At 41.4% G+C, this 288,358-nt stretch overlaps 3 protein-coding genes and 1 pseudogene across 10 annotated transcripts; 3 read left to right on the top strand and 1 right to left on the bottom strand.

The window, feature by feature from the left end:
• Positions 1-32,761: 32,761 nt before the first annotated feature.
• Positions 32,762-38,102, top strand: SP5 (Sp5 transcription factor). 3 transcript variants are annotated; one of them, XM_073218708.1, is made up of 2 exons: positions 32,762-34,969; positions 36,416-38,102. In XM_073218708.1, exon 2 carries the CDS (start codon positions 36,593-36,595, stop codon positions 37,556-37,558), a length of 966 nt encoding a protein of 321 aa, XP_073074809.1. In that variant the 5' UTR covers positions 32,762-34,969; positions 36,416-36,592; the 3' UTR covers positions 37,559-38,102. The 3 variants fall into 3 exon arrangements, with proteins under 3 accessions (XP_073074809.1, XP_036878884.1, XP_036878885.1); XM_037022989.2 differs by lacking the exon at positions 32,762-34,969 and adding an exon at positions 34,978-35,707; XM_037022990.2 differs by lacking the exon at positions 32,762-34,969 and adding an exon at positions 34,978-36,169.
• Positions 38,103-88,811: 50,709 nt separating this feature from the next.
• Positions 88,812-176,544, top strand: ERICH2 (glutamate rich 2). Of its 4 annotated transcripts, XM_073218706.1 has the most exons (11): positions 88,812-89,124; positions 120,311-120,387; positions 123,022-123,052; positions 123,855-123,891; positions 136,877-137,025; positions 139,726-139,910; positions 156,666-156,723; positions 164,545-164,616; positions 165,267-165,353; positions 169,561-169,617; positions 171,479-176,544. In XM_073218706.1, the coding sequence occupies exons 4-11, from the start codon at positions 123,863-123,865 to the stop codon at positions 171,703-171,705; spliced, it is 864 nt and encodes a 287-aa protein (XP_073074807.1). In that variant the 5' UTR covers positions 88,812-89,124; positions 120,311-120,387; positions 123,022-123,052; positions 123,855-123,862; the 3' UTR covers positions 171,706-176,544. The 4 variants fall into 4 exon arrangements, with proteins under 4 accessions (XP_073074807.1, XP_073074806.1, XP_017521827.1 ...); XM_073218705.1 differs by lacking the exon at positions 120,311-120,387; XM_073218707.1 differs by lacking the exons at positions 88,812-89,124; positions 120,311-120,387; positions 123,022-123,052 and adding an exon at positions 123,082-123,614.
• On the bottom strand, positions 90,924-91,495 carry LOC108400772 (small ribosomal subunit protein uS10-like; annotated as a pseudogene).
• Positions 176,545-177,156: 612 nt separating the features above from the next.
• Positions 177,157-221,443, top strand: GAD1 (glutamate decarboxylase 1). Of its 3 annotated transcripts, XM_017666337.3 has the most exons (17): positions 177,157-177,912; positions 179,300-179,428; positions 182,663-182,725; positions 188,170-188,328; positions 189,662-189,904; positions 193,869-193,959; positions 200,586-200,698; positions 201,765-201,880; positions 201,959-202,038; positions 202,262-202,316; positions 203,555-203,671; positions 204,859-204,923; positions 207,822-207,900; positions 215,273-215,422; positions 217,480-217,587; positions 218,951-219,040; positions 219,857-221,443. In XM_017666337.3, exons 2-17 carry the CDS (start codon positions 179,347-179,349, stop codon positions 220,028-220,030), a joined length of 1,785 nt encoding a protein of 594 aa, XP_017521826.1. In that variant the 5' UTR covers positions 177,157-177,912; positions 179,300-179,346; the 3' UTR covers positions 220,031-221,443. The 3 variants fall into 3 exon arrangements, with proteins under 3 accessions (XP_017521826.1, XP_036878876.1, XP_073074805.1); XM_037022981.2 differs by lacking the exons at positions 177,157-177,912; positions 179,300-179,428 and adding an exon at positions 180,492-180,516; XM_073218704.1 differs by lacking the exons at positions 177,157-177,912; positions 179,300-179,428 and adding an exon at positions 182,213-182,317.
• Positions 221,444-288,358: the final 66,915 nt, after the last annotated feature.

Here is a 288,358-nt window from a genome sequence, read left to right as displayed (position 1 = left end):
CAAAAGTTATATATAGAAGATAAGTTGCTTGAGTCTCTGACTCACAAAATCTCCAAGGCCACCTAATGCTATTTTTAAAAAGTATGAATACAAGCATCTCCATTTTTACCTTAGAATCTGAGCTAGAGAAAATTTATTGCAGCATTGTTATCCAGGCCTCATTGCCTCATGGTTAATTAGCTAACAGTTGTAAAGCACTTTGAAGATGAAAAGCATCATATATATGCTAAGAATTATTAAGTAATATGAGAGGAAAATTATAAAATAGATACATTGTTAACATTAATTTGGATTTTATCTTTTCTTATTATCCGCTCCCTAGCATTTGACATTCAGGGCTTAACTATGTACAACGGCTGGGGGAGTTCCTGGGTTTATTACAGCTGTGAACTATGGTATTAAACTAGTTTCAAATTAATACTTGCCCAAAAATGTGTTTTTTAGGTGGAAACAAAGTAACTGTCTAGAGGGATACCCACTTACATTGGTTAAAGAGTTAACTAGTTAAACAATTCATCCCCTCCAACAGTTATAAGAAAAGGTGTGTTAATTGTGTTAATTCAGAAAAATTAACATTTCTGCTCCATTCCTAACAAGCAAAACATACCAATGAATAGAAAGATCAGCCAAACCCTTTTGGTGGGAGACATATGATTCTACTTTGCACCCATTCTCTAGTTGCAAATCCTGCTGCAGAATAGTTTAGGATGGTAAATTATGTAGTGTTGACTGTTCCTACATTTTGCTGTCATCAAAGTGAATTAAACTTTTCTTGAAGCTGTTCTTCTCCCCGGCATCTCACCTCCTCCTTCCCCAATCCGAAATGGACAGAAGGACAGACAGGGGCAAACCTGCCTTAGAAAGTCTTCGGCAGCCTGCCAGGGACTGATCTACAAGGGAGAAAAAGCTATAGTCAAATATAATGAAAGCCTTCAAAAAAACGGGAAATAAATAGAGCACATACATTCAAAGTATTTGCCAACTGTTTAATTGGGTAAAGGCAAGTCAAATTCTTCTCAACACAGTAATGTCCATATTGTAAAGCCCACTTCAGTACTAAAGTTAATCCCAAATCCTGTTACAGGAAACTCATCCTTATTAAAGTAACATTAAATGCTGCTTTTTTATTGATCCTACCCTTCAGCTTAATGATAGAAACTTACTGAGGTTTTAATAATAACCTCACAGGCTTTACCTCATTTTCTTTCCTTGGTACTAAAAGATGCAGTGGAAACTAACTTAGCATAAACATTTTGCAGACGTCTTTAAAGGCCAGGGGAGGTGGAAAAAAAGATTCAGTTGAGCTGGGTGTTAACAAAGATGGCTGAAAAACTAAAAGATAAAAGGGAGGCTCCAGTGTGAACATCAAAGAATTGTTAATGACAAGAAATACCATTAGGGTTAGCATCTCTTTTGTTTCAACCCTTTCACACCTGCAGTGTGTGGTGAGCTAAGCCTTTGTTCCAAACTCTGAATTACCTCCATTAGCATTTATAGCAAAAATGGTTGCAAAACAACAAAACATACTTTTGGTTCTGTTGTTTTGCTTGAAAAGCCAGAAATTGGTTAGATAACTGGATTTCCTTCTCGTTACTAGATGTAATTACAGAGACTATATAGAGTGTACGGTAAGAGGTTGCAAATAAGCTTGGTTGAAATGTGAAAACAGCTTTGTAACTAAAAAAGAGAGGTAACAGAAGCAACATGGAGAAGCCGTCCTAAGCAGCTAAGGCATCAGCGGTAGCAAAATCAGAGCGTGAAATTCAGATTAGCCCTCCCCAGGCTGTGAGAGGAAGGGGGTATTGCAAGACTTGGCATAGCTAAAGGTGTAACCTGTTTTATTTGGCCTCCGAAAAATTGTAACAGATGGTGGGGCCAGCTGTCTTTTTCAGCCATTTAATAAACTCTTCGGTGGTAACAGTTTGGAAAGTGGGGGTTTTTCGTTTTTGGCCAGAAGAGAAAATAAAGAAATCTGTCCCAAATTGTCTCTGCCAAGTAGAAAAGCCGGAAACATTATGAAAAGTTAAAGGGAAAAACATCTAATCAACTGTATTATCGTCACTGTGTCTTTTAAGGCTTGAGCAACAAAAACAAATTCCTCTCTGCCAAATGAGATGATCACTGGCAAAATGCATTTTGAAGGCGCCTTTATCTGGGATTTTTTTTTTTGGTCTTTCAAAAAGAGATGCCTAGTTACCATGTTTAATGCTCATTGACAAATTAACAGCACTCTAAGGCAACTATCCACAGCATTACAAAAAGAACCAAACTAAACATTTGTTAGAAGTTAGTAGTCATAGACGGTACTTTATCATAATGAAGGGGTGAATTCCCTCCAACTTACATGATTAGTCTAGGGTGACATAGCATCCTCCTAATCATGCTGTGTGAATTATAGAGCCCAGCTCCAGACCTCGGGGGATGGGGAAAATGTCCATGTCAAGTTATTTTCAGGACAGAACCTAAGAGATTTTGGTTTGGGTGCCTAAAATATTTTGTAAAATTGGCAAATTTTTTTCCCCCACCAGTTAAACCGCAACTCTCAATTATGGGAGAGGGTTTATTTACAAAGCTTCTCCCAAATCATCATAAACACAACTCTTCTTGCAAATTCCCATGATTCCTGGCTCAGCAACAGCCACTTTCATTTGACAAAGCTTTATTCTGTCCACAGGCCTGTTACAGATCCTAGAGTGTTTGTCTCAGATAAACTGCAACAATGAATTATAAGCTATTTTTCAATTAGGAGAAATCAGATATACCTTTTTAGATACCTAAAACATATGCAATTTTCATTGCATTTGGTAAATCCCTTTTGCTTAGCTTCCAGCTCACCTCCTTTTGGAACTGCTAGTGATGTGTGGCTTCTAAACAGTTAGTAAGGGTAGGTGATGGGGAAAGGAATAATGAATAATTGTACCTGGAATAAATTAGCTCAGTTATCAAGCTAGTCACCAAAATCAACAGAATGCGATTTCTAATTCCCCACCTGCCATGATTTGTGACATGCCTTAAATAAATCATAATTCTTCCTTTGGAGGCACTTTCTCTATTATATAACACCAGACCACTATCTATTCAACACATTTCTTAGTGAGCACTTACTGTGATCCAGGAGCTGGAGAGATACTGAGGTAAACAAGATGGGTTAAGGCCCCTGTGCTCTTAGCACTTGTGTAACCTCATAACTTCTTCACTATATAAAGAACGAGAAAAATGCTATAAGCATAAAGCCCTTCACCCCAGAACATTAGATTTGGTCTATCCAAGTAAAAAATATCTAACATATCTAAGTGTTCCAGATGAGTTTGCAAATGAACTGGGTGAGGAAGACCTCACCCTCCACTTTCAGTGGAGAGCCATTAAGAAGTGGAAGCAGTTGCAAGTTCTTCCTAGCAACCGCCATCAAGGCCTCTGGCTTTTCAGTGTATTATCTTTGTTTTCCAGTCCCTGGTTTCACATAGACATCATAAGCTCCTCGCTAAAGTATGGTCATTCAGAAATTATATGTGTTATCCTTATACATTACAGAGCACTTTTCTGAATTATTAGGACTAAACAGTTTCAAGTGGAGAAAAAATAAAGAAATGGAGCTTTATATTGTAGAAACAGCTTTCATACTGTTTCTGAAAACTAGCTTAATCTCGAGGGTAGAAGGTGGATCCTGTCAACTAATTCCAGTCTCTACCTCCAAAATAACAATACCTTTATTTTCTTATGAGCCACTTACAGGTACCAAGTCAATTTAAATTATGACAGCAATTCGTCAGATTTTTCCAGATGTAGAAATGTAGTTCACCATAAATACAAGAGCAGAAAGAAGAAATTCAGGGATTTTATCAGTGCAGGAAAGTGTATCTGTTTCTCTGTAGGGTATTATATTTTTCTTTAGGTAACATCAAATCAACAGGTGACGTGGAATTAGTAAATGGCACGGGATTTGGGACTAGGTGCCATTTTAAATACCTTTAACTGAACAGGATGCCTGTCAGTGAGGTAAGCATCCAGAAGGTGCTGGCTCTGCTACGGTCTTAGCCACCCAGCTGCCACAGCTGGCCATCTCACCGTCAGAGCCTTCAGGCAGATTCCCAGCAGTGGCCTTGGCCCAGGCAGTGACCAGCGAAGTAGCCCTTGAAAAAGGGGACACCAAAGTGGCAACACAAGGAATAATCTCAGTGTCACACAAGTAGCAGTTCTGATAATAGACTGAGTCCACATATTCATGCTGTTTCCTTAATGCTGTCCCATCAGTAAATGCTATATTTGGCATCTTTTTTTTTTTTAACTAAAACATCTCTTTGGAGATAATGAGTTATAACATTTTTAGCAAAAACAAAAGCAACATTTTATTCTAATGAAAATCTGGAAATGATAAATAATGAGGCCCATTAAAAGGTAATAAATAAATGAACACTGACCTATATTCCTTAAGATTGTCAGGAAATATCATTAATGTTGGAATTCCCCAAACATCCAAGAAACTGCACTTTTTTAAAAAAGTGCAAGAACCCTTTATGTTTATATTAGGTATTTTCTATTGCATAAATTCTTTTCTTAAATTAGGTAATCAATGACAGATTCTTAATATGTAGAGGAGTAATTTAACAAATTACTGTAGAAATTAAATTATTTCCAGTTAAATTGGTATAATTAACTGCCATAAATTTATACTTTAAAAAGGATGGGATACTTGACAAAACAGTTTTCAATTTCATTAATAGTATGCAAATGTATTTATTAAATACTTGGTGTCCCAGGCACTATACTATACATAGAATGGTAAATAAAATGATACCATTTATCTGGTACAAAGTGCTAAAAAAATACTAAAGGTATAAGAAGGGGCAAAAAAGGAGGTGAAAAAATAAAGAAGAGAAGATATTTACTGCTAGATATTAAAATATGCTATAAAATTACCAAAAAAAAAAACACAGAATTTTACTGGCACTGGAATAGACAAATAACGAAATGGAACTGACAAGAAAAATACAAAATAAATTCACACGTAAGTAAGAATTTCTTATGATAAAACTGAAATTTCAATTCAGTTGAGAAATGATTAATGGTGCTTGGAAAGTTAATTAATTCTTGGAAAAAATAAAGTTCAGTCTTTGTCAAGAACAGTGAGGGTCTCACACTTTTACTCACTTGTAAACTAACAAGTTAGTCTGCCATAATTTCATGGAACCATGACGGCAGAAGACACAAAACTCCAGAGGTCAAAGTGCAATAGCAGCAGCCTGAGGAGCAGCATTCGAACCAGTTCCCTAAGCCTTAACTTCCACAGGGTGATGCAAACAGGGCCAGAGGTACTTGCACATACAGTGGGCTGTGCTATGGAAAGGAACCCCAAACTTAAGGAACTTGGTTCTTTTGTAATGGGCAGTAAGCCTCCTGACCTCTGCCCAGAATCAAAGCGTGATCTTTAGAGCACTGGACAACCTATCAACCTGCTCTCTGCTCCTAAAGGGACACTGTCCTATTTTCCAAGGCCTATTTTCACTCTGCCAACATTCTTTGAAAAGATGGTTCAGAACAAAGGCATCAGTGCCTCTGTTCATGAGACTTGCAGCAACATGAAGGCACATGGAGAACTGTCTCCACACGATCATTAACTAGTGCTTTATTTTAAAAGAATTTTTGGCAGACTAAAAAAAGAGTTTAATGGAAAGAGAGAAAGAAAAAGTAACTATAAAAAGCTAGAAATACGAGGGCAGAGCCAAGATGGCGGCGTGAGTAGAGCAGCGGAAATCTCCTCCCAAAACCACATATATCTATGAAAATATAACAAAGACAACTCTTCCTAGAATAAAGATCAGAGGACACAGGACAACATCCAGACCACATCCACACCTGCGAAAACCCAGTGCCTCGCAAAGGGGGTAAGATACAAGCCCCGGCCCAGCGGGTCCCGAGCGCCCCTCCCCCCAACTCATGGCGGGAGGAGAGAGGTCTGAGCGGGAGGGAGAAGGAGTCCAGGACTGCTGAACACCCAGCCCCAGCCATCCACACCAGAGCGCAGACACAGTGCATGCACAGGGCCCTGGATACTAGGGAAACAGGGCAGCAGGACCGGTGAGCAGGTACCAGAGGCCAGTGCCAGAGGACAAAAGAAAAGCAAGCGGCCATCTTTTGTTGTTGTTGTTGTTGTTGTTGTTTTGTTGTGGTGAGTGATTTTTGGAAGTTAGAAAGGGACAGGGACCCCAATACTAGGGAAACAGGGCAGCAAGACCAGTGAGCGGGTATTGGAGACCAGAGCTGGAGAACAAAAGAAAAGCAAGCGGCCATCATTTGTTGTTGTTGTTGTTGTTGTTGTTGTTGTTTTGTTGTGGCGAGTACTTTTTGGAAGTCTTAAAGGGACAGGGATCCCAATACTAGAGAAACAGGGTAGCAAGGCCAGGGAGTGGGTATCGGAGGCCGGCACTGGAGAAAAAAAGACAAGCGAGTGGCCATCTTGTTGTTGCTGTTGTGTTGTTTTGTTTTGGTGAGCGCTTTTTGGAAGTCTTAAAGGGATAGGGACCCCAATATTAGGGAAACAGGGCAGCAAGACTGGTGAGCAGGTGCCCGAGGCTGGCGCCAGAGAATAAAGAAAAACGAGCGGCCATTTTTTTTTCTTTTTTGTGGTCATTGTTTTGTATTGGCGGGTGCTTTTTGGAAGTCTTAAAAGAGGCAGGGCGGGACACTTAGTCCAGAGGTAGGGAATCTAGGAATCTCTGGGCACTCTAACCCCTGGGATGCAGGGAGCACAGAGGCCCCTTATGGAGATAAATAGCCTCCCGGCCGCTCCCCCTCCAACGCAACTCCAACACTTTGGATCAGCAGCCCAAGCCAGGCCACGCCCACGGCTACAGTGGAGATAAACTCTATAGCAGCCAGGCAGGAAGCAGAAGCCCTGTCTGTGAACAGCTACCCAGCACAAGCCACTAGAGGTCGCTATTCTCCCAGGAGAGGAAGGCCAAAAACCAACAAAAAGGGAAGTTCTTCCAGCCGTCACACATCCCAGTTATGCAAACTATTCCTATCATCATGAAAAGACAAAATTACAGGCAAACCAAGATCACAGAGACACCAGAGAAGGAGATAGACCTAACCAGTCTTCCTGAAAAAGAATTCAAAATAAAACTCATAACCATGCTGACAGAGATGCAGAGAAATACACAAGAGAAATGGGATGAAGACCAGAGGGAGATCACAGATGCCAGAAAGGAGATTACAGAAATGAAACAAACTCTGGAAGGATTTATAAGCAGAATGGAGAAGATGCAAGAGGCCATTGATGGAATTGAAACCAGAGAACAGGAACACACAGAAGCTGACATAGAGAGAGATAAAAGGATCTCCAAAAATGAAACAATATTAAGAGAACTGTGTGACCAACCCAAAAGGAACAATGTCCATATTATAGGGGTACCAGAAGAAGAGAGAGGAAAAGGGACTGAAAGTATATTGGAAGAAATAATTGCTGAAAACTTCCCCAAACTGGGGGAGGAAATAATCGAACAGACAACAGAAATACACAGAACCCCCAACAAAAAGGATGCAAGGAGGACAACACCAAGACACATAATAATTAAAATGGCAAACATCAAGGACAAGGAAAGAGTTTTAAAGGCAGCTAGAGAGAAACAGGTCACCTATAAAGGAAAACCCATCACGCTAACATCAGACTTCTTGACAGAAACCCTACAGGCCAGAAGAGAATGGCATGATATATTTAATGCAATGAAACAGAAGGGCCTTGAACCAAGGATACTGTATCCAGCACGACTATCATTTAAATATGATGGCAGGAATGAACAATTCCCAGATGAGAAAAAGCTGAGGGAATTTGATTCCTACAAACCACCTCAACAGGGCATCTTACAGGGACTGCTCTAGATGGGAGCACTCCTAGAGAGAGCACAGAACAAAACACCCAACATATGAAGAATGGAGGAGGAGGAATAAGAAGGGAGAGAAGAAAAAAATCTCCAGACAGTGTATATAACAGCTCAATAAGTGAGTTAAGTTAGGCGGTAAGATACTACAGAGGCTAACCTTGAACCTTTGGTAACCACGAATCTAAAGCCTGCAATGGCAATAGTACATATCTCTTAATAGTCACTCTAAATATAAATGGACTTAATGCACCAATCAAAAGACACAGAGTAATGGAATGGGTAAAAAAGCAAGACCCATCTATATGCTGCTTACAAGAAACTCACCTCAAACCCAAAGACATTTACAGACTAAAAGTCAAGGGATGGGAAAACATATTTCAGGCAAACAACTGCGAGAAGAAAGCAGGGGTTGCAGTACTAATATCAGACAAAATAGACTTCAAAACAAAGAAAGTAACAAGAGATAAAGAAGGACACTACATAATGATAAAGGGCTCAGTCCAACAAGAGGATATAACCATTCTAAATATATATGCACCCAACACAGGAGCACCAGCATATGTGAAACAAATACTAACAGAACTAAAGAGGGAAATAGACTGCAATGCATTCATTTTAGGAGACATCAACACACCAATCACCCCAAAGGACAGATCCACTGGGCAGAAAATAAGTAAGGACACGGAAGCACTGAACAACACAGTAGAGCAGATGGACCTAATAGACATCTATAGAACTCTACATCCAAAAGCAACAGGATATACATTATTCTCAAGTGCACATGGAACATTCTCCAGAATAGACCACATACTAGACCACAAAAAGAGCCTCAGCAAAATCCAAAATATTGAAATTATACCAAACAATTTTTCAGACCACAAAGGTATAAAACTAGAAATAAATTCTACAAAGAAAACAGAAAGGCTCACAAACACATGGAGGCTTAACAACATGCTGCTAAATAATCAATGGATCAATGAACAAATCAAAACAGATATCAAGGAATATATAGAAACAAATGAAAACAACAACACAAAGCCCCAACTTCTGTGGGACGCAGCGAAAGCAGTCCAAAGGGGGAAAGTATATAGCGATCCAGGCACACTTGAAGAAGGAAGAACAATCCCAAATGAATAGTCTAACATCACAATTATCGAAACTGGAAAAAGAAGAACAAATGAGGCCTAAAGTCAGAAGAATGAGGGACATAATAAATATCAGAGAAGAAATAAACAAAATTGAAAAGAATAAAACAATAGCACAAATCAATGAAACCAGGAGCTGGTTCTTTGAGAAAATAAACAAAATAGATAAGCCTCTAGCCAAACTTATTAAGAGAAAAAGAGAATCAACACAAATCAACAGAATCAGAAATGAGAACGGAAAAATCATGACAGACTCAACAGAAATAGTAAGAATTATTAAAGACTACTATGAAAACCTATATGCCAACAAGCTGGAAAACCTAGAAGAAATGCACAACTTCCTAGAAAAATAAAACCTCCCAAGACTGACCAAGGAAGAAATACAAAAGTTAAACAAACCAATTAGGAACAAAGAAATTGAAATGGCAATCAAAAAACTACCCAAGAACAAAGCACCCGGGCCAGACGGATTTACCTCGGAATTTTATCAGACACACAGAGAAGACATAATACCCATTCTCCTTAAAGTTTTCCAGAAAATAGAAGAGGAGGGAATACTCCCAAACTCATTCTAGGAAGCCAAAATCACCCTAATACCAAAACCAGGCAAAGACCCCCACCAAAAAAGAAAACTACAGACCAATATCCCTGATGAATGTAGATGCAAAAATACTTAATAAAATATTAGCAAACAGAATTCAAAAGTATATCAAAAGGATCATACACCATGACCAAGTGGGATTCATCCCAGGGATGCAAGGATGGTACAGCATTCGAAAATCCATCAACATCATCCACCACATCAACAAAAAGAAAGACAAAACCACATGATCATCTCCATAGATGCTGAAAAAGCATTCAACAAAACTCAACATCCATTAATGATAAAAACTCTCAACAAAATGGACATAGAGGGCAAGTACCTCAACATATAAAGGCCATATATGATAAACCCACAGCTAACATCATACTGAACAGCGAGAGGCTGAAAGCTTTTCCTCTGAGATTGGGAACAAGACAGGGATGCCCACTCTCCCCACTGTTATTTAACATAGTACTGGAGGTCCTAGCCATGGCAATTAGACAAAACAAAGAAATACAAGGAGTCCAGATTGGTAAAGAAGTCAAAGTGTCACTATCTGCAGATGACATGTTATTGTACATAAAAAACCCTAAAGACTCCACTACACAACTCCTAGACCTGATATTGGAATTCAGCAAAGTTGCAGGATACAAAATTAACACACAGAAATCTGTAGCTTTCCTATACACTAACAACGAATCAATAGAAAGAGAAATCAGGAAAACAATTCCATTCACCATTGCATCAAAAAGAATAAAATACCTAGGAATAAACCTAACCAAAGAAGTGAAAGACCTATACTCTGAAAACTACAAGTCACTCTTAAGAGAAATTAAAGGGGACACTAACAAATGGAAACTCATCCCATGCTCCTGGCTAGGAAGAATCAATATCGTCAAAATGGCCATCCTGCCCAAAGCAATATACAGATTTGATGCAATCCCTTTCAAATTACCAGCAACATTCTTCAATGAACTGGAACAAATAATTCAAAAATTCATATGGAAACACCAAAGACTCCAAATAGCCAAAGCAATTCTGAGAAAGAAGAATAAAGTAGGGGGGCTCTCACTCCCCAACTTCAAGCTCTACTGTAAAGCCATAGTAATCAAGACAATTTGGTACTGTCACAAGAACAGAGCCACAGACCAGTGGAAAAGACTAGAGACTCCAGACATTAACCCAAACATATATGGTCAATTAATATTTGATAAAGGGGCCATGGACATACAATGGCGAAATGACAGTCTCTTCAACAGATGGTGATGGCAAAACTGGACAGCTACATATAGGAGAATGAAACTGGACCATTGTCTCCCATATACAAAAGTAAATTCAAAATGGATCAAAGACCTGAATGTAAGTCATGAAATCATTAAACTTGTGGAAAAAAACATAGGCAAAAACCTCTTAGACATAAACATGAGTGACCTTTTCTTTAACATATCTCCCCGGGCAAGGAAAACAACAGCAAAAATGAGCAAGTGGGACTACATTAAGCTGAAAAGCTTCTGTACAGCGAAAGACACCATCAATAGAACAAAAAGGAACCCTACAGTATGGGAGAATATATTTGAAAATGACAGATCCGATAAAGGCTTGATGTCCAGAATATATAAAGAGCTCACATGCCTCAACACACAAAAAACAGATAACCAAATTAAAAAATGGGCAGAGGAACTGAACAGACAGTTATCCAAGAAAGAAATACAGATGGCCAACAGATACATGAAAAGATGCTCCACATCACTAATTATCAGAGAAATGCAAATTAAAACTACAATGAGGTATTACCTCACACCAGTAAGGATGGCTGCCATCCAAAAGACAATCAACAACAAATGTTGGCGAGGTTATGGAGAAAGGGGAAACCTCCTACACTGCTGGTGGGAATGTAAATTAGTTCAACCATTGTGGAAAGCAGTTTGGAGGTTTATCAAAATGCTCAAAACAGACTTACCATTTGACCCAGGAATTCCAGTCCAGGAACGCAGCAATCAAGTTTGAGAAAGACAGATGCACCCCTACGTTTATCACAGCACTATGTACAATAGCCAGGAATTGGAAGCAACCTTAATGTCCATCGATAGATGAATGGATAAAGAAGATGTGGTACATATACAAAATGGAATACTACTCAGCCATAAGAAGTGGAAAAATCCAACCATTTACAGCAACATGGATGGACCTGGAAGGTATTATGCTCAGTGAAATAAGCCAAGTGGAGAAAGAGAAATACCAAATGATTTCACTCATCTGTGGAGTATAAGAACAAAGGAAAAACTGAAGGAACAAAAGAGCAGTGGAATCACAGAACCCAAGAATGGACTAACAGGTACCAAAGGGAAAGGGACTGGGGAGGATGGGAGGGTAGGGAAGGATAAGGGGGGGGGAAAAGAAGAGGGGTATTAAATTAGCATGCATGGGGGGTGGGAGAAAGGGGAGTGCTGTACAACACAGAGAAGACAAGTAGTGATTCTACAACATTTTGCTATGCTGATGGACAGTGACTGTAATGTGGTTTATAGGGGGGACCTGGTATAGGGGAGAGCCTAGTAAACATAATACATAATATTCTTCATGTAAGTGTAGATTAAAGATAACAAAAAAAAAAGAAAAAAAAAGAAAGAAAGAGAAGGGGGATTACTCCCTGATAGGATAAAACTAACTGTAAATCAACAATTAATGCATGCTTTAAATATCCTTAATTTTGATCACTTAAAGGGTGTCAGATGATCACCTATGGAGGTACACTTTTCTGATAATATTCCTTTCTATTAAAAAAAAAAAAAAGAAGCAGTTCCTGTGTGGTGACTTCCAATGAGTTCTACACAATGATATAAAGGGCATATCAAAGTGAGGGCAAGGGGTCTGTTTGTGTTTATACAGAGGATCAAAGCCTAATTTGGCTACCCAGGAAATGAACTAAGATACGATATGAAGAAGAACTTCCAACATCAGCACTCTCTGGAAGACTCATACCAGAAGATGATCATCAAAAAACCTCAACAAAGATTCAGGCGATGCTGCAGTTGTAGCTGCATTCATCCCACCAGTTCCTGGACTTGCCATTGGAATGAAGAAGGAGATATCTAAGCTGGCCTGTGCATACAGTAAAACAACAAATTTGGCTGGATCTATACTGTTGGAATTCAACCAAGAATTAGGAGAAGTGCAAGTTGTAGTGCTCCAAAATCTTACAACTACAGACTATCTACTGTTAAAAGAACATGTGGGATGTGAACAGTTCCCAGGAATGGGTTGTTTTAATTTGTCTGATTTCCCTCAGACTGTTCAGGTACAGTCGGACAATATCCATTATGTCATAGACAAATTTTCACAAATGCCTAGGGTGCCTAACTGGTTTTCTTGGCTTCACTGGAGATGGTTAGTAATTATAGATCTGCTTTGGTTATGTAACTTAACTGTATTCCTATTATGTTAATGTGTGTGCACAATTTATTAGTAGTTTAAAACCTATACATGCTTAAGTTACTCTACAAGTAGTTATGTCAAAGAAATAATCAATCTTCCCATGTTTTCTTCCATCTGCTACCTCTATAGCTTTTCTTCTTCCTTCCTAATTACAACCCTTAAATAGAATTCGTGCCTCATATCGAATTCACCAAGTATCATAATTCCTCCAAGTGGTAAGGATACCTCAAGACAAATGCTGGGCATAGAAGCCACAGGGCATAAATCTGCAAAGAAGTAAAAAGCTAACCTTTTCAAACAATATGGCTTCTCTCTCACTTACCAACTTTACATCTCCCTGTATGGCCCCAGAAGATGACTGGTTAGCCAGAGATGGGTAAGATTCCTCAAGGGAGGAACAACCTAAGACAGGCACAGTCGCAGGGGGGCCATCAGGTGAGAAATTGGGGATCAACAGAGGTGAGGCTTAGAACCTCACCCCCCACCCCGCCGTTTTGAGAGAAATCTTCTGCATCCGTGGATGTTTTATTGCCCTTGTCTAGCTTGGATTAACACTTAGTCTACAGGCACACACCTGATCATCTACATTTGCTCTCTTACAACACTAAACTATGTTTTCTACCTTTATCTTGCATCTACCTACCACTTAGGCATTTTATTTAAAATAATAATAATAATAATAATAATAATAATAATAATAATAATAAAGTGAGAAATGTGGTATTCACATATAAATCAAGTATAAAAATCAAACAAATATTTATATTTGACCTGATTGTTTATAGTTCATAATGAGTGATCAAAACTGAAAGTTTTTGTGATGACTGCCCTTGTACTGTTCACCATGTGAGAACTTATTCACTATGTAAGAATTTGTTCACCATGTAAGAACTTGTTCGTTATTCTTCAGAAGATTGGAGACTGACGAGAATTAGGCTGGGGGTGGATTAATGATTGTGCATTGAGCATTGACTCCCCTATACAGAATTTTGTGGTTGTTAACAACCATTTGATCAATAAATATGAGAGATGCCCTCTCAAAATAAAAAAAACTAGAAATACATATGAATGCTTCTATACTTTTCAGATAGGGAGACCTTTCTAAACATGATGTCAAAGGCAAGTTACAGGATAAAGAGTAGTGCATTTTTCTACATAAAAATTTTAAGCCTCTCAATGTCAATGACAGTATAAAATAAATCAAGCTGTATTGGGTAAATGGGGAATTCTTGCTTAATGGGTACAGATTCTCAGTTTGGGAAAATGCAAAGTTCTGGAAATGGATGGTGGTGATGGTTGCACAATAATGTGAATGTATATAATGCCACTGAACTATACACTTAAATGGTAAATTTTATGTTGTGCATAGTTTTCAATAAAAGTATTTTAAAATATAAGCTAGAAATAATGTCTGTTACATATATAATAAAGGCTAATATCTTTACTGTTTTTCAGTCAGCAAATGTGTTGACTGCTATGATGCACAATATGTTTGCATGATTCTTAATACACTAGAAATCAGGACATTGTAGTCTTGCCTTCGAAAACTATAATGAGCTCCCACAAACTATTAAGAAAAAGAAAAACATCCCAAAAAAGAAATGAAGAGAAGAGACATGCACAGGCAGTTCACAAAAGAAGTGTACAAATTGATACCTATGGAAAAATGGTCAAATTGGCCAGTAATAAAACAAAAATTACAAGCAAAATACCGTTTTCACTTTCAGAATGGTAATTTTAAAAAAAGTTAAATTGCCCAGTTAGTAAGGATGCTGGGAAATGTGTACTCTCAAACTCTGCTAGTAGGAGTAAAAATCAGCATAACTTCCTGGCCTGCAACCTGAGTATATGTGTCAAAAGCTGCAAAACAGTACTTACCCTTCTCCCAGCTATCCCCCTTAGAAAAATGTGTCCTGAGAGAATGGCCTGAGATATGTATAAAGTCTTGTTTCTTGCAGCATTGTGTATAATAACAAAAAATCTAGAAACAATTTAAATATTCACTGGTAGGACATTAATTAACTATAAAATAGTGTAGCCATACAATAGAATATATAGTCTTTAAAATGGGTCAGAAAGATGGAAAAAGAAACCTGCTAAAAAAAAATACAAAATGACGGTATTTTCCATTTTGAAACAGGTCTTTGTAGCCATGAAAAATATTAGAAAGATGCACACTTGTTGCTTGGCAATGGTTGTCTTTGTGCATTGAACATTTAATAGTTGTTATTAGGAAATAAATAGATTAAGGAAAGAAAGTAATCTTCACCAGAAATTTGTATTATTTATATTTGAAAAAACATAATTATAATTTAATTCATTTGCTAATGCATACTGCTTTTCTGTGTAATCTTAACACTGCCCACTTTTAAATAATTCTGTTTCCTGTTAAAAGGTCTTATAAACTTCTTTATTAAGATAATTTTTAAATTATGGCACATCATTATAATGGACTATTATGCAACTATTGGACATTAAAATGATGTTAATTATGGAGAAAGACTGGAAATCATTTATGGTAAAATATTAAGCAAGATTGGTACACTGTAGTTTCAATAATGTGCTAACACAGGTGGAAGCGCAGGAAGAAAGAGTGAAGACGAGTGATGGGCCAGCAGAGTGAGATGATGGAGAGTCAGGTTCATGTGCACTTTTATGCTCTCATTTGAATTTTCAACAAATACAAGAAAGAGAGGAGGAAATGGATTAATACTGTGAGAAAGAAGCTCGAAGACTTAGGACAAGCTCCTTTGGGGCCACCCCCTTGTGGGGTCACCACATACGAAGGGTTACAGCCTCAGCTTTGCAACCTTAACTAGGTTTACCAGTTTTCTGAGGGTCAGTCTGGTTCTGGAAGACTGACAAATACAGCCCAATCATCTTCAGAATGTTTTAAGTCAAGAGCCTTTCCTTGTGAAGTCACAAAAGTCTGTAAAACACAGAGGACCTGGCTCCCCAGCCCCTCCCACTTTTGTGCACCTCCACTGAACCGCTAGGTCTTTGGGTGAGTTGAAACCTCTGTCCACCTAATCTTGCAGAAAACAGATTTTTTTTTTTGAGAGGGCATCTCTCATATTTATTGATCAAATGGTTGTTAACAACAATAAAATTCTGTATAGGGGGGTCAATGCTCAATGCACAATCATTAATCCATCTCAAGCCTAGTTCTTGTCAGTCTCCAATCTTCTGAAGCATAACGAACACTTTCTTACATAGTGAATGAATTCTTACATAGTGAATAAGTTCTTACATGGTGAATGACAGAAAACAGATTTATAAAACAGGATATTAACGTATTGTCAGTAGGAAAGCCTTCTAAGTATACTCTAAGAAGATCAAGGTAAGATGACTGGGTAGGATGAGTCAATAAGTTAGAGGAATAATAAAGCATGTTTTTCAAAGTGCTGGTTGAGAACCTCCTGTGTTACAACCAAAGCAGGCCAAGCTTGGTGCTTGCAGGGCCCCACGCTCTGTTCCAAGCTTACTGATCAGAGTCTCCAGGGATGAAGCCCGGGAGTCTGCCGTGAGGCACCCTCTTCTGCAAGGGAGAGGGTACAGAGTTAGGGTGGCCCCCCCTACCCAGTGGTGCATTTTCCTAGAAGGCAGGACCACTTGTGTCAGGCTCGCTGAGCACTGTCTTCTCATGACTGGCAAGTTCTTCATCCTTCAGTATTGTTTCTAATATTCTTCAGTCACCATGATCCTCTGACCTTACAACATTGTCTCAGGGCAGGCAGAACAGCAATAATTAGAATACTGCTCATCCTACGTTAGCTACAAATTCAGATGAGAGTTGGGAGGAACGGTTGCATCAACCACATTGGCAAATAAATAATTCTTCATAGTTTGAGAGATCTTCAAAGACACAATAATTTCATACATGCTAATGTTATTTCTATTTCAGAGGGAGTTATCTTCTGTTATGTTGCTAATTTTGACTATACCCTCTTCTTGGGTTCTAAAAATTTCTATATATTAATAAGAATCAATACTCAAAAATTGAACTCCTAGTAGAAAACAAGAATAAGATATTTCAAAACTCCTTTCCTTCCTGGCATTCTCTTCTAAAGAAAAGGTAAGGTTCAGGTCACTATTTTTTTTATTTCATTTCTGACAGCAGAATTCAAAGCCTAAAACTTGGCATAAATTATATTATTATTTTGATAATAAAAAAAATACATCTAACTCTTTGAAACAGTTGTGACCAGATGGGAGTATAATGTGAATATGACAGCATCTATGAATGTTGTTGGATTGACTGCTCCAGAGACCAGAACTTGAAGTTTCTCTGCAAAGTAGAGTGTAGACAACAAGGTTTTAACTCTGCTGCCCAATCTCTGTCACAGAGCCTCAGCCCTGCCCTGCTGGGGGCCACCAGCTCCAGGTGGAAGAGCAATTTGGTCTCCCCTCGACTTAATCCTCACCTGTCTGCAGAGACCTCACCATGGTACAAATTGTAAGGATGGCTCTGGGTTTCAAATACCTGTCCACTAGGAACTGGACTGACACCCCCAACTCCTTTCATGTGGCCACAAAACAGACATCAGATGGTAGAAACTTCTGGTCCCTCCTGAGCAGATCAGTTACATGGTGCCAAACAGCTCCCTACCACAGCTTCACTATTTTCCAGATATTATCAGAGTGTGGAATTTGGAATACAAACTAAAATAGCAAACAAAATCTTTTTCAGGAAGCCTTGCCAACATCATAGGCCAACATGGCTTCAGTTTTGATTATCACAACAATCCTTTATTCTCCTTATATTTATGTATTTTTTAAATTCTAAAGAACATTAATTTCATGTACTGTTCTAAGCCCTTTAACATGTGAATGGTTTTAATCATCATACCCCTATAAGTTTGGTACCATTATCCCTGTGTTAGAGATGAGAAAATGAGGCACAGAAAGGTTAAGCAAAATGTCCAAAGTCACAGAGTAGTAAGTGGCAGAGTTTGGATTCACACTCTAGCAGTCTGGCTCCAGAAGCCATGCTTAATGTATAACACCACTTATTTTCCTCATTTTACAGATAAATAAACCCAGGTGTTGAGAGGTTACATGCTGTACTCCAAGTTATGCAGGTTGAACTGGCCTCCTCTAACTTTAAGTCTTGGCTTTTTCTGCTCTGATAGCCTTCATGATGCTTGGTGCCCTAATCTGCACCCTCCCAGCCTGTCAGGCTTACTCTGAGGGCTCACTGTATGACCAGTGCAGCCTTCAAACTCCCACCAGTGGACTCAGTGCCTAACTCTGCCTCTGCCCAGGCTTCCCTGGCCTCGACTGCCCTGAATAAGAAGATTAGGGCCTTCTTGGGGAATTGTGTGTGTGTGTGTGTGTGTGTGTGTGTGTGTGTGTGTGTGTAAGGGAGTGGAGTTAAGTCCTTCCCTGTCACACGATAGCAGGGCCCTTGGTTCATTTCTTCATTCTTTCATTCAACATTTATTTAATGAGGACCTACTGACAAGCACCAAGCTAGGCACTATGGTGAACAAATCACATGCCAAGGAGCCACCTAAGAGCCCACGGCGTATATATGATGGAGGCAGCCACATTAAGAGGCAATTCCAATATCCAGCAGAAAGTGTCATGAGAGAGATGTGCAAGCTAGGGTGTTGTGGAACTCAGCAGAGGGGCAGAAACCAGCGGAAGGCTCTCAGGAGGAAATGCCACCCACTGTCACCTCAGCACTTAGCACCTGCAGGTCTATAGCAGGATATTGTTACACAAATTCACAAAGGCTTGCCTGTAGGACCTGAAGGGAGGCATTGTAGTAGCCATGAGGAGTTTTAAGGTAGGAACTGTTGTGACCTAAGTTCAGTTCCCAGCACAATAAGTGCTAACATTTATTGAGCTATTAATATATTCTAAACTTGTGCATAAATGATATTTGAATTATATTTGGACTGCTATAACAGAATACCATAGACCAAGTGCCTTAAACAACAGAAATTTATTTCTCACACCTCTGGAGGCTGGACAAGTCCAAGATCAAGGTGATTCTGTTCCTGGTGAGAGCTCTCTTCCTGGTTTGTGGAGGGTCCCCACCTTGCATGCTCTCATGGCAGAGAGAGAGAAGGGGAGAGCAGCTTCTCTGGTCTCTTCTGATAGGTGCACTCACCCCACCACGCAGGCTCCACCTCACAACCTCATCTAAACCTAATCACCTTCTGAAGGCCCCCACCTCCAGATACAATCACGCTGGGAACTAGGGCTTCAATACATGAATTTGAGGAGTAACAAACATTCAGTCCATAGCAATATTCACTGCATGCTCACAATAGAACTACGAGGTTGGTGTTACTGTCCCATTTTACAGATGAGTATAAAGCAATAGAGCCAGGATTTGAGCTCAGGCAGTCTAACTCTTAACACCCCTACTCTTATTTACTCTTCTAGACTCCTTACCACACGTTGCAATATCACGCAAACTATTAATAAATGTTTGAGACATTTAGTAGCCACTTTTTCACTTTCCCCTGGCCCAAGAGTTCTTAGCCCTACTTCCTAATGGAATGACCTGAGGTTTTAGAAAATGTATCCCAGAGAAATGAAAACTCATGTCCTCTCAAATACCTATATATGAATGTTTATAGCAGCCTCTTGTAATAACCAAAATGGGAAACAATCAATATGGTATTTGAGAAGTGAATGAATAACAGTGGTGCATCCATACAGTGGAATACTACTCAGCTAAAAAGGGACAATTATTGATATATGCAACAACTTGAATGGTGCTCATGGATGTTATGCTGAAAAATGTCCATCTCAGAAGGTGTACTGTGTAATCTATATAATATTCTCTAAATGACCAAATTAGAGAGGTGAAGAACAGGTTAGTGGCTACCAGCAGCTGGAGATGGTGAGAAACAGGGACTGGGTATGACCATAAAGGATAGCAGGAAAGAAACTTGCAATGATGAAATAGTTCCATATCTTGATTGCTGTGGTGGTCACACAAATCTACATATGTGACACAATAACACAGAACTATTCACACACATTGTACCAACATAGACTTCCTGTTTGTTGTACTATAGTTATGCAAGATTTGCGGAAACTAGATAAAGGGTACTCTCTTGCCAATGGGTTTCAGCCCCAGGCAAGTTCGCTATGGATTCAATATGACCAAAGAAAATTGACAGCAGAATGCTCTTTGGGGTGAAAAGGTTATACCCAAATTTATTTCCAGGTGGCAGGTCAGTCACTAGAATCCCATTCACTCAGAGCGAGTCTGTATGCAGCAAGCCAGTCTCTGCCTCTGGGACCCTCTGTCCACACAGTCATCCTGCACAGCCATCCTCTGGGCCTTTCTGCCTGCACAGCTGTCCCACACAGTCATCCCACACAGCCAAACTCTGGGCCTCTTTGCACAGTCATCCCACACAGCCATCCTCTGGGCTTCTGTCCTCGGCGCTGCCACCACTCCAGCCTCTGCTCTCCTGCAGCCTTGCAGCCCTGCCACCATGTTGCACGCAGAGCACTGGGCAGAGCTCTTTATATAGAGTCAACAGCCATGTAGTGCCCACAGGTGTGCAATGAGCTAGTCAACCAGGGCCAGGTGAGAATCCTGGCCACAAGGAACTCTCATTTTATCCACAGGTACACAGGACATCTCTGTACTATTTTGCAACTTCCTGTGATTCTGGAATTATTTCAAAATTAAAATTCTTTTCAAATGCCAATGTGTGGGCCTCACAGACTCTGATTTAATTGTTCTGGGTGAAGCCTGGGTGTCAGTATTCAAAAAGCTCCTGCAGTGACTCTCATCTGCAGCCAGAGTTGAGCTCCTCTGACCCAGTGCTGGCACTCTTGAGATGAAATATTGTCTTCAAGAGCCCCTCATAGGGTATAAGAGGAAACTTATGAGATTTACTACCTCACCTGACAGAGGACATGTCCCTGAATGGCCAGGACACCAGACAGACCCTCATTAATTATGAGGGGTGGGAAGTATGTCCTCAAGCAGAAGGAATGATCAGCAAGCAGCATTAAATCCCCAATTTGCTCATGTCACTAGGCTCCTTGCTGATGTTACCTCTGCAAGTCTGAGTCCAGATGCCCACAGGCAGATCCCAGGTCCTGCATTAAGACTCCCTTCCCCTACTGGAGGCCCCAGTTACCAGGTACAGTTTCAAAGCCTTGTCTATTTAATCTTTTACTATGGCCTCATAGGAAGGGTTGCTGAGTCCCAGATGGCTAACACTGCTTTATCATGTGCTAAACTGTCTCTGGGACAGATCTAATACAGAAAGGTGCCAAGCATGTTATCACCACTTTGCAACCCAGTGGATGTTAAGATTTTCAAAGGGGTGATTAAATTGGTATTGATTAAGTGCAGGTCAAGAAATCAAGCACTTATGCTTGGCAGCTGGCAGCTCAGGTTTCTGCTGAAAGTCTCCAAAACCTCCAAAAGAGTTTCAAATCAAGAAAGGAAATAGATACTGGGTATCTGAAACTCCCCAGCTTCCCTGGGACCACTAGCAAGATGGGAGCCACGTGTGCCCCCACACTAATGCAGTGGCCACCCACAGAGCCTTCTGGGCAGCTGCAGGAGTGAACCCTGGAATGCATTTTCTGGTAGCTGCATCTGGGTAAGTGGCAGACTTCCTGGCTGCCACTTTTTATAGCCTCTTGGCTGTCTGTGCTTAGAGATGTTCTGGCATCTGGTGACCTGCCTTCGGGCTGATTTGAGGTCGAAGTCCTAATGAGCAGCTTTGCTCTCTTAAACACTATTGTCATCCAACTCACCTATTACTGTGAATAATTTGCTAATTTTGGCCATAAAAACAAGTTCTTAGTCTCCAGTAATGCGGTCTTTTTATGTCAATCAGGGGAGTTTTTTCCTGCGTCCTCTGTTTGATATGGAAATGAGCCTGATAGCTTTGTAGCCAGCCAGGAGTTAGAGCATGGGGGAAAAAGAAAATTGTGTCCACCACAAAGGTGGCTTCTGTGCTCTTCTGCAAGTCTTTGAAGAATTAGTTCTTAGAAAACAAGGACCTCAAAATAAAGGAACACCAAATTAGAGTTCCCAGAGGTGTGCACGAATACACCCTGGGTATCTATATAAAACATATATTATGTAAAATGTGTTGCCTGATACTGCTATTTACGAATCATCTGGGATTGTGAAAGGAATTAACTAGGTTGAAAAAAAGCAAAATCTTTATAAAGAATGTGAACTTCTGGGCCCACAGTCATACCGTTCTGGTCAAGGCAGATCTGCCTCCAAATACCCAGGCCTACAGCAACTCTGGGGCATGAGGCTGAGACCAGGCAGAAGGCACCACTGTCTCTGCTCCCAGCTTCTCCTTTCAGCTTTCTCCTGCACTAAAACCCCCTTTTCAGAAACCCTAGCAACCCACCTTTTCTGTTCACTCCCCATTCCAAACAAGATAGTTTCTGATAGAATCATTTGCACTTGTTGAAGGGTTGGTTGATTATACTTTAATGGGCCTAGTGTTACCTAGGTAGGCATTTCCAATTTAAGATGTAAAGCCTGTGCCCTATTTTCAGGTATTTACAGCATACATTGATAGGTGGGGTAGGAACAAAAGAGGAACTAAATTTCGCTGGTTGGAGGAGGTAGACCTGAAGTAACCTTGACTTAGCTGCTCTAGGACAGAGGTATTTGCAGTTGTTATTCACTAGCCTCTTCTAAAGCCTAGGTCTTTCACCAACATTGAGTTCTCATCTGACTCCTATCCTTCTCTCCTCTTCCTCTTTTCTCTCTCCCTGTGGAGAAAATGAAAGTTCCTATGGCCAGGATCCTCACCTGACCCTAAGCCACTTGATGATGTAATTGGCCTACTGATAGGCTACAGCTTCCGCACCCATAGGCAATGAGCTTTTATTGACTGAGTCACTGTATAAAGAGCTCGGCCTAGTGCCCTGGATGGAGGCAGTACTACTCAAGTGTACACTTGGAAATGATTAAGATGATAAACTATGTGTTTTTTTGTGACAATTGAAGCTTTAAAAAACTTCTGTCTTGCCAATGGGTTTCAGCCCCAAGCAAGTTCATCATGGGTTCAGTAAGACCGAGGAACGACAATGGAATGTTTTTGAGGGTGAAAGGATTTATTACCCAGCTTGTTCTCCTGGCAATAGGTTGAGCACTAGAATTATGTCTGCATCCAACAGTCTGCAGATTTGTAATCCTCCTTCATCTCTGCCTCTGCCCAGAGCACTGGGCAGAGCTCTTTACATGGTGACTCAGTTAATAATCACTTATTGCCTGTGGGTGTGGAAGCAGTAGCCTAGTGGCAGGTCAGTTACATCATCAAGTAGTTTAGGTTCCAGAGGAACTTCCATTTTCCCCACAGGCCCAAAGTTATTAAAAAGTCACTGGATCCAAAATCAGGTGGCAATGCCCTAATTTTCGGCATCTATTTCAGAAACAGGTAAATAAATTCCCTATTATTGCCATCAGAAAAAGTAAAGTTGTTGAATAACTGAAAAATAATTTCTGGTACAGAGTCCTGGTTTTAAATTTAAAATAGAATGTTTAAGTAAATATTAACCTCAAAAATTCCCCAAGTCTGATAGGAATTTCACTCTGTAGTTATGAATAAAGGGAAATAATAAACACTGTTAACGTGAGCATGTAATATCATATATGAACACTGTCAAAGTTTGTCTCTTCCGTAGGACTTCTAGAGGGCTATGTTCAAGAACTACAGTGGATCTACCACATACCTAATAATTGTGCTTTATTGTACTAGTAAAAATTTAGATGTTAGCTTCAATTCCACCACCTCCACACACTCACACACACATATGTGATGAAGTAGTCTTATCACATAATCACATGTATATGATTATAGAATTTTGTTTTACGTATTTGTCTTGCCAATGGGTTTCAGCCCTGGACAAGTTCACTATGGTTTCAGTGAGACCAAAACATGGCAATGGAACATTCTTGGGGTGAAAGCGTTTATACCCAGCTTTATTCTCATGGTAGCAGGTCAGTCTCTAGAATCCCGTCCGCTCAGAGCGAGTCTGTGTGCAGCAAGCCAGTCTCTGCCTCTGGATTTCTCTGCCACTGCAGCCGTCTGTCTTTGTCCCTGGCTCTGCCACCACTTCAGCCTCTGCTCCACTGCAGCCAAGCAGCTGTGTTGCCCAGAGCACTCCACAGAGCTCTTTATATAGATCCAATAACAATGTATTGCTCACACGTGTGTAGTAAGCAAGCCAACCAGGGCCAGGTGAGAATTCTGGCCATAGGAAACTTCACTTTCTCCACATATTTTATTTGTTTGAACTTAATAACTTGGAGATAGGTGATAACATTTTCTTAAACTGAATGGAATTTCATCAGCCTGGTAATTGGCTATTTCCATGTCCTCCTTTGACCAGAGAAAAGACAGTGAGAAGAAAATTCCTCATTGGCTCAGTGGTATGTAGAACTGGCATGTAAATAAAGACATCAAGAGGACTAGGCAAAAATTAGCATATTTTGAGACAAAAAATGCATACACACACACACATATACTCCAAAATAGTTAAATCCCTAGAATAGTTAGCTGCAGAAAAGAAATAGAAAAGACCACACTGCCTCTCCAAGACCTCCTCCTAAACCATTTGTTATTTGAGTAATAGGTCCCTAGGGAGATTATATGTTGGTAAAGATGTATGATTTGTGTTATTTGTTGAATATTTTACTGCAAAAAGATCCTAAGAGGTCATTTAACCCAAACCCCTTAGTACAGACAGATTAATTGTTTCTTCCTTGAAACTCAACAAATGGTTAGCCCTCCTACCATACACAGAGCAGCCCACTGGAAGAGTGGAAAGCCAAGATGCTCCCATAATTTTATGGTAGTGGATCACATGACTTTCAAAATATCATTCAGGTCAAAACTGTTAAAACTGCAGTTTAAGGTTCAGTGGAGAAAGAGAGGTTAACTGGACAAGGGAATGCCCAGAGAGCTCCTTCGAGTAGTGCTGTCCTGTAGGATATGGCTGCTGAGCACTGAAATGTGGCTAATAAGACTGAGGAACTGAATTTTCCCTTTAATCTGTTTAAATGGAATGGCTGCCTGTGGTTATTGGCTACTTATTGGACACCGCAGTCTTAGAGGATAAGAGATTTGAGCTGAGCTTTAATAAGGGATGGGTAGAAGTTTGTGTAAAAAATGAAAATTCTAAGCAAAAGACTGTGCTTGTGAAAGTTCATGGATGAGGGAAAGCTTCAGGCATGGCCAAGTGAAGAATCATTACCTGGTAAAATTGGAATTAAAGGTAGGTAGTGGGTTAAAGTGGAAGCTAAGGTAGGAAATTCAAAACTATGCTGCATCTTGAATGACGACAGCCTGAAAAATATACAGTTAATTCCATGTTCAAAGGGGAAATACTTAAGGTTTTTGAGCAAGATGAAAACATAACTTGCTCAGTGTTTTATGAATGTAATCATGAGATAATGTGCAATATGGACTTGAGGACTGTTTTGATTACCTCTTGCTGTATAGCAAACCCCTCTACTTTAATACCACTTACTGGAGTAAGTAAGCCATTTCACTATGTTCATAGATTTCCAGGTCTAGAATTTGGACAATGCACAGAACAGATGGCTCATCTCTGCTCCATGAGGTCTGGCACTTCAGCTAGGGTGACTCAAACAGCTGGGGGCTGGAATCACCTTCAGGCTTCTTCACTCCCATGTGGCTACTGGGCTGGGATGTCTCAAAGGCAGGTTTCATCTAGGGCTGTTGACTAGAGCACCTACAGGTAGCCTCCTATGTGGCATGCGCTTCTCACTGAATGACATAACCCCACCAATCTGCAAGCAGAGTTGCTGGACCAAAATTAGTGTTTGTAATGAAAGAGCACATCAGTTCTTAGGCAATTAATTCCCTAAAGGAGAAATAAGGGTCTAGAAATGGAGGCCGGGAATCAGAGTAAAGGTACTTCATGATCAGCAAATGTAGCAAGATTTGGATTGACTCAGTAGCTGTTCCAATCTCTTTCTGGGTCAGAATGGAAACTATATTCCCCAGACTCTTTTGCAGCTAGAGTTCCAGGTATATGATTTATATTGTACCAGTCAGACACAGCACACCAAATTTGGAAGGCAGAAGTAAACAACTGTGAGGCAGAAACTGTGCTTTTCTGCTGTCCCTACTAGTAAGCACAGTTGTGGTACATTTGTTTTTTCATGACAACCATAGCAGAGGTCCTAATGTCACAGCCCTACATACACAGTTGTCAAGAGGCAAGATGCGCAGTAGAGGTAGCATGATTTTGAACCTGGGCAGCTGCCATGGTGGCTTCCCAGTAGATGCAGCTTTCTGATTCCACAGCCCAGATCCCAGTAGGGTAGTGGTTCCCTTGTCAACCCAGGTCTGTGGTATGACTCTGGGAGTCATTCCTGAAAGCTCAGTGGAGACTGTGTCTTCCGCAATACAGTCAATCCATAAGATGCTTAATACCTTGCAATAAGCCCCTTTCTGCTTAAACTAGGTAGAATGGATTCTGTTCACTGTAGCTGAACCTAGACTGATGCAGTAAGCAAGATATCCTGAGGTAGGTCTCAGAGCCTCCTGCAGCAGCCACCTATGGGAACCTTCGAAAAATAAAAGGTGAGAATGATTTAGGGGAGCAGCCAAGAAGAGGTTAGAGAGGGGAAATAGAACAAATTGAAAGGGGGATCAATGCTGACACCCTGAAAGAAAGCATCTAAGTCTGCAGGGGAAGGTACAGGGTAAAAAGAACTGTTTCAGCTTGAAACAACCATGATCCTAGAAGGGCACTGTCTCTCAAATAAAAAGGCTGTTGTTTCTCAAGTCTTAAAGAGCTAGAGAAAGTAGAGGGACCTTTTAAATGCAACTGGGGATATGCAGAAACCTGATATTTGTGTTAGTCTGTCCTCAACTGGAGTCCTAAAGATTTTGAAATAATATTTACCTAGATCCTTAAAACTGGAGACTTAAAACTCCATGGTAAACAGTTGATACTGTGTGACTCTAGGTGGCTTGAAGGAGGGTATGGGGGTGGGGGTGGGGGGCAGAAATACTCTAGAAGTGAAAGAAAAGGTATTGGATCCAGACTATAATCCTTAAGAGGAAAACCCACATTTCTCCTTGGGTAAAACAGAGAGCAAACACTTCATGTGGGACTGACATTTTCACCACAAAACAAGTAACACCCTGTAATGGGGCTAATAAATTATCCCAGACGTTTTTTCAATAATATTGCTGCAGATCCACATACCCATTTAATTGTTTTTCATTAATAGATCTGCATCCTCTCATGGAGGCATTCTGCTGTGATGGTTAAAAAGTTGCTTTCTAGAATAACATTACCTGAATTCAATTCCAATAACAAGATGTAGGATCTTGGGAAAATTACTTAACTCCTCTGTGCTACAGTTTCCCATCTACAAAATAGGGTTAGCAAGAGATTCCATGAGATCTCACAGTGTCGTGATTGGAAGCAACATCATGGTCCTCCAGCCACTCAGTCACATAAGCAAACTGTGAGGAAGAGAATCTGGGTGTGCCCAGAAAAGGAACAAGCTACCCAAGAGACTACTGCCAGCAAACCAGGGAAGACCTGTGATGCAAACCCATGATCACACCAGCACTCCTTTCTTCAGCCCAAGTTAGCCAACCCCACTCACCTCCAGCCAGGGTGCTGGACTTGGAGGGTTGCAAATGGAGGGTCCAGAGTTTATTTGTATTTCATGACATGCACACAAAATCTGTATTAGGCTTGCATCCAAACTGATTTTCCTATATATTAATGCATGTTTTTATTTTATTGCTATATCCAGATCAAACTTCCAGAAATTCATATGTTTCACTTAAGAGAAAAATTGTTTCACTTAAGAGAAAGATTTATCACTTTCATGTCTTTTGAGCAAATAAATGCCACTACAAATGGTTGCTAGGACAAGGAGAATCTTTCCTTACAATATTCGTGTTCCCTATTACATTAGAGAAATGTGTGCATGACTCCATCCTTTCAATGTCTGTGTGATCTCAGGAAGCTTTTTCCCTTCTTTGGGGGTCACTTCCTTCCTCAGCCCTAATATCTTCCTCATGATCCTGTGACCCACTGTGTCCCCCTATGATCTCTTTTCCTCAGTACTGGATTCCAAACTCTTTAAGAACAGGGCACACCTTCTTTATCTCTCATGTCCTCCAACATACCTGTGTTCACCTGGACACGTGTCCTTTGCACTCAGCAAAGATTTGGTTCCTTGTGCCTAGAAAGAAGGATGGAAGACAGAGCTACACAGTAGTCCCTTACTCTTCTACAGACTCCTGTTATAACCTTCAATCCTTGGACTTTGCTGTCCCTTTACTTCTAATATCAAGTGCTTCAAGTCTCAAATCAAAATGCAAAGTCTTTCTGAAACATAAATATTAATGAATAAACTAAATAGGAAAAGTATGCTTAGCAAAGGAAGTTTAACACTGTCTTTTCCTAAGATATATCTTTGTAAGGGATATATCTTGTCTGTGCCTAAAGATCACTCATATCCATGGCAATGCTGTTGAAAGCAATTTTATATGTAATTTTAAAAGCATATTTGGGAACCTCCTCCCCCTATCCCACAGCAGGACACAGCACTGCCCCTATTCTTACAAAACAAAGAGAGGAGATGCCTTCTTGTCTGAGGAAATCCAAATGCCAGCAGACTGAACTAGAAGCTGGGATTTAGGCATGTGAGGCTTGAATGTGATCAAGTAAAACACATAGTACAAGGTTTGGTGCAAGTTGGTGTAAGCATCCTGAACTGCAACCAGTTTCTGGCTACACTTTTAATGTGGGCCCCAACCCCCTCACCTTGTACCTTCAAATAAATAAATAAATAAGAAGTTCCGCCCTTGAGTTTTGTTTGGCATCAGCCCAATCAGAAGTCCCTCCTGCACTTCTGCCTGGGAAGAAGCACCTCTCATTAGAGGAAGCCTTCACACCTCCGTGGGGAAGCCCCAGTTTCTAGGCTCCCTACCTGCAGCCGCCCCTGTCTTTCTAACATGTCTTTCTTACCACATCCTAAACCACAAACACACTTTTGCCTTGACCCTGCCATCTGTCCAGCTGCCCCTTAAACTCGTAATGCATCTCCTGTCCCCTCCTCAGGTCTGAAGGTGGATCCTCAAATCGTCCTCCTGAAGCAAATGCACTGTTTCTTATCACCTTTCCTCCAGCACTCAGTCCCAGCCTGCACCGGCCCGCTTTTGCCGCCTCCTCCTGCCGCTCTAACTCTTTTCCCTTTGGCTGTTCTGATGGCTGAGCTCACTGTTCAGCCTCTAATTGTGGTCTTCTCCACATTCTGCTGTAACTCTTCTCTACCTGCTTAATCTCCACTCAACACCAACGGTACACTTATTCGACCATCGCTACCCACCCTCAAAGTTCCCAAGTCCTCACCTTAGCCCCATCACTCTTGCACTGCCTACTCCCTACATTTTCAGCTTTTTGTAAGCTTTCCCCATGAATATCCAGCCAAAACTTAAATACAACAGCCGCAAACTAATTCAGTACTTTTACTTAACTCCAAACTGTCTCCCTTCCTTATCCTCCCACTTTCATCAGCAACTGAACCATTGTTGCTGCTTCACGGGCTAAAACCTTGGGGTCCTTTTGGTTGTTTTTAACAGCTTTATTGAGATATAATGTAAGATATAATTGTATGATGATACATATCATACAATTCACCTATTCAAAGTGTACAATTCAATGGAGTTATGCAACCACCACCACAAATCAATTCTAGAATATTTTACCCCTACCAAAGAAAGAAGCAGTCATTCCCTCATCTCCCCTGCTCCTTGCCCCTGGCAACCACCAGTTAATCTCCTGTGTCTTTAGATTGTCTTTATCAGACATTTCATATAAATGGAAACATATGTGATCTTTTGTGACTGGTTTCTTTCACTTAGCATGCTTTCAAAGTTCATCCATGTTACACCATATATCAGTATTTCATTCCTTTTTACAGCTGAATAATATTCACTGCATAAATATAACACATTTGGTCTATCCATTTATCAGTTCATTGACATTTGGTTGTTTCTACCTTTTCGCTATTGTCAATATGCTATAACATTCATGTACAAGTTTTGGTGTGGACACATCTTTTAAATTATCTTTGATATATACTTACAAATAGATTTATAACTCCATGTTTAACATTTTGAGAACTGCCAAATTGTTTTTCAAACTGGCTGTACCATTTTAACCATTTTACATTCCTACCAGCAGTGTATGAGAATTCAAGTTTCACCACATCCTTGCCAACACTTATCTTTTCCATCATAGCTGTCCTAATAGGTATAAACTGGTATCATTTGATTTTGATTTGTATTTCATCAATGGCTAATGATTTGGGGCACCTTTTCAAGCGCTTATTTGCCTTTTGTATATCTACATTAAAGAAATGTCTGTTTAAATACTTCATCTATTTTTTAACTGAGTTGTCTTTTTGTTGTTGAGGTGCAACAGTTGCTTATACATTATGGCTACAAGTCTCTTACTAGATGTGGGTTGCCTTTTCACTTTCTTGGAGGTATCCTTTGAAGCACAAAGTTTAAAATTTTGATTAAGTCCAATTGATCTACTTTTTTCTTTTGCCACTTGTGCTTTTGGTGTATCTAAGAAGGCTTTGCCTAACCCAAGCTCATGAAGACTTAGTCCTATGGTTTCTTCCACAAGTTTTACAGTTTAACTTTTACAAGTGGGTCTATGATCCTTTGAGTTAATTTTTACATATGGCATAAGGAAGATGTCCAACATCATTTTTTACATGTGAGTATCCAGTTGTCCCAACACTATTTGTCAAAAGAGGGGTCCTTTTTCATTTTTCCTTTCATTTGATCTTATCCCAACCTGTCATCAAATTTTGTCTTTTCCCTTTAAAATGTCTGTCACTCATTCACTACAACACCAGTTCGCAGTTGATGCCCTCACCATCTCACACTTAGACAATGGCAGCTGCACCTATCCTGCCAAGCCCCCAGCAAGCCAACCCTCCCAGGCAAAGATATTTAAGAATTGGAATTGAATTCATTTAATTCACCTGCTCTGAAACCTGTAATAAATTCCACCTACAAATGGCATCAGGGCCCAATTCCTCTCCCTGACTTCTCTTATCTGGCTTCACCTTACCTACACCAGCAAATCAAAGAGGCAAAATTTCATCTTCCCTGGTTATTCAGATCTTCACTGAAAGGCTATACTCTCTCCTTCCTCTGTCTCCCTTTCTGTGCATCTCTCTAAAATCCCCTGGGTTCTTCAAGTCTCGCCCAAAGCCCAGCTCCTTGATAAACCACCTTTAACTACTCCAGTCCTTTCCAATGCTCTCCTCTAGGAATCCCTACTGCATGTGTGTGCTCTGTAACACCTATGTAGATGACATTGATACATACAGTTTCACTCTACCAACCGACAGCAGTGAGCATTTATCAAATGGAGGAGTCAGATCAGATGATATAAAGGATCTTTCCTAGATCTTGAATTCCACCCCTTCATTCATTATATAATGATCTAATTTTGATGTTTAGGCTTAAAGTTAACTCAAGGTTTCCAGTTGAAGAATCAACGAGTGTTTATGAAAGATTCCCAGCATTATAATTTCTTGTGACTGAATGCATCCTCCTGGGACTCAGGGCCCCTTTAGCTCAAAAGAAATCCTTCCCCCTCTTCTCAGACCACTTTTAATAAAGCAACGTGTGGTACTGTGTTAAGTAACTGCTATGCTGGGCCTGTGGCAGAGAAGTGGTGTGATGTGGGCTGTTAAGGTAATCCTTTGCTGTGAAGAGCCAATGAATCAGTAATTTGTTGAAATGATCCAAATAGTCTATAGATTTTTTAAAAATTACTGGAGATGGGTGACTGGTTGGATTCATTCCAGAGACACGCGTTTCCGCTGCTGCAGGAAAATGCCAAAAGTGAGGTACCAGGCTCTGGCACCAAGGACCAACGCCAGAGTTCAGCAAACGGTTTTCTGGAGGAGATCCCGGATCGCGCAGAGCAGGTCCACCCATTGCGCAAATGTCTCTGCGGCTGCACCTATGCGCCTTCTCGCAGGCGCCTCCTGGCCAGTGTCTTCGCCCGCCCGTGAAGAAACTGCGAGGCAAGCTGCCCAGCCTCGAAACCCTGCTACTAGGTGAGCGGCTCCGCTGCGCTAGCCGCCGCAGGGAGGCTGATAGTCAACCTCGCCGCCCCTCCCCACCCCACCCGCCGCGGTTAAAGTTTGCTCCCTTTCGCAGCTCCTAGCTCCACCCCACACCTCCGCCCCCGGGCGACTAGACGACAGAGGAGTTCCTGTGTCCTCGATGCATAAACACACTCACCAACAAAAGAAAGCCCGTTAAATCTTCCCTCCTGTGAACTCGCGCCCCAGCGGTTTCTTTGAACTGACCCCCGCCCCCTCAGCCCCCCGCGCTGCCTGGGGCGCGCCCGGCCCTCCCGGACTCACTGCCTGCCTCCCGGCTGCGCACTTTTTGCTGAGCGCTTGGTCTTTGATGTTTCTTTATATTGTGGCAGAGCAAGCACACGCTCTTCCCGGGCGAGGGGCTTTGTATAACGGAACTGACATTTGGCCTTGATACCTGTATCTCGCGGTGATTGCAACAAATTTCTAAAATAAATATTGTACTTTGATCTTCCAACATTGCATTTTTTACATTACTTTATTAAGATTAAGTTTTTCAGGAGCCCCGAGTGCAAAGGGTGGGAAGCTAAACAGCAGAGCGCAAAAGTGTCCCTCCAAACTTCAACTCGCGCCTAGGAGGGCTGTAATCATGAAGGATTTTCACAAATGGAGGTGCGGCCCAGAGCAAGGATTTAGGACATCCAAGAGAGGCCCTACTGTGGGCCGCTATTCATTGTTCTAAAGACTTTGCATAATTACCTTCTAAGCCTACAAGCGCACTACATGGTCAGCACTGCTCTAACCCCCACTGCCACTGGGAGCCTGAGGCATAAAGAGGTTGAGCAACTCGCTTGCCGGGGTTACCAACCAGAAAGTGGCAACTAGAAAATCTGACTTCAGATTTTCAGAGTTCGAACTCTTAACGACCAACACACACTCTTTTCGCCCTCTTGGCCACTGATGGCGGTTTAATGGACTAATGGGAGCATTGTGGGGGAAGGGTTATCTCCTACAACTAAGGAGATGTCAATTGGCTTTTCTTTCCTTTTTGTTAACAAAGCGAACAAATTCAGCAAATGAGATTTCCTTCCATCCTACTTGGCCCAACCCGGCCCGCCTGCCGGAGTTCGAAGAGCTCAAAGGAGCCCGAGAAGAAACAGGCTAGGGAACTAAATTAGTTTCCACAGACGTGTGCCTTTGCGGGTGTGCGCGCCTCGGGACTCCCTGCCGTCGACTGGCATCCGGGAAAGGGCTCCTGCGGATTCTGGACTCCTCAGGGACTCGACGCCTTGACGGGGCGTAGACAAGGGGCAGGTCCGCTGGGCCTCAGAGCAAAACTCTTATGTCCTCTCCCTTTACCCACTCCCAGAGGATCCGAACCCCATCTTAAGCAGCTCGACAGCGGCAGGCGAGCCGCGCAGTCACTGCTCTGGTCACCTTCCCTGGGTGACACCCTGCTGGGGAGAGCGGAGCGAAAGTGTTCATAGCATTTTGTCCGCGTGCGGCCCATTGGTCTTCAACAAGATGTCTTTACTTTGCTGGCGGGCCCTCGGCATGCGGAGATGTGGGTCTGGCGGGATAGTGTCCCAGCCCCCAATGGGAATGCAGAGGTCTTCAGTATACAGCCCAGACTCCGAATCAGAAGCCTGCTGGAGTTGGGCTAACCGCTCGCCCCCAAGGCGAGTTGGACCACCCAGTCCGTCCTCTCACGTCAGTCCCAGTCTCCGTGCGATCCCCGGGAGGACCATGCGCAGAGGGCGCAGCGCGAGATGGCTCGGAGGATCCTGCACTGCGGGCGGCGTCGTAGGGAGGAGACTGAGTCCGCGTAGAGGCCGGACGCCGATCGCGGGGCGCCGAGCTCAGGCCGCCACTCCGTGGCGCGGTCACGTGAGCCAGGTCCCCCAGCAGGAGGCCGCTGCGGCCATTCCGGGCCTCTAATCTCCCCTCCAGTGCCAGCGGGACCCGGCGGCTCCCCTCCCGCCTCCTGCTTCCTCTCCCCGCAATCCCTGTGTCCGCACGGCCCCGACAAGACGCGCCTTGCGCTGTGGCCAGAGGCAGGTGGCTGGTTATCCCTCCTTGGCTGTGCATGGCAGGCCAGCGAATGTTTAGGGTGAGCATTTCCCTGGCCCGAGGCATACGGCCTGTGCCCGAACTTTCTTTTCTTTCCAAGGATGACAAGAACAACCGTTTTCATTGACTTTACGGTTGGAGGGCCTCCCTATTACTGCTTGTGGTTTGTCCAACAACAAAAGGCTTCCTCGGCCGCCCCTTACTTTTCGAGTAGTCTCCTGATAGGTCAGAGCGGCGTGGCGGGCTTGCGGGGAGAAGCTGCCCGCTCTCACGGCTGGGAACCCTCGGTGGAGCCTAGGAGCGGTCAGCCGCCTGCCGTGCCCTCCACAGCGTCCTCCAGGACTTCTGCCGGAGACAGAATACGTTTTTCCCTCGGGTGTATATTGTGAGCTGTTCTGGGCGTCCTGCCAAGCGTAGCTTTGGGGGTAAGCGCGGCTCGGGTGCATTTCCCGTCTCACTATTCGCAAAACTTGTGGCCCAAGAAAACTTCCAGGTCGCCAGCAGCAACGTCACTAGAGAGCCCCAGACGCTCGTCGGAGAGACAGCCCCGGAGCGTGCCCGCCACCCACCCTCGCCCTGGGCGGCGGCCCGGGTCGCCGCCCTGCCCGCGGCTCCACCGCGGAGAGGCTAGGCGCGGCAGGCGGCGGGAGCGGGGCGCGCGGCCTTCGGGCTCTGTGTGTCTCCCGCCCCGCCCCGGGAAGTCCCTTGGGCCCGCGGTGTGCGTAGGCCAGTGCCTGTGCTATCCCGGTACCGGGTAAGTGCCAGGGGAAGTGACAATTACCCTCATCTTCGTCGCAGAGTCTCGCGCCTGGAAGCTAAAGGCAGATTTCTCTGGAGATAACAAAGACACTTTGTCACTTTGGGAGCTGCCTCGGTGCAAATCTTTAATTGCAAGTGGGAGTGGGGGAAGACGGAGATCGAGTGTCTCAAGCAAGCTAAGCGCGGGTCTCCAGGCGGCAAGGCACCCTTTGATCAGGAAAATCCAATTATTTGTGTATATACATTTCCCACATAGTGATTACTTCATTAATTGTCCCGCCTTTATCTCCTCCCTTCCCATCCCCCCTAATAATCAGTTCTTTTATCCAGACCAACAAACACACCATAGGAGCTTTGTGGATTCAAAGGATTTGCTTTCGCTTCTGAAAGAGCCGCTATTCTTTGATGATTGGGTAGCGGCAAACTTCAAAGCCATAAATCTTCCCTCTGACTGGCTGGCGGCCCAGCAAAGTCCTTATCAAATTCTTGGAGGTGATCCTGAAGCGCTCAGACCGCGCGCGGAGCGAGCAAGCGGGGTGCGGCAAGGGACACAGGCGGGGAGGGCCTCGGCGCGCGGAGGGGGCGCCGGGGAGGGACGCCGGGTGGCTGTTCGCCCTCGTCTTCGGGTCTCCATGCCTCGGCAGCGCCCAGCTCCGCAGCCAAGGGCCAGAAAGCTGTAGCCATGGCCGCCGTGGCTGTCCTCCGGAACGACTCGTTGCAGGCCTTCCTTCAGGTCAGAGCTGGGCTCGGAGGGGGCGAGGGAAATGCGGCAACGGTCGTGTCCGGATCTCTCCTGGTACTCTGTGCGCCCTAAATCTCTAAGAGATCCTGGGTCGGTGGATGCTTCTGCAGTCAGACCTCGGGGTGCCCAAGCCAACTTCACACCTAACCTGGTGTCAAGAGTGTGGCCTTTGGGAGTTAGGACGCGCAGATTCGGGAGCTTTTCGGACTCCCGCGTCTGGCTTACAACAGGGCCTGCGCGCTCACTGCTGGGCCCTCCTGCTAATTTCAGCCTGGGACCAGCAGGGAAGAGCGCTAGACGACCGCGGAAATGGGAGCTTGAGAGATGGGAGGGAAGGCGGCTGGGCAGCCGGGTTGTGGGTGTTTCCAAACCTGTCCTGACCGCGGAGCCGGAGAAGGCCCGTCGAATCCCTGTCCTCTCCTACTTTGTGCTTGCTTCCTCTGAGGCTGGAAGGTATCCCTTTTCAAGTACTTTAACAGGAAGCGCTCGCGCGCTGTATGTTCAGGTAGCGCAGGCACCAAAAGTTTCCCGGGCTAGTGGGTGCGTGCGTGGGGTGCGGTGGCAGGGGAGGGACCCACGGACTGAGGGAGGAGCTGCGGTATTATAACTGGTGTGGGGGTGGCGGGCCGGCCGGGAGACTGCACTCGCAGCACTAACCTGGTGTCTCTTTTCCGCCCTCCCCCGCCGCCGCCCATGCAGGACCGCACCCCCAGCGCCTCCCCGGACCTGGGAAAACACTCGCCCCTGGCGCTGCTAGCCGCCACCTGTAGCCGCATCGGCCAGCAGGGAGCTGCGGCGCCCCCGGACTTCCTGCAGGTGCCCTACGACCCCGCGCTGGGCTCGCCCTCCAGGCTCTTTCACCCTTGGACCGCAGACATGCCCACTCATTCTCCCGGCGCGCTGCCGCCCCCGCACTCCAGCCTGGGGTTGACGCCGCAGAAAACACACCTGCAGCCGTCTTTTGGGGCGGCGCACGAGCTGCCGCTCACACCCCCTGCTGACTCCTCGTACCCCTACGAGTTCTCACCGGTCAAGATGCTGCCCTCGAGCATGGCGGCGTTGCCCGCCAGCTGCACACCTGCCTACGTACCCTACGCGGCACAGGCCACGCTACCGCCTGGCTACTCCCACTTGCTGCCCCCACCTCCGCCTCCACCGCCGCCCACGTGTCACCAGCTGTCCCCTAACCCGGCCCCGGACGACCTCCCGTGGTGGAGTATCCCGCAGGCGGGCACCGGTCCGGGAACCTCTGGGGTTCGGGGGGGCAGCCTCTCCGGCGCCTGTGCTGGTGGCTCCCACGCGCCCCGCTTCCCCGCCTCGGCGGCTGCCGCCGCCGCCGCCGCCGCCGCCCTGCAGCGGGGCCTGGTGTTGGGCCCGTCGGACTTCGCGCAGTACCAGAGCCAGATCGCTGCGCTGCTGCAGACCAAGGCCCCCCTGGCGGCCACGGCCAGGAGGTGCCGCCGCTGCAGGTGCCCCAACTGCCAGGCGGCGGGCGGCGCCCCGGAGGCAGAGCCAGGTAAGAAGAAGCAGCACGTATGTCACGTGCCAGGCTGCGGCAAGGTGTACGGCAAGACATCGCACCTGAAGGCGCACCTTCGCTGGCACACGGGCGAGCGGCCCTTTGTGTGCAACTGGCTCTTCTGCGGCAAAAGCTTCACGCGCTCAGATGAGCTGCAGCGGCACCTGCGGACTCACACCGGTGAGAAGCGCTTTGCCTGCCCAGAGTGTGGCAAGCGCTTCATGCGCAGCGACCACCTCGCCAAGCACGTCAAGACGCACCAGAATAAGAAGCTCAAAGTTGCTGAGGCCGGGGTCAAGCGGGAGGACCCGAGGGACCTGTGAGCCCACCAGGGTGACTAGGTCTCTCACGCTTTGAAGTCCCTAGCACCTCTTCTGGGAGGTTCTGGGGGCCTGTGAGTATCTGGTAGAGGACACCCGACAGGGACCGTTTGCCTTTCCTCTGCCCACCTACCAAAGCGACGCCAGGCTCCCAAGCTTCCCTGGCCAGGGACAGGTAGAGCTCTGTGTCACTCAAAGGCGGTTTGAAGCCCTGAACCATTCCCATCGTCTGGGAGAACTACATTTTGGGGGAACCACCCCGTGCTGGCATTGTATATAGGAAATGCGTTAAAACGAAGGAACCTCGGGGAATTTGAAATAGTGCTCGGGTTTTTGTTGTTTTTTGCTAGGACCGGGCCTGGCTTTGTACAGATTATTTAATAGCTTTGTTAAAGATTAATTATAAAAACTGTAACATTAATAAAATGTTACCTTTGTCTTTAGCTCCATGCAGAGCTACAGCATGAAATGTCTCTGTAAAGCAATCAGTTGCAGTGTGAAAATAAACTAAGTTAATTCCGGGGTCATCTCGGGAAGACCCGGCTGAGCCGGTCTCGTTTGATCTTTTCTTCTGGGGGAGCTTTACAAAGCGGTCAGGTTTCATTGGCAAGACCGTTCCTGTGTCAGAAGCTGCTTTAGTTTGGAAGGTCCTCTGGCAAGCGTGCTGGGTACATGGATGAAGTAGGGCGGGGTCAGTTTTGTGGTACAGAGGGCAGGTAGGGCAAGGTTTTCCAGCTACACTTTGAGTTTCTCAAGCGGCCTCAGGACTTGACCAGACACTTTCTAGCGTCTCTTAAAAGTTTGGTGCCTGTTGACAGTAAATTCTTTTTATCTGGCGATTTACCTGTGCTTTCTATTTGGTATTCTCCGGGGCAGAAGACTCCCTCGAGCTGTGCTTCCTCCCGGTTGCTGGTTGTGTCTGGAGGGATGCCAGAGACTCCAGGATCTGTTCACAGATGAGACTTGGGAGAGTTACAGAGAAACGGGGGGCCCTTGTTCAGGTTGGTCTTTGCCCAGGGAAGAAGCGTCGGTCCTGTATCTCAGCCCCCTCATGATGTACAGCACTGTGTTGCTTGTTTTCTTCTTAATCATTTTGCTTTGGAAATCCTAAATCTTGCTTCACAATAGCCACTTAGGGATTCGTGGCCAGACCTGGAAGGTTAGTTTCATTTTGTATCTTGGGATTTTACTTTCTTAATCATTGAAGTAGACTAGGATTTTCTCAGGGAGGAGCCAGGAATACTCACATATCTTCATTTCTTGCCTGTCTCTAAAATTTGAAGTTTTCAAGTGTTCTTTTTTTCAAGTGTCTCAACTCAGCTGGCTCCTAGATGTTCTAATATTTGAGTTTTTAAGCCTGAAACTTAAATCCTAATTTTCTGATTTAAAATTAGCAAAGAACAGAAAATGTTTTAAATTTTGTTAATATGTTAATATGGTATAATTTATGCCAAATTTCAGTGGAACTGAATAATCTTCTCATGGTAGTAGAAATGAATAAAAAATTGATAAGATTTCACAGTTTACAAACTGCTGTTACCTTCCTTTTCTTTGAAGCCATATTGAAGGGTAAGGTCTTAAAGCTGGGAGAGTTGTACTTGAGACTTACTGTATTAAGTAAAATGTAAACAACATAATTGAAATAAAAATTACTTTTATACTCCTAAGAAATAGCATTTTTACTTGTTACTTGGAACTAGGTAGTAAATGAATATTAGAATCATTGTGGAGATAAGCCTTATTAGAACCAGTTACTCTCATTAGAGGTTTTGGAACTATTTAATGACAAATTAGATTGTGAGCCTTTAGGGTTCTTTATCCAGGAAGGGACAGTTTGGGTTAGCTAAATTTGCAAGGGTGTGGCAGTCTTGTAAGCAATGTAATAAGAAAGTTGCTAGCTACACAGTGACATTAAGATATACCTAAATGTGTAATCTTAATCTAAAATCTAAATCAGATTCTTGAGAGTCATTTCTATGAAGAGATAGAGAAACTCTCACATCTGGACCATGCCCTGTGGTGGACTTAAGAGCAGAAAAGGTTTTTTGGTGGATCATAGGAAGAGAGGAAGCCTTATTATTGAGTGAAAAGACCTAGGGCTTTAGACTCAGAAAATTTGAGGTTATTCTCTCATGAGAAAAAGAATACCCTTGGTAGAGAAAGAAAAGTGGCAATTTGAAATTTCTACTAACTGTTATTGACAGCATGATCATTTAGTCCAAACGAATGAAGTGTTGAAGATAAAGTTTCCTTATAACTTGAACTTTATGGTTGTTAAGAGAAAACAGGTAAAATGTATGAAATGTAGTACCTAAACAGATGAGGTATTGAAGATAGTTTCCTTGTAAGTTCATGGTTGTTAACAGAAAAACTTGATAAAATATGTAGGATTTATCTAGAAATGCAGTAAATATACTTTTTAAAAGCAGAACAAAGTCATTTGATGACAAGATATGTTTTCATGTAATTGAACTGCAAATTTTAGAAGTATGGTAAAAGTACAGTCTCTAGACTAACTTGGTCCAACTGAAAGACTGTTGCTTATTGTACCACTGCAAATTTGTGTTCCAATTTCTTTAGAAAAAAACTGTTTATGCCATTATCCAAGCATAAGCCAGGAAGCCACAATGATGTGACATGTTATCCAAGAGTAGCAAAACATTTCATGTTTATACTGAAAAATAAGCTAATCGATCCTCAGAAATACAAGATTGACATGCAGAAATTAACTAGATGTTATAATTTGAACTGCTACTGCCTATTTTGTTCCATAAAATGTAACTGGTATACCATGTAGGACTTCAAGTTATTTTAAAATAAATTAATATGCAAGAAATAATATGCATAAATGATGTATAATTAAGCACATTTAGCAGAGAATTTAATGAAATTCAAACTAAAAGAAGTTCAGAAGTAAATTACTATCAAGTGCAAACTAAAATTTAATATTTATTTCGAGTATTGCCAGCATCAAAAAATTTAACATTCAATTGATAAATGAATCAAAAATAAATTGACCTAGAACTTAGAAACATGGAGAAATTGAGTTATCAATTAACTTGGAATTATGTATTTCTGAATTTGTTAACACTCCATAGATTTCTTAAGGGAAAACTGTGAAAACTTACCTTTAGCTGACCATTAATTTGTAACAGTTCCAGAAATCAATGAAAGGAAATTATGTTAAAGAAAATACAACTATTTTTCACCACTTTGTTAGTCTTTCCTAGTTTCAGTTAGAGTTTAGATCTTGTGTATAGTATTTTTAATTATTTTGCTTCAAGTCAATCAAAGCATACCAGTTTTAAAATTAATAGTGCAGAAACACACCTGAAACAGTATTTATAGAAAAGGCAGTTTTTCACCCCAATTTACACTTTGTATTTCTATTCTCATACTGTGGGTTAAGTAATCAGTTTAAAGCAGCATCTTTAGCACTTCCCTTTGGGGGTTCTGCTGTGGGAATTTCACGGGAAGTTACTATAGCTGTAGCTATAACTTCAAATTCATGAAAAACCTAACAAGCTGTTTTGTTCTCTAAAATTGCAAGCCACTTTTACTTGTATTAGTTCATCACATTAAATATTGACAAGCTGAGGGGTAAATTGACAACAGCTCCTTGGGAAATGGTCTGTGTTGTGGAACCAGATTCAACCCTCCAGCTTTGTTTTCTAGTAAATGTAATTGTGGTCTGCTAGCATCCTAAATTGAAAGCTACTCAGTCATGTTAATGTTCTATTGGTTTACATGACAGAGGGGAAACTTAAAAGAGTATGAGACCCAGGGCAGCTTTGAAATGAGGATATTGCCCACATAGCTTGATAAGGTAGGAAAAAATCTAGAGAGAATGATGTATGTTGATAATGAGACATCTATTTAAGTGAGTATACCAAAAGGGCATGTTTCATTATTGCATAGCCTGATTAATGTGGCATTCAACATATATAAAGAGTAAATTTTTCTCTGGTGGTGTTCAGAATCAACACATTTTTGCATAAAAATCTTTGTGTCAATTGCTCTTGCACTGATTGTTTTAAAGAGTCTGTAATGTTTCAAATTATTTTATGGACATTGTAAAGTAACTTACATATAATGTTCCTTACTCTAACAATTAAGTGATACTCTTCAACAAAGATGTAATCAAACAGCTATAGACCTTCACAACTTTTGTCAGTTTCACAGTTGTTTTACTATTAAGACTTATTCCCAACTGAAGATTTGCATGTGATGATTGATCTACTATACATTTTCATGCTGACATTTTCATGACTTTTCTTTCTAGACTTTATATACTTTTCCTTCCATGTCTTTAGTGATGATGCTGAAGCATAATTCCCAGTGGGGAATTTGACACTTAATTCATAATTCAGTCCATGCATGTGAACTGCAGTAGTTTCTGCACAACACGTAATAAACTATATATATTAACTAATAAATTCTTGTTGTCTATCTAATACCAAAATTCAATTCAGGGGAAGTAAATCAGGTTCCTAGTTTGATATATGGAAAATCTGCAGCTTTCACTTTTCAAAAAATTGCCTCAGCATTATGAATATTCAGTCTGCCCATTATAAAATGGAAGTTTGTTTTACAGCAAAACTATTCATCTAAATTTTACTACTTGTCAAAATTCTGACATCAAAAATATGTAAAAATTTTAAAAGTTTAAGACAGGATCTTGATGTCACTTGATTTTTTAATATAAAGGTAAACCATTCAGTCAGATGGGTGTTCTGATGATTTAATGTTTAGCATAATCTGAAACACGGATGGAAAACATCTGCCCCTCAGCTAATTTCATCCAGTTCACAAGGCAAATATCAAAGTTAAATCCTAGTTTAGGAAAATGTGCCCTAATTTGAAAAGTATTTGGTGGCAATTTCCTAAAAGACTACATAAAATACCATGAAAGCTTATTTCTTTTTTTTTCTCTTTGTGGGTTTTATTCTTACATTCTGTATACTGTTTTCTTTTCCCATTCTGTATGTCTGTTTATTTGCAGATATCATGTCATCTGTCTATCCATGTTCTATCTCTAGATGGAAATTCATTTTGTGTCATGTCTCTTTTTTCTAAATATTTATGCCCATTATTTGATTTTGCTCTCTATGATGCAGAACCTGACAAGATTCTAAACTGTAGTTATTTTAAATCTGTTGTATTTTTAATAGACTTTTATATTTGGTCTAAATTTTATATGTAAGTAAATTGAATTTATAGTTCTACTTGTAGGTTGAAGTCATGTTTTATTAACGTAGTCCCAGGCTCATGTTTACTGTGGCTTTGTGAACATGAGTGGGAAAAATATTTCCATCACACTTGAAAGTACAATTGTAAAATATGATAGAAGATTATGGTTTGAGGTAATCCTAGGTTTACCTCAATAGATTTCCTAGGTTACCTGGATAGATTTTAATTAGTAAAAAACCATACAAAAGAAGTAGATTATCAAATCTATAAACATAGCCTTTTATTTATTGAGCCAAAGTTTTAATGAAGGGAATGTCAACTAAAACCTATAAAAATGTATCTATTTCTATTCCTAACTGAGATTATTACAGATGATAGAGACTTCTTTTTCTCTCAAAGCCTTTATTTCCCTCTGATCCTTGATGAAGTCTTTCAACAGTACTATGGACCACTGTCCAGAAAGTCACTGTGGTAACAAAATTTTGTACTGAGCTTGGGTTTGGAGTAGAGAGTTGCTAAGTTGTTTTCTAAGAAGAAAGCACTTCCTACAACAGTCATGATTCAGGCTTGTCAATGGCAAGCCTGTGTGCCCTGAGCAGCTAGCAGCTGGAAGTGGCAGGGCTGTGGCTGCCTGCTGTGATGGGAAGATCTAGAAGTAGGGAAAGACAGATCATGGGAATAACATGACTACTGGGAATAACAGACATTTAAATATCCTGGTTAGACAGGCTATTACTATGGGGTTGAAATAGGGCCATTGGATAGATTAAAGCTGAAGGAAAAGATGTGACTTTTCTCAAGGTTGGAATGGAACGTGGGAAGGAAAGTGCTTCCCTCACACCAGGTTTTTTTTTTTTTTTTAAACCAAAAGTGAGTATGATGAGCTGCAGGGGAGATGTGGGCCTTGACAGGACATTTACATTTGGATGATCTTTATTATCTCTTATATTTCAAGCTGAAATGCTTCAAATCTAAAATCTGTAATTAAAAAAATGTAAATACATTTTATTAAGGCTACTAAAAATGCAATAGTGGTATGAATATGCCTGGCATTCAGGCATCTGATTTCAGAAGTCCAGTTTCTGAAAATATGGTCTGTCCTCAAATAGTTAAAGGTATTCAAGGGGGGGCAAAGGAAATTTGGGATCAGTCAAACTATGCAAGTAATATTAGAATTTAGTCACATGATCTTAACATTGGCTATAGAAGATAATCACTTCTGGGTTTGTCATTCTTTGTAAGGGCTGTACAATTATGCACACCCCCAAATTCCATTTCTATGTATGGAAATTTCACAGTAAAATGACAGGATCCAAAATTATAGGAAAGTTTTCACCAATTAAGTAGATAAAATTATTTAATTTACAAACTTTGGCCTAATTAAGTTTAAGCAAACTGTTTTTTCCCCACATCAGTCAAGGTGATATGTACAATTAAGAATATGTTAGCTACAGAGGGAATTTGCTTCCCACAAACCACCTCTACAGGGTATCTTACAGGGACTGCTCTAGATGGGAGCACTCCTAAAAAGAGCACAGAACAAAACACACAACATATGAAGAATGGAGGAGGAGAAATAAGAAGGGAGAGAAGAAAAGAATCTCCAGACAGTGTATATAACAGCTCAATAAGCGAGCTAAGTTAGGCAGTAAGATACTAAAGAGGCTAACCTTGAACCTTTGGTAACCACGAATCTAAAGCCTTTAATGGCAATAATTACATATCTCTCAATAGTCACTCTAAATGTAAATGGACTTAATGCACCAATCAAAAGACACAGAGTAATAGAATGAATAAAAAAGCAAGACCCATCTATATGCTGCTTACAAGAAACTCACCTCTTTACAGACTAAAAGTCAAGGGATGGAAAAACATATTTCAGGCAACAACAGTGAGAAGAAAGCAGGGGTTGCAGTACTAATATCAGACAAAATAGACTTCAAAATAAAGACAGTAACAAGAGATAAAGAAGGACACTACATAATGATAAAGGGCTCAGTCCAACAAGAGGATATAACCATTCTAAATATATATGCACCCAACACAGGAGCACCAGCATATGTGAAACAAATACTAACAGAACTAAAGAGGGAAATAGACTGCAGTGCACTCATTTTAGGAGACTTCAACACACCACTCACCCCAAAGGATAGATCCACCGGGCAGAAAATAAGTAAGGACACACAGGCACTGAACAACACACTACAACAGATGGACCTAATAGACATCTATAGAACTCTACATCCAAAAGCAACAGGATATACATTCTTCTCAAGTGCACATGGAACATTCTCCAGAATACATCACATACTAGCTCACAAAAACAGCCTCAGTAAATTCCAAAATATTCAAATTCTACCAAACAATTTTTCAGACCACAAAGGTATAAAACTAGAAATAATTTCTACAAAGAAAACAGAAAGGCTCACAAACACATGGAGGCTTAATAACATGCTGCTAAATAATCAATGGATCAATGAACAAATCAAAACAGATATCAAGGAATATATAGAAACAAATGACAACAACAACACAAAGCCCCAACTTCTGTGGGACGCAGCGAAAGCAGTCCTAAGGGGGAAAGTATATAGCGATCCAGGCAAACTTGAAGAAGGAAGAACAATCCCAAATGAATAGTCTAACATCACATTTATCGAAACTGGAAAAAGAAGAACAAATGAGGCCTAAAGTCAGCAGAAGGAGGGACATAATAAAGATTAGAGAAGAAATAAACAAAATTGAGAAGAATAAAACAATAGCAAAAATCAACGAAACCAAGAGCTGGTTCTTTGAGAAAATAAACAAAATAGATAAGCCTCTAGCCAAACTTATTAAGAGAAAAAGAGAATCAACACAAATCAACAGAATCAGAAATGAGAATGGAATAATCACGACAGACTCCACAGAAATACAAAGAATTATTAAAGACTACTATGAAAACCTACATGCCAACAAGCTGGAAAACCTAGAAGAAATGGACAACTTCCTAGAAAAATACAACCTCCCAAGACTGACCAAGGAAGAAAAACAAAAGTTAAACAAACCAATTACAAGTAAAGAAATTGAAACGGTAATCAAAAAACTACCCAAGAACAAAACCCCGGGGCCGGACGGATTTACCTTGGAATTTAATCAGACACACAGAGAAGACATAATACCCATTCTCTTTAAAGTGTTCCAAAAAATAGAAGAGGAGGGAATACTCGCAAACTCATTCTATGAAGCCCACATCACCCTAATACCAAAACCAGGCAAAGACCCCACCAAAAAAGAAAATTACAGACCAATATCCCTGATGAATGTAGATGCAAAAATACTCAATAAAATATTAGCAAACAGAATTCAAAAGTATATCAAAAGGATCATACACCATGACCAAGTGGGATTCATCCCAGGGATGCAAGGATGGTACAACATTCGAAAATCCAACAACATCATCCACCACATCAACAGAAAGAAAGACAAAAACCACATGATCATCTCCATAGATGCTGAAAAAGCATTTGACAAAATTCAACATCCATTCATGATAAAAACTCTCAGGAAAATGGGAATAGAGGGCAAGTACCTCAACATAATAAAGGCCATATATAATAAACCCACAGCCAACACTATATTGAACAGCGAGAAGCTGAAAGCATTTCCTCTGAGATCGGGAACTAGACAGAGATGCCCACTCTCCCCAGTGTTATTGAACATAGTACTGGAGGTCCTAGCCATGGCAATTAGACAAAACAAAGAAATACAAGGAATCCAGGTTGATAAAGAAGAAGTTAAACTGTCACTATTTGCAGATGATATGACATTGTACATAAAAAACCCTAAAGACTCCACTCCAAAACCACTAGAACTGATACCGGAATACAGCAAAGTTGCAGGATACAAAATTAACACACAGAAATCTGTAGCTTTCCTATACACTAACAATGAATCAATAGAAAGAGAAATCAGGAAAACAATTCCACTCACAATTGCATCAAAAAGAATAAAATACCTAGGAATAAACCTAACCAAAGAAGTGAAAGACCTATACCCTGAAAACTACAAGTCACTCTTAAGAGAAATTAAAGGGGACACTAACAAATGGAAACTCATCCCATTCTCATGCCTAGGAAGAATTAATATCATCAAAATGGCCATCCTGCCCAAAGCAATATATAGATTTGATGCAATCCCTTTCAAATCACCAGCAACATTCTTCAATGAACTGGAGCAAATAATTCAAAAATTCATATGGAAACACCAAAGACTCCAAATAGCCAAAACAATCCTGGAAAAGAAGAATAAAGTAGGGGGGATCTCACTCCCCAACTTCAAGCTCTACTACAAAGCCATAGTAATCAAGACAATTTGGTACTGGCACAAGAACAGAGCCACAGACCAGTGGAACAGACTAGAGACTCCAGACATTAACTGAAACATATGTGGTCAATTAATATTTGATAAAGGGGCCATGGACATACAATGGTGAAATGACAGTCTCTTCAACAGATGGGGCTGGCAAAACTGGACAGCTACATCTAGGAGAATGAAACTGGACCATTGTCAAACCCCATATACAAAAGTAAACTCAAAATGGATCAAAGACCTGAATGTAAGTCATGAAATCATTAAACTCTTGGAAAAAAACATAGGCAAAAACCTCTTAGACATAAACATGAGTGACCTCTTCTTGAACATATCTCCCCGGGCAAGGAAAACAACAGCAAAAATGAGCAAGTGGGACTATATTAAGCTGAAAAGCTTCTATACAGCAAAAGACACCATCAATAGAACAAAAAGGAACCCTACAGTATGGGAGAATATGTTTGAAAATGACAGATGCGATAAAGGCTTGACATCCAGAATATATAAAGAGCTCACATGCCTCAACAAACAAAAAACAAATAACCCAATTAAAAAATGGGCAGAGAAACTGAACAGACAGTTCTCTAAAAAAGAAATACAGATGACCAACAGACACATGAAAAGATGCTCCACATAGCTAATTATCAGAGAAATGCAAATTAAACCTGCAATGAGATATCACCTCACACCAGTAAGGATGGCTGCCATCCAAAAGACAAACGACAACAAATGTTGGCAAGGCTGTGGAGAAAGGGGAACCCTCCTACACTGCTGGTGGGAATGTAAATTAGTTCAACCACTGTGGAAAGCAGTATGGAGGTTCATCAAAATTCTCAAAACAGACCTACCATTTGACCCAGGAATTCCACTCCTAGGAATTTACCCTAAGAACACAGCAATCAAATTTGAGAAAGACAGATGCACCCCTATGTTTATCACAGCACTATTTACAATAACCAAGAATTGGAAGCAACCTAAATGTCCATCGGTAGATGAATGGATAAAGAAGTTGTTGTGGTACATATACACAATGGAATACTACTCAGCCATAAGAGGGAAAATCCTACCATTGGCAGCAACATGGATGGAGCTGGAGGGTATTATGCTCAGTGAAATAAGCCAAGTGGAGAAAGAGAAATACCAAATGATTTCAATCATACGTGGAGTATAAGAACAAAGGAAAAACTGAAGGAACAAAACAGCAGCGGAATTACAGAACCCAAAAATGGACTAACAGGTACCAAAGGGAAAGGGACTGGGGAGGAAGGGTGGGCAGGGAGAGATAAAGGGGGGAAGAAAAAGAGGGGTATTAAGATTAGCATGCATGGGGGGGTTCGGAGAACAGGGAAGGCTATACAACACAGAGAAGACAAGTAGTGATTCTACAACATTTTGCTATGCTGATGGACAGTGACTGTAATGTGGTTTATAGAGGGGACCTGGTATAGGGGAGAGCCTAGTAAACATAGTATTCTTCAAGTAAGTGTAGATTAAAGATTAAAAAAAAAGAAAGAAAGAAAGAAAGAAAAGGGGGATTACTCCTTGTTAGGATAAAACTAATGGTAAATCAGAGACTAACGCATGCTTTAAATATCCTTAATTTTGATCACCTAAAGGGTGTCAGATGATCGGCTATGGAGGTACACTTTTCTGATAATATTCATTTCTCTTAATAAAAAAAAAAAAGCAGTTCCTGTGTGGTGACCTCCAATGAGTTCTACACAATGGTATAAAGGGCATATCAAAGTGTGGGCAAAGGGTCTGTTTGTTTTTATACAGAAGATCAAAGCCTAATTTGGCTACCCAGGAAATGAACTAAGATACGATATGAAGAAGAACTTCCAACATCAGCACTCTCTGGAAGACTCATACCAGAAGATGATCATCAAAAAACCTCAACAAAGATCCAGACGATGCTGCAGTTGTAGCTGCATTCATCCCACCATTTCCTGGACTTGCCATTGGAATGAAGAAGGAGATATCTAAACTGGCCTGTGCATACAGTAAAACAACAAATTTGACTGGATCTATACTGTTAGAACTCAACCAAGAATTAGCAGAAGTGCAAGTTGTAGTGCTCCAAAATCTTACTCTACAGACTATCTACTGTTAAAAGAACATATGGGATGTGAACAGTTCCCAGGAATGGGTTGTTTTAATTTGTCTGATTTCCCTCAGACTGTTCAGGTACAGTCGGACAATATCTATTATATCATAGACAAATTTTCACAAATGCCTAGGGTGCCTAACTGGTTTTCTTGGCTTCACTGGAGATGGCTGGTAATTATAGATCTGCTTTGGTTATGTAACTGTATTCCTATTATGTTAATGTGTGTGCACAATTTATTAGTAGTTTAAAACCTATACATGCTTAAGTTACTCTACAAGTAGTTATGTCAAAGAAATAATCAATCTTCCCATGTTTTCTTCCATCTGCTACCTCTATAGCTTTTCTTCTTCCTTCCTAATTACAACCCTTAAATAGAATTCGTGCCTCATATCGAATTCACCAAGTATCATAATTCCTCCAAGTGGTAAGGATACCTCAAGACAAATGCTGGGCATAGAAGCCACAGGGCATAAATCTGCAAAGAAGTAAAAAGCTAACCTTTTCAAACAATATGGCTTCTCTCTCACTTACCAACTTTACATCTCCCTGTATGGCCCCGGAAGATGACTGGTTAGCCAGAGACGGGTAAGATTCCTCAAGGGAGGAACAACCTAAGACAGGCACAGTCGCAGGGGGGCCATCAGGTGAGAAATTGGGGATCAACAGTGGTGAAACTTAGAACCTCACCCCTCCTGTTTTGAGAGAAATCTTCTACATCCCTGGATGTTTTATTGCCCTTGTCTAGCTTGGATTAACACATAGTCTACAGGCACACACCTGATCATCTACAATTGCTCTCTCACAACACTAAACTATGTTTTCTACCTTTATCTTGCATCTACCTACCACCTCAGCATTTTATTTAAAATAAAAATAATAATAATAATAATAATAAAGGGAGAAATGTGGGATCCACCTATAAATCAAGTATAAAAATTAAACAAATATTCATATTTGACCTGATTGTTTATAGTTCATAATGCGTGATCAAAACCAAAAGTTTCTGTGATGACTGCCCTTGTACTGTTCACCATGTAAGAACTTATTCACTATGTAAGAATTCGTTCACCATGTAAGAACTTGTTCATTATGCTTCAGAAAATTGGAGACTGATGAGAATTAGGCTTGAGATGGATTAATGATTGTGCATTGAGCATTGACTCCCCTATACAGTATTTTATTGTTGTTAACAACCATTTGATCAATAAATATGAGAGATGCCCTCTCAAAAAAAAAAAAAAGAATATGTTAGCTACATAGTTAATTCAGTGTTTGCTATTCATAATTGTTAGGTGTAGAATACTAGGAACAAAACACATCGAAAACACTTATAATAACAATTCAATTTTCACCAGTTATTTGACGTCAACAAGACAAGGTGCATGGAGGATTCAAAGATGAACACCATTTTTCAAAGAGCTTGCAGTCATGGAGGTAAGACATACGCAAATTTAATACAAGGCCTCACTTGGGCTCAAAGCAGCCAACAAAACAATCAAAACACAAAGAAAAGAGAAACTACTTCAGACAAAACAATGATGAAATACTTTACGCCATAAAAGGGTGTTCTACTTTCAAAACCAGCAATCCACAAATTGCATCTGCAGCATTCAGAATCCAGTTAGGTTTTTATTGGAAGCTGAAAGTTCAAGAGAGTGTGATCCCCAGACCAGCAACATTAACATTAGATGGAAGCTTGTTAGAAATGCAGATTTGGGGGTCCAATCCAAGTTAGTAAATCATAAACTGGTAATGGGGCCCAGTAAAAAAATCTGTTCTACTAAGTCCTCCTGGTGATTCATATACACACCCTAGTTTAGGAAATTACATAAATCACACATAAGATTAGCCTATGGAAAATAAATAAATTTTAGCTTAAAACATTTCTCACAAGTTACTCGGGAAATGTAGAATGAATAGGCCATGTGGCTGAAATCCCTCACCCAACTGAGAAACTCAATTGAGAATCTTCTAACACTCCATGAGAAGACAGCAATATTCTTATTAAAGAGTGATTCTTATATGCATGTTATACTATTAAATAGACAATTGTTCTTTTATAGTATTTAAATACAAATAGATTTAGATTTTTGAATGATAAATCATGTATTTTATATGTTAGTGGAATTTTTTTCATAAAGTGGAACAGTGACTTTTTTTAACATCTTGCTTAAAAGGAATAATCAGCTAACTGAGCAGTTTGGATTTTTAGTGTCTTTGGATAATTAATAACTGATTGTCTTAGGGCACGTATAAATTCCCACATGAAGAGTGGAAAATGCATGTATATTTCAAGTTGTGTAAATGTAATTATGGTACTTCCAAAACATAAACCTAGTTTGCTTTGAACCTTTGTTTTGCCAAAATAGCTTTCTAAAAACTACCAACAGGGAAGTGCAGAGCCACCAGGCTTCTCTGTAGGGGCCCAAACTTAGGAGGTTGTAAATATTTATCTAAACCCAGAGTCTTTGCTTCCTCTCACAGTCCTCATTAGCCCAACCCTCTTCTCCATTAGTTTTCTTGCTGAAGGCTCATCTCAAGGCTGTTTCTCACATGATTTTGTAAAATTTCTTAGAAAAAGCTTATTTCTGACCTTTGGAATTATAGAAAGCTATGAGTTACCAGTATCAACTAAGCTTGTAACATAAATAAGAATAATCCATAATTTTTCCAGTCAATGGGCATCTCTCTCTGTCTCCAGGTCTAAACTTCCAATCATCACAGATTTCGGGAACTTTAGGAGAACCCTAGTGAATGATAAGAAGCTGGGTTGATTCTGACTATGGCATATTCCCAAGGAGTTCCCTAAACCACTGAATGATCAAGGGAGCTCTCTATAACCAGATAAATCTCCCCAACCAGAATTTAGATAACAGAATTTAACACATTGGAGGTGGAGAAGACCTTAAAAATCAACTGAGGGCATGCTTGATCAGTGAAGCAATCATTATCTGTGATGCATTGAAGAGTAAGCACACTCAGTAGGAACCCAGCAGCCTAGAAAAGGGAGGGATGTTTGGGGATCATGAGGAGAAGACTCAGAGAAGTGACATCAAGATAAACTTGGGTGCCCAGCTGGCAAATGACTGGCATGAAAATTCTGCTTTTTTTTTTTTTGCAGTGCTTGAAAATTACCTTGGATGCTTATTTAAATGCAAACTCCTGGGCTACATTCCTATGCCTGCTGATTCATTAGGTCTAGTGGGGAGACCCAGGAAGCTTCATCTAACCATCATCCCAGTGATTCTAAACAGGAAGTTAGAAGACCACCATTAGAGAAACACTTCTTTAGAAGAAAAAAAGCTGTTGGGTGGGGAAAGTTCTGAGCATTTTGACAATAGCAAGTGCTCAGGGAATAAATCCATACCTAATCTTCGTTTTTTAAGCCAACAGCTCACATGCTGAAGACTGAGATACAATACATTCACGGATCTTGAAAAGGAGAGGTGGCTTACAAGCTTTATCTTATGTACCCATGTTTGTGCCAAATGCTGTAGATGTCACGATCCTTTCCCTCTCAAATGTAAGAAGAAAGGTGCTAAGTGATCACTTGGGTTTGCTGAATTCTCAACTAAAATTGGTTAAATTTTGAATTGAAGTCAGAAAATTTGAATTAAATAGATATGTTCTAGATCTCTTATTCTGGATTCATATCTTTCTGTGAAAATTCAGAATCAAAGAGTTACTGAGTTTGATTTACCTCTCACCTCTGTAATCCCATTGGTCTCATGGCCTATGATGATTTGCAACTGGGTTGCCTTGTGTACAAGACTGGAGTATTTTTCTATTATAATATCTATGGGAGAATATCCAGTGAATAAATTAAATATTTTCAAGTGGTTTTGTTATTTTAATTAACAGCATAGATGGCTCTTAAAAGGAAAAGTAACAAACATTTCAGATCACCTTTAGAAATACAGGCACTTTTTGAAAGTTATTTCTTCTCCAACAAAAATTTAGGGAGTCCTGTGTGCCAGATACTGTTTGGGACATTGAGGATAGAGTAGTGAAAAAAAATTCTAGCCCCCATAGAGCTTGCATTCTAATGAAATCACAGTGATGTAATTCTTAGCCTCTTCCCTGATGTCTTACCTCTTTATTATTCCATTCATTTGCAGTTTCATTTATTCCACAAATATTTAGTAAGTGTTTACAAAACCAAAGACTGGGCATATCCCATGAAAAAGTCATAAGGTCATTACCCTCTTGGAACCTACAATTCAGAAAGGGATGCAGAAAGTCAGTGTGGGTAAAATTACAGTATTTCCAGAATCTCTCCCCTGGCTATAGTGCATCTGTATATCAATAGGCATATCAAGAGGTGGAGAGAATTAGTCCATGTACAAGGGTCAGCTAGAGTTTATCTGGACTGGGTAGAGTTCTCTTCTGCTGCAGCTGGGTCAAGAGAGAGATGGGGACGACTGCTTGTAAGAAATAAAAGCGTTTTTTTATCTCTCCCTTTGACTGATTTTGGTTTTTGAGGTTTTTTGCCCCAGGATTTTTCCCCCTGGAGTTACATCTGGTGGTAGTTCGCAGGTCCTTTGAACCTGAAATCTGTCTAAATGGGTGTGACCCTTGGGCGGGCTGCCTCTAGGGATGATGGGGAGGCCCCAGTGGCTGCACTGATAGAGAGTGCAGCTTTAGTTGGGAACCCCCTATAAGTGGGACTTCCAACTGGGGATCACCTAGTGGGGACTTGGGTAAAGCACTTCCTAGAAGGGTGGGGCCTTCCCTAGCACTGGGGAAGAGTGGAGACACCGGAAGCTGCAGAATTAGCCCTCCCGTCAGATAGAAGACTGCTTAGAGGCCCTGGATGGCCATGTAGCAGCTGGCACTGTAGGATCTCTTTTTGTGGAGATGGTGGAAAGTGATATTGAGGAGATGGAGAGAGTTAAGGAGAGAGAAAGACTTTGGCAGGAGAGAGACATACTTCAGCATTGCTTGGAGGACCTAGGGGATGACCTATGGGATGCCCTTAAGGAGGAGAGACAGCTGTTGAGAGGATAGGTGGCGCTCCTAGAAAATTCCTTAGCAGCAGCGAGGAGGGAGGCAGCAGGAGAGTCTGCGTTGCAGGACGTCATGGGGGAGGGGGAGGAAAGAGCGGTGCCTTCAGCTCCAGAGATAGTGGAGGAGGTGTGGGGGAGGATGAGGGGGTGGGGCCAAGGGCTGATCTGTTGCTGAAGCCACCGCCTGAGGCACCAGCCTCTCCTGTATTAAAGGCCCTCAACCAGTTGTAATTAAGAAAGTAAAAAAACAACTGCAGGCTCCTCAGGGGGAGGAGCGGCCCCCTCTCCAGGTTGTGGAGCACTCCATGCTCCGCCCCTATACCCAGGATGAGCCGGTGGACATGAGTGTCCGGTATCGGCAGAAGCCATCCAAACCTCTGCCTCAGTGGCTTTTGCGTCTCTGGGCTATGGGGGTGAAAAACATTGTTATGTCAGGTTCTGAAATGGGTAGACTGGCTTCCCTGACGACTCATCCTTCTCTCCGGCAATGGTTGCAAAGCGCCCATAATGCCTCAGGGAATCAGGCACTTCTGGATTGGCTGACAGCTGCCATCAGGGCAGTGTGGCCTAATCAGGGTGATTTACCATATTTATCCACTAGCGGGAAGACGTATGCAGAGGTCCAACAGGTGTTGCAGGAATTGGGCATGAAAAATATCATCTATAATATGGATCCCCAGAGCCCTGATGAGGAGTTGTTCACTGTAGGAATGAGAAATCTGATGCTCCATACAGCTCCCCATCTCTCTTTGTGTCCCTAGTGACTATTCTTGCCCCCCACATAGGGCAACCCATGAGTGAAGCTACTCATACTTCAGCAGATCTGGAGGAGGTGGAAATAATAAAAGCATGGAAGGAAATACAGGCTACAACTGAAAGGAGAGGTACAAAGGGCCGCATGAAGGTCTCAAGGCTCCAGATGTGGGTTGATTTGATAAAAGCAGGGGTAGTGAAAGAAAAACTTGATGGGCAGCCCTATAGGATCCTGTTAGAACTGTGGCACCAATTAGAGCCAGAGCAGCAGTTCCAGCCGCTGAGGTCCAGGGCACAGAAGCCAGAGGCAAAGCCCCATGTCCAGCCTGTGTCCCTGCAAGACTTCCTGGGGAACAATACTCAAGGTCTGCCTGGGCCCTCACCCTGACAGGATGATGATTGGGCATCATGGCTCAACTGAGGGGAGTGTCAAGGCCCCCACCTGGCGGGGGCCTGAGGCCACATGTAGAATTAGGAATTCATTGGTCCCCTGTGAATATACAATGTGTCTTGACACTGGTGAACACAGGAGCTGAATGTTCTCTGACTTATGGTAACCCTGAGCATTTTCCTGGGACCGCTGCTGTGATCGATGGCTATGAGGACAAGGTGATTAGAGTGAAGAAAGCCCAAATCCCATTGGAGATAGGGTGTGTACCCACAAAGGAGTATACCGTGTACATCTCTCCCATTCTTGAATATGTTTTGGGAGTGGATATCCTGCAGGGCCTGTGGTTACAGACCACTGCAGGTGAGTTGACTGAGGGTACATGTGGTAAAGGAAGTTCTGAGGGGACATGCTAAGCACCCACCTGTAGCTCTGCCTGTACCTAGGCAAATGACAAATATTAAGCAGTATAAATCTCTTGGGGAGCACAAGGAAATTGGAGAAACTCTACAGGAGTTGGAGAAGTTGGGCATCATAGAGCCCACTCATAGTCCTTTTAATTCCCCAGTGTGGCCAGTGAAAAAGCCAGATGGCACCTGTTGTATGGCTGGACTATAGGGAATTGAATAAAGTCACACCCCTTTTGCATGCTGCTGTGCCCTCAATAGCAGCCCTTATGGACACACTAAGTCATGAACTGGGGATATATTATGTTGTGGACCTTGCTAAGACTTTCTTCTCTATTGACATAGCACACAAAAGTCAGGAACAGTTTGCCTTCATATGGGAAGGCCAGCAGTGGACATTCACTGTCCTTCCACAGGGATATCTCCACAGTCCCACCATCTGTCATGGACTTGTAGCCCAGGACTTGGCCACATGGAAGAAACCACAAATGGTGCGGTTGTATCACTACATTGATGATATCATGCTCACTTCTGATTCTCTTGCAGATTTAGGAGGGGCAGTTCCTAGACTGCTGCAACAGCACCAAGGTTCAGGGACCTGGTTTGTCTGTAAAGTTCTTGGGGGTTGTCTGGTCAGGTAGAACTAAAGTTATTCCTGAAGCAGTCATAGACAAGGTCCAGGCTTTCCCACCCCTACCACTCTGTCAGTCTTACAAGAGTTTTTGGGTCTTTTGCGCTACTGGAGAGTGTTTATCCCACACAACACAAATTCTGAAGCCCTTATATTGGTTGATAGGAAAGGTCATCAGGTGGGACTGGGATGAAACATGTGCAGCTGCTTTTACTGCTGCTAAGTGAGCAGTCAAGGCTGTACAGGCCTTAAATATAATGGACTCATCAAGGCCCTGTGAGCTAGATGTTCATGTAATTGAGGATGGTTATGGATGCGGTCTTTGGCAGCTACTTGAACAAACGTACCAACCCATTGGATTCTGGTCACAGCTATAAAAAGGAGCAGAGGTCCGGTACACCTTCATAGAAAAGCAACTGGCTGCTGTGTGCCATGCCTTGCTGGCTACGGAACCCATCACTGGAAGAGCTCCAATGAAGATAATAACCACCTATCCCATTGTGGGGTGGGTGCGAGACTGGACCCAACGGCCACGGAGTGGCATGGCACAGATGCCTACACTGGCCAAATGGGGTGCATATTTACAACAACATAGCAAGCACCCTTTCTACTAGCCCCTTAAGTGGAGAACTCCAATGCTTATTGGGGCCAGTGACCTATACCAGTGGAAAGCAGGAAAAACTTGCTTTTGAGCCACTGGGAGCAGAGACTCCTTATCAGGAGGGAAAAACCCCTATACCTGCCTGAAGATGCTTGGTACACAGATGGCTCCATTCATGGACAGCCCCCAAAGTGGAGGGCTGTGGCTTTCCATCCTAAGACTGAGACAGAATGGATGGAGGATGGAGAGGGGAAGAGCAGCCAATGGCCTGAGTTGTGGGCAGCATGGTTTGTGATCACCCAGGAGCCCTCCCCTAGAGTTGTCTGCACTGACTGCTGGGCTGTCTATAGGGGCTTGATCTTGTAGCTACCAACATGGTACCATGCCAACTGGATATTTGGTCACTGGCCCCTTTGGGGGCAAGAGTTGTGCCAAGACCTATGGGCTCCTAATCAGACTAAGACAGTTACTGTATATCATGTGACTGGCCATTTGCCTTTGGCATCCCCAGGGAATGATGAAGCAGACACAGTGGCCCAGGTACATTGGCTAGAAGGAAAGCCTGCCTCTGATGTAGCCCAGTGATTACATTAGCGTTTGTTGCACGCGAGGCCAAAGACAATGTGGGCTGTAGCCCATTGGTGGGGCTTGCCTTTGACCTTTGTAGAAGTCAGCAGAGCCCAGAAGGAGTGCCTTGTGTGCTCTAAGAGAGACTTACACTGAGTCCCTCAGCAACACTGGACAATAGTAAAGGGGCCAATACCCCTTGTCAGGTGGCAGATAGACTATATTTGGCCTCTGCCCATATCAGAAGGATATCGGTATGCATGACTTGTGTGGACACGGCTACTGGCCTATTGGTTACTTTTCCTGCACATTGTGCAGATCAGCAAACCACCAAGAGGGGCCTAGAGCATCTCTTTGCAGCCTATGGTCAGTCGCAGGTGATGGAGAGCAATCAAGGCACCCACTTTACTGGACATGCATTATAAGACTGAGTGCAGCAATTAGGAATAAAGTGGAAGTTTCATGTACCATATAACCCTACTTAGGCAGGAATGATTGAGAAGTACAATGGTTTGTTGAAATCTGGCCTGAAATCAGACACCAACAGTCTACAGGGCTGATCAGTTCACTTATGGACAGAACTACAGCATTTGAATGAGAAGCCCACAAAATGAGTCTTGAGCCCTGTGGATATGCTCACACACATTGCTGCCTCTCCTATACAACTGTATGTGCAAACCAAAGAGGAGTTATGGGAGCCAGGATATGGCCAGCAGAGCAACATCCTGCTGACAGCCCCTACTGCACTAAACCCTGGAGACACTGTTGAGTGGACCTGGCCCTGGACATTTCAACACATGGACCTGGCTGGCCCTTCTGGAACCTTGGGGGAAAGGCCTGGAAGCTGGCCTCATGTGTATTCCTGGAGCAATAGCAGAGTGACCCCCAAAGATCATGGTAGTATACCCAAAATGTCCAGGAGATAAGAGCATCTTATGCAGAAATTTTGTTTTATCTTTATGACCAGTGCATGTATTTCCCATAGCCCTATATATTGACCCATCTGTAACTCCCACAGGGAGGAGGGTGAAAGTCTATTACACTAGGCCAGAATGAGATCCCATTCCTGTCACTGTCCTATCACAGGACCCCTCTCTTGCATGTATCTTACCTGATGGACAAGATTTGCCTATGGTGGTACCGTTAAGACATGTATCTTATCGCCCTTAAGGTTATTTTCTTCTACAGTCCCTATGGCCTGGACCCATCTCCTGGCTGCAGGTGCCATGTGATGATTGCTCTGAACTCCCTTCCTGTTCAGCTACTGACTGCCTGTGGAATGGGCAAGCTATGGACTAAATCTTCATACGACTTTGAACCTAGCTGAAATCTCCGGCTTGAGGATTATCAAGATTTTATTGCTCTTGCTATTGTATGTTATTAGCCTGATTACAATGCTCCAGTTTTCTCACACAGGGGCCACTGCAGAAGAGGGGGAATGTGTCAATTGTGAGGTGAGATTTCTGGAGGGATGGGCTGTGGGTATAATTGCAATATTTCCAGAATCTCTCACCTGGCTTTAGTGCATCTACATATCAATAGGTGTTTCTAAGGGGTGGAGAGAATTAGTCCATTTCCATATCAATAGGTAATTACAAGGGTGTGTGAGGGTTTATCTGCAAGGGTTTATCTGAACTGGAGAAGCTGGGTGGAGTTCTCTTCTGCTGCAGCTGGGTCAAGAGAGAGATTGGATAACTTCTTGTAAGAAGTAAAAGGGTTTCTTAACTTGATTTCTCCCTTTGACTGATTTCAGTTTCAAAGGTATTTTTCCCCAGAATCCCCCCACTCTGAGTTACAGTCATCAAGCAGTGTCTAGAGGCACCAGGAGAGCAGGGGCTATTCACAACTGTTTGCCAGAGTCTAATTAGTGCCTGGCATATAGTATAAACTCAATAAATCTTATTGTTGAATATAATGTGTGATAAGTATGGTCAGTATAGTAAGGATGCCATAGGTTTAACTGTATTAACCCTTCCCATGAGAATTTATTAAAAATGTTTTAGGGATAAAGACTAGGGTCCCTTTCTGTCTTTAGCTGTTTGGGGTTAGGGTCTTTTCCTAGGAAGCTGTTAACTGGCTCCCTTTATCCCTTCCAGTATCCTGTGTCTGCTGGCTTCTCTGAGGCAATCTCAACTTCCAATGTCATAACAATCATTCCCTTGCATTCCCCAAAGCTCATTACTCTAGTTTAAATACATCCCCCTACCACACTTTCCTGGCTATCACTCTCAAATATAAACTCACTAATTAAGATTATCTTAAATGACTATTCAAAGGCAAAAACCAGAAGGGCAAGGGGTGGAAGAGAGGTACAGCCTCTCAGATAGGGGAGTGGTGGTAGTGGTGTGGTTGTGTGTCATGTGGAGGATTGATGGATCTGGGGATATGGAAGTACAACATTTCAGAAGGGACAGGTTTAGTGCTCTTGAAAAGGCTAGATTCAGATATTTCATGACAGTCTTGACAAAGACTTCTATGTATTAGTTATTTTCTGTTGTATAACAAATACCACACCTTAAAGGCTTAAAACAATATACATTATCTCCCAGATCTGTGCACTAGGAGTCTAGGCAGAGCTTAGCTGCAGCCTCTGTTTTTCTCATAAGGCTGAAATCAAGGTGTTGGCCAGAATAGGGATCTCATCTGAAAGCTTGACTGGTGAAGTATCCACTTCCAAACCAAAACAGTTATTGGTAGGATTCAGTTCTCTGTGGGCTCAGTTTTTTGCTGGCTGTTGTCTGGAGACTACCCTCAGTTTCTTGATCCACAGGTCCCTGTAATATGCTTCATCAAGACATGCAAGCCAGGAAGCCTACAGAATCTTCTAGGAAGATAAAAAGTACATCTTCTTAATCTACTGTCATAAGTGACAGCCTATCGACATTTTTTCACTTGAAGAAAGCTACTTAAGAGAAAGGATTACACATGGACTTAAACACCAGGAGGTAGGAATCACTGGGTGCCATTTTTAGAGGCTGCCTATCATGTGCTATGACACAGTTTGTCAAAATAATAATAATTTTAATAATGGAACCACCTCTATAGACTATAAAGGCTTAGACAATTGTTTCTCAGCATCAGCCACGATGCTTTCTGACTGCTAAGATACTGCCAGTTGTCCCCCAGTATCCATCTTTCCTTTCTTTCTTTTAGTAATAGTAATCCCCAAGTTTTAGGGAGGCATATGACTGTGTCTCTAAAGACTACATATCCCAACCTCCCTGTAGTTAGGTACAGCCATTGAATAAGTTCCCACCAATGGGAGGCGAGCCTAAATGATGTTTGCTGCCTCCAGGTAACATCCTTAAAAGAAAGTTGCATGCCTTCCCCTTTTTATTTTCCTCCTTTATAAGGCTGGAATGCAGAAATGGTGGGCATCCAGATGAGTCACGTGGATGAGGGTAGCACCCTGGAATATGGCAGAACAACAAAACAGAAGGAATCAGGGTCCCAAGACCATCACTTGAAACAAAGTAGGCCAACTCTCCTGAACTGCCTATCAGCTGGACTTTTACATTAGAGAACTAAACCATCTAGTTTAAGCCATTGTTATTTGGTGTCTGTTACAGTAACTAAACCAATATCCTAACTGACAGATCACACAATGCTTCTAGAGACAGTTACTAGCAGTGCTCCTCCTGAGTCTTCCTGCAGCAGCTGTGAATTACATGTCTTGAAGAGATATCACGTAGTGTCACCTTTCCAGTGCCTCCTAGGCTGTGTCTGCTGGAGTCCTTAAAATGAGCACTCAGCCCTGAAAGTGTCCCCTCTTAGGATGCTGCAATGGAAAACTCCATCGCTGCTTTCCAGCTTTGCCCATGTTCAAGTACCCAGAGGACTTCATTCACAGTTATTCATTTATTTCATTATGGGGCTCGTCTCATGTGGCAATCACTGTTGTAGGCCCTTAGGATACAGCATGAATAAGACAGATGTGCTTTAATTTATACTTTTGGAAGGCTGATATTTTAGCAGGGCAATAAAGACATAATAAACAGAGAAACAAGATAATTTCAGGGAATTATAAAACAAAATACCAACCTGAAATTCATCCTCCTTTGCCCTACAAGACCACTCAACCGCATGGCTGGATAGCTCATGGCCTCGGTGGTAGCAAACCTCAAAGATGGCCCACAATAATCCTTGTTTCTTAAGTGCCTCAGACTGAAGAAGACATGTAATTTCCATCCACATTCCTTTGGTAAGAATTAGTCTCATGAACACACCTAGATTCATGGGGTATGGGAAATACAGAGAAACAATGGATATTTCTTGAATGCTAACAGTGTTCTGCCTACATACTCATAAATATACAAATAAATAAAAAACACATAGAGTAGAAAATAAAAGGGCTACTTCATCTTCACCGCTCACAAAGAAATGTTAACATTTTGGTTCATTCATCCAGTAAATAGATCTGTATTGATGTGTTTACAAATACAATGTAAAATTACTAGCACTGCTAGTAACAACTGTCTCTAGAAATACATCAACTGCCTCTAGTAAATACAGACTGCAGGACAAGCCCTGCCTTGTCCTAGATGTTGAATATGCTGGATAGGCTTTCTAACCTTATGTGGCTTCCAGTTCGGTTATTTGTGTGTCTCCTGGGTTTGTAAACTGCATCTGCCAAACCTAGGTACATGATTTCAGGTAAATTACTTAACTACAAAGACTCAATTTCCTTATTTGCAAAATGGATATAATAATAGTACCTAGTTATAGGGGATTAAATTCAATAATACATATTATATACCTTAGAACAAGAACTTAAAAATCTGCTACTGTTGCTATATGCATAACATAAATATTCATTTTTTTATAAATATCCTTATACTACTTACATGCAACTAATCTGTGGTCCACTTTAAACTCCTTCCTGTTTTCATTCTTCTGATAGTTTCCTTATTAACTCATATATGTGCTTATATCTCCATTTCTTGATTTATCAAGTTTGGACATTGTACTGGATGCATCATACGTGCTTGCTGAGGTTTTTCAGGCTCACCAGTCTCTCAGTTTGCCCTGCCCAGGCCATCCCAGTGGGAACAACCAAGTCTGAGCTTTGGTTCCACTGCAGGAGGCCATAAGAGAACATGCTGAGATCTGGCTTCCCCAGTGGCTACCATAGGGGCCAAGTGACTCAACCTGGATGTGTGGGGAGTTAACTTTTCAGGCAGCACATTTTGACAATGGAAGATAGAAAACAAAGGGAGATTGCAGATACACTTTCTCTTCTTTTCTTCCTCTGATGGATTGTTCCAGGAACTGTATTTCTATACTTCCTGTCCAAAGAAGTCCTTTATGACTGAGTGGTCACCTGCTGAGGAACCAGCTATGTTTATTCATGGTCCTTTATGAAGCAATGGCCAGTGCAGTGATTCATCACCTTATAATTGTTACCACTCCTTCCCTGCCTCCCCTTTTCCCTAACTCCTGCAGAGCTGGAATTATATCTCCTAATAAAGCATTAGTCCTGAAGCTATGCCTCAGGCTCTGTTTTCTAGGGAAATCAGCTAAGAAAAATATTGCCAATATTATCTATTGATTTACAGCTATGACTTAACATCATCACTTGTGTCTTTCTCCCATGTTCCTACACTTAAACTCATTGTTCTTAATTCTATTTGTTATGGCTGTAATTTTCAGTTTTGTGCTTATAACTTTAACTCTTTTTCCAACCACCAGAGATACTACCTCTCCTCTCTGATACTGAAGGGTCCCCACCAGTAAGATGGCAAACTTCCGGCTTCTCTTTGGGGTCCTCGGTTCCCACCGGCGCCACCTGAAGCCCAATCACCTCTCACCCCCCTCCCAATCCCAGCACCTAGCCAACAGCCAACAGCCCCATTGAAGTAACACCACAATCACCCTATGCCCCTTCCTATATAACCCAGCACCTTTCCCTAATAAAGTGGAATTCTCTGGTGAATTGCTGCTGTGTGTCGCTACTTTCCTTTCATTGGTGCCAAAACCCGGGAGACGGGACACCCCAACTGGGCCCCGTCTTCCCCCCAACACCAGCAGCAGCTTGCCCTCGTCCTCTTTTTCTGGCGCTGGCTCATCACACTCACCACTCCTCTATGGCCTTTAGGTAAGTTTTCCCCCAGGAGTGGGCCACTCTTCCCCGAGCTATTGCAGTGCCATTGACCGTGATCATCCGGCAAGGCCCTGACGCTCGGGGACGAGGAGGGAACTCTCCCCGCCTCAGGCCTTCATGGCTGCGGCGGACCCTCAGGCCCCTCCTCCAACAGCCATAAATCCCGGCCTCAAGCCTTTAGGGCTGCAGCGGACCCTCAGGCCCCTCCTCCGACAGTCATAAACGCACTCACCGTCCCTTCCATCAGTGCCGAAACTTTTTAAAAAAATTTCCCCTGGGTGGGCCACTCTTCTCCAAGCTATCGCAGTGCCATTGACTGTGATCATCCAGCAAGGCCCTGACGCTCGGGATGAGGAGGGAACTCTCCCCACCTCAGGCCTTCACGGCTATGGCGGACCCTCAGGCCCCTCCTCCGACAGACATAAATGAGGTGACTCTTTGCGGATGAGAACGCTCCCTTCCCCCCCCCCCACTTCTGTTCCATCCGCCGAAGTCTGTTCTGTCTGCCAAAAATTCCAAGCACTAGGTACCTCGTGACTCCGGCAAACTGCCTTCTTAGGGAAGTCTGGGTGACGACCCACACTTCCCAAGAAATTCTGACTTGTATACGAGTTTCCGCAGACCACCAAGGATTATCGGGGATGCCCTTTGTCTCCTTGTGGTCTGCTTCCAGTCTGAGGATCTCCGTTCGTCTTCCCCTGTTTGTCTCCTTCTCTGTCCTTTAGCCACGGGAGCCTCCTCATCCCTCCCTGAAAGTTCACCTCTTGAATGCCTGCTTAAGCATCTGGCTACCCTCTCCCTGACACCTGATATAAAACCAAAACATCTCCGTAAATATTGCTCCCAAGATTTGCCAACATACCCCCTAGACAATAACAACCAATGGCCCGCAGGGGGAACTCTTGATCCTAACATCACTCGCGATCTTTTTAACTACTGCCAGCGCCTGAAAAAATGGAAGGAGATTCCCTATATGGAAGCTTTTCGCCTCCTAACTCAAAATCCCAGCCTCTGCACCACCTGCTCCCTGCCCCAAGTTCTCCTAGCCTGCAAGGTGTCTCCCTCCCCTCCCCACACTCCCAGTCCTCTTCGATTACCTTTGACCCTGCGGACAAGCCTCTGCCATACAAGCTTCCCCCTTAGGCCCCTCCCCCTCCTACAACCCCTCCACCCTCCATCACCGCCGCCTCTTTCCCCCCCGGAAGCCTCTCCCTTCCCCTTCTTCTCCTACAACAGCCCCTCCCCCTTCCTCTACCGCTGCCGCTGCAGCCGCTACTGCCTCTTTCCCCGTGGAAGCCTCCCATCCTCTCCCTACCCCTTCTTCTCCTACAACAGCCCCTCCCCCTTCCTCTACCGCTGCTGCCGCCGCCGCCGCCACTGCCTCTTTCCCCGTGGAAGCCTCCCATCCTCTCCCTTCCCCTTCTTCTCCTACAACAGCCCCTCCCCCTTCCTCTACCACCACCGCAGCTGCCTCTTTCCCAGTGAAGCCTCCTGTCCTCTCCCTTCCCCTTCTTCTCCTACAACAGCCCCTCCCCCTTCCTCTACCACGGCCGCCACTGCCTCCAACCCCGCAGAAGCCTCCCATCCTCTCCCTTCCCCCTCCTCCCCTCCCTCCACCACCATCTCCTCCCCCACCTCACCCTCTCCTCCTCCCCCTCACCTCCCCCCTCCCACAGATCGAGCCTGAGCCTTTCAGCCCCCCTCTAACTAAGTTCCAGGAGCCTCGTCCGTCTTTGCCCCCTCAGACTCGGTCCCGAGGGCCTCCCAAAATTATCGTGGCTTTGCCCCCATCACCGGTTTCCCCCACACAGACTGAGCCAGAACCCTTCAGTCCCCCTCAGACCCGGTCCCGAGGGCCTCCCAAAATTATCGCCCCCCTCCGGGAAGTAGCAGAATCCGAAGGCATCGTGCGCGTTCACGTCCCTTTTCTCCTTAGGAGATTTAGCCCAACTAGAGAAATGCCTAGGTTCCTTTTCCACTGATCCCACGACACACATCAGGGAGTTTCAATAGACCCTCCAGTCTTACAGCCTCACACACCATGACATTTTCATGCTCCTGGCCAATACTCTCCTCCCTGAAGAGCGTAGATGAGTTTGGGACTTTGCCCAAAGGCATGCTACCAAAACCCACAGGACTGACCCCACCTATTCCCCTGGCCCCACTGCTGTCCCCGAACAAGACCCACACTGGGATTATAACACAACCGTGGGTCTCTGCTCTTGAGATATTTTTGCCTCCTGCTTAATAGCAGGTCTGAAAAAGGCAGCTCGTAAAGTAGTAAATTTTCAAAAGCTCCAAGACATAATTCAAAAGAGAGACGAAACCCCCTCCGAGTTCTTAGACAGACTCACTCAAGCCTTATTACAGTATACCAACCTGGACCCAGAAACACCTGAAGGAAGACATGTCCTTATGACATACTTCCTAGCTCAAAGCTACCCCGACATTAAAGCTAAACCCAAAAAGTTAGAACAGGGCCCCGCTACCCCACAGACTGAGATCCTAAGAGTGGCCTTTAAAGTCTTCCATAACCGGGAGGAGGAGAAAGAATGCCGTAAACAAAAGGCTGATCAGGCCAATTTCCAGATGTTGGCCCAGCTGATAAAACCACAACCTGGGCGCCCCTCTACAAACAAGCCCCCCCCAGGAGCTTAATTCAAGTGCGGAAAAGAGGGACATTGGTCAAGGGCATGCCCCTCCCCCAGATCTCCAACCACCCCATGCCCCAGATGCCACAAAAAGGGCCACTGGGGGTCTGATTGCCCAACCACCCAAAGGGGAGGCTGGATGAAAAACCCCCATCCTAAGCCCGCCGTAGTGGGGCTGGCAGAAGAAGATTGATGGGGCCCGGGGGCGTCTCACCCGACCATTTCCATCACCAAACAGGAGCCCAGGGTTACTTTAACAGTAGATGGTCATCCCATCTCCTTCCTCCTAGATACAGGAGCCACCTTCTCAGTCTTGAGAGAATACCGGGGCGCTAACATGCCAGCCATTACTCCTGTAGTCGGGGTAGGAGGTAAACAGATTTTCCCATTAAAAACCCCCCCTTTTATGTACAATCCTAGACAATCCCATACCTTTCTCCCACTCCTTCCTGTTTATGCCCCAGTGTCCCATCCCTTTACTAGGATGAGACATCCTTTCCCTCCTCCACGTTTCCATAACTATATCCACTCCCACAGCCCCCAGTACTCCCTTTCTGATGGCCCTCATAGCCGACAACCCCCCTCTACCCAATGAAAGCTCTGGTTCCGCCCTCATACACCCTGTAAATCCCAAAGTTTCAGACATTACAAGCCCCTCCGTGGCCCTATGTTCCCCTGCCTCTATCAAATTACGTGACCCCTCTCAGTATATCTGTCAGGCCCAATACCCCCTAACCACTTCAGCCCTCATAGGCCTCCAACCCATCATTCAAGATCTCTTGAACAAAAATTACCTCAGACCCACTCACTCCCCATTTAATACCCCCATATTAGCTGTTAAAAAAACCAACAGATCTTTCCGCCTTGTCCAAGACCTTCGCCTTACCAACATGGCCGTTGTCCCTATCCATCCCTTAGTTCCAAATCCATACACCCTTTTATCGCAGATCCCTGCCTCGGCATCCCACTTCTCAGTCCTAGATCTCAAGGACGCATTTTTTTCTATCCCTCTAGACCCCTCCTCCCAAGATTTTTTCACCTTCACCTGGACGGACCCATGCACCAGACATTCTGAACAACTTACTTGGACAGTTTTGCCACAAGGCTTCTGAGATAGTCCCCATATTTTTGGACAAGTCCTAGCTCAAGACCTCAAACAGTTTCATCATGATCACCCCGAGTCCACTTTATTACAATATGTAGATGATCTTCTACTCTGCAGTCCCTCATGGGAACAGTCTCAACTTGACACTGCATCTCTACTTAACCTTCTAGCTTCCAGAGGTTACCGGGTATCCCCCATCAAAGCTCAAATCTCTTCCCCTTCTGTCACTTACCTCGGATTCCTTCTGTCTCAACAAAGAAAGTCCATTACCTTAGACAGAAAACGACTCCTCTCTGACCTGCCCATTCCCAAAACCAAGACAGAAATCCTTTCCTTTCTAGGCCTGGCTGGGTATTTTAGAGCATGGATCCTTAACTTCTCCCTGTTGGCAAGACCCCTTTACAACCTCAGCAAGGGACCCCTGAAGAACCATTATCATCCTCACCCTGACACTCCTTTATTAAGCTCTGTCAAGCCCTTGTGGAAGCTGCAGCTCTCCATCTCCCTGATTTGTCGAAACCCTTCTCATTATACATTCATGAGAGGTGCACTCAAGCTCTAGGAGTCCTAGGCCAATATTATGGCCCATCCTTTGCCCCAGTAGCTTATCTCTCCAAGCAATTAGACCCCACAGTTTGGAGATGGGCCCCCTGCCTACGGGCATTAGCCGCTGGACAGCTCTTTCAGAAAGAAGCTCATAAACTAACATTCGGGGCACCCCTTATCATTCTGTCCCCACATCACCTAAAAGATCTCTTAACCTACAAAAGTTTACATACTCTCCCTCCCTCCAGACTTCTGACCTTACTATCCTCTTTCCTCCAAAATCCAAACATTTCTTTCCTCTCCTGCCAGCCCCTGAATCTGGCCACTCTTCTTCCTCTACCCTACTCTCCTCATACTCCCTCGCATGATTGCCTAGAAGCCCTTCACAACTTCCTTCCATGCCACTCCACGATCTCCGAAGAAGCCCTCTCACACTCCGACCTCATCTGGTTTACTGATGGGTCCTCCTTTAAACATAAGGGCACCCACTACGCAGGATATGCAGTAGTGTCCCTTGAAGATGTCATTGAGGCATGAGCCCTACCCCTTGGTACAACCAATCAACAGGCCAAACTCATTGCAGCCACCAGAGCTTGCACTCTGGCCCGGGACAAGTCTCTCACATTGTACACTGACTCCAAGTACGTATTCCACATTCTCTTGTCTCATGCAGCAGTATGGAAAGAACAAGGCCTCCTCACCAGAAAAGGAAATTCCATAACTAATTCAGCCTTAATTACTAAACTTCTAGAGGCTTCACAACTCCCACACCGACTAGGCATAGTCCACTGCAGATCACATCAAAAAGATGACTCCCCCATTGCAAGAGGTAACAACAAAGCCGACAGAGTAGCCCGGTCAGTTGCCCTATCAGAAGACACACCAGACAACAACCCATCTGCCCTTGCGGTTTTAGCCTTATCACAAGACACCCTCTGCTCCCAGGACAAAGAGTCTCTCTTCCGCCTCTTACATGATCTGTTCCATCCCAGCCCCCAATCCTTGATCCATTTTTTACAATCTTTTTTTCCTCTCTCTCCTGAAGACAAAACCCTACTTAACCAAATCACCTGCAAGTGCACCATCTGCCAATGCACTAACCCTAATACCCCCCCTCAAAGCCCGACCCTTCCCAGCTCATCAAGCAAGGGGTAATGTCCCCGCTGCAGATTGGCAAATAGAATTCACTAACATGCCCCCTGTACGGGGTACCAGATACCTACTCGTGTTAGTAGATACATTTTCAGGATGGGTCGAAGCTTTCCCCACCACTAACACACGAGCATCTGCAGTTGCCTCTATCCTCCTCACCCAGATCTTTCCTAGGTTTGGGATGCCCACTTCCCTCCAATCAGATAACGGCCCTGAGTTCGCTGCCCAAATTATCCAGAACCTCTCCAAGTCGCTCTCACTCCTCTGGCATTTACATTGTCCTTATCAACCACAAGCTTCGGGAAAAGTAGAAAGAGCCAATAGGACTCTAAAAGACATCCTGACCAAACTATCTCTAGAACTACACCTTGACTGGGTTCGCTTACTTCCCTTAGCTCTACTCTGCATTCGAGCCCTCCCAAAGAACCCTCCTTCTTGTCGCCCTTTGAGATCATGTACGGCCACCCGATTCTACCCCCCGGGGCTCCCTTCCCACAAAGGACCAATTCCTCCCAATATGGCCCTTCCACTACTCTCTCTACTCCGCACTGAACTGTAGAAATATCAGGATTGGCTCCTTCCTGATCCATCTGCCTCCCGAAATCCTCCTGTCTTACAGCCCGGCCAACTAGTGTTTTATAAGCCGCCAGAGGATCGGCCCTCTCTCACTCCAAAATGGGAAGGTCCACACCCAGTTATTCTCTGCACCCCCACGGCCACCAAGCTCTCACTGCCTGATAACTCTGTCACCCCTTGGATTCATATCCCAAGGTTGAAACCAAATACCCAGGACCCACCTTCTCTGGACACCCAAGACCCATCAGTCACAATCCAGAGTCCTTTGGATACAGCCCAAGACGCTGTCGACTCTACCATGCCTCATCCCTCTGATCCCTTGAAGCTCCGCATCTCCCGTTCACCCCCTTTGCTATTTGCCATCCATACCCGAATCATAACTTTTTCCTCCTTTACTGCTCTCTCGCTTTTTTTCCTCATTCCTATTGTCTTCCCCGCCACCCCACCCTCCTTTGTATGGCGATTCAGTCAGACACTTACACACAGCATCAAACAAAAGTTACTGCCCTCATTGCCACATCAGACTGCCCTCTGAAAGGCTCCTCTGAGCCTTTGTACCTCCACTTTCCTCCCTCCACCGAAGTGTTCACTTACAGCTACCTTTATTCTCCCTACCTCTGCTTCCTCTATGACCAAAGACAAGCCTATTGCAAGCGATAGCAAGACACCTACGGGGGATGTCCCTACTAGTCTTGCGCCATTCACTACATGGGTAACTTCCAGTACCACAGTATTACTCCTCCAACCGTTTCATGAAATATCCCAATGGCTCATTCTCCTTATCAATCCCAGATCCCTGGGACTCTTGATGGGCTGCCGGAGTCACAGCCTCAGTTTACTATGGGGGGGTCCTTGACCCCCCATGGTACCCTTCATATCTCTCGAGAGTATGTTCCCTCTCACTCCCAGATCTCTCAAGTTGCATCAGATATCAGACATTCCAAAAAAGTCATTATCCAAACTCTTGATGGCGCTTCTTCATCTTCTTATTCCTCCTACTCTTGGTTACAGCTCATTCAAGACACCACCATCTTTCTCAACCACACCCTCAACACCACCAATTGTTTCTTGTGCGCATCACTACAGTGCCGACTGCTGGCCGCTGTGCCCCTTAATATTTCCAACTACTCCTTCCATGCAGAAGGACAACCCCTCCGCCCCCTGGCAGACATACCCCTATGGGAACCAGAATATGCAGATAATCTCACCACCCACCACTGTGTAGGCCCAACTCCACCCCCCTCCAGCGCACTTCACTGCCTCTCTATCTACACCCCTACCTCCGGCTCTAAGACTTTTACGCAACCGCGACACTTCTTTTGGTGTAATGGCAGTCTTTTCAACTCAGTGCCTCTCAACTGCGATATACCCTGCATTCTCGTCACCGTAATCCCACAGCTTACACTTTACAGCATGGCAGTATTTCTTGAGCTCCAACCTCCCTTGCCCTCGTGCACAAAAAGGGCTGCTTTCCTTCCCATCATGGTCGGTATCTCTTTGATCACCTCAGCCATTGGGGCAGGGTTTTCGGGAGGAGCCTTGGGTCACTCTCTATGGGCAGTTAGAGATCTTGACGCCAAACTTGAGGGAGCCCTGACATCCACTGCCAATTCCCTAGCCTCTCTCCAAAGACAGGTCACTTCGCTAGCTAAAGTCACCCTTCAAAACCGGCGGGTCCTAGATCTGCTTACAGCCGAGAAGGGCGGCACCTGCGTCTTCCTCTGGGAAGAGTGCTGCTATTACATCAACGAATCTGGCATTGTAGAAACTGACATCACCAAACTCACTGACCTTGCCTCCAGTCTCCACTCTGCTTCCAATTCCAACCCATTCTCTTCAATACTAACAAACCCCCTCCTTACCTGGGTCTGGCCCATTGCAGGCCCCATAATAGTCATTCTTCTCGTCTGTCTCTTCTTACCCTGTATAATAAAGTTCATCAAATCCCAAGTCGGAAAAATCTCTAATCAAGCTTTCAACCAGCTTTTACTCAGGAACTACCAGCTTCTGGCCACAGAAGATCCCTCACCCTCATGTGACCTCCTCACCACACGCTGAGATGGACCCCTCTCTCCACTGGAAACTGTTCCTGGAAACAATGGCCGCAGACGCCTGGCTCCTGACACCCATATCCTCTTGGCACCATTGGAATCAACAGGTCCTCCACCTATGGTTACAGGGAACCTTCATTGATTTGCAACCTGAAGAAGTCCACATCTGCTCATCCTTACTGTGGGGAATCCTATCAACCCTTTCCTCCCAATCCTCAAGCCCTTACTCCCTTCTCTGCCCCTGTTCAGCAGGAAGCAGTCAGAGAGAAAGCAATGTCCACAACCCCATAGAGGAGAAAGCGGGGAATGAAGGGTCCCCACCAGTAAGATGGCAAACTTCCGGCTTCTCTTCGGGGTCCTCGGTTCCCGCGGGTGCCACCTGAAGCCCAATCACCTCTCGCCCCCCTCCCAATTCCAGCACCTATCCAACAGCCACCAGCCCCGTAGAAGTAACACCACAATCACCCTATGCCCCTTCCTATATAACCCAGCACCTTTCCCTAATAAAGCGGAATTCTCTGGTGAATTGCTGCTGTGTGTCACTCCTTTCCTTTCAGATACTGTGCAAGACAAAGATACTGGTGTCCCTCTCCTTCTTTCCACTTCTCCCAACTTCCACAGCCAAATCTGTGCATCATCGTTTCTCATCGTTAAGGCTGACAGCATTTACCATCTGTTCTCTAGTCATCATTATCTTCTGTTATATTTCTAAGTGCTGGTTCTAAATTTGAAAATAAATATACAATATATACACCATGATGACAATCCACTGAACCATAAATGTTTATTGAGAGTTAACTGTGTTTCAGGCACTGTTCTCTAGGCCCTAGGGATACAACAATGAACAAAACAGAAAAATCCTTGCCCTCGGTAGCTTTTCAGTGGAGAAACAAACTATAAGCAAGATAAGTACGTGAAACATATAGAATGATGGATAATGAAAAAAACTGCAAAGAAAATAAAGCAAGGAAGGAAAATAGGAAGAGTCAGGGTATGGGGCTGAAACGAGATTCGGTGGGCAGAGAAGGCTTTACTGAGAAGGTAGTCCTAAGGAAGTGAGGGAGTGAGACACAGGGACATCTATGCAAAGGTCTCTAAGACAGGAGCATGCTTATTTTGTTGGAACAACAGCAAGGAAACTCATGTGACTAGAGCAGATTGCTCAAGAGGGAGAATCAGAGGGAAATAGAGAAAGAGAATTAAAAGGGAGCATATCATATAGGGCCGTGGAGCCATAGTAAGGACTCTGGCTTTTACTATAGATGGGGAACCTTGAGGGGATTTTGAGCAGTGAAATGACAGGATCCAATGCACATTTTGAAAGGATCACGAATCCATAATGAACTTGCCCGGGCCTGAAACCCTCAGGCAAGACAGAGGGATGGGGCTTAAAGATACTGGCAAACATCCAAAATGGAACCAGCTTCCTAATACAGAAATAGTGTGCTACGTTAATTTTTAACTGAATATTTTGGCAATGTTTTCTAAAAGTTCAAACCATGAAAATGGAAACAACTACAATATCACAAGCATAGCCAGATAGCCCTGAAAAAAGGGAGGCCAAATGACTGTGTTGTTTTAACAACACATACGACTAGATTAGGGAGGTAAACAGCCAAAACAGAGTATACTGTACAATGTGCAGGGAGTAATTTTGGATTGAGCATGGCAGAGGAGGAGATGGTGAAAGCGCACAGGCAGACTGAATCCCACTGAATCTGGGATTAGACAGGCAAATACTTCTGAATTAATCAAAAGTGTGTTTGTCTCCCAAAGCCACCAATGTTCAGTTGAAAATAGTAACCACAGCATTAGTCTGGGCATGCCATACAAATGAATACTCTTTTTATCATTCCCTTTATGGCTCTATGGGACTGAGTAAGACACATTTACTGATTCACAGGTTGGAACTAAAATGTTGTGGGCAAAATTGTAACATTTCTAGAATATCTCGCCTGGTGTTAATACATTTGCATACCCTCAGGGATGAAGAGAAGTTCATCTCCATGTCAATGGGTAATTACCTGGGCAACTGAGGGCCTGTTTGAACCTCAGAAGTTAAGGGGAATGACTGGCTTGCTTGCTGGCTTCTTCCCGGGTAGGGAAGAGAGATGGCGCTGGACTGCAGTTTGTAAGCAATAAGCGGGTTTTAAACTTTATTTCTCCCTTAGACTGATTTCAGTTTTTAGAGGTATTTTGCCCCAGGATTTCCTCTCCCTGTACTTAAGAAACTTCTGTGGGGAAATTTGAGAACAGGTATGTTGGCCTCTGTATTAGGTTGCCGCAACAAAGTACCATACACCAGGTGGCTTAAAACAGAAGTGTATTCCTCTACAGTTCTGGGGATTAGAAGTCTAAAATCGAAGTCTCAGCAGGGCCATGCTCCCTCTGAAGTTCCAGGAAGACTCTGTTTCATTTCTCTCTCCTAGTTTCTGGCATCCTGGCAGTCCTTGGCTTGAAGCCTCATCACTCCAATTTGTACCTCCATGTTGCCATTGCCGTCTTTCCTATGTATCTGTGTCCAAATTTCCCTCTTCTTATAAGGACACCTGTCATAGGATTTAGGGTCAACCCTAATCCCATATGTCCTCATCTTAACTTGATTACATCGACAAAGACCTTCTAACTTCTAAAGTCACCTTCACAGGTTCCAGGTGGACATGAATTTTAGGGTACACTATTCAACCCAGTATAACCCCTCACAGTGTAAAGCTTACCGATGATCATGCTTTCTACAATACATTAAGTAATAAGTCAATTTATGACAACAAAAAAATGTTCAATTTGAAAAGTGGACTTTCAAATAATGTGATTTCTGTGAAGATTTTAATAAAACTGTAGAAAACATTAAAGATTTCTGATGTCTTGTTCAAATATAAACTAGACTTTGCTCATCTGCATATTCATCAGAGTGCAAATGTAAATCCTGGCAAATTCCATTCAGCCTATTAACTTCAATAATGTGGGCTTGATAATAGCAGTGCTGCAAGTCAAAATGAATTTATATTTGACTATATTCAGTTTTACCACTACACAAAAGAAAAGAAAGATGTCCTAAAGGCAGCACGCAGTTCAAAGAAATGTTACTGGAAGAAGAAACAGAAAGATTAAAAATAACCTACTATATCATAAAAAAGAGAAAATTTTTTATTAAATATATGTAATATCTGTTTAATTAGCACTACTGTACTTAATTACTTTTTAAATATCTATGTTTACATATCTTAAGAATATACAAAAAATAGCCTACAAAATTTAAATATACAATATAGAGTAAAAAAGATAAAATAAACTGCTATTTCAAAAGACAAGAAGAAACTAAAATATTGTTATATTTTTTCACTCATATTATTTGTTAAATTAGTCCTATTACTTCTAATTATCAGTGTTACCTGGCCATGCTACTGTTTATTTAAATAATAGCATTTATGTTTATGTGCATTTTTTAAAGGTATCATTGATATACAATCTTATGCTCAGGTTTCCCATGTGTAACATTGTGGTTACTACATTCCCCCTATTATCAAGTCCCTACCACATACTCCATACCCCATTATAGTCACTGTCCATCAACATAGTAAGATGCTATAGAGTCATTACTTGTCTTCTCTGTGCTATACATTCTTCCCTGTATCCCCCCTACATTATGTGTGCAAATCATAATGCCCCTTAATCCTCTTAACCCTCCCTTCCCACCCACCCTCCTCAGACCCTTTCCTTTTGGTAAATGTTAGTCCATTCTTGGGTTCTGTGAGTCTACTGCTGTTTTGTTCCTTCAGTTTTTTCTTTGTTCTTATACTCCACACATGAATGAAATCATTTGATACTGGTCTTTCTCTGCCTGGCTTATTTCACAGAGCATAAAATACCCTCTAGCTCTATCCTTGTTATCACAAATGATAGGATTTGTTTTCTTATTATGACTGAATAATAAAATTCCATTGTGTATATGTACCACATCTTCTTTATCCATTCATCAACTGATGGACACTTAAGTTGCTTCCATTTCTTGGCTATTGAAAATAGTGCTGCGATAAACATAGGGGTGCATCTGTCTTTTTGATCTGGGATCCTGTATTCTTAGGGTAAGTTCCTAGTAGTGGAATACCTGGGTCAAATGGTATTTCTATTTTTAGTTTTTTGAGGAACCTCCAATACTGCCTTATACAAAGGTTGAACTAGTTTACATTCCCACCAACAGTGTAGGAGGATTCCACTTTTTCTACATCCTCACCAGCATTTGTTGTTGTTGGTCTTTCAGATGTTGGCCATCCTAACGGGTGTGAGGTGAAATCTCATTGTGGTTTTAATTTCCATTTCTCTGACGATTAGTGATGTGGAGCATCTTTTCATGTGCCTGTTGACCATCTGAATTTCTTCTTCGGAGAAGTGTCTGTTCAGATCCTCTGCCCATTTTTTAATTGGGTTATTTTCTTTTTGTTTGTTGAGGCATGTGAGCTCTTTATATATTTTGGATGTCAACCCCTTATCAGATATGTCATTTATGAATATATTCTCCCATACTGTAGGATGCCTTTTTGTTGTACTGATGATGTCCATTGTGGTACAGAAGCTTTTTAGAATGATATAGTCCCACTTGTTCATTTTTGCTTTGGTTTCCCTTGCACAAGGACATATGTTCATGAAAAAGTTGCTCATGTTTTTATTCAAGAGAGTTTTGCCTATGTTTTCTTCTAAGAGTTTTATGGCTTCATAACTCAGATTCAGGTCTTTGAGCCATTTCGAGTTTTCTTTTGTGTATGGAGTTAGACAGTAATCCAGTTTCATTCTCTTACATGTAGCTGTCCAGTTTTGCCAACACCAGCTGTTAAAGAGGCTGTCATTTCCCCATTGTATGTCCATGGCTCCTTTATCATATATTAATTGGTCATATATGTGTGGATCTATTTTGTTCCATTTGTCTATGGGTCTGTTCTTGTGCCAGTACCAAATTGTTTTGATTACTGTGGCTTTGTAGTAGAGCTTGAAGTTGGGGAGAGTAATCCCCCCTGCTTTATTCTTCCTTCTCAGGATTGCTTTAGCTATTCGGCATCTTCTATGGTTCCATATGAATTTTAAAACTATTTGTTCCAGTTCGTTGAAGAATGATGTCGGTATTTTAATAGGGATTGCATTGAATTTGTAGATTGCTTTAGACAGGATGGCCATTTTGAAAATATTAATTCTTCCTATCCAAGAGCATGGGATGAATTTCCATTTATTAGTGTCCTCTTTAATTTCTCTCAAGAGTGTCTTGTAGTTTTCAGAGTATAGGCCTTTCACTTCCTTGGTGAAGTCTATTCCTAGGTATTTTATTCTTTTTGATGCAATTGTGAATGGAATTGTTTTCCTGATTTCTCTTTCTGCTAGTTCATTAATGTATAGGAATGCAACAGATTTCTGTGTATTAATTTTGTATCCTACAACTTTGCTGAATTCAGGTATTAGATCTAGTAGTTTTGAAGTGGATTCTTTAGGGATTTTTATGTACAATATCATGTCATCTGCAGTGACAGTTTAACTTCTTCCTTACCAATCTGTATGCCTTTTATTTCTTTGTGTTGTCTGGTTGCCATGGCTAGGACTTCCAGTAATATATTGAATAAAAGTGTGGACAGTGGGCATCCCTGTCTTGTTCCTAATATTATAGGAAAAGCTTTCAGCTTTTCATGTTAAATATGATGTTGGCTGTGGGTTTATCATATATGGCCTTTATATGTTGAGGTCCTTGCCTTCTATACCCATTTTGTTGAGAACTTTTGTCATGAATGGGTGTTGAATTTTGTCAAATGCTTTTTGAGCATCTATGTAGATGATCATGTGGTTTTTGTCCTTCTTTTTATTAATGTAGTGGAGGATGTTGATGGATTTCTAATGTTGTACCATCCTTGCATCCCTGGGATGAATCCCACTTGATTATGATGTATGATCCTCTTGATGTGTTTTTGAATTTGGTTTGCTAATATTTTGTTAAGTATTTTTGCATCTATGTTCATCAGGGATATTGATCTGTAATTTTCTTTTTTAGTGTTGTCTTTGCCTGGTTTTGGTATTAGAGTGATGCTGGCTTTATACAATGAGTTTGGAAGTATTCTCTTCTCTTCTATTTTTTGGAAAACTTTAAGGAAAATGGGTATTATGTCTCCTCTAAATGTCTCATAAAATTCAACGGTGAAGCCATCTGGTCTGGGTGTTTTGTTCTTGGGTAGTATTTTGATTACTGATTCAATTTCATTGCTGGAAATTGGTCTGTTCAGATTTTCTGTTTCTTCTTGGGTCAGCCTTGAAAGGTTGTATTTTTCTAGAAAGTTGTCCATTTTGTCTAGGTTATCCAGTTTGTTAGCATATAATTTTTCATAGTATTCTCTCATAATTCTTTGTATTTCTATAGTGTCCATAGTGATTTTTCCTTTCTCATTTCTGATTATTTATGTGTGTAGGCTCTCTTTTTTTTCATGATAAGTCTGGCTAGGGGTTTATCTATTTTGTTTATTTTCTCAAAGAACCAGCTCTTGGTTTCATTAATTCTTTCTATTGTTTTATTCTTCTCAATTTTATTTATTTTTTCTCTGATCTTTATTATGTCCCTCCTTCTACTGACTTTGGGACTCATTTGTTCTTCTTTTTCCAGTTTTAATAATTGTGACTTTAGACTGTTCATTTGGAATTGTTCTTCCTTCTTTAAATAGGCTTCAATTGCTATATACTTTCTTCTTTGAACTGCCTTTGCTGCATTCCAGAGAAGTTGGGGCATTGAGCTGTTGTTTTCATTTGTCTCCATATATTGCTTAATATCTGTTTTAATTTGGTTATTGATACATTGATTAAGAGCATGTTGTTAAGCGTCCATGTATTTGTGAGCCTTTTTGTGTTCTTTGTACAATTTATTTCTAGTTTCATGCCTTTGTGTTCTGAGAAGTTGGTTGGTACAATTTCAATCTTTTTTAATTTGCTGAGGGTGTTTTTTTGGCCTAGTATGTGATCTATTCTTGAAAATGTTCCGTACACTCTTGAGAAGAATGTGTATCTTTCTGCTTTTGAGTGGAGTGTTCTGTAGATGTCCATTAGGTCCATCAGTTCTGATGTGGTGTTCAGAGCCTCTGTCTCTTTACTTATTTTCTGTCTGGTTGAGCTGTCCTTTGGAGTGAGTGGGGTGTTGAAGTCTCCTCAAATGAATGCATTCCATTCTATTTTTCCCTCTAATTCTGTAGGTATTTGTTGTACATATTTGGGTGCTCCTATATTGGGTGCATAAATATTTATAATGGTTTTATTTTCTTGTTGAGCTGACCCCTTTATCATTATGTAATGTCCTTCTTTGTCTCTTGTTATTTTCTTTGTTTTGAAGTATATTTTGTCTGATAAAAGTATTGCAACTCCTGCTTTTTTGTCCCTATTGTTTGCATGAAATATCTTTTTCCATCCCTTCACTTTTGATCTGTGTATGTCTTTGGGTCTGAAATGAGTGCCCTGTAGGCAACATATAGATGGGTTTTGCTTTTTTATCCATTCTGTAACTGTATGTCTTTTGATTGCTGCATTCAGTACATTTACATTTAGGGTGATTATTGATAGATATGCACTCATTGCTATCGCAGGCTTTGGATTTGTGGTTACCAAAGGTTCAAGTGCAACTTCTTTACAATCTAGCAGTCTACCCTAACCCACTTATTATGCTATTATAAACACAATCTGAAGATGTTTTCACCCCCTGCCTTCTTTTTCTTCCTCCTTGTCTCTTTATATGTTAGGTGTCATATTCTGTACTCTTTGTGTATTCCTTGAATGACTTTGTGGGTAGCTGACTTAATTTTGCATTTCATTAGTATTTAATTGGTATATTTTCTTTGCTGTGGTTTCAATTTTCTCTGGTGACAGCTATTTAGCCTTAGGCATACTTCCATCTATAGCAGTCCCTTTAAAATACACTGTAGAGATGGTTTGTGGGAGGTAAAATCCCTCAACTTTTGCTTATCTGGGAATTGTTTAATCTCTCCTTCAAATTTAAATCATAATCTTGCTGCATAGAGTATTCTTGGTTCAAGGCCCTTCTGTTTCATTGCATTGAATATATCATGCCACTCCCTTCTGGCCTGTAAGGTTTCTGCTGAGAGGTCTGATGATAACTTGATGGGTTTTCCTTTGTAGGTGATCTTTTTTTTCTCTCTCTGTCTGCTTTTAATACTCTGTCCTTGTCCTTGATCTTTGCCATTTTAATTATTATATGTCTTGGTGTTATCTTCCTTGGTGTTATCTTCCTTGCATCCCTTGTGTTGGGAGATCTGTGGACTTCCATGGCCTGAGAGACTATTTCCTTCCCCTGACTGGGGAAGTTTTCAGCAATTATTTCTTCAAAGACACTTTCTATGCCTTTTTCTCTCTCCTCTTCTTCTGGTATCCCTATAATCCCTATAATGCAAATATTATTCTGTTTGTTCACAGTTCTCTCAATATTTTTTCATTGTTAGAGATCTTTTTTTCCTCTTTCTGCCTCAGCTTCTCTGTATTCCTGTTTTCTGATTTCTATTCCATTTACCATCTCTTGTACTTCATCTAATCTGCTTTTAAATCCCTCCATTGTTTGTTTCATTTCAGTTACTGTATTTTTTTATGGTGTCTATCTCGTTCCTGAATTCATCTCTTAGCTCTTGAATATTTTTCTGTAGCCCCTTTAGCATGCTTATGATTTTAATTTTGAATTCTTTTTCAGGAAGATTGGTGATTTCAGTCTCACTGAGCCCTCTTTCTAATGTTTGAGGGATTTGGGATTGAAGTCCTGCCTTTCATAGTCCTGGAGCAATAGGAGTGGTTGCAGGCATGCAGCATAGGTGTTGTTTGGGAGGACAAAGCCCTTTTGTGCTTCCCAGTTGCAGCACCTGTCTCTGCTGTCTGTGCTGGTTAACTGTGCATAGGGAGTAGCCTCTGGGTTAATCCCCTAAACTGCCATGGGTGGGGTGGCCCTCCTGCTGACCTAGGTGATGGCTGGGGTTGCAGGCTAGTGGAGCGGATGTTTGCTGAGAGGGCAAAGCCCTTTTGTGCTTCCCAGTCACCTTGCCTGTCTCTGCTGTCAGGGCCAGATAGCCTCACACAGGAAGAAGCCTCTGTGTTAAGCTGTGGAGTTGCTGTAGGAGGGGCTGCCCTCCAGCTGGTCTGCAGCAATGGCAGGGACAGTGGGTTTACATGCAGGTGCCAGTGGGAAGGAAGGAGCAGCAGGCTGCTTATCGTGGTGAGGGAACTTGGGGCTGCATTGTCAACCAGGGGGATGGAGCATCTGAAAGTTCCCAAGCTGCTGGGCTGAGTGTGCTGGGACAATTTTGTCCACCTCTTCCTTCTCCTGAACCCTTGCCCCTGTAGCAGCTCTCTAACTGTTGAAAAGTCTTTCAAAGAACCTGCTTTTCTTTTGTCCCAGGGCAGCCGGTTGTGGGAACCTATTTGCAGTCTTAGTCTCTGACTGGTTTTCAGCCCCTGTAATCTCCAGAGCATCATGCAATGTGGGTCTGCACTCCTGGAGTAAATTACTAGGGATGGGTATTTAGCAGTCCTGGGCTCCCACTCCCTCCCTGCTCTGATTCTCTTCCTTCTGCTGGTGAGCTGGGGTGGGGGAGTGCTCAGGAGGTCCCACTGGGTTACAGCTTTTTACTTTACTCTTTTCCATGAGGTGTTCACTTCTCCCAGATGTAGACTGGCTGGTGTAATCTTACTTCTGGTCACTCTTTTAGGAATAGTTGTATTTGCTATATTTTCAAAATATATGTGTATTTGGGAGGAGATTTCCACCACACTTCTCACACCACCATCTTTTTTCCTCCTCCTATGTGCATATATTGATCTCTAGCATTCTGCTTTTGGGGATAATTTGATAAAGATTTCAAATAAAAATTACAAATAGCCCCATTAATTTCATTAGACATCATAATCGGATTTTTCTATTTACTGAAATTGAAATGTATAGCTAGCTGGAAAAAAACTAATTTGAAGCTAGCAATTTCTTTTAATAGGAAATAGGCAAAATTTAACATTTTATAAGATGAGGATGAACTGTAATTGACATAAATATTTCATGACATGATTTAATAAAATAGGTACTAAGTACATTATTTAATAATGTACACCCAATCTGAAAGAAATCACATAAAAGTTTTATCTGTACCTTTTATCTAATGTAGCTCTTAAAACTTAGTCCTAGAAATCATTCCAGTTACACTGAAAAGAACCGGTGTTACTAAGTTATGGTGATTTGCTATTCAAAATTTTTTTTTCTAGTTAATGACTTGGCTCTAAGGATGAACACTGAGAATAAGCTAAAGAGTTTTGCTAATGTTTACATGTTAAATACATTTAAGAGGCCATTTTTAGTATTCAATAGTTTTCACCAATTCTCTTTTTTCTCTTGGACTCTCCCCAAGAATGTTCTGGACAATGATTTGGAGGTGGAGGAGGCTAGGCAGGTTTTTCAACAAAAACTGTCATCATGTCCATCATCACCATATCTATGACGTGTCACAACTGAGAACATCCCAACATGGGTCAAAACACCCTGTTTTTAATGCTGATGTCACTTTAACTGAAATATATTTAGCGAAGACAGGAAATTTGAGGTATTTATGCTGTCTCGGTCCATCACAAAAAGGAACTGCCCTTTGGCTTGGTTCAGGAGGTATTTACTCTATGGGGAACACCTCTGAGATTAAGATGGGTGAGAAGCATGCCTTCCTTTTTTAAAGTGAGCGGCGAGGCAGAAAAATGTTAAGAGAGTCCATACAGATTTTGAGGATCTGGTAGCTGATTCCCTTAAACTATTTTCTTTTTGGAAAGCAACCACTTTTGAAGACCACTGGGGTAGGAGATAGGGAGAGCAGATGGTCTAAGGACATCTGGCATGACATAGGGCAGCACTGAGGACTCTCTTGAGGTTAACCATAATGAATTTGAAATGAAACTAGTCATGCATTTTCCATTAGCCACAGCCTGCTGGGCTGATACAAGCATGAAGAAAGTAGAGAACTGGATTTCACCACAGTTGTGGATTTAGCCAAGAAAGGAAATGTAATCACAGTGTACTACTAGATTCTGCAGTGATATGTTTTTGTACAGATTTTAGCTCCTGATTCATCATACTCTCTAAGACCAGTCTGTCTGATGGTCACTCTCCACCCCCATTCTCTTTGTTGTAGATTTAGCTCTTATTAATTCTTATATTATCTTAATGAATGTACTGAGGAGAAGAGTTGATAAACATGAGTGCAGTTTGTCATCTTGAGCAAAAATTTCTAAACTTACATTTTAAAAGATCACTCTGCCTCTTGTAAAGTGGATTTGGTGGAGCTAAGAGTGGTTTAGGATCTTGGGAGAATGTTGTAATAATCCAAGTAAAGTAAATTTTAGGCCAAGTAATGATGGTAACTTGGCCTAAAATAGAAGTAGAAATGGAGAAAAGTACATGGTGCAGAGAGTTATTCCTGATGTAAAATTGACATGACTGGATTATGGAATGGAAATGGGGAATAAAAAAGAGGTCTTTGTCTATCTAGGCTTCTTGCTAATGGTTATATTCACTAAGATAGGGAACACTGAAGAAAACAACACTCCTGGTGGACAAACACTATTATAGTTTTTGAGCTACTGGGCTAGAAGCATCACTGATATTATATATCCAAGTGAAGAGGTCAAGGACGCACATGCTATATGAGCTTAGAGGTGGGGTCCTAACTCTGTTAGGGAGTTACTGATGGTGTATCAATGGTCAGTGAATCAACTGAGTGGATGAATCTGTTAGGAAATGAGTTAAAGAATAAGAAGGGAAGGGGGTTGAAGTTTATTATAAAAAATAGCCACATACTCCTCTCACCAGTTTTACAACTCTTTACAATGTTATTTGTCTCCCATTAAGAGGTGGACTTTACTATTCCACTTAAGTCTAGACCAGCTTCGTGACTTGTTTTGACCAATAGAATACAGAGAAAGTAAAGTAATCTGAGCCTAGATATCAAGAGGCTTCGCAGCTTCTGCTCTTGCCCTTGAGACCACCCCCATTTGCCAGAGCAGTTTCACCAGCACAACGCAGGCAGCCACCAAGGGCACAGAGCCTGGAATGAGAACGGGAATATGGGTGCCCACATGTAAAGAGAATCCCCACAGAGAGAAAGAAGAAAATGGCAATTTCAGGCACTCAATTATTTTGTCTTTTTGATTCATTTTGTTTCACTTTAAGGCATTTGTTTTTGTTTTAAGCATTTTGTTTTGACTTAAGCTCAATTATTAATTGAGGGGAAAGAGATAGTTTAAAAAAACAGAGGGATACATTCTAATGGGGTATTTTTCCCAACATTTGCTTTTCCAGCTTTCATGAAAAATCCTTCAACTTCTGTTTGGTTTTTACAATATCACCCTCATCCTTATATAGTTGGTTAAAATTCCCATATTTGTTTGCTTTTTCCATTACAGCTTTAGATTAGCTGATTCCTGATTATGTTGGGGAAGGACAAGGCATTTTTCTCACTTGGAGCTATCTTCAAATCACTAGGAAGTATCTAGTATTCCAAGAATCCTCAAATGAGCTAAGAGAAGAGGTGAAATTCCCAGGCCAAATAAATTTGAGAAAGGCTATACATTTAAAATCTCCCTCCCAGAGACTGACAAAGTATATTAGCATATTAAAGCCTTTGAGACATCCTACACTGGCCAAAAAAAAAACACAGTTCAACAAATTTACCCTGGGGAATGCTTTTTTAACTTTGCATGTTATTAATATACCAGAATTTCTCATCTACACCAGTTTAGGAAATCCTGTTGTAGCAAATCTATGATCTGTGGAATCCTGTTAGGTTTTACATTGAGAGGTTCTTTATATTGTCTCTAGATTTAGGGATTCACACTACCTTCAGGACTTGGAGCCCTCCCTTACACTATCTACAGAAGACTAGTGACACCACCATTCACCTGGGGACCCTTTTATAACACCATGGTGGGTGGGAGGGACTGACAAAAGATTGTACGAGGATAAACATGGTTGAGATTTCAGCAAGAGACAATGTGTTTAATCAAGGCTAACGAAATTACCTGCTCTGTGAAAGGATTAGTAATTTATTAGAAACCTTCCTAGAAGGATGTGATTGAGGACAGGATCCAAGTACCTCCTTATATATCGGGAGCAAGAATCAACTAAACAATAACTTTAAATTAAGACATACAATTGGAGATGGTAATATATTTTGAAGTTCTGCTGAAAAAAAGAATCATGATATAATGCCCACAGAAATGGGTGATCCACGTTATGAGCTGAAAAGGGAAAACTAGTGGTGCACAAATACGTCAGTGTGACAGTGTGCTATCTCCAGCATTACTCAGAGAAGAACAGAGAATAACGTGATTTAGGTTGGTCCCAGTGTGAAGCCTGATGGGGTCTAGCCTCAAGTGGCAGCCAACCTTCTGCTTCTCATCTTATTAAAGTGATGATTAAAGTACAACCAACCGGTTTTTTTTAAATCGCTATTTCACATATATTTTAGTATTTAAATTCATCCACATGTCAAGAATCCCTAGACAATCGTCATGTACGTGAGGCTTAAAATAACAATGTTTTGACTCCAGGCTCCCTCTACTGTCTTTGCAATAACAAACAAACATTTTATGGCCCTCTTCTAAAAAGATCCCAACATTTAAGAAGTCAAAGCAAAAATAATCTTGCACAATAATAAAGGATAACCATAGTATGATAATCGGGAAGTTCAATATTTGGAGAAAGTTGGAAAAATTATAAACTAATTAATGAAGTATTTACATAGAACCATATGAAGTTGTCATTATTTGACCATTTTTTAATCTACAAATGGCAGTTTAACATATGATTCAACCTTACATATGAACATTTTATTGTCAGAGAATAGTAGTGTGTGTGTGTATATGTGTTGGGGAGTGATTATTACTATTAATAAATAATCTCTCCTATGAAATTCCTAGATACATTGGTTAATTTACATAGTGTTTCTTGACCCAAATTAACTGCAGGGTATGTTAACTCCAGTGCCTTATAGGAATGTATGCCAACCTGGGTTTAGAAGAAAGAAATCTGCCTTCTGGAAAAAGAGTGAAGAAACAAAATGTTTCACACAGGAAGTAAATGAAAGTAAGGTAGAAAAGTCTTATGTTTACAAGGGGAAAGCTGGAAAGAAAATAGTTAACATTTTAAATGTGAAAGGAGGAAGTAGGGCAATTTGCATATATTTCAAAGAATCTCACGCTATTGAGAAAACCTGCAAATCCTGGCAAGAATTAGAGGTAAAAGCCAAAGTTAATAAATACACTTCAAATACCCTTGATGTTTCACAGGCACTAACAAGAAAGCATCTTTCGAGTAAGTTCACACCTTCTACAAGATAAATATTAATATCGTTGATAATTTCCCAAAAAGTTAATATTTTACAGTTCAGATTTTTATTTCAGCTTGCTTTTGAAGCTGAAAAAATGCTTTTTGAAGTTATGTTTTCATAGTCTAATTCAGTCTAAGACTGAAAGACGCTATCAAAGATTTATTTACAAACATGTTCATCAAAACTTTATTTTTGTAGTGACTATTCACCACTTAAGTAGTCTTATGCCTAATGTAGTGCCTGATATATACGAAGTATTCAATATATTATATTCTTGAAAGAATTACAGAAGAAAATTTGGAAATTTCCAAGTTGGGGACAGGTTGAACAATTATGGATAAATTGTGGCTTAAACATAATACAATATTATATGGCCATTAAAAATATTTTGAAGCCTTTTTTAAGACATTGGGGAAATGTAAAGACATTGGGGAGGATGTTAAGTGAAGAGGAAGGTAACAATGTATGAACTAATACTAATTATATACAGTAAATATATATGCCCACAAAATGTCTGGAAGGAAAAATAAAATTATTGACTGAGGTGGTTTCTATATTTTTCTTTGTACTTCTCTGTATGTTGCAAATTGTCTATTATGAGCATGTATTACTTTTATAATCAGAACAATACTACATGTTAAACACTTTCTATGATGCTTTGCTAAAATTTAGATCTGTAATAAAAATTTACCCACTAAAAACTGTGGAGTTTAATAGAAGATAACTGCTGTAGAGGGCTTCAGTATTTGTAAAAGGGGGTTTTGGCTTTTCCCTTCACTTTGTTAGAACAAACCCTCTCTACATAAATAGACACTGTTGGTAATTTATTCAGTGGCCTGGATGCACAAACCAGAGCTAAATTATGCTCTAGTTTTGAGTATTACACCAACAATAACTTCTGCACAAAAGTTATAGAGATAGGTGAATTATTTCTAAAATTACACAAACAAAGATGAAATGTAATTTTTTTTTTCATCAGAGAGAAATGAAATACCCATCATGGGTTCAAATAGGCACTGAACCAGGAACTTTACCTAAATTATCTTTATCCTTCCAGCTACTCTGGAAATAGGTACTTTTATTCATATACATAATATTACATAGAATTAACAATAATAGCTAAGAGTTTTTTTTATTCATCAGCTGTCATGTGCCAAGCACTGTGTGGAGGCTTATTTTCTCTCACTTAATGTGAAGAGCTACCAGGGCAAGTAGTGTTATTATCCCCACTTTGCACTTGAAGACACTGATATCCAGGGTAGAAGCCAGGTGTAACCACTCCTTCATGAAAAGAAAATAGTTTTATTTTCCAAGGTCATTAACCATGTTTGCCTCTTCTTTCAAGAACAATAAATAAACATAGAAAACATTGCATTCTACATATGGATTTGAGCTCTTCTGTTGAAAGGAAGAGGAGTAGGAAGAGGGACTTCAGTCAGTTAAACTTGGGATTTGCTTCTATTTCCTTGGAATAGGACAATGGGAATAGCCAGTCGGATGTTACTCACTTATCACTACTAAGCAAATTCATCAAAACTAATATTTTCAAAGGTATCGATCAAGAAATATAATAAATTTCCCTTTGCCTTGACTGAACAAAAAGTCTTCAAACATAAGACATCAGCTATATAACGATGTTCCAATACTAGAGGAGGTAGTGGTTTGCTATTAATCGAACTAGGGATGTATTTGTCAATGACTCACCCATTTCTTTAAAAAACTTGTATTCTGGCTTTTTTCCTTTGCCTTCTTCCTACCATCGGGACTCCAAGGGGATTTGGAATGAATGTGGGCAAATGATTAAGAGAACTTAGAAATAACTGACTCTCCCTATACTCTTGGTTCCTGAAATGGGCCAGCTGGTTCTAGTTTAAGAAGAAGGAGAATTACATTTCTTTAAGCATCCTAAAAGCTCTATTTCATTTCAGAACTTTATACTCTATGTCATTTGAAGCTCACAACCATCTACCAAGGTACACATTCCCAGAGAGCACCTAACCCCAGAATTTAAAAAGGGATTGTACTTCGTATCATGTGGCTACTTAATGAAATTCGAATAAACAAATTTGATTTCAACAACTGGCTTCCTTCAAAACACGTTTCCTAGAAACAAACGGGTCTTGGTGACTTACAAGTAATTCCTTGCTAGAGGCCAAGCTTGAGGGACACTTGGAATTTTCTGACAGAAATGCTCCCCTTTCCCCTACTGTGACCAAAGCAGCTATTCCAGCAGGAAAGCCGAGGCCGATCACACATCCCGGGACCGGGCCGCATCTAGCGGGCTGGGAGGTGCCTGCTTCTAGTCCCTCGAGTCTGCTCTCGGGGGAAGCTGGCGCCCAGAGAGCCACAGGAAACACACAGTCTTCTCGGGGCAGCCTAGGTTGGGGTCCAGGCCCTGCAGGACGTGTTTATATACGCAGGAACAACCCTCTCGCCCGGCTCCGTACTTCTTTTACTCCACAAGTTTAAAACACAAACTAGGCCACCGCGCCTTTTCCCCTCTCCCCGCTAAGAGTATGATCAGGTATGGACAACAACATTCCCATCTCCCTCCCTTCCGCCCTTCTCAAAGCAGACGGTGCGACGGCAGACATGCGTTTGAAGGTTTGTGCACCCAATTTCGGGCGCAGCAGAAACCCCTGGACTTGGGTGTGTCGCTATCCTCCCCCGCCCCGCCCCCTGGCCCCTGACCCCGCCCCTCGGCCCTTCCGCCTCTCCCCCCGCCGCAGTCCCGGCTCGGGTCGCGCGCGGTCTCGTCTCCTTGGCGACGCGGCGGCTGCGGCTACGGGATCCCCACCCGACGCCTACCGCGAGCTGAGCCTCGGGTGTCTGCCCGCGGGTGGTCAGCGTGAGACTGCCGCCGGCGGGCAGAGGCGACGAGGCGACTTCGAGTACCCGCGTGCAGCCGGACCCAGCCCTCACTCCGGACTCCCCCAGGCCCTGCTCCTGACCCTCAAACGTCTGCCCACCTCAGGTTCGGGCTCTGGGGCCCACGGCTACCGAGGCGGAGCGCGAGAAGGTAGGATCCGCACGGCGGGAGACGCGCCTCGCTCTTGCTCCCCTGGCTGCAGTCTGGCCTGGAGGCAGGGTACATACACAGCGTTTGCGTCCGTTTGCCTGTGAGTTGAGACCTGGGAGTTCCGCCTGGTCTCGATCTGCCGCGTGCCGGTTTGCACGCGCCAACAGCCCCCTCCCAGGCCCCCAAACAAAACAGTCATCTTCCAGCCCAGGGCTTCGGCAACTTCCCTCGGGCTCCCCTATCCTTTCTAAACTTTTTTTTTTACTTTTTCTTTTTACTTTTTTTTTTTTTTTTTGTAAACGTCTTAATGGCCTGTAGGAGCGAGCATTCACTGGCTGTAGTCAGGACGTCGTTACTCTCTAGACACAGCTTGCTTGGTCATAAAAAATTTCGATAGAATTTGGACATATCATTTAACCTCCCTGAGCCTTGTTTTCATCTGTAAAATGATGGGCTTGTGCAGTGGGTCGCTTCTAACATCAGTCTTAAGCCTTCTTTCTATGAGATGACAAAATTGATTCGAGATTTCCAAAACCAAGATATCGTGGTCTTCTGACTACTCAAATTACAGTGTGCCCTGTAGCGTTTAAATTAACACGCAGTGTAATTACAAAGCTAGCGTTTGGCTTCCCAGAGGGCATAGGTGAATTGGATGAATCTCCTCTTTTCCCCAAGAAACCCCTGGAAGGTGTTTTTTAAAAAAAAGTATGAAAAAGACACTAAAAATGTCTTCTGATTTGTTCGTTCTGCAAACCAAATACACTGATCCCCAAATCTAAGTAATTTTTTCTTTTTCTTTTTTTTTTTTGCTAATTCAAGTTTTGTTTTTTAATTTCATGAAAACAGGAGCACTGCTCTTTAAGACTTTACCAAAGCTGAATTCCAACACCTCTGTAGGGATTCCACTGCACTACTCTAGAATTCCAGAGTTTCCTACCCTCAACCCTCACCACCACCATTTGAATTAAGTCTTCAGTGTTTTCTTCCCATCTTTTGCACCACCCCGTGTCAATTCTGCATTTAGAACTGGTTTCCTTAGAGTTCACCTTCAACACTGTCTTTGGTATGGTATAAGTAACAATAATAATAATAGGAAGAGTTGTGGTCATTATAATTGTAGTAGGAGATAAGTGCTATTATTTATTATTAGCTATTTACAATAGCAATTTACAACCCTTACAATAACTCTTTATCCTCATTTTACAGTAGAGAAAAGTGGATTGTAGGCTGGTTAAGGAACTTGCACAGGATCACACAATTTGCTGGAATTTGAACATAGGCAATCTGACTCAAGAGTCTGGGCTCCTAGCACTGTACTATACTGTAAGGGAAATACATAAAATTCATGTGTAGTTACTTTTATTTTTTTAATTTTTAAAATTTCTTTATTAAAGTATCATTGATATACAGTGTTGCGATGGTTTCCCATAAGCAACACTGTGCTTTCAAGATTCACCCATATTATCAAGTCCTCAGGCTCTCTACTGCAGTCACTGTCTATAGTAAGATGCTATAGAGTCATGCTGGTCTTCTCAGTGCTGTACTAGTGAGACCCACCTATATTGTGGTTGCGAATTATAGTGTCCCTTAATCCCCTTTTCCCTCCCCTTGGTAAACACTAGTCCCTTCTCAGTGTCTGTGAGTCTGCTGCTGTCTTGTTCTGTCAGTTTTTCTTTGTTGTTACACTCCATAAATGAAAGTCATTTGTTATTTGTCTCTCTCCACCTGGCTTATTTCACAATGGTAAGATTTCTTTTCTCTTTATGGCTGAATAATATTTCATTGTGTGCTTATACCACTTCTTTTTTTTTTTAACTGATAACCAATTTATTAAAAAGGTTGATTTAAGCATTTGCAATGGTGACTTCAACCTCGACTCCTGGCTCAATACTGATGGAAGTAATCTGCTTTACAATCTCAGAAGGATTGTGCAAGTCAATGAGACGCTTGTGGATCCTCCCAGGCCCCCTCACAAGTCTTCGAACCTTCACCACAAGCTGTTTTTCTTGTAGTGATTCTCAGTCTTGGTAGGCATCCAAACCGGTCCTTTCGCTTTGAGGTTCTTTTCCTTTGCACCTCTTATCAAGTCAGTGCATACCTTCTCCAAAGACTTTACGTTGCGGCTAGTCAGAGTAATTCTAATTAAGTGAATCGCCACCTCCGGTTCCATGGGTGTCTTTCTAGTACCTTTAAAAGCCATGGCTGCGGCGCAGCTTCCTGACCGACTTGTTCCTCGGCAAGAGTGAACAGCAGTGAGTCAGGAGCAGGAGCGGGCGAAGCAGAGACCCACTACAGCGTCTACCGCGTCTTCTTCAAAGAGCTGTACCACTTCTTCTTTATCCATTCATCTACTGATGGACACTTAGGTTGCTTCCATATCTTGGCTATTGTAAATAGTGCAGCAGTAAACATACAGGTGCATATGTCTTTTCGACTCAGGGATCTTATTTTCTTTGGGTAAATTCCTAGGAGTGGAATTCCTGGGTCAAATGGTATTTCTATGTTTAGTTTTTTAAGGAACCTCTATATTTTGCTTTCCACAATGGTTGAGCTAGTTGACATTCCTACTAGCAGTGTAGGAGGGTTCCCCTTTCTCTGCTTCTCGCCAGCATTTGTTGTTGCCTGTTGTTTGGATGTTGGCCATCCTAACTGGTATGAGGTGATATCTCATTGTGGTTTTAATTTGCATTTCTCTGATGATTAGCAATGTGGAACATCTTTTCATGTACCTGTTAGCCATCCATGTTTCTTTTTTGGAGAAGTGTCTGTTCAGATCCTCTGCTCATTTTTTAATTGGGTTATTTGTTTTTTGGGTGTTGAGGCATGTGCATTCTTTTTATATTTTGGATGTTAACCCCTTATCAAATAAATCATTTACAAATATATTCTCCCATACTGTAGGATGCCTTTTTGTTCTACTGATGGTGTCCTTTGCTGTACAGGACCTTTTTAGTTTGATGTAGTCCCACTTGTTCATTTTCTATTTTCTACCCCTTGCCTAAGGATATGTTTTCAGGAAAAAGTTGCTCATGTTTATATTCAAGAGATTTTTCCGTGTTTTCTTCAAAGATTTTTATGATTTCATGACTTACTGTGGGGAAGCTGGGGTTCCTATGGCCAGGATCTTCATTGAACTTAAACCACTTGATGGTGTAACTGGCTTGTTGCTAAGCTACTGCTTCCACACCCATACGCAATGAGCTATTATTGCACTATATAGAGAGCTCAGCCCAGTGCTCTGGGCAGAGGCAGAGACGCTAGTGCTCAACCTACCACCAGGAGAACAAGCCAGATAATAAACTTGTTCACCCCGAAGAAACATTCTGCCATTTCACTGGTTACACTGAATCCATAGTGAACTGGCAGGGGGCTGAAACACATTGGCGAGACAATTCGTGAAGTCAGCAGGGTTCATTGTTGACCAAGGAAAAAGACTGCCCTTATGGGAGGGGTGCTTCAGCAGGCTGCCCCTGTGAATGGGGAGACAGTGAATTGTCCCCCAGTAGGTATGTGGTCTGAGGTGGCTTGTCTCCTAGAGGACTGGGCCCCACCCCAGGACTGGAGGCAAGTGAAGGTGATACCAGAGGCAGTAAGTATAGCCCTTGGTATCGTAAGTAGGTCTTTTGAGAGACAGAGTGCCTGTGAGGCAGAAGGACTGTGGGTTGGCTGCTTCTCACAGTATTAAAAGAGTCTACAGAAGAGAAGGACATGCTCCTGAAGAAGACCCAAGAAATGGCAGCATGAGAACGCAAGCTGCAAACTTCTGTGGATTCCCTGAAGAAGGAAATGGCATTAATGCAAGAGGAGGCAGCACGAGAATGCCAGCAGCAAGGTGCCGTTGAAGAAGTAAAAGATTCCTTATAGAATGAGACAGCAGTGCTGCCAGGTGCTCTGAAGGAGGAAAAGGCCATCCAGGAAAAAGATGAACTCCTGAGGGAAGCACAGGCGGAGGTGGCACGAGAACATCAGCTGTGAAGCATTGAGGTGAAGGTAAGAGAGCTGCTGAAAACTGAGCTAGCATTGTTGCGAGGCACAATAGAAAAGGTAAAGGTTATAGCAGAGTAGGCACTCGGGGAAGGGGAGAGAAAGGTGCCATCAGCCCCAGAAATGGAGGAGCTGAGGATGGATGAAGGGGTGGTGCTGAAGGCACTGACCCCTCCTGTTTTGAAAGCTTGCCCAGTGGTTGTAAAGAAAATAAAGACCCAGCAACTGAATATTCTCCAAGGAGAGGAGCAGCCCCCTCCACAGGTCGTGGAGCACTCTATGCTCAGCCCCTATACTCAGGCTGAGCTGGTGAACTTGGGCTCCTGGTTTAGGCAGAAGCCCTTGGAGTCAATATCAGCTTGGCTTCTGTGTCTGTGGGACTTTGGGGTGGATGGAGTTGTTCTGTCGGGATCAGAGATGGGAAAGCTGGCTTTCTTGATGGTTCAGCCCAACTTGAGGCAGTGATTACAAAGTGCACATCAGACCCCAGGGAGTCACTTCCTCTTTGATTGGCTTATGTCTGCACTTCATGCTGTGACCCAATCCGGGTGATCTACCATCCTCTCCTGTTAGATGGCAGACATATGCTGAGCTCCAACAGGTGCTACGGGAGCTAGGCATAAGAAATGCCGTCTATACTCCAGAGAATAATGGCCCAGATGAAGAGACTTTCACTACTGGGATGGGAAATATTGTGCTTCAGATGACTCCCACATCCCTCTCTGGGTCTCTAGTGGCCATTCTTTCCCCTCACTTAGGGCAGCCCATAAACAAGGTGATGCATACAGTAGCAGACTTAGGAAAGGCTGAAGCAATGAGAACATGGAAAGAAATAAGGTCTGCTACTCCCAAGAAGAATTTTAAAGGGCCCTTGTGAGGGTTATGAGGACCCAGATATTTGGGTGATTTAATATGGGCAGGAGCAGATGGAAAGAAATGAGATGGGAAGTCAGATAGTATCTTAGAAGAGCTACAGCAACAACTGAAACCAGAGTATCAGTTCCAGCCATTAAGATCAAAGAGGCAGAGGTCAGAGACAGAGCCACAAGTCTGGCCTGTGTGTTTGCAAGACTTCTTGCTGGAGAGTGAGCCAACCTCACTTGAGCCCACACAGGAAGATGATTGGGGAACACAGTTTGGCTGAGGAGAAGGTCGAGGTATCTACCCTGAGGAACTCGGGGGGACCAGAGGCCACATGTTCAAATAGCTATGCATTGGTCCCCAGTGGACATACTCTGGTGGCTCTGGTGGACACAGGGGCTGAATGTTCACTGATTCATGGTAACCCTGAGTGGTTCCCTGGGACCCCCACCATCATAGATGGATACTGGGGTAAGGCTCTCAGAGTCAAAAAAGCCCAAATCCCTTTGAGAATAGGGCATCTACCCCCAAAAGAGTATACCGTGTATGTATCTACTATACATATTTTGGGGAGTACATTTTGAGGATTGATATCCTGCAGGGTCTATGGTTGCAGACCACTGCAGGTGATTCAGACTGAGAGTACGTGTGGTGAAGGCAGTTCTGAGGGGACATGTTAGGCACCCACCCATAGCTTTGCCTGTGCCTCTGAGGGTGACTAATACCAAACAATGCAAAATGCCTGGAGGGCATAAAGAGATTGAAGAAACTCTCCAGGAACTGGAAAAGGGTTATTATAAAGCCCACCCATAGTCCTTTCAATTCCCCAGTGTGGCCAGTAAAAAAGCCAGATGGTTCCTGGTGTATGACTGTGGATTACAGAGAACTGAATAAAGTATACCCCCTTTGCATGCTGCTGTCCCCTCTATTGCAGGCTTGATGGATACCCTAAGCCATGAACTAGGAACATATCGTTATGTGGTAGATTTTGCTAATGCCTTCTTTTCTATTGACATTGAGCGGGAAAGTCAGGAACAGTTTGCCTTCATGTGGGAAGGATGGCGATGGCCTTTCACTGTCCTTCCACAGGGATACTCCACAGCCCCACCATCTGTCATGGACTTGTAGCCCAGGACTTGGGTACATGGGAGAAACCACCAACGGTGCAGCTGTACCATTATATTGATGATGTCATGCTCACATCCGATTCTCTTTCAGATCTAGAAGGTGCAGCACCTAGACTGCTGCAACATTTACAGGAGAAAGGATGGACTGTGAACAGCACCAAGGTTCAGGGACCTGGTTTGTCTGTCAAATTCTTGGGGGTCGTCTGGTTGGGTAAAACCAAAGTTATACCAGAAGCAGTTATAGATAAAGTCCAGACTTTTCCTACCCCTACAACTGTAGCATTGCTATGGGAGTTTCTGGGTCCTCTAGGCTACTGGAGAGTGTTTATCCCTCACTTGACACAAATTCTGAAGCCCTATACCATTTGGTATGAAAGGGTGTCAGGTGGGACTGGAATGAGACATGTGCATCTGCCTTTACTACAGCAAAATGGGCACTCAAGGCTGTGCAGGCCTTGAGTGTGATAGACCCATCAAGTCCCTGTGAGCCAGATGTTCATGTGACTGAAGACGGTTATGGCTGGGGTCTCTTGCAGCAGCTTGAATGAGCTCAACAACCTGTTGGATTCTGGTCACAACTCTGGAAAGGGACAGAGATACGATACACTTTGATAGTAAAACAACTGGCTGCCATGTATCACGCCTTGTTGGCCATAGAACCCATCACTGGAATGGCCCCAATAAAGGTAATAACCACCTATCACATCTTGTGGTGGGTACGCGAGTGGACCCAAAAGCCAAAGAGTGGTGTGGCACAAACACCCACTGTGGACAATTGGGGTACTTACCTCCAGCAGTGCAGTGCCCTCTCTAGTAGCTGCTTTAGTGAAGAACTCTAACACTTATTGGGGCCTGTGACATACTCTAGTGAAAAGTAGGAAGAACTTGCTTTTGAACCATTAGTAGCAGAGAGTCCCTGTTGGGAGGGAAGAGCCCCTATACCTGAAGATGCTTGGTACACAGATGGCTCCATCCCTGGGCAGCCCCCAAAGTGGAGGGCCATAGCTTTCCATCCTAAGACTAAGACAATATGGATGGAAGATGGTGAAGGGAAGAGCAGCTAATGGGCAGAGTTGTGGGCCACGTGTGACTTGTGATCAGCCAGGAGCCCTCCCCTATAGTTGCCTGCACTGACAGCTGGGCTGTCTATCGGGTCTTGACCCTGTGGCTACCAACCTGGTACCATGCCAAGTAGCTGGTTGCTCACTGAACCCTTCGGGGGCAAGAATTGTGGCAAGATTTATGGGCCTGTGGTCAGACTGAAATAATTACAGTATACTGTGTGACAGGTCATTTGCCACTAGCATCCCTAAGAAATGATGAGGCAGGTAAATTGGCCCTGATACTTTGGTTAGAAGGAAAGCCTGCCTCTGATGTAGCCCAGTGGTTACATCAGCATTTGTTGCATGTGGGGCAAAAGACAATGTGGGCTGTAGCCCATCAGTGGAGCTTGCCTTTGACCTTTGAAGAAGTTAGTAGAGCCTGGCAGGAGTGCATGATGTGCTCCAAAAGGGACTTAAACTGAGTTCCACAGCAACATGGGACAATAGCTAAGGGGCCTATATCCCTCATCAGGTGGCAGATAGACTATACTGGGCCTCTACCTGTGTCAGAGGATATTGGTATGCCATGATTTGTGTGAACACAGCTACTGGACATCTAGTTGCTTTTTCTACCCATTGTGCATACCAGTAGACGACCAAGAGGCTTGGAGCATCTCTTTGATGCCTATGGCCAACCACTGGTAATTGAGAGTGATCGGGGCACCCGTTTTACTGGACATACACTGCAAGAATGGGTGCAACACCTGGGAATCAAATGGAAGTTTCATGTGCCATACAATCCTACCACAGTAGGCATGATAGGCACAAGGCTTGTTAAAATCCAGACTAAAGTCAGATACCAATAGTCTGCAGGGTTGGTCAGTCCGTTTACGGACCGTACTTCAGCGTTTGAACGAGAGACCCCAAAAGGGAGCCCTGAGCCCCGTAGACATGTTAACACATCATGCTGCCTCCCCTATACAACTGCAAGTACAAACCAAGGAAGAATCACTGAAGCTCAGGTTCAGCCACCAGAATAACATCTTGCTGCCAGCACCAACTACACTGAACCCCAGAGACTCCATTGAGTGGACGTGGCCTTGGATCTTTTGACACATGGACCAACGATGGCTGGCTCTCCTGGCACCTTGGGGACAAGGCCTGGAAGCTAGCCTCCTCCATATTCCTGGAATAACAGCAGAGTGCCCCCCAAAGGTCACAGTAGTATATCCTGAATGGCCAGAAGGTAGGAGCATCTTACTGAGGAGTTTTGTTTTATCATTATTGCCAGTGCATGCACCTCTAGTAGCACTATATATAGACCCTTCAATAAACCCCATGGGGAAAGGGCTAAAAGTATGGTATACTAGACCTGGAAGGGACCCCCTTCCTGCTACAGTCCTATCACAGGACCACTCTCTTGCATGCATCCTACCTGATGGGTAAGATTTGCCTATGTTGGTGTCATTAAAATGTGTCTTATCACCCCTAAGGTGTTTGTGGATTAGGAACCTCCTCTGGCTTGAGGATTGTTATAATTTTTGTTACCTCTATCAAAATCTTGTTGTATCTTAATTTTTTTTATTATCTCTAAGTTGTTGTTATCCTCTGTTGATGTTGTGGAATCTGGTTACAGTGCTCCAGCTTTCTCGCACAGGGACCATTGTGGAAGATTGAGAGCATGTAAATTGTAAGACAACAATATTGGAGGGGTGGAGTGTGGGGAAGTTGGGGTTCCTGTGGCCAGGATCCTCACTGAACTTAAATCACTTGATGTTGTAACTGGCCTGTTGCTAAGCTACTGCTTCCACTCTGGTACGCAATGAACTATTATTGCACTATATAGAGAGCTTGGCCCAGTGCTCTGGGTGGAGGCAGAGACGCTAGTGCTCGACCTACTGCCAGGAGAACAAGCTGGGTAATAAACCCTTTCACCCCAAAGAAATGTTCTACTGTCATTTCTTCAGTCACACTGAATCCACAGCGAACTTGCTGGGGGCTGAAACCCATTGGTAAGACACATTCAGGTCTTGGATCCATTTCAAGTTTACTTTTGTGTATAGAGGTGGACAATAATCCAGTTTCATTCTCCTATATGTAGTTGTCCAGTTTTTCTAGCACCAGTTGTTGAAGAGGCTGCTTTTCCCCCTTGTATATTCATGGCTTCTTTATCAAATATTAATTGACCATATATGTGTGGCTTTATATCTGGGTTCTCTATTTTGTTCCACTAATCTAGTGGTCTATTCTTGTACCAGTACCAGATTGTTTTGATTACTGTGTATTTGTAGTAGAGCTTGATGATGGGGAGCATTATCTTCCCAGGTTAAATTTTCCTTCTCAGGATTGCTTTGGCTATTCAGTATCTTCTGTGGATCCATATAAATTTTAGAGCTATTCATTCTAGTTCATTTGAAGAATGCTGTCGGTATTTTGATAGGAATTGCATTGAATCTGTAAATTACTTTGGATGGGATATCCATTTTGACGATATTAATTCTTCCTATCCATGAGCACAGGATAGATTTCCATTTATTGGTGTCTTTAATTTCTCTCATGCATGTGATATTTTATTCCTTTTGATGCAATTGTAAATAGAGTTATTTTCCCAATTTCTCTTTCTCCTAATTCATTGTTAATATATAGGCGTGCAACAGATATCTGTGCATTAATTTTGTATCCTGCAACTTTGCTGAATTCAGTTATTACTTATAATAGCTTTTGGGTAGAGTCCCTAGGGTTTTCTATGTATATCATGTTGTCTGCAAACAGTTACAGTTTAACTTCTTCCTTACCAGTTTGGATGCTTTTATCTCTTTGTGTTCTCTGATTGCTGTCTTTAGGACCTCCAATATTATGTTGAATAACAGTGGGGAGAGTGGGTATCCCTGTGTTGTTTCCAATCTTAGAGGAAAAGCTTTCAGCTTTTGGCTGTTAAGTATGATGTTGGCTGTGGGTTTGTGATATATAGCCTTTATTATGTTGAGGTCCTTATCCTATACCCATTTTTTTGAGAGTTTTTATCATGTTTGGATGTTGAATTTTGTAAAATGCCTTTTCAACATGTATTAATATGGTCATGTGATTTTTGTCCCTTTTGTTGATAAAGTGCATGATATTGATTGATTTTCAAATATTGTACCATCCTTGCATCCCTGGAAAAATCCTACTTGGTCATGATGGATGATCTTTTTATTGTATTTTTGGATTTGATTTGCTAATATTTTGTTGAGGATTTTTGCATCAATGTTCATCAGGGACATTGGTCTAGAATTTTCTTTTTTTGTGGTGTCTTTGTCTGGTTTTAGTATTAGAGTGATGCTGGCCTCATAGAATGACTTTGGACATATTCTCTTCTCTTCTACATTTTGGAATACTTTAATAAGAATGGGTATTAGCTCTTTAAATGTTTGATAAAATTCAGCTGTGAAGCCATTGGGATAGGGATTTTGTTCTTAGGTAATTTTTTGATTACCAGTTTGATTTCAAGGCTGGTAATTGGTCTGTTCAGCTTTTCTGTTTCTTCCTGGGTCAGTCTTGGAAGGCTTTAATTTTTTAGAAAGTTGTCCATTTCTTCTTGGTTGTCCAGTTTATTGGCATATTATTTTACATTGTAGTCTCTAATAATTCTTTGTGTTTCCATGATGTCTGTTGTGATTTTTCCTTTTTCATTTGATTCTGTTTATGTGTGTACACTCTCTTTTCTTCTTGATGAGTCTGGCTAGGGATTTGTCTATTTTCTAATTTTCTCAAAGAACCAGCTCCTGGTTTCATTGATTCTTCGTATTGTTTTATTCTTCTCACTATTATTTATTTCTGTTTTGATCTTCATTGTGTCCCTCCTTCTACTGACTTTGGGTCCCATTTGTTGTTCTTTTCTAGATTCATTAATTGTGAATTTAGAATGTTTATTTGAGATTTTTCTCGTTTCCTCAAATAAGCCTGTATTGCTACATACTTTCCTCTTAGAAGTGCCTTTGCTGTATCCCACAGGTTTTGGGGTATTGAGTTGTTGTTTTCATATGTCTCCATATGTTGCGCTATGTCTGTTTTTATTTGGTTATTGATCCATTGATTATTTAGGAGCATGTTGTTAAGCCACCATGTGTTTGTAGGCTTTTTTATTTTCTTTGCATAATCTTTTTGTAGTTTCATACCATTGTGGTCTCAGAAGCTTGTTGCTATAATTTCAGTCTTTTTGAATTTATTGAGTCCCTTTTTATGGCCTTATATATAATATATTCTGAAAAACATTCCATGTACACTCGAGAAGAATGTGTATCTTGCTGCTTTTGGGTGGAGTGTTCTGTAGATGTCTGTTAGGTCCATGTGTTCTAATGTATTGTTCAGTGCCTGTGTCTCCTTACATATTTTCTGTCTCCTTGATCTGTCCTTTGATGTGAGTGGTGTGTTAAAGTCTCCTAAAATGAAAGTGTTGCATTTTATTTTCCCCTTTAAATCTGTTAGTGTTTGTTTTACATATTTAGGTGCTCCTATGTCGGGTGCATAGATATTTGTAATGGTTATATCCTCTTGTTGGACTGACCCCTTTATCATTATGTAATGTCTCTTATTAGTTTCTTTCATTTGAAGTCTATTTTGTCTCATAGACGTACTGCTGCTCCTGCTTTTTCTTCCTATTATTTGCTTGAAATATATTTTTCCATCCCTTGGCTTTTAGACAGTGTATATCTTTGGGTTTGAAATGAGTCTCTTGTAAGCAGCATGTAGATAGTTTAATTTTTTTTTAATTTTTATTTTTTTGAGAGGGCATCTCTCATATTTATTGATCAAATGGTTGTTAACAACAATAAAATTCTGTATAGGGGAGTCAATGCTCAATGCACAATCATTAATCCATCTCAAGCCTAATTTTCATCAGTCTCCAATCTTCTGAAGTATAATGAACAAGTTCTTACATGGTGAACAAATTCTTACATAGTGAATAAGTTCTTACATGGTGAACAGTACAAGGGCAGTCATCACAGAAACTTTTGGTTTTGATCACGCATTATGAACTATAAACAATCAGGTAAAATATGAATATACGTTTAATTTTTATACTTGATTTATAGGTGGATCCCACATTTCTCCCTTTATTATTATTATTATTATTATTATTATTATTTTAAATAAAATGCTGAGGTGGTAGGTAGATGCAAGATAAAGGTAGAAAACATAGTTTAGTGTTGTGAGAGAGCAATTGTAGATGATCAGGTGTGTGCCTGTAGACTATGCGTTAATCCAAGCTAGACAAGGGCAATAAAACATCCAGGGATGTAGAAGATTTCTCTCCAAACAGGAGGGGTGAGGTTCTAAGCTTCACCACTGTTGATCCCCAATTTCTCACCTGATGGCCCCCCTGCGACTGTGCCTGTCTTAGGTTGTTCCTCCCTTGAGGAATCTTACCCGTCTCTGGCTAACCAGTCATCTTCCGGGGCCATACAGGGAGATGTAAAGTTGGTAAGTGAGAGAGAAGCCATATTGTTTGAAAAGGTTAGCTTTTTACTTCTTTGCAGATTTATGCCCTGTGGCTTCTATGCCCAGCATTTGTCTTGAGGTATCCTTACCACTTGGAGGAATTATGATACTTGGTGAATTCGATATGAGGCACGAATTCTATTTAAGGGTTGTAATTAGGAAGGAAGAAGAAAAGCTATAGAGGTAGCAGATGGAAGAAAACATGGGAAGATTGATTATTTCTTTGACATAACTACTTGTAGAGTAACTTAAGCATGTATAGGTTTTAAACTACTAATAAATTGTGCACACACATTAACATAATAGGAATACAGTTACATAACCAAAGCAGATCTATAATTACCAGCCATCTCCAGTGAAGCCAAGAAAACCAGTTAGGCACCCTAGGCATTTGTGAAAATTTGTCTATGATATAATGGATATTGTCCAACTGTACCTGAACAGTCTGAGGGAAATCAGACAAATTAAAACAACCCATTCCTGGGAACTGTTCACATCCCATATGTTCTTTTAACAGTAGATAGTCTGTAGTTGTAAGATTTTGGAGCACTACAACTTGCACTTCTCCTAATTCTTGGTTGAGTTCTAACAGTCAAATTTGTTGTTTTACTGTATGCACAGGCCAGCTTAGATATCTCCTTCTTCATTCCAATGGCAAGTCCAGGAAATGGTGGGATGAATGCAGCTACAACTGCAGCATCATCTGGATCTTTGTTGAGGTTTTTTGATGATCATCTTCTGGTATGAGTCTTCCAGAGAGTGCTGATGTTGGAAGTTCTTCTTCATATCGTATCTTAGTTCATTTCCTGGGTAGCCAAATTAGGCTTTGATCTTCTGTATAAAAACAAACAGACCCTTTGCCCACACTTTGATATGCCCTTTATACCATTGTGTAGAACTCATTGGAGGTCACCACACAGGAACTGCTTTTTTTTTATTAAGAGAAATGAATATTATCAGAAAAGTGTACCTCCATAGCCGATCATCTGACACCCTTTAGGTGATCAAAATTAAGGATATTTAAAGCATGCGTTAGTCTCTGATTTACCATTAGTTTTATCCTATCAAGGAGTAATCCCCCTTTTCTTTCTTTCTTTCTTTCTTTTTTTTTTAATCTTTAATCTACACTTACATGAAGAATACTATGTTTACTAGGCTCTCCCCTATACCAAGTCCCCTCTATAAACCACATTACAGTCACTGTCCATCAGCATAGCAAAATGTTGTAGAATCACTACTTGTCTTCTCTGTGTTGTATAGCTTTCCCTGTTCTCCCAACCCCCCCTATGCATGCTAATCTTAATGTCCCTCTTCTTCTTCCCCCCCCCTTTATCCCTCCCTACCCACCCTTCCTCCCCAGTCCCTTTCCCTTTGGTACCTGTTAGTCCATTTTTGGGTTCTGTAATTCCACTGGTGTTTTGCTCCTTCAGTTTTTCCTTTGTTCTTATACTCCACATATGATTGAAATCATTTGGTATTTCTCTTTCTCTGCTTGGCTTATTTCACTGAGCATAATACCCTCCAGCTCCATCCATGTTGCTGCCAATGGTAGGATTTTCCCTTTTCTTATGGCTGAGTAGTATTCCATTGTGTATATGTACCACACCTTCTTTATCCATTCATCTACTGATGGACATTTAGGTTGCTTCCAATTCCTGGCTATTGTAAATAGTGCTGCAATAAACATAGGGGTACATCTGTCTTTCTCAAACTTGATTACTGTGTTCTTAGGGTAAATTCCTAGGAGTGGAATTCCTGGGTCAAATGGTAGGTCTGTTTTGAGCATTTTGATGCACCTCCATACTGCTTTCCACAATGGTTGAACTAATTTACATTCCCACCAGCAGTGTGGGAGGGTTCTGCTTTTTCCACAGCCCAGCCAACATTTGTTGTTGTTTGTCTTTTGGATGGCAGCCATCCTTACTGGTGTGAGGTGATATCTCATTGTAGTTTTAATTTGCATTTCTCTGGTAATTAGTGATGTGGAGCATCGTTTCATGTGTCTGTTGGCCATCTATATTTCTTTTTTGGATAACTGTTCAGTTCCTCTGCCCATTTTTTAATTGGATTATTTGTTTTTTGTTTGTTGAGGCATGTGAGCTCTTTATATATTTTGGACGTTAACCCTTTATCAGATCTGTCATTTACAAATATATTCTCCCATACTGTTGGGTTCCTTTTTGTTCTATTGATGGTGTCTTTCGCTGTACAGAAGCTTTTCAGCTTAATGTAGTCCCACTTGCTCATTTTTGCTGTTGTTTTCCTTGCCCGGGGAGATATGTTAAAGAAGAGGTCACTCATGTTTATGTCTAAGAGGTTTTTGCTTATGTTTTTTTCCACAAGGTTAATGGTTTCATGACTTACATTCAGGTCTTAGATCCATTTTGAATTTACCTTTGTATATGGGGTTAGACAATTGTCCAGTTTTATTCTCCTACATGTAGCTGTCCAGTTTTGCCAGCACCATCTGTTGAAGAGACTGTCATTTCGCCATTGTATGTCCATGGCTCCTTTATCAAATATTAATTGACCATATATGTTTGGGTTAATTTCTGGGGTCTCTAATCTGTTCCACTGGTCTGTGGCTCTGTTCTTGTGCCAGTACCAAATTGTCTTGATTCCTATGGCTTTGTAGTAGAGCTTGAAGTTGGGGAGTGAGATGCCCCCTACTTTATTCTTTTTCAGGATTGCTTTGGCTATTCGGGGTCTTTAGTGTTTCCATATGAATTTTTGAATTATTTGCTCCAGTTCATTGAAGAATGTTGCTGGTAATTAGAAAGGGATTGCATCAAATCTGTATATTACTTTGGATAGGATGGCCATTTTAACAAAATTAATTCTTCCTGGCCATGAGCATGGGATGAGTTTCCATTTGTTAGTGTCCCCTTTAATTTCTCTTAAGAGTGACTTGTAGTTTTCAGGGTATAGGTCTTTCACTTATTTGGTTAGGTTTATTCCTAGGTATTTTATTCTTTTTGATGCAATTGTGAATGAAATTGTTTTCCTGATTTCTCTTTCTATTGGTTCATTGTTAGTGTATAGGAAAGCTACAGATTTCTGTGTTTTAATTTTGTATCCTGCAACTTTGCTGTATTCCGATATCAGTTCTAGTGGTTTTGGAGTGGAGTCTTTAGGGTTTTTTATGTACAATATCATATCATCTGCAAATAGTGACAGTTTAACTTCTTCTTTACCAACCTGGATTACTTGTATTTCTTTGTTTTGTCTGATTGCCATGGCTAGGACCTCCAGTACTATGTTCAATAACACTGGGGAGAGTGGGCATCTCTGTCTAGTTCCCGATCTCAGAGGAAATGCTTTCAGCTTCTCGCTGTTCAGTATAATGTTGGCTGTGGGTTTATCATAAATGGCCTTTATTATGTTGAGGTACTTGCCCTCTATTCCCATTTTGTTGAGAGTTTTTATCATGAATGGATGTTGAATTTTATCAAATTCTTTTTCAGCATCTATGGAGATGATCATGTGGTTTTTGTCTTTCTTTTTGTTGATGTGGATGATGTTGTTGGATTTTCGAATGTTGTACCATCCTTGCATCCCTGGGATGAATCCCACTTGGTCATGGTGTATGATCCTTTTGATGTATTTTTGAATTTGGTTTGCTAATATTTTGTTGAGTATTTTTGCATCTATGTTCTTCAGGGATATTGGTCTGTAGTTTTCTTTTTTGGTGGGGTCTTTGCCTGGTTTTAGTATTAGGGTGATGTGGGCTTCACAGAATGAGTTTGGAAGTATTCCCTCCTCTTCTATTTTTTGGAGCACTTTAAGGAGAATGGGTATTATGTCTTCTCTGTGTGTCTGATAAAATTCCAAGGTAAATCCGTCCGGTCCTGAAGTTTTGTTCTTGGGTAGTTTTTTGATTACCGTTTCAATTTCTTTGCTCATAATTGGTTTGTTTACCTTTTGTGTTTCTTCCTTGTTCAGTCTTGGGAGGTTGTATTTTTCTAGGAAGTTGTCCATTTTTTCTAGGTTTTCCAGCTTGTTGGCATGTAGGTTTTCATAGTAGTCTTTAATAATTCTTTGTATTTTTGTGGAGTCTGTCATGATTTTTTCATTCTCATTTCTGATTCTGTTGATTTGTGTTGATTCTGTTTTTCTCTTAATAAGTTTGGTTAGTGGCTTATGTATTTTGTTTATTTTCTCAAAGAACCAGCTCTTGGTTTCGTTGATTTTTGCTATTGTTTTATTCTTCTCAATTTTGTTTATTTCTTCTCTGATCTTTATTATGTCCCTCCTTCTGCTGACTTTAGGCCTCATTTGTTCTTCTTTTTCCAGTTTCGATAATTGTGATGTTAGACTATTCATTTGGGATTGTTCTTCCTTCTTCAAGTGTGCCTGGATCGCTATACACTTTCCCCCTTAGGACTGCTTTCGCTGCGTCCCACAGAAGTTGGGGCTTTGTGTTGTTTTTGTCATTTGTTTCTATATATTCCTTGATCTCTATTTTGATTTGTTCATTGATCCATTGATTATTTAGCAGCATGTTGTTAAGCCTCCATGTGTTTGTGAGCCTTTCTGTTTTCTTTGTAGAATTTATTTCTAGTTTTATACCTTTGTGGTCTGAAAAATTGTTTGGTAGAATTTGAATATTTTGGAATTTACTGAGGCTGTTTTTGTGAGCTAGTATGTGGTGTATTCTGGAGAATGTTCCATGTGCACTTGAGAAGAATGTATATCCTGTTGCTTTTGGATGTAGAGTTCTGTAGATGTCTATTAGGTCCATCTGTTGTAGTGTGTTGTTCAGTGCCTGTGTGTCCTTACTTATTTTCTGTCTGGTGGATCTATCCTTTGGGGTGAGTGGTGTGTTGAAGTCTCCTAAAATGAGTGCATTGCAGTCTATTTCCCTCTTTAGTTCTGTTAGTATTTGTTTCACATATGCTGGTGCTCCTGTGTTGGGTGCATATATATTTAGAATGGTTATATCCTCTTGTTGGACTGAGCCCTTTATCATTATGTAGTGTCCTTCTTTATCTCTTGTTACTGTCTTTGTTTTGAAGTCTATTTTGTCTGATATTAGTACTGCAACCCCTGCTTTCTTCTCACTGTTGTTTGCCTGAAATATGTTTTTCCATCCCTTGACTTTTAGTCTGTAAATGTCTTTGAGTTTGAGGTAAGTTTCTTGTAAGCAGCATATAGATGTGTCTTGCTTTTTTTTATCCATTCTATTACTCTTTGTCTTTTGATTGGTGCATTAAGTCCATTTACATTTAGAGTGACTATTGAGAGATATGTACTTATTGCCATTGCAGGCTTTAGATTCGTGGTTACCAAACGTTCAAGGTTAGCCTCTTTAGTATCTTACTGCCTAACTTAGCTTGCTTATTGAGCTGTTATATACACTGTCTGGAGATTCTTTTCTTCTCTCCCTTCTTATTCCTCCTCCTCTATTCTTCATATGTTGTGTGTTTTGTTCTGTGCTCTTTTTAGAAGTGCTCCCATGTAGAGAAGTCCCATGTAAGATGCCCTGTAGAGGTGGTTTGTGGGAAGCAAATTACTTTAGCTTTTGCATGTCTTGGAATTGTTTATTCCCGACATCATATTTAAATGGTAGTCGTGCTGGATACAGTATCCTTGGTTCAAGGCCCTTCTGTTTCATTGCATTAAATATATCATGCCATTCTCTTCTGGCCTGTAGGGTTTCTGTCGAGAAGTCTGATGTTAGCGTGATGGGTTTTCCTTTATAGGTGACCTGTTTCTCTCTAGCTGCCTTTAAAACTCTTTCCTTGTCTTTGATCCTTGCCACTTTTATTATTATGTGTCTTGGTGTTGTCTTCTTTGGATCCTTTCTTTTGGGGGTTCTGTGTATTTCCGTGGTCTATTCGATTGTTTCCTCTCCCAGTTTGGGGAAGTTTTCAGCAATTATTTCTTCAAAGAGACTTTCTATCCCTTTTCCTCTCTCTTCTTCTTCTGGTACCCCTATAATACAGATATTGTTCCTTTTGGATTGGTCACATAGTTCTCTTAGTATTGTTTCGTTCCTGGAGATCCTTTTATCTCTCTCTATGTTGGCTTCTATACTTTCCTGTTCTCTGGTTTCTATTCCTTCAATGTCCTCTTGCATCTTATACATTCTGCTTATAAATCCTTACAGGGTTTGTTTCACTTCTGTGATCTCCTTCCTCACATCTGTGATCTCCTTCTGGACTTCATCCCATTGCTCTTGCATTTTTCCCTGCATCTCATCCCTTTGCTCTTGCATTTTTCTCTACATCTCCATCAGCATGTTCATGATTTTTATTTTGAATTCTTTTTCAGGAAGATTGGTTCGATCTGTCTCCTCAGGTGTTGTCTCTCTGATCTTTTTCTGCCTGTAGTTTTGCCTTTTCATGGTGATCGAGATAGTTTGCAGAGCTGGTATGAGTGACAGCTGGAAGAGCTTTCCTTCTTGTTGGTTTGTGGCCTTCCTCTCCTGGGATAATAGCGACCTCTAGCTTGTGCTGGGCAGCTGTGTGCAGACAGGGCTTCTGCTTCCTGCCTGGCTGCTATGGAGTTTATCTCCACTGTAGCTGTGGGTGTGGCCTGGCTCATGCTGCTGCTCCAAAACGGTGGTGCCCCTTTGGAGGGGGAGCGGCCTCGAGGCTATTTATCTCCATAAAGGGCCTCTGTGCTCCCTGCTGCCCAGGGGGTTATAGTGCCCAGAGATCCCCAGATTCCCTGCCTCTGGACCAACTGTCCTGCCCTGCCCCTTTAAGACTTCCAAAAAGCACTCACAGAAAAAAAAAAAGGCCACTCCCATTTCTTTGTGATCGGTGTCGGCCTCAGGCACCTGCTCACCGGTCCTGCCGCCCTGTTTCCCTAGTATCCAGGACCCCACGCATGCACCGTGTCTGCGCTCTGGTCTGGATGGCTGGGTCTGCGTGTTCAGCAGTCCTGGGCTCCTTCTCCCTCCCTGCTGACTCCTCTCCACCCGCCGGGTGCTGGGGGAAGGGGCGCTTGGGTCCTGCCGGGCCAGGGCTTGTATCTTACCCCCTTTGTGAGGCGCTGGGTTCTTGCAGGTGTGGATGTGGTCTGGATGTTGTCCTGTGTCCTCTGGTCTCTATTTTAGGAAGAGTTGTCTTTGTTATATTTTCATAGATAAATGTGGTTTTGGGAGGAGATTTCTGCTGCTCTACTCATGCTGCCATCTTCGCTTCGCCCCCTGGTTTCATTTTTTTATCCATTCAGTGACTCTTTGTCTTTTGACTGGTGTATTCAGTTCATTTACATTTAAGTTGATTATCATAGGTATGTACTTATTGCCATTGTAGGCTTTAGATTTTTGGTTACCAAAGGTTCAAGGATAGCTTCCTTATTAACTAACAGTCTATGTCAAATCACTTATTACTCTATTTCAAGCACAATCTAAAGGTTCTTTTTTTTCTCTCCCTCTTCATCTTCCTCCTCCACTCTATATATTAGGTATCATATTCTGCACTCTTTGTTGTTTCAGCCCTTGACTAACTTTGTGAGTAGTTGATTTAATTTCATATTTGCTTAGTAATTAATTGTTCTTCTACCTTTACTGTGGGTTTATATTCTCTGGTGAAAGCTCTTTAGCCTTAGGAGCATCCATCTAGAGGAGTCCCTTTAAGAGATCCTGTAGGATTGGTTTAGTCATAGTGAAACTACTAAATTTGTTTCACATAATAAAGATCCTAACCTCAACTTTTGCTTATCTGGAAATGCTTTTAATCCCTGCTTCAAATTTAAATGATAATCTTGCTGGTACAGTATTCTTAGTTGGAAGCCATTCTGTTTCATTACATTAAATATATCATGGCTCTCTCTTCTGTCCTGTAAGTTTTCTGCTGAGAAGTCTGCTGATAGCCTGATGGGGTTTCCTTTATAAGTGATCTTTTTTCTCTCTCTGACTGCTTTTGGTACTTCCTCCTTGTCCTTGATCTTTTCCATTTGAATTATTATGTGTCATGTGTCTCGGTGCTGTCTTCCTAGGGTTCCTTTTGTTGAGTGACTTTTCTTTCTGCTTTCATTAACTGAGAGTCCATTTCCTTCCCTAGATTGGGTAAGTTTTCAACAATAATTTCCTTAAAGAGAGTTTCTGTCCCTTTGTCTGTCTCTTCTTCCCGTACCCCTGTACTGCAAATGTTCCATTTGGATTGATCACACTGCTCTCTTATTATTCTTTCATTCCTAGAAATCCTTTTTCTCTCTGTTCCTCAGCTTCTTTGTTTTCCTGTTTTGTAATTTCTATTTCATTTACTGTCTCCTCTACATGATCTAATCTACTTTTAAATCCCTCCATTGTATATTTCATCTTAGGTACTGTATTCTTCAGCTCTGAGTGGCTTTTTTTCAGAATTTCTATCTCTTTGTTAAAGCCCCCCCCCCCGAGATCTTGAATACTTTTCTGTAAATCTGTGAGCATGTTTATGACTTTTGTTTTGAGATCTTTATCAAGAAGATTGGTGATTTCATTGTCACTATCCCTCTTTCTGGTGTTTTGTCTTGTATTTTCGTTTGGACCAAATTCCTCTGCCTCTTCATTTTTTTTAGTGTTTGTTATGGGATAATAGATTTGTGTAGGAGGTATTGTCTAGTGCCCAGAAGCTCAATTTCCTGTGCAGAAGCCCCAGCTGTTGGCATGGAATGGGTGCAGTACCTTTCTGCCTTGCTCATAGTGATCTGATTTTAGGTGGGCTGTGTTTTTCCATAAACTGATCATGGGAGTGGGGAGAATACTCTCTGGAGCTGCTGTGGGCAGAGCTGCCATCCTTCTGGCATCTTGCTCTGGCAGGGACTGCTGGCATACAGCACTGGTGCCTGACATCACCGGCACCTGCTAGGAGGAAAGAGCTCCTGTGGCTGGCTCTTTCACACAGCTCCAAACTGGGCTGAGCAGGCTTCAGGTTCTCCCCCTGCCTACCTGGTAACAAAGTCTTATTTACCTGGGCAGGTTGCACACTGCTAGGAGCCTCTGGGATGTGTTGCCATCAAGGGGAATGGGAGTGTCTGAAGCTCCTGAGGGTTCCCAACCTGAGGGCTGAAGGCAGGCTGGGGAGGTATTGTCCGCCTGACCTTTCTCCTAAACAGAGAGCACTGTGCAATTCTTACCCTTCTGGTGCCCCTCTCACTGCTGAGAAATCTTTCAAACTGCCTGCTTTGCTTTCTTTCTCAAGGGGCTGGTAAAGTGTGCCTGTTCTCCACAGGCAGCTGGGTTCTCAGCCTCTCTGACTATTCTGCCCATCTCTGTTGTCAAGACCCACCAGTCACAGTCACCAGGGTACCATGCAATGTGGACTCATGTTCCCAGAGCAGATCTCTAGGGCCAAGTGTTCAGCAGTCCTGGTCTTCTACTTTCTCCCCATTCCATTCCTCTTCCTCCTGCCTGTGGGCCAGGGTGGGGTGAAGCCTTGTGTCCTGCTGGATTGCAGCTCTGCCCCTTTGCCCTTTTATGTAGGCTCTTCCCTTCTTCCCCAGATGTAGGTAGTCAGTTCTGCAGTCTTCAGGTTGATTTCAGGCCTAGTTGTATTTGGTGTATTTTTGTGTTCTATGTGATTTTGGGAGGAGGTTTTTGCCTTGCCTTTCCTACACTGCCATCTTTTTCCCAGAATGTAGGTACTTTTAGATACGAATGTAATTGATAGATTATCATTGAAACCATTTTTATACACATTTGAGGCTGTGCAATGAAGATTGCCCTCATGTTCAATTGTTTCCCTACCAGTACTCCTCGAGGCAGTAGAATGGTGCTTAATTAGCTGTCTCATCACCAACACAGTACAAGCCTGTTGCTGTCTATTCATTCTTTGCCTGTTCGGATACACTATAACTTACAAAAACAAATAGAACAAAAGAAAATAATTTCACAAATGGAATAGAGGAAAAAATGTCTTCCAATATTACAGGAGAAGTCTAAAATGAAAATTTTGTGAAATCTGAATTTTTAATGTTGATAATTCATTTTATAAAAGTTTTTTGAAAGTTGTAGAATCTATATAAAACCTGTTTGTCCCTATTGGCTGCTGGTTAGTGAACACTTACCTAGAGGAGTGGGGCGTGAGATGTTTTACATTCTTTTTTCAGTGTAAGTCTTTATAATATGGTATCCATATCTCAGATTGAACTAATCACATTTCTACTCTATTTTACTTATTTTCTTCCCTGATCTTTATTATGTCCCTCCTACTGACTTTGGGTTTCATTTGTTCTTTTTCTAGTTTCTTTAACTGTGATTTTAGACTCTTTATTTGGGTTTATTTGAGTTCTTGTTTTGTGAAATAAGCCTGTATGGCTATGTACTTTCCTCTTAGAATTGCCTTTGCTGCATCCCACAGATTTTGGGCTCTTGTCTTTTTGTTTTCTTCGTGTAATTTATTTCTAGTTTCATTGTGTTCTGAGAAGCTGCTTGATAAAATTTCAATCTTTTTGAATTTATTGAGGCTCTTCTTGTGGCCTAGTATGTGGTCTATTCTGGAGAATGTTCCATGTACACTTGAGAAGAATGCGTATACTGCTGCTTTTGGATGGAATGTCCTGTAGATGTCTGTTAAGTCCATCTGGTCTGGTCTGGTTCAGTGCCTGTGTTTCCTTACTTATTTTATGTCTGATTGATGTGTCTATTGATATGAGTGCTGTGTTGAAGTCTCCTAAAATGAATGCATTGCAATCTATTTCCTCCTTTAATTCTGTTAGTATTTGTTTCAAATATGTAGGTGCTCCTATGTTGGGTGCATAGCTATTTATAATGGTTATATCCTCTTGTTGGACTGACCCCTTTATCATTATGTAATATCCTTCTTTGTCTCTTGTTACTTTCTTTGTTTTGAAATCTATTTTGTCTGATGTAAGTACTGCTACTCCTGCTTTTTTCTCCCTATTATTTGCATGAAATATCTTTTAACATCCCTTCACTTTTAGTCTGTATATGTCTTTGATTTTGAAATGAGTCTTTTGTAGGCAGCATATAGATGGGTCTTGTTTCCTCATCCATTCTGCTACTCTATGTCTTTTGACTGGTGCATTCAGTCTATTTACATTTAAGGACAAAAATGGCAGTAAATACATTGATAGATATGTACTTACTGCCATTTTTAATTGTTTTCTGCTGTTTTTTTTGTCTCCTCTCTGTTCCTTTCTTCTTTTATTCTTCTCTTTTTATTGATGGTTTTCTTGTTATTGATGGTATTATAATTGGATTTCTCTCTTTTAAATTTATTTATTTTTTTATGTGTTTGTTTATTGCAGACTTTAGTTTTGTGGTTACCAAAGGTTCAAGGATAGCTTCTTTACTATATAATAGTCTATCTTAAATTGCTGAATACGCTATTTCAAACACAATCTAAAGGTACTTTTTTCTGCTTCTTCCTTCTCCACACTTTTCTTATTAGATGTCATAATCTGCCTTTTTGTGTTATCCCTTGATGAATTTTGTGTATAGTTCATTTTCTCCTTTTGTTTTGTTTTAATTTTATACTTGCTTGGTAATTAGTTGTTCTACTACCTTTACTGTGGGTGTATATTCACTGGTGAAAGCTTTTTAGACTTAGGGCCATTTCCATCTACAGCAATCACTTGAATGTATCATGTAAAACTGGCCTAGTGGTGGTAAATTCCTTCAACTTTTGTTTATCTGGAAATTGTTTAATCCCTGCTTCAAATTTAAATGATAATCTTGCCAGGTAGAGGATTCTTGGTTGGAGCTCCTTCTGTTTCATTGCATTAAATATATCATGCCATTCCCTTCTAGCCTGTAGAGTTTCTGTTAAGAAGTCTACTGATAGCCTGGTGGGATTTCCTTTATAAGTATTCCTTTTTCTCTCTCTGGCAGCTTTCAACACATACTCCTTATCCTTGATCTTTGCCATTTTATTTATTATATGCCTTGGTGTTGTCTTCCTGGGGTTCCTTTTGTTAGGGGATCTCTGTGCTTCCATTACCTGAGTGTCTATTTCCTTCTCCAGAATGTGTAAGTTTTCAATGATTATTTCCTTAAAGAAAGTTAGTATCCCTTTGTCTCTCTCTTCTCTTTCTGGTACCCCTATCATGTGAATTTGTTTTTTTTTTGGATCGGTCACATAGCTCTCTTAATCATTTTTTCATTCTTAGAGATCCCTTCTTCTCTCTGTTCCTCAGCTTCTTTGTTTCCCTGTTCTCTAATTTCTATTTACCATCTCCTGTACATGGTCTAATCTACTTTTAAATCCCTCCTTTTATGCTTCATTTCAGATACTGTGTTCTTCAGCTCTGAGTGGCTCTTTTTCAGGTTTTTTGTCTCTTTGTTGAAGTCCTCCCTGAGATTTTGAATACTTTAAATCCAGTAATGTGTTTGTGACTTTCATTTTGAAATCTTTATTGAGAAGACTGGTAATCTCTGTTTCATTTATCCCTCTTTCTGGGGTTCTTTCTTGCAGTTTTGTTTGGATCACATTCCTCTACCTCCTCATTTTGCCAGGGATTCTGTGTTTTTTCCCTTGTAGATGGCTCTGCTATGCTTTCTGGTTTAAAGAGTAATAGCTTTATGAAAAAGGTTTGCTGCGCTGCCCAGAAGCTCAAGATTCTTTACTCTCCAGTGCCTGGCTCTATTTTGTGTTGGCCCCGGCTGTTGGCATGCTGTGGGCAGTGCCACCTTTCTGTCTGGCTTCTGTAGTGGTCTGAGTCTGGGTGGGAAGTTTTCTTGAGCTGCTGCCTTTGTGACCAGCTCAGGAATCTCTGTTGAGCTTGCTGTGGGTGGAGCCACCCTCTGCCTAGCCTACAGAATGGCGGCGCTGCAGGGTAAATGGGATGGGGAAACCAATGTGCCTCAGCCGGGCACACAGCACTGGCTTTGGACACACGCAGTGAAGAAGACGCTCTTGGAGCTGGCTCCTCCAGGCACCTCTCTGGTTGGGCTGAAATGGAGCCAAGCAAGCTGAGAGAGTCTCCATCTTTCAGGCAGCAAAGTCTGGTGCTGCTGCTGGGCCAAGTGGGTTTGTTCCCAGCAGCATGTGCATGGAGGTACCTCATGGCTGCATTGAGAGCAACGGGGATGGAGTGTCTGGGGCTCCTGAGAGTTCTCTATCTGTTGGGCCAAGGGCAGGCTGGGGAGGTATCCTCCACATGCCCTTCCTTTGGAGGAGAGAGTTCTGTCCAACTCTCATCCACGCTGGTACCCTTCCCACTGCTGGCAAGTCTTTCAAACTGTTGTCTTTGCTTTGGGTCTCAGGACTGGTGGAGCATGCCTTCCCCCCACAAGCAGCTGGAGTCTCAGCCTTCCAGAGTGTTCTGCCTGCCCCTGGGGTCCAGCCCTGCTAATCACCGGAAACCAATGTGATGTGGGCTTGTGCTCCTGGAGCTGATCTCCAGAGGCAGGTGTGCAGTGCTCCTGGGCTTCTATCCCCTCCCCGCTCCATTCCTCTTTCTCTTGTCTGTAGGCTGGTGTTGGGGGAGGGTTTGGGGCCAGCTCGATCTCAGCTTTGCTGCCTCACCATTTTCTGTGTGGTCCTTCTTCCTCAGGGTCTGTTCTGCAGTCTTCAGATCATTTTCAGGTCTAGTTAAATTTGCTGTATTTTCCACTTTTATATGTTTTTGGGAGTTTCCATCTTGCCTTCCTATTCTTCCATCTTTTATCCACTCAGATATCTGAGTGCTTTTGCCTAAGGTCACATAACTGGCCACTGATCATATTTCGAAAGTTAAGTTCGCCACATACAGCTAGTCCAATATTGGACAGTGAAGGTCTAGTTTAATACATTTTTCCCCTTTGCTTTCTTGTTTCCTTCTTTTCTGTTCCATTCATTCAACAAATATTTTGTCAAGCACCAATTTACGTGACACGGAGTGCACTAGAGTTTTTTTTTAAGGTGACTTGAGCATATCTGTTCTTTGTAGTCAAGGAAAACTAGTTGAACTGTTTGGGTCATTGACCAGGGTTTTTACTTGTTGAGAGAGTCAATTTTCCCTTAAAGGCTAGACCTGTATCACACAAAACTCAAGAATTGCTGGGAACCATGTTTTGCCACATGTGTAGGAGATCTGTCTGCAGTGGGTGAGAAGAATGAGGCCCACATGCAGGAAGAAGCTGACATGAACAAGGGAAAGCCCCCACCTGCCCCACCCCTTCTTGAACACAGCTATATACACTGTGTCCTGGCATCCACACAGTTTGGGCATTTAACTGTTGGATTTCAGAACCAGCGTTTCTCTCTTTTTGCATAAGCCACTTTAAGCATGGTTTCTATAATAGCTACCAAGAGTCCAGATTAATATAGTTAAGATGCCAAGAACTAAGCCCTTTCTTTTAAAAATTAGCCCATGATGGCCCACACCCTGCTGTGCCCTGATCCCCAAAGTACATTTTTCTTCACCTAATACACAGAGTAGTTTCAAACATATATAATCACATAATTAAGCCTTTACAAATCACTGTGCATTTTATATATACTTAACCAGATATATTTATTCATCTGATTAATACTACCCATCTTTCTATATAGGTCTTTCAGTACTTTTTTCTTAATACAAATAAATCTATATCTGCTTTTCCTTAACTCTTTTCTCAGAATTCTCTCTCCCAATTATACGGACTTTCCTTTTTAATTGTAAGAGCATTCAAAGCCAATTACACTAGTTTACATCATTTAGTGCTTTTATTAGTTCAGTCAAGATCTGAGTACCTATAAAGTGGTGTGGGACCTACATTCATGAGTAAACACACGTTTGCACTCTCCTTAAACATCTGTTCTGGTTGTCCAGTCATTCTACCACTCTGTAGTTATCTGTCTACATATTGCTTATGGCATTTCCTTGATTGATTCTTTTCTTCCACCTGATTCTTGAATTTTGGTGTTTCCCAGGATTCTATCCTTGGCCTTGCCTTACTCTACATGGACCATGCCATCCATTCTCACTTTTCACAGCTATTCCATACATCATCTTTTCTCTTGAGTTCTCTTTTGTCAATAGAACAGAACAACACTTGATTTCAGATAACCTATAGGCATCTCCAACTTAGAATTTTCAAAAACAAACTCATTATCTCCCAGAATGTGTTCCTGCTCTGGAACCCTCATCCTAGTCATCCAATCTAGAACCACCAAATTCTTTCCTTTTCCCTCACCTCTATGTCCAGTAACTCTGTTTCACCTTTTTGTTCCAAGTGTACCTTCCCACTTTGTACATTGTCATTTTCCCCATGGACTAGGGTCTGGCAATATTTTTTGGCAAAGGGCCAGACAATTAAGTATTTTAGGTTTGGTAGGCCATATAGTCTTTGTCAAAACTATTCAATTCTGCCATTGTAGCTTGAAAGCTACCATTGATGATATACAAATGAGTATTTCTATGTTCCAATAAAATTTCATTTATAAGAGTAGACAACGAGTCATATTTGACCTGTGGTATGTAGTTTGCCAACCCCTGCTCTGGACTATTGTGGTAGCCTCTTAACTGATCTCCCAGCTCCCATTCTCTCAGGCTTACCCTCCACAGAATTTCGTTTCTAAGGTAAATCTGCTCATATGATTGTTCTCCAAATCCCTGGTGATGTTTGCATTGCCTGCTGGTTAAGGTCCAGATCCTTAGTACCTGGCAATTAATGACTTACAATTTACTCCCACATACATAGTGCATTTCATCTGTTACCATGCTCTAACACAGCACTGGCTGACTACTTGGTCTTCACTTGGTTAAATAAATGTGAAAAGCCAAGACAATCTTGCTTCCCATAGCAGGTAGAATTAATCACATCTCACTCTGTGCTCCCATGGGCTATGTTAATTCTAGTATTGTAGCTCTTATTACATGATATCAGGTGTGTTAGTGTGGGGTAAAGCAAAGAATTTCCAGAATCTCCCACCTGGCCTTACCCCATTTACATTTGCCTGTGGCCTCTGGGGCAAGGGATGGAGAGAGACCCCTCTCTCCTCCCGTCTCTTGTGTAATTGGTCTGGTGCCTGTAAGTCACCAGGGACCTGCCCACGGAGTTCCTCCTGGAAGGGATGGGTGGGGACATGAGTGTGTGCTCTGGCAGCAGAGACAAAGAGCACCAAATAGGTTTTTGCTAGCGGGGACCAGGGAGAAAGGAAGAGAGCATGCCCTGGACAGGCCTCCTTGTGAGCAATAAAAGGGTTTCTCCCAACCTGCCTTTCCTTAGGCTGATTTCTGTTCCAGTGGCTCATTTGCCGCAGGCTGGGAGCACTCCTCCCCCCTGGAGCTACAGTTAGCTTCTTTTGGTTTCAAGGAATAGGAGCCATATCAATCAACGTCTCTTTGGTTTCAAATGTCAAAAACAACTCTAGCTTGTTTTGACAAAAAGATAAATTAATTGGCCCATGTTAAACACAGGTTGAACTGGCAATGGGAACTCAAATAACATCAAGGATGGGCCTCTGTCTGCCTTCCTCCCCTTCTCCCACTCTCCTCCAGCGCCCACCTCTCCTTCAGTCTCTTCATCCCTCATCTTGATTCTTCTGTATATTCTGCTTTACTCTCAGACCACTTTTTTTCCTGAAGCCCAGCGCCATGGCTGCTGGGAGCTCTGTATTCATATTTTCCTGCCTCTATGACAGTTCACTTGGAAGAGTCTCAGAGAAGGGTTGTGATGAGTTTCGCTTGGATCACAGACTCAACCTTTGGTCCAGTCACTGTGTTAACTTAGGGATCACTGGATTGCCCAGCCTTGGGACAGCTCTGCTCTTGTGTTCAGGTGGGCTGAATCTGTTAACCACACAGGAGGAAGGAGCTATAGGCAGGCTTACTCTATATTTGGGGGAATATAGCAAATCCAGAAAGCAGGCCTCAGAACTGGATTCTAGAACTGGAAGACTTCAGGGGCAGCTCTGTTGACTGGACCCCCTCTTCCTCTGTCTTTCCAGTTCTGCCTCTACTGCCTGTTGATGCTCCTTGGATATCTCCAGTCTGTGACCTCAGAAGAATGGATTTGATTGATCCTGTTTGGGCAGTATGGAAAATTATACTGGAGCCCCTGAAAAGGGAGCATTTAGTACAGTACTTTGAAGCTTGGTCTGCCCATATATATAGGAAGTTAGTACTTGTTTCCCCTATAAAATCCTGAGCTTCTCTTGTGTCCCCATAGTTTATCACAGACATATCTGATACATAGTGGGTGCTTATCAAATGTTTGTTTTAAATATACATCGAATATTCCATGAAAATTGGGAGCTATCATAACCGTGTTATTCTTACTACCACCGGGACTTTTAAACGACACTGGGAGAGTCTACCTGCAATGGTGTGTTTAACTACTTTTGGATTCATGGATCCAGTTCCAATGTGTGTGTGTGTTGGGGGTGGGGGGGTTCCCCCACACACACACACAACAAAGCAATTCTTGAACACCAGTGATGCCGGGGTTCTTGTTCGCGGAGTCGAAGAATGAACTTCACACACAACCAAGGTAGGAGAGCCAGGGAGAGGCTTTTATTGAGAGATACAGTGAAAGGACAGAGCTCCTGGCTCATGCCAGGAGGGGACAAGAGAGTCCAGGATGGTGCATTGTCTAGGGGATTTATAGATGATTGAGGATTTTTGGGAACTGAGGGCTTAGGGTATGGACTTGTACCACCTGCTCTGCCCTCAAGGTGGGCTGGGTTGTTGTCTGTTTGCAAGGGCTGTTTACAGTGAAGTCAAAGGTTATGCTGGATACCCTTGTAGAACACTCAAACGTTCCAGGCCAAGTTGCTCCTGGCCTTTTGACCCTTAACTGATCTCACTGAAGATGTCTATATTCCTAGTCTGGTATCTTCACCCTAGAGAATTAGTGTTACCTTGACTTTGCAGAATGCTTAACACAGAGTTCCATAGGGACTTCTTTACGTTGTTACATTACTTTGACTGTAAATATCCTGCCCTGCTTTTTCTGGTGGCCCTCACCCTACAGTCCCTGTCTCACCAGCAAGGTGTCACAGAACTTAATTCTGATGCCATCTGCCTGGAGACAACACTAGATTCCCCAGGTTAAGTTCTCTGTTCTACAAGACTGCCCTGTACCCCCTACTCCAGATGCTAGTCTCAAGCCTCGGACTTTATTACCTGTGCTTCTGACCTACCAGCTATAGATTGGAGGTTCCAGCAACCTCCCACTTAGGTTCAATTAAGTTGCTAGAGCTCAGGAAAGCACTTATGTTTACTAGTTTAGTAAAGGATACAAGTTAACCACCAGATGAAGAGATACACAGGGCAAGATCCCAAATAAAGGGGCTTCTGTCCTCTTAGTGCTTGGGGCCTGGCTCTGGGGCATGTGGAGGTGTTCTGGTTCTCCAAGGGTAGAAGTTCTCCCCAACAGAGACACAGGATGCAAGAGAGCGATAAGCTCTTCTTAGGGGTTTATGTGAGGGCTTCATTGCATAGTCATAATTGACTAAATTATTGTCCACTGGCTAACTCAACCTCCAGCCCCTGCCCTTGGGTGGGATCTAAAAGTCTCAATAACATGACAAAACAACCATTTCACCTTAGATCTGCAGTGTTTTCAGGAACTGCAGATGAAGACCAAATATACCTGGAAAATATATATTTGGTCATATGAATGACCAAATACGTATTTCTTACGACTCATTATATTGCACTACCAATGTTCTAAGAGCCAAAGGGTGCACTTGGTAGAGACTCAAAGGACTGATTAAATGAATGTTATGATAAACCATGTTAAGGTTAACTGTAATCAAGAGTAATGAATATACAAAGTGTGCACCTGTATACCATTCTTTCTGAATGCCATGACCTACGTTTGAACAGGTACCACTGAGTAGAGAATTGAAGTACCACAAGACCAACATTGAGCTCACATGCCTATAAGAAATGGATAAACACAGGTACAAATGGTGTTGCAAATTTTAATTGTATTTCTTTTTAAAAAAAATATAAGACTTTTTTTTTCAAAGTTCAAGAGGTACAAATGGACATAAATAAAACACTCCCTCCCACCCTAATCCTGCAGCCATCCTGTTTTCCTCCCCAGATTCAACTAATATTACCAGATTTTTTCTGAAAGCATTTAATTTCAGAGGGATTTTTTTTTTGCATATTGATAGTTATTTGAATACTATACAATGACTGTGCTTCATTTTCTCCACTTATCAGTCACTGCTTTGACTTCACCTGTGTTGTCAATTACTCTGCTTTTACCCTGGAGTCAGTGATCTTTCTAAGCAAGGATCATTACTCTGGGGCTTATGTGTTTTTAAATTAATGAATTGATTAAAAGTACTCAGAGCTAGTCTGCTTATTTCAATCACAGTTAAGCCTCTTTTTGTTGCCTCAGCAATCTTAACCAGCTCATTAAGACATCTTCCCAGTTTTCCTTTAGATAAAACATCAGGTTTCTACTGTGTCACTCCAGTGTGCCAGGTGCTGTGCTGAACACTTTAGCATATCATCCTATTTAATCCTTACAGTGACCCTGTGAAGTTGGCACCATTGTGATCCCAGTTTTACAGATGAAGGAATTGAGGCCTAAAGAAGTTAGATAACTTATCCAAGCTTATGTATGGGAAGTGGCAGAACTGGGATGTGAATCCAGTCTCACTCAAGAACCTCAGCCATTGAGTAATTACTCTGTACTGCCCCCCAAAGAATTCAATTTTATGAAAGGAGATTAAAGGGACATTTCCTAGATGGTGATAAAGCCAGACCTAACAGAGTTTGGGTTTCCATCCAGAGGTAGGATCTGCCTATCCTAGGTTTTTCTTTTACCAGGTGATCATGCAAGAATTACATGCATGTTTCATCCAGGTAAAGGGCAGAATGTAGAAGCCCATATAGAGCTAGAAATCCATAAATCCAGAGCTCAAAAGAAGAGAAGGGCTCTAAATATAAATGGAATGTCAACCCAGACTGTACACAGGATTGTGGAAATCGGTGGAGTGAAAGTATCTCTTGTGAGAGGTCATCTTAGGTTTCTTTTGTTAAGGCCTTGTTGGGTTCATTGTTGTATCGTTTCAGCCTCTGACCTCCATTGTCCTAAAAAATCAGGACTAAAATCTTTCATCTCTCCTAGAGTTTGGTCTGCTACAATGGTTTTTCCCAAAAAATGCCTTGCTTTTCTGATGGACTTAAGCTCTCTGTGAGTGTCTCAAAGGGATAACCAAATTAATAATATATATAGTGTCTGGTACAGCATGGAGAATGTAATCAACGATTCTGTTACATCTTTCTATGTTTATTGATAGTAACCACTCAGGATGGGATGAGGATTTAATAATATGGGTAATTGTTGAACCACTGTGTTTTGCCTGAGGCAAAATTTATATACTACTGTTTTATTCTGGAGTACAAAACCAGTGTAAGGGTTTGATTTTAAAAGAGAAAAACTTAATACAAAATAATGAATCTTCTCTTTTATTGTTCACAGTTTGGCCCTGAATTTTGTATCCCAGAAATCCCTAGGTGTGTAATACTAATGATCTTTTGAAGTCTGGCTTGAGATGTAGGGACAGTGTTTGCAGAAGAGATGGCAAGTGAATTGTTACTTATGAAAAATTTAAGTGTGGCCTCTCTCATACCTAAAAAAAAAAAACAAAACTTAGAGTTGATTTTTCTTTTTACAATTAGAATGAAATTTATCCAGATATGTATAGGGCTAAGTTATAGGAAAATCATTCTATGTAGGGTAACTTAAGAAAGGTGAACATTCATAGAGAAAACAATGTAACTTCATACCATTATATCGAACAATATTAATAAACACATAAGGGGACTTATAAGATAAGGACTTTACTTTAAAATGTATCTGGGTAAAACCAAAGATTAATTCCTAAATGTATTTGTTGAAATATTTTATTAAGAATATAACATTTTGAAATATGGAAAAATGTCTTGTTCTTGCAAGGGTTTTTCATAGCACAGTAAACGTGTTTTTCATAACATGGATGAGCTAGAATGTGGCAGATAGTTTGGTGTACATACTGTTTATATTGCTTTATTTTGTTAAAGTGAATATTTTATTGTGAATTTAAAGTGAATATGAATATTATATGATTATTACAAAATATGTTACAATTTTTTTGTTGTAATAAGCATGAGCCAAGCTGAATTTATGATTTCCAGAGTCAGCTCAGTAGGAAAGGGGAGCCTATAACCCACTGTTGGTTGAATTTGGATCTAGAGCTGAAGTCCAAGGTATTATGTAGAACCAAAAAAGTAACAGAATTAGAGGCTTATTTAACACATCACTTTTCTAACATGAATATTGTTCCTGTAGCTCTTTTTACATAAAATCCAAGGTGAAATCAGGACAAAGGGAAGGGTTCACTTCTCTAGACTTTTCTATTTTTTCATAATCAAGAGTGAGGTTTTTCAGTGAGGATGGAAACAGTGCTACTAAATACATAAACAAAATACATACTTAATATCCTACTGAAAGACTGAGTTCTGCATTCTTTTTATTTATATTGTAAATTTATACAAGTGTTTAGAGACTTCTGAAGTAAATATTTTGTTTCTTGCAGGAATTATCTAGACAAGACAGATGCTGTAAAAGTAAGAGTATATAAACTACTTTTTAGGGTACTTTAGTTCTCTCAGTTTTATATAGGTCATGAATACTTGGCTTTAGTATAAAATTACAGTTGATCCTTAAACAATGCAGGGGTTAGGGATACCGGCTGCCTGTGAAGTCAGGAATCTTTGTACAACTTTAGACTCCCCAAAAATTTAGCTACTAATAGCCTACTGTTGACTGGAAGCCCTGCCAATAACATAAAGTCAATTAACACACATTTGTATGTTATATGTATATATATTTCAAAAAGTGAACTAAAGAAAAAAGGTTTTTTCAAGTTGTCACAGATCTCCAAAAAATTTTCCAATATATTAAAAAAAAAATCTGTGTATAAGTGAACCTGTACAGTTCAAACTCATGCTATTCAAGGATCACCATTTTAGGCTAGATAATAGAAATGTTTATGTAAACTTATGCTATGAATAAATTATTTCAATAACTCAAACTAAAATAATAATGATAATGCTAGTTTTTATATCTGCCTCTATTTTAGGCACCAACTATAGACAGAATGCAGCTTGATAGTTTTTGATCCAAAGGGTAAATTATTTATTACTTAAAAAGATTATTTTGACTACCATTTTATTCTAAATATTAAGAAGATATATCATCTACTGGAATGGCTAAAAGACTTAGCAATTAAATCCTTTGTTATATTGGATGTTATTCAAAAAATGCCTAAATATTTGCCAAGCAGGAATTTTTTTAGGAACATTACTCTTGATAAAATATTGAGGTTTTTTCTCTCTCTCTCCCTCTCTCTCTCTCTCTCTCTTTCAGAAAAAGGGATGATTGAACCAAATGAAGCAATGTCAGAGTAAGAAGATTCCCGGGTTGTGCAGCTGATCTCACAGGCCTTTTAAGCAATTAGAACTAGATAATGCAACCATTTGTCATCCAATTAAATTTGAAACGCCAGTAATGCATGGATTAGCACTTTAGCTTTGCTTCAGTCAAAGCAATTATTACTTAGATAAAAGGATTTTTAAGATGAAAAATGAATTTTGGTGAAAATGTGTATGTCTAGATAATACTTACCTTTTTTAATGCTTAAACCTAAGTATTCTGTATTTTGCTTACATAATTTTAATTGCTCATTCCTTTTCCACTTTGATACTTGCTCATTCCCTTCAGAATATCCTTTTAAATGAATATTTACTTTAAAATTAAACAGATTCCTTATCTATATGAGATGAAACATTACTAATAAATAAGGAAAATAATCACCCCAACTAATTGAAGAGATTGTTAAATAAATCACGCTTCAGTTTCAATTTAGTAGCTAAATATTAAGTACCTGCTTTGTTTCAAGTCACTGATTCTGATATTTCATCAAAGTCCTTCCTGATTTGATCACCTCCACTGACAGAAATATTCTATTTGTTCCATGAAAAATTACACTTTGAAAGTTGATTTTAAAAACACATAGAGATCAAATATTAACAGATGATTGGCCCCATTCAGGTATGATTCTATTCAAATTGATATTATTTTGACTGGGAAAAATTCTACCTTATGCAACATTTAAAATTTCATACTATGAAAGCTAAAAATTAAAGTTAGAGCCCACCTTGACTTTTGCTGTAAATTATATATTAAATAGATAGTCTGTATTAAAGAGAAAGTAATATATAATATATCAATGACAGAGAATCTATGTTTATTTCAGATTGTTTTAGACAACCAGAAAAAATAAACATTCTATTAAGCATATCAGTCTATATGTAAAACATTTAAATATAAAAATCTAAGAAAATTATAGTAGTCTCTGAGGGAAATATATAACTTTAAATGATAATGATGGATGTTAGTATGTCATTAATGAAAATAAATTACTATTGTATCTATGACCACTGATCTTCAGAGACTATAATAAGCAGCATTGAAACTGGAGCACGGGGTGGTCTCTTGAGGTAGTCAAATCCCAGGGATCAATCCAATGCAGCATTGGCCAAAATGAAATGCATAGTGATTACTTGGTCACTCCATCTCATTAGTCATTGCATCTGTTTATCAAATTATTTTTTGCAAGGCAAAAGCATCAGGTTCCCTTCAGTTCATATGGAGAGAAGAATTTCGGTTTGGTTTGGTTTGGTGGTGGTTTGACGTGGGGGAGAAAGAGTGATGGTTAGTGTAGCCAGTAAGCTTCCCAGGTGTGTGACATTGTGACATCAGGTACCTTACCCAAAACTGACGGTAATCGGGGCCAGTCCTGGAAAAAAATATCAAGTAGGAAAACAGAAATCATGGGGGACCTCTGCTTGGGGGGGGAATATTATGACTAACCTACAAAGTTGATGGACTTTTTTTAGTTTATTTTCCATTCCATTCCCCATCCCCTACTGGCTCCATAGTCTGACTGGCAAATGGAATTTGCTATAAGGTCCTATCCAAATTAGGTTAGAGAAAATGAGAACTTTTTTTTCCCTACCAGTTCTTTGCCTTAATCCTCTCATTGATTCTTCATTCTAGTCTGAGCCACACTGAGTGTGTATGTGTACTTTATAAACCAGGAGTTTCAAACCTCTCTGCACACAAAGCCCACATTTTTCATTTCCTTTTTTCCCCATGGATCCCATGTTTGAAAGATTTTGTCCACCCAATAAATTGCACCTAATTAACAGTTTTAAGCAATAAAAGTAAAATCTATCTTTAATGGTGGTCATTGTTTATATAGATCTTGTGCTTTCAGTCTCTTGGTTTTTTGGTCATGCTGTTAAGCATACTTAAAGATGTGAGGGGGAAATGGCTGAAGCAAATCCACAGCACTCAGTTGTAGCTGAAAAATTATAGGTTATTCCATATTCATGTTTTATCTTAGCTAAAATGAATGACACTTTTTATTTCCGTTTTTATATTGTAAGTAAATACTTCTTTGGACACAGACTAAGATTGGCAAGCAAACTTTATACCTCACCAACACAAGTCTCTTTAAATGTAGCTAAGACATTCTCAGAATAAGTTTTAGTTATACTTTTAAAATAAAATTTAAAATAAAAACTTCCTGAAAAAATATTAATTTCAATAGAAATTTTGGGGCATTTCATAAATATGCTGAATGCTCTTAACCTAGGTTTTAGTACTGTTCCTTAGTGTGTTATCCACCCTCTAGTGTAAATATGTTCTGGTGGGACATCTAACTTGACTAACTTTCCAACCTTGGTAGACACTAAAATAAATACCTTCCAATTCCAAGGGATATTATACAAAGTAAAAATTTGAAACTTTCCTCAGTTGTAGCTATTTAAATTAAACAGACCTTTTAGAGTATACAGGTAATCTCTTTTTTTTATATGGTTAGGAACATTATTACCATAAAGAACACTTTCTCAAATGGAGGCCAATAGATTATAGTTGAAGAGGTTGGAATTTTGGCCTTTGATTTTTTTTTCTTTTTATTCATTTTATTATCATTAATCTATAATTACATGAAGAACATTATGATTACTAGATTCCCCCCTTCACCAAGTCCCCCACACACACCCCATTACAGTCACTGTTCATCAGCATAGTAAAATGCGGTAGACTCACTACTTGTCTTCTCTGTGTTGCACATCCCTCCCTATGCACCCCCCACCATTATACATGCTAATTGTAAGGCCCCCTTTCTTTTTCCCTGCCCTTATCCCTCCCTTCCCACCCATCCTCCACAGTCCCTTTCCCTTTGGTAACCATTAGTCCATTCTTGGGTTCTGTGATTCTGCTGCTGTTTTGTTCCTTCAGTTTTTCTTTGTTCTTATACTCCACATATGAGTGAAATCATTTGGTACTTGTCTTTCTCCACCTGGCTTATTTCACTGAGCATAACACCCTCTAGCTCCATCCATGTTGTTGGAAATGGTAGGATTTGTTTTCTTCTTATGGCTGAATAATATTCCATTGTGTATATACACCACATCTTCTTTATCCATTCATCTACTGATGAACATTTAGGTTGCTTCCATTTCTTGGCTATTTCCAACTGGATAGGGGTGCACCTGTCTTTTTCAAACTAGAGTACTGCATTCTTAGGGTAAATTCCTAGAAGTGGAATTCCTGGGTCAAATGGTATTTCTATTTTGAGCTTTTTGATGAACCTCCATACTGCTTTCCACAATGGTTGAACTAATTTGCATTCCCACCAGCAGTGTAGGAGGGTTCCCCTTTCTCCGCAACCTCGCCAATATTTGTTGTTGTTTGTCTTTTGGATGGTGGCAATCCTTACTAGTGTGAGGTGATATCTCATTGTGGTTTTAATTTGCATTTCTCTGATGATAAGCAATGTGGAACATCTTTTCATGTGTCTGTTGGCCATCTGAATTTCTTCTTTGGAAAACTGTCTATTCAGCTCCTCTGCCCATTTTTTAATTGGATTATTTGCTTTTTGTTTGTTGAGGTGTGTGACCTCTTTATATATTTTGGATGTCAACCCTTTATCGGATCTGTCACTTATGAATATATTCTCCCATACTGTAGGATACCATTTTGTTCTATTGATGGTGTCCTTTGCTGTACAGAAGCTTTTCAGCTTGATATAGTCCCACTTGTTCATTTTTGCTTTTGTTTCTCTTGCCCAGGGAGATATGTTCATGAAGAAGTCGCTCATGTTTGGCCTTTGATTTTTTAAAACTGTGTATGAGAAAGACTACAGAAAGTGAGCAAAAGAGTAATTCATATTTTGATGTTAAAATGATTTGGCCAAATCTCATATCTATTTTTATGGGATGTTTACTGCTTCCGAATAGTAATATCCCATTTATCTTCAAGCCACTGAGTATGTATGATTCCTCCATGTTGTATCATTAAGATTATTAAAGGTATTTCCAATTATTTAAATATTCAGAACTGTACTAGCTAAATTCTACTTCTTAGGGATATAACTTGTTAGTATATAAGTACTTTGTTTCATAGATTCTAAAGCACACACATTTCCCTCATATTTTAACATCTCTTAAAGTTGATGCATCTTAAACTTCAAGCTCTACTCCAAAGCCACAGTAATCAAGACAATTTGGTACCGGCACAAGAACAGACCCATAGACCAATAGAACACACAAGAGAGTCCAGATATAAACCCAAGCATATATGGTCAATTAATATACGATAAAGGAGCCATGGACATACAATGGGGGAAATGACAGCCTCTTCAACAACTGGTATTGGCAAAACTGGACAGCTACATGCAAGAGAATGAAACTGGATTATTTTGTAACCCCATAAACAAAAGCAAACTCAAAATGGATCAAAACCTGAATGTAAGTCATAAAAACATAAAGCTCTTAGAAGACAACAGGCAAAAATCTCTTCACTATAAACATGAGCAATTTTTTCCTGAACACATCTCCTTGGGCAAGGGAAACAAAAGCAAAAATGAACAAATGGGACTACATCATGCTAAAAAGCTTCTGTACAGCAAAGAACACCATCAGCAGAACAAAAAGGCACCCTACAGTATGGGAGAATATACTTGTAAATGATACATCTGACAAGGAGTTAACATCCAAAATATATAAAGAACTCACACACCTCAACACCCAAAAGGCAAATAACCTTATTAAAAAATGGGCAGAGGATATGAGCAGACAATTCTCCAAAGAAGAAATTCAGATGGCCAGCAGGCACATGCAACGATGTTCCACATCACTAATCATTAGGGAAATGCAAATTGAAACCACAATGAGATATCACCTCACACCAGTTAGGATGGTTGATGTAGAAAAGACTAGGAACAATAAATGCTAGCAAGAATGTGGAGAAAGGGGAACCCTCCTACACTGCTGGTGGGAATGTAAACTAGTTCAACCATTGTGGAAAGCAATATGGAGGTTCCTCAAAAAACTAAAATTAGAAATACCATTTGACCCAGAAATCCACTCCTAGGAATTTACCCAAAGAAAACAAGTTCTCAGATTCAAAAAGACATATGTACCCCTATGTTTATTGTAGCACTATTTACAATAGTCAAGATATGGAAGCAACCTAAGTGTCTATCAGTAGATGAATGGATAAAGAAGATGTGGTACATATACACAATGGAATATTATTCAGCCATAAGAAAGAAACAAATCCTACCTTTTGCAACAACATGGGTGGAGCTAGGGGATATTATGCTCAGTGAAGTAAGTCAGGCAGAGAAAGAAAAATACCAAATGATTTCCTTCATTTGTGGAGTGTAACAAAGAAGCAAAACTGAAGGAACAAAATAGTAGTAGACTCACAGACTCCAAGAAGGGACTAGCAGTTACCAAAGGGGAGGGTTGAGAGAGGGTGGGTGGGGAGGGTGGGAGAAGGGGGTTGAAGGGTATTATGATTGGCACACATGGTGTGTGTGTGTGAGTCATGGGGAAGACAGTGTAGCACAGAGAAGACAAGTAGTGACTCTGAGGCATCTTACTATACTGATGGACAGTGACTGCAGTGGGGTATGGGGGGGTCTCTATAATAAAGGTGAATGTAGTAACCACATTGTTTTTCTTGTGAAACCTTCATAAGAGTGTATATCAATGATACCTTAATAAAAAAAAGTTGATGCATTTTATACTTAAACTTGGCAATGCTTTTTCTTTTCTAAGCAGTATTTTTAATAAATAGGTGGTATCTTAAATTCAATGAAATACTGTAAGTCATGGGGGGAAAAGGGCAGGAAAACTCTTTTATCTAGACTAGATGTTAGTGCATATAAAATCTGGTAACCTCTTATGGCATAATAAGAACCTCACCATGCTAGAAATTGAATACTTAAATGACTTCTAAACTTTTCGTATATAGAGTTTCTTCTTGGATGCTTTCTTTCACAATTAGAAAACCAGGAGGGCAGAGAGAGAATGAATGTAAATCATCTTTGTTGTGCATTGTCCATTATCAGAGAGGGATTTTGCTTTAGCAGCATATACTGGGGAAATGATCAGTCCATACCTTCCCACCCATAGTATTAAGAATATAACAAACTGTTCAGCCTATTTTCTTAATCACTTTACAAGACTACTAACTCAACTACTAACATTCTGGATTCACATTTCAATGGGGAAAACACAAAACCACCATAACTTTGGGGAAAAAATAATACTTTACTTTTTTTATATCTTACCATGCAAACTAGAAGTTAAATTTCATTTTTAGGGCAGAACCAAGATGGCGGCGTGAGTAGGACAGTGGGAATCTCCTCCCAAAAACATATATATTTTTGAAAATACAACAAATACAATTAATCCTAAAAGAGAGACCAGAAGACACAGGACAACAGCCAGACTACATCCACACCTGCGAGAACCCATTGCCTGGTGAAAGGGGTAAGATACAAGCCCCGGCCTGGCGGGACCCAAGGCCCCTCACCCCAGCTCTCGGCAGGAGGAGAGGAGTGGGAGCGGGGAGGGAGAGGGAGCCCAGGACTGCTAATCACCCAGCCCCAGCCATCCGCACCAGAGAACAGACACAGTGCATGTGTGGGGTGCTGGAAACTAGGGAAACAGGGCAGCAAGATCTTTGAGCGGGTCCTGAAGCTGGCACCCCTGTGACAAAGAAAAGCGAGTGCTTTTTGAAACTCTTAAAGGGACAGGGACACCACAGCTGGACAGAAGCATCCTGGGTCACAGTTCAGCAGCTGGAAATTCCAGGGAACTCCGGGCACACTAACCCCCTGGGCAACAGCTCTAAGACCTCTCATGGAGGTAAACAGCCAAACAGCCCCCCGTACATTACCCCTCCAGGGCCCCACCATAGCAGAGCAACAGCCTGAGGCTGGCCACACCCACAGCAAGGGAGCTTCCTCCATAGTGGCCAGGCAAGATACAGAGACCCAGTCTACACGCAATTGCCCAACACAAGCCACTAGGAGTCACAGTTGTCCCAGTAAAGAGGCCAGGAGCAAGTGGAAAGCCTTACTCTCCCAGCTGACAGAAAGCCAATAGCTCACCACTGCACCTGTCAACATGAAAAAGCAAAAAAATTTGATCCAGACAAGACTAACCAAGACAGCTTCGACATCTGCTACATCTTCCCCTGAAAAGGAACCCGGGGAGATAGATTTAACCAGTATTCCTGAAAAAGAATTCAAAACAAAAGTCATAACCATGCTGATGGACTTGCAGAGAAAATATGCAAGAACTAAGGAGGGAGAATACAGAAATAAAAAAAGCTCTGGAAGGACTTCAAAACAGAAGGGACGAGATGCAAGAGACCATTAATGGACTAGAAAACAGAACAGGAACACAGAGAAGCTGATGCAGAGAGAGACAAAAGGATCTCCAGGAATGAAAGAATTTTAAGAGAACTGAGTGACCAATCGAAACAGAACAATATCCTCATTATAGGGGTACCAGAAGAAGAAGAGAGAGAAAAAGGGATAGAAAGTGTCTTTGAAGAAATAATTCCTGAAAACTTCCCCAAACTAGGGGAGGAAATGGCCTCTCAGACCACAGAGGTACACAGAACTCCCATTACAAGGGATCCAAGGAGGGCAACACCAAGACACATAATAATTAAAATGGCAAAGATCAAGGACAAGGAAAGAGTTTTAAAGGCAGCCAGAGAGAAAAAAATGTCACCTGCAAAGGAAAACCCATCAGGCTATCATCAGACTTCTCAACAGAAACCCTACAGGCCAGAAGAGAATGGCATGTTATATTTAATGCAATGAAACAAGGGCCTCGAACCAAGAATACTGTATCCAGCATGATTATTATTTAAATATGAAGGAGGGATTAAACAATTCCCAGACAAGCAAAACTTGAGGGAATTTGCCTCCCACAAACTACCTCTGCAGGGCATCTTACAGGGACTGCTTTAGATGGGAGCACTCCTAAAAAGAGCACAGAACAAAATGCCCAACACATGAAGAAGGGAAGAGAAGGAATAAGAAGGGAGGAAGAGGAATAAGAAGGGAAAGAAATAAAGAATAATTAGACTGTGTTTATAATAGCTCAATAAGTGAGTTAAGTTAGACAGTAAGATAGTAAAGAAGCTAACCTTGAACCTTTGGTAAACACAAACTTAAAGCCTGCAATGGCAAAAAGTACATACCTTTCAATAATCACTGTAAATGTAAATGGACTGAATGCACCAATCAAAAGACACAGAGTAATAGAATGGATAAAAAAGTAAGACCCATCCATATGCTGCTTACAAGAGACTCACCTCAAACCCAAAGACATGCACAGACTTAAAGTCAAGGGATGGAAAAAGATATTTCATGCAAAGAGCAGAGAGAAAAAAGCAGGTGTTGCAATACCAGTATCAGACAAAATAGACCTCAAAATAAAGAAAGTAACAAAAGATAAAGAAGAACATTACATAATGATAAAGGGCTCAGTCCAACAAGAGGATATAACCATTATAAATATATATATGCATCCAATACAGGAGCACCAACATATATGAAACAAATACTAACAGAATTAAAGGAGGAAATAGAATGCAATGCATTCATTCTAGGAGACTTCAACACACCACTCACTCCAGTGGACAGATCTACCAGACAGAAAATAAGTAAGGACACAGAGGCACTGAACATCACACTAGAACAGATGGACCTAATAGACATCTACAGAACTCTACATACAAAAGCAACAGGATACACATTCTTCTTAAGTGCACATGGAACATTCTCCAGAATAGACCACATACTAGGCCACAAAAAGCGCCTCAGTAAATTCCAAAAGATTGAAATCCTACCAACCAACTTTTCAGACCACAAAGGCATAAAACTAGAAATAATGGACAAAGAAAGCAAAAAGACTCACAAACACATGGAGGCTTAACAACACGCTCCTAAATAATCAATGGATCAATGACCAAATCAAAATGGAGATCCAGCAATATATGGAAACAAACGACAACAACAACACAAAGCCCCAACTCCTATGGGATACAGCAAAAGCAGTCCTAAGAGGAAAGTATACAGCAATCCAGGCATATTTAAAGAAGGAAAAACAATCCAAATGAATGGTCTAATGTCACAATTATCGAAATTGGAAAAAGAAGAACAACTGAGGCCTAAGGTCTGCAGAAGGAGGGCATAATAAAGATCAGAGAAGAAATAAATAAAATTGAGAAGAATAAAACAATAGCAAAAATCAACAAAACCAAGAGCTGGTTCTTTGAGAAAATAAACAAAATAGATAAGACTCTAGCCAGACTTATTAAGAGGAAAAGAGAGTCAACACAAATCAACAGAATCAGAAACGAGAAAGGAAAAATCACGACGGACGCCACAGAAATACAAAGAATTATTAGAGTACTATGAAAACCTATATGCTAACAAGCTGGGAAACCTAGGAGAAATGGACAACTTCCTAGAAAAATACAACCTTCCAAGAATGACCCAGAAATAAACAGAAAATCTAAACAGACCAATTACCAGCAAGGAAATTGAAGCGGTAATCAAAAAAACTACCAAAGAACAAAACCACCGGGCCAGATGGATTTACCTCGGAATTTTATCAGACATACAGGGAAGACATAATACCCATTCTCCTTAAGGTTTTCCAAAAACTAGAAGAGGAGGGAATACTCCCAAACTCATTCTATGAAGCCCACATCACCCTAATACCAAAACCAGGCAAAGACCCCACCAAAAAAGAAAACTACAGACCAATATCCTTGATGAACATAGATGCAAAAATACTCAACAAAATATTAGCAAACCGAATTCAAAAATACATCAAAAGGATCATACACCATGACCAAGTGGGATTCATCCCAGGGATGCAAGGATGGGATGGTACAACATTCGAAAATCCATCAACATCATCCACCACATCAACAAAAAGAAAGACAAAAACCACATGATCATCTCCATAGATGCTGAAAAAACATTTGATAAAGTTCAACATCCATTCATGATAAAAACTCTCAGCAAAATGGGAATAGAGGGCAAGTACCTCAACATAATAAAGGCCATATATGATAAACCCACAGCCAACATTATACTGAACAGCGAGAAGCTGAAAGCATTTCCTCTGAGATTGGGAACTAGACAGAGATGCCCACTCTCCTCACTGTTATTGAACATAGTACTGGAGGTCCTAGCCATGGCAATCAGACAAAACAAAGAAATACAAGGAATCCAGGTTGGTAAAGAAGAAGTTAAACTGTCACTATTTGCAGATGATATGATATTGTACATAAAAAACCCTAAAGACTCCACTCCAAAACCACTAGAACTGATATCAGAATACAGCAAAGTTGCAGGATACAAAATTAAAACACAGAAATCTGTAGCTTTCCTATACACTAACAATGAACCAATAGAAAGAGAAATCAGGAAAACAATTCCATTCACAATTGCATCAAAAAGAATAAAATACCTAGGAATAAACCTAACCAAATAAGTGAAAGACCTATACCCTGAAAACTATAAGACACTCTTAAGAGAAATTAAAGAGGTCACTAACAAATGGAAACTCATCCCATGCTCTTGGCTAGGAAGAATTAATATTGTCAAAATGGCTATCCAGCCCAAAGCAATATACAGATTCGATGCAATCCCTATCAAATTACCAACAGCTTTCTTCAATGAACTGGAACAAATAGTTCAAAAATTCATATGGAAACACCAAAGATCCCGAAGAGCTAAAGCAATCCTGAAAAGGAAGAATAAAGTGGGGGAGATCTCACTCCCCAACTTCAAGCTCTACTCCAAAGCCACAATAATCAAGACAGTTTGGTACTGGCACAAGAACAGAGCCACCGACCAATGGAACAGAATAGAGACTCCAAACATTAACCCAAACATATATGGTCAACCAATATTCGATAAAGGGGCCATGGACATACAATGGGGAAACGACAGTCTCTTCAACAGATGGTGCTAGCAAAACTGGACAGCTACAAGTAAGAAAATGAAACTGGATCACTGTCTAACCCCATACACAAAAGTAAATTCGAAATGGATCAAAGACCTGAATGTAAGTCATGAAACCATAAAACTCTTAGAAAAAAAACATAGGCAAAAATCTCTTAGACATAAACATGAGTGACCTCTTCTTGAACATATCTCTCCGGGCAAGGGAAACAAAAGCAAAAATGAACAAATGGGACTATATCAAGTTATAAAGCTTCTGTACAGCAAAGGACACCATCAATAGAACAAAAAGGTATCCTACAGTTTGGGAGAATATATTCATAAGTGACAGATCCAATAAAGGGTTGACATCCAAAATATATAAAGAGCTCACACACCTCAACAAACAAAAAGCAAATAATCCAATTAAAAAATGGGCAGAGGAGCTGAATAGACAATTCTCTAAAGAAGAAATTCAGATGGCCAACAGACACATGAAAAGATGCTCCATATCACTTGTTATCAGAGAAATGTAAATTAAAACCACAATGAGTTCATCTCACACCAGTAAGGATGGCTACCATCCAAAAGACAAACAACAACAAATGTTGGCGAGGTTGTGGAGAAAGGGAAACCCTCCTCCACTGCTGGTGGGAATGTAAATTAGTTCAACCATTGTGGAAAGCAGTATGGAGGTTCCTCAAGAAGCTCAAAATAGAAATACCATTTGACCCAGGAATTCCACTTCTAGGAATTTACCTTAAGAATGCAGCACTCCAGTTTGAAAAAGACACATGCTCCCCTATGTTTATCACTGCACTATTTAAGATATGGAAGCATCCTAAATGTCCCTTAGTAGATGAATGGATAAAGAAGATGTGGTACATATACACAATGGAATGTTATTCAGCCATAAGAAAAAAACAAATCACCATTCGCAACAACATGGATGGAGCAGGAGGGTATTATGCTCAGTGAAGTAAGCCAGGTGGAGAAAGACAAGTACCAAATGATTTCACTCATATGTGGAGTATAAGAACAAAAGAAAACTGAAGGAACAAAACAGCAGCAGAAGCACAGAACCCAAGAATGGACTAATAGTTACCAAAGGGAAAGGGACCGGGGAGGATGGGTGGGAAGGGAGGGTTAAGGGTGGGAAGAAAAGAAGGGGGCATTACGATTAGCATGTATAGTGTTGGGGTGGCATGGGGAGGGCTGTGCAACAGAGAAGACAAGTAGTGATTTTACATCATCTTACTATGTTGATGGACAGTGACTGTGAACGGGGATGTGCGCGGGTCTTGGTGAAAGGGGGAGCTTAGTAAACATAATGTCCTTCATTTAATTGTAGATTAATGATACCAAAATAAAAACAAAATTTCATTTCAACTTGGTAGTGGAGACATATTAAAAGCATCTTAAGACCCTGAAAAGCAAACTTGTGGTTGCTTTTCCACTAGCATGGGTGTCTGGCTTTGTAAAAGAGTGCACCACCCAAGAATCCTTTGTCACTGTGTTCTTTATTGACATGAGGTTTCAGACGTAAAGGCTAAAAAAGAAAATTAACCCGTTTTTATTTCAACTACTTAATGAAAAAGGCTACTCTATATTATGACCAAGGATTAATATTAGTGTTGGATCTCATCCATAAGTGTAGCATTTAGCAATGGTAAGAATTATTTACAAACTTAAAAAAACTCAAGGCTAGTATTCTTTAGTTTTATTCCATCTATCACAATGACATACTAAGAACATTTATATAACTGATGGCTTAAATGCTCTATGTTGTACTCTGAAAAGATGAAAAGATTCTAAGAGCCATTACACAATGACAAATGCCAGGTAGAAATAGAATTTTAATAATCAGTAAAAACTATTTCTAATGATTTCCCACAAAGAAAATACTGCATTTTTGCTCTTTAGTTTATTGTTGGTATATTATATTGTGTATTTATATTAAGTATATGTTTGTATGAAGGCATACAAAGCCTTACAGAATTGTGGTTTAGGAAAGTATTTTTTCACTGTCTACTTTAACATTTAGGAAAGAAGTCCCTTCAAGAAACCTTGAAAATAATGTGTCTTTAAAGAATACTGAAAATAGTGTATCTTCAAAGAGTGTTGAAAATAAAGATACAGAAACAAATCTACAGTCTAAGCTATGGTCATCTTCTTTCTTAAAAGAGAACTCAGGTAATAACATTTGTATTATTTGTACTGTAGCTTCTAATTCATCCCTCCTTTTCCATGACCTTTGGATATTGACAACTCTGTAGGTCTGGGACAGGTCATAAGGATCCTTAATTTTTCAAATTCAAGTACCAGATGATTCTAATATGTCAAGTATGGGATACATGACATAAAATAATATTGATGCGGTATTGAATATTAGAATGAATTAAAATACTGAAAGCATTAAGTCCCATTCATTGAACAGTGGTTTATTGAGCACCAGGCATAGAAGCTATGGTTACAGTAGTTAGCAAGAAGGCAAGGGCCTTGTCCTTAATGAAGCTTACATTATAGTGGGAGATAGAGAGCCAACTGTTAAACAATAAAACAAATAGGTTGTGATGATGCTATAATATAAATGGCACCTGGGAAAGGACTACCTTAAATCTAAAAATGAGGAAACCTCTCATGTTGCTCAGTAAGTATGTGTAATTTAGACAGTCCCTGTGACATCACTTAAAATCCCTAATTACCTATTATGACCTCCCTCACACCCCATGACTTCAGTGTGAGGAGTCAGCACAGGCTAGGTACACACTGCAAGAGCAGACTGGTCTGTGAGCTGACAGAGACTACAAACAGGACAGAAGCAGGTCGACACCCCAAATGGTGCAGCCATCCTAATCCTGGAAGGATTCGGTATCCCTTCTCAGTGTAACATGTTTTGTTTAGGGTCAAAAGTTTTACCAATTTTTTTTTCAATCTGTGTTTTCTCAACACTGTCCTCTCTCCAGTTCTCCTGGATTTCCTCATTTTCTTCCTAACACAGTGTTTCTGCATTATTTGGAGTAACTGATGGCCATACTCCCTTCAAAGAAGGCATCTCACAAGACATCCATGAAGACAAAGGAGTTGCCAAGCTCGTTCAATAGTGTTTCCATAGTGTTTCCCAAAGAGATAATTTTAGGAAACATAGTAAACTTCTTTTTGAAAAAATTGATATAAGTATACTTCAATGTGTGTTAGGAAAAGGTAAGCCATAATTAAAAATATGGATTCCCAGATCTATCACTATTTAGCAGTGTGAAGTTGGGCAGGTCATTTAACTTCTCTGTCCCTCAGTTTCATCTATGAATAGGATGAAAATAGTACATACGTTGGGGTGTTGAAAGGATTAAATGAGTTAATATACTCTTCTGTATATTAATGGCATATATACAGAAGAGTAATGGCATATAATGTAATTATATTACCTTTATTATATCATTTTCATAGATAATATTTATGATGTGATAAAATATATAAGTTAAAGTAGATTTAAAAATTAAATAGTATAGGAGAAACTCATATATGGCAAATGAAGATAGTATAAGAATTATGCTTTTGGGAATGTTGCAGTGAATTGCACCACTGGAGTTTGCCTCTTAAATTTATTTCTCTAATCCATACTCTCCTTTCCATCCCTGTTTTACCAGTGCCCTATCATTAATCATCTCTTACTGGGTCAGACCTCTACCCTCTCTCCTTGCTCTTTTTTTTTTTTTTTTTGGTCTACTGTTAAATGCACTTTCCATCCTGTTATCCAAGTGTTCCTTCAGAAATGCAGAATTGATCATACATGTTTGCCTACTTAAAATCTTCATCAGTAGTTCCTTCATTCCTAGGACAAAGTCCTAACTTCAAGGCTTCTGGCCCACAAGATTCTCCATTATCCAGCCAGCCCCTGCCTATTTTTCTAGCCACATCTGTCATACTTGACCTCTAAGCAATACCAAAGTGCTTAGAGCTCCACACACATTCTTGTTTTTGCATTGGCTCATACTGTCCCCTCTTCTTCGGGAAATTGATCCACTTAGACTGGACGATTTCTGACCATTCCCCAGACCACCTGGGGCTATCCTTTTTCTCCTATTCACCTATGTACACATCTTTTTCACTGTATTGCCTTACTGTTTTATAATTTTCTCTGACTTGGGAAACCACTAGGCTCCCCGGTTAGAGTATGAGTGAGTACCCTGAGGTCAAGGACTGTTCATTTTTGGATTCCGGGGACTTTGTGCCGGGCACTAAGTGAGTAGTCAATAGTGCTTTTTCTTTTTCAGTCATCTGGGTTTGGTCATAGGTACTGTGGCTTGACATCAAGAAAAATCAATAATGTTATATAACCTCTACTTATATCTAGAATACTTCATATGCATTTCTTCCTAATTTGTCAGGGGACATGGGGTGTGAGAAAGAGAAAGAACTTCATCCTCAAGTATCTGAGGAGTGACATAACCTGCCTAAGAAGAATTATTTACTTTTCAGCCTCTCCAGTCTTAATTGTACTCTCCAAGCTCTTTATTTTGAATTTACGTTCCTGTGCAAACAATTTAGGAAATGCACTTCTGGAAACAGAATAACATTAACTTATTTTTTCTTGAAATTATTACATTATTTATAAACAAAACAATTTTCCATTTATTAAAATTTCAAGCACCAAACAGCACTGATATCAGCTCACTGTTATTGGTTTAGGTCTTCTCACGCTTGACAGTTTTATTGCCTTTTTTGGAAATAGAAGTCAGGTAATTTTATTGCAGTGCTATTTAGAAATGAAAGAAAAATTCACTTCAGAACAGGAAGCCATATAGTAAACATGTACACATGTTATAATTTAGGAGTAACCATTTAAAATTTTGAACTTTTCAGTATTAATTAATTATGTATATTCTGCTTTAGGTGAAGTGGGCAAAGATGCAATCATTGTAGAGAAGGGGGAAAATAACGAATATTGCCTTCAGGATATTGATAAGTTATCCAACACAACAACTGATGATGGTGAAGAGGATAGCAGTGATGAGGACAGTGATGACAACAGCGACCCTCATAAGGAGACTCCTGCTCCATTAGAGTTAATGGCAGAGGTAAGTTTTACTTGTGCATTATAATTTAAGAAACTTTAAAATATTAAAGTAACTAAATAGTATATAGCCTTGAATTTTAAAAAAAGATATAAACCCTACAGTATGGGAGGATATGTTCATAAATGACAGATCTGATAAAGGGTTGACATCCAAAATATACAAAGAGCTCATGTACCTCAACAAACAAAAAGCAAATAATCCAATTAAAAAATGGGCAGAGGAGCTGAACAGACAGTTCTCCAAAGAAGAAATTCAGATGGCCAACAGACACATGAAAAGATGCTCCACATTGCTAATTATTAGTGAAATGCAAATTAAAATCACAATGAGATATCACCTCACACCAGTAAGGATCACCACCATCCAAAAGACAAACAACAACAAATGTTGGTGAGGTTGCGGAGAAAGGGGAACCCTCTTGCACTGCTGGTGGGAATGCAAATTAGTTCAACCATTGTGGAAAGCAGTATGGAGGTTCCTCAAAAAGCTCAAAATAGAAATATCATTTGACCCAGGAATTCCACTTCTAGGAATTTACCCTAAGAATACAGCAGTCCAGTTTGAAAAAGACAGATGCACCCCTATGTTTATCACAGCACTATTTATGATAGCCAAGAAATGGAAGCAACCTAAGTGTCCATCAATAGATGAATGGATAAAGGAGATGTGGTACATATACACAATAGAATATTATTCAGCCATAAGAAGAAAACAAATCCTACCATTTGCAAGAACATGGATGGAGCTAGAGGGTATTATGCTCAGTGAAATAAGCCAGGCGGAGAAAGACAAGTATCAGATGATTTCACTCATACGTGGAATATAAGACAAAGAAAAACTGAAGGAACAAAACAGCAGCAGAATCACAACTCAAGAATGGACTAACGGTTACCAAAGGGAAAGGGACTGTGGAGGATGGGTGGGAAGGGAGGGATAAGGACAGGGAAAAAGAAAGGGGGCCTTACAATTAGCATGTATAATGTGGGGAGGGCATAGAGAGGGATGTGCAACACAGAGAAGACAAGTAGTGATTCTACAGCATCTTACTATGCTGATGTGACTGTAATGGGGTTTGTCGGGGGGGGGTACTTGGTGAAGGGGGAGCCTAGTAACCATAATGTTCTTCATGTAATTGTAGATTAATGATAATAAAATGAAAAAGAAAAGATATAAAAAGATCCTCACCCTTATACAGAGGCTTACCTAGATAACTCATGTCTTTTACTACTTTTACCAGGTTAGAGGTGAAAGAAAATTCTGGAAGTGACAACAGTATTGTGGAAAAGCAAGAATAAGAGAAATTTTGGTACAAAGATTGTTTTAAGGAGTGCTTTCTACATATCAGGCACCATTCTAGTTACTGGGGATATTTAGAAATTTAAAAAAAAGTCCTTACCCTTAAGAACAGGTACATATTGTTTATTTAGTACAATTTGTAATAAAATTAATACATGCTGGTAGATGGATTTATAAAGTTCTCTGGACACAGAGAATTAAGTGACTGAGAAACGCAGGAAAAAACAGGATTAAGGAAGGATGTTTAGAGGAAGAGACATGAGTGGGATCTTAAAAACTTACTGGGAGAGGGAAGTGTAGAAATTTAGTAAAAAGTGGAGAAGGCATTTCTGGCATAGAAAACAGCATGTGCAAAAGCATTGAAACCTGAAATGTCACATGCAAAAATTGTACATAAAGATTTACTGGTAATTCTATGGAGAACAAACCAATTTTACCTCACTTCTTGCAGTATTGCAGTCTACCTTTAATTAATATTATACAACTTCAAGTATATATATATATTTCTAAATTTTTTATTAAGGTATGATGTATATACACTCTTATGAAGGTTTCACATGAAAAAACAATGTGGTTACTACATTTACCTATATTATAAAGTCCCCACCCATACCACAGTGCAGTCACTGTCCATCAGTGCAGCAAGATTCCACAGATCCACTATGTTCCTCTTCTGTGCTACACTGTTCTCCTTGTGTTCCCCCCGACACCATGTGTACTAAACATAATACTCCTCACTCCCCTTCTCCATCCCACAGCCCTCCCCTTTTGTAACAACTAGTTCATTCATGGAGTCTCTGAGTCTGCCACCATTTTGTTCCTTCAGTTTTGCTTCATTGTTATACTCCACAAATGAGGGAAATCAGTTGGCATTTGTCTTTCTCTGCCTGGCTTATTTCACTGAGCATAATATCTTCCAGCACCATGTTGTTGCAAATGGTAGGATTTGTTTCTTTCTTATGGCTGAATAGTTATTCCACTGTGTATATGTACCACTTCTTCTTTATCCATTCATCTACTGATGGACACTTAGGTTGCTTCTATATCTTGGCTATTGTAAAAAGTGCTGTGATAAACATAGGGGTGCATATGTCTTTTTGAATCTGAGATCATGTATTCTTTGGGTAAACTCCTAGGAGTGGAATTCCTGGGTCAAATGGTATTTCTATTTTTATTTTTTGAGGAACCTCCATATTGCTTTCCACAATGGTTGAACTAGCGTACATTCCCACAAGCAGTGTAGGAGGGTTCCCCTTTCTCCACATCCTTGCCAACATTTGTTGTTCTTAGTCTTTTCGAAGCTGGCCATCCTTACTGGTGTGAGGTGATATCTCATTGTGCTTTTAATTTGCATTTCCCTGATGATTAGTGATGTGGAGCATCTTTTCATGTGTCTGCCATCTGAATTTTTTCTTTGGAGAACTGTCTCTTCATATCCTCTGCCCATCTGTTAATCTGGTTATTTGCTTTTTGGGCATTGAGGCGTGTAAGTTCTTTATATATTTTGGATGTTAACCCCTTGTCGGATATGTCATTTACAAATATATTCTCCCATACTGTAGGATGCCTTTACAACTTCAAATATATTTTAAGAACTTCATAACAGTATACTTTAATTTCCCACTTCTCATTCTTTCTATTATTATTGTCATACATTTTACTTTTAAATACAAGCTCTACCATATGGATTTTTTTCCTAATACAGACTGTCCCCAGCTTATGATGGTTCAGCTTAAGATTTTTCAACTATACAATGGTGCAAAAGTGATAATGCATTCAACAGAAACAGTACTTTGAGTTTTGAAATTTGATTTTCAGGCTAACAATAGGCAGCACAATTCAGTGGCAGCAATTAACAGTTCCCAAGTCAGCCATGTGGTCATGAGAGCAAACAACTGATAAAACCATCTGTCCCCATATAGCCACTCTATTTTTCACTTTCAGTACTGTCTTCAATATATTACATGAGATATCCAATACTTAATTATAAGATAGGCTTTGTGTTAGAGATTTTGCCCAACTGTAAGATCATGTAAGTGTTTTGAGCATGTTTAAGGTAGGCTAGGGTAAGCTATGATATTTGGTAGGTTAGGTGTATTAAATACATTTTTCACTCACAGTATTTCCTCAGCTTAAAATGGATTTATCAGGATATAACTCCATCAGAAGTTGAGGAGGATTTATGCTTTGAGAGGTTTCATTGTCAATAGTTTGTATAGTTTAAGCAGGATGTCTGCTGTTATTTCCTTCAATCATCCATATATAATACGGCTTTTGATCTTTTAATACATTTCCCCTCTATTATTATTTTTGGCAATTTGATTATGATGTTCCTTGATGTGATTTTCTTCATATTCTTTTCATTGAGATTCTTGGGTCTATAAATTTATAGTTTATACCAGGTTTGGAAAATGTTCAGTTATCAATTCTTCCAATATTTTTTCTGACTTCTGCCCTTCCTTTCTTCATCTGGGTTACAATTACATGTATGTAGGACCACCCAATATTACCCCAGAGGTCACTAATGTTCCTTTTTTCATTTTTTTCTCTACATATTTCAATTTAGAAATTTATATTGCTATGTCTTCAAGTTCATCATCTTTTCTTTGCAATTATAATCTGCTGTTAATCCCATCCTTCCTCTTCCTCCTCTCCCGTCTTTCTCTCTCTCCCCATCTCTCCATATGTATTTCAATTTTATTTAAATTTTTTTATCTATCATTTCTCTTCACATCATATTCATGTTTTCCTCTACTTTTGAGCATAGGACATATATTTATGATAGCTATTTTAACATGCTTGTCTGCTATGCTATAATCTTTGTCAGTTCTAGGTCATTTTCTATTGATTCATTTTATCCTGCTTATGGGTCACATTTTCCTACATCTTTGCATGCGGTAATTTTCTGTCGAATCCTAGGCATGGTACATTTTATGTTCTTGGATACAAACTTTTGTTGTTTTCCTTTAAATATTGTTGGACTGATCTGTAACATAGTTGAGTTACTTGAAAGCAGGTTTTCTTTTTGAGTCTTGCTTTTAAGCTTTGTTGGGACACTACTAAAGCAGTACTCTTATGAGGACTCTTCCCAATACTCTGTATTTTAAGAGGACCTTTCACTCTGGTTGGAGAGAAGAAGAACTCTTTCTTCTCAGCCCTGTGTGAGATCTGGTGATTGTTCCACCTGCTCATTCTACTAATACTCTTTCCAGCCTCAGATAGTTTCTTTGTACTCATATGCAGATCAGTGCCAGCCAGAGATTCAGAGACCCCTCTGCAGATTGCTGGAACTCTCTTTTTTTTTATTGAAGTATAGTTTATATATAATTTATTAGCTTCAAGCATACAGCACACTAGTTCATCAATTACCAACATTATTAAATCCTCATCCAAACTAGGGCAGTTCCTGTCTGTCACCATAGGAAGATGCTACAGCATCATTGGCTATATTCTCCCACTGTACTACCATCCCCATGACCAACTTACACTACGATTGAGAATTTTTGTGCCCCTTTATCCCCCTCTCTTTCCCCACCAACCCATCCAATCCCTCCCATGGAAACCCCCAGTCACTTCTTAGTGTCTATGAGTCTACTGCTGTTTTGTTCATTTTGCTTTGTCTTGTGAAATTCTCTATGAAGCTCACTTCTCTCTTGAAACTAAATGCTATATTGGCCTCTCTGAGCTCCAAACAATATTTCAGGTGTGAGAGATCACTGGTATCTGTTTAGATATTCCCTGCCTATGCTGGCACCTGGGAACAGCCCACAAGCACTAAGGTGGAACACTCATTGGACCCATCTTGTTTCCCTTTTCTCAGATATCACTTTCCTGTGACATCTGTTGTCCAGTGTCTGAAAACTGTTATTTCATGTATTTTATCCAGTTTTCAGATTGTTTAAGCAAGTAGAGTAAATCTGATCTCTGTTAACTCCAACATGGCTAGAACCTCAATTAGATTTTTAGCACAAAGAAAATGCTAATGTGCTTGCCTTCTAAGATAGTTTAAAGCAAATGCTAACCATGGGATCATAAAAGGAAGTCAGACATATATACTATGTTTTCCTCCTAGAATAAAGCATATACAGGGAATTTTGAAACTTCCTTAATGTTATAAGGTGCTTTTACCAAGGGAGAAGAAACTTGATGCCAGGTGTTGGAAAGATTTTGACTGGACATCTAAATTTATTAATAAATTATGGAGCATTCAGAAACCCTATTTGCCATAACCAACCTCTCTTGAATTGCTCACTCTATTCCTCTTCTCTTTCTTTCTTTCTTTCTTTTTTATTACCTTCTTAGAGATGATGGGCCTCTGGGCCTTTTCTCCTGCTCTTTTTTTTTTTGTAATGTTAATATAAAAACAAAGAAGCTAGATGAAAAAAAAATCACCTATGACCTTGTTAAATGCAAAAATTCAATGTAATTATAGATGCATTGCTGTATAATTATGCTGATTAAAAGAAGCTAGATGAAAAGAAAAAAAAATTACAGCCTCCCAGTTAGGACACGAGAAAGAGCCCCTTCCCTAAAGGCTTGGGCCTTCCATCTACCTTGACTCTGGCCTACTCCTCTCTTGGAGTGTATTCAAATAAAACTTCCATTCTGTTTCAAAAAAAAAAACACACACAAGTAACATTGTGGTTACTGGATTCCCCCCATTATCAAGTCCCCATCACATACCCCATTACAGTCACTGTCCATCAGCATAGTAAGATGCTATAGAGGCACTACCTGCCTTCTCTGTGCTATACTGCCTTCCCCATGACCCCTCTTACGTTATGTGTGCTAATCATAATGCCCCTTATTCCCCTTATCCCTCCCTTCCCACCCACCCTCCCCAGTCCCTTTCCCTTTGGTAACTGTTAGTCCATTCTTCAGTTCTGTGAGTCTGCTGCTGTTTTGTTCCTTCAGTTTTTGCTTAGTTCTTATGCTCCACAGATAAGTGACATCATTTGGTACTTGTCTTTCTCTGCTGCCTGGCTTATTTCACTGAGCATGATACCCTCTACCGCCATCCATATTGTTGCAAATGATAGGATTTGTTTTCTTCTTACGGCTGAATAATATTCCATTGTGTATATGTACCACATCTTCTTTATCCATTCATCTACTGATGGACACTTAGGTTGCTTCCATTTCTTGGGTATGGTAAATAGTGATGTGATAAATATAAGGGTGCATATGTCTTTTTGAAACATATCCTACATTTTTAGGGTAAATTCCTAAGAGTGGAATTCCTGAGTCAAATGGTATTTTTATTTTGAGTTTTTTGAGGAAGCTCCATACTGCTTTCCACAATGGTTGAACTAATTTACATTCTCACCAGAAGTGTAGGAGGGTTCCCCTTTCTCTGCATCCTCACCAGCATTTGATGTTCCTAGTCTTTTCTATGTTAGCCATCCTAACCAGTATGAGGTGATATCTCATTGTGATTTTAATTTGCATTTCACTAATAATTAGCAATGTGGAGCATCATTGCATGTGTCTGTTGGCCATCTGAATTTCTTCTTTGAAGAAGTGTCTGTTCATATCCCCTGCCCATTTTTTAATTGTATTATTTGCTTTTTGTTTGTTGAGGTGCATGAGGTCTTTATATATTTTAGATGTCAACCCTTTATCAGATCTGTCATTTATGAATATATTCTCCCATACTGTAGGATGCCTTTTTGTTCTGCTGATGGTGTCCCTTGCCATACAGAAGCTTTTTAGCACAATGTAGTCCCATTTGTTCATTTTTGCTTTTGTTTCCCTTGCCCAAGGAGGTGCATTCAGGAAAAAGTTGGTCGTGTTTATATTCAGGAGATTTTTGCCTATGTTTTCTTCTAAGAGTTTTATGGTTTCATGACTTACATTCAAGTCTTTGATCAATTTTGAGTTTACTTTTGTGTATGGGGTTAGACAATAATCCAGTTTCATTTTCATGCATGTGGCTGTCCAGTTTTGCCAAAACCAGCTGTTGAAGAGGCTGTCATTTCCTCATTGTATATCAATGGCTACTTTGTCATATATTAGTTGATCATATATGCTTGGGTTTATATCTGGGCTCTCTATTCTGTTCCATTGGTCTAATGGTCTGTTCTTATGTCAGTACCAAATTGTCTTGATTACTGTGGCTTTGTAGTAGAACTTGAAGTCAGAGAGTATAATCCCTCCCATTTTATTCTTCCTTCTCAGGATTGCTTTGGTTATTCAGGTCTCTTGAGGTTCTATATGAATTTTAGAATGATATGCTGTAGTTTGTTAAAGAATGCTGTTGGTATTTTGATAAGGATTGCATTAAATCTGTAGATTGCTTTAGGCAGGATGGCCATTTTGACTTCCTTGGTTAGGTTTATTCCTAGGTATTTTATTCTTTTTGATGCAATTATGAATGGAATTGTTTTCCTGATTTCTCTTTCTGCTAGTTCATCATTAGTGTATAGGAATGCAACAGATTAGTGTGTATGAATTTTGTATCCTGAAACTTTGCTGAATTCAGATATTAGATCTAGTAGTTCGGGAGTGGATTCTTTAGGGTTTTTTGTATACAATATCATGTCATCTGCAAACACGGACAGTTTAACTACTTCCTTGCCAGTCTGGATGCCTTATATTTTATTTCTTTGTGTTGTGTGATTGCTGTGGCTAGGACCTCCAGAACTATTTTGAATAAAATTGGGAAGAGTGGGCATCCTTGTCTTGTTCCTGATCTTAAAGGAAAAACTTTCAGCTTTTGGCTGTTAAGTATGATGTTGGGTGAGGGTTTGTCATCTATGGCCTTTATTATGTTGAGGTAATTGCCCTCTATACCCATTTTGTTGAAGAGTTGCTTATCATGAATGGTTGTTGAATTTTGTCAAATGCTTTTCAGTATCTATGGAGAAGATCATGTGATTTTTGTCCTTTTTGTTGATCTGGTGGATGATGTTGATGGATTTTCGAATGTTGTACCATCCTTGCATCCCTGGAATAAATCCTATTTCATCATAATGGGTGATCTTTTTTTTTTTTTGATGTATTTTTTAATTCGGTTAGCTAATATTTTGTCAAGTATTTTTGCATCTATGTTCATCAAGGATGTTGGTCTGTAATTTTCTTTTTTTGTGGTGTCTCTGCCCAGTTTTGGTATTAGAGTGATGCTAGCCTTGTAGAATGAGTTTGGGAGTATTCCCTCCTCTTTTACTTTTTAGAAAACTTTAAAGGAGAATGGGTATTAGGTCCTCACTAAATGCTTGATAAAATTCCACATTGACATCATCTGGTCCAGGTATTTTGTTCTTAGGTAGTTTTTTGATTACCAATTCAATTTCCTTGCTGGTAATTGGTCTGTTCATATTTTCTGGGTTAGCCTTGGAAGTTTGTATTTTTCTAGAAAGTTGTCCATTTCTTCTAGGTTATCCAGTTTGTTAGCATATAATTTTTCATAGTTTTCTTTCATAATTCTTTGTATTTCTGTGGTGTCAGTAGTGATTTTTCCTTTCTCATTTCTGATTTTGATTATGTGTGTAGGCTCTCTTTTTTTCTTGGTAAGTCTGGCTAGGGGTTTATCTATTTTATTTTCTCAAAGAACCAGCTCCTGTTTTCACTGATTCTTTCTATTGTTTTATTCTTCTCAATTTTATTTATTTCTGCTCTAATCTTTATTATTTCCCTCTATCTCCTGACTTTGGATCTCATTTGTTCCTCTTTTTCTAGTTTCATTAATTGTGATTTTAGACTGTTCATATGGTATTGTTCTTCTTTCCTGAGGTAGGCCTGTATTGAGATATACTTCCCTCTTAGCATGGCCCTCGCTGTGTCCCACAAATTTTGCGGTGTTGAATTATTGTCAGTTGTCTCCATATATTGCTTTATCTCTATTTTTATTTGGTCATTGATCCATTGATTATTTAGGAGCATGTTTTTAAGCCTCCAGGTGTTTGTGGGCATTTTTGTTTTCTTTGTGTAATTTATTTCTAGTTTCATATCTTTGTGATCTGAGAAGGTGGTAGGTACAGTTTCAATCTGTTTTAATTTACTGAGCTCTTTTTGTGGCCTAGTATATGATCTGTTCTTGAAAATGTTCCATGTGCACTTGGGAAGAATGTGTATTCTGCTGCTTTTGGGTGTAGAGTTCTGTAGATGTCTGTTAGGTCCATCTGTTCTAATGTGTTGTTCAGTTCCTCTGTCTCCTTACTTATTTTCTGTCTGGTTGATCTGTCCTTTGTAGTGAGTGGTATGTTGAAGTCTCCTAAAATGAATGCATTGCATTCTGTTTCCCCCTTTAATTCTGTTAGTATTTGTTTCACATATGTATGTGATCCTGTGTTGGGTGCACAGATATTTATAATAGTTATATTCTCTTGTTGGACTGACCCTTTTATCATTATGTAATGTCCTTCTTTGTCTCTTGTTACTTTCTTTGTTTTGACGTCTATTTTGTCTGATACAAGTACTTCAACTCCTGCTTTTTTCTCACTATTAGTTACATGAAATATCTTTTTCCATCCCTTTGCTTTCAGTCTGTGTATGTCTTTGGGTTTGAAGTGAGTCTCTTGTAGGCAGCATATAGATTAGTCTTGTTTTTTTATCCATTCAGTGACTCTATGTCTTTTGATTGGTCCATTCAGACCATTTACATTTAGGATGATTATCAATAGATATGTACTTATTGCCATTGCCGGCTTTAGATTCGTGGTTACCAAAGTTTCAAGGGTAATTCCCTGACTAACATTCTAATTTAACTCACTTCATATGCTATTACAAACACAGCCTAAAAGTTCTTTTTATTCCCCTTCTTTTTCTTCTTCCTCCATTCTTTGTATGTTATTAATCATATTCTTTACTCTTTGTCTATCCCTTGGGTGACATCTGTTTAGCCTTAGGAATTCATCCATCTGTAGGATTCCCTCCAAAATGCACTGTAGAGGTGGTTTGTAGGAGGTAAATTCTCTCAGCTTTTGCTTATCTGAAAATTGTTTAATCCCTTCTTCAAATTTAAATGATAACATTCCCGGGTAGAGTATTATTGGTTTGAGGCCATTCTGCTTCATTGCTTTAAATATATGATAGCACTCCCTTCTGGCTTGTAAGGTTTCTGCTGAGAAGTGTGATGATATCCTGATTGGTTTTCCTTTGTATGTGATCTTTTTTCTCTCTCTAGCTGCTTTTAAAAGTTTGTCTTTATCTTTGATCTTTGCATTTTAATTATTATATGTATTGATATTGTCTTCCTTGGGTCCCTTGTGTTGGGAGATCTGTGCACCTCCATGGCTATCTCCTTCCCCACATTGGGGAACTTTTCAGCAATTATCTCCTCAATGACACTTTCTATCCCTTTTTCTCTCTCTTCTTCTGTGGTACCCCTGTAATGCAAATTTTCTTCTGTTTGGATTGGTCACACAGTTCTCTCAAAATTCTTTCATTCTTAGAGAGTCTTTTTTCTCTGTGTGCTTCAGCTTCTTTATATTCCTCTTCTCTAATTTCTATTCCATTTACTGTCTCTTCTACTACATCCAATCTGCTTTTAAATCCCTCCATTGTATGTTTCATTTCAGATATGGAATTTCTTAATGATTGAATCTCCGACTTAAATTTATTCCTGAGTTCTTGAATATCTTTCTGTACCTCCATAAGCATGTTTATGATTTTCATTTTGAACTCTCTTTCAGGCATATTTGTGAGTTCAGATTCATTTTACCCTTTTTCTGGTGTTTGTGAGATTTTGGTCTGAATCATGTTCTTTTGATGTTTCATATTTCTGTGTGGTGCCCACTAGTGCCCAGATGCTCCAGTCTCTAGAGCTGCTCAGCCTCTAGAGTGAGGTTAGAAGTCGTAGGGGAGCGGAACTGGTGTCTGTAGGTAGGAAAGATCTGTTTCCTAATTCCTGTTTGTGGTGCCTGTCTCCTTTGTCAGAGCCAGTGGGCCGAGCACACATGTGTAAGTCTCTGTGCTTTGTGTCTCTGTTGTAGGCAGGGCCTCTGGCTGGGTGGCCTGATGCTAGCGCAGTGCCTGCCAGTTTGTGAACCAGTGCCAGAAGGCTAGGAGGGAGGCGCACCAGGCTGCATATCAGTGTAGGGGGCCTCGGAGCTGGGCAGCCAGCCTGCGGATTGGAGTGCCTGAAGGTCCTCAAAGTTCCCAACCAGCTGTGAAGAACACGCCTAGATAACCTTGTCCAGCTCTCCCCTCCCCCGTGCAGCAAGCTCTGTGCCAACCCCACCCCTTCAGCAGCCCTCTCTCTGCTAGGAAGCCTCTCAGACTGCCTGCCTTTCCTCTGACACTGAGTGGTCAGATGTGGATCCCCTCCTCCACAAATGGCCAGAATCTCAGTCTCTCAAGCACTCCGCCTGTCCGAGCTCCTCATTGTCCAGACCATCACACAATATAGTTTTCTGCTCACAAAGCAGATCTCCAGGGCTAAGTGTTCAGCAGTCCCAGGCTTCCACCCACTCCCCGCTCCATTTCTCTCCCTCCTGCTGGTTAGCTGGGTTGGGAGAAGGGCTTGGGTCCTGCCAGATTTAGGCTTTTGTACATTACCCTGTTTCATGAGGTCTGCTCTATTCATGATGTCTGTATGCAGTCTGGTTCAGCCTTTTTTCCTGTTGCTGTTTTATGGTTAGTTGTATTAATTAACTATATTTTCATACTATTTGTGGTTTGGGGAGGAGTTCTCCATCTTACCTCTCACGCCGCCATCTTGAATCTCTCGTAGAGTCCTTCTTTGTCTCTTGTGACTTTCTTTGTTTTTAAGTCTATTTTGTCTGATACAAGTACTGCAACTCCTGCTTTTTTCTCCCTATTAGTTGCATGAAATATTGTTTTCCATCCTTTCACTTTTAGTCTGTGTATGTTTTTGGGTTTGAAGTGAGTCTCTTGTAGGCAGCATATAGAAGGCTTTCATTTTTTTATCCATTCAGTAACTATATGTCTTTTGATTGGTGCATGAGACCATTTAAATTTAAGGTGATTATGGATAGGTCTGTACTTACTGCCATTGCACGCTTTAGATTTGTGGTTACCAAAGGTTCAAGGGCAATTCCCTTATTGTCTAACAGTCTAATTTAACTAACTTAGTATGCTATTATAAACACACCCTAAAGGTTCTTTTTTTCCTCCTCCTTTTTTTCTTCCTCCATTCATTATATATTAGGAATCATATTCCGTACTCTTTGTCTATCCTTTGATTGACTTCGGGGGTAGTTGATTTGATTCTGCATCTACTTAGTAATTCATTGTTCTACTTTCTTTCCTGTGGTTTCATTTCTTCTGGTGACAGCTATTTTAGCCTTAGGAATACTTCCATCTATAGCACTCCCGCCAAAATGCACTATCAAGGTGGTTGGTGGGAGGTAAATTCTCTCAGCTTTTGCTTATCTGAAAATTGTTTAATCTCTCCTTCAAATTTAAGTGATAATCTTACAGAGTAGAATATTTTTGGTTCAAGGCCCTTCTGCTTCATTGCATTAAATATATCATGCCACTCCCTTCTGGCCTGTAAGTTTCTGTTGAAAAGTCTGATGATATTCTGATTGGTTTTCCTTTGTATGTGATCATTTCTCTCTCTCTTGCTGCTTTTAAAAGTCTGTCCTTATCCTTGGTCTTTGCCATTTTAATTATTGTATGTCTTGGTGTTCTTGTCCTTGGGTCCCTTGTGTTGGGAGATCTGTGCACCTCCATGGCCCAAGAGACTATCTCTGTCCAGATTTGAGAAATTTTTGGCAATTACCTTCTCAAAGACACATTGTATCCCTTTTCCTTTCTCTTCTTCTTCTGGTACCCCTATAATGCGAATATTGTTCCATTTGGATTGGGCACACAGTTTTGTCAATATTATTTCATTCTTAGAGATCCTTTTTTCTCTCTGTGCCCCACCTGCTTTGTATTCCTCTTTTCTAATTTCTATTGCATTTAACAACTTTTCTACTATATCTAATCTGCTTTTAAATCCCTCCATTTTATGTTTCATTTCAGATATGGAATTTATTAATGATTGAATGTCCATCCTAAATACATCCCTGAGTTCTTGAATATTTTTCTGTACCTCTATGAGCATGTTTATGATTTTTATTTTGAACTCTGTTTCAGGAAGATTGGTGAGTTCAGCTTCATTTGGCCCTTTTTCTGGTGTTTCTGAGATTTTGGTTTGATCCAGGTCCCTTTGACATTTCATATTCATATGTGGTGCCCTCTAGTGCCCAGAAGCTCTTCTCTCTGGAGCTGCTCAGCCCCTGGAGTGATGTTGGGGGTTGCAGGGGAGTGGTGCTGGTGCCTTGGGGGAGGAAAGAGCTGTTTTCTGCTTCCAGGCTCCAATGCCTATCTCCAGTGTTTGAACCGGTGGGCCGAGCACAGAGGTTTAAGCCTCTGAGCTTTGCGTCTGTAGCTGCCATAGGTGGGGCCTCCCTCTGGCTGACCTGACACCAGGGCAGGGACTGCTGCTTTGTGAGCCAGGGCCAGCTGGCCAGGAGGAAGATACAGCAGGCTGCGTACCACAGTGGGGCTCCTCAGATCTGAGTAGCTAGTCAAGCGGATGGAGTGCCTGAAGTTCCTGAAAGTTCCAAACCTACTGGGCAGAGCACACCAGACAACCTTGTCCATCTATCCCTTCTCCCACACAGTAAGCTCCATGCAAATCCCACCCCTTCTGCAGCCTTCTAGCTGCTAGGAAGCCTCTCAGACTGCCCGCCTTTCCTTTGTCTCAGAGCAGCCAGATATGGATCCCGGTCTTCCACAAATGGCTGGAATCTCAGTCTCTCCAAGTGTTCCACCTGTCTTAGCTCTCCAACCCTACTAATCTCCAGAGCACCATGCAATGTAGGTTTGTGCTCCCAAAGCAGATCTCCAGGGCTGGATGTTTAGCAGTCCTAGGCTTCCACCACCACCACCACCCCACCACCACTGCATTTCTCTTCCTCCAGCCAATGATCTGGGGTGGGGAAAGGGCTCAGCTTTGGTACCTGTTTCTTGAAGTCTGCTCTGTTCTCCAGGTGTAAGCAGTCTGGTGCAGACTTCTTTCCTGTTGCTCTTTCAGGATTAGTTGTATTAACTTTATTTTCATATTATTTGTGGTTTTGGGAGGAATTCTCTGTCTCACCTCTCACACTGCCATCTTGAATCTCTCTACTCTTTCTTTTTAAATAATTAATTATAAAAGTAGTCCATGAATTCATTTTCATATAAATATTCAGACTGTATGAGATTTGCTCATTTTCATATCTTGTGCTGTACCTGTGTGTAAGATCTTTTGTTTTCAGAATGCATCCCTTTTTAATTTTCCCTTTTTATTTTGAAAATTTTCAAGCCTTTAGAAAAGTTGAAAGATTATAACAATGAACACATGTATACACTTTACCTAAATTCACCACTTGTAACATTGTGCTATATTTGCTTTATCTCTCTCTTTTCATAGTTAGGCATAGATAAATCCTAGATATATATTTTTGACAGAAACATTTGAAATTAAGTTACAGACATCCTCAAACTTCACCCCCAAATACTCTATGTAGCATGAGTTTTCTAAGAAAAGGTTCATTGTTCAGCGTGACATCATACCCTTATCACATATAAAAAAATAGCAATTCTGTTATGAAATATTATATTCAAATTGAGATTTCCAACTTTAAAATGGTTTTTATAGCTAGATTTCTTTCCCAGTCAGGATTCCATCAAAACTCATGTTTTGAAGTTAGATGTTAAGCATGTCTTTATTTTGAATGTTACAAATAGTTTGACCAATATTTTAAAACTTGTCTTCAGCTTCATTTTGAAGTCTTAATACTCATGAAAATTTTAGCCAAATACCCATTGCATGAATTTAATTTTACTGTCTTTTGAACTGCTAAAAGAAATGTATTTTTAATTAACAACAACAACAAAAAGTAGGTTAACGCAAAGAACCTTTGAAACTGATCCCATCTTTTACTCCTTTTCATTTTCTGAGGCTAGTATTATTAATATAATGCTTCATTAAATCAGACTGGGTAATAGTTGATACTAAATTCTTGTTAATTTTGTATGTATGATAACAAAAATGTGATAGAGTTTTTAATTAAAAATGAAATGAGACGATATCTGTAAATTGCTTTAAAATAATCTAGACACAGGGAGGAAAAGACTGATATTGATAAAACCAGATTGTCAAAATGTTAATTTTTTGAAGGTGAAAATTAGGGACATGTATTTTACTATTTTCTCTATTTCTATATATACTCAAATTTTCCACAAAAATTTTTAGTATAAAAGCAATAACTGCATATTATACTGGTCATATTTTCTAGCTGTGATCAATCAACTGCTTCTTAAAATGGCATCTGTGTATTTATTTGTCAAATATCTGGAAATGCATGAGAAATGCCTCTTTTATATTACTTACTCCATTTCTTGCAGGGTAAATGTAGTGTACCTGCATGTGGTTCAGAATATATCACACACACAAAAACAATCATACAAATTCAGGATTTTTTTGAAATGGAAATCTAAATAACAAAGAATAAGAGATTAGTAAATTGTAGCCTTGGTAAATAAAAACATACATAAGAATATTTAATTCTATAGGGAGAAAAAATTACTATGATATGTAGTTTTTTTTAAAGATATCATTGATGTACACTCTTATGAAGGATTCACATGAAAAATGTTGTGGTTACTACATTCACCCATATTATCAAGTCTCCCCTATACCCCATTGAAATCACTGTCCATCAGTATAGTAAGATGCCACAGTCGCTACTTGTCTTCTCTATGCTACACTGTATTCCCCGTGACCCCCCTACACCATGTATGATATATAGTTTTTTAAATTGCTGAATAATACCAATTTTTATAAATATGTGCAAATATATTTACAAATATTTATGGAAAATATATTTTAAAATATATATGGAAATATATTGTCAAAGGAAAGAATACTAAACATACATGAAGATGTTAAAAATAAGCATCTCTAGTTGGTAGAACTATAGATTTTTTAAAATTAGGGACAGAATGTGTTTATATTTAACTTCTAAATTTCCAACATTCTTATTGTTGCATTACTTTGCAACAATAAGAATACTAAAAACAGAACTGGACAGTATAAGCAATACTGGAAAATACTGATTATATATAATTGTATGTCAACATCTTTACTAAATGTACACTAAAATTTTTTACTATTATCATGTCATTATGGATTAAGTTCACAAATAAAAGCTGTATCTAAACCAAAGTGATATTAAAGTGTTTGTCTTCACCATCTCTGTTGCGTATGCTCAAATTGCTTACTAGTACATATATAGTAATGGAAGCAGCAGAGTAGAGCTATCATGCTTACTCTATGTTGCCTTGCCATGAGAAGTCCTTAAATATTCTTAATTGACTACTAATTTACAAACTCACTCCTGGAAAAACGTGTAATGTTAAAAGTAAAATAGTCATTAATGGAATATTTTCTAGGGAGTTTACAATTGACATTTAAATTCTCTCTGAAACTACTTATATGAAGAATTTCTTAATGTTTTCTAGTTCCTGAGAGCAGAAATGGGCCAAGATTACCATTTGGCAAAAAAATTATGTGAGATGAGTAAGTACAAAATACTTTTCCATTTCCATAATATGTAAGATGGTTTGATTATTTCAAGGCTAGTAAATTCCCTGATAGTATCTCAGTGATTCCTTGATAATAAATTGGCTTTGGTATAAGGAGTAATGTAGACCTCTAGAGTAGCTTTGAGTGGGATAAACTAACTAATTAGAGACTAATTACCAACACTGGAAAATAAGTAAAATTCCTTACCTTTATGATTATGGATTAAAGACCTTATTATGCCTTTGGTCTCCACATGTCAACTAGTGCAACATACCTTGCTTTACAGGCAATTAGTCCATGAATATTTGAGTGCTACATGTGCCTGGTGCTCTTCTAGGCACTGGAAATAGAGCAGTCAACAAGATGGTGACAGTCCCACATTAATATCTCGTGTCAGACGGATGATAAGCTCATATGTAATTAGTGGATACGTGTGATGGAGAAAACAGAGAAGAACGAATAGAAAGCACTGGGAGGAGGTAAAGCATTTTTAAATAGCATCATTCAGGAAGGTCTCACTGAAAGACTTGAGCAAAGACATGAGGAAGTTGAGGAAATTAGTCATGTGGACATCTGCAGGGAGTGTGTTGCAGGCAGGACTAAGAGCAAATGTGCTGAGATGCAAGTGTGTCTGATGAGGAACTGCAAGAAGGATAGTGTAAGTGCAGCAGAATAAGCAAGGGAAAGGGTGACAGGAGACGAGATCAGAGAGGTTATGGGATGGACATTGTGTGATTGCATAGTGCCTTTTCACAAGTTAAGGACCTTGGGCTTTTTTCTGATGTGCAAAACCACTAGACACTTGAGTGCAGGAATGACATATCTACTTTACTTTTTTTTTTTTTTTTAGGTATTATTGATAACACTCTTATGAAGGTTTCACATGAAAAAACGTGATTACTACATTCACCCCTGTTATCATGTCCCACCCATACCCCATTGCAGTCACTGCCCATCAGTGTAGTGAGTTGCCGCAGAGTCACTATTTGCCTTCTCTGTGCTATTCTGTCTTCCCCCTGAACCCCCCCACCATGTACGCCGATCATAATACCCCTCAATCCCCTTCTCCCTCCCCACCCGCCCTTCCCCACCACTCCCCTTTGGTAACTGCTAGTCCCTTCTTGGAGTCTGTGAGTCTGTTGCTGTTTTGTTCCTTCAGTTTTGCTTCATTGTTATACTCCACAAATGAGGGAAATCATTTGGTACTTGTCTTACTCCGCCTGACTTACTTCACTGAGTGTAATATCCTCCAGCTCCATCCATGTTGTTGCAAATTGTAGGATTTGTTTTCTTCTTATGGCTGAGTAGTATTCCATTCTGTATATGTACCACCTCTTCTTTATCCATTCATCTACTGATAGACACTTAGGTTGCTTCCATATCTTAGCTATTGTAAATAGTGCTGCAATAAACATAGGGGAGCATATGTCTTTTTGAATCTGAGAATTTATATTCTTTGGGTAGAGTTCCCAGGTCAAATGGTATTTCTATTTTTAGTTTTTTGAGGAACCTTCATATTGCTTTCCACAATGGTTGAATTAACTTACATTCTCACCATCAGTGTAAGAGGGTTCCCCTTTCTCCACATCCTTGCCAGCATTTGTTGTTCTTAGTCTTTTTGATACTGGCCATCTTAACTGGTGTGAAGTGATATCTCATTGTGGTTTTTATTTGCATTTCTCTGATGATTAGTGATGTGGAGCATCTTTTCATGTGCCTGTTGGCCATCTGAATTTCTTCTTTGGAGAAGTGTCTGTTCATATCCTCTGCCCATTTTTTAATTGGGTTATTTGTTTTTTGGGTGTTGAGGCATGTGAGTTCTTTATATATTTTGGATGTTAGCCCCTTGTCAGATATGTCATTTACAAATATAGTCTCCTGTACTGTAGGATGCCTTTTTGTTCTGTTGATGGTGTCATTTGCTGTACAGCTTTTAAGTTTGATGTAGTCCCTTGTGTTCATTTTTGCTTTTCTTTCCCTTGCTCGAGGAGATGCATTCAGAAAAATGTTGCTCATGTTTATATTCAGGAGATTTTTGCCCATGTTATCTTCTAAGAGTTTTATGGTTTCATGACTTACATGCAGGTCTTTGATCCATTTCGAGTTTACTTTTGCATATGGGGTTAGACAATAATCCAGTTTTATTCTCTTACATGTAGCTGTGCAGTTCTGATCTACTTTATTTTAATTTCTGTCTTTGTTTTTTAGTGGTTTGACTTCATGTTCAAAATAGTTATGGTTTTCTTTGTATTTACAAAGGAAGGCTTTGTTTTCTTATACAAAGGAAGGTTTGCTGAGTTTCTTAAATCTGGGGGTTGATGTTTTCTTCAATTTTGAAAATTTCTTAGCTATTACCTTTTCAATGATCACTTCTGCCCTATTCTCTCTCTCTACATTGGTCTCCAATTACTCATAAAGTAGACTTTTTCTCATGATGTTCCACATGTATCTTGCACTCAGCTCTATTTTTTTCCATTTATTTCTTTGCTTCAGTTTGGATATTTTTCTACTGACCTGTTTTTGAATTAACTAATCCTATCTTCTGTTATGTCCAATCCTGCTTTTAACTGTCCAGTGTTCTTAATTTCAAAGATGGTATTTTCTAATTTTAGAAAATCCATTTAATGATTTGAAAGCTTCCAGCTGTTGAAATCCACAATCTTTTCAACTATTTTGCCTATCTTTTTCTCTAATATATTAGTCAGTTATTTTAAAAGAGAAAATGGCAACTCTGCAATTAAACTTGATTGATAATGGGCCTCAAAATATTATAACTAGTATTAGAGTTGAGTTTTATGGTAAAAGTTCTTGAAGTGGAAAGGGCCTGTTCTCACTTGCCGCACACAGTCCCCACTATGGATACAGTACTTAGGAAATCATTGGCAGATTTTTTAAATGGGTTTCTTGAATGTTTTAACACTATTTTATGTCCAAAATAATTTGCCTTGTTTATCCCTTTGATGTTTAGAGTCATCGAATAAAATATTTTGATAAAATAAAATGAACTATTTTCAGTGGCCCAACAAACAGAATTTTCAGTCAGAAAGAATTCTTCAAGAAAATTATGTCCAATCCTCTATTTTTATAAATAATGAAACTGAAGCAGATAGAGGTTCAGCAGCAGCTTCTGCATTGCTCGGGGAGCCAGTGGCACAGCTAGAGCTGAGACCCAAACCTCATCCTCCTATACCACCTTTCTTCTCCGTGGTGGCTAGTGATTCTGTAGCCTCTAGCTTCCCATTCTCTGAGTTTCTTGTGGAGCCTAATTGTGGGAAACTTACATATTTCTGTATCCATGAGTCATTTTAGAAAGCCTCTGGCTGAAGATTACAAAATATATGCTCTGATATCATTATATCAGTCAGTTTAGTGGCTAGTCCTGAAGTATACTACGTAAACAGCAGGTGTTCAGTAAAGTGCTTATTGGCCTGACTTGAACCAGTGAATACATATTAAGTGCCAGGTCAATGGGGATAGAAAAGTTCAAACTGATCTATCTTAATGGCGTTATATCCTTTTAAAAACTAACTTTCTTTATTCCTCTCTCCCTCCCTCCCTTCTTTGCCTTCTTCTTTCCAAAAAGTACATACTTTGCACCAACTCTGTGCCAGACCTTATACTGGGGGCTGGACAGGAAGCAGGAATCACAGCACATACTCTAAATATTTGGGTTGACATTAGACATGAATTGGTTTAGTTTTCACCCCTACTGGCTCATCCAGTAACACTGTTCACTCTTTTCTGCCTGTGTCAAATAGAGGTGCCCCTAAAACTAAGGATTAGAGTACAGGAAGAGGAGCTGTGGTGGGTGGGCCCTTAGGCAGGCACAGGATCCAGGGACCCAAATGGCAAAGAATGTTGCTCCCAAGAGAAAGAAGGGGCTGACTGGAAATGTGGACAAAGAGGCGCAGACATGGGAGTGGAAGGCAGGGGACATGCAAGGCAGGGTTGGCTCCTAAGGCAGAATCTGAGGCACATTCCCAGCAAATGATGTGAAATTAGGGAGGCCTCAGTTTAGCAATACCAAGCAAGTTTGAGCAAGAACAGAGTTGGAGACAGACTGTCTCAGGGAGAAGAAAATTTTAGTTATTTGATGCTAATAGGAACATTTGGCTGAGGGCTGCCTAAAGTGCCTCTCTATTCAGAGCAACAGACAAAATGAACTTTTGTCAATTAGCATGGACCTCAATATATTTTATATGTAAATGCTTACAGTACAGACATTCTTTTGTCTCTTTTTTTATTCTAGCTTTTCTACAGAACATCTGCCCTTTCTCTCTACAAATATTTATGTATTTATACATTTATGTATATAAACATCATTTGCATGTGTATTTAATGTATTTATATGTTTATATATGTATGTGTTGAGCACCTACTATGGGAGCATTCTTGAATACATTGTTTAATTATTAAAACAATTCTATGAGGCAGATATTACTAACCCCACTTTACAGATGAGAAAACTAAGGCTTAGCAAGGAGAACTAATCCACAAAAAATCACACAGCTACAGAGTTAGGATTAGATCCTGCATCTGGCTTGAAAGCCTCTGATATCCTCCTGCATTTCTATTTCCTCATTTGATTAATAAGCTTATGTTTCTGGTCAAGGAGGCAGACTTGGAAAATAGATACTTTTATGGGTCAGTCAGGCCTGAAAAGGTTCCTATACTCAATATATTTTTTTCCTTTATTTGCATCTGAGGCAATTTTTATAAAATAATGCATCCCTGTCCGTTCCAAAATGTTTTACAAATTCATTTTATTGAAACAAAGCCAAAGGTTACTGGTATGTTGTCTGCTACCAGTAACCATATGGCCATTTATATCTTTGGTTTCAGGACTTCCCACCTGGCATCCCAGGTGCCCATGGAGGCCTTTTCTGCTTGTCCTACCATTTAAAAAATGTGTAGTGCATTCCTCCAATAAATGCTGTTTGTTGGCAGAGGCTTGAATTGTATCTGTCTTCCACACACAGCTTTTATATGAGCCTCATACTTCCTCAGCCATTATGCTGCTGCCTCATGCAGAACTGAGATCTCCACTGCATGCCATTTCCTCCTCCACATTGGAGGCAGCCTAGAAACGTGATTTTTTAAGGGGGACTGAAAGTCAAAGAGTCCCAAGTATTTTTCTTAGATCATCTCATGACTGAGATTTTGTGCCAGTCAATCTTCCTGTTTCTTGTAAGAAGGAGACCTGTAAGCAGGGCACAGTCCTACTTCTCACAGCCAGTTGGAGAGTCTACACAAGAAACACTTATGCCTAGGAGACATCAAATATATATATGCCTGGAAGACATCATCAATTATAATAGTTGTAAATGCTTACGAATAATGGACTGAGGACCAACCTGGTTCTCATCATTTTGGTCTAGCACAAATACAGATTATCTTCAGAAATGATTGTTCCCATAAAGTTTTCTATTTCTTTTTGAGTAAAATAAATTACAGTTTCCTGATAGCCTAGAGTATAATTTTATCTAGGCATAAAAGGACTGCTTTCTCCTCTATATTCATTTGTATTGTATTCATTTGTTCCATTTCTTTAGTGTTTTGAGGGCCCCAGCTCCATGCCAGGTACTCTCCTAGGGATACAGCAGTGAACAAGATCAACATTCTGCCTACCCTAGAATAGTCTCCAGATTGAGGGACTTAGAACCCCAGGGGCAGCAGAACCCCCTGGTTCCCTGATCCAGCCCTTCAGCCAGAAGAAAGCATCCACTGAATATTTAGGAAGGTACCAAGCCTTTTCCTAAGTCTAGAATTGTTACAGGAAAACTAATAATAGTATTTATTCACCACTTACCATGTACCAAGGACTGGACTAAGAACTTTGTCTTCTTTATCCCATAGATTCATCAAAACAGCCCAGTGTGTCAATAGGATTATTAAAGAAAGGAAACTGAGATACAGAAATATTAATCAGTTTCCCTAAGATGACCTAGCTAGACAGTAGCAGAACCAGGATTCCCATTTGGCATCTTCCTTTGGGGCTCATTCTGGGCTCTGCTTATAGGCCCAGGTTGGGAAACAACCCCCAGGACACTAACTGCATGTACTGGAGTCTTTTATCTCTTTACAAACTCTACTAGCTTGCCAAGGAGTAAGAAGACCTTTTGATTCATCACCTAGAACGGATATTACTGGGCTAAGTTTCAAAGCAGGTACTATTCCCTCACTCTGAAAATTGACATTTGACAGCAATTTTTGTTAAACCATGGAAGTAGCTGATTCCATACTCCAATCCCATGGAGTAATCCTAATTCCAGTATGAAGTATTCTAAACTGTGTCCCAAGGACTGTTAATTCAAGATTTCTTAATCATTCTACCAAAAAGGATTCTATGGGAATAATACATTGGGGAAATCACATTTTCCTTTCATAAGATTTATAATAGTTATGAGCATTATAATGGTTCTGTAAAATCCTGCAATTGCTCCTACTCTAAACTTTACCTGATTGACTTCATTTAACCTAGTTTTCCAAATACTTATTAACATCTTAAGAAACTAGTATTTCAAGGGGCAAGTTGGAGAAACCCTGCTCTATAAAGAGACTAGCCTCAGAGAAAGATTTAGACTGCTAATGATAAGCATATTTTCATCCAAGTCTAAATGAATAATAAGTTACTTTTATTAGAAATCTTAAAAGATGTATAAATAACTATAGGATGCTTAAAAGCAGCTTTGGAACAGCAGGTACACAGTCATGCTGACCCAGATTGATGGTAAATTTATGTTAGTGGATTAGGAAATAAAGACAGTGTTTGGTGTGTTAGGATGAAAACCATATGGGGTGAGGACCTACGAGCCACTGGGGCCTACTTGAACCATCCATGGTGATTGTTTTCTCTTCCTCTTAGCCAGGTGAATAGCACATTTGATGTTTCAGTGCCCCCTGGGGGCCATCAAGGTATTGCTCAGGAGTCATATTAAATGGCTGATACAGAATTAAGAATATACTCATGGCAGGTAGGAAGAAGGTACAGAGAGATCTGTAGAATGAGATCTGAAAAAATAAAATAGTCTAAAAAACACTGAAACATAATGTATGTATCTTTCTGGCCTCAAGGACATTGGTAACATAACTACAAGCCTTAAAAAAAATCTGTTGTTTTAGTCCAAAGGAAAGATGACACATTGACATAAGGGAACAATAGAAAAGAATAAATAGTGCTAAAAACAATGGGTCTGAAGAGGAGGGAGAACACTGTTAAGTAGGCAATGGTGGGTCTGAACTAGGGTAAAAGTTTCAAAATGGAGAGAAGAAACATCAGTTTTCCCTATTTGAAAGATGAGTTTTTTAAAATAGCATCTCTACCATGGAAGAGGTTGTATTAAAAAACAAAAACAAAGAACTCTGTTCCTTCATGTTCAGACAGGCCTTTAGGAAAGGATGTGTCATGTAGACATTGGGTGGGTGACACGAGATAAGAGGGATTAACAGATCTCTAGGCACACAGACTTCTCATCAGCAAAGCCTTCATATTTTGCGGAATTTGTACCTTGTTTGGGGAATAACAGTCAAGAAACACTTGGGCTACAGGATTTTGAGGGAAGCTTCACAGTGATGGGGATTGCATTCTCTGGGCAGGAGATAAAAAAATATAATGTAGATCATTTCTCTTACAAAGCACCTAAGATAAGTAGAGCAGTCTATTTGCACTTAGATATACCCACGGTATAATTTTTGGTGTTCATCACTTTGTGCATTTTCATTTACTCTGATTGACAGTTGCAGTTGCATTCTGAGGATCCTGTTAGCTGAAACACTTTGAATATTAGTAACACACATTCTGTTGTCCATTTTCAGTCCTAATCTATGAACCAGAAAATCCTGAGGCCAAGGAGTTTTTCTCACTTATTGAAGAAATGTTGCTGATGGGTAAATTTAAAAATTGAAATTCCTTCTTTCTTATAGAAACTATGAACAGTCACTATTTAAAAACCCATTATCTTAGGATATTGGCAAAGTATATCTTTAGGAAGTGGTTAAGAAAAGGTTAATGATTGTCGTGGAGGGTTTAATGAAACCAGCTTGTCCTCTGTGGGTGGTTGAGATGACTCCCTTTTCTTTATGGAGTGGAACTGCCCAAGCAAAGCAGGCTCCATGGGCGCCAGTCATCAACAGAGTCTGCAGAGGGAACAGAATATGCCAACTGCCCCATGTATTAAAGGGGTTATCCCACAACTCCAAGGAAAGCCAGTACCCTCTAAATAACCCTTCATCTTACTCTTTTTCTATTTAAGAATTACATTGACAATAGTAAAAACACATTTTTATAGACCTATGTTTTAAATATACTTTAAATTCATAAACATCTTTATGCCAGCTAGAATATACTCTTCCGTGTACTGCTACTTTGACCTCTATACAGTAACTTTGACCTCTATACAGTAAGCAAAGTTCAGCTCAGTTATCATGTTCCAAAAATAAGTATTTCTTAGTTGGGGGAGAAGCAAAAGAATTATGGTTTTTCAAAAAGTGGAAATGTTAAGAAACATTTTAAGCAGTTCTCTTTCTTTCTGTGGCAGAGAAAGCTCAAAATCTTGAGGAAGATGATGAAGACAGTGATGAAGACAGTAGTGGTGAAAGTGAAGGAGAAAGCAGCGAGGATCTAAGTGAGGAAAGCGCTGATGAAAGTAGCTAATATGGTTTAATCATAATGTATTTTCATTACTGTATACCATGGAGGTGAAAAGAAGACAGCTGCATTTTAATCTAGTTGTTCTTTATTTGGAACAGAGTTCCTTTAATTTATCCATATTAGTTCAAGCTCTTTCCTCATATTTAGGTCTTAGCTCACTATGAGTTACTCAAAGAAGGAAATAGTAATTGAAAGCACTTACATACCACTGTGTGCCAGGTACTGTTCCACACACATTAATTTATTTAATCCAACAAATCCATGAGGTTTGGCTTAAAACAACACAAATTTATTACCTTACAGTAATCCAAAGTGGGTCTCACTCAGCCAAAATCGTATTTATGGGTTCTGGGAATTAGGACATAGCCATAGACATCTTTGGGGTGGGGGTAGGGAGTGGGACATTATTCTGCCTATGACAGGAAGTATTAGGTAAGTGTTGGTATTTTTGGAATTCATGGAATGGAGCTTGGAAGAGACAGTTTGGTTGCAGACATACACCTTAATTAGGAGTCATTAGTTTAGAGTCAGATAACACGTAACAGAAATATCTCTTTGATTAGAGATAGTAATCAAAGATAAGGCAATGCCACAGAGAAAGTATAGTCTGAATAGAAATAGAATTATCTTAAATGATAAACAACACTTAAGTGATAGTCCAAGAAAGAGAAATGTGGAAAGGAGACCAAAAAGACAGCCAGGAAAAAAATCAGGAAATTGAGCAGAGTGGAAGCCACTGGTTGCCTACTCACGATCCATCCCTCCTTGCTTCTTTGCTAAGAGAGCCCTGATTCTGTGCAGATATTTACTCACTACAGACATAGCCTTGGGGCTCAGGAAGGACACCCTCAGCCTATCAGTACATGGCATTTCTCAGGTGGCTGTTATTGTTCTGAAGGTGGATGTGTGACCTGCACTGGCCCAACCAGATGAAGGGCATTTTTTCATGACTGGGAGGAGAGGCTGTGCCGTTCCTCTGCTTAAGAACTGGGAAGCATGCTGCCCTACTCACTGCAGGCAGCCGTTTTATGGTGATGAGAGGAATAAATCTTAGGGTGAAGGTGATGCTGTGGTTGGCAGAGGAAAAGAAGCAAGGTGATGTTCAGCCACAGAACCGACTGCTGTGGGAGGCAGCCCTGTGTCTGAGCTTACTGTTCTGTGAGATAGACTTTCTTATTTTCTGAAACACTTTGGACTGAGGTTTCTTTTACCTGCTGCCAAAAGTGTCCTGACTGATACTAAGTACCACTACAGAGACTCAGGAGACGGTTTCAGAGTCTGGAAATATCAATAACAAAAGTTATTGAGGTGACAAATCAGGTAAGAACTAAAAAAGGTGACTGGATAGCCACAAAGAGGGGGTTGGTGACATTAGGGAGAGCACTATCTGTTGAATGGGGCAGTGGGAGTCCTATTTCAGTGAGTTTGAGTGCATAAGAGGTAAGGAGAAGGTGAACAAGGAATTTGACTATGAAGGAAAGGAGAAAGATGAGGTATTGTTGGAGGACATGAAGCAAAAGGAGTACTTTTTTTTATTAAGGTATCATTGAAATACAATCTTAAGAAGGTTTCACATAAGCAGTATTGTGGTTACTACATCACCCATATTACCAATTCCCTCCACACACCCCATTGTAGTCACTGTCCATCAGCATAGTAAGATGCTATAGAGTCGTTACTTGTCTTCTCTCTGCCTTCCCCATGACCCCACTACATTATGTGTGGTCATCATAATGCCCTTTAATTCCCTTCTCCCTCCCTCCCCACCCACCTTCCCAACCCCTTCCCTTTGGTGACCACTAGTCCCTTCTTGGAGTCTGTGAGTCTGCCTCTGTTTTGTTCCTTCAGTTTTGCTTTGTTGTTATACTCCACAAATGAGGGAAATCATTTGGTACTTGTCTTTCTCCACCTGGCTTATTTCACTGAGCATAATACCCTCCACCTCCATACATGTTGTTGCAAATGATAGGATTTGTTTTCTTCTTATGGCTGAAGAGTAGTCCATTGTGTATACGTACCACATCTTTATTTATTCATCTGATGGACACTTTGGTTGCTTCCTTATCTTGGCTATTGTAAATAGTGCTGTGATAAACATAGGGGTGCATATGTCTTTTCGAATCTGGGATCTTATTTTCTTTGGGTAGACTCCTAGTAGTGGAATTCCTGGGTCAAATGGTATTTCTATTTTGAGCTTCTTGAGGAACCTCCATACTGCTTTCCACAATGGTTAAACTAATTTACATGCCCACCAGCAGTGTAGGAGGGTTCCCCTTTCTCCACATCCTCGCTAGCATGTGTTGTTCCTTGGCTATTGAATGTTGGCCATCCTAACTGGTGTGAGGTGATATCTCATTGTGGTTTTAATTTGCATTTCCCTGATAATTAGCGATGTTGAACATTTTTTCATGTGTCTGTTGACCATCTGATTTTCTTCTTTGGAGAAGTGTCTGCTCAGATCCTCCATCCACCTTTTAATTGGGTTATTTGCTTTTTGGGTGTTGAGGCATGTGTGTTCTTTATATATTTTGGATGTTAATGCCTTGTTGTCAGATCTGTCATTTATGAATATATTCTCCCATACTGTATGTAGGATACTTTTTTGTTCTGCTGATGGTGATGGTGTCCTTTGCTGTACAGAAGCCTTTTAGTTTTATGTAGTCCCATTTGTTCATTTTTGCTTTTGTTTCCCTTGCCCAAGGAGATGTGTTCAGGAAAAAGTTGCTCATGTTTATATTCAAGAGATTTTTGCCTATGTTATGTTCTAAGAGTTTCATGGTTTCAAGACTTACATTCAGGTCTTTATTACATTTTGAGTTAACTTTTGTGTATGGGGTTAGACAGTAATCCAGTTTTATTCCCTTTCATGTAGCTGTCCAGTTTTGCCAATACCAGCTGTTAAAGAGGCTGTCATGTCCCAATTGTATGTCCTATGGCTCCTTTATCATATATTAATTGACCATATATGCTTGGGTTTATATCTGGGCTTTCTATTCTGTTGGGTACATAGATATTTATAATGTTTATATTCTCTTGTTGGACTGACCCCTTTATCATTATGTAATGTCCTCCTTTGTTTCTTGTTACTTTGTTTTGAAATTGATTTTCTCTGATACAAGTAGTGTAACTCCTGCTTTTCTCAGAAGGAGTATTTTTTATTTTAATATTGAAGGTGAACATGTTTAGTAGGAAAGATAATTGTATGTACTGATAGCCTGATAACTACTAACTACTGATAGTACTGTCAGGTACTGATGATGGTAACTATCATCACTATACTGTACATTTGATCTCCAGAACTTACACATCTTGCATAATTGAAACTTTTTACCCTTTGGTCAACATCCCTTTGCTGCTAGTTATTACAAGGCAAGGGCAGAACTCAGCCAATCTACACTAATAAAACATAAGCAGGAGTTGGATTTGGACAAGAAAGCATGTAGCCCTTATGGCTAGGAGGCCATCTTAGAACCATGAGGAGGCTTTTGGTGGAAACCAGTGCTAAAGACAGTGGAGCAGGGAGAACAAATATATAGTACTTGATGTTTTGACTGACTCAGTAGAGCAAATATGGTTTAGTGCCTACCCTATTTCTGAGTACCCATTTAAGACAATAAATTTTCTTACTACTTAATCCTACTTATCTCAGATTTTCTGTTACTTGCAGCCTAGAGTCCTACCCCTTGTAGTTGCTGCAGGATAGCAGGCATGACACCAATAACATGCTCTAAGATGGTAAACCAAACTAGACTCTTTAGGTCACCCTCAGGGCTCCAAGTAGTCACTCAAAGTCAAGGAAGGGGATCTGCTGGATCTTTATGCCAGTTACAATATGTATAAAGTAGAAATATGAGACTGTTTCAAATAGTTATCTCTAGGTTGTGCAACTGAGGAGGGGAGGTAGATAAGAAAAGCGTTACTTCTCGATTTACACCTTTTATTTATTCCCTTTTGTGTCATGGGCATGTATCACTTTTATATCTAAAAACTTTTCCATTGTGGTAAAATATTCAGAACATGCAATTTACCATTTTAACCATTGTTAAGTGCACATACAGTTCAGTGGCATTTAGTACTTTTGTATTGTGGTGAAATCATCACCACCATCTATCTCGAACGTTTTCATCTTCTCAGATTGTGCCTGTTTAGCATGACTGACTCTCCATTTCCCCTGCCCTCAGTCCCTGGCAACCATTGTTCTGCTTTCTGTCTTCATGAATTTACTCTAGGCACCACACGTAAGTGAGATCCTATAATATTTGGCCCTTTTGTGACTGTGTTATTTCACTTAGCATAATGTCTTCAAGGTTCATCTGTATTGTAGCATGTATTAATATGTTATTCCTTGTGTTTTGGCTAGGTAATATTCCTTTGTATGTATATATCACTTTTGTTTATCCATTCATCCATTAACAGACCACTTGGGTTGCTCCCACCTTTTGGCTATTATGAATAATGTTGCTATGAACATGGGTGTATAAATACCTATTCAGTACTAAAAAATTGAGCCTATATTTGGGGTGGGAAATCTGGGAAAAATTAATAGGGTTAATCATTATTGTGTTTTGATTATGAGGTTATTTCATTTTTCTTCATTATAAGTCCATATACTTTCTTTTAACAACCATGTTACTTGAAAGGAAAAATATATGTACTTTTTAAAAGAAAGAAGCTTTAAAAAGAAAATTAAGGTAAAACTGACCTGAGATACAGAAAAGTTAATGTAAGGAAGGGAAGAAAGAAAACAATATCCGTGGAGTGCCTATTGTGTGTGAGCCCTTAGTGCCCTTTTTGGTGTGCCAGAATCTCCTAATAAGGATACATACTATTAAGTAAATAAAAATGTCATTAAGTTCAGAAAAGAAATGCCACCTGAGACAGAAACTTGCTGACCTTCATAGAACAGTGGGCATATTTGCAAACTTGCTTACCCTTGGATAGCCTAACTGGATAGGTTAAATAGGGATAATTGCAATCCATCACCAGTAGCTCCCTCAAGTCCCTATTTTCTTAGAATTCATTGCATAACTGTACAAATGTGTTTTTTACTAAATTGATTAAGTTTCATGAGCTCCTCTCCCACTCCCTTCTGTTAATATTTTAGCTTGCCACCTCTGCTCCTGTGTAACTAGGCTTTTAGTGTCTCACGCCCTCATGTCCCTAAGTGTCTCTTCATCTCTAATAAAAATTACTCTAAACATCTTTCCATAAAAAGAATTAATCAAAAATGGCCATTGTATAAAAATGATAAATTTCACAGTTCCCTGTCTACCACTGGATGGAGTGTTAGAAGGAAAGTCTCTTTCCCATCATAACAGGTACCATTTCTGTCAGTTTCTTCCTGTTAGCATCAGAAGAATTTAACCAAAGGTGGGGCAGAATATTTAATCAGTAAATATCATCATCATCATCCTAAAGCCACCATCTCTTAGTTTTCAACCCAGTAATGAAAGAAAATAAGAAAAACATTAAAAACCATGAACTAAATGGAATTAAAGAATGCTTTAAGAAACTTGTCTCAAACTAAAACTTGCTAAATTCAGATCTCTCACACCTATTAAAAGCAGTGGTCTGAATACCGATGTAACCGGCTGCCCCTCCACTGGCTGATGGAGGCCTCCTGACGACTAACTTTGGGAACTTAATTCTTCCTTCTCTCCATTTTCTTAACTCATCTGAGTCCAGATGTAGCCAGGAAAGAAACTGATGCAAAATGACTACCCACATTCATTCTGCAGTTGCTAGGTGCCTTCCAGATCACTACCTGAAGATTTTAGGAATATATTAGCCTATTCAGCTGCACAAAATAAAACCCAGCAAAATAGACATTAGGTAGTTACAGTGTTCCAGGAATCAATCTGTGATGGGAATATATTGGCTTAAAAAATAAACCAAAAAGCCTTGCCCTCTTAAAACTCACATTTTAGTGGGAAGAAAGAAGCAATAAATAAAACATAAAATATGTCAAGAGTGGTAAAAAAAAAAAGTGTTATAGGGAAAAATGGGAGGGATAGGGAGTGCTGTGGTAGGGGAGAATGGCTATTTTTAATAGAAGGTTAAGGAAACATTCACTGAGAAAATAACATTTGAACATTTGAGGAAAGACCAGAACGAAAAGGAACAAATCCTACAAATACCTGGGGGAAGAGCTTTCCAAGCAGAAAAACAGTAGTTGCAAGTCCCTGAAGTGGCAGCATGCCGAGAATGTTCAAGAAACAGCAAGGAGGGGAGGGTCCTGCGGCAAGGTGAGGAGTTCACACAACTGTCTCCCTTCCACTCCTTCTCTGATGAGTTTGAATATTCCATCAGAAGAATTTCTCCCTTAGGAATCAAAATTTCTCTGTGGGTTAAAAAACTTCCAAGTTACTAAAGAGGAGGGCCTCAGGTCCGTATTGGGGTGACCAAGCTCTGCTGAGACAAATGGGCAACAAAACAAAATACCTATTAGGCTTAGCTTATACATCCAAGGAGAATATACTTAAATGGGTCAAATTCATTGCTGAACTAAGAGGAGGAAGAGAACATTTATTGAACACTGTAAACCAGGCACAACTGAGCTTACTATTATGGGTTTTATGGGTATCAAATAATCCCACACAGCTTATATTAGCCCCCATTTTACTGATGAGAAAAATTAGAATGACAGCAGTGAAAAGATAGCTAATAAGTAGAATCAACATTTGAACTCATTTGATTAACTAAGTTTTTGCTTTTCCTTCCGTAACAAGCTGCCATGAAGTCCTCAAGAAGTTCTTGAGTCCACAGCCATTTACTACATGATAAGATTCCCCAGTGAAAAGTTATGAAATGCTAATAATAAATTATTTCAGATGAATGAAGTTTTATCTGGTCTCACTTGATGCCCTACTATAACTGTCCAGAGAGATTAAGTGATTGTCCAAGGTCAAATGGTTATTGTGTGGCAGGGTTATGAGGCCTCACAGAGCAGTGAACTGTGTCCAGGAAGTCCTGAAACCTCTGTATTTGTTTCCTCATCTACAAAATAGAGGGTCTCATGTAATAATTAAATGAGGATTAATACAATAAACACACCATAATTTCCATGAGATAGATTTCTCCCCTCTATAACATGATAATTATTTCTGTTAGTCATGTTTCTAGAGTGAGAGAAACAGACACGGAGAGACAGTCTCTAACATGACCTGCCTCCCACCCCTAGCCCCACTACCACCACCATCAGGTCAAACTGGGCCCACAGTGAGCAATCCTGGGCAGCCTATGCCAGGACTTTTCTCTGAGTCCCATCTTGGCTCTCTTTGCCGTTATTGGTGTGAGAGGGTGTGTTCATTGGCAATTGCCACAAAAGTAATGTGTAACACACCACCCTAAAACATGGGTTTACAATTCAGCTCCATTCCAGTGGCCAAAGCAAATCACAGCCAAGCCCAACATCAAAAGGGGGAGGGGTGGGAGTAATCTAGGGGGAAATGAGTTTTACCAATTTAAGTTTCCCCATGTTCCAACACTCGTCCCTGGCTTGTCCCTCACTGTGAAGTTGAGACAATGTGCCTATAGCCCAGTGAGATGATATTTAATCTGTGTATTTAGAGACTGCTTGAGCTTTCAGGTTGTGCAGATCTAAAGGATCCCAGACTCACCCAAAGATAAAGAAAACAGGATCCAGCCTTGCAACTGAGGGTAAAGTAGAAAGAATGAGCTGCACATGACTGCTTTGAGAAAACCCATGGCACTGATTTGAAAATGATACAGGTGAGAATGTTGGGTGTGAATAAGTTCCACTGAATTCTTACACGTACATTCTTGACATGAAAGGGACTGAGCTAGAGTAGCAATGATGAATCCCTGCAATTAAGTTTCCAGTTTTCTCCTTGGAGTAACTGGCCAGGATTAGGCAAGGAATCTGATCTGAAACAGAAGTTTAAGTTATCAGATTCTTCACAAGTCCAAGTTTTCCAGAACTTCTCACAAACAGCATTTCCAGGCATGTAAGTCTGAAAACAGGGGCTACATACATGCTATTTTAAATAATTCAAGAGCTTTTACCCTAAAGAAATGGATAAAATATCACTATACCTAGCCTCCCATTCCTTATTCTGTTTCACTAAAGCATCTTGATGTGAGAAATCATCTCTCTTGAATCCTACTCTTTTGTGAAAGGACTAATTTTGCCTTAGTTTTTGTTGAGAGAAGAGCAGAAGACAGATAAATCTCAAAGGATTTCTGTCAGACTTGCAACCCAAATCTGCTACCTCTTTGGTCTCCAGTTTTGCAGTGAAATACCCTGCCTGGTAACAGCTTCCTTCCTCAGGCTGCCTTTGGGATGCAGTTCTGTGGAAAAGGAACGGATATTCTGTACCCCTCTCCCTTTCCCCAAAGGAACAGAGACCCTGGGTGTTTTAGGCCACTTGTGGCAGTATCTCTGAGCATTAAAAAAGGCCCTGCTTTGTGAAATACGTCAGCGTGTGAGTGAGCTGGAAATGGCCTGCAGTTTTCCTGAAGCACTGCCCCCTTGTGGGAGCCTGTTGTTTGTCCGCTCAGAAATTGTGATCTATCGCCACCTGGTGGTCCCCCTGTCTTCGTGTCTTCGCGTTTGGAATAGCAAGCATTGGACTAAAAAAATTTGCAAACACAAATACTCTGTCCTCCTTGATTAATTTCTTTAATATTAGACTATTTTCATCTTCTGAATATCAAGAAGAAAGGGGCCATTTGATGATTATCTCAGGAACTCGGCACCGTTCGTTAGGAGAAAAGGTAATTTCCGGAGCCCTCTCCACCAGCATTTCTGGCTGGAATTCTGCCTGCCTCACCACCCATTTAACCCCTTCTAGTCTACCACGAGTGAGTGTGAAGTGGTCTGTTAGGGTGTCGACCTAGCCTTGGTCCCCAAAGAAAGTCCAGAATGATTTGGGGAACTGTTTAAAGTACACAAAAGCACCGAATAAATCTTAGCTCTGACTTAAGAAAAGCCGAGTGTGAGGTTAACAACGTTTCCCACAGCCCTCGTCTCCGGAGACAGACGTTTAAACGGTGAGCACTGCCATTTTTTTTTCTTTTTCTTTTTTCTTTTGGTCATTAATTAGATACTTAAAATAGACCTTAAAGAGCCGTCTGAAATTAACCAACACCATGGCTCTAAATTACCTTTCCTAGAGTCTAAAAATGCTAAATGCGTCAAAGAAAAGGAAAAGACTGACGTTTCTTATTTACTCACCTTGACGTGGACCATATTTTATGCGTAAAAATCTCCCCCGTAGCCTGCTTGGGCGCCCCTTCCACGCCTTACTCTCCTCCCACCCACTACCTTTTTTTCCTTTGCTGAAAGGCTATGCTCCAAATCGGGTTGGAATATTGTTAAACCTTCCTGGGAAAGGGCACTGTGGTGGAGGGTCGTGTTCCCAAGTCCCAAGACATCGCTGACCTAAAGGAAGGTTGTCCTAGGCAGACAGGATTGAGTAGCCTGCTGCAGGCTTGCAAACTCCTGACCCCGGGAGAGACTGGAGGGGTCGCTCTCGCCCACTTTCTTCTGCCTCTGTGCGTTTTCTTCTCGTTTCTTCAAAGCGCTAAACCTGAGATCAAATGTAAACGTAACAGCTGGGCGGACACCCCTCCCTTCCGGGCCATGCCTTACCACTGGTTCGAGTCCCTAGAGAGGATAGCTCTTTCCACCCCCGTTATCCAGAGCATCTTCCTTGGAGAGCAATAAAATATAAAAAGAGTGAAAAACACAGAAATACAGATGCCAAATGTTCTGAGGAGCCAAAAAAAAACCAAAACCCATAACCACCTTCAATGCAAATTCTTTCCGGGCAAAGAGGAAGGAGTGAGATACTCCATCACCCCAGACCCTTGAACAAACACATCAGTTACTGCCGGGAAGGAGGTGGGCCGAAGGAGGTGGGCCGGGGGCGAGCGGCGCGGGTTGATGAAGCCCACACTAAAGGGAGGAAGGATTAAAGAACTGAACTGCAGGCGCTGTCCTTCGTCCTGAAAGAGCCAAGCCCTGCCTCCCACCAGGATGTGCGGGAACTCAGTGGCATTCCAGGCCTTCCCTAACGTAGCTAAGTCCATGTCTAGGTTGGAATGGGAGATAACTAAAAATTAAATCAAAGCCGAAATCTCCAAGCCAATATTACTCTACCCGCCTAGCTGGAACGTCAACTCCATAAATGCGGAGATAATATAAATGGCTGGGACGCTCCATGAGAACAGTGCCTGACACATAGTAGGTGATTAATAAATATTCGCTTAGTTAATTAATGACTAACACTTAAACATTTTTAAATTAAGGATGAATTTTAATTCCTCCCCTCGCTCTACGTAAAGGAGAAATGGAGGCGTGTCCTCGTAGCTGAATGGGCTCAGCTTCAATTTGCAATACGTAAGTCTTGTAGGATATTTGTTACTTAACAAGACTTTTTTTTTATCGCTAAAACGTTAAGAATGAGTTTTGGGCACAGGGGTCAGAAGAGAGAGTAGTTGGAAATTTCTCGGTCTGATGCCACAGGTGAAGATAAACGAATCTTCCTTTCCGGGTAATCTCGAATCTTAGGAGTAGGCTGAGGAGACAAGGTGTGCAGGGGTCTTCCTGGGACAGCGGACCCCGAGGGGCACCGGGCTTTGTTACCTCCTCCAGCCCATCTCCGTCCCTGCGCGTCTTGAATGATTTGACACTGACACCGGGCTCAATGACTGGTGCAACCAACCGTTTTAGGGACGAGGAGGATACGTGGGTGGAATTCTGAACCTCACCTCGCAATAAACCGCGCATTTCAAGTGTTGAAAAGCTACGCGGTGCAAGGTGTGAAGGGATGTTTCCTGTACTAGCACAGAGCTCTCGAGCCCGCAGCTGCAGTCAACGCAGGCACGCTGTTCAGGATGCTTCTGTGTCCTTAGAAAGTACCCGAGCTTTTGTTGTAAGGTGGAGGGAGGGCGACAGTATTTTCTTTAATACCAAGGTCAACGCAGGTACAAACCCCACGGCGAGATCCCTCTTACTGGTCAAGCTTTATCTTCTTACGCAGATTCTTCGATGTCCCTTACAGAATTCTAGGCGATTTGTTAAGATTTTTCTACATCCCCATTGCGTCGTGGAGAAAGGCGCTGGACAGTCAGAAAGGGACCAGCAAGCCGGCAGACATGTCCATAAACAACCCCTGCCTGCTGCACAGGAAAAAAATCACTGTGGAAACCCCTAAAGGAACCACTGGCTGCATGGTATCCTACACACACACACACACACACACACACACACACACACACACACACACACACACACGTTCACACACACACACACACACACACACACACACACACACACACGTTCTTGCCCTAAAGAATAGGTGGCTGAGGGATGGCTTGAAGGAACAGGAGGGTAACAAACGGAGCCGGACAGCCCCTCCAGGTGTTGGCTCCAGCGCTGGGGGAAAGACCTGGCGAGGCCAGGGCCTCTCGGTCTCTGGGCGCCTAGCGCCCTCTGGTGGAAATTTTTCTATGAACGCCTTTTTACGAGAAGGGACTTTTCAGACAACAGGAATTAAATATTCTTATACATTGCAAAGGAACAATCCTTAAAAAGTGCGAAATCGAAGGGAGTTGGCCAGGAGAGGCACGACCGTCCATTGCCCCTCCCCAGCCCCCCAGGGGCCACCTCTTGTGCACTAGAATCCCCAGTGTGGAGCAGCACTCCTGAGTGTTATCAACCTTCGGATGCAGTCAGTCAGGAGGACTTCTCTCCCCATCACCACGAGGACCAAAGCCAGGCCCTCTTCTCTGCCGGAGACAGCGGGTGTTGTGCTCCGGTGCAGTACTTCGGGGAAGCCAGGAGCTGGAGGAGGTCACCGAAGTGAAAAAGGGACGGAGGGGCTCCGGGGTCGCAGTGTTCTCCCTTTTTGGAGGTCTCCTTTCCCTTTACACCAATCCTGGCTCAGGGGAGCCAGCGAGGACACGACCCAGAACGCACTTTTGGTCAGGGAAGAGTCGCAGTCCTGGGGGAGTTGCGGGTAAAGAAATTGAGGCAAAGCTTTTGCTCTTCATCAAGATATGGGAGGAGGAGGGAAAGAAGGTAGGGAAGAAGAACCGCTCAGCAAGGCAGACTTTCTTCATGGGAATTATCTTTTCCCAGGTCTTACTCGACATTCTGCCTGTTTCAAAAAATAGACTGTGTTGAGTACCTTTTTCCTTTTCCGGGTGCAAAACCGTGATGTGGGTTTATAATCATCCTTTAAAGCTCCAGAGCAGATCGGGCACCTGCAAAGGAGCCCCGCGGTTCTGCCGACCTGCTGCCCCGCGAGCAGCAGCCTCGTGATTCCCCCGCCGAGCAGGTCCCGCCTCCCCACTCCGCCCCCGCCTCCCTCGAAGCCCAGCAGCCGCCTCTCCCTAGCGCTCTCTTCTCCCGGCGCTCGCGTGCGGGACGGTGCTGGCTGAAGCGAGGCGGCCGCTGGAGGCCGGGGAGATCACGCCTGCGGCACGGCCGGGCGGAGCCGAGCGGATAGCCAGCCGCTGCGCGGAGGAGCGGCAGGAGTGCCGGCTTGCTGTCGCCGAGTCCAGGGGTAAGCGCGCTGCTGCCTGGACTTCCTAGCGCTCAGCCTCCACTGTTTAACTGGTTCTTTTCATCCGCGGTTTCCCAACTCCCGCCCCCGGCAACGGCCACCTACCCTCCGGAGCAGAGTGCTCTCCGCCCGCCTCGGTTCTGGCTCCTGTAGGTGCGCCGCGCAGGGCCCCTGGCGCTAGCGCCCATCCTACCCCCACCAGCGAGACTCACGCCCCGGAGACGCACAAGACCGACGCTCCAGGTGAAGTTGAACGAGAACGAGTTTCCCCCGTTTTTCTGCCTGCTAGTGCCTTTCAGACCAAAGGGCTCCTGGGCAGTAGCCGAAAGCGCGACTCCGAGCGGTAACCTGTTACTTCCCCAGGAACCGCGGTCTACGCTCTGCCAGGGTTGCTGTACGAGTGCGCGCGCGGGGTGTAGGTGTGGGGTTTTCAGGGAGGGTGTGGAGGCAGTGGCTGGTGGGCATTACTCTTCCTGGTCTTAGAACTACCCAGACTGGCCCGCACAATGTCCCGGGGCCCTCGGACGCTAACGCGCCAGAGCTGAGAGGCGAGGAGGGTCGTTACGCACCGACCTTTGTGTGCCGCCTCTCGTGCGCTGGAGGCAAGTTCGTTTCCCCGGTGATGCCCCCGCTAGCTTGCCTCCCTCACCCTCTCCGGGTGTGCATGGCGAGAAATTCAGGGGCCCAGAGAGCTGGGTGGGAGGGAAACGTAAAAACCTGGGCTAAGCCTTGTCCTGGGCTTCGAGATGACTCAACGCAGGGGTGGGACAAAAAGGAGGGGAGCGAGGTTCCGACCGCTGCTTCCTGGCCGTCTGGGAGAATGGAAAGATATGGACCCCTTTTTTTCCTCTCACCCTGCTTCACCCAAGTTACGGTTCCCCAAAGCAGTTAGCCTCCTTTCCAGGGATTTAGCCAGACACAACAACGGGAACCAGACACCGAACCAGACGTGCCCGCCCTGCGCGCCCCACCACCACCCCTGCCTGCCCGCCTGCCGGCTGCTGAAAGCCCAGTGGGGCTTGTCCGGGTTGGGGGGGAGGGGACACGCACTGAGCCTCCCCTGCCCTCCTAGCCCAGTCCTACGTGCCCACCCGTCCTACACTGGCCTTGGGCTCTCCAAGATTCAGCGCTGCGCTCCAGGTCGCCCCGCTCCGCCGCAAGACTGGAAAGCCGCCGCGGGCGACGTTGCCGGCGCCCGGGCCCCAGCGCTCACGCAGACGTCTCCTCCTCCCAGCCGAGCGCCCAGACCCAGCGGGCTGGCTGCCCTTCCTTCCGCCTCCCTCACGCGCCCAGACCTAAAAGGGAGCGTCCGCGCACCCAGCTCAGTCACCTCCCGCGTGCCGGACCCCGGAAACCCTCTCCGCACAGCTCCCGTTTCTCTTTGCAGCCTATTTCTGCGCCCTACTGGCCGAGGACCCCGGTACGACCTAGCTGATGGCGTCTTCGACCCCTTCTTCGTCTGCAACCTCCTCGAACGCGGGAGCGGACCCCAGCACTACCAACCTGCGCCCCACAAGTAGGTCCTGCCCCAGTTTCCTATCAAATGGGCTGCGGGGAAAAGGAGGGCGCTGGGGCGTGAGAAGCTGCGCTGGCGGAGAGATGGGGGAGCACTGACATGATGGAAGCTGGAAACAAATGGGGCCCTGACCCGAGTTCCAGACAGAGGTCGTTCGACTGCCGCGGACGCTAGACGATTCCGGGGCGCTGGAAAATAGGGACCACAGGGTTCGAGCGGTGGCGATAGTTGGCTTCGCTGCGGGGGAGGGACGGGTGGGAAGAGTGCTGGTTGTGTTGTGTGTGGTTTCTTTTCTTGGTGGGACGACGGGTGTGAGAGCAGGGAGGGTGTGAAGAGCCGGGAGCCTCGGCAGGAAGAGAGCGTCTGTCTCCGGCTTTCAGAGACGGGATGTGACCCCCTCCTCCCTTCCCCCTTGCGTTGTGCTCGAAGTCTATAATCAGAGGAAATTTCGACGTTAATTGCAGCTTTTAGGAAACTTGGGGTCTCTAATTGCTCCAGATTTGCGTCGTGCTATTGATGACGGAGGGAGAAGCCAGAGGCGAGAAAAGGTGCACAGAACAGTATGAGACTGAGACTCGACATTTCAGACAATTAATTACATCTCAAAGACGGGAAAAAAAAAAGGGAGCAGGCAGAGTGGAGAGAGGTGGGGAATCAGAAGCGGACAAGAAGGTTTGCCAGGGCGGGAGGAGAGAGCACCCCTTTCTTTTCTCCCGGGCAGGAGATTTGTCAGCAAATGACGGGTCCTGGAGGAAGAGCAGAAGAGGCGAAACAGATGAAAAGAGAGGGAAATATGATTTCCCACTCCCATCCCAACGCGTTCTTCAACCCACTTCCATAATTCAGATTGATTCTCCTACCTTTCCGTAGAGGTGTGAGGAAGAGGGAATTATTTCTCTTTTCCAATTTGGATTGAAATGCCCCCCCTCCTCTCCAAATCTATCAGCTCCAGATAGTAACGGCCCCAGAATTTCTATATAAGAGGAGTTTAGGAATAAAGTGGTTTAGGAAGTGGGCATGCGCTTTCACAGCACAAGCTTGAGAAAACGTCAATTGTTCTCATCGACGAAAATGCGGAATGTTAGCAGGTGAGGCCCCTCTCCAACTCCTGGGCGCTGCTCCTGGCTTCCGGGAGGCCTTGTCTTTGGTTCTTAGGCTGCGTTCCAGTTCCCTTTGCAGCTTCCTCTCTCCGCAATTAACCACACAACAAAGAGGGACTCGGGACAGCCGCCAGCCCTGGTGGCACGTGAGCCAGGCACTGGCCGCATTGCTGGCCGGAACGGGCGGGGAGGAACACGAGGCCACGCGCCTTTGTCTTTTGCTCTGTCCCGGATGGATTTCTTTTCCCTTCTCTTTACGTTTCCGGCACCTTTTTTGCTGCCTGGCGGGGTGAGCGGCCACTCTTGAGTTCTGCCCTGTGCTGCAGATCCGCGCTCCCACTAGTCGGCGGCAGCGGTTGGTGGAGCGCATGTGCCCAGACTCAGGTCCCAGACCCAGTAGAGGCGCTGACCTGAGTTCGCACTTGTCCTCGCGCGTCAGGAAGCAGCTGAGGCAGGGCAGGGGTGGTGGGGGAGAGATAGTCGAGGACCCGTCTGGGAAGAGCGTGCAGCACCTGGCCTGAGAATGCCGCCGCCAGCTCCCTACAGCACATTTGCGGCGTGGGCATCCCAGGCTGCAGGCTCTCGCCCCCTCTTGCAGGCACACCCTCGCCTGTCCGGCTGGCTCTGCTTCTCTGTCCCTCGAAGATCCCCTGGGAAGTGGCCCTGCTCAACCCGCACAATCTTTCTCTGCCCCAGCGACCCCTCTTTGCCTACCCGCACTGCATCAAAGGGGCTCTCTCACTTGCTCTCCCCATCTCGCTTCCCCTTTCTTTCACTGTAATGCCCAACTCTGAAAGTCCGTGCAATGGGTCTGAACTCCAGCGCCCCAGCTGAGTGACCTTGGAAAACTCGCTTAACCTCTTTGATCCTCAGTGTTTTCATTTGTAAAATGAGTCTTGGATCAGCACTCCTCTTGCTTCTTCATAGGCCTGCGATGAGGATTAGCCGAGAGGGTGTTAAAAATGAAAGCACTTTATCAGGTAGAGATAGCTCGTTAATGCCGTCTATTATTATTAGGGTTTTGCTTTCACACCGATTCCCCGTCTGTCTGCCGCAGGAATGCATCTGTAACACGCTGTCTCACTGACGTCGAGCTATTTCTTCTCCCGCTGAGGCTCTGTTGTGCCTCGGGTTTAATGGATGTCACTCTCCTTATCGCAGCCAACACTCGCGCTGGGCTGAATTCAGGCACCTGCCAGGGTGGGTTGGGGGATGGGAGTGATCGGAGGCGCCTTGCTGTGAGGGATCTGGGAGGGCGATTGCGTTAGGCCCACCACACAGTCTCTCTGGTGGGCTCCCCCTGCTCCTTGCTGGAAACTGAACACCGAGAGTAGGATAGACCGTGAGGAGTTTGAGAACAGCCTGGTAAAGAAGGAAAATAACGGCAACGCCTGGGTACGCGATTCGGACCCAAAGGAAAGGTGCCCGATTCCCTTCCCCTTCGCCTTCTCCAGACCCGACACGTCCGAGAGAGGGCTTAATGAGGGGCAGGTTGGGATGAGGGGGCGGGAGATGAGGACCGGAGGCTATTGTTTCCCGACTCGCGGGTCCGACTGAAGAGCAGCCATGCGAGCCAGATCATCTAGTCAAATACTATTTTTCACCCAATTAATTCTTGAACTCTTCGGCGACCCCATTTCATGCCAGTTTATTTTAAGCTGCCACTCGGCTGGAGACCCGCCAAGAAATTATGAGACGTTTTGGTCCCAGATGCCTCTGTGTTCCCTTTCCGGGCTGCTGCGGCCGCCCTTCGAGTACGCGGGGCGGAGACCAAGGGACAGCCTGGAGGGTGGGTGCTGGGCAACTCGGGCAGCGGGGTCTGGCTTTACACTTGGGGTCACCCCTGCCCCACTCCTGCCCTTCCTCCGGGACTCCCCCGCCGGGGTCGTTTGGAAGCCCGGCTGATCGCTGAGCTCGTGGCCTCTCAGAGACACCGTCTGCACATGAAGATGGGAGCAGTAAGGGACTGTGACAGGGTCGGAGGGCGGGCGTCTGTCGGTGGGCCCACAGATCTGGCTCCTTGCTCCTTTCAGGAGAGCGCTTTTAAAGACCTGCCATCTCCCCAGAAAATCTTTGCCCTTAACCGGGTCCCCCACGGTCCGAGCCTCACTAACAGCACCTCTTTGCCTTCTAGCATATGACACCTGGTGCGGCGTGGCTCATGGATGCACCAGAAAACTGGGGCTCAAGATCTGCGGTAAGTCAGAGGGCCCGGCAGGGCGGCGAGGTGCGTGGACTCTTGAGTTTTGGGGAGGATGGGACGCACGCTAAGGAGATCTGGCTCTCGGATCTGGTTTTCTAGCGTACCTACAGTCCCGACGCCCTGCGCAGACTCTCCTCCACCGGTCTTGACCTTAGCCCTCTCCTGACCCGGCCAGAAGGGACCATTGCGCCTAGAGCCCTGGACAGCTAGAGACGGCGGGGCTCCTGTCTGGGCGCGCGACAGCAGCGCGCCCCCGGACGGCAGCCCTGCTCTTCTTGCCCCACTTGCGCGAACGGTTCCGACCCTTATGCTGACCTGCGTCTCCAGGATGGTGTAGAAAAGATGAATTGGTCGGGCCTTCCTGGGAAGCAGGCTTAAGGCGCCGTATTTGCCTAAGGTAGTGACTGGCAAGTCGTCCTTCTTCCCTACCCACCATCGCAAGTTGAGACTGGCCTCCCAGGCGTGAGAATTTGCCCCCACAACGGATTCGGATTTCGTTCTTTGGGCCCACCCTCCGAGGCCAAGAGGATTGCCTGCTGCTCCCCGTACACGGCTGGGGAGGCGGCGCAGGCCCGGGGGTTTGCCGAGCTCGTCCTTGAAGAAAAAAGGGGCAGGCTGGGGTCTGCAAAGGAGAAAGGAGGTGTTGGGCACGCTTTGCCAGAGAGAAAGGAAAACGGAGCTGGAGAGAAGAAAGAACTGCTCTCCTGACGCGCGAGGGTCTGAAATGAAAACACCCAAGGGATGTAATTTTTTTAAGGAAAAAGGGGATTTGTGCGAAGGGACACAGCTGAATGACTCCCGCTGAACAATGAGGACCTGCTTTTCTTGCTACATTTCACCGTCTAAAATCTCTAGCCTTATCGGGCCAGAAAATACGGACGTCCCCAGGCAGTGGGGGGAGAGGCGGGGAAGATGAACGAGGGGCTTATTGAGGAGCCATCCCTCGGCTGCTGCGCGGGGCAGATAGCGCCCGAGCGTGCGCGGGGCCCGCCCGCCCAACCCCCGAGCCGCGGGAGGCGCTCTCTGGACCTGACCCCCCAGCTTCCCCGCGCCCCGGGCCCGAGGAAGGCGGCAGTTCGGGGCCGGAGCAGAGCGAGGGGAGTGGCGGCTTCGGGAATCGCTATCCCTCCCCGCCGCCCCGCACGGCCCCCTCCCAGCGCTTCGGGGCTCTGGGACCCACGTCCCGGAAGCAGCGGTCACCGGGAGGAGGGGTTGCGCAGCTGCTTACCTAGCCATCTTCCAGGGCGGCCCCGGGCTTGGGCCCTCTCCCCGGCCCGCGAGGTCCGCGGGGCCAGGCGGGGGCAGCTGGCTGCAGCCACGCTTTGTTCTGCGAATAGCCCCCTCCCCCAGCCGCCATCCCTGCTTAATGGCCTGTTTCGCGCCAGGTCCCTTCGGCGGCCGCGGCGCTCGGCTCTGCAGCCATCATTGTCATGCGGCCGGGGAAGCAGAACTGAGCGAGCCCCGGGCGCCCGCCGCGGCCGAGGGGGAGGGGGAGGGCGGGGGGCCTGCTTCCGTCCTCACGTCCTCCGCCAGGTCTCCCGCCCAGGGGGTGCCCCCTGCTGCCCCGGCTGTAGGCCCTCGGAGTCCGCGGAAAGAGAAGGTCCTAGCCCCCTAACCCGCTTCGGGAGACACACCCGAAGTGTCCCTAGGAGGTAAAGGGGCTGGAAAGAGTTGAGCCTCGCTGAGTCCGGAGTAGGGGTCACCGAGTTTGCAGCAATTTCTCCTGAGAGCTTTGGGCATTTCCTGGCTGCCATCCTCAGTTTCTTCTCTGTTTCTACCTCACCCCTGTCTTTAGAACACAAATTTCAGGAAAACTGCAACCCAAGTGACAGTAGAGGGCTAGTAGTCTGTTGTGGGGAAATTGCCTTTTGCTAAAATGCATGCTTTTGGGGCCACCAATTAGGAGGCTTCACATTTGGTTTGATTTTGAAAGGAAACAAAACACCAGGAGGATTTATTTTTCATACTTTGGGCCAACTCTGGCTTTCTGTTTTAATCTAGTAGACGCAAAGTGCAATCTTCAGCTTTGACCTGAATCCAAAGTCCTCCTCCACCCACAGACATTCCCCCTCCCTTCCTCCCAGATTGTTATGGGTCTGGAGGTCACCCTCTTGACCCGACACTGTCCAGGTTGGTTTGACCTTTCAGCTTAAGACATCAGAGGGACTTCTTCCCACCTGCGAATACATAGCCTAGGGTGACCCCTATAAACATCTTAAGTGCCTTGCCAAGATTCAACCCCCAACCCCTTCTATACCCCTTCACTGGCATCCAGGGAATGAAACTCCAAGGTAGGCGTCTCACCAGTTGTACCCTTAGCTCTGGAGGCAGAATCTCCTGGGAGAATAATCAGGTAGAAGAAACCCAGGGTCTTGCCAGGATTTGGAGAGTGTGGGGTGACTGTAGACATAGGGGCATGACTTAAATAGAGTTAAATAGAGAGTCAAGGAGCCTTAAGTTCTGACTCTGAGTTCCACTAACTTCACAGTGTGTTCTTGGGCCTCCATCATTTATGTATGCAGAGATCCCAAACTGGCTGCCAGTTACAGCTTCTGAGGTGTTTAATTTAGCCCAAGCAATGTGTGTAATTTTGCATCGGGTGTCCACTGTTAAACATAGATTGCATATATTCTGTATTCCTGGATTCTCTTGAAATTAAAAAGAAAGGCCAGGGGAGATCTAGCAGGGTATCTTTAGCTCACAAAAAATCAGAAAAAGAGCCCCTTCGTCTAGGTAGATGCAATTCTATGCTATAGCTTGGTGAGTGAGAACAGGGTATTATTAGTCTTTAGTCTCCACTTACCCCTTTGGCCATGTGCCCTTATGCCATGCACAACTCCCAGACCCACTTGGAAACAGCTGGCTCCAGCCAAGTGTCTTCTAATTCCCCACTCTCTCCCTCCCCCACCATTCATGGGGCTCCTCAGGCCTTTGAGTTTGGAGTCAGGGGTGCGAACCAGCAGCAGCTCCCCACAGCCACAGGTGGAGTCACAACCAGCTTTCCCCCCATTCTCACCTTGAAGCTAGCGGAAGTGCAGCCTGGCCAAAGCCTACTGCAGCTTCGGCTTTCCTCCCCTTTCTTCGCCTCTTAAGAACATTGAGCTCTGTTACCAGTTACTCAGTCTTAAACTGGGTCCTCACAGCTGGGGTGTAGAACAAGAGGGATAGTCTGCTTCAGTTTCAGGGATCCTTGCTTCCAGGACCCATTGCTGGCCAGGAAAGTTGTCAAAGCAGTGATCTCAGTGTCATCTACCACCTGGTCATCCTCGGAGAAGCATACAGTTCTTCCAGGGCCTCTCAGGGCCCAGAGAGGCCTGGGTCACTTACTTTTCTTGAGGCTTCCAATGTTTTAGAAAACAAACACCTTCCAAGAATTGTTATTCCAGTAACAATAAACATTAAATGTTTATATTAGCAAAATAATGGTTTTTAACACAAACTATAATGCAATGTAAGTGCTATTCATAACAGAATTATAGAATTTATAGAAAATACTGATTCCTAGTGCACTTCAGGAAGTCCAGAAAGGGGATGCAGATTTAAAGTTGTGTTGTAATTTTAATCTCTCAACTTTTTTAGGACATGTCTGGGAATGCCTGTGTCAAACTTCATTCAGAGATAACATCCAAAGCCTAAACTGAAGTCCTAGGCCCTGCAGCTGCCCAGCAGAAAGACATTTCTGAGGGGTTTAAAGATAGAGAGACCTAAGGGTTTCCCAGGAAGTGAGTCAGAGCAGAGTAGAAGTCAGAGATCTAAAGAGCCAGAATTCAGCTGGGCAAGAACTCATCTTCATTAGGCCACAGGGATTTGGTTTCTTCAGGCTGTCAAGTTCTCACTGTTCTGGGAGCAGGAGCGCAGACTCAGAATTCCAGAGCCAGGTAGAGCCTGCATCCTGCATCCCTCTAGCAAATTAGTGCTAGCTCCTGGTTTTGGACTCTGAGGATTTAGAGGAGGAATTCAGGAAGTAGGAATAGAGGTCGGAGAAAGGATACAACCCCCATGTTTACATCCACGTATGGAGATCAATTTATAGTGTATTGCCCCCTTTCTGATGTTCTTTATGGCTTTAGTAATAAGTTTACAAGGTGCTAGGAACAATGAAAGGCCCAGTGCCTCTGTTTTCCTATTCTTTCCTCCAAAAACAGACCCTGCTGCTCTGTGTGGTACGATTCTAACCACCTCAGTCTTCTCCCGCACCCCTCCTTCTCCATCCCTCGCCACCCAGTTGCGGTCCTGGAGAAGTAAAGCTGAGTTCCCCAGATCAACTTGCTTTTCCTTGAACCTCACTTTCCGCCAAGCCTGCCTTGTGATTGTGTGTGTGTGTGTGTGTGTGTGTGTGTGTGTGTGTGTGTGTAACTCCCCAGGTATCTCAGTATCTACCGAAACAGCTTTGGAGTCACCAAGAAGCTTAGAACTTTCTTCCTCTTTTCAGTGTGTTGCATTTTGGGCAAAGATGGGAGGCTGCATTGAAGGAGATGCAGAGGGGAAGAGCTCCAGAGGGGACAGGTGGAGGTCCTGAGGCAAGGAGTGTTCTCCCAGTTGGCAGTCCCCAGCCTTTCTGGCCCAACCCGCTCCTCTGCTGCTGCTGGTGGTTGCCCTGCCCACCTCAGGCAGGACACATGTCCATTCCTTCTGCAGGGCAGAAGGAAGGTGCTGTGAATTCTGCCCTGGGCTCGGAATTCATCTCCATGGAGTCTTAGGTGGCTCCCTAGTTGCATTGTGCCAGTCACCACGTGGCAGACCACACGCTCCTGGAAGGCAGGGATCTTATTTCTTTTTCTCTGTTCCCCATCTGAAATGCTTAAAAGATCTTTTCCACAATAGCTTCTCAATAAGTATAGAATTAAATGTCAGCACACATAAGATTGTAGGTCTTGTCTCTTTCCCCAACACCTTTATTCAGAGAGGAGGTGGTACAGGAAAAGTTGTACTTCAGGTTTGACTCAGAAAAATTACACTACATTCAACTCTGTGAATGTTACCTGGTGCCCAAGGAAAGCATCTTGTCCGTCCACTGCTGGTCCTCTGCTGGTCCTCTGCTGGCCCTCCCCCTCCCGCCTCTGCCGGTCCTCTCCCTGTCGTCCCTCTGGCAGCATCCTCTCTGACTGTGTTCCTTCCCTTCAAACCCCATCGTGGGTCTGATTACTGGAGTGGAAGCTGTCCAATTGACTTAATTCTGAGTTCATTGTCGTGTTCAGAGAGGAGAAAGGGCTCTGCTTACTGTTGCGTGACTGGGTCTGTGGTACTAATGACACTTGGCGCTGCTCGTTCCCTGCCTGAAGGTGAGCCGTGCCAGAGCCTGTATTTGTAAAATGCAGATACTCAACTTCTTCACAGGAGAAGCGAGAACCCTGCTTGGGGAGTCGACCTGGCCCAGGAACTGACCCTCTGAGATTGGGAGTTCAGTGCCCTCCTCTGACGCAGCTTCTTGTGCACAGGCCTTTTGCAGAGAACCAACAGCCTGGAAGAGAAGAGCCGGCTTGTGGGCGCCTTCAAGGAGAGGCAGTCCTCCAAGAACCTGCTTTCCTGTGAAAACGGCGACAGGGATAGCCGCTTCCGGCGCACAGAGACGGACTTCTCCAACCTGTTTGCTCGAGGTAGTCCTTCCTCTGCCCCCCAGCCCCAGGTTTCTCCAGCAGGTTCCTTATTTGAGTTTCTTAACTTTTTTTCTGAAATTTTACCTCTTTTAACAAACATGTCATTATTCTCTCTGAACCATTATGAAACTGCTTTTCCAACCCTTGATATAATATACTCCCTCATTCCCTACTGTTCAGATCTCTGTCATTTTAGAAGCTGAATGAGGGTAGTCAATAATACAGTCAACTATAAAGACACTTGCAGGGACAAGTATGGCTTCATAGAATCTCAGCATCTGAAGGAATCCTACATATAAGAAAATCCAGTGATTTCCTTAATCGCATTTATTCTCAAGGCTGGCAATAGTAACCTGATCACCCGGTGGGAAGCTGTGTAGCTGGGCCTAAGGACCAAGTACAGTCCTGAAACTCGTTCTCCTTTTGGAGATCTTTCACTACTTACCCTCACACTACTGGTCTCAGAAAAAGAGACACTTTCTAGTGTCTCTCAAAGTGCTCAGAGGAAAACCCACAACCCGCTTTCATTAACACCACACAGAGGCCCCACCAGAACACTAAACAAGGCTTCAGTGAGCCTCTGGGGTAACCTAGGGAGTAGACACAGAGCACCAGGTACAACCGATCTGCTCGTGCACTGTGGCTGACAGCTTCAGCTGGGGCTCCCTGCAGTTGTCCTCCCTAGTTAACCCCCCCCCGCCCTGACTCTGCCTAGCAGACGCTAGAACCCAAAGTCACCTCCAGATTTCCCAAAGTCCAAAAGCAAAAGCATGAGGTGAGGAGAGGCAGGAGTTTCCTCTCTCACATTCCTGAGCCCCATCTTCTTGTTTCCTGTCTAACAACAGCACAAAGGACTGCCCTCTTCAGAGGGACTTCAGCCTCTGCCCACAGAGGCCTTACCCTCTGCCATCAATAGATCAAGCACATCATAATGCCAAACCAAAAGCCGGGTGTCGGAACCAGATGCACAGGGACACACCTGGTAAAGGGAGCGAGACCAAGGCCTGCTCCACCACATATCTGGCAGGTGCTCAGTCAGTCTGCAGATGGCTAGCAGCAGTGGCAGGCTGCTCATGGATTCTCAAAACACTGCATTCCATTTATGAGCAGCCTAACTATGTTTGTAAAAACCCCAGAAAGTCTATGCAAAACTTCTGTGTATATGCATATGTGCATTTTTCTGGGGAGATGGCACATCAGATTCTCAACATGAATGCATATCCTGAAATGAAATTAAGCCCATAAAGATATCATGGCTGATATTAGGGATTTCTGGGCTGAGGAAATCCAGATATGAGTCAGGTGATACTTACTGTTGGCTTTTCCCCCTCAGATCTGCTTCCTTCTAAGAATGGGGAGGAGCAAACCGTGCAGTTCCTACTGGAGGTAGTGGACATACTTCTCAACTATGTCCGCAAGACGTTTGATCGCTCCACCAAGGTTCTGGACTTCCACCACCCACACCAGCTGCTGGAAGGCATGGAGGGGTTCAATTTGGAGCTCTCTGACCATCCCGAGTCCCTGGAGCAGATCCTGGTTGACTGCAGAGATACCCTAAAGTATGGTGTTCGTACAGGTAAGGGTGAGAGCCTGGGGGACAAGCGGCAGACCTCTTCACCCTGTCACACCCTTGACAGTTACGAGCATGTCAAACTTGCTCTGGCTTGCCGATGCATGCATCCAGTCTCTGCCTCCTTCTTCACATGGCCTTCTCCCTGCATATGTGTCCGAGTCTGTCTCTTCTTATAAGGACACCCAATCTTTGGATTAAGGCCCCCCTAATCCAGTATGACCTCATCTTAACTTGCTTACATCTGCAAAGACCCCACATCCAAATTAAGTCACTCACAGAACTAGGGGTTAAGACTTGATCAGATCTTTTGAGGGACACAGTTCAACCCACACCACCTTCTATTAGCAAGGCAAGAAAGTCATGCAAGTACACACCCTTTGTATTCTACTCCAACCTGTGGGGCCTAGACACCCTGAATCACCAAATCTTGTCTCTGAGGATGCCCTGTTGCCTCTCTTTCATGTTACAAGAGCCCTCTCTAATCAGCAATCCTGGCCAAAGTGGTTACTTTACAGCTGCCTCAAGTTCAGGGACCTTTCTGTTTCTAAGCCTAGGATTGACTCAGTGGCTTCTTTTCCCTACTGTCTTTCCCCACTGCAGCACCTGGGGAGACAGATCTGCAGGAACCAGCAGCCCATGGCATACGGTCACCACAGGGGAGCCCCTGAGGCTGCAACTATAAGCCCCTTGTTCTTTTTTCTTCTTTCTCTCTCCCTCTCCTTCATTATCCCCCTCACTCTTCCTAGTCATTTGAAGATAGATTTAAGGCTGAGACCAGGGAGGTTGGTGGTGATAGAGCTGAGTAAGGCTATTTATTCATTGTCAAAAACAAAGTGTTTTAATGAAATAATGAGGCTGGCCAAAGAGGCATTTTTAAATAAGGAGCTCCAAACAGCTTTTGAGGTCTGCCAATAGCACTGAAATAAGTGTGGCTTCTTTGAATAACTGCAGGATGAACAGGATGGGCAGGATGGGCAGGACTTAATTACATTATAAAGTCTGTGTTTGATTTTTATAGGAAAAGCATGCTCATCGATTTAGCAAATCTCACCTTGATCTGATGGCTAACCCATTCCTCATGGAAATCAAGTAGTGTTATTTGGCTGGATAAAAAGTGTCAGAATTCTCCATGTATGTTTTAATTTGACTTGCTTTAGTCTAGTGTTTTTTATTTTCTCAGAGAGATGAGACCATATACTTTTATCATTAAAGCCCAGAATAGTCTTGTCCCCCAAAGAAAAATACATAGATTTGTCATAATAGCAATACACATTGCCCACAAAACTAATGCTTCACATGGTCAGAGGAGCGTGGGCCCTTATGAGTCCAGTGTATGAATCCACGGAGATATTTAGCCTGCAGCCATCCATCCCTGTTCTTCACAGCAGCTTCTAGGAGCAGGCATTTGTACTTAGAGAGTTCATGGTCTTCCAGGCAGGGTGTGACCTTCCGCTGCATGTCAGGGTGCTGACCATGCAAAGTGTACTGCTGCTACCATGTAAAAACACTGCCCCTGTTTACTAGTCTGTGATTTAGTAGACACTGGAATAATAAGGCAAACTCTTCAGGTAGCTATGAACAATGGGAAAAATACATTTAAAAAGATATTAATGCTCAGCCAAAATAATGAATAGTGAAAACATACTGATCTGGGTACAGTTTGTGAAGGAATGATAATGGCATTTGGAAATTTCTCTACTAATTAACAAAAGACTTCTGAAATAGGAACCAGTATATATAGTTTCTCCGTGAACCGAGAGAGACACTGGTCAGCTCTTAGTCAGAGTAGGTAAGCCAACTTCCTTAGTTTTTATTTTTCTAACTATTTATTATGGAAAATTTTAAACTTATACAAAAGTAGAACAGTGTAATGAACACTATACAGCTAACACCCAGCTTCAACTATTATCAACTCTTGCCACTTTTGTTCCATCTGTACCCCAACGCCTACCACCCTCTATAAGGAAGCATCCCTGACATAGTATTATTTCATCCAGACGTATTCTTTAAGAACTCTTTTTAAAATAACCACAATATCATTGCTACATCTGAAAAAATTTAGTTCCTTAGTATCAAATTCAGTCAGTGTTCAAATTTTCAATGGTCTCATGAATGTCATAAATGTTTTGTTTCATTACATTATTCATTTGAGTCAGGATCCAAATAAGTCCCCCACACTGCAATTGCTTGATATGTCCGTAGCAGATTTCCCCCTTGCTCACTCATTTTTTCCTTGAAGTTTACTTATTGAAAAACTTTACTTTGAAAAATAACTTTCTCCCCCTACCTGACTCTTTAGGCCATGTGCTGCTCAGTACTACATCTACCATCTCTTATTTTCACTGAATATAAAGACTTGAAATTGAGATTTAAAGTAGGTTATTTTGTAACTTGAGAGAAATTCTGATATAAGATTTTGAGGATATAGTGGTATAGCCATAAAAGTAAGGTTTTGGATGACTTTGTGTGCTTTATATTTTAATAGACCAAGAGATTCTGTTTTACTTTTACTTGATGGCATTTGTATCAGTCTGTCTGTGTTTGTCTATCTTTTGTCTCTGCTATGCTGTGTGGTTTGGTTTTGATATATTGTCAAATAATGTGATTGCATTTTTTTAATTCAGTCCTGACTTCAAATGAATATTTGTTGTTAAAAGTTTTCAAATGGGTATTGCATGTACTTTTGGTGGCTTTCAACAGAATTGGTTATGTTGCCGGAGATCTCAGAGCATCTCTTGGCACTGAGCAAAGCAGAGTGAAGTGGATGAGTGTATTTGGGGTAGTCTACATGAATGTCTGGAATCTGGCCCCGTGCTTAGGCTAAGCTTATTGTTTACACTTCTCCCTTTAATTGGAAGATCAGTACCTTTTTTGAGGGCTCTTGAGATGAAGGCATTGGTATATTCTGATATAAGAAGTCATAGTCCCTATGTTTTGCAGGAGTTCCCATCACATCTGGGGAAGAATAGACATTCTCAGAGAGCGGTCTTAGACCAGGAACATTCAAACACTAGCTCTCTGACAGTTATTTCTGAGGCAAAAGCAATTTCCACTGGAAACATGCAGTCAGCGAATCTTTTTTACACCAGTTCTCTGTCACACACCCCTACATAATCTATTGCACTGATGCCTTTGTGACAGCTGAGCCAAGCCTGCAGATGGGGAGTTGAGTTTTCCTGTGAATGCCAAGTTGGCCAGAAGTTGGCAACAATCCTGAATTTGCTGAGAACAAAGTCTGTTAAAGCATACTGTGTTGCAAAGGGCTTTAGAGTTATATAGTAATGACAATTATTTAACCAACAACTCAGTGAGTGAATGGAACTGTGTCTGACCCTGTTTCACAGAGAAGATGGCAGGTCATCTCAACAGTAAATTTAGTTGAATGGCCACTTGACTATATATGGGCAAACCCCCCAGTGCTTAATACCATATTTGACTGACAAGGAGACCCCAGAGGGTGATGGTAGGCCCTCAGCATCAGCATCAGACCTGGCACTTTCCCTAGGCCAGCTTTGGTCCACAGAGCTACAAGTCCTCTCTGAGGCCTCTCCATCAGTAAACCTTGATTTGGGGGTTAAAACTTTAGAATGTTAAATTAGAAGTTGAAACATGTACGAAGAAAAGACTAGCATATCCTGATTGGTAATTTAAAAAACAAATATGACAGAGGAGTTAGTTCATCTGGAAATCAACAAGTAAGATATTGGAAAGATTATTAGTTTTATGACATTGGATTTTTTAAAATTAAAAGCATTACACTTTAGAAATGTAGAAGTTTGGAGACTACATAAATGTTAATGGTTGGTATAGAGTGGGTTGACCAATATCCTTCTCCAATATCCTTGGGCAGCCCTATTAGACAGACCATTGAGATGGAAGCCCATTAATGTGCCTGGCCTTTTGCTTTGAAGATAGCTTGAAAAAATCTGAGTTTGCCTTGATGCTTACCTGTTACTTGTCTCTCTAGGTCATCCTCGATTTTTCAACCAGCTCTCCACTGGACTGGATATCATTGGTTTAGCTGGTGAATGGCTGACATCAACTGCCAACACCAATATGTAAGTTCCACATATTATTATCATATATCAACCAGTATACATTATATGGTTTGTTGCTTTAAAAGTCCAACTCCAGTGGTTCTGTAATAATTTTATTACTGTTGCCTTGGTTAATTTTTCTCTTAAGAACTTTAAGGTTTATCACAGTTCTGATTTAATAGTAGATACTTGATAAACTATTTTTGAATTGAGAAATGCAATTTAATAAGAGCACTGCCATGAGATTTAAAACTTTAGCTTTCAAAAGTTAGTGTGAAGTTTTGTGTTAATAGATTCCATATCTCTTAATGATGTGTCTAAAGAGGTCATATTTTGAGTATGATCTTGGTCTATTTAGCATGTTGGTACTTATCATTTAGGTCATATTTCTTTAATAGTTAAAGCTGCCATAAAGCCACAGACCAATTTGGTCAACATACTGCTTAACTAATAAATGCTAAAATGAAATTCAGATGGTAGGAATACATTATTTATTCCTCCCCAAATAACTGGTTGTTTTTCTGAATTTGACATTTTTTTCACACTTGTTTGAGTAGGCAAAGCTTTCATTTGCTTCTAAGTCCTTGTAAATGTATAAGCAACTGACTCTAAGGTCTTGGTGCAGTCACTACCTGGTAGTCTTCTTGTAAATGGCCCATAGTTTCCTATGCATACACGTGCCTTCTTTGGAGACAAGGACAGGTTATAAGTTGATGGAGGGTCATCATAGCTTACCAAGTACTGTCTTTTCTCTGGGCACTATGATAATGTTTTACCAGTTTCTGTACACCAAAGACAATGGCACCATATTCTATTCAAGTATCCAAAGGAAAATAACAAAGCAAGTTTCTTGCAGTAATTTTTAAGTAACTTCAAGAATTATATGGGTTTCAATCACTGTGAAAATATTTAGAAAATAACAATCCACTTTTTAAGGTCATGGTAGATTTGAAAAATGAATTTAGGTAAAAAGGTGGCATTGTTTAAAATGAGAAATTCCATTTGACATCAAGATAGAATATAAGTAATTAAAGTTCAAGGTATTCTATTTTTCTTAAACTACTACCAGCCACGTAACCTGAAAGGGAGCTTTAAAATTGTATATCAATTCATACAAGTTCCAAAGCTATTTAATGCTGTGACTTATAATAAGAACATTCAGAAAAGTTTCTGTTAATTAGGGATTCCTGCTTTGTTTGCTAATTTAAAGCAACAATGACAGATTTTTAAAGGTAAATGTGACAGGCAAAGCCTTTAGTGCTAAAAGGCATAAAAGATTAAATTGATTAAAAATGAAAATGTTTTTACGCTCCCTGCTTTCAAGTCCTGATTAACTTCACGGAGTGTCCGTGTTGGAGCACTAAGGCTGCAAAGGGCCAAAAGGAATTGGGGTCAAAGATAAAACTGTGTAGTCTCCTTAAAAAACTCGCCTTTGCAATCCTCACTGAGGTATGGTTTGCGAGATAAAAATATATCAGTAAGCATAAACATCATAATATACTAATTATAACTTTAAAAAGACACTAATGCTTAATTGGAGCATCTCACACTAAGGAACAATTTTAATTAGCAAGTGCAGCTTTTTTAAAAACTTAAATATTTGGAAAACAAAGAGAAAAACAGAGTAAAAGGTACAAGTCTATTAAAGCCCTATTCCCATATTAACATAGGCACTGAATTTACTCAGCCTTTTTAAGTGTGTATTTTGTAGGCCTCTCAGCTGTGATTTCCAAATAAAAACAGCCCGATCTTAAGGTAAATAGAAGAAACTCACTTCTTTGAACCATTTATGACAGGATATTCTCCTAAAGGCTTTTCTTCAACCAAAGAGATTTCACAAATTCTCCATTTTGGTATGGGTTAATAAAATCGAAGTCCCTTATTCTTCCCTGACTTCAGCTTAGCTGTGAAATACTAAAATATGTACTAGCCTTCTGAGTTCAAGGCCAATTCAACTAAATGGTACATAGTAATTGCTAAACTGAACAATGGATATTTATAAAATATGATTCAATTCCAACAGATCAATAGAGAAGGCTATTTAAAATAGTGAAATAGTTTCTGTCAGTTCTACAGACAGGGCATTGTCTGAAGAAGTAATAATTTCTCTTATCTAGACTGTGTTCTAAGCCAGTCTGCCTGAAAATCGTGCAATGTGGCTGCACTGTCAGATGCTCAGGCGGCAGCGTGCTCCCTCATGTCAGTAACTAGGAAGAGGGTTCAAAATAAATCTGGGAAAGAATGACAAAAAGATCTGTTTTTAGCAGAGTAGGATTTAATTAGTGATGTAGTCATTTTTTGACCTGCATTATCTTTTGAGTTTGGGTGGTGTTGTTAACAGAGACTAATAACTATATCCTCCAGTAGAGTATTTTTAAAAGAACTACCCAGTATCTTACTTCAAGTGACAAAGTATAAGGTATATGACTGCTAGAATAGAAAAGACATTTATGTTCATACTTTTATACCTACCTGTACATATAGCTTTGAGATCTCTTCTTCCAAACAAGGACTCAGTGAAGACCCAAAGAAAATTTAACAAATATTTAGTTGTCCATGACATGTTCAGCTCTTTTCTTCCAAAATAGGGCCACCAAGTACAGCTGTGCGGGTTGACAGTACCCAAGTGTAAGCAACAGTCTGCCCCAAACACCTGACACCACATACCTTGATGGTGTGATCTCTCCCTGCCCTGTGTTGTGAGGCTGTGATTTCAACTTTCTAAGGCTTTATTTTTATAGAAATTACACAGGAGAAATTTTCTGTGGGAGTTATCATTCATTTTATGCTACTAGGCAAGTCGTAAAGAGGAACGTGCTGTAAGCAGTTCTCGTTTGTCACAGGAAAGGAGCTGTGATGTATAGGATTTGGAGTTCTGAATCTGTAACGTAGTATGAGATCCTAAAACAGACCACTGAATTCCTTTGAACCTAAGTTTTTCAGGAAAATGGGGGATAATAATATCCATCCTACAGAGTGGTTCTGAAGGCTAAAAAAGGAACCAGTCTTGAGTGCCCAGTGTATACAAGGTGCAATGCACACACCCAGGAAAGGAAGCCACCCCACAGGCCCCTGTCACCATTCGAGACCCCTCCCTTCATCCCCTTGGCTCCTTTGTTTCCACCTCTCCTCATTTCTGGGCACCAGAGGGCCTCACCAAGCTCCTCTCCAGCTGTGTTACCTTTTAAGGTGAAAATGGGCCACCTGGTACATCTGTAAGAAGGCAGAATCTAAGAGGAATGCCGAGTTGGGGAGTCAACATGGAAAATTATTTCTTTCTCTCATTAAAGAAGTTCCCAGTTTGACAGTCCTTGGGAATTCAGATTCCTTGTGCCTTTGTAACCATATAGAATGTGGCCTTCATCCTCCAGGTCCCCTCATGGCACAGGCTAGCTGCTGGAACTCCAGCCATCATTTATGTGTTCCAGAACTCAGGAAGGAGAGGGGAAGGAGGGAGTGAGGGAGAGAGGGAGAAAGGAAGGAAGGACAGAGGGAAGAAAAGAAGGGAGGGAGGCTAAGTAGTTAAAAGGGGAACACACTCTTTCCTTTTAAGAAACCTCAGAAGCTCCACACACTTCCCACAGCATCTCTTTAGCCTGAACTTAGTCCCATGGTCACATGTAGGGAGGCTAGAAAATGTAGTCTTTGATCTGGGTGAAATGTCATCCCCCAAAAAACTGAATGAAGCAAGGGAAAATTGATATTGGTTAGCAACCAGAAGACTCTGCCACAAGAGAAATTCAGCTTGTTAATAAATTTGCCTTAGTTCAGAGTGAATCACATAGGAAGGTGAGTTGAACCACTAAAAAAGGGCTGACTCACTACCCTACTCAGAACATAAGGAAGCTCAGAACTCTGCTTTAGTGTGAGTCCAGGAATGTCGCCATCCTATTGTTTTAAGCACTTCCTTCCAGGCCCATATTCTTATGCTTTACCCCTGAGCTTTTTGCAGGGTTAGTTTCTTGTTCTCTGATTCTGAAATGTCATCCTGTGCTCTGACTTTCGCATCTAAGCAGCTTCTTCTGATCCATATTTGACCTCTTGACTTCCCCTCTTTTCATCTATCATTTAGGGGAGTCCAGGTTGTAAGAGAGCAATCTCCTACAGTTGTATACAAAATAATGTGCATATCCTCATTTTCTTCCTGGGGGGAGGGACCATAGCTTTCTTGGGATTCCCAAAGGCTTCTAGGACCCCAATTAATCTAAGAACCACTGCTTTAGGGTAAACTTCAAGGCCTTCTATAAGACTTGGGGTACAGGCAGACTCCTAGTTGTGCACATGGCCCAGGATGGGAAGACACGGTCAGAGAAGTGTCAGCAACAGGGAATGTCATGTTAGCCCACTTGTCAGGCCATGGACCGATCTACCAGCTTCTAGGAGAGGATGTCAGGACTTAAGTCATGAATCAGGATAAGCTTGGTGTTAGCTATGTGATAACTGGTCCTTCAGGCCTGGGAAGGGACTCAGACAGGATGCAGCTAAGCCCAAGACCCAGATGCTGGATTCATCCTAGTTAGCTTCCTCCTCAAGGTTGCGAATGGTGTCTCAGAATACTCTGTCCCATCAGTACATTAAGGTGCCACATGGCAGAGAATAGTCACTCAATAAGTATTTGTTCAACAAAACTGAAGGAAAAGTCTAGGAGTTAGGTGCCTGCCACAGATAAGGACCTGAAACAGAAGAGACCAGATGGTGTCATGGTCGGGCCCTCCAGACCCCTCCTCCCAAATCCCGAGGGTGATGGCCACATTCCTGGGCCTCGGGTAGGCCCACTGGTTCATGGGCCTAAACTGAATCAAATCATAAAGTGGACCAACCCATGGCATTCAGTCCTCTCTCTCCTCAGTTCCCCATGTAGTTTCTGCATGGCTATCAAGCTCTGACTTGACTCCAACTCAGCTTTGATCCAATCGTTGATAAGGTTCTGATGTTATGGAGTATGATTCCACTTTTCCTTGCCTTATCCCAGAGACCTTCTCTTTTGGTATTGTGAGATTCCAGCACACACCAGCACCAGTACCTCTGCACCATGTGAACATTTTTTGCCATTCCAACATTTCCAAAAATTAGTGACTTTATTGACAACACATTTGTTCAAGAATGGTTAGAAGCACATCGTGAGTTTGCCTCTTGGTACACTCAGCAGCACACAGGCTAAACCAGGAACCCTTTTCTTCTTCTTCCTTTATCAGGCCATCAGACATGAGGGAGTGTTGGTTGCCATGGTGATGGGGCTCAGAGCCGACCAAAGTGTGATTGTGGCCTCCAGAGGTGATGGTGACTGGACACATGATTTCCGAGGGTCTTCCTTCTAGATTTCAAGTCTCCTACCAAGGAAAATGAACATATTATTTTTGGAAACAAAATTCTTCTACCAATAGATATATTCTGAGGATCCTCCAGGATCTCTTTGTTCTCTTTTTCTACCACGTGATTAATTTGATTGCTTTTTTTCCTCCATAACTAAAATTTAGTATTTTCACCTGTGTCTTATGTACAGTTATCTTATCCTTGCTAATAACTTTTCTAAATCATTAAACCAGCAAGAATTCCCATTCGTCCTTAGCACTGGCATTCAGCCCAAACACCCTGATCAATGATAAAGTCTCTCCATACAGCTTTGGCAGAGTCAATCAAGGAATCTCTTTTCAGCAAACATGGTCTGAGCTGAGCCTACAGACTCTAATGCTTAAGAAGATCAGCAAAAAGAAGAAAGACAAAGAATCTGAGAATCAGTTAATACATTTTTTTGTTTTCTGGTTTAATTTTCTGTGGATGAGCTTCCTTTGATTTCTCTTCTCTGTCCGTGGTACCACAATCTTATACCAGTGCCTAGTCTGCAAGACTGTGCTTCTGTTTTGAACTGCTTTGAGAAGAACAGGCTTGATACTTTTAAATCAGCTTGTTAGAAGACAAAGGTAACCTACCAGGATATCTGATGCCCACAGTTAGCTGTGTATGCCAGTTGACCATCTCCTTGTTTTTTATAATTGGTAATTAGAAAATTATCACTTATAATTATTCCTGACAGATATTGACTTTGGAGAATTATAGAAACATACCTGTCCTGGGGATTATCAGTAGAAAAACCATGTAGATAATTATATTGAGTTCTTTAAAACCTGGGTCAATATTTCCGATTATCTTCACATTTAGCTTTCAGATGTTTACATTGTTTTTAAAAGATAGACTTTGACTCTGGGTTTTATAGATTCTACAGGTATGAAATTGCCAGTCGGTATTTTTAAATGTTGCAATCTAGTTTTATGTAGAACTTAGAACACATTTTTTAGTTAACATTTGCATAGTCCAATAATCTTAGACATAAAAGGGACCCAGGAAAATCATTTTCTTTCCTTCTGTTTCTCTGTGTGGCCCGCACTTAAGATACTCCATTCAGATAAGCATCTATTTTGTTTGTGAAGAATCAGAGCAAGCACCTCCACAGCCTCTCTTGATAACCCAGGCTGGTTTCTGATACTTTATGATCAGTAAGTTAATACATTTCCAGGAAATGAATTGTTTTAGTGGTTTCAAACATCTTTTTTTAAGAATCCAAGTACAGATACTAAGCCAACCATCTATGTTCCCCAAATAAATAGTTTGACTTCTTTTTTTGATTCTTTTTCTCACCACCTTTTCAGGTTTACATATGAAATTGCACCGGTGTTTGTCCTCATGGAGCAAATAACTCTTAAGAAGATGAGAGAGATAGTCGGATGGTCAAGTAAAGATGGTGATGGGATATTTTCCCCTGGTAGGTTTCTGTTCCCTTTCCCTGACTCTCCTCAAAGTTTCTAATATAGGTCCGAGGAATCCTTGAGAAAACTAAACATAAAGTGAGTTTGTGGAAGAACCATGGCCTTAAAATATATTTTTTTATACTCCTGCCTTCCTATCTTGGTTAGGGTAGAGGTTAGCAAGAATGATACATGTGTACTGATTCACAAAGGTTGTGCCTAAATCATGCTAAATAACTCAGTGTGTCGACAGCAGTTTGGTTCAGCTGGGGATCAATGAACTGAGATTATCAGTTGATCAATTTCAACCAAAATAGTACATCTATTTTGAATCTCTAGTCTGATGTAGATACAATAAAAATCTTTAAAACAAGGACAGATTTTCTTGGACATAGGAAGGAATTTGGGATGGTATGAGAGACAGGGTGCTTGTGTACAAAGGAAAGAGAATAAGAATTGTAAGTGTCTAGACAGTTCAAGCTTACCATGAATTTGCCTGTTTAATTGGTAGATGCAAAAATTTGTGTTGGCCAGACATACCAAGATAGTTACTGCAGTTCTCCTTGTGTCTTTAAGTAAACATGAGTTTGAATTTATTTTGATAAACTTCGAGTTCTCAATGACTCAATAACAGGTGGGCTGTTCATTGAGGAGTATTTCCAGGCAATGGCAGTGTTTCCTTTTGTAGGCTCCATTAGTCTCTTTTTTTTTCTGACTCAGAAAACAGATTCATCATTGCTCAGTAAATAGACTGAGCAGAAGGTGGAAGCAGGAAGGCTGTAACTCACTATCTCTTCGCAGCCACTGCGGCTGCACCTCTTATCTTTCTGTCAGGTAGGATGGGCACTGGAGTTTGTGAACCAACTCCAGCCTAACTGCCAAGATGGCTTTTGGTAATGAGTGCATTCCCAGGACCAAGGAGCCAGAGGGAAGCCCTGGCAGTAGGGAAGCCAGCAAAACCTATCAGGACATTGTCCTTCCCTTTCTGACTTCCCTTGTCTATTGAGATACCAGCTCAGCCCTTGTTGTCAGGAGCAATAATGACAGAGCTCCCACACCGCCAGTGTGTCTGTTTGCTGACAGGGGGAGCCATATCCAACATGTACAGCGTCATGGCCGCTCGCTACAAGCACTTCCCGGAAGTGAAGACAAAGGGCATGGCGGCGGTGCCCAGACTGGTCCTCTTCACCTCGGAGCACGTGAGTTGAGTGCTCTTGCTCGAGGATCATGGTGTTTTCAGTAGGACTAACTTCTGACGTAAGCCTCTGTTGTTGCAGAGCCACTATTCCATAAAGAAAGCTGGGGCTGCTCTTGGCTTTGGAACTGATAACGTGATTTTGATAAAGTGCAATGAAAGGTAGGCAGGAGAGAGTGAATATTAGTTTCCTGATGTATTAAATGTGTTCATCTGTTAAATTTGTTTTATTGTGCTTAAGGACTGACTCAGTACAGTGTGCCAAGCTGCTAATGGTCTGTTGAAAATATCCAATTAAATTACTTTTTGCTGCTGCTGAAGTTTTTTGTGTGTGAAATCTCTTTGATTCTTCATTTTAATTTCTCTCTTTTTATAATAATTACAGGGGGAAGATAATTCCAGCTGATTTAGAGGCAAGAATTCTTGAAGCCAAACAAAAGGTATGTACTTGATGGTGCATCTAAACCCTGGTGAATACAAATTTTTTAAATCCTTATACAATAAAAGCCCTTGATAATGTAAGAGATCATTTTATTGTGTTTCTAAAAATCCTATTCCCAGGTATTTGCTTATTTCCAAGTTGTGAAATGATTGATTTGGCTTTAAAACCATGTTAATATAATACCAATTATTAGAAAAAAATGAAAAATTCATTGAACCATTTGCCCTACATTCATTACAGCAAATAATTGGTTTAACATACTTTAATAAATCCACTATCCAAGCATCATGAAGAGACAACCTAATCGAGCTTTTCACTTGCTGCTTGTTAGGTGTAATCTCATTTTAACAAATACCATCTTAGCTTAGGATTCTGTTTAGCAAAGTGCTTCTAAGCCCTGGCAGATGGCCCATGATACTTGGTGAATCCCTTCTCAGTAAGTTCTATTAAACAAAAAAAATCTCCCAAACCAGATGTATCCACAAGGCATTTCCAGATAGCTGTTAGGATTTACCAACTCATTGGTGTTTTGGTTACATTCTTGTATCTCCTTCTCTAACTGTAGCTGTTTGCTGGTGTCTCAGTAGAGGGGATGGGTAGAAATGTCACTAGGACTAAGCAAGCATGGGTGGAGCTGAACTTAAAAAAACTCTAGAACTCACAAGTCTTGGCTTTGTTACTCCACTTCCTCATTTCATGTTCACATCAAAATTTTACCATGTCCACTACTCGTGAACATTTCAACTTTCACAGTGTTTTGACCTGTTGTAAACAGTGAAACAGTGCTTCAGTATAATTATTATATCAATATACTTAGAACAACACAGCTTCTAAAACTTACAACGTCCAGATGATATTCAGAGCTACCTGCCCATCACTCCAAATACTTATTACTCTTTCCTGCTTTATTGTTTGGCATAGAACTTATCACTATCAAACATACCATGTATTTTGTTTATTTAAGTTTGTTTGTTGTCTGTCACTCCCCACCAGAATGTAAATTCCATGAGGACAGAAATCATCATCTGTTGTGCCCATTGCTGTATTCTTAGCATCTACACCAGGATCTGGTATATAAACGTCACTTAAAAAATATATGTTGAATGAATAAATGAATGAACCAAACACCACCTTAATTGATCTCTGTTAGATATAAATGCTACTGCAATTTTTCTACTGTGTGTGGAAAGGAGAAAGGTTAAGAAGACTAATCGGCCTGTCCTTCTTACCCTATAGGGATATGTTCCTCTTTATGTGAATGCCACTGCTGGCACTACTGTTTATGGAGCTTTTGATCCGATACAGGAGATAGCAGATATATGTGAGAAATACAACCTTTGGCTGCATGTTGATGTAAGTGCTGTAACTCAGAAAGTGACCCTGTCTATTTGGGGGTGGAAGCAGCTCTGCTTTATGATTTGCTTCAAGCCTTCCCCACAGCCCCAGCCAGCCCTCTCACTGCATCATATTAGTTCCACTCCTCTCTGGCCCCCAGCCGGCCCTTCATAATTAGGACCTACCGCAGGCTGCACATCCTCTGGGCCTTGTCCAGTTGCATGTGGGCAGCCAGTTGCTGTCTTCTGTGGTCCAGGCTACGATAGGATCTCTGTTACCTTTCCAGGAGGCTTTAGTTTGGACAAATGGCTACTGAGTGAAATAGAACTGGTTTCAGAGGGAAAAAATATATGACACAATATATGGAAAGTGGCCATGAATCAGGACACTCAGTTGTCTGCTTTCAATCCAGCCATCTGTGACATTTTTCCAAAAAAAGAAATGTGTCTGGCACATATAGGAAAGATAAGGCAGTTTATGGAAGGTATGAACTAAAAGATTTCATCCCAATTTTCCTTAGGAACCAAAAGGTACATTTTGACATGTGTGAATGAGTATATTTTTTCTTTTTCTCTCTCCGTTTTCTTATGGCTGTAATGTCTCACAGCTGGATAACTGGGTGATCTGCCCTACTATTGAATAAATGACTAACAAAGTCTGTTCTTGTGTCATAGAATTTATCACTATCAAACACACTATGTATTTTGTTTGTTTAAGTTTGTTTAATCCTGAGCTAGTCAGTAAATATGCATCGGGGTGCCTGCAAAAATGTCCTACTGCTAAAGGATCTACGTGGGACCTCTAAGCCCTCCTGTTGCTCTCTGGTGTTTAGGAGCCCTTGGGAGACTTAGATTGCAGGCGCCAGTCCTTCGGGTTGCTTCCAGAGCCACCCGGGCTTATCCGTGACTGCGGCTTTCCACAGCACTGCGGGCCCTTGGCTGCTGGTAGCACAGCCTCAGGCCCGACTGCCCTGTGTCACTCACGCAGCTCCTCAGTTGTTAGCCTGGGGGAACTTTTGAAGTGACAAATGACAAATAATTAGAATGGCCAGGGATTGAACAGTCAGTGTGGGTTCCTTTTGTCAGAGAAGCTTTTGTTTTTCACTGTTTGTATTCTTGCTCATGTTTCACTAGAGGTGTGGGGTTGCTGGCTGGGGATTCTTGAGTTTTGCTGCCCCTCTCCCCTCTCCTTCTCTGTCCTGACAGGCTGCCTGGGGCGGTGGGCTACTCATGTCCAGGAAGCACCGCCACAAGCTCAGCGGCATAGAGAGGTAAGGGTGGCTCAGCCCGGTGATACCTCCAGCCCTCACTCCCAGCATCCCATTTCCATCTGACTAAGCTCACTTCAGTTCAGAAGGCATTTGTTGAGCACTTATGGTATGCTGGGCCCTAGGAAAGCCAAAAGTGTTTTATTTCACAGTCAGATGAGTCCTCAGTGAGTTCACAGTTTAGAGAGAGAGAAAGAGGTAAACAGCTGCAGTACAATGAGCTAAGCACAGCAGAAGGTGAGCTTACGCAGTGCCCAGGGAGGAGAGTGGGGGTTTGGAGGTGAAATAAGAGTTTGCTGAGGGCATGGGAAGGGGCACGATTCGTTTCACTCTTCTTTCCCATTATGCTTACTGCTGGGAAAGGGCTAGGAGTCTCAGCCTACCGTTCCAGTCCAGTGAGTGTTCTAAGCCAAGTGCGGTTTTGCCCTGACTCCTATATGTTGACTCAGAATGAACCCACATGAGATCATTTATTCACTCAGCAAATACCTCTGGAGCACCGATCATGACAAGGCAGACACAGATGTGCTGCTCAGTTACCTACCTTCAGCCCTGACATCTATGGTACTTTTCTACCTGGTACATGTAGGAAAAATAAGGCAGTGTATGGGAAGTGTTATCAACTAGGAGATCTACCCTCCTGAAGCTTACTGTCCACTGAGTTAAAGAGATATTTAATCTGTCTCATAGTAAAGAAAAAGAAAGCTGGTTTAGATGACAGTATGCTGTTTTAAGCCAATGTAGTCAGAGGCCTTTCTGAGAAGTGACATTTCAGCAGTTACTGGGATGAAGGGAAATAGGAAGCAAGGATACGTGGAAGAGTATTCCAGGTGGTGGGAAGGGCAAGTGCAAAGGCCTTGAGGTACGGCTGTTCTTGGCAAGTCGGAGGGCTGGCAAAGAGGCCCGTGTGGCTGGAGCAGTGAGATGTGAGCCCAGATGGAGGGTGGAGGGAATGGGGAGCAGGTTTCAGGGAGAGCGCCCACCAAAGGCTCCTTCACAGTGAGGTTTTGGCTTGAGTTTTTGTTGCCTCTTCTCTGCCTCCTCCCTTCTGGTTCAGTTTTGAAAGGCTGGTGTCAAGGTGACTAGGACTGACTCTGAAGCATACTTATATGACCCTATATGTTGGAGGATCATATGTTAAATGTAGATTTATACTTTAGATTTCTCAGGCAATTTTCATTTTCATCTTTGTGGCTGGAAAACATGAAACATTTTGCACTAGACTTTTCCCTCCCTAGCATTTTAAAGTACATATATCTTCTGAAGGAAACGAAATCCATACCATGTCTTACTATTTTCCATTTGTAGCAGCAAAGAACCACTTACTTTAGACCTTTAGGACATTAAAAAAAAAAACCCTTAAGACAGTTCATGAGATCTCATGGCAGCACAGCCTCAGGCCCGACTGACGCAGCTCCTCAGTTGTTAGCCTGGGGGAACTTTTGAAGTGACAAAAGTGAACTTTTGAGTAGCCCACCTCCCCAAGATTTTAATGACTTAGTGAATAATAACTATGAGAAATTTGATTGAATCCACCACCTTTTAAATATGGCTTGCCATTGATGATTTTTAATGAAATAACATTTAGTAAACTTTTCTTAGAACTTTTCACAGATCTTTCACAAAGCTTTTCTTTATAAGCACTGATGGGAAAAGTACTTCGGGCCTTTCTCTCTTGTCCTTGAAAGACAGTGCACATCGTGCACATCCTATCTATAGTCAAGATGCACAAAGTGTTTTTCCCTCTAAAGGACCTAAGCAAGAAGAAGAGGTTAAAAATTCACAGCAAGGATTTTTCTCTACGGAGATTGGAGGCAGTATAATTCTGAGCCAATTGCTATGTCTGGGGAAAACATCCTTCACAGGTTTAAAGTGCATAGCCCAGCTGCGGGCCAGGAAGGAATCTGTAAACCACTGAAGCAAGTTACCCACATTTTAGTCATCAGACATCATCCTTAGTTGTTAGCATAATGTCCCAACCAGTGCGCTCCTGAGCCGTTTCACCACATCTGACAGAGTGATGCAGCCCCAACTGGCAATACCACGTTCATTTAGCATTTACACGAAATCGCTCAGCAGTCAAAGTCTAGAATTATTCACTTGATCCTTGCTTTTAGATATCAGTCTTCATACTATCTCCCCAGTAGGTAGGTCAACATCACCAGCCCATCTTACAAATAAAAAGAAGGCAGAAAGAAGCCAGGGTTTGCTGCCTGCAGGGACGCAGGCTAGTGGAGGGGGTGGGAGCACTCGCTGTGCAATTAGACTCCCTGGACTTAAATCTTGGCTCCAGCACCTCCCTGCTGTGTGACTTTGGGTGATGTATTTGACCCTTTTATATCTCAGTTTCTCCACTTAAAATAGAGGTGATAACGGTCCCTACATCATAGGTTATTGTGAGAAATAAGTACCATAACACAGTTATTAGCATTTGTAGTTATTAACTCATTTTATCCTTTATTCAGTTTTGTGAGATATATACAATTCTTCCAACTTTACAGGTGGGTGAACTGAGGCACAAAGGAGTCGTCTGACTTGTCCAAACTGGCAGAGGCCAGAGCCATGTTCAGACTTGGATAGTCCGGTTCCAAAGCCCAAGTTCTCAACCATGGCATCATATTGATATAATGCCTATAAAGCTCTCTGAACAATAGGCCACATAAATGTTCTCCATAAATGCGAGCTATTATAAATAGCAGTTATTTAGACAAGGCAGTCTGCAACTTAGTACCCTGAGACTGCCAGCAAAATATTTGTTTATGTTGACTAGTCAATTTAGGAGATGACGTGTCAAAAATGTGTACCAACTAAAATTGCAATGGGCAGTGTTTTTCTCAAGAGGACAGTTGCCTCTTGCTGACTCCTGTGTGTTCTCCTCAGAGGATCGTGTGCTTCTTTCAGGGCCAACTCAGTCACCTGGAACCCTCACAAGATGATGGGTGTGCTGTTGCAGTGCTCTGCCATTCTCGTCAAGGAGAAGGTCAGTACCGCCTCCACAGAGATGAGCTGGGGGCCCACATATCCTGCAGAAGACACACGAGAAGAAAAGCATGGGGTCCTCTCACAGTGCTCCAGGAACTCCCAAGATCGACTGCCCCACTGCCCCACAACGACTGCCACTGCTGTTTTTTGCTGCTCTCCCACCAGCCCACAGCTGGCCCGGCACCTCCCCTTGACTGGCGCTCAGGGCGCCCTTCCTCCCTGTCAGAGCACGGGGCCCTGTCAGGGGCAGGCTGTGAGGGCGGTATTTCATTTTACATTCCATCATGTTTGTGCAGACAAAAGTGAGAGAAACTGGGTGAGCCCCCAACTCTTAACCTCAGTGAGGACACACAGTGGTCACTGGAGCATACTTCAGGTTCTTAGCATGAAGCGGTGCTCCCAAGAGCTGGAGTAAGTTCTGCGGAACAACTAGAGTTATCAGCTCAGGGGAACAAGGACTGTTGGCCAAAAAGCCTCTGTAAATGAGATAGTCTATTCCCTTCCTCAGGCATCCAGTAATGGCCCCTGCCTTTGAAAGCAGTGTAGTTCAAGGAACACTTTGGTACACCACGACATTTCAGTAAGCCTGGCTCCAGCCAGTAGGAGCCAGAACCTGCACAAGATCTCTACTTCTGAAGCAGAGTGCCTTTTAAGTTTTTTTAAAATCTTTTATTAAGGTATTATTGATAAACCCTCTTATGAAAATTTCACATGAAAAAACAATGTGGTTACTACATTTACCCATATTATCAAGTCCCCACCCATACCCCAGTGCAGTCACTGTCCATCAGATGCCACAGATCCACTATGTGCATTCTCTGTGCTACACTGTTCTCCCCATGATCCCCCACACCATGTGTACTAAACATAATACCCCTCAATCCCCTTCTCCCTCCCTCCCCACCCGCCCTCCCACACCCCTCCCCTCTGGTAACCACTAGTCCTTTCTTGGAGTCTCTGAGTCTGCTTCTGTTTTGTTCCTTCAGTTTTGCTTCGTGGTTATACTCAACAAATGAGAGAAATCATTTGGTACTTGTCTTTCTCTGCCTGGCTTAGTTCACTGAGCATAATGTCCTCCAGCTCCATCCATGTTGTTGCAAATGGGAGGATTTGTTTCTTTCTTATGGCTGAATAGTATTCCATTGTGTATATGTACCACTTCTTCTTTATCCATTCACCTACTGATGGACACTAGGTCGCTTCCATATCTTGGCTATTATAAAAAGTGCTGTGATAAAGATAGGGGCGCATATGTCTTTTTGAATCTGGAGGTTGTTGTACTCTTTGGGTAAATTCCAAGGAGTTGGATTCCCAGGTCAAATGGTATTTCTAGTCTTAGTTTTTTGAGGAACCTCCATATTACTTTCCACAATGGTTGAACTAGCTTACATTCCCACCAGCAGGGTTCCCCTTTCTCCGAATCCTTGCTAACATTTGTTGTTCTTAGTCTTTTCGATGCTGGCCATCCTTAGTGGTGATATGATATGGTGAGGTGATATCTCATTGTGCTTTTAATTTGCATTTCTCTGATGATTAGTGATGTGTAGCATCTTTTCATCTGTCTGTTGGCCATCTGAATTTTTTCTTTGGAGAACTGTCTCCTCATATCCTCTGCCCATTTTTTAATCAGATTATTTGCTTTTTGGGTGTCGAGACATGTAAGTTCTTTATATATTTTGAATGTTAACCCCTTGTCAGATATGTCATTTACAAATATATTCTCCCATACTGTAGGATGCCTTTTACTTCTGTTGATGGTGTCCTTTGCCATACAGAAACTTTTTAGTTTGATGTAGTCCATGAGTTCATTTTTGCTATTGTTTCCCTTGCTCGAGGAGATGCGTTCAAGAAGTTGCTCATGCTTATATTCAGGAGATGTTTGCCTATGTTGTCTTCTAAGAGTTTTATGGTTTCATGACTTACATTCATGTCTTTGATCCACTTTGAGTGTACTATTGTGTATGGGGTTAAACAATAATCTAGTTCCATTCTCTTGCATGTAGCTGTCCAGTTTTGCCAACGCCAGCTTTTGAAGAGGCTGTCATTTCCCCATTGTATGTCCATGGCTCCTTTATCATATATTAATTAACCACATATGGCTGGGTGTATGTCAGGGCTCTCTAGTCTGTTCCATTGGACTTTGAGTCTGTTCTTGTGCCAGTACCAAATTGTCTTGATTACTGTGGCTTTGTAGTAGAGCTTGAAGTTGGGGAGCATAATCCCCCAAGCTTTATTCTTCCCTTTCAGGATTGCTTTGGCTATTCGGGGTCTTTTGTGGTTCCATGTGAATTTTAGAATGATTTTCTCTAGTTTGTTGAAGAATACTGGTATTTTGATAGGAATTGCATTGTATCTGTAGATTGCTTTAGACAGGATGACCATTTTGACCATATTAATTCTTCCTATCCATGAGCACACGATGTGTTTCCATTTATTGGTGTCTTCTTTAATTTCTGTCATGAGTGTCTTGTAGTTTTCAGAGTATAGGTCTTTCACTTCCTTGGTTAGGTTTATTCCTAGGTATTTTATTCTTTTTGATGCAACTGTGAATGGAATTGTTTTCCTAATTTCTCTCTCTGCTAGTTATTGTTAGTGTATAGGAATGCCACAGATTTCTGTGTATTAATTTTGTATCCTGCAACATTGCTGAATTCAGATATTAGATCTAGTAGTTTTGGAGTAGATTCTTTAGCATTTTTTATGTACAATATCATGTCATCTGCAAACAGGGACAGTTTAACTTCTTCCTTGCCAATCTGGATGCCTTTTATTTCTTTGTTTTGTCTGATTGCCATGGCTAGGACCTCCAGTACTCTGTTGAATAAAAGTGGGGAGAGTGGGCATCCGTGTCTTGTTCCCAATCTTAAAGGAAAAGCTTTCAGCTTCTCGCTGTGGGTTTGTCATGTATGGCCTTTATTATGTTGAGGTACTTGACCTCTATACCCATTTTGTTGAGAGTTTTTATCATGAATGGATGTTGAATTTTGTCAAATGCTTTTTCAGCATCTATGGAGATAATCATGTGGTTTTTGTCCTTCTTTTTGTTGATGTGGTGGATGATGTTAATGGATTTTCGAATGTTGTACCATCCTTACATCCCTTGAGTAAATCCTAATTGATCATGATGGATGATCTTTTTGATGTATTTTTGAATTTGGTTTGCTAATATTTTGTTGAGTATTTTTGCATCTATGTTCATGAGGGATATTGGTCTGCAGTTTTCTTTTCTTGTGGTGTCTTTGCCTGGTTTGGTGTTAGAGTGATGCTGGCCTCATAGAATGAGTTTGGAAGTATTCCCTCTTCTTTTACTCTTTGGAAAACTGTAAGGAGGATGGGTATTAGGTCTTCACTAAATGTTTGGTATAATTCAGTGGTGAAGCCATCTGGTCTAGGCATTTTGTTCTTAGGTAGGTTTTTGATTACCAGTTCAATTTCATTGCTGGTAATTGATCTGTTCAGATTTTCTGTTTCTTTCTAGATCAGCCTTGGAAGGTTGTATTTTTCTAGGAAGTTGTCCATTTCTTCTAGGTTTTCCATCTCGTTAGCATATAGGTTTTCTTAGTAGTCTTTAATAATTTTTTGTATTTCTGTGGAGTCTGTCGTGATTTTTTCCTTCTCATTTCTGATTCTGTTAATGTGTGTAGACTCTCTTTTTTTCTTGATAAGTCTGGCTAGGGGTTTATCGATTTTGTTTATTTTCTCAAAGAACCAGCTCTTGCTTTCGTTGATTCTTTCTATTGTTTTATTCTTCTCGATTTTATTTATTTATGCTCTAATCTTTATTATGTCCCTCCTTCTACTGACTTTTGGCCTACTTTGTTCTTCTTTTTGTAGTTTCGTTAATTGTGAGTTTAGACTGCTTATATGGGATTGTTCTTCTTTCCTGAGGTAGGCCTGTATTGCAATATACTTTCCTCTCAGCATGGCCTTGGCTGCATCCCACAGATTTTGTGGCATTGAATTATTGTTGTCATTTGTCTCCATATATGCTTGATCTCTGTTTTTATTTGGTCATTGATCCACTGGTTATTTAGGAGCATGTTATGAAGCCTCCATGTGTTTGTGGGATTTTTCATTTTCTTTGCATTCTAGTTTCATACCTTTGTAGTCTGAGAAACTGACTGGTACAATTTCAATCTTTTTAAATTTACCACAGCTCTTTTTGTGGCCTAGAATATGGTCTGTTCTTGAAAATCTTTCACGTGCACTTGAGAAGAATGTGTATTCTGTTGCTTTTGGATGTAGAGTTCTATAGATGTCTGTTAGGTCCATCCGTTCTAATGTATTGCTCAGCGCCTCTGTCTCCTTACTTATTTTCTGTGTGGTTAATCTGTCCTTCAGAGTGAGTGGAGTGTTGAAGTCTCCTAGAATGAATGCATTGCAATTTATTTCCCTTTTTAATTCTGTTAGTATTTGTTTCACATATGTAGGTACTCCTGTTTTGGGTGCATAGATATTTATAATGGTTATATCTTCTTGTTGGATCGACCTTTTTATCATTATGTAATGTCCTTCTTGGTCTCTTGTGACTTTCTTTGTTTTGAAGTCTATTTTGTCTGATACAAGTACTGCAACTCCTGCTTTTTTTCTCCCTATTAGTTGCATGAAATATCTTTTTCCATTCCTTCACTTTTACTCTGTGTATGTCTTTGGGTTTAAAGTGAGTCTCTTGTAGGCAGTGTATACATGGGTCTTGTTTTTTTATCCATTCAGTGACACTATGTCTTTTGATTGGTGCATTCAGTCCATTTACATTTAGGGTGATTATTGAAAGGTATGTACTTATTGCCATTGCAGGCTATAGATTCGTGGTTACCAAAGGTTCAAGGTTAACGTCCTTACTATCTAAGAGTCTAACTGAACTCACTTAATATACTGTTACAAACAGAATCTAAAGGTTCTTTTCTTTTTCTCCTCCTTTTTCTTTCCTCTTCCATTCTTTATATATTAGGTATCACATTCTGTACTCTTTGTCTATCCCTTGATTGACTTTGGGGATAGTTAATTTAATTTTGCATTTGCTTCGTAATTAGCCATTATACTTTCTTTACTGTGGTTTTATTACCTCTGGTGGCAGCTATTAAACTTTTGGAACACTTCCATCTATAGCAGTCCCTCCAAAATACACTGTAGAGATGGTTTATGGGAGGTAAATTCTCTCAGCTTTTTCTTATCTGGAAATTGTTTAATCCCTCTTTCAAATTTAAAAGATAATATTGCCAGATAAAGTAATCTTGGTTCAAGGCCCTTCTGCTTCATTGCATTAAATACATCATGCCACTCCCTTCTGGCCTGTAAGGTTTCTGCTGAGAAGTCTGATGTTAGCCTGATGGGCTTTCCTTTGTATGTGATCTTATTTCTCTCTCTGGCTGCTTTTAGCAGTCTGTCCTTATCCTTGATCTTTGCCATTTTAATTACTATATGTCTTGGTGTAATTACTATATGTCTTGGGTCCCTTGTGTTGGGAGATCTGTGGATCTCCATGGCCTGACAGACTATCTGCTTCCCCAGATTGCGAAAGTTTTCAGCAATTACATCCTCAAAGACACTCTCTATCCCTTTTTCTCTCTCTTCTTCTTCTGGTACCCCTATAATGCGAATATTGTTCTTTTTGGATGGGTCCCACTGTTCTCTCAACATTCCTTCATTCTTAGAGATCCTTTTTTCTCTCTGTGCCTCAGCTTCTTTGTATTCCTCTTCTCTAGTTTCTATCTCATTTATCGTCTCCTCCACTGTATCCAATATGCTTTTAATACCCTCCATTGTGCTCTTCAATAATTGGATCTCCTATCAGAATTCATTCCTGAGTTCTTGAATATCTTTCCATACATCATGAGCATGTTAATGATTTTTATTTTGAACTCCCTCTCAGGAAGATTCATGAGGTCAATGTCATCTTTCTCAGGAGTTGTATTAATAATTTTACTCTGAACCAGTCTCTTTTTTCTATTTCATATTTGTATATGTCACCCTCTAGTGTCCAGAAGCTCTACTCTCTGGAGCTTATCAGCCCCTGAAGCAATGTCAGGGCTCACAGGGGAGTGGTATTGGTGCCTGGGGGGAGGAAAGAGCCATTTCCTGCTTCCCAGCTGCTATGCCTGTCTCCACTGCCTGAACACATGGGCCGAGCATAGAGCCTCTGTGCTTTGCGTTTGTAGTTACTGTAGGCATATCTTCCCTCTGCCTGGCCTAATGCCAGGGTAGGTTTGCAAGTCAGGTGGGGCTGGCCAGGAGAAAGGCCTAGTAGGCTGCCTATCACAGAGAGGGTCCTTGGAGGTGTGTAGCCAGCCAAGGAGCTGGAGCACCTGAAGATAGTGAAAGCTCCCAACCTGCTGGGCAGAGTGCACCCAGACAATTTTGTCTACCTGTCCTTTCTCTTGAGCAGTAAGCTCTGTTCAGTCCTTGCCCCTTTAGGAGCCCTCTTGCTAAGGGCTTCCTTGTCAGGAAGCCTCTCAGACTTCCCACCTTTCTTTTGTCCCAGAGCAGCCGGATATGGATCCCTGCAGCTGGAATCTCAGTCTCTCCAGGAATTCTGTCTGTCTTAGCTTTCCAATCCCCTAATCATGAGAGTATCATGAAAGCACCATGAAATATAGGTTTGTGTTCCCAGAGCAGATCTCTGGAGCTAGGTATTCAGCAGTCCCAGGCCTCTACTCCCTCCCTGCTCTGTTTCTCTTCCACCCATGAGCTGTGGTGGGGGAAGGGCTTGGATCCCTTGGGGCCACTGCTTTGGTAAGTTACCCTGTTCTGTGAGGTCTGCTCTTTTCTCTAGGTGTATGCAGTTTGGGGCAGCCCTCTTTCCTATTGCTTTTTCAAGATTAGTTGTATTAATTATATTTTCGTCTTATATGCTATTTTAGGAGGAAGCTTCTGTCCCACCTCTCACACCGCCATCTTTAATCCCTCTCCTACTGAGTTCCTGTTAACTTGATAGCAGTTCCTGGAAAAGACTGAAAGACTTTTGAGGGGTGCTTTTGGGGAAGAAAATTCTTTATAGCCCGAGACTATCACACCCTTTTCAGGAAGTCTACGTTCTTAGCCCCTGCCCACAGAATGCCTGAGCACTCCCCAGTCTTGGAAACAACCCCAAACACCCCCATGCATTTCCACATGCCCCTCAGAGGGACAGTGATGCTCTTGTTGTAAGCATCTGAGACAAAAGACCATTTTCTAATCAGAATGACAAAGGGAGAGGGGCAAATGTTTCTCCAGGGGTGGTTTTAGAGAAGGACATTTGGAACGTTCATAAAGGTGTTAGGAGAAAAGTTGCCTGTGACTCCAAGTCCCTCCTTCCCACAAACCTGTTTCAAAGTCACCCATGTCTCTCACCCATGCATACAAATGCACACCTGCCTTGATTTCTGTGATAGGGTATACTGCAAGGGTGCAACCAGATGTGTGCAGGATACCTCTTCCAGCCGGACAAGCAGTATGACGTCTCCTACGACACTGGGGACAAGGCAATTCAGTGTGGCCGCCACGTGGACATTTTCAAGTTCTGGCTGATGTGGAAGGCAAAGGTATGAAGGAAGGAACCTAGGACATAGAGCAGAAATGTAATTGCACAGGCTGACTGGCAACAGAGAGGGAAAGATTTATCACAGATAATTCAGGATTTGTGTAATCAATATCAAGACAGTTGAGTTAACAGAATTTTCCTGGTCTGCAAATGAAATCACTTTATCCCTTATTTCAAATTCTCCTTCCTTCCATTTAGTCTCCTCAGTTTGAATTAGCATGAAGGTATCTTACAACTTTCTCTTAAAACAACCAAAAAGTATGCTAAGATAAGGACTTCTACAGCAATCCTTTAGGGATGCTGAAATTATTTAGTGCAGATGTAGAGAAAAATGATGAAATTACTGCATTATTCTGTGCAGAACCCTGAATTCCTTTATGAGGCCTCAAATCATGAGATATATGTGACAGTTTTAAGTTCCATTTAAATGATGGCTTTCCCATTATGTGTACTTAACACACTATTCTCAAAAATGTAACTTTATTCTGAGAAATCCTGTATCTGAAGAATGCTATGTCTGCATTCATCTATCTTTTGGGTTGCATTTCTATGTCTAAACTAGAAAAAAATGAAACTATTGGAACTTCCCCCCAAGATTTGGATGAGGGAGAGGATTACCACTTGACTATTTGTTTTAAGAGTATTTTTATTTTTATTCAATCAAGTAAAGGTGGTTTTGATTTCACAGTTTGATATTACAACTGTTTTATTTACCTACTGTAAATTAATTTTAATAATTTTCATGTTTAAGATTGTGTCTACTAATACCAAAAAAGCAAGGTTTTCCAGCAAAACATCTAGTCAAATGTTTCTTCTGTAGGAATAATTTGATGGATTATTCTTTTTCCTCATTAAGTCATTTTATCTTAATGTACAAATAGTCTGAATTTGGTTTCTGCCACAAAATAATCATAGGTATTTTAAGCATGTAAATAGCCATAAATTTCCATATGACAAAGAGCTCTATCATTTAGAAATATACTGACCACGTGGCTTGTCTCAGTAATGTGTGTCTTTGTTTTGCATAACCATAACCTCTTGAACTGTCTGCCAGGAGCTTGGCTCCTGGTGAATTAGTTGCTGAGGTGGGATCCTGGTGCAGGCGTTTCCGAAGTGGAAAGTACGCTCAGCAGGGTGTACACTCAGCAGTGACCATACACAAGCAGTGCCCTGCTTGGAGAGGCTCATGCTCTGCCGGTGTTGGGCTTCGCCCAGGTGTGTTAGCAGTCCATAGGCCAGCCTTGTGCACCTGCTCTCCTTGTTAACACCAGCCCCCTCAACAACCCATACTGCTGCTACTAATCAGCCATGCTGGCTTTTGAAACTCACGCTCAACCAGTTGGTCAATAACTGGAGCCAACAATCTCAGGGCATGTACTGAGACAAATAGCTTCCCCAACTGCCTGCCTTCCTGTCACCAAAAAGGGACACTACTGTGTTATGTGGAAGGTAGCCTGCCTGGAAGTATGGGGATATGCTTGATTAGGACCTATTGCCAGGGAAGGTAGGTTCTAAAGTAGTATTTTTCACTGTAGTAAAGAACCCATTATTTTGTTTTTTAAATTTCTCATAGACCAATACAATAAAGACAAATTGTTAGAAAAATGAAGTAAACCTTAAAAAGTACAAATACCAGTTTTTGAATCAGTAGACATCAAATTACTGTGTCAAATTGCTATTAAGATTTCTTACTACTTAACCTCAATTTCTATACTCATCTTATCATGAACTAGTTACAGTCTGTGGACTGGCCTCAGCCCATAGATGACACTGCTAGTAGCACTACCCTAAAGCAAACCAGAAATAGGCTGCAGGTCCAGCTGTGAATAACTAGCAGGAAGCTAAAAGCCCTATTAAGAATAACTGCCCAGAGACTCAAGTGTCTTCAAAAGACAGTAGGCATTTTGTTGCATACAGAGCTGTGAAGAAGCCGTAGACATTTAATTAGATGACTCTTCATAATCATCTCCAAGAATACTCTGAAGTGTTTTTCCAATAGACAAGGACAACATAGCCTTCTCAAATGCCCATCACATTATGTTTTCTTTCCTTAAACAGGGCACAGTGGGATTTGAAAATCAGATCAACAAATGCTTGGAACTGGCTGAATACCTCCATGCCAAGATTAAAAACAGAGATGAATTTGAGATGGTTTTTGATGGTGAGGTAAGCTGTCACCATGGACTAGATGCACATCATTTCCAGAAAATCTATTGCAGGGAGTTCCTGAAGGCTTATTTCCGCACACTGCCAGGAGCTGCTTCTGAGTTCCCATTTGTATACACTTTTCATTTAATTCCCTCTGTGTCCGTGAACTTTTCTTCTGGTAGCACTGGGATGACTTTTCTCCTTCTCTTCTAAAATGGTGTAGCTCTTGGTCGGCCCTTTGCAGTCAAGAGGTCTTTCTTTGGCAGGTCTGAATCCTTTATCATTCTTAGATTGTGTTGAACTCCATGATAGAGTACTTCTCAGTTTCAAGAAGCTTACAGGATGGATAAATCCTCATCTCTCAAGACTGGTTCTAAAATGGGGTTCTACTTTACCTACATTCATTATGAGGAGTTAGGAGGATAAAATTGTCTCTGCCCTGTGTTCATGTCTACATAGCACACTATAAAGGACTTGTTATTCCAGTATTGACTGAGTGCTCGCTTTGTGCCTGGAGCTGGATTATGTAAGCAGCAACCAAAGCAGATACTGTCTCTGCCCCAAAAGGATTTTTAAAAATTTGGAATAGGAGCCACCATTGAAAAAAAGAAAATTCATTCATAACCCAGTATAATATGACACCTACATTCAACTTAACTCCATTTATCAAGCAACCTAAACTATGAGGAACACACTGGAGAGTCACTAAAAAGAGGAAGAAAGGGCCCAGAGCAGTCCAAACCAACAATACAGCACTCATGCCTCTGGGACCTCACTCTGATCATTTACACTATTTTAAACATTCTGTCAGCAGATTAAAGACTAAGGTAATGTCTTAGGTCGGTTAGAGGCAGGCACAGTTGTGGCAAACAACAACTAGGAGGGAAACGGCAAACTGCATATCAAGACTACAGAACTCTCAACGGGTAGGAGTCCTCAGGGCAGCAGCACTAAGCAGCTCTACGCATCTCAGTGAGCCCTGTCTTATGGTTTATGACCAGTGTTCATTATGATGATCCTGAGTCATCATGAGAAGATTCAGTATCAATATAATAAACTCATAAATTATTTAGTATCAATAAAATAAACTGTTTTGAGGATCTTCTATTGTGAGACACTACAAAATGGCAAGATAGATAATACTCTCTTTTTTTATTACCCAAATGTATTTTTTTTAACATTTCATGGTTAAAGGTGGTGACTTTAGTCTTGTGGAAAACTGGTTATGGGAAACAGCTCTCTTGCCAGATATTATTGCACAGATCAGGCATTGTTCTCCCTAGTACATGTGGATTTGGGAATAGCTCTCTCTCAAGTTCTCATAAATTTCTGGGTTGTTTTTTTTTTTTGTATGTTTGCTTGTTTGTGAAAATCTCTGCAGCCTGAACATACAAACGTCTGTTTCTGGTATATTCCACAAAGCCTCAGGGGCATTCCAGATAGCCCTGAGCGACGGGAAAAACTACACAGGGTATGGAATCTCTCCTTGTTTCATTTAACTCTCTACAATTTCTTCTGTTGGTCAGAATGTCCTCACTTTAATGTGCCTTTCTAATGGGGGAGAAATAAATAAAGACTGGGTGGTGGGAGCTATCTTGTTACATTCTTCTTGGGTCTGGGTTGTTCCTTTGCTGCAGTTCAGATACAATGAGAAGCTCTAAAGAATGTTTCCCTGTCTCAGGCTGCTGTTCCTTATTAAAGGGGCTGTATGCATGGTAATTAAATAATACACATATTCCAAGGAGCTTCCATATTAAATTGTGTCTGTTAAAATATCTTTTACTAAGTTCAACTTTACTCTAATGCTGATTCATGCTAGTTGTTGATTCCTATATCTTGTGTATATATTATTTATAGTCATTGGTATCACATTTAATTTCTAGAATATTTCATACATCTAACCATTCAACAAATATTTGTTGAGCACAGTCTATCTGCCAGGCAGTATCCTGGGCTCTGGATTTTACAGAAGCTTTAATTTGTGTTGTTGCCCATAGAGTTGTTTTTGCTTTTGATTTTATTGTCATTATTTTATGACTGACTTTCAAAGTTCAGTCACACAGTACTTTTCAAGGGAAATTTTGATTGGGTAGACTTAAATAGTCATTAGATATTAGCCACTGAAGAAACTTGGATATAAACTATTTCTTTGTTTTTATGTCACTGTAAACACAAATAGTAAAAAGCAAATTGCTCTTTTTTCCAACTAAGAAATGGGTTGCATTGTGAAAAAAGAGAGTGGTGTTAATATCCATCTTGAGTTTTGCTTTATGTTTTTCATCACAAGGTGGCCCCCAAAATCAAAGCCCTGATGATGGAGTCAGGCACGACCATGGTTGGCTACCAGCCTCAGGGGGACAAGGCCAACTTCTTCCGGATGGTCATCTCGAACCCAGCTGCCGCACAGTCTGACATTGACTTCCTCATTGAGGAGATAGAAAGGCTGGGCCAGGATCTGTAATCGCCCTCCGCAGAACATGAGTTTATGGGAATTCCTTTTCCCCTCTGGCACCCTAGAACGAACCCCTGTAAGTTGCTGAAACACATGGGCCTTTTCATTGAGGAAAAGTATAGTATCCTGAAGAATATTGTTTAAACCCTACCTAAGCTTGTTATAGTTAGTAGGAAATAATGTTCTTTTTGAAAAGTTGCACATTAAAAACACAGTATATGTGTGCAGTTATATATACCTCTCTATATATGTATGTGTAGTGCGTGTGGCTTCATGATAGATCACAGCATGTCTCCTGCTCCCGGATAATTAACTTCACCTCCAGCAGTTACTGAGGGTCCAGATGTGCTGCAAACCAGCTTGCCCAGCAAACCCTCAGGAAAGATGTTTTTCAAAATGTTGTGCTGTAGGGACCAAGGGCGGGGTTTGACCTCATTGTCGGGGCTTCTCTCCCTCCTGAGGTGATGGGTGGGTGAGAGACAGCATGAGATGACAAGAGTGACACCCTCCCCATTAGTGTACTGTTAGGGGAAAATGGTAGCAGAGTCATTGTTACAGGTGTGCTATTGCTGTATTTTTGGAGGTTAATTTGTGTAGATTGTGTATATTTCTGTTGTCTGACATGTGTCATGATCTCAATGACTGTTTAATTGTAGGTAAATGAAATATTTGCCTATTTATATTCAGAGATTTACCATGTTAAAGAGGTGTCTTGTATTTTCTTCCCATTTGTAATGTATCTTATTTATATATTAAAGCAGTTTATGGTATTTTCATGCATTTGTGAGCCAAAGAGAAATGATAAATATTAGTGAGACTTGTATTTATATTAGAGTGCCCTTAAAATAATGACTTAAGCATAAGAGAATTTTGTACATAGACCCTTACATATGGAAATCCCATTACCTAAATAGCATCTGCTCTTCTGTTACCCTCTCTGTCTGGCTGTATGTGTAGGGTTCTCAATGCTTTTCTAGCAACTGTTGGATAGTAACCAGATTTCTTGTAATTTTGTAGTAGTTCATGACCAATCTCTGTGACTTGCTTAGCTCAAACCTAAGGCAACATTTCTGAAGACCTTCATCTCAGATAAATTGACCAGGCTCACAACTGTTTTTGAAGAAAGGAAATTCACACTGTGCATTTTAGAGTATGCAAGAATATAAATAAATAAAAATATTCTCCATGGAGAATTTGAACAAAACTTTCTTCTGGTTTGTGTTTCACACAGAGATTTCCAATCATAGTTACTTGGATCACCATAGCCCATTCTTTTCACTAGGTGACTTTAGGTGATTCTCAGTACTCTTATTGAACTAGGACCCAACCCACTGTCATAGGTTCCTGGCCCCCTAATCTGTAAAATCATTATGACTGTAATTAAATAAAATTTGCAATTCAAGCCTGGAGAAAGGAAAGCTATCCTTGTTTCACATTTTTCTGTTTGCATCTTGGAGTTCTGTTCATGCAGTCAGTCAACAACTGTTTTCTTCCTCTGTAGCAACTGTTCCAGGCACTGGAATGACAGTGGTGTGCACAACAGACAAGTTTTCCATCTAGTGGGGTCCTATATCAGTTGGTGTCTGTGGTATCTGAATACCTTGAAGATCACAGAATCACTCCTTTCTGCATTTATGTTGTACAGTGGGTTTGATTCACTTTCTCAGGAAATATGCTCTGTTACTGGATCATGAGAGCCCATTTGCTATGATATTCTATTAACTGTAAGAATACTATCTTAACCACTTGGAATACAAGGAGTTCCCTATTCAGTACCTGTAGGGATTAGATAAGAGGCATTTGTAATTAGCATACTGTTTGTGTATCTGTGGTTGTGAACAAACTGGGCTCCGTAGAGAGATGATCATAAAGTACTTTATTCTTTCTCCCACCATCCCTTCAAATCCCCTTTGTGGGGTGATTCTTTCCACACCCCTATTTGCATTCAGGCCAATCCCATAGCTTTTCTGGCCTCTGGGTTGTAATAAGGGTCTCATTTTAGCAGCTAAATGTCTAGCCTAGCGTAGTAAGCAAGACTTCAGATTTTTATACAATACAGTTTCCCCTCTCCCTAGATCAGGCTGCAGTCCTCCAGCGGCAGCGGCTGGTGGGGACTGGGTCCGCTTCCTTTTTATTCTTGCAACTCATCTCTACTCCCCAAGCTCTGATTCCCCACCAGGGTCAGGACTCAGGGGAGAGGGGGCTAAAGTAAAAAAGCCACAATTTTAGGTAGCTGTAAAATTGTCATCTGGCATCAGGGCCCCTGGTCCATGAGATTTTTTTCCTCTAGGGATGCTGTTTGGGGAGGAAATGGGGATTTTTTTTTATTAACATAAAATTAAGATACAGTGAAATTCACTCTTTCAAGTACACTGTGTATGCTGTTCTGTGAGTTCTGACAAATCCATTCAGTCATGTAACCTCCACCACAATCAAGATCTAGAGTAGTTCTATCATGCCAATAAATGCCCCCCATCCCACAAGTCCTGGCAACCTGATTTGTTTTCTTTCCCTAGAGTCTTGCTTTTCCCATCACATAAATGCAGTCTTGCTGTGTGGCCCTTTCAGTCTGACTTCTTTCATGTGACACAATGCATTTGAGATTCATCCAAGATTCATCCACGTTTTTGTATCAGTTGTTCCTTGAGTTACTGTGCAGTATTCCACGTGTATGGAGGTACCAGCTTGTTTCTGCAATTACTTCATAGAAGGAAATCTGGCTTGTTTGCAGTTTGAGGCAATTAAAACCATAGTATGCAGATTTTTCTGTGAACATAGGTTTTCATATAACTTGGGTAAATAAATACCTAGGTGTGGGATTGCCAGATCATATGGTAAGAGTATGTTTAGCTTCATAAGAAATTGCTAAACCGTTTTTAAAGTGGCTGTACCATTTTGGATTTTCCCCAACAGTGTACAGATTTTCCAGTAGTTCTATATTCTTGATACTTGATATTGTCAATTTTTAAAAAATTTTAACCATTCTTTTTTTGACTACAGTTTTATTGATGTATATATATATAGCTCAATATAATTCACTCATTTAAAGCATACAGTTCTACAATTCCCTGGCTTGTGGTATATTCACAGAGCTGTCCATCATTACTGCAGTTTTGTAACATTTTCATCACCCTAAAAAGAGACCTAACACCCATTAGCAGTCACTCCTCATTCCCACACATACACCCCCTCCAGCCCCTGGAAACCACTAATCTACTTTCTGTCTTTAGGTCTGTCTTTTCTAGACACTTAATATAAGTGGAATCACACAACATGTGGTCTTTTATGACTGGCTTTCCCTTAGCATGTTTTCAAGGTTCACCCATGCTATAGCATTTATCAGTACTTCATTCCTTTTATTGATGAATATTACTACTTTGTTTGGATATACTAATTTCATTTATCCATCTGTCAGTTAATAGACGTTATGATTGTTTCTACTTTTTGCCTATTGTAAACAATACTGCTGTGAACATATGTGTACAAGTTTTTATACAGATGCACATTTTCATTCTAATGTTAGTATCTTGCTGTGGTTTTGATTTGCTGTTTCATGAAGCACCTCTGAAGGATCCCATTGGGGTCTTTCCACCTCATTGCCCATGAGGCAGTCAAGGTCTCTCCTCCTGAAATCACTTAGGACTCAGAACCTCAGCCTCGGCCCTGAGCAATCTGTCCTGTCCAAACCTTATATTGGGATCCCTGACTCCAGGCAGTACTCTTGGGTGGAGTCCCTTTTATTTCAAATAAATTATATGTGGATTATATAAAGAGGCTTTGTTAAAAAACATACATGTATAGGGTAAAGAATGACAATAATATAATACTGGAGTACCCACTCTCAGGCAAAGAAATAGAACACTATCAGTACCACAGAGGTCTCCAACCCATCCTGAACTTTTCCTAATGATCACTGTACTGAATTTTGTGTTGATCAACAACTCTTGTTTTTCTGTATAGTTTTATCACAAATATATGAATCTTAACTGTTTACTTTCACCTGGTTTTGCTTTTATAGAAATAGAATAACGAAGAATACATATACATCCATGGCATGTCTTCATATTCAATATCATGATTTTGCAGGCCCAGAGCTAACCCATAGGCAAATTTATGCAGTTAAAAAAATTTTAAAGGTACCCCTTCCTTCAAAGACAGGCATCCCTGTGCCAGTGTGTACAGCTTGGCATGTGGAGCATGTGGTAGATTTTAGTGCCTGTGGAACTCACTGCCACGACCTGCAAGAATAGCCTTGCTATGTGATAGCCTCATGTTTTTGAGATTTGCCTTTGATCATGGTTCCAGCCAGAATTCATTCACTTTTATGGCTGAAATGCTTTCTTGTTGTCTGAATTTACTTTGGTTGATTCAGCTATCCTATTGGGGTGTGTATGTAAGTTTTTTCCAGTTTTTTGCCTTTAGGGCCAATGTTGTTATGAGAATTCTTGTGCTTGTTTCCTGGTACACACATGCAAAAAATTTTCAAAGGTTTATACCTAGAAGGAAAATTGCTGGGTCCTAGAGTAGTTGTTCACATTTTTGAGTAGAGCAGAGAGGTCCTACTAAGTTCACTTCAGCCAGTAGTATACATGTTCCCTAACTTCACCATCTCTTAGCCTAAAATTTTTGCCACTTTGGTGAGTATGAAATAATATATCATTTCAATTTTAACTTTTCTTTCCCTGATTAAAAATGAGGCATCTTTTCATAATTTTATGAACTGTTTGTGTTCTCTCTTCTATGAAATGCCTAAATCATGCCCTTTGTCCAATTTTCAATTGAGTTGTTGGTCTTTTTCTTATGATACTTAGAAATTCTTTATATCTTCTAAGTGCTAATTATTTTTTATTATATGTTTGACAAATATCTTCTAATTAGGGGCTTGCCTTTTCATTTGAGTAATGCTCTTTTTTGAAAATATAAATTAATGTAGTAGAATTTATCAGTATTTGTCTTACGATTTCTGCTTTTATTTAATGTCTTTCTTACAAAATTCTTTCCAATCCCAAAGTCTTAGAGATATTCTCATATGTTTCTTGGCTTCTAGGTTTCCTGGTTTTACTCCTTTCCTATTAAGTCTATTTAATTCATCTTGAATTGATTTTTTGTTTTGGCTCCTCTTTGAGAGTGAAAAGGCAGTTATTAGCCCTTTACTCTGCCACGTAAATCAGAGAATCAGTTCATCAAGCTCCTGATGCTACAGGGAATGTTCTCACACTCCCCATTCAGTTTTGTTTCCTCTAGGTTTTTTTGTAGCTGCTCTTCATTGGATTAAAGAAGTTTCTTTTTATCCCTAGTTTGCTAAGAGTTTCTATAATAAATGAACCTTTAATTAATGTAATATTATTCATAAACTGTTTAAGTTTTCCATGTCTTCCTGAGTCAGCTTTGCAAGTTATATTTTTTCAGGAATTTATACACATTTTCAAGTTTTCAGATTTATTTGACACAAAGTTTTTCATAATTGTCCTCTTATTTTTAAAAAATCTGTTGCATCTGTAGTTACATTCTCCATTTTTTTCCTTACTAGTGAAAATTTTTGTCTTCTTTCTTTTTTTATTGATTAATCTCAGCAGAAGTGTACCAGTTTTGTTAAGCTATTCAGAAGATGTTTGCTTTGGTCAATTCTCTGAATTGCATGATTGCTTTTTACCTCATTAATTTCTGATTCTGTGTTTAGTATTTCCTTCTACTTTTTTTTCTCTTTATTTTTTCAGTCTTTTCTGCTCTTCTTTTTTCTGACTTCCCAAGTTCTATGCTTAGGTCATTAATTTGGAGCTTTTCATCTTTTCTAATGGAGGTATCTACAAATATATATTTCCCTACAAACATCCCTTTAGCTATGTACTACACATTTTGACCCAGAATATTGTGTTATTTGATTCTAAATAGAATAAATAGAGTGGAGTTGTCGATGTCTCCTTGTAGTTTAGTTTTGCTCTGTTATTAGGTATTAACAGGTTTATACTTGTCATATCTTTATGGTGATTTAAAACTTTTATAATTATGCAGTGGCTCTCTTTGCCTTCTTTTCTATTTTGTCTGGTATTAATATAGCTATGTGACACTTCTTTAGTTTTGCTGAATATATAATTTCTCCTCTTTGAATTATAATATTTCTGTATCCTTATGTTTTAGGTGTGTCTCATCTAAATGGTTGTATTTTATCTTTCCCAACTAGCCATCTTTCTCTTTTAACTAAAGGATTTCATTTATTGTGATTCCTGGTATATTTGGATTTAATTCTACTGTGTTCTTTTGTAGTTTTTGTTCCACCTTTTCTGTTCTTCTTTTGTCCTTTCTTATAAAAAATTTGGATTAATTGATATTTGCTCTTTGTCTCTGTTGTTCTTCAGTTTTATCTTGTGAGGCCATAACTGCTCGTAGGTCATACTTTGTTTTTCATTGCCTACCCTCAAGATATTGGCATGAATACCTGACCATTTCAAAGTTAATAATTTTGCTCTCCTCATGAATCATCTAAGAACCTTAGAATACTTATACTCTGATCATCCTCCTCCCAGAATATATGCCATTGTTGCCCAGTATTTAAGTCTATCTTTTTTAGCCCTACAATTTGTACAATATTAATAGTTTTATTCAATAGATTTTTGCCTTTATTTGCCCATGTATTTACCACTCTGTTTGTGCATCATTCCTTCTTACATCTCAGGCCTTCCATTTGGGTCATTTTCTTTTTCTTTAATCTGCATGTGTTTGAACTTTCCCTTATTGAAACCTATTAATGTCCCTTATTGAATCTTTAATTAATGTAATATTATACATAAACTGTTTAAGTTTTCCATGTCTTCCTGAGTCAGCTTTGCAAGTTGTATTTTTTCAGGAATTTATACACATTTTTAAGTTTTCAGATTTATTGACACAAAATTTTCCATAATTGTCCTCTTATTTTTAAAAAATCTGTTGCATCTGTAGTTACATTCTCCATTTTTTTCCCTACTAGTGATAATTTTTGTCTTCTTTCTTTTCTGAGAAGGGACTTTCTAACTTTGTCTGTTTCCTGGTCACCATTTGTCACACTGGTTTGAATGCACAATGATCCAGGTGATTTGCTGCCTTGAAGCTGGAAAAGATAATTATTAGATAAGGTAGACTTTGTCAAACAAGAAATGTTCCAGTCACATCAAAGGCCCTGCTCCTAGGGATTCTGGGGATTCTATTATCTCTTACAGATAAGAGAGACCAGATGCATGTATCAAATTTACCTGCAAGAGTCTTAAAATCCTTCAATCTGAACAAATGATTTAAAGCAATTTAATAAAAGAGATCTCACTGTATTTTGGGCTAAAGAATGGTATGTTTTATTATGCTAAGCTGTTTTAATATTCCAATAAGACCACCTCAAAACTTCTGATTCCCTCGGTCTCTATAATGGGCATCTGCATTGTATGCCTGCCCGGCACCTATTCTTTCTCCTTCTGATCGCATCAGTCTAATTTTCCTTTGAGAGAATATCCTTTCTTCATTCTTGTCCAAAGTAATTTGGAGGGATAAGCCCAACCTCTGATTCCTGAGGTGGTCACCTGACTCAAGGGTGGCCAGTCAGGACATTCTATCCCCTGGGCCACAGGCCTGGCCCCTTAACCCTAAACAAACTGATGAGATTCTTGAGGTGAGGTCATGAAGCTTTTGACAGTAAGGATCCCATGTGAGAAACCTAAGCAACCTTGGCCTTGACATAGCAGATGGAATAGGAGCCCCATCTTAAAAGCCCGTACTATATTCACCCTAAGATTCTTTAATAATGGCTGAGTTTGTCTGGAGGGTTGTATTCGTTTCCAATTGCTGCTGTAACTACCATAAGTTTAGTGGCTTAAAACAGTATTATTTTCTTACAGTTCTGGTGATAGAGTTGCGCTCCTTCTGGAGGCTGCAGGGAAGACTCTGTTACCTTGCATTTTCCCAGTACTAGGGGCTGTCTAAGTTCCTTGGCTCATAGCCCCACTTCACATCTCCATCTTTGACTCTCCTGCCTCCCTCTTTCCATTACAAGGACCTTTTGGACTACACTGGGCTCACCTAAATCATCCAGGATAACCCCTCCATCTCAAGATCCATAATTTAGTCACATTTACAGACTCCCTTTTACTATGTAAGGTAACATAATCATAGGTTCCAGGACATGGATGTCTTTGGGGGGTCTATACATAGAATCCACCATGAATTAAATGTGCATAGGAGCCATACCTCCTGACCAAAAACTTCATCTGAGGAAAAGAGACCATGCATGATCCAAGGATAGTGAGTTAGTGTGAATAGGAATCAGTTATAAATTCAGCATAGGATGTCTTGCTGAGATTAGTTTTTGAAGAGGGAGACTTTAGATTATTCCTAAGAACTAGTACCCGAAATCTATGAAGAAGTGGTAAGGAGGAGTTGTGTCACTACAAACTGTGAGGCACTTAGAGCACCAGTTGGCGTGGCTTTGTAGCCCCACAACAGAGTGGAATTCACATGGGGGTGTTTGGGGGAACAGAGTCCAGTGGCTCTGTGGAAAAGGCCATGCCTTCTGCCTGGACCTTACATTATTGGGTTATATTCCAGTGGATCAAAGACTCTAGTGATGATGGCATCAAAGTGGCCAACTTTTGAGGGGATCCCCTACCATGAATACATCTCAAGACCTCAAGGGAAGAGAAAAGGGTGTGATGGACAACACTCTCCTATTGCCAGGGCTGCAGGTGCCTTTGCTCCAATGCCAGGACTGTTGGTCAGCACAGTGTCCCCTAGGTACTCCAGCAGGCACGAGTGAAGGAACAATGGGCAGACCAGATGGCAGGACCATGTGGTTGGATGAGCTGTTTCAGAGTTTGCCTGGGCTACTGATCCTCAAAATATGTCGGGGTTGGGAAGGGAAGAGTGTGTGAGGGATGCTTTTGTACTCTGTAGCAGGTTACTGAGTGGGGTTTTCCTAGTTGCCTCCAAACTGGTGCTTAGGGTCCAGTTATGGAGACATGAAGCAGTAAGTATCCTGCATTTTAAGAAGAACTGATAACCATTGGCTCACTCACCTTGCCCAAAGCTCACTGAGAAGTGGCAGAACGGGCCCTTCTAACACCATCCATAGCCTCAAACCAGCCTTCCAACCTCACCACCTTCCTAGAGAGAAGAGAAGGGATTCGTCTGTGCTGTGACTTGAAGCCAAACACCCCAGAACAGTTGGGCCTGGAAGCTGAGGGGGAGGAGGCATCCAGAGGAGACCGAAGCCTCCCCACTCTTAGGCAAGGGCAGGAAGGAAGAAGAACAGAGCAGTTCACAGACCCACCTCTCCTATTTCAAGTCCCTTGAGTTGCAAACCTAGAAAGATGGGGAAGTAGACAGCTTTGAAAAATTGTACTGTCTTTTGATAAGAGTGATAAGGAAGCTATTGCATGTAAATTGTCACTATAGGGTCCATTGCATAGTAAGAAAGAGAAGTTTAGCAACTAGGACCAGGGACTGGAAGGCAAATGGAACAAGTTCATGTTTTACTCTGCTGAGTTGGGATGGTTCAGAAATGTTCACAATGAATTTACAATAATGGCAGAATAAGCACCAAGGATCTTATTTTCTCCTGATAGCAGGCCAACCGCCTACCCTTTCCTGGAAGGGAAAAACTACGTGGAGAGAAGAGTATTTACCCAGATAAATTTGGAGAATGCAACAAAGAACCTGATGCTGAAACAACCATTTTGGAAGCAGATGAAGTCAAAGAACTCAAGTAGATTTCTTACATATTTACCTTTGGAAGGGAGGAGCAAAAGAAATCTTTCTACATGGGGTCCTATCATGGAAATGGCTCCATGTCTCAGGGCATAAAGGTCTTTTCCCGCTTTACTGAAGTGACCAGCGGGGTGTGGCCTGCAGATGCAGGGGAGTATATCCCATGCCGTGGACAGCTGGGCAGCCCCTAGAGAGGCCTTGGGGCATTGCAGCAAGAGCTGCAGCAGGAAGGAGACCACAGGGAATGCATCCCAGGCTGTGCGGAGGAAATGGTGAGTTCCCCCTAGTGTCTGAGGGCACAGCATCCGCACCCACTCCTTGGGGGCTTGCTCAACTAGCGAGAAGGAATTTGAGCAGGCCTGGAATTCCCTCAGATAACAAATGCCCCCAGAGATACAGGGTTTTTTAAATTAATGCTGTAACCCTATTTCTACTTCCTGCCAATGTGGCCTGAGAAACCAGCCACAGAGAATAAGTTGCCATAAGGAACCCAGAGGCAAACTCCAGCCTAGAGAGAGCAGGGTCTTTGATTAGTGTAGCTGCGTGTTTATTTTGTGAGTGCAAATCCACATAACCACTCATTTCCTAGGCCTGGTCACGGTGCCCTTCTGCCTACCCAGACATTCATGCACGCTATGGTCCCTGTATTAAGTTCTGCTGAGTTGAGAGTAGACATTTTCTTCTGCCACTGCACCTCCTTCCAAAGTAAATTTAAAAGTTGAAAGAGAGATAGAGAAAGGGAGTAAGGGGAAGGGAGGGGGAAGGATATGAAACCTGAGGCTAAACTTAGTTGCCGGGCTTGAAGAAAATCAGCTGAAAGAATGAATGAGGTGAGGGTCACTAGTGTTCAGCCGGCTACACTGCAACCCAATAGCGCATGAAAGTAGGTGGGCAATCATTTCAGACTTTGGATAAAAGAACCACCATCTTGCCTTACCCTTGTGTGTGGAGAGTCCGAGAAGGTGGAATCCTCCCAGGAGGGACAAGTAGAAAGGTGCCTTGTTTTAATGTTATTTTTAGGGTTGGAGGTGGTTGGGGTGGTGATGGTGGTGGGTGGAGCAAATCTAAAGGTAAAAGAAAAGCAAAAGGAAAACCCCACTTCTTTGTGCTTTTTCACAGGGAAGTTCACGTTCTCTTCAATAGACACCACCTAGTGGGCAACCAACCAACTCACCACTCAGCCGCGACCACAGCCAGCCCAGGTTTGATTATTTCATACCTTGCTTCACCGGCCAAATGTAGGGTTGTAAATGGTGTTTTAGCCTCTCAAAGGCTGCCCAACACATTCGGGTAGAGGCAGCAGCTAATGCGGGCTGGTGAAAAGTGGCTCAGGAGAGTTGGGACAGATGAAGGGAACTTGACAGGTGCCAGGCTCCAGGCAGGAGCCAAGAAGCAGAGAGGCAGAAGGCCAGCAGAGGCTCCCCGCTCTCTGTGGTCAGCCCCAAGCCAGCTTCCGGAGTCTGGGGCATCTGATGAGACTGATTGGAAGTCTTTGGTCCTCAAGACAGAGATCTGACATTTAGAAGGTCATTATTATTCAAGACAGTGGCACCAGCTAGCAGAAATACAGTGTGGAGATTCATCCTAGTCAGAGACTGTCTGTCCTCTGACCCAGTCTGCTTTACACCACATGTGCATTCTGGGCCTAAAGACTTCTGGGGACCACAGGTGTCTGGGTATAAGGAATATTTCAGCCAGTCTGGACTGATCTGTTTGCTTTATTTCTTTTTAATTGAGGCATAATTCACCTCACCAACATTTGTTGTTTCTTGTCTTTCTGATAATAGCCATTCTAACAGGTGTGAGGTGATATCTCTTTGTGGTTTTGATTTGCATTTCCCTGATGATTAGGGATGTGAGCATTTGTTTCATGTACCTGCTGGCCATCTCTATATGTTCTCTGGAAAAATGTCTATTCAGATATGCCCATTTTTAAATTGAATTGTTTGATTTTTTGCTAGTAGGTTGCATAAGTCTTTAGATATTTTAGATATTAACCCCTTACCAGATATGATTTGTAAATATTTTCTCCCAGTCAGTAGGTTGCCTTTTCATTTTGTTGACGGTGTCCTTTGCTGCGCAGCCGCTTTTTAGTCTGATGTGGTCCCACTTGTTTGTTTATTTCCTGATTACACTCCACGTCCATAACATGTCAGCGGGGGGTTCTCTCCAAACTGTCCTCAAGCAGGACAGATTTAAGGGATAGCCATCGATTGGATCCTTGCTGGTCACTACAACAAAGGGAGAAAAAATGGCTGAGATAATGCAAAGTACTGAATTGTCAAATCAAACTCACAGGGATCATAGATCTTAATACTAAAATATATTAATAATTCAAAGGATATAGGCAATCCCAACATATAAGTGAAACATGGAGAAATTTGGGGGCTGTCAATTAAGCTCTCCCTTTCTTTCTCTATTAGGACACATTCTTGTGTAGATTTAAAATGGTAGAATAAAGAAGGCTCCCTTAGAAAAAGGGAGCCTTTCAGTTATGAAATATCTCCAGTTTATACTATAATCATTATGTAGCCAATTGATAATTTTGCAGCAGGCCATGCCCCATAAATGCATGAATTCCAGATTTGTTTACCATAAGCAACCAAGACAGACCACCTCCTGCTAGAAGTATTCCGTAAGTGAAGACTCTCTGTTATCTGCCATAGAGAGATGTGCTTAGCACATTTACAAGGAATAATTCCTTTCTTTTAATCCCCCCTACTACTTTTTTGTATCCCCAAGAGGAGAAAGAGTTGCAGGCCAGCTGGTGACCTCTTCCCTTCTGGTAATGAATCATGCTTTATCTCTTAAAGACTTTTCTCTAGAAATTAAATATATCACTTCTACTCATATTTCATTGATGAAAGCAAGTCACATGGCCAAATTTGGAATCAAGGGGGTAGGGAAGTATAATCCTTCCTCAGGGCGTGAAAACAGATACTGTTGAATAGTTACATTGTCTACAACAGGCAGTCAATCCTAGTCAGGAAGGGGTCCCTGATATATAGATTTGCATTGTATTAGGGTAATGCTAACTGCTGTAACAGGTAAACATCTGAATGTCAGGTATTTAACACAGAATGGTTATTTCTCTTTCACAGTACAATTCAATATGTTATTTGGCAGGCAGCTTTCTACATGGTAACTCAGAATTCCAGTCTCCTTCCATATAATTACTCCACCACCCCTATGGCCTCAGAGTTTTCTTCCAGTGAGTTAACAGGGAAAGTATGGAGAAGTGAGAACAGGTGCTTCTTAAGAGCTTTTTCACTAAATCAGACACTGAGTTTCATGTTTGAATGTAGATCGGGAAGTGCAGCCCTGAACTAACTAACTATACAGCTGCCTCCCAACCACAGCTCTGCACCGTGGAAAGGGAACAAAGCTGTTCAATGCCTGCTGCAGGCATTAAAAGATGGGGCTAGCAATTTTCTCTTGGAAATTTCAACTAGCAAACACTAAAGGAATTTTCTAATTTGTGATGGAGCTGTAGTTACGGAATATATTAGTTAGGATTGGGTTGAATTGTGAATGGGGTGGGAGGAAGGAATTGTGGCTTTAAAAAGAGGTTTGTTTCTTACACACAAAAGTCCAAAAATGAGCAGCCCACAGTTAGTATTGTGGCTTTGCTCCATAAAGTCCTCAAGGATCCAGAATCCTTCTATCTTGTCTCAGAAAGCATGATTTCTATTCCCAGGGAATGGTTTCCTCCTGGTTGACAGTGATGATTTTGCATTCAGCCATCAATCTGTCCATAATCCGACCAACAAGAAAGAAGAAAGGAGGAAGAAGAGGGTAAAGGTCTCACGCCATCTATCATTTTCCCTGAAATGTTCATGGAAGCTACTTCTGTTTATATTCCACTAGTTAGAACATAGTCAGATGGCCAAACCTAGGTGCAAGACAGCCAGGAAATGTGGTCTTTATTCTGGTAGACTGGGAAATTGACTGGCAGAGAGAGAACTGCTCTTTTTTTTGAAAAACAACCTAATTGATGGGATTGGTTATGAATAGCTAAGCTCCTTGCAGATTAACCTAGATAGGAAAGAGTTAAAGAGAATTAATTATTTTTCACAATAAAAAAAATCACAGAAAATCTGAATCTCCCTCAATTGTGCAAAAGAGCAAGGTTGTGGGAATGTAAGAGAGAAACAGAAATGTCTCGGTGAAGGGAGAGATCCGGGTACATTGGTTTACTGGTTTCCGTGGACTGTTGTAACAGTGCAGCAAATCGAGTGGCTTACGCGTCAGAATTTTATTCTCGGAGTTCCAGAGGCTAGAAGTCCAAGTTCAATGTGTTGGCATGGTTGATGCTTCGTGAGGGCTGCAAGGGATCTGTTGCAGGCCTATCTCCTTGGCTTGTAGATAGCCATCATCTGCCTTTGTCTCTTCTTATCATCTCCCCTCTATGCATGTCTGTCTCTGTCTAAATGTCTCCTTCTTATAAGGACCATGTCATATTAGATTAGGGCCCACTATGCTGACCTTAATGCTGACCTTATTTTAAATCGATTTCCTCTATAAAGACATTATCTCCACATAAGGTTACATTCTGGGGTACTGAGGACTAGGACTCCAATGTATCTTTTTGGGGGCAACACAATTGAACCCATAACAAATGGTGAGGGAAGGGATGGCAAGGACCTTTAAGAATGGCAAGGTTTAATATGCAGTTTAAAAGTTCTGTTCATTTTAAATTAATATATTCATTTAGATGTAAATCCCCTGAATTACCCCAAATCCTCAGGAAAAATTCTGCCACATTCTAACAACAGTCAGGTTGGGATGCTTTGGAGGATGTGATTCTCTGCCTGAGGAAGCATTCTCGGCCTGTATGTCCCACTCTGCCCACCCCCAAAGCAAGCCTGGAGAGCTAGTGCCCCCAAAGCACCCCCGGCCATTTCAGGATGGGGGTGGTGGGCAAATACTCCAACTTCCTCACCGGTTGGTCGGAATAGCTCTGGGGTTTGTTCTTCATCATCCCCAGGTGCCCCAGCAGCACCGACCCTCAACTGCCCACAGTGGAAATGCACACTTTATTCACTTGCTTCACCTCCTGACCTCTGTCCACACTCCCTCACTGGTGTTTCCTAGGGTCACCTCCCAAGTAAACTAACTGTGATCAAACCCTAGTTTGAGGGTTTGCTAATGGATGATCCTAAACTTAAATAATGACCAGAAATCTGAGAACTTAAACTAGAATCCAAGCACTTTCTTAGCTTAATATGCTTAGGAAAGAAATCCTAATATTCTTAATTAATGTCTATTAATGTCTTTGATAACCCATTGCCATGGAAAACAATATTGTGTCAAAGTCTCTTGTTTCATTCATGAGCTTTCAGCATTATATTTGAAAGGTGGAAGAAAACAGATAATTATATTTTCAAAATTTGTTTTTACTTTGCTCCCTTTTTACTTCACTAGTACCTTCAAACAGATGGTATCCATTCAAATGAAAATGAGGTGTAAAAGAGATCTTATTAAAATAAACATTCAATTTAAGTTTTGCTTTATTATGTATGTATACCACAAATAACTGTGAGTTCCCTACAAATAGGTTGTATATATGACATAATTCATAGTTATTTATGCTTTACCAGTTACATTGAAATTATGTCTCAAGTTACCAAAAACCTCAGTAATCATCACTACATAATTTGCAGTTTTCTGGATTGGGGAGCTCTTTGCAAGTTGCAAATAACTAGCCCATTGTTTTTTGAGAGTACAGTAATGACTGTTATTACTGAGGAGTCTCTTTGCAAGTTGCAAATAACTAGCCCATTGTTTTTTGAGAGAACAGTAATGACTGTTATTACTGAGGAGTTGAACAAAGCTCCATTTTATGCCCTAAAGATTACTGATAATTAGACTTGATGCTATCATTAAGAGAAAAAAGTAACCAACCGATAAACAGATAGCAAACTAACTATAATGAATCCAACAATGTGGGCCAATATTGTTGGCTGTGAAAATTAACACAACCTTCCATTGATTTTTATTTCTCTAATGGGCACACCTGCCCATGTAAATACCCTTAAGTAGATGGATTGCCTTGCCTCATGAATGGCCTTAAAAGAACAGTAAGTGAAATTAAAGGGACCATTTCTGAAATGTTATTTATTATGTAGAAGTACAATAGGCTACAGGGATGGCTTTAAGTCAGCTCCCCTCCCACTACCCAGTTCCACCCTGCCTTTAAACCTCGGGGAACATGGTGCCCAGATCCACCACCACCGATCCCTGCTAGTAATCTGACCCTGGACCTAGAATGTATCACCGTAGCCCACTTTGCAGAAAATCTTTATTTTCTATAGATAAAGCCCATTAGAAGATTTCTTAAATTTAAGTATTTGAAAACAATATTCCACCTCTACTTTCTTCCCTTTTAAGCTAGGCCATAGCAGGCTTTCCCCAGATACTTTTCATGCAGGGAAACAACCTTCTCATTCAGAACTGACCCCAAGCTGAAGTTGGAGAGTCTAAGTTTGCTATCAGCCCAGTGAGCCTCTTTCCCCCTTCCTCCTGCCGCCTTTAGTCATTCAGTGTGTGCCTGAGCAACCTTGCTTTTATGATAGTGTCTCCTGCCAACCCTGTGTTGCCTTTCCCAGTAATAATTGCTCTGTAAAATTATCTCTAGCGAGTAAATAAAAGATTTTCACCCCATCTTAAAGTACCTCAGCTAAGGCTTCTGAAATCTGACATCATAGGCTGCACCCTGTCAAGTTACCTTCCTGCAACTATGGGTATAACCCCCAAAACCACCTGCTCTCCTGGCCCCCTTTTGGAAGAATGGGAGCCCCTTCTGGAAAGCAGCCACCTTGACAGCACCCAGTCAGTCTCTGACGCCCTTAGTTTCTGCAGCTGCCATTCAAGAATAAAAGCTCCTGCTGTTCTCCAGAAAGGTGCCCTGGGACCCACTTTAATAAGTCTGTCAAGGTTCATGTTCTGGATCACTGCTAGTATTGACTCTTCTTTCTAATTTTAATAAGACTTACACTAGCCAGCTTATTGAAACAGCACTCTTATATTTTTATTCAACTGATTAACTCCAGCTGTTTTATGACTATTTTATTTAATAGTCCCCAAAAGCACCCCCATGAAATGCTTCATTAGTCCTTTCTTGGGGCCATTTCAACAAGCAAGGCCTACTAGACTTTCAAAATTCCTGTGATCAAAGTCTCATCCACTTCTAGAAGGCTCCAATTGATGGGAATGCCACCTGTAGAAAATCTACTGGCTGTGTGGAATGAAATGACAGACTGACGAGGTGGATAGAAAGGTTGAAGTGGACACATTCAGGAATGATGCCCAACTGTCCCTCTCAGGAAACTTCTTTCCTCAGCCTTCTGCACAGAGCTACACCCCCGGGCAGCTATATTTATACTATATGTCACCATCGCCTTGGCTACAGCTGACTGGACTGAAGGGAACACCTAAATACGATCAGGGCAATCTGATTCTCTGCCCCAGGAATTTGGAATTGAAACTGAGCATTTAGTTGGTCTGTTTATGTTTTACAATCTCAGGAGCAGGGATCAGGGTGGGAGGTGGGTGTTACATGCCACCATGTAGATAGGAGAAGCAAGAAACTCACTCTGAAGAGAAAGGAGAATGAACTCAACAGGAGGAGAGGACCCGAGATAAAAGTAGTGTTCTGAGAGCCTTCCAGCCCCTGGGCCCTGCCCTGGCTGAAGCTCAGCTTCATTCCTGCCTGCTCTAGGGTTCCACGAGCCCCCCTCAAGCCTGATAACAAAGCCCTCAGTTCTGCTTCAGCTGGCCTCTTACCATGGCCTATGTGATGCTCTTAAAATATATCCACAAATTCTTTGACATACCTCCCATCACATTGTGAAGGCTGATTTCCCTCCTCTGAAATATGGGTCAGACCTAGTGACTCACTTCTGAGGAATAGAATGGGGTTGGAATTGATAAGGCGTGATTCCCAGAGCAGTCATAAAAGGCATTGCCTCTCCACCTTGCCGCTTTCACCTCGCTCACTCCAGAGGACCCCGGCAGCGGTGTCTTGAGGACACACAAGCAACCTGTGAGAAGGCCCAGACTGAGAGCCGCTGAGGCCTCTCACCATCAACCAGCTTTCCTTGCCAGCCATGGAAGCCAGCAATTTTGGAAATGGGTCTTCCAGCCCCAGGAAAACCCTGGCCAAAATTTTGACTAAAGCCTTAATCAGGTTCTGAGCCAGAATCATCCAGCTAAGCTGCTCTCAAATTCTTGACCCAGAGAAGCTGTGAGGATAATAAGTGTTTATTGCTTTAAGCTACCAAATTTTGGAATAATATGTCACACATGATCCGGGCCCCCCCAATCCTCATTTCTGACCCCTGCTTTCCTTGTTCATTGTTCTCTAACCATATATTTTCCTCCTTATGACCAATAACCATCACACATGGTATTCCCATTACCTGAAACTCTCTGCCCCCAAATCACACTGTCTCATCTTTTAGGTCTCAGCTTAAAAACCAGTGCTTTAAAGAGACCTTATCCCAGTGCCCTTCCACCCCACCCTCCACTGTTCTCTCACAGTATCCTGTTCCTAGTCTTCATAGATTGGACTATAACTTATCATTGTATGTTTATTTGATATGGATCTTTCTTGTTGATATCTGTAAGCCCAGGGCCAAGCACAAAGTAGACTCCCAAAAATATCTGTAGAATAAATGTTATAAATGAAATGGGTTCTGTTAGCTATAACCAAGGAGTCCTAACTAATGATCCAACTATAGAAACACTGGGCCGGGGGACTCAGATTGTATTTCCTCATTTGCAGTAAGCTGAGTGCAATTTTTAGGGTGTTTTTAGCTCTTCAAAGAAATTTTAGGGCAGGTATATGCTCACCTAAGGAAGAGGGCCCCTGAGCCCAGGTGGTTAGGCTGTCAAAGGTCAGACAGTTAAGGGACTTTGGTTGTGCTGGCTGGCCAGTGACCAGGAATCATAGGCACCAGCTCTCATTGCCACTCTGCCAGCTACCTGTACAGACATGGACAGACCTTACTTTCCAGCACTTTTCAGAGCAGCAGAATTTAACTTTATCCAAGAATAGTAAGAAGATCTCATCATCCCAACACCTGACGTGGCATTGCCAATGTTCTTTCCACCATGCTGGAAGCTCTTCACTCTCCCACTCTCCTCCTCAAGGCTGCAGAAGGGAGCTCTTCTCTCCTCCCTCTCATTCGGATCTGCCCTGACCGCATGCAGCCTCCCTCTTCCCCAAGGGCTGCCAACAGCTCTGCCTCACCACTCCTATCTCAACTCCATAATTCACCTCTTAGGATATCTATAGTCTTGGCAACCCACATCCCTAGGGTCACCCGCAGGTAAGGCGATTTTTACTAACGACTATCCAGGACAGAAAGCAGAGCCTAAGCCAGAGGAGGACACAGCCCGTCTCCAGGAGACCCACTGCTTCAGGGTGGTGCCTGTGGCTTATGTGGCTACACAGGTGACTATGGCCATTGCCCAAGCCCCTTCTGTCTGTCTTCCCAACACCACTGGTCCATGCCTCTGTTTGTCTCTGGGCATCTGCTACATTCTTTTTTTCAGTTTCAACCAGCTTCCTCAGCTCACTAAACTTATCACAGGCCTACCCTATGCTTCATGTCTGCAGGACCCCACACAGCAGCACCCAGAGGTCGCTGGGATTCCCCTCAGTGTCTTTTAGTTCTAATTCCAGCACAGCTTATGAAAAGTTCAGATCATATTCTCAGGCAAAGCTCAGGCCAACCAGAGGAAGAAAAAGATGGCAGAGTAGGAAGGCAAGGTAGAAACCTCCTCCAAAAACACATAAAAGAAGAAAATATAGCAAATACAACTAAACCTGAAAATGATCTGAAGACTGCAGAACAGACCACCTACACCTGGGGAACAAGAACACACAGAAAAGGGTGAGGTGGCAGAGCCAAGATCAAGTGGGACCCAAGCCCTCCCTTGACCCCTCGCACCTTTCTCCCAGGTGGGAGAAAGAAGAGCAGAGCAGGGAGATCTGCTCCAGGAGCACGAGCCCACATCACATTGGGTTCTGGTAATTAGCAGGGCTGGACACCAGAGGCAGGCAGAACACTCTGGGAGGCTGAGACTCCAGCCAGTGTTGAGGGAAGACATGCTCCACCAGTCCTGAGACCCAAAGCAGAAGCAGCAGTTTGAAAGACTTGCCAGCAGTGAGAGGGGTGCCAGACGGGGAAGGGTAGGATGGAGCTTTCTCTTCAGGAGAAAGGCAGGTGAAGGATACCTCCCTAGCCCTGCCTTGACCCAGATGGGTTGGGAACTCTCAGGAGCCCCAGACCCTCCATCCTCCTCACTGGCAATGCAGCCCCAAGGCTCCTCCCTATGCACACTGTTGGCAGCCAACCCACTTGGCACAGCAGCAGTGTCAGAGTTTGCTGCCTGACCAGCAAAGGGAGACTCTCCCAACTTTTTTGGCTCCACTTCAGCCCAACCACAGAGGTGCCTGCAGGAACTAGCCCCAAGATCTCCTTCCTCCCTGTGGGTGTCCAAACCTGATCCAGGTGGAGCTGCACATCAGCCTTCCCACCCAATTAACCCTGCAGCCCCACCATTGCTGCAGGCCAGGCAAAGGGTGGCCCCACCCACAGAGAACCCAGCAGAGACTCCTGAGCTGATCACAAAGGCAGCAGTGAAAGAAAATTGCCAGCACAGACTCAGACCACTATAGATGCCAGACTGAAAGGTGGCCTTGCCCACTGCATGCCAACAGTTGGGGGTCCTGCAAAGTAGACCCAGGTACTGGAGAGTAAAGAATCTTGAGTTTCTGGGCACCACAGCACACCTTCTTCATAAAGCTAGTACTTTACAGGCCAGGAACCATAGCAGAGCCATCTAATACAAAGGAAGAAAGACAGAAACCCTGACAAAGTAAGGCAGCAGAGGAATATGTTCCAAACAAAACTACAGGACAGGACGCCAGAAAGAGGGCAAAATGAAAAGGAGATCACCAATATTCTTGAAAAAAATTTCAAAATAAAAGTCATAAGCATGCTCACAGATTTACAGAACAATATTCAAGATCTCATTGAGGACTTCAACAAAAAGATAGAAGACCTGGAAAGAGCTACTCACAGCTGAAGAATAGAGTATCTGAAATGAAACATATGGAGTGATTTAAGAGTAGACTACTGCAGGTAGAGGAGACAGTGAATGAGACGAAAACTAGAGAACAGGAACACAACGAAGCTAAGGAACAGCAAGAAAAAATGATCTCTAGGAATGAAAGAATGATAAGAAAGCTGTATGACTAATCCAAATGAAACAATATTTGCATAACAGGGGTACCAGAAGGAGAAGAGAGAGACAAGGGGATGGAAAGTCTCTTTGAAGAAATAATTATTGAAAACTTACCCAATCTGGGTAAGAAAATAGACACTCAGGTCATGGAAATTCAGAGAGCCCCTAATAAAGGAAGCCCAGGAAGACAACACCAAGACATAATAATTAAAATAGCAAAGATCAAAGATAAGAAGAGAGTATTGAAAGCATCAGAGAGAGATAAAAAAAAATCACTTATAAAAAAACTCCATTAGGGGAAGGGTGGAGCCAAGATGGCGGCGTGAGTAGGACAGTGGGACTCTCCTCTCAAAAACATATGTATTTTTGAAAATACAACAAATACAACTATCCCTAAAAGAGAGACCAGAAGACACAGGACAACAGCCAGACTACATCCACACCTGTGAGAACCCAGCGCCTGGTGAAAGGGGTAAGATGCAAGCCGCAGCCCGGCGGGACCCAAGGCCCCTCACCCCAGCTCCCGGCGGGAGGAGAGGAGTCAGAGCGGGGAGGGAGAGGGAGCCCAGGACTGCTAAACACCCAGCCCCAGCCATCCACACCAGAGCGCAGACACAGGGCGTATGTGGGGTGCTGGAAACTAGGGAAGCAGGACAGTAAGACCTGTGAGCGGGTCCCGAAGCCAGTGCCCCAGGACAAAGAAAAGCGAGTGCTTTTTGAAAGTCTTAAAGGGACAGGGACCCCACCGCTGGACAGAAGCGTCCCGGGTCACAGTCCAGCAGCTGGAAATTCCAGGGAACTCTGGGCACACTAAACCCCCAGAGCCACAGCTCTGAGACCCCTCATGGAGGTAAACAGCCAAACAGCCCCCGTCCATTACCCCTTCAGGGACCCGCCATAGCAAAGCGGCAGCCTGAGGCTGGCCACACCCACAGCAAGGGAGCTTCCTCCATACCAGCCGGGCAAGATACAGAGACCCAGTCTACACGCAACTGCCCAACACAAGCCACTAGGGGTTGCAGTTGTCCCAGTAAAGAAAGGCCAGGAGCAAGTGGAAAGAGTCTTGACTCTCCCAGCTGACAGACTAGTCAACAGCATACCACTGCACCTATCAACATGAAAAGGCAAAAAAATTTGATCCAGACAAGACTAACCCAGACAGCGTTGACATCTTCTACATCTTCCCCTGAGAAGGAACCTGGGGAGATAGATTTAACCAATCTTCCTGAAAAAGAATTCAAAACAAAAGTCATAACTATGCTGATGGACTTGCAGAGAAATATGCAAGAACTAAGGAGGGAGAATACAGAAGTTAAACAATCTCCGGAAGGACTTCAAAGCAGAATGGATGAGATGCAAGAGACCATTAATGGACTAGAAAACAGAGAACAAGAAAGCAGAGAAGCTGATGCAGAGAGAGATAAAAGGATCTCCAGGAATGAAAGAATTTTAAGAGAACTGTGTGACCAATCGAAATGGAACAATATCCGCATTATAGGGGTACCAGAAGAAGAAGAGAGAGAAAAAGGGATAGAAAGTGTATTTGAAGAAATAATTACTGAAAACTTCCCCAAACTAGGGGAGGAAATGACCTTTCAGACCACAGAGGTACACAGAACTCCCATGACAAGGGATCCAAGGAGGGCAACACCAAGACACATAATAATTAAAATGGCAAAGCTCAAAGACAAGGACAAAGTATTAAAGGCAGCCAGAGAGAAAAAAAAGGTCACCTACAAAGGAAAACCCATCAGGCTATCATCAGACTTCTCAACAGAAACCCTACAGGCCAGAAGAGAATGGCATGATATACTTAATACAATGAAACAGAAGGGCTTGAACCAAGAATACTGTATCCAGCACAATTATCATTTAAATATGAAGGAGGGATTAAACAATTCCCAGACAAGCAAAAGTTGAGGGAATTTGCCTCCCACAAAATACCTTTTCAGGGCATCTTACAGGGACTGCTCTAGATGGGAGCCCTCCTAAAAAGAGCACAGAACAAAACACCCAACATATGAAGAAGGGAGAAGGAGGAATAAGCAGGGAAAGAAATAAAGAATCATCAGACTGTGTTTATAATAGCTCAATAAGCAAGTTAAGTTAGACAGTAAGGTAGTAAAAAAGCTAACCTCAAACCTTTGGTAACCATGAATCTAAAGCCTGCAATGGCAATAAGTACATGTCTTTCAATAATCACCCTAAATGTAAATAGACTGAATGCACCAAACAAAAGACACAGAGTAATAGAATGGATAAAAAAGCAAGACCCATCTATATGCTGCTTACAAGAGACTCACCTCAAACCCAAATACATGCACAGATTAAAAGTCAAGGGATGGAAAAAGATATTTCATGCAAACAACAGGGAGAAAAAAGCAGGTGTTGCAATAATAGTATCAGTCAAAATAGACTTCAAAACAAAGAAAGTAACAAGAGATAAAGAAGGACATTACATAATGATAAAGGGCTCAGTCCAACAAGAGGATATAACCATTATAAACATATATGCACCCAATACTGTAGCACGAACATATGTGAAGCAAATACTAACAGAATTAAAGGAGGAAATAGAATGCAATGCATTCATTTTGGGAGACTTTAATACACCACTCACTCCAAAGGACAGATTCACCAGACAGAAAATAAGTAAGGACAGAGGCACTGAACAACACACTAGAACAGATGGACCTAATAGACATCTATAGAACTCTACACCCAAAAGCAACAGGATACACATTCTTCTCTAGTGCACATGGAACATTCTCCAGAATAGACCACATACTAGGTCACAAAATAAGCCTCAGTAAATTCCAAAACATTGAAATCCTACCAACCAACTTTCAGATCACAAAGGTATAAAACTAGAAATAAATTGTACAAAGAAAGCAAAAAGGCTCACAAACACATGGGGGCTTAACAACATGCTCCTAAATAATCAATGGATCAATGACCAAATTAAATAGTGATTCAGCAATGTATGGAAACAAATGACAACAACCACACAAAGCCCCAACTTTGTTGGGACGCATGGAAAGCAGTCTTAAGAGAAAAGTATATAACAGTTCAGGCATATTTAAAGAAGGAAGAACAATCCCAAATGAATAGTCTAATGTCACAATTATCAAAATTGGAAAAAGAAGAACAAATGAGGCCTAAGGTCATCAGCTAGAGGGATATAATAAAGATCAGAGAAGAAATAAATAAAACTGAGAAGAATAAAACAATAGAAAAAATCAATGAAACCAGGAACTGTTTCTTCAAGAAAATAAACAAAATAGATAAGCCTCTAGCCAGACTTATTAAGAGAAAAAGAGAGTCAACACACATCAACAGAATCAGAAATGAGAAAGGAAAAATCACGACGGACCCCACAGAAATACAAAGAATTATTAGAGAATACTATGAAAACCTATATGCTAACAAGCTGGAAAACCTAGGAGAAATGGACAACTTCCTAGAAAAATACAACCTTCCAAGACTGACCCAGAAAGAAACATAAAATTTAAACAGACCAATTACCAGCAATGAAATTGAAGCAGTAATCAAAAAAACTACCAAAGAACAAAACCCCTAGGCCAGATGGATTTACCTCGGAATTTTATCAGACATACAGAAAAGACATAATACCCATTCCCCTTAAAGATTTCCAAAAAATTGAAGAGGAGGGAATACTCCCAAGCTCATTTTATGAAGCCAACATCACCCTTATACCAAAACCAGGCAAAGACCTGACCAAAAAAGAAGACTACAGACCAATATGCCTGATGAACATAGATGCATCAACAAAATATAAGCAAACCGAGTTCAAAAATACATCAAAAGGATCATACACCATGACCAAGTGAGATTCATCCCAGGGATGCAAGGATGGTACAACATTCGAAAATCCATCAATATCATCCACCACATCAACAAAAAGAAAGAAAAAAACCAAATGATCATCTCCATAGATGCTAAAAAAGCATTCGACAAAATTCAACATCCATTCATGATAAAAACTCTCAACAAAATGGACAAAGAGGGCAAGTACCTCAACATATAAAGGCCATATATGATAAACCCACAGCTAACATCATACTGAACAGCAAGAGGCTGAAAGCTTTTCCTCTGAGATTGGGAACAAGACAGGGATGCCCACTCTCCTCACTGTTATTCAACATAGTACTGGAGGTCCTAGCCATGGCAATTAGACAAAACAAAGAAATACAAGGAATCCAGATTGGTAAAGAAGTCAAACTGTCACTATTTGCAGATGACATGTTATTGTACATAAAAAACCCTAAAGACTCCACTCTGAAACTACTAGAACTAATATTGGAATTCAGCAAAGTTGTAGGATACAAAATTAATACACAGAAATCTGGCTTTCCTATACACTAACAATGAACTAATAGAAAGAGAAATCAGGAAAACAATTCCATTCCCAGTAGCATTAAAAAGAATAAAATACCTAGGAATAAACCTAACCAAAGAAGTGAAAGACCTATACCCTGAAAACTACAAGACACTCTTAAGAGAAATTAAGGAGGACATTAACAAATGGAAACTCATCCCATGCTCCTGGCTAGGAAGAATTAATATCATCAAAATGGCCATCTTGCCCAAAGCAATATACAGATTTGATGCAATCCCTATCAAATTACCAACAGCATTCTTCAATGAACTGGAACAAACAGTTCAAAAATTCATATGGAACCACCAAAGACCCTGAATAGCCAAAGCAATCCTGAGAAGGAAGAATAAAGTGGGGGGCGGGGTGGGATCTCACTTCCCAACTTCAAGCTCTACTACAAAGCCACAGTAATCAAGACAATTTGGTACTGGCACAAGAACAGAGCCACAGACCAGTGGAACAGAATAGAGACTCTAAACATTAACCCAAATATATATGGTCAATTAATATACAATAAAGGAGCCATGGACATACAATGGGGAAATGACAGTCTCTTCAACAGATGGTGCTGGCAAAACTGGACAGCTACATGTAAGAGAATGAAACTGGATCACTGTCTAACCCCATACACAAAAGTAAATTCGAAATTGATCAAAGACCTGAATGTAAGTCATGAAACCATAAAACTCTTAGAAAAAACATAGGCAAAAATCTCATGGACATAAACATGAGTGACTTCTTCATGAACATATCTCCCCGGGCAAGGGAAACAAAAGCAAAAATGAACAGGTGGGACTATATCAAGCTGAAAAGCTTCTGTACAGCAAAGGACACCATCAATAGAACAAAAAGGTATCCTACAGTAGGGGAGAATAAATTCATAAATGACAGATCCGATAAAGGGTTGACATCCAAAATATATAAGGAGCTCACATACCTCAACAAACAAAAAGCAAATAATCCAATTAAAAAATGGGCAGAGGAGCTGAATAGACAGTTCTCTAAAGAAGAAATTCAGATGGCCAACAGATATATGAAAAGATGCTCCACGTCGCTTGTCATCAGAGAAATGCAAATCAAAACCACAATGAGATATCACCTCACACCAGTAAGGATGGCCACCATCCAAAAGACAAACAACAACAAATGTTGGCGAGGTTGTGGAGAAAGGGGAACCCTCCTACACTGCTGGTGGGAATATAAATTAGTTCAACCATTGTGGAAAGCAGTATGGAAGTTCCTCAAAATGCTTAAAATAGAAATACCATTTGACCCAGCAATTCTACTTCTAGGAATTTACCCTAAGAATGCAGCAGCCCAGTTTGAAAATGACAGATGCACTCCTATGTTTATTGCAGCACTATTTACAATAGCCAAGAAATGGAAGCAACCTAAATGTCCATCAGTAGATGGATGGATAAAGAAGATGTGGTACATATACACAATGGAATATTATTCAGCCATAAGAAGAAAACTAATTCTACCATTTGCAACAACATGGATGTAGCTGGAGGCTATTATGCTCAGTGAAATAAGCCAGGCAGAGAAAGAGAAGTACCAAATGATTTCACTCATATGTGGAGTATAAGAGCAAAGAAAAACTGAAGGAACAAAACAGCAGCAGGCACAGAACCCATGAATGGGCTAACAGTTCCCAAAGGGAAAGGGACTGGGGAGGATGGGTGGGAAGGGAGGGATAAGGGTGGGAAAAGGAAAGGAGGCATTACAATTAGCATGTATAATGTGGAGGGGGTACGGGGTGGGCTCTACAACACAGAGAAGACAAGTAGTGATTTTACAGCATCTTACTACACTGATGGACAGTGACTGTGAAGGGGTATGTGGGGGGGACTTGGTGAAGGGGGGAGTCTAGTAAACATAATGTTCTTCATGTAATTGTAGATTAATGATATGAAAAAATCTTACATCGTTGTGATAAAAAATAATCTTCAGAGGAAAAAAAACCACATGGTCATCTCAATAGAGGCTGGAAAAGCATTTGACAAAATTTATCATCCATTCATGAAAAAAACTCTCAAAAAATGGGTATAGAGGGCACATAACTCAACATAATAAAGGCCATATATGACAAACCCACAGCCAACATCATACTTAATAGCAAAAAGCCAAAAACTTTTTCCTATAATTTCAGGAAGAAGACAAGAATGCCCACTCTCACCACTTTTAGTCAGCATAGTACCAGAGGTCCTATCCATGGCAATCACACAACACAGAAATAAAAGGCATCCAAATTGGTAAGGAAGAAGTTAAACTGTCACTATTTGCAGGTGACATAATATATATAGAAAGCTCTAAAGACTCCACCAAGAAATTATTAGAGCTAATTATTAGAGCAAGGTTGCATGATACAAAATTTTAATACACATAAATTTGTTGCATTCCTATATACTAACAATGAACTAGCAGAAAAAGAAATCAGGAAAACAATTACATTTACAATTGCATCGAAAAGAACAAAATACCTGGGAATGAATCTAACCAAGGAGGTGAAAAACCTTTTCTCTGAAAACTACAAGACACTCATGAGAGAAATTAAAGAAGATACCAATAAATGGAAATACATCCCATGCTCATGAATAGGAAGAATTAATATTGTCAAAATGGCCATTCTGCCTAAAGCAATCTACGGATTCAATGCAATCCCTATCAAGTACCAACAGCATTTTTCAATGAACTACAACAAACAGTTCTAAAATTCATATGCAACCACAAAAGATGCCGAATAACCAATGCAATCCTGAAAAAAAAGAACAAAGCTGGAAGGATTACACTCCCTGACATCAAGTTCCACTACAAACCCACAGTAATCAAAGCAATTTGGTACTGGCACCAGAACAGACCCATAGATCAATATAACAGAATAGAGAGCCTAAATATAAACCCACACCTGTATGGTCAATTAATATATGACAAAGGAGCCATGAATATACAATGGGAAAAAGATAACATCTTCAATGATTGGTACTGGGAAAACTAGACAACTACAGGTAAGAGAATGAAACTAGATTATTGTATAACTTCATACACAAAAGTAAACTTGAAATGGATCAAAGACCTGAATGTAAGTCATGAAACCATAAAACTCTTAGAAGAAAACATAGGTAAAAATCTCTTGAATGTAAACATGAGCAACTTCTTCCTGAACACATCTGCTCGGACAAGGGAAACAAAAGCAAAAATTAACAAATGGGGCTACATCAATCTGAAAAGCTTCTGTACAGCAAAGGACACCATCAGCAGAACAAAAAGGCACTCCACAGTATGGGAGAATATATTTGTAAATGACTTATCAATAAAGGGTTAACATCCAAAATATAGAGAGAATTCACAAGCCTCAATAGCCAAAGACCAAATAACCCAATCAGAAAATGAGCAGAGGACCTGAACAGATATTTGTCCAAAGGAGAAATATAAATGGCCAACAGACACATGAAAAGATGCTCCACATCACTAATCATCAGGGAAATGTAAATCAAAACCTCAGTGAGATATCAGTTCATATGTCAGAGTAGCCACTATGAAAAAGATAAGAAATAACAAATGTTGACACACATACATAGAAATTGGAACCCTCCTACACTGTTGGTAGGAGTGTAAATTGATGCAACTGCTGTGGAAAGCAATATGAATGTTCCTCAAAAAACTAATCATAGAAATACCATTTGACCCAGTAATCCCATTCGTAGGAATTTACCTAAAAAGAAAACAAGATCCCTGATTAGAAAGACATATCCACCCCTATGTTTATCACAGCACTATTTACAATAGCCAAGATATGGAAGAAACGTAAGTGTCCATCTATAGATGAATGGATAAAGAAGAGGTGGTACATATACACAGAGGAATATTATTCATCCATAAAAAGAAAAGAAATACTGCCATTGCAGCAATATGGGTGGAGCTAGAAATAAGCCAGCTTATTTCACTGGCTTATCAGTGAAATAAGCCAGGTGGAGAAAGACAAATACTATATGATTTCACTTATTTGTGGAATATAAAAGCAAAGCAAAACAGCAGTAGACTCATAGGTACGGAGAAGTGACTTTTGGCTACCAAGGAGGAGGGGTTAGGGTGGGTAGGAAGGATAGTGGGGCAAAATAATTCACAATCACGCTATAAGTTGGTCATGGGGACAGTAGTACAGCATGGAGAATATAGTCAATAACTCTGTAACATTTTTCTACATTGATAGTAACTGCACTAGTGGGGGTTAGAATTTGATAATGTGGGTAACTGTTGAACTACTGTGTTGTACATTTGAAACCAACATAAGATTATATACCAATGATATTTCAATAAAAAGTAAAAAGCTATACCAATCAGAGGGTAGTGGCCCACCTCTGAATGCATCCCTCTGAGCCAGTCATCTGGAGCCATGTGGAGCTAGGTACAGTGTCCTCAGAAAACTATAGGCAGTCACTCTTCCAGAGGGGTGCACGGTGGACATTCCTCTTTAAATGCCACTCTTCCAAGGATACCTGCCACTTTGGAGAGTAAGTGTGATTTGAGAGTCACCCAACAACCTAAATATCTACTCCATCAGTCCTTGCATTTCAAGGAGTTTTCTCCAGAAAAATCCTGCTACTGGACAGTATGTTACATGCAAGCACAACTTGGAGCCTTACAAAATGGGACTTTAGAAACCATCTAGTACAAGAATAGCAAATCTGACCCATCTCATGCTAAATCTGACTGCTTCCACCATGGTACTGTAAATAATTGTGCCCTGAGTATTCAGTAATGTTCAGGTGTGAGAATTTGCTGGGCATTTGCCCAAACATGTTGAGTCACAGCATTCATTTGGAGGAACCATCCCTTTCCCTGTCAATGTGGTGCTTCAGAATCTTCCTTATGCTGTCCTGTCCCTTCCATCCTCAGTGGTGGACACATAATCTAGGCTGAATCAAATCTAGTACACCATTCTCTGGCCTCAGTGATTGGTGCAGAGGTGGATATGTGACCCTCACAAGATCATTGAGTTTTCTGTGATAGATACATCTTACTAAACTAGCAAGACTGGTGGCTGCCAGGAGGCTGTCTTCCCCATAACACAAGAAAGCCTACAGGCATGCTGAAGAAAGGGAAGTCCTGCAGAACAAAGACAGAAAGAAACAGATAGGGAGGGAGAACTTTGATAATAGTTTGACCTACTCTTCCTCCTGAAATTTAATCGTATATACATGCCCCTTATTTAAAAGTTAGGCAAGCCTGTTAAAATAAGGAATATAGTTACTTTGAAGTGTCTTTTTATTACTGAATCTCTGCAATGTCATATTAATTGCTGCTGACAAACAATAATCTTAGTAAAAATAAATATTGCCTCAGCTTAGAACCAAGTTGCCAAAGCTACAGATTAGAACACTGGAGCTCCAGGAGGAGGGTGTTCTCCATCCAGAGCAAGTTCACTATGAATTCAATAAGACCAAAGGAAGGCAAGGGTTCAGAAGTTGGCAATGAAAGGGTTTATTCTCAAGGTTCAGTCTCTCCTCACTCTGAACCCAGAATGCTTGACTATCTCTCCACATATAGGGAGGAACTCTGTGGGCAGGTCCCTGGTGACTGGCAGGTGCCTGATCAATTCCACCAGGAATGGATGGGAGGAGAGAATGGGTTCTTCCTTTCCACCCCTACTCTGCACTGGCAATCCCATAACTGACCAGCAATGCTGCCACCAGTAAACATCCCATAAATATGTAAACATGCTCTTATTATATACACAATGGGCACAATTAATGCCAAGAGCTAGAATCCTGTCCACCTTCACAGCAGTCTGGATTCAGCAAGCCAATCTCTGCCTCTGGGCCTCTTCACCACTTCAACCCCAGAGCACTGGGCAGAACTCTTTATATAGACTCAATGAGAGCCCATTGCCCACATGTATACAAGCATGAGCCTATGAGCATTATACATGACCAGTGGGCAAGCAGACTAGGGTCAGGCAAGGATCTTGGCCATGGAACTTCCATTTTCCCTACATTTGCCCATCTCAAGTCTTACTAAAGCCACCCCTAATATTCTTACACTAAATTCTTCACAGTTCCTTAAAGATGATCAAAGAGGCTCAGTGATTTCATTTATAAGTGTCTTCAATACTATGAAACTCATCCAAGTCAGGTTGCTTAAGCTAATTTAGAGTATCTAGGTCAGTGAATTTCAATTTTTCACATTAGAATCAACTGAGACAGCTTTAAAACCACCAGTGCTTGGGCCCCTTCACAGGCCAATTGAATCAGCATCTCTGGGGTGAAGCACCAGCAGGGTATTGCTTTTTTAAGCACACCCAAGTGATTCTAGTGTGCTAGAAGAGTGAAAAACCATTGAACAGAGGGTTGGTTTTTATTAAATGTAATTCCAAGGGCCAATGGAACCAGAATCTTTGTGCCTGAATCTCAAGCATCAATAGTTTTAAGCCTCTCAGATGATACTCAGGTGCAGTCAGGGTGGAGAACCATAGAGCACTTGAGCTCAGATGCTTCTCTCCCCTATTTGAGCTCTACTTATCTCATCCTTCTTTTTATGTCTGAAGAGATTTCTCCTTGACAAATAAATTCAAAACAAAGACCCTGATGTCTGTCACAGAAGCTGGCTTTACAATTTTATGTTGGATTTTTCTCATTTCCCTCAGTACAGTTTGAAATATTGATTTGACCAGCTTATCCCTAGAAAAACATTGCCCAGTCCTCACAAAACTTACCATGTCCCTAGTTTTGGGGTCCAAAACCTCTTTATGAAGTCAGCAATTCACAGTCCACCATCTTAATGCAATATCCTTCCCAGATTTTTCCCCAAACTTTCAGGAGATGAATGAATGGAACAATTGGGCAGATTAAGAAACTGAGACTCAGAAAAATTAAGTGACTTCCTCAAAACTATACAGCCTTTAAGTAATAGAACTAGGATCTGAATCCAGATTTCTTTCATTGTAAAGACCATAGACTTTTTAGCTATGCCATGGTTCCTCCTAAATTTGGTTTTTTGAGGGGTTTTTTTGTTGTTGTTCTTCCTAAGGATTTTTCCTTAATTAAAATCTTAGGTGTTTAAAGGGTTTGCTGCTGGTATAGAAGAATTTTTCCATTGTACCAAATTCTCATCACAGATAAAAAAGACCAGACATGGAATATCTGTCACTGGTTCCTAGATGAACTGTATCAGCATGACCTTGAAGCCACCTATCCCTTTCTAAAAGTTATAACCACCAGATGAGACCCTGATATCACCAAATGTTTACATGTTTTTGAGTCATGAGAGTACAGTGCTTATAGATCACTGCATTTCCAGCATTCCTCTAGCTTATTAAACTATATCTTAAAAATATAACTGCTTACCATCCTCTCCCCAAAGTAGAATTCTAAGTAAACCTGTTCACCAAAGTACCATCTTTTTTCTAAGAATCAAGTATAAGATGGCGAATTGTTCTCCATTTCCCAGGAAGATAAAATATAAAATGAGTTTGAGTTATAGTTGAGGCTTTTAGATTAAACATAAGGGATTTCTTTATAATATTAACTATGGGAAAGGGAAGTTTGCCTCTCCATCTCAAAGAGGCCTTATCAGTAAAACCAGGACCTAACAAAAAATGGAGCAAAGAGGAGTAAATTCTATTTATTTAGGGACTATTTATTTTGCACTAGCACTTCTGAGCAGTTTTAGATGCTTTAGGAAAAGTTGAAGGAATTCTGGCCTGATTACCTAGGTAGAGGCAAATCATTTATGCTGAGACAATCCTGTTATAATACTTCAGGACTACAATAAGGTGCTAAGAATGGGAAGTGAAGGAAATGTCTTTCTTTTAGAGGTTAAAATGCCAGAGAAATTCTGGATCAGAGTAAGAAAGGTCAAAGTCACCTAAAAAAGATAGGCTGCCTCCCAAACTAGCAAGGCTCCATTACCACCTGCTTTTATGTAATTTCTACTCTTCATCCTTCCTGCTGCCTGGAACGGGTTGAGATGGCTGCAGCTCTCTTAGCTCTCATCATTAGGTGATCTTGAGCACAGAAGCCACTTTGATAAAGAGAGCAAATAAAAAAGATAGCAAGAAGGGATTGGCTTAAAGATGGCAGCTTGAGAGGTGAGACAGAAATCTCCTCCCAAAACCACATTTAATGAAAATACAGCAAATATAACTAATCCTGAAAGAGCAACAAGAAAAAAGTCAGTGGCAGACTGCCTACTCCTGAGGAACAGAGCAGAGCTCATGGAAAAGGATAAAATACCAAAACTATAATCCAGTGGGGACCAAGCCCTTCCCCCACTACAGTTAACTGGTGGGAGAGAGAGAAATGAAGCAGGGAGGGGATGGAGGCCTAGGACTGCTGAAACACCCAGCACTGGAAATTTGCCCTGGGAGCACCAACCTACATTACATGGTGCTCTGGAGATTAGTGGGGTTGGAAAGCTAAGACAGGCAGAATACTTGGAGAGACTGAAATTCCAGCCACTTGTGGAGAATAGGTATGCAAAACCAAACTGCCTTTCTGGGACAAAAGAAAGGCAGGCACTCGGAGAGACTTCCTAACAGTGAGAGGGCTGCTAAAGGATTGCACAGAGCTTGCTGCTCACAAGAAAGGACAGGTGGACAAAATTGTCCTGGCATGCTCAGCCCAGCAGGTTGGGAACTTTCAGGAGCTTCAAGTGCTCCATCCCACTGGCTGGCTGCACAGCTCCGAGGTGCCAACATACAAATATGAAATGGCAAAGGAACCTGGTTCAAAAAAAAAATCCCACAAACACCAAAGTCTTAACTGAACTCAGCAATCTTCCTGAAAGATATTTCAAAATAAAAATCATAAACATGCTCATGGAGATACAGAAAAATATTCAAGACCTCAGTAAAGAATTCAAGAATGAAATACAAACTTTGAAAAATACACTATCCAAAATGAAACATACAATGGAGGGATTTAAAAGCAGATTAGGTGAAGTAGAGGAGATGGTAAATAAAATAGAAATTAGAGAACATGAATACAAAGAAGCTGAGGCACAGAGAGAATAAAGGATCTCTAGGAATGAAAGAACATTGAGCGAATTGTGTGACAAATTCAAATGGAACAATATTCACATTATACAGATACCAGAAGAAGGAGAGATAGAAAAAGGAATAGTAAGTGTCTGTGGGGAGGTAATTCCTGAAAAATTGCCCAGTTTGAGGAAGGAGACAGCCTCTGAGGCCATGGAGGTGCACAGACCCACAACACAAGGGACCCAAGGAAGACAACACCAAGACATATAAAAATTAAAATGGCAAAGATCAAGGATAAGGACAGAGTATTAAAATCATCAAGAGAGAGAAAAAAGATCACGTAAAAAGGAAAACCCATCAGGCTATCATCAGACTTCTCAACAGAAATCTTACAAGGCCAGAAGGGAGTGGCATGATATACTTAATGCAATGAAACAGAAGGGTCTTGAACCAAGAATTCCCTACCCAGAAATATTATCATTTAAATTTGAAGGAGGGGTTAAACAATTTCCAGATAAGCAAAAGTTGAAAGAATTCTCCTCCCACAAACTATCTCTACAGTAGATTTTTTGGGAATCATTATAGATGGAAGTGTTCTGAAGACTAAATAGCTGTCAGCAGAGAAAATAAAACCACAATAAAGAAAGCAGACCAATTAATTACTAAGCAAACATAAAATTAAATCAACTACCACAAACTCAGTCAAGGGATGGACAAAGAGTACAGGATATGATACCTAATATATAAAGAATGGAGGAGGAATGAAAAGGAAGGGAAAATGAAGAACATTTAGATTGTGTTTATAATAGCAAAGTAAGTGAGATAAGTTAAATTATTAGGTAGTAAAGAAGTTACTCTTGAACCTTTGGTAATCATGAATCTAAAGCCTGCAATGGCAATAAGTACATATCTATCGTTAATCACCCTAAATGTAAACAGTCTGAATGCAACAATCAAAAGACACAGAGTCATTGAATGGAGGAAGAAACAAGACTTGTCTATATGCTTCAAACCCAAAGACATACTCAGACTAAAAGTGAAGGGATGGAAAAATATATTTCATGCAACTAATAGGGAGAAAACAGGAGGAGTTACAGTACTTGTATCAGACAAAATAGACCTCAAAACAAAGAAAGTAACATGAGACAAAGAAGGACATCTCATAATGATAAAGAGGTCAGTCCAAAAAGAGGACATAACCAATATAAATATCTATACACCCAACATAGGAGCACCTACATATGTGAAACAAATACTGACAGAATTAAAGGGGAAAATAGAATGCAATGCATTTATTTTAGGAGACTTCAACACACCACTCACTCCAAAGAACAGATCAACCAGACAGAAAATAAGTAAGGAGACAGAAGAACTGAACAACACATTAGAACAGATGGACCTAACAGACATCTATAGAACTCTACACCCAAAAGCAGCAGAATACACATTCTTCCCAAGTGCACATGGAACATTTTCAAGAATAGATCATATACTAGGCCACAAAAAGAGCTTCAGTAAATTCAGAAGGTTTGAAATGGAACCAACCAGCTTCTCAGACCACAAAGGTATGAAACTACAAATAATTTATGCAAAGAAAACAAAAAAGCCCACAAACACAAGGAGGCTTAACAGCATAATTCTAACTAATCAATGGATCAATGACCAAATAAAAACAGAGATCAAGCAATATATGGAGACAAATAACTACAATAACTCAACACTGCAAAACCTGTGGGCGCAATGAAGGCTGAGCTAAGAGGGAAGTATATTCAATACAGGCTTACCTCAAGAAAGAAGAATAATACCATATGAACAGTCTAAACTCACAATTAATGAAACAAGAGAAAGAAGAACAAATGAGGCCCAAAGTCAGTAGAAGGAGGGACATAGTAAAGATTAGAGCATAAAAAAATAAAATCAAGAAGAATGAAATAACAGAAATAACCAATGAAAGAAGGAGCTGGTTCTTTGAGAAAATTAACAGAATGGATAAACTCCTAGCCAGACTTATCAAGAAAAAAAAGAGAGTCTACACATAAACAGATTCAGAAATGATAAAAGAAAAATCACTATAGATACCACAGAAATACAAAGAATTATTAGAGAATACTATGAAAAATTATGTGCTAAAAAATTGGTTAATCTAGAAGAAATGAACAATTTTATAGAAAAATACAATCTTCCAAGACTGACCCAGGAAGAAATAGAAAATCTGAATATATCAGTCACCAGCAACAAAATTGAATTGGTAATAAAAATAAACTACCTAAGAACAAAATCCCTGTGTCAAATGGCTTCACTGCTGAATTCTATCAAACATTTAGTGAAGACCTAATACCCATCCTCCTTAAATTTTTCCAAAAGGTAGAAGAGGAAGGAAAACTTCCAAACTCATTCTGTGAGGCCAGCACCACTCTCATACCAAAACCAGGCAAAGAACCACAAAAAAGAAAATTACATACCAATATCCCTGATTAAAATAGATTCAAAAATAATCAAAATATTAGCAAACCAAATTCAGAAATATATAAAAAAGATGTACATCATGATCAAGTAGAATTTATTCCAGGATGCAAGAATGGTACAATATTCAAAAATCCATCAATATTATATACCACATCAAAAAAAGGACAAGTACCACATGATCATCTCCATAGATGCTGAAAAAGCAGTTGACAAAATTCAACATCCATCCATGATAAAAACTCTTGACAAAATGGGTATAGAGGGCAAGTACTTCAACATAATATAGGCCACATATGACAAACCCACTGCCAATATCATACTTAACAGTGATAAGTTGAAAGCTTATCTTTAAGATCGGAAACAAGAAAAGGATGCCCACGTTCCCCACTTTTATTCAACATAGTACTGGAGGTCCTAGCCATGTCAATCACACAACACAAAAAAATAAAGCATCCAGGGGGCGGAGCCAAGATGGTGGAGTGAGTAGAGCAGTGGAAATCTCCTCCCCAAACCATATATATCTATGAAAATATAACAAAGACAACACTTCTTAGAATAAAGAACAGAGGACACAGGACAACATCCAGACCACATCCACACCTGCGAGAACCCAGCGTCTCGCAAAGGAGGTAAGATACAAACCCCTGCCTGGCGGGTCCCGAGCACCCCTCTCCCCAGCTCCCGGCGGGAGGAGAGAGGTCTGAGCGGGAGGGAGGGAGCCCAGGACTGCTGAACACCCAGCCCCAGCCATCCGGACCAGAGCCCAGACACAGTGCATGCGTGGGGCCCTGGATACTAGGGAAACAGGGCACCAAGAACAGTGAGCGGGTACGGGAGGCTGGGGCCGGAGGACAAAAGAAAAGCCAGCGGCCATCTTTTGTTGTTGTTTTGTTGTGGTGAGTGCTTTTTGGAAGTGTTAAAGGGACAGGGACCCCAATACTAGGGAAGCAGGGCAGCAAGACCGGTGAGCAGGTATCAGAGGCCAGCGCCAGAGAACAAAAGAAAAGTGAGCGGCCATCATTTATTTATTTATTTACGTTTGTTGTTGTTGTTTTGTTTTGGTGACTGCTTTTTGGAAGTCTTAAAGGGATAGGGACCCCAATACTAGGGAAACAGGGCAGCAAGACCGGTGAGTGGGTGCCCAAGGCTGGCACCGGAAAATAAAGAAAAACGAGCAGCCATTTTTTTTTGTGTGTGTGGTCATTGTTTTGTTTTGGTGGATGCTTTTTTGGAAGTCTTAAAGGGGCAGGGCGGGACACTTGGCCCAGAGGTAGGGAATCCAGGGATCTCTGGGCACTCTAATCCCCTGGGCTGCAGGGAGCACGGAGGCCCCTTACAGAGATAAATAGACTCCCAGCTGCTCCCCCTCCAACGCAACTCCACCACTTTGGAGCAGCAGCCCGAGCCAGGCCACGCTCACGGCTACAGCGGAGATAAACTCCATGGCAGCCGGGCAGGAAGCAGAAGCCCTATCTGTGTGCAGCTACCCAGCACAAGCCACTAGAGGTCACTATTCTCCCAGGAGAGGAAGGTCACAAACCAACAAGAAGGGAAGTTCTAGCTGTCAATAGTCCCAGCTCTGCAAACTATTCCTATCACCATGAAAAGACAAAATTACAGGCAAACCAAGATCACAGAGACAGCAGACCTAACCAGTCTTCCTGACAAAGAATTCAAAATAAAAATCATAAATATGCTGACGGAGATGCAGGGAAATACACAAGAGAAATGGGATGAAGTCTGGAGGGAGATCACAGATGCCAGAAAGGAGATTACAGAAATGAAACAAACTCTGGAAGGATTTATAAGCAGAATGGATAAGATGCAAGAGGCCATTGATGGAATAGAAACCAGAGAACAGGAACGCATACAAGCTGACATAGAGAGAGATAAAAGGATCTCCAGGAATTAAACAATATTAAGAGAAATGTGTGACCAATCCAAAAGGAACAATATCCATACTATAGGGGTACCAGAAGAAGAAGAGAGAGAAAAAGGGATAGAAAGTGTCTTTGGAGAAATAATTGCTGGAAACATCCCCAAACTGGGGGAGGAAATAATCGAACAGACCACGGAAATACACAGAACCCCCAACAGAAAGTATCCAAGGAGGACAATACCAAGACACATAATAATTAAAATGGCAAAGATCAAGGACAAGGAAAGAGTTTTAAAGGCAGCTAGAGAGAAAAAGGTCACCTATAAAGGAAAACCAATCAGGCTAACATCAGACTTCTCGACAGAAACCCTACAGGCCAGAAGAGAATGGCATGCTATATTTAATGCAATGAAACAGAGGGCCTTGAACCAAGGATACTGTATCCAGCATGACTATCATTTAAATATCATGGTGGGATTAAACAATTCCCAGACAAGCAAAAGCTGAGGGAATTTGCTTCCCACAAACCACCTCTACAGGGCATCTTACAGGGACTGCTCTAGATGGGAGCACTCCTAGAAAGAGCACAGAACAAAACACCCAACATATGAAGAATAGAGGAGGAGGAATAAGAAGGGAGAGAAGAAAAGAATATCCAGACAGTGTATATAACAGCTCAATAAGCAAGCTAAGTTAGGCGGTAAGATACTAAAGAGGCTAACCTTGAACCTTTGGTAACCACGAATTTAAAGCCTGCAATGGCAATAAGTACATATCTTTCAATAGTTACCCTAAATGTAAATGGACTGAATGCACCAATCAAAAGACACAGAGTAATAGAATGGATAAAAAAGCAAGACCCATCTATATGCTGCTTACAAGAGACTCACCTCAAACCCAAATACATGCACAGATTAAAAGTCAAGGGATGGAAAAAGATATTTCAGGCAAACAACAGTGAGAAGAAAGCAGGGGTTGCAGTACTAATATCAGACAAAATAGACTTCAAAACAAGGAAAGTAACAAGAGATAATGAAGGACACTACGTAATGATAAAGGGCACAGTCCAACAAGAGGATATAACCATTCTAAATATATATGCACCCAACACAGGAGAACCAGCATATGTGAAACAAATACTAACAGAACTAAAGAGGGAAATAGACTGCAATGCATTCATTTTAGGAGACTTCAACACACCACTCACCCCAAAGGATAGATCCACCAGGCAGAAAATAAGTAAGGACACACAGGCACTGAACAACACACTACAACAGATGGACCTAATAGACATCTATAGAACTCTACATCCAAAAGCAACAGGATATACATTCTTCTCAAGTGCACATGGAACATTCTCCAGAATACACCATATACTAGCTCACAAAAAGAGCCTCAGTAAATTCTAAAATATTGAAATTCTAACAACCAATTTTTCAGACCACAAAGGTATAAAACTAGAAATAAATTCTACAAAGAAAACAAAAAGGCTCACAAACACATGGAGGCTTAACAACATGCTGCTAAATAATCAATGGATCAATGAACAAATCAAAATAGAGATCAAGGAATATATAGAAACAAATGACAACAACAACACAAAGCCCCAACTTCTGTGGGACACAGTGAAAGCAGTCCTAAGAGGAAAGTATATAGCGATCCAGGCACACTTGAAGAAGGAAGAACAATCCCAAATGAATAGTCTAACATCACAATTATTAAAACTGGAAAAAGAAGAACAAATGAGGCCTAAAGTCAGCAGAAGGAGGGACATAATAAAGATCAGAGAAGAAATAAACAAAATTGAGAAGAATAAAACAATAGCAAAAATCAACAAAACCAAGAGCTGGTTCTTTGAGAAAATAAACAAAATAGATAAGCCTCTAGCCAAACTTATTAAGAGAAAAACAGAATCAACACAAATCAACAGAATCAGAAATGAGAATGGAAAACTCACGACAGACTCCACAGAAATACAAAGAATTATTAAAGACTACTATGAAAACCTATATGCCAACAAGCTGGAAAACCTAGAAGAAATGGGCAACTTCCTAGAAAAATACAACCTCCCAAGACTGACCAAGGAAGAAACACAAAAGTTAAACAAACCAATTATGAGCAAAGAAATTGAAACAGTAATCAAAAAACTACCCAAGAACAAAACCCCAGGGCCGGACGGATTTACCTCAGAATTTTATCAGACACACAGAGAAGACATAATACCCATTCTCCTTAAAGTGTTCCAAAAAATAGAAGAGGAAGGAATACTTCCAAACTCATTCTATGAAGCCAACATCAACCTAATACCAAAACCAGGCAAAGACCTCACCAAAAAAGAAAATTACAGACCAATATCCCTGATGAATATAGATGCAAAAATACTCAATAAAATATTAGCAAACAGAATTCAACAGTATATCAAAAGGATCATACACCATGACCAAGTGGGATTCATCCCAGGGATGCAAGGATGGTACAACATTCGAAAATCCATCAACATCATCCACCACATCAACAAAAAGAAAGACAAAAACCACATGATCATCTCCATAGATGCTGAAAAAGCATTTGACAAAATTCATCCATTCATGATAAAAACTCTCAGCAAAATGGGAATAGAGGGCAAGTACCTCAACATAATAAAGGCCATATATCATAAACCCACAGCCAACATTATACTGAACAGTGAGAAGCTGAAAGCTTTTCCTCTGAGATAGGGAACTAGATAGGGATGCCCACTCTTCCCACTGCTATTTAACATAGTACTGGAGTTCCTAGCCACAGCAATCAGACAAAACAAAGAAATATAAGGAATCCAGATTGGTAAAGAATTTAAACTGTCACTATTTGCAGATGACATGATATTGTACATAAAAAACCCTAAAGACTACACCCCAAAACTACTAGAACTGATATCAGAATACAGCAAAGTTGCAGGATACAAAATTAACACACAGAAATCTGTAGCTTTCCTATACACTAACAATGAACCAATAGAAATCAGGAAAACAATTCCATTCATAATTGCATGAAAAAAAATAAAATACCTAGGAATAAATCTAACCAAAGAAGTGAATGACCTATACTCTGAAAACTAAAAGTCACTCTTAAGAGAAATTAAAGGGGACTCTAACAAATGGAAACTCATCCCATGCTCATGGCTAGGAAGAATTAATATTGTCAAAATGGCCATCATGCCCAAAGCAATATACAGATTTGATGCAATCCCTATCAAATTACCAGCAACATTCTTCAATGAACTGAAATAATTCAAAAATTCATATGGAAACACCAAACACCCCGAATAGCCAAAGCAATCCTCAGAAAGAAGAATAAAGTAGGGGGGATCTCACTCCCCAACTTCAAGCTCTACTACAAAGCCATAGTAATCAAGACAATTTGGTACTAGCACAAGAACAGAGCCACAGACCAGTGGAACAGACTAGAGACTCCAGACATTAACCCAAACATATATGGTCAATTAATATTTGATAAAGGAGCCATGGACATACAATGGTGAAATGACAGTCTCTTCAACAGATGGTGCTGGCAAAACTGGACAGCTACATGTAGGAGAATGAAACTGGACCATTGTCTAACCCCATATACAAAGGTAAATTTAAAATGGATATAAGACCTGAATGTAAGTCATGAAACCATTAACCTTGTGGAAAAAAACATAGGCAAAAACCTTTTAGACATAAACATGAGTGACCTCTTCTTGAATATAACTCCCTGGGCAAGGAAAACAACAGCAAAAATGAGCAAGTGGGACTATATTAAGCTGAAAAGCTTCTGTACAGCAAAAGACACCATCAATAAAACAAAAAGGAACCCTACAGTATGGGAGAATATATTTGTAAATGACAGATCTGATAAAGGGTTGACATCCAAAATATATAAAGAGCTCATATGCTTCAACAAACAAAAATCAATAATCCAATTAAAAAATGGGCAGAGGAACTGAACAGACAGTTCTCCAAAAAAGAAATACAGATGGCCAACAGACACATGAAAAGATGCTCCACATCACTAATTATCAGAGAAATGCAAATTAAAACTACAATGAGGTATCACCTCACACCAGTAAGGATGGCTGCCATCCAAAAGACAAACAACAACAAATGTTGGCGAGGTTGTGGAGAAAGGGGAACCATCCTACACTGCTGGTGGGAATGTAAATTAGTTCAACCATTGTGGAAAGCAGTATGGAGGTTCATCAAAATGCTCAAAACAGACCTACCATTTGACCCAGGAATTCCACTCCTAGGAATTTACCCTAAGAACACAGCAATCAAGTTTGAGAAAGACAGATGCACCCCTATGTTTATCACAGCACTATTTACAATAGCCAAGAATTGGAAGCAACCTAAATGTCTATTGGTAGATGAATGGATAAAGATGTGGTACATATACACAATGGAATACTACTCAGCCATAAGAAGAGGGCAAATCCTACCATTTGCAGCAACATGGATGGAGCTGGAGGGTATTATGCTCAGTGAAATAAGTGAAGTGGAAAAAGAGAAATACCAAATGATTTCACTCATCTGTGGAGTATAAGAACAAAGGAAAAACTGAAGGAACAAAACAGCAGCGGAATCACAGAACCCAAGAATGGACTAACAGGTACCAAAGGGAAAGGGACTGGGGAGGATGGGTGGGTACGGAGAGATAAGGGGGGGGAGAATAAGAGGGGTATTAAGATTAGCATGCATAGGGGGGGTTGGGAGAACAGGGAAGGCTATACAACACAGAGAAGACAAGTAGTGATTCTACAACATTTTGCTATGCTGATGGAATATGGGAGAGCCTAGTAAACACAATATTCTTCATGTAAGTGTAGATTAAAGATAACAAAAAGAAAGAAAGAAAGGGAAGGGGGATTACTCCCTGATAGGATAAAACTAACTGTAAATCAACGATTAATGCATGCTTTAAATATCCATAATTTTGATCACTTAAAGGGTGTCATATGATCGGCTATGGAGGTACACTTTTCTGATAATATTCCTTTCTCTTAAAAAAAAAAAGCAGTTCCTGTGTGGTCACCTCCAGTGACTTCTACACAATGGTATAAAGGGCATATCAAAGTGTGGGCGAAGGGTCTGTTTGTGTTTATACAGAGGATCAAAGCCTAATTTGGCTACCCAGAAAATGAACTAATATACGATATGAAGAAGAACTTCCGATATCAGCACTCTCTAGAAGAGTCATACCAGAAGATGATCATCAAAAAACCTCAACAAAGATCCAGGCGATGCTGCAGTTGTAGCTGCATTCATCCCACCGGTTCCTGGACTTGCCATTGGAATGAAGAAGGAGATACCTAAGCTGGCCTGTGCATACAGTAAAACAATAAATTTGACTGGATCTATACTATTGGAACTCAACCAAGAATTAGGAGAAGTGCAAGTTGTAGTGCTCCAAAATCTTACAACTACAGACTATCTACTGTTAAAAGAACATATGGGATGTGAACAGTTCCCAGGAATGGGTTGTTTTAATTTGTCTGATTTCTCTCAGACTGTTCAAATACAGTTGGACAATATCCATTATATCATAGACAAATTTTCACAAGTGCCTAGGGTGCCTAACTGGTTTTCTTGGCTTCACTGGAGATGGCTAGTAATTATAGATCTGCTTTGGTTATGTAACTGTAATCCTATTATGTTAATGTGTGTGCACAATTTAATTAGTAGTTTAAAAGCTATACATGCTTAAGTTACTCTACAAGAAGATATGTCAAAGAAATAATCAATCCTCCCATGTTTTCTTCTGTCTGTTACCTCCTTAGCTTTTCTTCTTCCTTCCTAATTACAACTCTTAAATAGAATTCGTGCCTCATATCGAATTCACCGAGTATCATAATTCCTCCAAGTGGTAAAGATACCTCAGGACAAATGCTGGGCATAGAAGCCACAGGGCATAAATCTGCAAAGAGGTAAAAAGCTAACCCTTTCAAAAAAATGGCTTCTCTCTCACTTACCAACCTTACATTTCCCTGTATGGCCCCAGAAGATGACTGGTTAGCCAGAGACAGGTAAGATTCCTCAAGGGAGGATCAACCTAAGACAGGCACAGTCACACAGGAGCCATCAGGTGAGAAATTGGGGATCAACAGAGGTGAGGCTTAGAACCTCAAACCCATGTTTTGAGAGAAATCTTCTGCATCCATGGATGTTTCATTGCCCTTGTCTAGCTTGGATTAATACTTAGTCTATAGGCACACACCTGATCATCTACATTTGCCCTCTTACAGCACTAAACTATGTTTTCTACCTTTATCTTGCGTCTACCTACCACTTCAGCATTTTATTTAAAAAAATAATAATAATAATAAAGGGAGAAATGTGGGATTCACATATAAATCAAGTATAAAAATCAAATGAATATTCATATTTTACCTGATTGTTTATAGTTCATAATGAGTGATCAAAACCGAAAGTTTTTGTGATGACTGCCTTTGTACTGTTCACCATGTAAGAACTTATTCACTATGTAAGAATTTGTTCACCATGTAAGAACTTGTTTGTTATGCTTCAGAAGATTGGAGACTGACGAGAATTAGGCTGGGGGTGGATTAATGATTGTGCATTGAGCATTGAGTCCCTTATACAGAATTTTATTGTTGTTAACAACCATTTGATCAATAAATATTAGAGATGCCCTCTCAAAAAAAAAGGGAAATAAAAGCATCCAGATTAGTAAGGAAGAAGTCAAACTCTCACTGCAAATCACATGATATTGTACATAAGAAAGCCTAAAAAGTCCACCCCAAAACTACTAGAACTAATAGTTGAGTTCAGCAAAGTTGCAGGATACAAAATTAACAGATATCTTTTGCATTCCTATATACTAATGATGCACTAGCAGAAAGAGAATTCAGGAAAATAATTCCATTCACAATTGCATCAAAAGAATAAAATACCTAGGAATAAACCTACCCAAGGAGATGAAAGACCTATACTCTGAAAACTGCAAGACTCTTATGAGAGAAATTAAAAAAGACACCAATAAATGGAAATACATCCCATGTACATGGATATGAAGAACTAATATTGTCAAAATGGCCATCCCATCTAAAGAAGTCTGCAGATTCAATGCAATCCCTATCAAAATACAAATGGCATTCTTCAACAAACTAGAGCAAATAGTTCTAAAATTCATATGAAACCACAAAGACCCCAAATAGTCAAAGCAATCCTGAGAAGGAAGAACAAAACTGGGGGGATTACATTCCCCAACTTCAGGCTCAACTACAAAGCCACAGTAATTAAGATAATTTGGTGCTGGATTATTGTCTAACTCCATACACAAAAGTAAACTTGAAATGGATCAAAGACCTGAATGTAAGTTATGAAACCATAAAACTCTTAGAATAAAACATAGGCAAAACTATATTGAATATAAACATGGGCAACTTTTTCCTGAAAACATCTGCTCGGGCAAGGGAAACAAAAGCAAAAATGAACAAATGAGACTACATCAAACTAAAAAGCTTCTGTACAGAAAGGCACACCATAAGCAGAACAAAAAGGCATCGTACAGTATGGGAGAATATATTCATAAATGGCATATCTGATAAGGGGTTAAGATATAAAATATATAAAGAGCCCACATGCCTCAACACCCAAAAAGGAAATAACCCAATTAAAAAATGGGCAGAGGATCTGAACAGACAATTCTGCAAAGAAGAAACTCAGATGGCCAACAGACACATGAAAAGATGCTCCACATCACTATCAGGGAAATGCAAATTAAAATCACAATGAGACATCACCTCTAGTTAGGATGGCCAACATTCAAACACATGCAATAACAAATGCTGGCAAGGAGAGGATAAAGGGGAACCCTCCTATACTGCTGGTGAGAATGTAAACTAGTTTAAACATTGTGGAAAGCAGTATGGAGGTTCCTCAAAAACTAAAAATAGGAATACCATATGATCCAGGTATTCCACTCCTAGGAATTTACCCAAAGAAAACAAGATGCCATATTCCAAAAGACATAGTCACCCCTATGTTTATTGCAGCACTATTTATAATAGCCAAGATATGGAAGCAACCTAAGTGTCCATGAGTAGATGAATGGATAAAGAAGATGTGGTACATATACACAATGAAATATTTTTCAGCCATAAGAAGAAAACAAATGCTACCATTTGCAACAACACTGATGGAGCTGGATGGTATTATGCTCAGTGTAATAAGGCAGGTGGAGAAGGACAAGTACCAAATGATTTCCCTCGTTTGTGGAGAATAACAACAAAGCCAAACTGAAGGAACAAATCAGCAGCAGACTCACAGACTCCAAGAAGTGACTGGCTGTTACCAAAAGGGAAGGGTGGTAGAGGGTGGGGAGGAGGGAGGGAGAAGGGGATTGAAGGGTATTATGATTAGTACACATGGTGCGGAGGGTTCATGGGGAAGACAGTGTAGCACAGAGAAGACAAGTAGTGACTCTGTGGCATCTTACTATGCTGATAGATAGTGACTTCAGTGGGGTGTTGGGGGGACTTGATTATATGGTGAATGTAGTAACCACAATGTTTTCCATGTGAAACCTTCTTAGACTATCAGTGACACCTTAAAAAAACATAGCAGTCTGTTTTAGACTTGGACAAGTTCACTATGGATTCATTGAGAAAAAAGAATGACAATGGAACGTTCTTGGAGTGAAAGTGTTTGTACCCAACTTTATTTCCATGGTGGCAGGTCAGTCACTAGAATCCCATCCACGCAGGATGAGTCTGCATACAGCAAGCTGGTCTCTGCCTCTGGGCCTTTCTACCCCTGCAGCCATCTCAGTCTCTGTCTTCGGAACTGCCACCACACCAGCCTCTGCTCTACTTTCCTGTAGGCTTGCAGCCATGCCTCTGTGTCACCCAGAGCACTGGACAGAGTCAATAATGATGTATTGCCCACACTTGTGCAGTGAGCTAGCCAACTATGGCCAGGTGAGAATCCTGGCCATAGGAACCTTCACTTTACCAGAAAGGCTAACTCTCTGATGAGACAGAAAAGCTATGATAACACTGCACTTAGAGGGTCTACTTGTAGACAAGAGACTGTTCTCAATTTTAGCTAGATATTATGCATTACTCCGTGATATATTTCCCAACCCAAGCCAAAGTATTTTGGGTAAGCCTTCCTAGCACAGGGCGCCCTGGAATACAAGGAGAAAATATCATTTCAGGGAAGAAGTATGAAAGACCAACTCAGGAAAAATGTATACCTGCCAAATGAACTCAGTAACTGAGGGTGTTATCATTATTGAACTGAAAATATTCCACTAACCAGCAGAAACATGGTAAAGATGGACTTTTGCCTGACCAGAGAAAAAAATTATTTTAAATCTTATTAGATACTGTTTTAAGTCCCTGGAGGAGGCCAAAGTGAAGATGGGGGTAACCAGGAAGGGGCAGTGTGGATAAAATGAGGGATCCTGTGGCCAGGATTCTCACCTGACCCTACCTGGCTGGCTCACTGCACATGTACAGGCAGTGTTTTTGTTGACTCTTCATAGGGAGCCCTGCCTAGTGCTCTGGGTGAAGCTGTGGCATGGCTGCAGGGCTGTGGGAGACCAGAGCAGAGGCTGGAGTGGTGGCAGTGCTGAGGACAGAGACTGTGATGGCTGTGCACAGAAGACAGCTGTGTGGGCAGAGAGGCCCAGAGTCAGAGACAGCTTGGTGCATGCAGACTTGCTCTGAGTGAACAGGATTCTAGTGATTTACGTGCCACTGCGGAAATAAAATTGGGTATAACCGTTTCACCCCAAGAATATTCTACTGTCATTTCTTTGGTGAGCAGAAGTTGGGGTTCCTATAGCCAGGATCCTCACTGAACTTAAACCACCTGATGATATAACTGACCTGTTGCTAGGCTACCACTTCCACATCTTTAGGCAATAAGCTATTATTGCACTATATAGAGAGCTTGGTCCAGTGCTCTGGTGGAGGCAGAGATGCAAGTGCTTGACCTACCACCGGGAGAACAAGCCAGGTAATAAACCCTTTCACCCAAAAGAAATGTTCTATCATTTCTTTGGTCACATGAATCCATAGTGAACTTGCCGGGGGCTGAAACCCATTGGCAAGACAATTGGTGAAGCTGGCAGGGTTCATTGTTGACCAAGGAAAAAGACAGGCTGCCCTTATGGGATGGGTGCTTCAGCAGGCTACCCCTGTGAATGGGGAGACAGTGGATTGTCCCCCAGTGGGTATGTGGCCTGAGGTGGCTTGCCTCCTAGAGGACTGGGCCCCACCCCACGACTGGAGGTTAAGTGGAGGTGATATCTGAGGCAGTAGGGATAGCTCTTGGTATAGTAAGTAGGTTGTTTGAGAGACAGAGTGCCCATGAGGCAGCAGGGACTGTGGGCTGGCTGCTTCTCCCAGTATTAAAAAAGTCTACAGAAGAGAAGGACATGTTTCTGAAAAAGACCCAAGAAATGGTGGCACGAGAACATGAGCTGCAAACTTCTGTGGATTCACTGACGAAAGAAATGGCATTGATGTGAGAGGAGGCAGCACAAGAATGCCAGCAGCAAGGTGCCGTTGAACAGAATGAGATGGCAGTGCTGCCAGGTGCTCTGAAGGAGGAAAAGGCCATCAAGGAAAAAGACGAACTCCTGAGGGAAGCACAGGCAGAGGTGGCATGAAAACGTCAGCTGCGAAGCAGTGAGGTGAAGGTAAGAGAGCTGCTGAAAACTGAGCTAGCATTGTTGTGAGGCACAGTAGAAAAGTAAAGGTTGTAGCAGAGGAGGCACTCGGGGGAGGGGAGAGAAAGGTGCCATCAGCCCCTGAAATGGAGGAGCTGGGGAAGGATGAAGGGGTGGTGCCAGAGGCACTGACCTCTCCGGTATTAGAAGCATGCCCAGTGGTTGTAAGGAAAATAAAGACACAGCAGCCGAGAGTTCCCCAAGGAGAGGAGCAGCCCCCTCCCCAGGTCGTGGAGCACTCTATGCTCTGTCCCTATACTCAGGCTGAGCTGGTGGATTTGGGCTCCCTGTTTAGGCAGAAGCCCTCAGAGTCAATATCACTTGGCTCCTGAGTCTGTGGGACTTAGGGGTGGATGAAATTGTTCTGTCTGGATCAGAGATGGGAAATCTCGCTTCCCTGATGGTACAGCCCACTTTAAGGCAGTGGTTGCAAAGTGCACATCAGACCCCAGGGATTCCCTCCTTCTTCAATTGGCTAATGGCTGCTGTCTTGCCAATGGGTTTCAGCCCCAGGCAAGTTCACTATGGATTCAGTGTGACCAAAGAAAATTGACAGCAGAATGCTCTTTGGGGTGAAAGGGTTATACCCAACTTTACTTCCAGGTGGCAGGTCAGTAAATAGAATCCCATTCACTCAGAGTGAGTCTGTATGCAGCAAGGCCAGTCTGTGCCTCTGGGTCCCTCTGTCTGCACAGCTGTCCTCTGGGCTTCTCGGCACAGCCATCCCACACAGCCATCCTCTGGGCCTCTCTGCCTCACAGCCATCCTCTGGGCCTCTGTCCTCGGTGCTGCCACCACTCCAGCCTCTGCTCTGCTCTCCTGTAGCCTTGCAGCCCTGCCACTGTGTCATGCCCAGAGCACCGGGCAGAGCTCTTTTTATAGAGTCAACAGCCATGTAGTGCCTATAGGTGTGCAGTGAGCTAGTCAACCAGGGCCAGGTGAGAATCCTGGCCACAGGAACTCTCATTTTATCCACAGCTGCACTTCGTGCTGTGTGGCCCAATCCGGGTGATCTACCGTCCCCTCCTGTTACATGGCAGATGTATGCTGAGCTCTAAAAGGTGTTACAAGGGCTATGTATAAGAAATACCATCTATACTACAGAGAATTATGGCCCAGATGAAGAGATTTTCACTACTGGGATGAGAAATATTGTGCTTCAAATGGCTCCCATGTCCTTCTTTGGGTCTCTGGTGACCATTCTTTCCCCTCACTTAGGACAACCCATAAGCAAGGTGACACATACAGTAGCAGACTTAGGAGAGGCTGAAGCAATGAGAACACAAAAAGAAATAAGGTTTGCTACTCACAAGAAGAATTTAAAGGGCCCCATGGAGATTACAAAGACCCAGATGTGGGTTGACTTAATATGGGCAGGAGCAGATGGAAGGAAATGAGATGGGAAGTCAAGTAGGATCTTACTAGAGCCATGGCAACAACTGAAACCAGAGCAGCAGTTCCAGCCATTAAGACCAAAGAGGCAGAGGTCAGAGACAGAGCCACAAGTCTGGCCTGTGTGTTTTAAAGACTTCCTGCTGGAGAGTGAGCCAACCTCACTTGAGCCCACAGAGGAAGATGATTGGGGAACACAACTCGACTGAGGAGAAAGTCAGGGTGCCTGCCTTGAGGGACCGGGGGGACCAGAGGCCATATGTTGAAATAGATATCCATTGGTCCCCAGTGAACATACAACATGTCCTGGCTCTGGTGGACACAGGGGCTGAATGTTCACTGATTCATGGTAACCCTGAGTGGTTCCCTGGGACCCCCACTATTATAGATGGATATGGAGGGAAGGCTATCAGGGTGAAAAAAGCCCAAAGACCTTTGGGAATAGGGTATCTACCCCCAAAAGAATATACCGTGTATATATCTCCTATCCCTGAGTATATTTTGGGGATTGATATCCTGCAGAGTCTATGGTTGCAGACCACTGCAGGTGAGTGCAGACTGAGAGTACGTGTGGTGAAGGCAGTTCTGAGGGGACATGCTAGGCACCCTCCCATATCTTTGTCTGTGCCTTGGCAGGTGACTAATACCAAACAATACAAACTGTCTGGATGGCATAAAGAGACTGGAGAAACTCTCCAGAAACTGGAAAAAGGTTATTATAAAGCCCACCCATAGTTCTTTCAATTCTCCAGTGTGGCTGGTAAAAAATCCAGATTGCTCCTGACATATGACCATGGATTAGAATTGAATAAAGTCATACCCCCTATGCATGCTGCTGTCCCCTCTATTGCAGACCTGATGGATACCCTCAGCCAAGAACTGGGAACATACCATTATGTGGTAGATCTTCCTAATGCCTTCTTTTCCATTGACATTGAGCAGGAAGGTCAGGAACAGTTTGCCTTCATGTGGGAAGGCCGGCAATGGACTTTCACCATCCTCCCACAGGGATACTTCCACAGCCCCATTGTCTGTAATGGACTTGTACCTAGGACTTGGCTACATGGGAGAAACTGCCAATGGTGCGGCTGCGCCATTATATTGATGATGCCATGCTCACGGCCAATTCTCTTTCAGATCTAGAAGGTGCAACACCTAGACTGCTACAACATCTACAGGAGAAAGGATGGGCTGTGAACAGTACCAAGGTTCAGGGACCTGGTTTGTCTGTCAAATTCTTGGGGGTCGTCTGGTCAGGTAAGACCAAAGTTATACCAGAAGCATTTACAGATAAAGTCCAGTCCTTTCCTACCCCTATTGCTACAAGAGTTTTTGGGTCTTCTAGGCTACTGGAGAGTGTTTATCCCACACTTGGCACAAATTTTGAAGCCCTTATACTGATTGGTACGAAAGGGCATTAGGTGGGACTGGGATGAGACATGTGCATCTGCCTTTACTATAGCAAAATGGGCAATCAAGGCAATGCAGGCCTTAAGTGTGATAGACCCATCAAGGCCCTGTGAGTTGGATGTTCATGTGACTGAAAACGGTTATGGCTGGGGTCTTTGGCAACGGCTTGAATGAACTTGACAACCTATTGGATACTGATCACAACTCTGGAAAGTCAGAGGTATGATACACTTTGATAGAAAAACAACCAGCTGCCGTGTATCATGCCTTGCTGGCTATAGAACCCATAAAGGTAATAACCACCTATCCCATCTTGGGGTAGGCACGAGACTGGACCCAAAAGCCAAGGAGTGGTGTGTACAAATGCCCACAGTGGCCAAGTGGGGTGCTTACCTACAGCAGCGTAGTGCCCTCTCTAGTAGCCCCTTGAGTGAAGAACTCCAACGCTTATTGGAGCCGGTGACATATACTAGTGAAAAGCAGGAAGAACTTGCTTTCGAATCATTAGTAGCAGAGAGTTCCTGCTTGGAGGGAAGCGCCCCTATACCCAAAGATGCATAGTACACAGATAGTTCCAGCCCTGGGCAGCCCCCAAAATGGAAGGTCATGGCTTTCCATCCTAAAACTGAAACAATATGGATGGAAGATGGTGAGGGGAAGAGCAGCCAATGGGCAGAGTTGTGGGCTGTGTGGCTTGTGATCAGCCAGGAGCCCTCCCCTATAGTCTGCACTGACAGCTGGACTGTCTATCAGGGTTTGACCCTGTGGCTACCAACCTGGTACCATGCCAACTGGTTGGTTGGTCACCAACCCCTTTGGGGACAAGAATTATGGCAAGACTTATGGACCTGTGGTCAGGCTAAAATAATTACTGTATACCATGTGACAGGTCATTTGCCACTGGCATTCCCAGTAAATGATGAAGCAGGTCGATTGGCCCAGATATGTTGGTTAGAAGGAAAGCCTGCCTCTGATGTAGCCCAATGGTTACATCAGCGTTTGTTGCATGTGATGCAAAAGACAATATGGGCTGTAGTCCATTGGTGGGGCTTGCCATTGACCTTTGAAGAAATTAGAGCCTGGCAGGAGTGTGTCATATGCTCCAAAAGGAACTTACACCGAGTTCCACAACAACATGGGACAATAACTAAGGGGCTGATACACCTCGTCAGGTGGCAGATAGACTATATTGGGCATCTACCTGTGTCAGAAGGATATCAGTATGCCATGACTTGTGTGGACACAGCTATTGGACTTCTGGTTGCTTTTCCTACCTGTTGTGCAGACCAGCAGATGACCAGAAGAGGCCTGGAGTGTCTCTTTGCCACCTATGACCGATGACAGGTAATAGAGAGTGATCAGGGAACCCATTTTACTGGACATGCACTGCAAGAATGGGTGCAACAGCTAGGAATGAAATGGAAGTTTCATGTGCCATACAATCCTACCATAGCAGGCATGATAGAGAGGCACAAGGGCTTGTTAAAATCCAGACTAAAGTCAGATACCAATAGTCTGCAGGTATGGTCAGTCCGCTTATGGACTGTGCTACAGTGTTTGAACAAGAGACCCCGAAAGGGAGCCCTGAGCCCCGTAGACATGTTAACACATATGGCTGCCTCCCCTGTACAACTGAAAGTACAAACCAAGTATAATCACTGAAGCCGAGGTTCGGCCACCAGAATAGTATCTTGCTGCCAGCAACAACTGCACTGAACCCCGGAGACTCCATTGAGTGGATGTGGCCTTGGACCTTTTGACACATGGACAAATGACGGCTGGCTATCCTGGCACCTTGGAGACAAGGCCTGGAAGCTGGCCTCCTGTGTATTCCTGGAATAACAGCTGAGTGGCCCCCAGAGGTCACAGTAGTATATCCTGAATGGCCAGAAGGTAGGAGCATCTTACCGGGGTGTTTGCTTTATCATTATGGCCAGTGCATGAACCTCCAGTAGCACTATATATAGACTCCTTAGTAACCCTCATGGGGAGAGGAGTAAAAGTATTGTATACTAGACCTGGAAGGGACCCACTTCCTGCTACAGTCCTATCACACGTTCACTCTCTTGCATGCAACCTACCTGATGGACAAGATTTGCCTATGTTGGTGTCATTAAAACATGCATCTTATCACCCCTAAGGTCTTTCTGGATTGGGAACATCCTCTGGCTTGAGAATTGTTATAATTTTTGTTCAAAATCTTGTATTTTAATTTTTGTTACTATCTCTAAGTTGTTGTTCATTATCGCCCCTAAGGTCTTTGTGGATTAGAACCTCCTCTGGCTTGAGGATTATTATAATTTATTACCTGTATCAAAATCATGTTGTATCTTAATTCTTGTTATTATCTCTAAGTTGTTGTTATCCTCTGTTGCTGTTGTGGAATATGGTTACAGTGCTCCAGATTTCTCACATGGGGACCATTGTGAAAGATAGAGAGTGTGTAGATTGTAAGGAGAGAATCCTGGAGGGGTGGAGTGTGCGGAAGTTGGGGTTCCTATGGCCAGGATCCTCACTGAACTTAAACCACCTGATGATGTAACTGGCCTGTTTCTAGGCTACCGCTTCCACGCTTTTAGGCAATGAGTTATTATTGCACTGTATAGAGAGCTCGGCCCAGTGCTCTGGGCAGAGGCAGAGACACTAGTGTTCGACCTACCAACAGGGGAACAAGCCAGGTAATAAACCCTTTCACCCCAAAGAAACATTCTACAGTCATTTCTTTGGTCACACTGAATCCATAGTGAACTTGCTGGGGGCTGAAACCCATTGGCAAGACATTTGGTCACATTGAATCCATTGTGAACTTGCCCAGGGCTGAAACACAGTGGCAAGACAGTGCACTGTCTAAGGGCTGTGCCACAAGCAGACTAATTGCCCCTATATAGATGTAAAGTTGTGGGAATCAATCCAGAGTGTCACACAAATCCCAAAGCTGAATTAGTGAGGTCTGTCGATGTCACCTCAGAAACTAACCTCATGGCAAGGGCAGCACACATGAATAAGAATCCCTAATTACTTTTTCCTTTTATTGATCTCAGCTGATCTATTCGTTTGGTCTAATCTGCACTGAATGGAGGTTGGTCCATTTAGTCTCCTTCTGGCTGTCGTGCTTGCTTAATTATTCTTGGCATCTAGTTTATCATCTTTTCTCATGAAAGATGTCACTGATACCTCAGAGAAGGGCGTTCTTCCTAATACAGCATTTTCTTGAGAGAATTTTACCTGCCAAATGGGAAAACACAGCTTGTCAGGCAGAGTGGGGAGAATTTTTCATACACTGGAAACGTTCTTTCAGCTGTTCAGCTGGCCATGGTCTGGGCCATTTTCAAGAACTACTGAGAGTCAGTAAATGTCTGTGTCCACAGACTGGGCTTCATAAGCCACATGGCCCTTCTGGTAACACCCTGTGCCCAGGCCCATCTTGCCTGAGGGTTCCAGCCTCAGGCAATATCACTATGGATTCAGTGAGACCAAGAAATGACAATGGAACATTCTTGGGGTGAAAGGGTTTATACCCAGATTTATTCTCCCAGCAGTAGGTCAGGCACTAAAATAACGTCGGCATCTAGAAGTCTGCAGGTCCATAATCCACCTCCATCTCTGCTTCTGCCCAGAGCACTAGGCAGAGCTCTTTATATAGTGACTCAGCCAATAATAGCTCATTGCCTGCAGGTGTGGAAGCAGCAGCCTAGCAGTAGCCAGTTACATCATCAAGTAGTTTAGAGTGAGGTGAGGATCCTGGCCGTAGGAACTTCTATGTTCCCCACAGCCCCCTTCCAAGGTACCATGATGCTTTAGAAAGAGCAGCGAGCTGCTCTGGTTCAGGTTCTGATTCAGCAGCTCATTCTGAAGTAGGCCAGGGTGGCAACGCTGGACAAGTCAGCCAATTTCCTGGGGCCTCAATTAACTAATCTGTAAAATAAGGTGTTAAAATATTCTTTTACAGACTTAAAATGATATACTTTTAAAATGTTATAGCTTTGTGGGTTTTCTTATTAGGAATAGAAAAGTGAAAACACCTACACTTTTTACACTGCACAGAAGCAGTTATTTTTTATGATTCAAATAACACACACATTTTCCCAAAAAAGTACAAATACATCTTAGCAGAAAGATTAAAATGTAAGTCTTCTGTGCTCTCATCACTATTAATATTTTGTATATACCCTTTCAGGCTTTTATTTAAGCATAAAAATGCTAGAATCTTTTTGCAAAAATATGATCACATCTAATCAACTCTTCTGTGGCCTACCTTTTCACTGAGCATAATATTAAAAACATCTTTCTTTGTCAAATATATATATGCCTCATCACGTTTATGATCACATAGTATTCTATTATAAAGAAGTAGCAAAATTTATTTAACCAAACTCCTCTTGTTTACTGTTGGAAATATTGCTTTATTGAACATCCAAATATATACATCTTCTCTAATTCTTTTCCTTAGGAAAAAGTGCTAGAAATGAAATTTCTAAATTTCACAGCATCCTGCTTTTAAGAATTTTACACATCTTCCAAACCATTCTCCAGTGAGTTGTATGAATTTGCTTTCCCCCACATAGTAAGAACACCTTTCCCCTATCTTCTCTCATTCATTTCACCTTCTGTCTTTCTGATAGGTATGTCCTATTCCTTTTGATATTGTATTCATTGAACACCAATGGGACTTGTTCACTTTGTTTATTTTTCTTGGAGATTTGTGTATTTTTCCCAGAAAACTGTCCATGTCCTATGTCCTTCCTGTTGGGAGTGCCTTTTGGCTTTCTTGTATAGGCATAGCTGCTGCCACCTTGACAGGATAGGTAGATGAGACATGGCAGGCAAAGAGGGAGGGACTCCCCAGGGAAGGCCTGTAGGGGTACCTGGAGCTGGTGGACAAGCCCAAGTGCTCCCCATTCCCACCTGCACACCCAGCCCCAAGGTAACCCACTTCTGAACACAGAGAGGAGGGGGATGCAGAACGTGGGCTCCTAAGGACATGGGGGGAAGTGAAGCAGCACTCGGGTGACTACCTGGGCCTTCGTTGTCATAGCAAGGGCTGGGCACAGAGAGATCCAGACAGCCCAGGAGCCATTGTTTAGAAAAAGCGACTAAAAGACAGCGAGTGATGATGGCATAGGAGAAGGATGTCTCCAATGTTCAACTGCATTACTGATGTTGACCTCACATTTCTACTTTAGTTATTTGATAAATATTTTGAGTATTTACTGTGAGCCAGGAGCTGTACTTGCCAAAGTAACCACACTACAATAATATTGTTACTTATATAACTATTTGGTTTTTATTTCTTCATTCACCAGACTAAGGATATTTGGTTTGAAATAGTTAGAATACCTAGCCAGAACACTAAATGGGATAGGATCTAAATGGGTGAGATGGAATACTTCTCCAAATGATAATGTTGTCTTTACAGAATCATGTGATCAGACAGGACTGGAGATGACGTGAGGATTTGCACCAATGCCTCACATGGTTTCCTTAGGGTCGGAGGAAGTGATAGAAACCAACTGCCAGCCAATTCACAACAAAAATATATTTTCACAAAAGGCAAACTTAATCAGGCATTTGTACTAAGTAGTGATAGGGGTAGTCACACTAGCAGTGGTAGTGGAACACCAATGAGTCTTTACGGTAATATTATAACATCTTACTGTGAAAATCTCCAGACTGTTAACTTGAGAGAAATGGAAACTTCTGGATATAACCCTATGGTAGCTGTTCAGTAATTCATGGCAGCTGACTCAACTATTTCAAATTCGGAAGAGTTCAGCCCTTCTTCCTTGCCTGACCCTAAATATCACTTTCTGGTACAATCAGAAAGCAGTGATTCAGTCATGTGGAACATCTCAAAGGTATGAGGCAATGCAATAAATACGTCCCTCCTTCTTTATTACTTGTTATTTTATGTGTGTCTCCATATTTGTGAGGTAGTTTTCACATTTCACCCTGGGCATATCACTTGCCCATGCAATTTCTTCTTTCTGTGGGTTTTGTTCTGTAGGTCCAGAGGCTAGAATCACTTTCAGGCAAGGGGGTGAGTGCATGGAGCATATTTTTCAGTATCTCTAGCCATTTTTCAAACAAATAATTGTAATTCAGGAACACAGATCTTTGTTTCAGCAGATCAGAAGAATTCATTCTTAGTAGAGAAAATTCATTTGCTGGTGGCAGTGATTCAAGCTGGCAACTTCACAGAGAATATTGCTGGAGCCAAATTCTTTCTGTTATGGAGGTTAGAGGGGAGGCAATGTGCTTACAGGGCAAAGCTCTTTTATGGGTCCCCTTGGCTTTCTGCTTTATTCTTTACAGTTGATTAACACCCAACACTATTTCTTTAAAAAAGAAAAATTCAATTCCTTGGTTTAATTAGCTTCCCTAACACAGTATTCACCACAGCCTGCCGGAATCCAGACAATGACTTGAGACTTGATAATACTCAATTTCAGTTCAATGTAATTCATTGCTGCAGCTCACTAAATTCCACATATTGTCTCAGGGCTTATGCGGTCAAAATAAGGCCTGAACTTAACCCTTGGCTGGCACATGTGAGGACTCCTGAATGCTGAGTTAGTGTATTCACTGTAGGTGATTTTTAGAGAGCCTGAAACTTTCTGCCTTGGTTTGACATTTTGCCTCAACTTCATGGCCAAAATCTCCAGATCAGCCTGTGACCCCTTCTCAGTGCACTCACTCATGGCATGGGTCTGTCATTGTTGATACAGTGTGGATGGGATGCTTCTTTCTGCCTCATTCTTTGAACGATCAATAAACAAATGTTTGTTGAGAATCCAGAGAACATTATTTACTTTATACATTTACTAAATATCTATAGATTTAGGCAATCATAAGCATTTGTATTCTTATATTACAGCTCTTCACTACTACATAGTAAAGGCAGGAAATGGCAATCGTTAAGTATATGAATGCTAAAGCAAATTGCCTATATTCAAATCTAGCTCTGGTATTTTCACCACTCATGCATCCTGGGCCCATTAATTGACAACTTTGTGCCTCAGTTTCCTCATATGTAAAATTAGGATAATAACAGTATCTACCTTGGGGTCGTTAAATAGTAGTATTCTTTAATAAAAAAAATGTAAAGCAGAAGAGTGCTTGGGCCCATAGTAAGTCCTCATAATGCTCACTCATAGTGTGCATTTATTAGAGGATATTAATACAAAAGATCATTATTTAGTAGGAGTGAAATTGTAAATTAACTACAACTAGTCTTGCCAACTATCTTTCCTCTATTACCTCTTTTGTGCAAGGCATTGTGGGTGATAAAGCTATAGAGGTGAATCCTACATGAGCCCTACTCTAGATTTGGTTGGGGACTTTGCACATACGTCATATATTGTGGGATGATTTGCTGCATGAAGAAATTGCCCAGTTGCACCAGCCTGGCTATGACTGAGTCAGGACCCCACACACCACAGGACAATGAGAGGTGACACAGTGCCCTCATAGCCTCCTCATCATTTCCCTTAAGGCTTTCTAAATACCTCCCTTTGTCAGTGATCTGTGCTTGTGTAAAAAGCCCAGGACACAAGAAAAGAAACAATTCCTAGTGACCTTTAAAAAGAACCCTGAAGAAGGTGTTACCATATATCATGAGTTCTAAGCCGCACATTTCTTTCCACCTTTTTACTACTCTGAAATCAGATACGGCAAGAAGGGGTGTAGTCGCCAGTGTGCCTATATGTGCACAAACGTGGCCATAGCTGCTCAACATAGCCACTCATGTAACAATAAATTATGTGAATTGTAGGCACCGCAGGACTTTAGATTTATTGCCCTTAAAAAGTCTTAAAAAATATTACACTATGATTTAGATTGAAATGAAAGCTTACTGTGCATACAGGAAGGCACAGAAATAGAACACTGCAATAAAAAAATTATGCCTAGTAAAACTAAAGGAGAGCTTTCACTCAACATCAATTCTAGGTGCTAAGAATGCATAGGCTATTGTTTAGTTGGCAGTATTTTCTTGTTTCTTTGTGGTACATAAAAATAATAATTTGTTTACATGTAAGAGCTTCTTAGATTTGACAAAATACAGTGTATTTTTAAAGCTTGAGAGATGATTAGAAGATCTTAAGTTTTTTTTCAATTTTTATCTTTAAAAGATCCTTGAAATTTTCCCCAAAATTCCAAATACTCAATTTTTGGCAGAACCAAATTCTACTTATATTCATATTTAGTTAATTTAAACCCATCTCATTTTTTAAACTTAAATCTTTATTTTGAAAGCAAAAGTATATTATTCTCATAAATATAAAAGTAAGGTTTTGACATGCAAGTTGAATGGTTAAAATATTAATTATAATAAATCCAAAACCATTAAAATGAAAAGACATGTTTGACCATTTACCACCTTAAAATCACCTTATAATAGAATACAGACATGCGCAGCATCGCTGTTTCTAGATCCCATGTTTGATGAAAGTCCACCAGCTCAGATCCATCACTTCCTCCCAGCCACTGAGCAATTTCCACCATTTCCAGACTTTACTTGCATTTGCTTTCAAGAAATTCACACTAAAAAATCCTGCCCAAACTGAATTCACAGAGAGCTGCCATCAGTTTAATGTTCAGCTCCTCAGTATACATTAGGGTACCCATATTTATTTTGGTTACTAAAGGATGGAAAGTTCAATGTCCTACTTTGGCTGTGATGACTGACCCTGTAAGGGTGTCAGCACTGCCGTGAATTCCTACCAATATTTTGGCACAATCATTTTGGAACTTTGGGAGGCATCTGACTTTAGCCTAGGAAAATTGTTCTCAAGATTGATACTTGTCCTTCAATTTATTTTCAATTTGTAAACCCAGTCATATGTCTTCTTTGACTCAACAGAGCATCACTTTCACATATGGGCAGGATTCTTGTATCAACAAGAAGAGGAAATTCTGTTTATCAGCAAGTGACACTTTCCCCACTTTGCACTTTCTCCTAATTATGGCTGTTAAGTTTTCAAGGTCTTATCACAAAAAGCAGCTCATTAACTTTAATTATTTTTGAAATTCACTGGCTCCAATACAGAGTGAAGTTGGCAGGTGCCAGAGGGTTGAGTTGCAGAAATTAATTAACAAAGAATGTGAGCTCTTATTAGCTGATGCGTTTTGCTATCTTTCTTTTACTCACTTAACCAGTGAAGAGTGGGCCTAAGACCCTTCAAAATGGAGGCAGAGAAAAGGTAAGAGCTGAATGTTCAAGACATGGGAAATCCAAGTGTCAGGCCTTGGCCAAGAGCAGAGCACTTGACTTGTTTTCCATCATTTTCCAGCCGTATCACTGGGGTCTGGATTTAGAAAATCCACAGATCAGTTAGTTCCCAAATCACCTCCAACTAGTGTCTATGTTTAGCTGATCCCAGACAGAAAATGACATTTGAAAGCTGGACTGGAATCCCTCTGCATAGCAACTTGTTAAAATTGGATTTCAATGGCTCATGGAAGTCCTACGCTTTGTAAAGATATGGCACTTGTCTGCTACTCTTTAAACAACAAGCCAGTTAGAATCTACTGAAGGTTTCACTATTAAGTCCAAGTCTATTTTTACATTTCTCTTTGAAAGGAAGTTCCTTATGTGGGAAAACAGCACTCTGTAACCTTTCAAGAGGTGGTATAAATTGGTGGTCTTTTTTCCATCCTTCTTTCTTTTCTTTCATTTTGTACAATCTTTCTTGAAACAGAATAGCCATAGGCATGAGATGCCATCAAATGCACATACAATTTGACCAAGGTTATCACAAGTACTTTGTCCAAGGAAATAATAAGAAATGTGGGCAAAGATTTATCAACAAAGAGTTCACTGCAGCATTAATTATAGTAGTGAAATATTAGAAAAATCTAAATATCCCAACTATTTGAATACCAAACAGCCAGCAGAAGTGATTTCATGAAATATTTGACACAGGAAAAATTTTATGTTCTGTTGTAAGGTTAAAGAATCATGTCATAGAACTATATAGAGTTATTGTAATTTTTAAATATTTGTATACATTTATAACAGTTATGAGGAATAGAATTAAGCATATTTTTATTTTCAGTCCTGCATATTTCTGTATTTTCAGGTTTTTTATATTGAACAACTACCACTCTTGTAATCAGAAAAGAACATTAAAAGCTTGAAAAGAGAAAGAAAAGAAAGAAAGCACCCCCTGAGGTATAGCACAATTGTTGAAATTTAAAGATTGTCAAAATCAAGCCCTTAGGCTTCCTGAAAATTCAGGACGAAGGAACCTAACTATGATTTGTCATTTGTGAGGCACTATGCTAGACCTTTTACATATATTACCCCACCTAATCATCACAAGAATCCTGTAAGGTATATACTATTATCCTCACCCTTATGGATGAAGTTGCAAGGACTGAGACACTTGAGTAGCTTAATTTGGTTCAAATAACTTCTAAATGACAGAATCAAGTCTCATTCATTTGTTCATCGATTTATATGTATATTATTAATATATATATATATATACACAATATACATGTATATATGTTATATATGTTATAGACACATAATAATAGATATATGGCTAGATAGTTCTGTCATATGAAAAAGTAGATAGGTATATAACAGAATAATATTAAAAATATCCATATGCTCACCTTCTAGTTGGAGAAATTAAATATTTCAGATATAGAGGATGCTGCCTATGTACTTACCTACCCCCAATTCCATTCTGTTGTCTTCCATCCAGAGGTAACCATTATCTTAAATTGGAGTTTATTATTCTGTGCAAGTTATTATTTCTTTGCTATATCCATAAACTATATGTAACAGTCACTGTCCAGTAAGGAAAATAGAGATCACTCTATGAATTACACACAAAGGGAGATTTAATACTGAGAACTGGTTAGAAAGGCATAGAAAGGGCTGGAGAAGCAAACAGGATAAGGGGGTTATGATCTATTTCATCCATTTGCCCCTCAGATCAGTCGTCCACCTTTCTTTGTGCCAAGGGAGCCAAACACTATGGACTGCCTTGACCTCTGACGTCCAGCTGATTTTGGCCAGTAACAAGTGCCAGCAAGAGGTTAAGGTGATGAGAAGAATGAGATCAGAGTATTCATTTGGCTCTTCCTTATTGAGTTACTACATGTTGGCACTGCCACTGCTAAAATAGCCACTGATATGACTGAAATTTTCATTTTAGTCACCTTCTACTATAGCTGCTGCACCAGCAACAGAAAGAGAAATGCCATCTGCCTTTCTTCTGCTTTCTAATCTCCTGCCAATGCCTTGCTATGCCAAAACCTAACCAGTAGCCACGTGAAGAGGGAGCCTACAACATGGACTTCATAAGTTTTCAACCCCTTGCAATACAGAAGAGGGCGCAGAAAGGCTGGAGAGGGTTTGACAGCCAACAGCATACAACTAGCACAATAGTACTGTTCACATTTTTAAAATTCTATGTAGATAGTGTCATGCTATACATATCCTTGCTTTTTTACCTTATACTTCTGAGACCTGTCCTGGTTGATACATGTAGCTCTAGCTTATTCATTTTAACTGCCATATTGTATTCAATAATGGTATTTCTGTAAGGGAATTAGTGGTAATAGAAACAGGGACATTAGTGGCATTGGAACAAAAGAGGTATAAAGATAATTTGTGGCAAACTACCAACAGAAGGGAAATTAAATTAAAATATTTCTAAAGTCTGACACAGATTCATCGAGCTTCTACCATGTCCTAGGCATTGTGATTGACACAAAAGACAGGAAATCAAATATGACATGGGCCCTGCTCTCTAGTTGCTGATGCGTAGACAATTAGATATGTGATTTTCATCAGGGTAATAAGTACCATGATAGAGTTATGACTAAGATGCTTTAGAGGCACAGAGCTTGATAAAGAGAAAAAGAAACTAAAGAACAATTTCAGTTATAGATACAGAGAGAAAATTTCTACAAAAGTAAAACACTGTATTGCAAATGGGATCCAGCAGTATAGTGAAAAAAATAATACCATGACCAAAAAAGGCGTATTTCAAGAATGCAAAATGCTTGACATTAAAAATTTTGTAAAAACCTGCTAACGTAAAAAGGTAAATGAGAAAAGTCATGGATTAAGTAGAAATACGTCAAAGTTTTTTGAAAAAATTAGCAGCTTTCCCTATAAAAACTTGAAGTAAAGTAGGATTAGCAGGATTCCATCTTAACATGATAAAGATTAGTTAGCAAAAACTAAAAACAAACATCATATTCAATGCATTTCCATTTAAAGCAGGAGTAAAATATCACTGGTAGTCACCTTCTTTGAGAAGTCTTGAATAATACAGCCAATTTTTTTTTTAAAAAAAAGAAGGAAAACGGGGCACTCAAGATAGCAGCATGATTAGGGTGGTGGAACTCTCCTCCCAAAATCATATATATATTGAAAATACAGCAAATACTATTTCTAAAAGAGAGACCAGAAGATACAGTACAACAGCCAGGCTACATCTATATCAGGGAGAACTCAGCATCTCATGAAAAGAGTAAGATACAAAGCCATGAGCAGGCGGGCCCCAAGAGCTTCCACCCCCACCAGCTCACTGGTGGGAGGAAAAGCATCAGACTGGGGAGGGAGTGGAAGCACAGGACTGCTAAATAACCAGCCCTAGGAATCTGCACCAGGAGCACAGACACATATTACATGGTGTGCTGGATGTTAGGGAAACAGAAAAATCAAATCTGAGAAGGAGATTGTGAGCGGGTCCACACAGCCGGATACCCTGGGACAAAAGAAAAGCAGGTGCTTTAAAAGTCTTAAAGGGACAAGGGTTTAACAGGTGGACAAAATTGTCCTGGCATACTCAGCTCAGCAGGCTGGAATCCTAAGGAACTCCAAATGTAATGCAAATCCGAAGCCCCTCACAGCGATAAGCAGTCTGCCATTCATTCCCCTCCACTGGCACTGCAAGCAAACTGGCTGACCCGCCCTCGCTGTTGACCAGCCAGGGAGCATCCCTGCCCACAGCAACCACAGTCTTCTCCCAGCATGCAGCTAACCAGGCCAGACACAGAGGCTGCTACCTATGGGCAGCTGCCCAGCACAAGCAGAAGAAGCTGGCGCAAGGTCCAGAAGGCATGAAAGGGTGCCGTTCTCACAGGAGAATACATGCCACTCCTCTGCGATCCCTGCCAGTGACCTAGGCTATCCTGAGGGCTGCCCCACCCACGATAGCTCAGGGGATTTACCCAGAGACTGCTCCCTGTGTGCGGGTAATTGGCACAGGCAGTGGAGAAGGGCAAGATAACAAGCAAGGAGGAAGGGACTTTGTTCTCCCAGCTGACACATGTGCCACTCACTGGCAATCACTTTTATTGCTATAAAAAGGCAGAAGACCTGGTTCAGCCCAAAATCACTCAAACAACAACCAGAGAGAGGGCCTTGCAAGATAGATATAACCTATCTTTCAAAAAAAATTGAAAATAAAAGTCATAACCATACTGATGGAACTGCAGAAAATATGCAAGAGCTAAGGGATGAAGTCTGGAGGGAGACAACAGAAATGAAACAATCAATAGAAGGACTTAGAGCAGACTGGATGAGGTGCAAGAGACTGTTAATGGAATAGAAATCAGAGAACAGGAATACAGAAAATCTGAGGCAGGGAGAGATAAAAGGATCTCCAGGAATGAAAGAATATTAAGAGAACAGTGTGACCAATACAAATGGAACAATATTCCCATTATAGGGGTACCAGAAGAAGAAGAGAGAGAGAGAAAGGGGTAGAAAGTGTCTTTGAAGAAATAATTGCTGAAAACATCCCCAAGCTGGGGAAGGAAATAGTCTCTCAGACCATGGAAGCCCACAGATCTCCCAATACAAGAGACCCAAGGAGGACAACAACAAGACATATAATAATTAAAATGGCAAAGATCAAAGACAAGGACATGGTATTAAAGGCATCCAGAGAAAGAAAAAAGATAACCTACAAAGGAAAACCTACCAGGCTATCATCAGACTTCTCAACAGAAACCTTACAGGCCAGAAGAGAATGGCATGATATATTTAATGCAATGAAACAGAAGGGCCTTGAACCAAGAATACTGTATCCAGCAAGATTATTATTAAAATTTGAAGGAGGGATTAAATGATTTCCAGATAAGCAAAAATTGAGGGAATTTGCCTCCCACAAACCACCTGTAGAGGGTATTTTAAAGGGACTGCTCTAGATGGAAGTACTCCTAAAGCTACATAGATGTCACCAGAGAAAATAAAATCACAGCAAAGAAAGAAGATCAACCAAATACTAACTAAAGGCAAAAAACATCAGATATTCACAAAATCAGTCAAGGGAAACACAAAAGAGTACTGAAGAAAACACCTAACATGTAAAGAAAGGAGGAGGAAAAATAAGGGAGAGAAATCAAGAATCATCATACTGTGTTTATAATAGCATAATAAGTGAGTTAAAGTTAGACAAATAGTAAAGAAGCTACCCTTGAACCTTTGGTAACCATGAATCCAAAGCCTGCAATGGCAATAAGTACATATCTATTGATAATCACCATAAATGTAAATGGACTGAATGCACCAATCAAAAGACACAGAGTAATAGAATGGATAAAAAAGCAAGACCCATCTATATGCTGCTTACAAGAGACTCACCTCAAACCCAAAAACATACACAGACTAAAAGTGAAGGGATGGAAAAAGATATTTCATGGAAAAAAGCAGGTGTTGTAGTACTTGTATCAGACAAAATAGCATTCAAAACAAAGAAAATAACAAGAGATAAAGAAGGATATTACATAATGATAAAAGGGGCAGTCCAACAAGAGGATATAACTATTATAAATATCTATGCACCCAACACAAGAGCACCAACACATGTGAAACAAATACTAACAAAATTAAAAGAGGAAATAGAATGCAATGAATTCATTTAGGAGACTTCAACACACCACTCACTCCAAAGGATAGATTAACTGGACAGAAAATGAGTAAGGGCACAGAGGCACTGTGCAATACACTAAAACAGATGGATGTAACAGACATCTACATAACTCTACACCCAAAACAGCAGGACACACATTCTTCTCAAGTGCACATGGAACATTCTCCAGAATAGAACACATAGTAGGCTACAAAAAATGCTTCAGTAAATTCAGAAAGATTGCAATTCTACCAACAAACTTCTCAAATCACAAAGGTAGAAAACTAGAAATAAATTGTACAAAGAACAAAAAGGCTCACAAACACATGGAGACTTAAAAACATGATCCTAAATAATCATTTGATCAATGACCAAATGAAAACAGACATCAAGCAATACATGGAGACAAATGTCAATAACAGCAAAATGCCCCAACTTCTGTGGGACACAGTGAAAGCAGTTCTAAGAAGAAAGTATATAACAATCCAGGCCTATTTAAAGAAGGAGGAACAATCCCAAATGAATACTCTGAAGTCACAATTATTGAAACTGGAAAAAGAACAAATGAGGCCAAAAGTCAGCAAAAGGAGGGACATAATAAAGATCAGAGAAGAAATAAATAAAATTGACAAGAATGAAACAATAGAAAAATCAATGAAACCAAGAGCTGGGTCTTTGAGAAAATAAACAAAATAGATAAACCCCTAGCCAGACTTATTAAGAGAAAAAGAGAATATACACACATAAACACAATCAGAAATGAGAAAGGAAAAATCATGATGGACACTACAGAAATATGAAGAATTATTAGAGAATACTATGAAAATCTATATGCTAACAAGCTAGAAAACCTATAAGACATGGATAACTTCCTAGGAAAATACAACCTTCCAAGACTGACTAAGGAAGAAACAGAAAATCTAAACAGACCAATTACCAGGAACGAAATTGAATTGGTAGTCAAAAAACTACCCAAGAACAAAAGCCCTGGGCCAGAAGGATTCACTGCTGAATTTTATTAAACATGTAGAGAAGACAAAATAGCCATTCTCCTTAAAGTTTTCCAAAAACTAGAGGAGGAGGGAACACTTCCAAACTTATTCTATGAAGCCAGCATCATTCTAATACCAAAACCAGGCAAATACCCCACAACAGAAGAAAATTACAGAACAATATCCCTGATGAACATAGATGCAAAACTACTGAACAAAACATTAGAAAACCAAATTCA

This window comes from Manis javanica, chromosome 12 (assembly GCF_040802235.1).
Source record: "Manis javanica isolate MJ-LG chromosome 12, MJ_LKY, whole genome shotgun sequence".
Taxonomy (NCBI): Eukaryota; Metazoa; Chordata; class Mammalia; order Pholidota; family Manidae; genus Manis; species Manis javanica.
The sequence above is the reverse complement of the archived record's forward strand: the minus strand, read 5'-3'. Positions and strand labels throughout refer to the sequence as shown.

Coding starts and splice junctions, on each gene's coding strand:
- GAD1 (XM_017666337.3), top strand. CDS start 179,347: ATGGCGTCTTCGACCCCTTCTTCGTCTGCAACCTCCTCGAACGCGGGA. Junction 188,329..189,661: donor CTCCAACCTGTTTGCTCGAG/GTAGTCCTTCCT, acceptor TTTCCCCCTCAG/ATCTGCTTCCTTCTAAGAAT. Junction 201,881..201,958: donor TCCTCTTCACCTCGGAGCAC/GTGAGTTGAGTG, acceptor CTGTTGTTGCAG/AGCCACTATTCCATAAAGAA.
- ERICH2 (XM_073218705.1), top strand. CDS start 123,863: ATGATTGAACCAAATGAAGCAATGTCAGA. Junction 123,892..136,876: donor CCAAATGAAGCAATGTCAGA/GTAAGAAGATTC, acceptor TTTAACATTTAG/GAAAGAAGTCCCTTCAAGAA. Junction 165,354..169,560: donor AGAAAGCAGCGAGGATCTAA/GTGAGGAAAGCG, acceptor CCCTGCCCTCAG/TCCCTGGCAACCATTGTTCT.
- SP5 (XM_037022989.2), top strand. CDS start 35,657: ATGGCCGCCGTGGCTGTCCTCCGGAACGACTCGTTGCAGGCCTTCCTT. Junction 35,708..36,415: donor CGTTGCAGGCCTTCCTTCAG/GTCAGAGCTGGG, acceptor CCGCCCATGCAG/GACCGCACCCCCAGCGCCTC.